We start from the raw sequence: 288,358 nt of genomic DNA, 5'->3' as shown, positions 1-288,358 counted from the left end.
AACACTCATCTTCCCACTATCTGCAGACCCGCAGATCCAGGACTTCACTAGCCCGCTGCCTTCTCCACCAGGTTCCCCCGCAGCTGAAAGCCCATCTAAAAGTAGAATCAGTGTCAGGAAAGAGCCCGTCTGCTGGTAAGATCCATCATTTGGCGTGCAGTATTGAGGTCCATCAGCAGGTGCCTCCTGGCAGTTTGTAACTGTCAGGATAGACTTTCCCTGCTGGTGTTATGTCATCATTGGGCTGCAGTACTGGCGTCCACCAGAGGATGCATCCTGGCAGTATGGAGCAGACAACACTTCCTGTGCTCAGGTGTTACATGAGAACAATTACTTCAGTCTTATAAATACCCAGCAAGCCCACACATGCTTGCCTTAGTATCTCTCCCTGGGTCCTGACCTGGCTGCCTTTTATCCTGACCTTGAGCCTGCATCTTACCTGACCTGATCTATTCAGATCCCATCCTGGACCTGTCCCTCCTGTTTGCCCTGGTTCCCTGCTCTGCAGCCTATCCATCTGTCCTCTCCCTGTCCTGTTGGTTCCCCATCCTTGCCCATCTGCTGACCCCCCTGTGTATGACCTTGGCCTGACTTTTGTTACAATTCTGGTATTTCCCATTATTTGTATATACCATTGTTGTTTATGGGTTTGGGTTGGTTGTGCACTGTTATATTCACTTACTTGTCACATATGTAAATAAACACCATTATTATTCACTTACATGTGTTTCTGGTTTCCTCTGTGTAGTCCAAACAGTCTGGTCTACTAATTCCCTGACAATCAGGCTGGATTCTCCTGGACCAGACAGAGCTCCATTACAGGAGCCTGCAGTCTATCACCCAGGGATCCCAGGGCTCTCAATCAGACCCCATAGCCTCATACCCTACTATGGGACAATCTGTCATAGACAACACTCTGAAAGACATGCTCATGTCCCTGAGGAGCTCCCTTCAAGGGGACACACTTACTCTATTCCAAAAATTTACTAAGGTTATTAGTGCCCTTGGAAACAGGATGTTTCATGTTGAAACGAACATGAGAGCGATTGCCTCTAGAGTCAACGATCTTGTTGATGCACATGGCAATCATACCGAAAAACATCGATGGATAAAGGATAAACTGGCAGATTTAGAGGTCAGGTCCAACCACAACAACTTAAAAATTTTGCAGCATTCCGGATTCAGTGCAAGCTCAAGATCTATCTGCATACACCAAAAGCCTGTTTAAAGCACTAGTACCAAATTTAAAAAATAGAAAGCTGATAATTGATTGCATCCATAGACTCCATAAACCTCCCTTTCTATCCGATTCAACCCCCAGGGATGTCATACTCCGCATCCATTTCTACCATATCAAAGAACAGGTAATGCAGAAAGCAAGAGCAAAGGGCACCTTGCCTGATCCATACTCACAACTACAACTATTTGCAGATCTGTCGCAACACACCCTCCAACGTCACAGACAACTCAACACAGTAAAAAAAGCTCTACATAACCACCACATCCTGTACCAATGGGCGACTCCAGCGAAAATTTTAATCATGTACAAAGGCACCAAGCACATTGTGACATCTCTCCAGGATGGAATACGTCTTGCAAAGTTGGGACATCATTCCTGACACATCCACAGCCACACCTATGGAACAAGGTTCAGAAGACAAGTACCAGGAGCACCCAGTCCCACAATGCCCGGGTAGGGGAAAATCCCGCTAGCAAACACCTTAGCCTGAACTGCAACAACACCCCACTCTATGAGCTGCCGTGCTTGGCTCTTTGGAACTCCTTACCCCCACTGCCTATTCCTCTGCATTTGTGTGCCATAAAACAGGAAGTATGCAGGGCAGTGTGCCCTATTTCCTCATTGTTTTGTTCTTGTTTTTTTTTTTTTTCATTAACTTTTTATTGAAAGTAACAGGGTATTACAGAACATCAAAAGGTAGCAGGGGAAGTTCTACATAAACAGCATGTTACACAAAGGCTACATATGTACACTTACATTTAACCTTTTGGAAAAAGGGTTCCCCATAGTCATTCTTAGGGAGAAACCCGTGAAAGTAACAATAGAATCATGAAACCATAGTAACTCAAACCTTCAAACATGAACGGAAAGGAAAGAGAGCCAGTATTTCAAATATCAATTTTTCTCTTTAAATTAGGTTCTATGTGGCTCTATTGTGCTTTTTACGATTAGGTTAAATTTCCTTTGTGATTATCCCTGATATTTCGCTCGCACTCCTTTAAGATGTGGCCCTCAAGATCAGGTTGGGTGGAAGGAAGGGGAAGGGAAGGGAAGGAAAAAAAAAGGGGGGGGGTGGGGTTGTATAGGGGGAGTATGTTGTCAGGAAAAGGCGTTCGAGGTCGCACGTGGTGTAATTATAGCATACATTTTTTGCATGGAAAGGAAGTGAGAGCATCGGAACCCTCCCACCCCCGTTTTAGGGAGTTGTCTGGAACGTCTAGCTTTATCACTAGGTTAAGGGGGTTATGACATGCCTCAGTTCTTGTTTGTGATCGATCCGGTCAGCAAAAGCAGCAAAAGTTAGAGCTATTCACAAAAGAATGGGTCAGAGCAATCACAAAGGAAACTGCCCACACATCATGGAGTGGTACCTTTAAAGTAACACAGAGTGGCAAGCCACATGGCTGGTTTGACATCCATACTGATATTGCTTGATTGATTTGTTATGTTAAGTCCTTGATTTGTTGGCCTCAGATCAATAAAATGACATTAAACTTATGATTTTAAATATATAAACTCAAGTTTTTTTTTTTTTATTATTGTTCTCAGCCTCTTTTAAATTTGTGTTTCTTTTTTTTTTAGCTGTAATCCAACTTCCTGTTATAGGGTGGCTATATTTAAACTCAATGTTCTCACTGTGATGTGGGAACATAGCTACCCTATATACTCACTTCTGAGATAAACTGAAAATGTATGTGCCGATGCACCCAGCACTAGCATGTATGCTCTCCTCAGTCTTCCTCTCAATCTGATCCCTGTCCACATATCTTAACCCCTAGGCTCTTGACTGGTCACTGTTCTTTCCTAACTCTGTCCTTACATCTCCCCTTCAGGGCTTATGAGTACCTGTTTCTTTCAACAGGACTCACATATCAATGGCCCCAGGCTCACATTCTCGGACAAGGAGTTGTGGGAGGGACAGGAGTTAGCCACTGTTTTTCAGACACATGGGCAGAAAGATCAACAGTCATTAAAACTATAGTTTTTGTAGTTTGCATAGAGCAGTATACAAGACCACAACTATTGGGCACTGCTTGTTCAGAAAAACTGGAAATAATGGGGAAAAGGCGATTTTCAATAGTGTACAGACAACGTATATAATAAGAGGAGGAAAACCACAGTAAGAAAAATGTTATTACAAATTCATTACAGTTGTTATTTTTTCATGGTGTGTATATGAATTTGGGAGAATTGACATATTGTTTATTATCACCTTAAACTAAACAGGTAAGCTGTCAGTGTTAGGAATGATGTCTTCATTTGCGACTGGGTAATTTTTCTCTTATCACAAAGTTGTGCACCTCAGGCTAAAACTACCATTTTAAAATTGTCAATGTTTAACCTAATTGTTGTCAGTAATATTCCCTATTTGAGTAGCAGATGCCAAAAGTTCACTCTACCTTTTGGTGTGTGTGGCTCAGCTGGTAGTTAAAGACCCATTTATGCATAAATCTATACCGCTGGGACAGTATGGGTGCTCGGTGTGTTCTGAAAGTCAAAGGCGTCATCCACTACAACAACAAACTGCATTATAGGCTCCTATGTTCCATGTAGTGGTTGCCATGGTGGTATGATAAATGAACCCGTGTATATTTTTTGACCCATGGCAAAATGTCAAATGAATTAGCATCTTCACTTATACCATAGATTCTCTCCTCGACAGTAAAAACATGCTGTTTTGCGTGAGCAATATTTCTTAATTACATGGATAAAATTATTTAAAATGCTTGGAGTCAGAGTTGGGAGGATTTGTTATCTATACATGCTTTCTGTCTAGTGCTCTAATACAATTTGGGAATTGTGCAGTGTTCCAATATTTTCTGGCTATGTCCTGCCTTGGTGTTTTGTGGACTCCAGTAAAAAAAAAAACATGCTTTTAGTTCTTTCCAATGCACAGTTGTCGTGTGTTAAAATATCTTGATAAATGTTCACAAGCCGAGAGTCAATAGGTAAAAAATATTTCCAGATTTTAAACAACTTAGATTTTAAAAAAAATGACTCACCAATGGCATTTAATTACACAAAAATTGTGGATTGTGTGATTTTAAAAAGTTTTAAAGGACACCTAGAAAATCACATAGATAGAGCTGTTCCATCGCCTGCACACTGCATTCTTTGCAGGACAAGAGCATGGGAGAAAGACAGACAGAACAAAATAGATGAAAAGTGAGAAATAAACAGACAGTAAAAAAACAAAAAACAAATATACTATATACACATATGGATTAATATTTATATGCTAATTCACTATAGTGTCATGAGTAAATGCTCCTCTGGTGACACTCCTTTCTTCAAATAGTTGTCTTTGAATGTAATCCTGTGTCCCACCTGAGAAGTAGGCTGTCAAATGATTTCCCTGAAATACATGTGAAGCTGAAAAAATTTGTGAGAGTACTGTTGTAGTTTTTAAAAGTGGTGCACAAAATAACCCTGTGAAGACCTTTATGGCAGGATAGGATATATACTATACTGTTGTCTCCTTTTCCTTGCCTCTTTTTTACATCTACACAGCAACAGGAAAACCTTAACCAAATCCTGCTCAATCGTGTCTCATGTCATACTCCACAAAAATCATCTTTCTCAATTTAGATAGTAGCTAATTGAATCAGAATCATGTCTTGCTAAATGTTGACACTCTGTCGACACTCTGAGATAAAATTGGTGGTGCTGGGAGGGAAAAGTATGTCCAGATGTGAAAAAAAAAACCTAAGAGAAAAAAAATAGCAGTATTCATCAATAATATTTTTAATTTTGATGCAGGTGAGGTTCATGGTTCAATATAACATAGTTTTCCATATCTGGGTTTGTTAGCTTTTGTCCTGCTAGATAACTTATTTGTATCCTGGTAGTTTTTTTGATGCTCAGACTTCCCCTGTAGCTCCACCCTGAATTTTTCGATAAACCACTTTTATTTTACTCTTTCTTCTGGCATTATAGGATTCCATTGTGCTTTATTCCAGAATTCTCTGATCCCTGGGATCTCTGACGAATCTGGTAAAACTTCATCTCTAATGCCGAGTACACACGACCAGACTTTCCGGCAGAAAAGGTTAGACGGAATCATTTCATCGGATATTCCGATCGTGTGTGGGCTTCATCTGATTTTTTATTCTAGTCCCATTGTACATATTGTATGTCATTGTGAACGGACTTTGGTGTGATCCTGTGTAGGCAAGTCCCTATCAGCAGAACTCCTTCAGAACTCCGTCGGAAAGGCTATCAGAGTTTATTCTGATGGAAAAAACGGTTGTGTGTATATGGCATAAGTGTATATTTCTCCTAACAACAAACTCCTTTCTGCAGTGGAGTTGTTTTCTATTGAGCAGCAAGGTACTCTTTACAATGCTTAATCTTCTTCAAGTCCAGTCCTTCTCCAAGGAGATGTTGTAACTTTATAGTTCATAGGGTCCAATATCCACTGTTCTCTTGTCCTTGTCCTTGTGATGCCAGACTCTTCAGTGTACTCCAGTAGTTCCTTTTCCATTTTGGAATGTCTTGGACAACTTCATTGAAAGTAGTGAAAGTAGTTAGTGCCCTTGACTCTTGCAAATCCTGCAATTTTTTTTTTTACTTATTCTCTAAGAGTGTATACGATTCTTTCTTCAGGTAATCTCTCTGCCATAATATGGGAACATCTCTCCCAATAGTTTCCCTGTCTTGTGTTATCTGTCTATTTCTTGAAAATGTACTTCTAAGTAGAAGATTCCAAAATCTGATACTTTCTTCATGGATGTCCCACTAACATTTGCTTGATTTCAACAACACAGGGGAATATCCCTCCTTCATTGGAACATCTCCCAACAAATGAAATCTCTCAAACACTTCTAAAGTCTGTTTTTACATACAGGCAGTTTTCAGATCTCAGCATCTGATGTTCCCATTTTAACCGTGAGTGTGTCTCTTTCCTCCTCACAAATGGTCTCACCAATAGTTATTTCTCTACATTCCTGAAAAGTCTTCTGAAAAAACTAAAATAAAATTTACTGTTACATATAGTTACATAGCAGGTGAGGTTGAAAAAAGACACAAGTCCATCAAGTCCAATCCATGTGTGTGATTATATGTCAAGTGACAATAGTAAAAACTAGTATTGCTAGTGCATTAAATCACAAAATGAAAACAAATAATAAGTGAAAAAAATAATAATAATAAATACATAAAAATAAAACAAAAAAACTCCCTGTGACAAGTGACAAATAATTTAAATATTCCAAAACTATAACAAAATCCAACAGTCTTATTAAATCCTTTGGATCTTCCACCACACCACGTAGTTGTGACCCCACTCCCTCTGAAGAGCACACTCACCAACTTTTAATGCCCCCCCACTCTCGTGTTTGGCTTCAACGTAATTTTACCCACACCTGGGTCAAACAACGACCATCCACTTAATCCGTGTGATTGTTATCAAGGTTACCCCATATGTGAAAAAATAAAATAAGTGCTCCACATAGCATGATAATGTTTCATCCAGTTTAATAAATCACACCAACACTTCAATGTCACACAATAAAGAAAAAACCTCCAATATAACACACAGCAAACACAAGCCAATGGTTCAGCGGTGTACTGCAGCCTCGGCAGACCTGAAGTGTACGCTCAAACAAACTGGCTCACCCACTCCTAGGTATCTGATTTTGGCTACAGTGTAACTTCTTAATTCAGCGGCGTCTCACGTAAGTGCGATTGATTGCCATGTAGCCCAGACATGTTTCGTCACTCTGACTTCCTCATGGGATTGGCTACACGGCCCTTCAATCAATCATTTTTTACCATCCCCATTCCAGTCATGTGGCTGCCTAGTTCGTGCATGCGCACTCTCCGTGTCCCTATGGTCGCAATACACCAAAGGAAATCACATTTAGCCAGATAATCTGGGTGGCATATCAATTTACACCCTATTCCACATTAGTGAGTGTTTAATCTCACCTTATATTGAAATAACTAAGCATTAACAACCTTACTCTTAAAGCTATAGTGTATGCAATCTAAAACATGAACATTATAGAGAAGAATCACAATATATCTCACATAAAATTAATGGATGAACTATCTATCCCTAAAGATAAAAATAAAATGCATTAAAATTGAAATAAAAATAAAGATACAAGAGCCCAATAGAAAAATACAATCCCGTTAGATGTCTATAATGACACAGACATTCTGACTGTAACAACTTATTCCTCATATCAGATATCCATATATATTATCATAGACCATTGAGTCCTATTATATTGGTGTCATTGGATGACATTAATTCCTCCCACGTTAGTAACGAAATGGATCCACTGGTGAGGCCATTCGCGTGAAGAGAAAATGTCAACTCCCATCCGCACACCAATAAACACCTAATCTCATGTACATATGCACCCTATGCCTAACTAGATCAATTCAGAACCCTCAGCAACAACACATATAGGGATTATTAAATAAATAATATGAAAATATGACAAATAAAAATAAATAAAGAATTTCTTTGTAATATCGCATGGGAAAATCACAAAGATTGAATCACAAAAAAATATATATTCAACCCACAGTTAAATAAGGATAGATCACAAATCCCTCAATCATTTCAAATCAAAACCACCCCTACATGGTGAACCAAACATGTGGTTCACAAGTAACTCAGAAACACCCGAATGCTTATAAAAGCAAAGATTATTCTTTCAAAAATTGTTAATAAAGCAATTCAAGTCTAGCTTTATGTTAAATCCCCCCCTCTCATCAAAAAAAATCCAGCGAGTTTCCCTTTGGGATATATATATTTTATATATATATATATATATTTTCTATGTCTCTGTATTGACAATGAAAATTAGATATGAAACCTAGTTGGTGTTGGTTATTTGAATCCCTGACCTCAGATTTATCTTTTAGGAATGCTTCTCTTGGAGGTTCAGACACTTCCTGAATAATTCTATTCAGAGACTCCTCTGTATACCCCTTCTGCACAAATTTTTCCTTCAAAACCTGTGATTGTTGACGATAATCCTCTACCTTCCTGCAGTTCCGCTGGATTCTTAACATTTGCCCCTTAGGTATATTTTTGATCCATGAGGGTGATGCCCACTGTTAATTGACAAATAGCTATTACGATCAGTGGGTTTGAAGTAAGCTTTAGTGAGTACCTTATTCCCATCTTTTTTTTTCCGATAAAAATTGAGTTGTGGATATTCTTGACTGAAGATATGTCTATCTTCCCATTCTGCCATAAACAGGTTGGCTAGGCTGGGAGCAAAATTTACCTACCATAGCCATGCCAACCTGTTGTGAGAAGAAGTGACCACCCCACCAAAAATAATTATGGGACATGCAATACTCCAGTGCATGTCTCAAAAATCGCTTCTGTGAGTGTGGGATGTTGTCTCTTCTACTGAGTACCCAATTTCATGCCAGAGCTGCATCCTCATGTTGAATGATGGTTTACAATGAGCGCACATCAGTTTTTGCAAAAAAAAGTCCTTGATGTAGTACTCAATTGAATCCCATCCAATAATAGTAATAGATCAGATGTATCCTTCAAGTAAGCCCTAGTTACCCTAACACTCAGTTGAAGAAACTTATCAAGATACTCACCCAGTTGTGCTGTTAGTGACCCTATTCCATTCACAATGGATCGTGCTGGAGGAGTTTGTGTGTTCTTATGTATCTTAGGTAATGTATAAATAATAGGAATCCTACATGCACTGGGCACCAAATAACGTCTTTCTTTAGAATTAAGTGCATTATTGACATACCCCTATTCTATCAATAAATCCAACTGAGCTCTATATGTCTCTGTGGGATCTGATCCCAATTTTTTTTATAGGTGATATTATTTCCCAAAAGATCATTCAGCTGATTAATGTAAAAGGATTTGTCCATCACCACCCCCCCACCCCCCCCCCCCCCCCTATTATCTGCTGGTCGTATGATGATGTCCTTCCTCTCCTCCATTGATCTGATACCTTCCCTAATGTACTCCAGGTTAATTTGTTTCCTTGGGGTTAGTTCCTCAATATCTTTCAATACTACATTTTTAAAAACCTCAATAAAATGATTGCTCGGGTTTTGAGGATTAAATATAGACCTATTTATCAGGCCACTATCAATTTTATCTGTTGTATAAGAATCCTTCTGTGAGAGTCCACCTGATACACTTAACAAATATTTTTTCATATTGAGTGTTCTGATGAACTTCTGTGTATCAATATACACCTCAAATTTATTAAAACTATTTTTGAGATCACATTTCAAACCCAAATGTAATATATTCAACTAATTTTGGTTCAACTCACTTTTACTCTGATTGAATATTCCCTTATTTAGTTGTTTCTCATAATTTTTTTTGGATTGTTTGCGTCGGCCTGATCTGCACCCCCTTCTTATCTTTGACACATAGTTCTGTCTTTGTTCTTATAATACAGGGGTACAATCTTCTCTCCTCCCTTGTGTTGGTTCCCCCAGGGTTCTGCCTCGGAGTACCCCCACCTCTTCCTCCCCTCCCCCGTTGTCCTAAAAAAGGGGGGGAGGGTAAGGGTTATATTGGTTACCATAATATTCATCCTCTGCCAACACCTGGTACCTGTTGTAAGTTTCATTTTTGTATTTGTGATATGCAAGATTAACCTACATATCTGACTCCAGAAACTGGCTATCCGGGGGCAACTCCACCAGATATGCAGCATGTCTCCTTTAGCCTCCCTGCACTTCCAGCAGAGATCTGTGGACACTGGGTACCACCTTTTCACTTTATTTGGTGTGGCATACCACTGTGAAAGCAATTTGTACGAATTTTCTTGTAGCCTAGTGCTGATGGAGCACTTGTGGGCCAAAATGCATGCATTTTGCCACTGTATGTCAGTAAAGTGAGTTTGGAGTGCTGTCTCTCTGTGATCCCTAAATCTGGCTGAGTCAGTATTGGAGACTCAGTTAATGATAACTATATCTGGATCAGAGTCGACATCTTGGAAAATTCCCCTCCCAGTCGCCGGGAAAGACTCTCTCCTTTCTTTTGCACCATTGAATTTGACCCAGTTCGGGAACAGGGCTGGAGAGGTAGGATAAGCGCTCCCACGTTGAAACCTCTTAATTATGTCTCCATACTAAAATGATTATTTTTTTTATAATCATTTTTTTTATATTGTGATTGTAATGTTCAATGATTTGTTATACTAAACTAATGTATTTCTAGACGTAGGTGATGTCCTGATGAAGCTGTGAAGCGAAACTAGTCGAGCAATTACCTTACTCGTCTCTACAAATTGTGATCCATACCTCTGAGATTTTATATCTTTATATTTTTTGTAACTCTCTTTTGAATAAATTGTTTTTATATTTATGAATGCTTTGATTCTAATCTTTTCTCAAAAAATTATATGTGCCCCGTTATAGTCCCCATGCCCACATCTTCTCTGTTGACACCTCTGATAGGAGACCAGAGACATCAACATTTCTATTTAATACAGACCTGATAACGGATGTGCAAATATGGGACAATTTAGGTAACAGCATTAACAGGTAAATTGGCTCAATATAAAACACACAGATAGGAAACATAATGGGAATACAAAGACACTGAATTTCAAAAGAGCCAACTTCCCTAAACTACAAGCCTTTGGGATAAAAATTGGGATAAAATCTTAGGAACAAAGAACACAGAGGAGAGATGGGTTTACTTTAAGAGCATATTAAATAAGGGCATTAGCCAATGCATCCCATTGGGTAATGAATTTAAAAGAGTGAACAAAAGTCCTTAATGGCTTAACTCCAATGTAAAAAGGCATATAAAAGCAAAGGAGAAGTCCTTCAAAAAATACAAGGTTGAGGGATCATCATCAGCATTCAGACTTTTTAAAGAATGCAACAAGAAATGTAAGGGTGCAATTAGGATGCCTAAGATAGAACAAGAAAGACACATAGCGGAGGAGAGCAAAAAAAATCCCAAGAAATTCTTTAAGTATGCAAACAGTAAAAAAGGCCCCATAAAGAATGAGAAGAACATCTGGTTACAAAGGATAGGGAGATGACGAAGGTATTGAATTTATTCTTCTCCTCAGTCTTCACAAGGGAATCGGGGAGCTCCAGTAATCAAAACTGCAGTGTTTATCCTCATGACAAATCACAGGAAGCACCTCCATGGTTAACAGAGGACAGAATTAAAATTAGACTTGGGAAACTTAACATTAATAAATAACCGAGAGTAATTAGGACACTCAGTCAAGTAATTGCCAGACCATTGTTCCTAATTTTTACTAACAGTCTAACAGTCTACTGACTGGAATGGTACCAGCTGATTGGAGAAAAGCCAATGTAGCACCAATATTTAAAAAGGGCACAAAATACATCACTGGAAATTACAGATCAGTTAGCCTAACATCAATAGTATGTAAAATCTTGGAGGGGATGATAAGGGACTATATACAAGATTTTAGTAATGAGAACAGTATTATTAGCAGTAATTAGCATGGATTCATGAAGAATCGTTCTTGCCAAACCAATCTATTAATCTTCTATGAGGAGGTGAGTTGCCATCTAAATAAAGGGAGATGTTATGTATCTGGATTTTGCAAAAGCATTTGACACAGTTCCCCATAAACGTTTACTGAACAAAATAAGGTCCATTGGCATGGACCATAGGGCAAGTACATGGATTGAAAACTGGCTAAAAGGGCTAGTTCAGAGGGTGGTGATAAATGGGGAGTACACAGAATGGTCAGGGGTGGGTAGTGGGGTCCCCCAGGGTTCTGTGCTGGGACCAATCCTGTTTAATTTGTTCATAAACGACCTGGAGAATGGGGTAAACTGTTCAATCTCTGTATTTGCCGACAATACTAAGCTAAGCAGGGCAATAACTTCTCTGCAGGATGTGGAAACCTTGCAAAAAGATATTAACAAATTAACGGGGTGGGCAACTACATGGCAAATGAGATTTAATGTAGAAAAATGTAAAATAATGCATTTGGGTGGCAAAAATATGAATGCAATCTATTCACTGGGGGGAGAACCTCTGGGGAAATCTAGGATGGAAAAGGACCTGGGGGTCCTAGAAGATGATAGGCTTAACAATGGCAGGCAAGCTGCTGCTAACAAAGCAAACAGAATATTGTTATGCATTAAAAAGGGGCATCATTCCAGAGATAAAACAATAATTCTCCCACTCTACAAGACTCCGGTCCAGCCGCACCTAGGGTATGCTGTCCAGATCTGGGCACAAGTCCTCAGGAAGGATGTACTGGAAATGGAGCGAGTACAAAGAAGAAAAACAAAGCTAATGAAGGGTCTGGACGATATTAGTTATGAGGAAGGGTTGCGAGAACTGAACTTATTCTCTCTGGAGAAGAGATGTTTGAGAGGGGATATGATTTCAATTTACAAATACCGTTATGATGACCCCACAATAGGGATACAACTTTTTTGCGGAAGGGAGCTTAACAAGACTCGTGGCCACTCTTAAAATTAGAAGAAAAGAGGTTTAACCTTAAACTACATAGAGGGTACTTTACTGTAAGAGTGGCAAAGATGTGGAATTCCCTTCCACAGGCAGTGGTCTTGGTGGGGGGCATCGATAGTTTCAAGAAACTATTAGATAAGCACCTGAACAACCACAACATACAGGGATATACACGGTAATACTGACGTATAATCACACACATAAGTTTGACTTGATGTACTTGTGTGTTTTTTCGACCTCACCTACTATCTGTGTAACTATGTAACAAAATAATGTGCATCAAACTAGCAAATGTGCAAATCACTACTAGCTAAAAAGCAAGCAAACCAAATACAAATACATATTGTTTTAGAAATGTGCAAATGATCCAAAAAAGTCCCAAAAGTTCAATATCTATTATTTCGTGCTCCTTTTTCCTTTTCTTTTTCTCCCATTCTTGCTGATTATTTTATGTACCTGTTTTTTTTTTTTTTTTTTTTTAAATAACACCCCCCTGTTATTTTTTTATACTTGTAAATGTAATGCTTAGACACTTTTTCACCTTTCACAGTTTTATATATGGTATATTTGTTTATTAGCAAAGTGCCATATAATTTGGTAAATTTCTATATGGACATCCAGGCGCTTAACTTCCTTAATTCCCCCATATCACAATATATAAAATAAAAATATATATTTGCTATCAACTAAATGTCATTGCTGCTACCTATACCTTTTCTTCCACCACAATCACTTCCACCAATGTGCTTGTAGTGATTACATGCAGCCTCCCCCAATGCGAACTTACTCACAAGAAATATATGTCTCTCATATTTTCAGATTGGCACATTAGGCATGTGAAAACAAGTTGCTCCAACCCAAAGGGATCCAGTGATTAGCTCATGTAAAGGAGGTTATACCATGTATAAGTAAGGAAGACTCCATTGGATCTTGTTTTGGCAATTTCTACTTACCTCACTTGTTCGCTTAATGATAAATAAAAGTGATTACAACCTTTTGTCTATATAAGAATCTAGCCAATGCCTTTGCAGCTATTACCAATAAAACCAATAACCAATGACAACTGTGCTAAAAAAAAAAATTAAGATCTAATTTAATTATACTGAAAAGAAACCTGTATTAATCAATTATTACCAAATTAACATAGATGGAAAAACCTTAAAAGCAGTTATGTTACAAATACAGTGTTGCCAACAGACAAAGACAATTACAGAAAGAGGAAATTACACACAAAGAAAGTAAAGGGGGTACATTATACAGAAAAACCTTATGTTCCCATCTTGCTGAGAGATCATGAGCCAAAGAGAAAGTTGGAGGTCTTATAATATAAATATAAGCTTGCAAAAGAATCTAGCCCCATAGCCATTTACTCCCACTCACCTAGGTAGAGACATTCCCACTCACATATCTCAAGATTGCCACATTGAGTCAATGAGGGGTGGGGGACACACTTTTTCCATGACACACCAGCTGCCATTTATGGTTAATGAATTCCTGTTCCATTCCCACCTCCCACCTCCTTTGAAGTGACATTCCACATAGTCCATCAATTATGCTACCAAACGGCCAGAGAAGAGGCTTTTGTCAGATAGCTACACCAGATCAAATTCCACAGCTGTGGATGGTGTCTATGTTGTTTCTCAGCATGTCCAAGCAGTATTCTGAAACTCTAGAGCAGGGGTAGGGAACCTCGGCTCTCCAGCTGTTTTGAAACTACAAGTCCCATGAGACATTGCAAAAAAGAACAAGAGCCCTAGGACTTTGAGTGAGGTGGGAGAAATTTGGCAAACGTTCACAAAAAAATGCAATAAGGTCAATTTATTAATTACAAAATGTTGCATAACCAATGGGAACAGCAATAAATGTGCGTTACCCGGCATAGTGGCCCAGTTAAGAACACAAGCAAAGATAAATATCAAGTCATTACATTGAATACACATCCATTAAATAATAAAATTGATTTACATTGGTAAAAACAATTGATATATATACATCATCATAGGAGGTAGAAATTGTACATGCGTAAATAAAACACTCTGTAAACAGTAGTAAAACACTGCAAAAAGTGCCCAGCAGTGTAAACATAACAGGAAGCATCGATCGTGCCCTACACGTTTCGCGAGTCTATTGCTCGCTCTTCAGGGGCAGATGCATTATTCTCTGAAACCAAAAATATATATAATGCAGAATTAATATAAAAAATAAAAATTGAAAAGGGGAAGGTTTGGTTGGCAGGAGGGGTCAAAAAGACGAGAGCCTCCTACTTACCAATCCGCTGGGCTAGGTCTCCAAAAACTGATGACAAGACGGCGGCAGTAGAAAGTGTTCTCCCACCTCACTCAAAGTCCTAGGGCTCTTGTTCTTTTTTGTGTATTGTAAGGATGGAGGTGGTAGAATGGTTTTTCCAGACCCTAACTTTTTCTTGCTCACATTAATCCGGGTGGAAGACACCCAATTTGCCCACAATCCGGTCTGTCTAAACTGCTGGCAAGTGTTCACTATCTCATCCAATACATCATTTGACTGTTGTTTAGTTTTGTTTATTGTTATTTTTTGGGGGATGTATTCCGGGGTTTTTTTTGAATTCTTCTCACCTTTTGCCCTGATGGCGGTGGTGTTTGCTCAGCTCGGGGGCTGCGTCGTGCAAAAGGGAGGCTCTTCTGGCCTCCTGCTGTCCCCGCCTGTCTTTCCGATGGGCGTGGCCACATGCACTTCGGCGCCATGTTTTCCACGCCCACACTGTGATGTCCTTCGATTGCACATTACTGTGGGCTGTGTGGAACATCTCGGATGGAGGTTGGGTGATTGCAGGTGCACACCCCCTGTGATGGTTGGCGCCATTGACGCCAGCACATCACCATCCATACATGACGCTGGGGGCGGAGTTTGTGGACTTGCCGTGGGTATATCCGGATGTCCGGCGCGGCTGCAACTTGCATTTGCGGGATGTCGGTCTGATGTAGTGGTCACAGGTTTAGGCATGCACGTCCCGTGCTGTGGCTCTTTTTAGTTTCTCAAGGTAATACATCAAGCAGACTCATGGATTTACTTCAATACTACCTATCCACCCATATTGTATTGTCTGTTTGTTTAATTTATTTTAATTTTAATTTAGCACAGCCCCCATACCATTTAGAGTATTGACTACTATATGCATACAGAGATATGGAGCATTTTAACCTGTATGAACCTAGACAAGTATGTTGACTCCTATCATTGGAGTTTAGTATGTTATGCTTTCTCTATGGTTTCATTCTGTCTCTTTAGACATGTGCATATCTATTCATACCCTTATACATCTATATACACATACTTTCTAGATACGTGTTTGATATACTAGAGACCGCTGACCGAGTGCTTTGTGCAGCCTGTGCTGGACACCCTGGTTCCTTCCTTCTGCGGTTCACTTGCTGCGTCCCCTCAGTCCCCGACTTGGACACTTTCTACTGCCGCCGTCTTGTCATCAGTTTTTGGAGACCTAGCCCAGCGGATTGGTAAGTAGGAGGCTCTCGTCTTTTTGACCCCTCCTGCCAACCAAACCTTCCCCTTTTCAATTTTTATTTTTTATATTAATTCTGCATTATATATATTTTTGGTTTCAGAGAATAATGCATCTGCCCCTGAAGAGCGAGCAATAGACTCGCGAAACGCGTAGGGCACGATCGATGCTTCCTGTTATGTTTACACTGCTGGGCACTTTTTGCAGTGTGTTACTACTGTTTACATAGTGTTTTATTTACGCATGTACAATTTCTACCTCCTATGATGATGTATATATATCAATTGTTTTTACCAATGTAAATCAATTTTATTATTTAATGGATGTGTATTCAATGTAATGACTTGATATTTATCTTTGCTTGTGTTCTTAACTGGGCCACTATGCCGGGTAACGCACATTTATTGCTGTTCCCATTGGTTATGCAACATTTTGTAATTAATAAATTGACCTTATTGCATTTTTTTGTGAACGTTTGCCAAATTTCTCCCACCTCACTCAAAGTCCTAGGGCTCTTGTTCTTTTTTGTGTATTGTAAGGATGGAGGTGGTAGAATGGTTTTTCCAGACCCTAACTTTTTCTTGCTCACATGAGACATTGCAAGACCCTAACAATCACAGGCATGACACCCTAACAATCACAGGAATGACTCCCAGAGGCATTATAGGATTTGTAGTTTCAAAACAGCTGGAGAGTCGAGGTTCCCTACCCCTGCTCTAGAGTCATCAAAAGGGCTCAAATTTCCATTACAATCTTAACCCTCAAATCTTACTATCTGCAGAGGGAAAAAAAAGTTTTTCTTTGTTTCTGTTATAAAATTTGGAAAATAAATGTGTTTTCTTCATCACTGATGGGCACCGATGAGGGGGCACCAATGAGGTGGCACTAATTAGGTGGCACTGATGGGCACTAATAGGCAGCACTGATGGGCATGGCTAGTCAGCACTGATAGGTGGCACTGATATGCAGCACTGATGGGCAATGGTAGGCATCACTGATGGGCACTGATAGGCAACACTGCTGGGCACTGATGGGAACTGATAGGTGGCACTGATGGGTATTGATGGGCACTGATTGGTGGCACTGATAGAATGCATGATAGGCATCACTGATGGCAATGGCAATGTCAGGCATTGTTGATGGGCACTGATTGGCATCTGTCTGGGCATTGATTGGCATATCCCTGGTGGTCCAGGGTGGCATACCTGGTGGGCGTCCTTTATGGGTATCCCTGGTGGTCCTGGCGACATCCCTGGTGGTCCTGGGCGGATATAAGTGGGGGGGCTGCACTGATAAACAATCCGTCAGAGGCTCTTTACTGAGATCGGTGATGCGGTGTGTCAGACTAACACGCCGCACCATGATCACCGCGATGAGCGCCCCCCCCCCGGAGCGCGATCACAGCTTATCCTGCTGGACATCATATGACGCCCAGTCAGGATAACTGAACCACCACCCATCCGTCATTTTGCTGTAGGTCGGGCGGGAAGTGGTTAAGGATTTTAGTAAAATTTTTTGATCATTAGTAACCTAAGGTTATGGCTTGTAGCCCCGGCTTGTAGTTCTCAATGAACTGTGAGGGCACTGATAAGCACCCTCAGGCCGCGTACACACGCGGGGACTGTTCGCTCAACTTTGTTTGTCAAACAGTTTCAGCGGACAGTCCGCTCAAACTTAGCATGGACGGACTTGCCCACACACGATGAACGAACAGTCCGCTGAAACCGTGCGCGATGACGTGAACGGCACGTACGACGGGACTAGAAAAGGACGTCCTATACACTGCAATGCAACCTTCGGCGTGTAAATCCTTTCTGAGCATGCGCGGAACTTAGTTTGACGAACAAGCCTACACACGAGGGGACTGTTCGCTGAAACAAAGTTTCAGCGGACAGTTTTTCGGAAATTCCGAAAAACTTTGTTCAGCAGACTGTTCGCTGAAACTGTCCGCTGAAAGCCCACACACGAGCGGACTGTCCGCTGAAACACTGTTCAGCGGACAAAGTTGAGCGAACAGTCCCCGCGTGTGTACGCGGCCTCATAGTCCACTGACACTTACTGCAGCTTTCAGACAGACATCACAGGTCTGAGCAAGAATTCTGGAGCATGTGTCTGCCAGACCCAGACATTGCACCTATGATCCACTGATTTACTGCAAAAATAAGTGCATTTTTTTTTTTTTCCAGTCAGACAGAGTGACAGTCTGCCTGCATGTAAACATGGTAGACTGTCACTCCGTCAGTACAGAAGACATGGATCCTGTGTTCCTGTGAAGCAGGGACACCAATCCATGTCTTCAAGTAGTAAACGCACCTCCCCCACAGTAATCACTCCCTAGGCACACATGTAACCCTTTGATCACCCCTAATGTTAACCCCTTTGCCTGCCAATGTCATTAGTAAGGTGACGATGCATATTTTTAGCAATGATCACTGTAATAATGTCACTGGTCCCCAGTGTCAAAGGTTTTGGTTAGGTGTCCAATTTGTCCACCATAATTAGGGTTGCCACCTCACCCCTTTAAAACCGAACACATATTAATTACACAGGTTCTCTGGCAGATTAAGGTTCTAATTAAAATCACTTAGTGCTTAAGATGAGGTGGCAACCCTAGCCACAATATCACAGTCCTGCTATACGTCGCTGATTGTCTCCATTACTAGTAAAAATATCCCATAGTTTGTAGACGCTATAACTTTTGCACAAACCAATCAATATATGCTTATTGGGATTTTCTTTTTACCAAAAATATGTTGCAGAATACATATTGATATAAATTATTTAAGAAATTAGATTTTTTACATTTTTGTATTGGATGTGTTTTAAAGCAGAAAGTAAAAAATATATTTCTTGATCATACATCACGGGACACAGGAGCTTCATTACATAGTGGGTTATATAGGCACCTCTGGTGATTGGACACTGGTTGACCCTAATTAAAGAGAATTCCTCCCCTATATAACCCCTCCCATTTGGGAGGCACCTCAGTTTTTTCGCCAGTGTCTGTTCGATGGTCACGTAAAACTTAGCTCTATGCGGGTCCCGGCGAGGGCCGAAGGGCTACAACAAACCGGATCCATACCTCGGGCCGATATTTGACTCCCATGATGGTATGGTACCCGGGCCTCATCTGCCGAAGAAACGAGGTTTTGCCTGTAAGTCCTCTCCATTGGAAGACTGGGCTCTGGGACAACCAGACTTGGGGTACTGTTTACTCAGGGCGCCCGTAAGTTTCTGGCAGAGCTTTCTACATGGCCCAGGTGGGAGGATCTGTTCGTAAGAGCCCCAGATATACCTGAAGGTTGGCTAACAATACCCGCCGTGATGGGTGAAGGCTGGAATTGGTCTGTTATCAGCAATTCCTGCGGCGGGGACAGGTAAGGGAAGTCATCCTATATATTTTAAATATATGAATGGATTTCTTCATTGTGAGTAGTTGTATGTCTTACCTGGTTTCCACCACTAGAGGGAGTAAGAGCAGCCTGATGCATACTTACATGCCTTTCAATACAAACACGCTCAGTGAAAGCCTGGTTCTCCAGCTACTTACGTCTCCCTTACAGTTCCTGCCACAGTTAAAGGTAAAAAGGGGTCCCATGCAGGTCAGGGGTCCCACGTTGCTCCCTTTGGGTTCTCCTCCCCCCCCCCCCCCCCCCCCCCGGATTCCGCGGTCCTCGTGCACGCGCGCCGGGTGCGCTCCCGGCCTAATGGAGGAGGGGGGGGTGTGGTTGCGAGCCGTGCACGTTAGTGTGCACGGCGCTGTAGCGCAGGTGCCAAGCAGCAGTTTTAAAAAGCCCAGAGCGTCAGGGGACTGTAACTGGAGACACAGGAGCTGTGGGCTGTAAGCATCCGTGGGGATTGGATCCAGGCAAACCTTAAGACACCTACTCAGCATCAGGTTGTGCAGTTTAAGCATATATTGATTTATTGTGAGACTTTAAGCGCAACAGTGATTGCATTTGTACTAGTACCTCTGCTTTGTAGCTTAGTACTATGTCTCCTCGTAAGAGGGTTTCAGGGGCAGGTAATAAAAGCACTGGCAAGTCACCGCCTAGGTCCAGGGGTTCCAAAAGTGCCTGTAAATTACCATCCCCCTCTGCAAGACTGGAGCCTGCCTCTCAAGACGAGTCGGTGCCCCTTTCAGGCTTTGCAGCCTCTCCCAATGTCGCAGCCCCGGTCTATGTCACTGAGGACTCCCGTAGGGCTACATTGGAGGGTTTTGAAGGGAGGATCATGAATTTTATTTCTGCTTCCCTAAAAGATAGCAGGAAAAGGGGTAGATCCCCTCCCTCTGCTGAAATCCCTCTCTCAGATAGTTGCTCTGAAAATGAGGAGGGATCCCTATCTTTGGATAGGGATCATGAGCAGTCGGATGAGTCAGAGGAAGAGGAGTTAGTCCCCTCCTCCCAGGCACTCAGAAAGAAGGTGCAGTATTATACTGAATTGGTGCGTACCACATTCAGAATGCCTGCTGCTGAAGTCGCTACATCCTCTGTCTCTTCCCTGGGAGTCAGGAAAGCCCCACAAACTGCTTGTTCCTTCCCAATTCATCCTTTAATGGGTGAATTGATGTATGAGGATTGGGGACATCCCGATAAACTGTTTACTCCTCCCAAGAGGTTTTCTATGCATTATCCTGTGGAGGAAAGTTTCACTAAGAAATGGGGGGTCCCATCTGTCGATGCGGCTGTTTCTTGTGTGAATAAAAACCTAACTTGTCCTTTGGATAATGCGCAGGTATTTAAGGATCCAGTTGACAAAAGGCTGGAAACCTTGTTAAAAGCCTCCTTTTCCATGGCTGGCGCTGTGGTGCAGCCTACAGTCGCAGCCGTGGGGTTGTGTCAGTTCCTCAAGGAACAGGTTAAACAAATGTTTGGTCTCCTTCCCAGTGAGGAAGTAGAGAAATATGCAGAGATGCCTCACATCTTGTGTTTCATAATTGATGCGATTTTGGATTCTGTCCAACAAGCATCACGTTTATCCCTCATGTTGGTACACATGCGTAGGGCTCTATGGCTAAAGAATTGGGCTGCTGAGATGTCATGCAAAAAGCATTTGACTGGGTTCCCGTTTAAAGGGGAGCGTTTGTTCGGGGAAGAATTAGATAAATTCGTCCAGAATATTTCGGGAGGTAAGTCTACTCTCCTTCCAGTCAAAAGGAGCAAACGTCCTTCATTCAGGCGTACTCTCTCTCCCGAAGCATCAAGCTCTAAACAGTGGCGATGGCCTTCCCAGCCCTCCTCTGCTAGAAAGCCTCAGGGCCGAGCCCAGGGACAGAAGAAGACTTGGGGGCGAAAGCCTGCCAAGCAGACCCCCAAGACCTCCTTGTGAAGGGGCGCCCCCGCTCGGCAGAGTGGGGGGAAGGCTCCTGCAGTTTGCAGGCGCCTGGCGGGAAGAGATTCAGGACAAGTGGGTGATCTCTTCAGTATCTCTGGGCTACAGGCTAGAGTTTCAGAGGATTCCACCTTCTCGTTTTCTAAGGTCAAGGATCCCCAAGGATCCAGTAAAGCAGAAACCGCTATTCCTAGCCTTAGATCAGTTACTATCCCAGGGTGTGATAGTAGAAGTGAGCCCGAAAGATCAGGGTTCAGGTTTTTATTCAAATCTCTTCACCGTTCCAAAACCAAACGGAAGTGTCAGACCTATCTTGGATCTGAGAGACTTAAACCGGTTTTTACACATCCAGACCTTCCGGATGCAGTCAATACGCACTGTGGTCTCCTCCCTGCAAGGGGGAGAATTCATGGCATCAATAGATATCAAAGATGCATATCCCCATGTGCCAATATTTCCCGCACACCAGAAGTTTCTAAGGTTCGCGGTAGAGCGGCGCCATTTTCAATTTGTGGCCCTGCCGTTCGGGCTAGCTACGGCCCCTCGAGTCTTCACGAAGATTCTGGACCCTCTCTTAGCAATCTTAAGAGTTCAGGGCATAGCCGTCATGGCTTACCTAGACGACTTGCTTCTCGTAGAGAGAACTGCAGCGTGCCTAAGTCGCAGCGTCATCAGGACGCTAGAACATCTAGAGCGCCTAGGTTGGATTATAAACCTAGAAAAGTCGTCCTTGCAACCGACCACCAGGTTGGATTACCTGGGTTTGATTATCGACACCGCTCAGGGCAGGGTGTTTCTTCCAAGGCCAAAGGCCTTGGCCATTGGAGATCTGGTGCGCCTGATTCTGGGCGGAAGATCTTCCTCCATTCGGCTATGTATGAGACTATTGGGAAAGATGGTCGCCTCATTCGAGGCCATCCCATTCGCCCAGTTCCACTCAAGGCCTCTGCAAAGATGCATCCTTGCGGCTTGGAACAGGAAGCCCCAATCCCTGGATCTTCCTATGCGTTTATCTCCCCGGGCACGCAAAAGTCTTGTCTGGTGGTTACAAACCAGGAATTTGCTGAAAGGCAAAACTTTTCTTCCCCTCTCATGGAAGATTGTCACAACGGATGCCAGCCTGACAGGCTGGGGAGCCGTATTGGAGGGAACGTGCTCGCAGGGAAAATGGTCTGCGACCGAAGGTCTGCTGCCCATAAATATCTTGGAGATTCGGGCAGTTTACATGGCACTCATAGAGTGGTCTTACAGACTGCGAGGTTTCCCAGTTCGGATTCTGTCCGACAATGCCACCGCAGTGGCTTACATCAATCACCAGGGCGGTACCAGAAGTCTGGTGGCCCAAAAGGAGGTGAATCGCATACTTGTCTGGGCAGAAGAGCATGTTCCGTGTCTCTCTGCAGTCTTCATCCCAGGGGTGGAGAATTGGCAGGCGGATTTTCTCAGCCGCCAGCAGTTGTGCCCAGGAGAATGGGCTCTGCACCCCGATGTATTTCAGAACATATGTTACAAGTGGGGCACTCCAGACGTGGATCTGTTTGCATCCAGATTCAACAGGAAACTGGACAAATTTGTGTCAAGGACAAGAGATGCACTTGCTCAGGGGTCAGATGCTCTGACAGTTCCCTGGGATCAGTACAATCTGATCTATGCCTTCCCCCCGAGCCCGCTGCTATCGCGGTTCCTGGGAAGGGTCAAGAGGGAGTCGAAGTCGGTCCTTTTAGTGGCCTCAGCTTGGCCCAGGCGACCATGGTTTGCAGAAATCATGAAGTTGGCAGTGGGTGGGCCATGGACCCTCCCTCTCCGGCCAGATCTGCTCTCACAGGGTCCAATCTACCATCCTGCTTTACGCAGTCTGAATTTGACGGTTTGGCTGCTGAGACCCACATTCTGAGAGACCGTGGCCTTTCGGGGCCAGTCCTTTCCACTCTGGTCAATGCCAGAAAGCCGGCCTCCAGGCGTATCTATTACAAGATCTGGAGGGCATATGTTTCCTGGTGTGAACTCAGGAGATGGCATCCTAGAAAGTATGTCATTAGCAGAATCTTGGCCTTTCTCCAGTCAGGCCTAGAAATGAATTTGGCCATAAGCACTATCAAGGTGCAGATTTTGGCCCTGTCGGTATTTTTTCAAAGACCTCTTGCATCACACTCCCTAGTACGGGCTTTTATCCAGGGGGCTATGCGGATAAAACCGCCAGTTAAACCTCCGGTATGCCCATGGGATCTGAATTTGGTTCTCTCGGCCTTAGAGGCCCAACCATTTGAACCTTTGCAGCTGGCTTCTTTAGCTCTCTTGACTAAAAAGCTGGTCTTCTTAGTAGCCATATCCACGGCTAGAAGAGTATCAGAATTGGCAGCTCTTTCCTGTAAAGAGCCCTATTTAATTATCCATAAGGACCGGGTGGTTATGCGTCCCAACGGGTCCTTTCTACCTAAGGTGGTTTCGGGTTTCCATCTGAATCAGGATATAATCCTACCATCCTTTTTTCCAAATCCTCAGTCCATAGAGGAAGAGTCTTTACACACTTTAGATGTGGTTAGAGCAATCAGTCTTTATCTTCAGGCAACTGCTCAGATAAGAAAGACTGACTGTTTATTTATTCTGCCAGAAGGCCCTAGAAGGGGTCAGGCAGCGTCGAAGTCCACTCTCTCAAGGTGGATCAGACAAGTTATTTCTCAGGCCTATAGCTTAAAGGGGAAGATTCCTCCTTTTCAGGTGAAAGCGCACTCTACTAGGGCTGTCAGTGCTTCTTGGGCAGTGCATCACCAGGCCTCCCTGGCTCAGATCTGTAAGGCTGCAACTTGGTCATCAGTCCACACATTCACCAGATTCTATCAGGTGGATGTCAGAGGGCAAGAGGATATCGCCTTCGGGCGCAGTGTACTGCAGGCTGCAGTTTAGGTCCTCAGGTCCCTGGCGGTCTATGTTTATGATCTGTGTCTCCCTCCCCTCAACCTGAGCATTGCTATGGGACATCCCACTATGTAATGAAGCTCCTGTGTCCCGTGATGTATGATCAAGAAAATGGGATTTTTATATACAGCTTACCTGTAAAATCCTTTTCTTGAGAGTACATAACGGGACACAGGGCTCCCGCCCCTCTTGGGTTTTACGTGGTTTCTTATTGCTTTGCTACAAAACTTAGGTGCCTCCCAAATGGGAGGGGTTATATAGGGGAGGAATTCTCTTTAATTAGGGTCAACCAGTGTCCAATCACCAGAGGTGCCTATATAACCCACTATGTAATGAAGCTCCTGTGTCCCGTGATGTACTCTCAAGAAAAGGATTTTACAGGTAAGCTGTATATACAAATCCCATTATTTTTTCCCAAAATTGCCCATCGTTCCTTGTTTCTATTGCAAAAATAAAAAACATAGAGGTGATCAAATACCATCAAAGAAGGCTCTAATTGTGGTAAAAAAAACATTTTTTTTTTTGGGTAGTGTCGTACAACCACACAATTGTGAGTTAAAGCAACACAGTGCTGTATCGCATAAAATGGTCTAGTCAGGAAGGAGGTTAAACCAACCTGGAGTGGTTAATATACTAGCCTTGTTTATAAACAATATGAATCATGGAGATCCTATCAATTAACATTGTCTTCTAAAGCAAGTGGTGGTAGGTGTATCAATAGAAAAAAAGTTTATATTTATTCTATGTGTAGTGCCGGCTACTGAAGAGCATGCGCTATGTGTTTTTGTCATTTAATATTCCTGGAACCACAGTTTGGTTTTGGGTTCAATTACACTAAATTTTGGTCTCAGTACCAGTCTGGCTGGATTGCATTGTGTTATGATTGACCATAGGTGGCGCTGTCATCTCTGGCAAGTGCCAGAACGCAGTCCAGTTAGGTGCATTGAGTGCCGGTTCTCTCTCGAAACCAGCCCAGTGGGAGTGTCACTCTTGGTGTGCATTCTGGGAGGGGGTACTTAAGGTGCTGACATCACATGTTTCGGGGTTCCGGTCCTGAAGTGCTTTCTGGCTGTTTGGTCCTGGTCATCCTGACCAGCCCCCAGGGCTCTCATGGCCTGGTGTGTGGATCCACCTGCCTCCAAGTCTTGGGATTGGCTGGCCTGAGGCAAAGTAACTGAAGGAAGGATTCAGAGGTGGTCCAGTGCCGTGTCAGTTTGTGGAGAGGCCCAGCAACTGTAGAAGCATCCAAGGGAGGACTCTTCGGGAGAAGGCCACGTAAAGGTTGGCTCCTCAGAATAAGTCTGGAGGCTTAGTTGAAAGACCCCAAGCAAATCTGATCTTGTATGGTACCGCCGGACTGTCTGCAAGATACTGGTGCCATACGAGGGTTCTCTAAGTTTTCTACATCTTTCAGTTATTCAAGTGTTCTACAACAAGTCTGTGGCAGAGACTTTATTCAAGTGTTCTACAAGTCTGTGGCAGAGACTTTATTCAAGTGTCCTACAACAAGTCTGTGGCAGAGACTTTGTTTTTGTTTAAGCACCCTGTTGGCTGATAGGCCTGGTGAGAGAAGGACTATCCAATAAGCTGTGAATGGCTATTCTCTGGAGTTCCTAATGTGAGATACTCTTTTTTCTATGTGACTTAGTTCCAAGAGTACCTGGACTTTCCTACCTAAACCCTCTAACCCTACTTTGAGAGACTGCGTTAGTTTACTCTTTTTGCAAATAAAAATCCCTTAAGCGGATCTGGTGTCAGTCTCTACAGTTCTTGGCCCATCTACCTCGGGAAACCCCTATACATACACAAGGTCAAGAAGGTAACGGTAAGCCCAATCAAATCAGCTGCTCCTTCGGGGGTCAGTGCTGCATATTCATAAATTGAATGGAGCTACTGTGATCGTAATTGTGGAGCTAAAACTTTAATTACAGGACAAGCCCATAGATCCATAGAAAAATGTGAAATAATTTATGCAAACATAAGATGCTGGTCTGAGATGCCAGCAGATAAAGATACTAAGCGGCTCATCTCACTGACTATTGTGCACTATACACCACAAAGTTTTATGGAATTTTACAGCCCATTCGTGAATAATATGCTGTAGTGTGGTATTTTTGTTGTTTCTGCTTTATGCAGAACAGCAAGCTTTGTGATTGAAGGAAAGATCAAATAACAAAAGTACATCACTGGGATTTATTAATGTATACTTTTTTAAAAATCATTTTTAATTCCTACCCCCCTGCACCCAGATGATCACCGCTATTACTGTATGTAGCGTTGGCTAATACATTTATTTTCAGCACCCATTAGTTCTCAATATCAGACATGGATATACAAAAGAGAACAAGGAAGCGGGACTTTAAATGAAGTATACAGAGTGTCAAGTGTTGTTCAGCGTTATAATTAACATATCTATAATATATGTATAGGAGTAGGACATTTGTCTCATAATTCATATTCAATAGAAAATTAATATACAACACATATAATTAAATACCTACATGGGCTAAGATATTGAATGAAAAACTTTATTTCATACAGCAGAACATAATTCATAAATAATCCAAAACATGGATGGCACATGATACATATAGAAAAGTCTAACATTTGATAACACATGATTGGAATATAGGCAAATACCTAATGCATGAACAAAATCCACAAAGACGTGGTAGGATGCAGTATACGATTTGAACACGACATCTGTTAGCTCAGTGCGTTTCGTAACTTGATGTCACTCATCAGGAGAAAGCGTGTACACGTGCAAGATATCTCTGTAATGATATATTATGCATTTCTAGTGGGTCTAATATAGTCACAAGTGTGAAAAATATAAAAAGAAATAGGGGGTAAAACACCCTGTATGATACTTACAGGGTATCCATGTGCAATTGATACGGTACTGAGGGTCATGAGTATCCCCACATGGGGAATATATTTTCTAGATGAGATGGTATGTTAGACGACAGACAGCCCAACAGGCAATCCTCCAACATGCATCCGAAAACCATGCATCAGGCTGTGATATATGAGTGAGCATGTGCGCTCACAAAAAACAAATTGGGGCTGTAAAAGGTCAATTAAAATTATAAAGGTGAGTGATATGTGCATTAAATAAACTGTGCGTGAAATCCTTAATAGGGAAAATGGTGCATGAAAGTGTATGAAATAGACCAAATCACATGAGGAGAAAAGAAAGAATTATATAAATGAAAAGTGAAAAATCACATGAAAATCATGCAAATCATGCATACCCCAAAGGGGAAAGGGTAAAGGAAAACAAAAAGATGTGCAGTCTGGGTGATAGAGAGGAAATCACAGAGACAGTTACATGGTGACATCGTACAGAGACATGCTCTGAGACATGAAGTGCATGTGTGAGGAGAAAAGCCAGAATGTGAACAAGTCTCCCAGTGGGTGTATGTCAGAAACCATGAATCAGACTGAGACAGAAGTACAATTAAATCACACTTGTTTTTTAACAAAAAATAAAAAGGTAAATAGAAAAAGCGTAGTCAAGCATAGCCAGAGTCCAGTAACTGGATCGAGTAGTCAGCCAGGCCAGAGTTCAATAGCCAGATCGGGTAATCAGCAAGGCCAGAAGTCATGTATCCAAGTAGAGCAAAAGCAAGCAGGGTAAGGAGCCAGAAGGGATGTCAGCAAGTCAGTCTTTAAACAGAACCGCAGGAGATGGTTTCTTGTGAAGTGACCAAGGCGAAGGCAGAGGTGAGCTGGACAGCTTTAAGTAAGCAGGTCAGACGAGCATGATCAGGAACAGTTGGTAACTGTGGAGAGAGATGAGAGCTGGCAATTAGTCGACAGCTGAGTAGCCAGCCCAGAGAAGAAAGGGCTAAGCCAGCCCTGACAGTACCCCCTCCTCAATGTGACCCCTCTCCCTCAGAGGGCCACCGGGGAAACCGTCTATGGAACTCGCAGGGGAGGACAGGGGCATGTATGTCCGAGGATGAAATCCAGGAGCGTTCCTCCGGACCGTACCCCTTCCAATGCACAAGGTACCGTATGCGCCCACAGAACCTATGGGAGTCAACAATGGATTGTACCTCATACTCCTCATTGTTCTCAACCTGAATAGAGTGAGGGCGTGGCACCGAGGTGGTAAATCGGTTACAGACCAACGGTTTCAGGAGACATAAAACACATTAGAGATGCGCATACTAGGAGGAAGGTCCAACGCGTAAGCCACTGGTCAATACTGCGAAGGATACGGAAAGGCCCAATAAACTGAGGTGCAAACTTCAGTGAGGGAACACAAAGCCAGAGATTGTGAGATGACAGCCAGACCCTGTCCCCAACCTGGTAGGCAGGCGTCTGCGGTCAGCATGGAGTCTGTACCTATCATTAGCATGACGCAAAGCCTCCTGGACTTGTACCCAAGTGGAACGAAGACCATGGAGATGCTCCTCTAACGCAGGAATACTCTGCGGAACAAACGAGTCAGGCAACATAGAAGGCTGGAAACCATAATTCGCCATAAATGGAGACAATCGGGAGGCAGAATTCAAGGCACTGTTGTGCGCAAACTCTGCCCATGGTAATAGGACTGACCAGTTGTTATGGTGGTCAGAAATATAGCAACGTAGGAATTGCTCCAAGGACTGATTGGCTCTCTCTGCGGCCCCATTAGACTGCAGGTGATACGCAAAAGAGAACGCAAGCTGGATTCCCAACTGTGCATAAAAGGCTCGCCAGAACCGGGAGACAAACTGACTGCCCCTGTCCGAGACAATTACCTTGAGTAGCCCATGTAAGAAAAAGATCTCCTGAGCAAAAATGGAAGCCAGTTCCTTAGAGGTAGGCATCTTCTTAAGTGGAATACAATGACACATCTTTAAGAACCGGTCAACCACCATAAGGATAACAGTGTTGCCTTGGGAGTTGGGCAACTCTACAATGAAATCCATTGACAGGTGAGTCCAGGGCCTCTCTCCATTGGGTATGGGTTGTAGGAGGCCCATTGGAAGGTGTCGTGGGAGTCTTACTCTGAGCACACACGGGACAGGCAGCTACAAAGGCAGTAACATCAGCCCATAGACTAGGCCACCAAAATTGTTGGGAAATGTCCCAAATGAGTTGATTCTTCCCAGGATGGCCAGCTGCCTTGGGAGAATACGCACGTAAACCCACGGGTTGAGGCCACTGTAGGTCTGCTGAAAGTTTCTCTGAGTCCATCGAAAAACCAGCAGTGGAAATGACATAGCCCAGGAATTCATGTTCATGATGGAACTCGCAATTTTCCAGTTTTACAATAGAGATTGTTCTCTCTTAGTTTCTGAAACACACAGCAGACATCTGTGTGGTGGCTCTCCAGGGACTTGGAAAATATGAGGATATCATTGAGATAAACCACCACACATAACTGCAACAAATCTCGGAGGATATTGTTAATAAATTCCTGGAAAGGCCAAAAGGCATTACCAGGTATTCTTAATGGCCTGTTCTGGTATTAAATGCAGTTTTCCACTCATCACCCTCCTTAATGCGCATGAGATTGTATGCCCCTATCAAGTCAAGCTTCGTGAAAACCGTTGCTCCCTTGAGACGGTCCAATAACTCTGTAATCAATGGAATCGGGTAGGCATTCTTAATCGTGACATGATTGAGACCCATATAATCAATACAAGGTCTCAGTTCACTGCTCTTCTTCTTCACAAAGAAGAAACCAGCCCCACCAGGAGATGAGGATTTGTGGATGAAACCTCGAGAAAGTGCGTCAGCAACATACTCCACCATGGCCTTATCCTCCAAGATTGACAAAGGGTAAACCTGGCCACGCGGAGGTATGGCACCAGGTTTAAGGTCAATTACGCAATCACAAGACCAGTGTGGAGGCAAACTACCAGCTTGACCTTTATCAAAGACATCGCTAAAATCGCAGTACTGCTCCGGCAGGGAGGGGAGTGAAGAGGTGCACAGGACCTTGAATACCTTTAGGAAGCATGTCTCACTGCATTGTGGTGACCAGGAGAGAACTTCAGCATGGAGCCAATCAAAAGAGGGGTTGTTCCTCTGTAACCAAGGATAACCAATAACCAGCGAAAACCTGGGTGAGGAAATAACTTGGAATTGGATTATCTCATGGTGAAGAGCCCCTACGGCCATGGACAATGGAATGGTCTCATGAGTTACATGGGCAGGCTGTAAAGGTCTCCCGTCAAGAGCCTCAATGGCAAGTGGAGTGTCACTCAGCTGCAGCGGAATCGAGTGCTGCGACACAAATGCAGCATCAATGAACAGGCCTGCAGCCCCAGAGTGGATTAGAGCCTGTATCTCAATGGACAACTCAGCCCAAGAAAGGGTGACAGAAACCAGGGGCTTATCCTTCTGGATAACTGGGGACAAAACAACGCCACCTAAGGTCTGTCCATGACAGGACCTCAAGGTTCGGGTGTTCCCTGGATGGGTAGGACAAGACTTCAAAAAATGACCTGCCTGGCCACAATAAAGGCACAATCTCTCCCTCCTCCTAAAGGCTCTCTCATCCGCAGAGAGACGTTTGAAGCCCAGGTGCATGGGTTCAACTCGGTACCAGGAGGCATGGGAGGTGAGGGAGGCATCGGTGGGACTACAAAGCTCGGAGGCAAACGTACAGGAGGCTTCCGCAAGCGCTCCTTAACAGAAAGTCTTTCTCTGCGTCTGGAGTCTATAAGGATGGCAAACAAAATCAAGCTCTCCAGCTCAGTGGGTATATCTCGGGCTGCTATCTCATCCTTGATGGAATCCGAGAGACCATGAGAAAAAGCAGCCACGAGGGCCTCATTGTTCCAAGCAACCTCTGCTGTCAGAGTACGGAATTCAATGGCGTAGTCGGCAACAGTTCTCGTACTCTGTTTGATGGACATGAGGCACTTGGCAGCAGAAGCGGAGCATGTGGGAACGTCAAATACCCTTTTAAAGGAGGCCACAAACTCAAGTAACTCAAGACAACAGGTTTTTGCATCTCCCATAGAGGGTTAGCCCAGGCCAAGGCTTTCTCAGAAAGCAAAGCTATCACAAAACCTACTTTGCTTCTCTCCGTAGGAAACGCCTGGGGCAGCATCTCGAAGTATATCTCAACCTGAGAAACCCTCTGCATTGAACTGGATCACCCCAAATCACTGGGGAAGCAGAGAGGAACCAAACATACCTCTTATAGAGGTAATACTCGAGGCGGGTGCCTGTACAGAGACTGGCGCAGCAGCAGGGACGGCCTTCGACTGGAACAGCCACCGTGGGGGATTCCAGGTGAGCCGTGCGATTCAGGAGCATTTGTAATGCCATGGCAAACTGATCCATGCGGTGATCTTGCTCATCCAATCTGGAAAAAATATTATCAACAAGTGGATTGACTGTATCTTCTGAATTCATGGCCTTCGCCTACTGTCAGAAACCATGAATAAGACCGAGACAGAAGTAAAATTGAATCACACTTGTTTATTAACAAAAATAAAAAGGTAAATAGAAAAAGCGTAGTCAAGCATAGCCAGAGTCCAGTAACCAGATCGAATACTCAGCCAGGCCAGAGTTCAATAACCAGATCGGGTATTCAGCCAGGCCAGAAGTCAGGGATCCAAGTAGAGCAACAGCAAGCAGGGTAAGGAGCCAGAAGGGATGTCAGCAAGCCAGTCTTCAAACAGAACCGCAGGAGATGGTTTCTTGTGAAGTGACCAAGGCGAAGGCAGAGGTGAAGTGAGCTGGACAGCTTTAAGTAGGCAGGTCAGACGAGCATGATCAGGAACAGCTGGTAACTGTGGAGAGAGATGAGAGCTGGCAATTAGCCAACAGTTGAGCAGCCAGCCCAGAGAAGGAAGAGCTAAGCCAGCCCTGACAGGGTATAAGTAGCCCCCGACACTCCTTGGGCTTCTCCCATATATAATCATGGATAGAAATCAGCACACATTGTTGCCTGGAAAAGTAAAGAGTATAGTGAGTACGAAGTGAAAGAAAACATATCACAAAAGGTGAAAAAAATAGAAGCATGGAAAATCGCATGAAGAAGCTATAGTTGTACCCACTTCCCCAGTAGGGGGCACTCTCTTGCCTCCCTTTTCCTGACCTGCCAGGCTACATGCTCAGATATGGGTCTGGTATGGATTTTGAGGGGGACCCCATTGCATTTTTTTTAATATTGGCATTGAGTTCCCTTTAAAATGAATACCAGACCAAAAGTGCCTGGTATGGATTGGGGGTACCCCCACACCATTTTTTAAAACATTTTTGTATTGCTACCAATGACTTGCAGCTGGGAAAATCTATTTAAATATCATTTGTTTTTCTTTATATATGTCAGTTTTGCTGCAGCAGGCTCTATACATGGTACAGATGCAATTTTTTACAGGCAGACTAAGGGGATCCCCCAGGCGCTATATTTAAAGGAAATTTTCATTTCTATTGTTTCACATTAAGCATCATTAAAATCACTGCTCCTGTAAAGACAATTTAAAAAACATGCATTAGTACATGTCCTCCATGGCAGTACCTGGGCCCCTTATCCTTTTTGTGGCCAATACCTTGCATATAAGCTTTCAAAATGGGGACTTTTGATTTTTCAAATTCATGTCCTATAGACTTTTGATTATGATTCGCAACTCAGGTCAGAGCTTTTTCCATATCCAGAAGTTCTGGTGTGAACCAAACCGGGAGGTGTTCTGCCCATCACTACAAAACAACTGTTTATAAGCATACAAGAACTAATTTATTGTTACATAGTAAACATGATTCTGGGGATGGGTCCTGAATGGTAGATATGTGTCACCATTTTTTTGGTTGTGGTGATTTTAAGGGGTATATGAAAGGATTAAACCCAACTTGGGCATAGGCCTGAAAAGGGCAGGAGGCAGTCCCGTAGACTTGGGCAGAGTGATTATTTTTAGTGATTCAAATAATTTGGATTAGTTCAGTGAAATTATTTGAATCACTGAATCGACTTATGACTCATTTCCTCCAAGTTAAGATTGAGGATCATGAACTTCAGTCCTGTCAACATATTAGATGTTAAGTAACTTTATTTTGCTGCAAAAACTGTTGTATAATCTCTGCAATACAGCAAAAAAAAAACAGATACCTTGAATTACCCAAAAACAATATTAGCATAAACAAAAAATAACAATTATAGCTTGTTCTGGTACACCAAGAACATGAAAAAATAAAGTTTGTGCGATGCGGAAACCCGCAGTGAATCTAATGCCGCGTACACACGAGCGGACTGTATGGCGTACTTAGTCCGTTGAAACACATTTCAGCGGACAATCCGCTCATGTGTGGGCTTCAGCGGACTTTTTCAGCGTGCAGTCCGGCGTACTAAGAATTTAGTTTTTTTTTAAATTCTGTCCGTCGTACTTGCATTTCGGCGGACAATCCGGCCGTGTGTATGCCAGTCCGCCGTACTTTTGAAATGAGCGGACTTTTCCCGCCCAGAGAAAAGTCCGCTCATTTCGAGCGGGTCTCCAGGTAGGCGGGGCCCGCGAAGGAGACGTCGCTGGCCCCGCCGCCTGGTATGGACTTAAAGGGGAACCCCAACGCCGAAAAAAATCGGCGTGGGGGTCCCCCCCAAAAATCGGCGTGGGGGTCCCCCCCAAAGTCCACAACAGACCCAAGGTGCTTTGGGGTGGGGGGGCCGCGCGCCCCCCCCTTCCCCAAGGCACCCCCCCATGTTGAGGGCACGCGACCTGGTACAGCTCAGGAGGGGGGCGCTCGCTCGCCCCCCTTTCCTGGCCGGCCAGGTAGCGTGCTCGGACAAGGGTCTGTTGTGGACTTGGGGGGTACCCCCACGCCGATTTTTTTCGGCGTTGGGGTTCCCCTTTAAGTCCATACCAGGCGGCGGGGCCAGCGACGTCTCCTTCGCGGGCCCCGCCTACCTGGATACCTGCTCGAAATGAGCGGACTTTTCTCCGGGCGGGAAAAGTCCGCTCATTTCAAAAGTACCGCAGACTGGCATACACACGGGCGGATTGTCCGCCGAAATGCGAGTCTGACGGACAGTATTACGGAAATTCCGAAATACTTAGTCCGCCAGACTGCACGCTGAAAAAGTCCGCTGAAGCCCACACACGAGCGGACTGTCCGCTGAAATGTGTTTCGGCGGACTAAGTTGGCCAGACAGTCTGCCCGTGTGTACGCGGCTTTAGATTAATGCGTTTGTCCCTCCACCCACTCTGGATAGTTTAAATCCCTCATTATGATAACACTTCCCAACCTTGCTGCTAATCCATATTGTGATAGGAGATCTGTCTCCCCTTCCTCCCTCAGGTTAGGGGGGCTATAGCATACTCCCAGTATTATTTTCCCCTCAGCTTCATCCCTTTGGAGCTCTACCCATAAGGATTTCAACCTCCTCCCTAGCTCCCTTAGTGATGTCATCTCTCATGCATGCCAAGAAGGCCTTCAGTAGGGTACATTGGGGGTGGGTACCTAGCCAGTGTACTGGAAAAATGCGGTATCCAAGGTGAAATATTTTCAGCCATTACCGCTTTATATACAGTTACATCTGCATATGTATACTCAGAAGGTTTGTTTTCTAAGAATTTTACAATCTCAAATGGAACAAGACAGGGCTGCCCCCTGTCCCCACTCTTTTTTCCTTGGTAATGGAGCCCCTAGAGCAAAAAATTAGATCTCACAATGCCATCAAAGGTATACATGCAAGGAGAAGCCCCATCCTATAACACTCTTTGCCAATGACATGACTCATCAACATGGGGAAAAGGTGCTTTGGGGTGGGGGGGCACCCAAGGCACCCCCCCGTGTTGAGGGCACGCGGCCTGGTACGGCTCAGGAGGGGGGGCGCTCGCTCGCCCCCCTTTCCTGGCCGGCCGGGTAGCGTGTTTGGACAAGGGTCTGCTGTGGACTTGGGGGGAACCCCCACGCCGATTTTTTCGGCGTTGGGGTTCCCCTTTAAGTCCATACCAGGCGGCGGGGCCAGCGACGTCTCCTTTGCGGGCCTACCTGGAGACGCGCTCGAAATGAGCGGACTTTCCTCCGCGTGTGTGGGTGAGTCTGTTCATTTCAAAAGTAGGGCGGATAGTACGCGGACTTAGTACGCCGTATTAGTCCGCTCAAAAAGTGCCGTGTGTGGACAAGTAGCCCGTTCGGAAAGTCCGATGGACAGTCTGGCAGAAAGTACGCCAGACTAAGTACGCCATACAGTCCGCTCATGTGTACGCGGCATAATATGCTTTGATGAGTCATTCATAGACTCAGGAGTCAATCTGCTCTGCTGGCTCACACAGCTTAGGAATCTAATGTGCTCTGATAAGTCATTCGTAGACTCAGGAGTCATACTGCTGGCTCACACAGCCCATGGTATGAAACAGAATGTTGATACCTATGTGCTCTCTCCTTGAGTCATTCACACATAGATTGGACTGGATTGCTGTTGCCTGTCTCACACACAGACATCATACAAAAGAGAATCTTGTATGCTCAGTGATTTAGGCCACATTCACACTGGTACAACGCGACAGTCGTATGACTGTGGATCCGACTTTGCCCTGCGGCTTGAAGTCTGACATGCATCCGACTTCAATGAACAGGGATCCGACTTTGATCCCCGACAATACCAGGAGTTGTCTGGTATGAATCTTTAGGGGGAACTCTATGCGTAATGTAAAAAAAAAAAACGATATGGGTTCCCCCTCCAAGAGCATACCAGGCCCTTCAGTCTAGTATGGATTTTACGGGGAACCCATACACTGAAAAAATGGTGTGGGGGGCCATCCAAAATCCATACCAGACCCTTATCCGAGCACACAGCCTGGCAGGTCAGGAAAGGGGATGGGGATAAGCGAGTGCCCCCCCCCCTCCTGAACCGTACCAGGCTGCATGCCCTCAACATGGGGGTGGGTGCTTTGGGGCAGGGAGGGCCCTGCACCCCCCACCCCAAAGCACCTTGTCCCCATGTTGATGAGGACTAGGGCCTCTTCACGACAACCCTGACAACCAGCAGTCTGCTGGTGTGAAGCTTATTGGAATCTGGAAGCCCCTTTAACAAGGGGGGCCCCAAATCCTAGCCCCCCACCTATATGAATGAGTATTGGGTACATTGCACCCCTACCCAATTCACCTAAAAAAAGTGTCAAAAATAAAATGCGGTACACAGGTTTTTACAGTAATTTTTCTCTGGCGTTTCTTCCGACTTCTTTCCGGCTTTTCTGCCTCCTCTGCTGATGTCTTCTGCCTCTGCCGGGTCTTCTCCACTGTCTTTTCCCTCTGTTCTTCTTCCGATGTTGACTCAACGCTCTCTCTCATTCTAATGCTGGATGTGCGGTGTGCCACTACTTATATTGGCATGGGGCAGGTTCAACGAAAGGCCCGCACCTTATGACATGACCGCCCATCATGCCAAAAGCAAGGACATCATAAGGAGCAGGCCTCCGGATGATGTCACCCCGTGACCCCGCCCAATGACAATATAAGTAGTGGTATACAACACACACCCAGCATTATAGTGGGAGAGAACGTTGAGTCAACATCGGTAGGAGAACAGGGAGAAGACAGAGAAGCCCCAGAAAAAGAGCGAGAAGACAGAGGAGAAGACCCAACAGAGGCAGAAGACAGAGGTAGGAGAACTGAAGATGGCTAGAAGACATTAGCGGAGAGCGGAGAAGACCCAGAGAGGAGAGAAGAAATTGGAAATGACGCTGGAGCTGCCTTAATAAACTACTTTAAAAACCTGTGTACTGTGTTTTATTTTTGACACTTTTTTAGGTGAATGGGTAGGGGTACAATGTATCCGATATGCATTCACTTACGGTGGGGGGCCTGGATCTGATGGCCCCCTTGTTAAGGAGGCTTCCAGATTCCGATAAGTGCCCGCAGACCCAGACAATAAATAGCCAGGGTTGTTGGGAAGAGGCCCTTGTCCTCATCAACATGGGGACAAGGTGCTTTGGGTTGGGGGGCACAGGGCCCCCTTTCCCAAAGCACCCACCCCCCATGTTGAGGGCATGCTGCATGGTATGTTTCAGGAGGGGGGCGTTCACTCATCCCCACCCCTTTCTGGTGTTCTTGGATAAGAGTCTGGTATGGATTTTGGGAGGACTCCCACTCAGTTTTATAAGCAGGAGGCTTCCCTTAAAATCCATACCAGACCAAAGGGCCTGGTATGCTCTTGGTGGGGGAACCCTTGCCAGTTTTTTTTTTATTTGCCGTGGAGTTCCCCTTCAAGATCATCAAAGCACAGGTTGCATGCCAAAGTCAGATCAGTTAAGGCGGCGATCCGACTTTGATCCAAATTCAGTGATATTCAATGGGCTGAAGTAGGATCAAAGTCAGACCAAAGTAGTGCAGGGACTACTTTGAAGTCAGCACGACTTGAAGTCATACTAATTTAAATGGTTGCCTTTGGAAATCGTGGGGAATGACTTTTCATGTGACTTTGTAGTCCCAAGTCGCAAGACAAGTCGTACATGTGTGAAAGGAGCCTTATTCAGAGACTTGAAGTCTTGATGGCTCACGCAGCTAATCATGTTATAGCTCATTTTACAAATCATGAGCTGAGGCTGTTGTTTTCAACTCCCTCCCTACTCATCCTGAAGGGGAGGATATTTCACAATGAATTGAATCAGATTCCCTTTCATGATTTGATTCATTCAAATTATGTAGTGAGTTGATTCACTGATTCAATTCAGTGACTCAGTAGACAAGCCTTGTGTGAAAGGACTGTAGATGGTTTGTCAGATTGAGATACAACTGAACTTCTGTGACTCTTTTAAGGACCTATGGAACAGACAGAACACTGTTATGAGACAAGTCTATGCTTGCTGTAACCTGAAGCTTTGTTTTTGTTCCAGATCTTATTGACTGTTTTTCTTTGTCTTATAAACTGTTTTGTAAGGCTTTGGAGAAAAAAAAAGACTGTTTGCTTTTACAACTAAACATCTGGCTAAACATCCCAAATGCTCAAATATCACAATAGATAGACCAATGCTGTATCCTGGCCTAGGCCGACAAGGCCCAGGCCTAGAACAGCACTTTGCAGGGGGGCAGTATGGAAAGAGCCCCCTCCAGCTTGTGCTGTTAGCGCCAGTCTTATTGGGCAGACTGGACTGAGAGGCAAATTAGTCTAGCGCCTCCATAAAGCGGCTGCACTGCTTCAGGTATGTGGGTGGCTGACAATCCACAACTGTGGGGGGGGGGGGGGGCGCTGCTTCTAATTTTGACTGTCCTATCATCCTGGACCACAATCCTTGCTCACTGTGCTATATGTTTTCTGCTGCACCATTGGCATGGTTATATCTTCTTAGTCCTCTGCATAAAATTATCAGAATTTTTTGCTTAAAGTAGAACTATGATTTTTTTTTCATTTTGGAAAGAGTAAGGGAGGGTTATAGCCCCTGTCAGTTTATTTTTTTATCATCCCTGTCCCATTGCAGAAATTTCCTTTCACTTCCTGCCCCATAGCCAAACAGGAAGTGAGAGTAAATCTATGTAAATTAAAGGAATCCATCGCCACCCTCCCAGGCCCTCAGAACTAGTGACTCCAATTTAAAATTTCAGGGTGTGTCTTAAACTGCAAGGGGTGTGGCCTTGACAGGAAGGGGCGGGTCATATTTTAATTAGGGGGTGCACACGTTTAATCAGGTCGAGGGCAGCACAAATCCGAAATACACTACTGAGATAGACATACAGTGACACCAACAAATAAAAACTCCAGGTACAAAACAAATATAGATTTTGCTTATTAGACCACTTTTAACTAAAGGTTACATATCAGTGCAAAACAACCCATTTCACAAAGAGAAGGTCATCATGTTTAAAGGAAAAAATCCTCTTCTGCATGGGAAAAAGGTAATCATGATATTTAACCATGTAGAAGTTGTTTAGTGATCTGTACATCAATATATTTTACCAACATTAAAGAAAATGTCCACCAAAGATAAAAAAATAACAAAAACAGATAAATGAAGTGCCTCTTTGCTCACAAACATCTGAGAAGTGTTTCAGTCATATGATGTACAGTTTATAACTGCTGGGTTTGTACAGCCCCCTGCCATGAGATGACCAGTCTTTGACTAATACATCTGAGGCGAGATTCCTAATATTTCACAGTCTTACCTATTTTAATTTTTAATTTTATTTTTTTATTGAGTAGCGTTGTTTTCTTTGTTTTAGAAAAGTTAATAAGTAGACTATTATCGAACGCCATTTTGAAAATAAACACATAGGGTGGAAAAATATGCCTCGTTATAATCCCCCACTTTAATTCCAGATATAACCTTACTGTAACTTTGCTAATTATGTGCAGAGGTGCAAGTTGTACATGTTGACTCAATACAAATTTTACAACATTTTAGGTTAATTACCATGGTGCTAATAACACTCTCATTAAGATACTAACAAGACTTTGAGAGGCTCTTAAATCAAATAAATGTGTAGTATTCTTTGTAATTGTCCTGATAATGAACAATTTAAGTTCTCTAAAGTTAACTTATTCTGTAAGGTTACTGAGCACTCGCTAAAATATTCATTAGGGGAAGTTATTATAGATGTATTCTAAGAGCTTATCATTATTATCTTAAGAATTCTGTGAAAAACTAAGCAGTTTTGCCTCAGAGGGATTCATTTCATAAAGTAGGTTAAAGGGCTACACTTTCATGAATTGAACATTATGGAAAATAACAGACAAGATTTTGGTAAACACTAGCATAACAATACCCCTAACTATTTATTTTTTAACAGAAAATTACTGTAATATCTCATGTGTGAAACGTTATTGTTGTTATATACTGTACTTTTTGATAAGAAATATTTCTGAAATTGTAAAGTTGATAGCAACACCATTACTTCAAAAAAAAATAAAAAATGATAATTTATAAAAATATACATGGACTTGTTTGGAACTATTACTATACTATTCTGACTAATAGATAAAACTTAATTTTTATTGAAATTTTCAGCCTTCTAAAAACTATTATAACCTTTTATATTTCACACTGATTCATGCCATATCTATATTTAATAATCATGTCCTACAATTAGTAAGATCAATCATATTGTTTAATGTTCATTTACTGATCAAGGGTTGTGTTGTATTTTATTATTCCTTATTTATTAATACTGATTAAATTAGCATACTTTTGAGTTTTGTCTGCTGGTGTTCTTACTTTCAACTTCAAGAAAATTCAAGTCCAAATTCAGGAAATGACCTTGAAGCAGACACCCTAGAGAATAAAATGGTGGTAGTTTCAATTGTCCATACTACATAATATTAACTCAATGCAAAAGTTTTGTAAAAAGTACACTAAAGTTTATTTTAAGGCATGCAAATGGAATAAATTATCCAATAGTTTGGTAAAATATAAAAGTTGATGTTGTACCATGTAAATAAATACCTGACATGTCAAACCCTAAAATTGCCTATACTGTACCTATGAAATGGCAACACACTTCATAACCTCATATTTTCCTTAGGTGGCATTTTAAAAGCCCCTAAATTCATCAGTTAGAACACAGGTGTCAAACTGGTAGCCATATGGCTGTTGCTGAACTACAATTCCCATAAAGCATTACAAGGCTGACAGTTACAAGCATGATTCCCACAGACAGAGGCATGATGGGATTTGTAGTTTCACCACAGCTGAAGGACCGCCAATTTGACACCCCTTGTTTAGAGGTACTCAGAAGCTCTTCTGCTAGAATTATTGCTATTACCCCAGTGTATGTGGCAATATGTAACATATGTAGCACAATGAACATTTTTTTTGGAAGGGATTTAAAGTACTTGGGTGAAACTTTTTTACCCTTGTTTAATTTATTTTTTTAACTAAACTTTTTTTTTCACCACATAGGGGACAAATAGTCATGGGACATTTTATTACTTATCTAGCAACTGCAGCCCCCCACCTCCTTTTTGTACATGAGTGATAAGAACAAGAAAGGAAAATCCCCTTAATGGAGTCACAGACAGAAATAAAACCCCACACTATCCAAAGCAAAGCCAAAACAAATTGTCTGGTGATAAGATTTAGATAACCCTGTAAAGATATTTATACTGGAAAATCCATTAGCCTATGTTCACACTGATGCGATGCAGGAACAAGTGAGAGTACATCGCATCTCTCCTGCAGGCAGTTCACTTCTGTGAGTTGCCTTCTGTGACCCGCTGCGGGTGTCAATACATTGTTAATGACACCCCCAGATCGGTTCACAGATCGCAGTGCGAACTTGCACAGGAATCAGATCGCATAGGTGAGACTACCCATGTGATCCAATTTCAGTGCGGGGGTAAAATGTATGGCTAAACTCACATCTCACAGACATTTCATGTGATCGACACCTACAGTGTGGGTGTAAATCACATACGATGTCTAATGACCCATACACATGAGCGGATTTTCCGTCGGAAAAAGCTTGGATGGTTTTCCCAACGGAATTACGCTCAAGCTTGGCTTGCATACACACGATCACACAAAAGTTCTCTGAACTTTTGACCGTCAAGAATGCAGTGGGGTACAATACTACGACGAGCCAAGAAAAGGAAGTTCAATGCTTCAGAGCATGTGTCAAATTGTTTCCATGCACGCATAGGAATTTTGCATGTCGAAATTGGTACAGACGATCAGAATTTCGGATCGGAAACTTTTTCCGACCGAAAATTGAGAACATGCTCTCAATCTTTTGCTGGCGGGAATTCCGCCAGCAAAAGTCTGATGGAGCATACACACACAGTAAGAATTTCCGACCAAAAGCTCACATCGGACTTTTGCTGGTGGAATTTCTGATCGTGTGTATGGGGCATAAGATTGCGCTAGTGTGAACCTGGGCTTAGTGACATTGGCTTTGAGGCATCTGGAACATATTTTTTGTTGCAGGTCAGTGACTCATAGGTGAAGCCACAATGAGGCCACAATGAACTTCTGAACTTCCATTTGCTTAGATTTCTTCTAAAGGTAACCTCTTACAATCAAATAAATATAAATCAGTAGTAAATTACATTCTCAAATGGAATTAATCATTCTCATATCCAAAACAACATGTTAGCTCTTGAACAGTGACCTCACTCATGGTAAAACTGGATAATTTTAGTTTATTTGCCCTGAAGCTGATTTGTATGACTCAAAAAAAAAAACATTGAGTGATATAAAAATGTAGGACAAGTTATACATTTATTAATATTTTAATTTATTTGCATCTTGTATTAGCTAGATTGGTATTTGAAGGTCAAGCTGGAAAAAGTTTCAGTATTAATGTCATTTTCAAAAGATTTTTATGATCAACATATTAAATAAATATAATAAAAGTAAATTTTTTACCAGTAAGACATAATTATCCCACCTTTTAGATATTGTTTTGAAGTATTCATGAAATGTAGAATATTTTCTGCATTTTGGATGGAAGGACTTGTAGAATGCCTTTCAAATTTACTGCAAAAATGGAATGTTTGTCTTCACATCATACCAATGCAACATGTTTTTTTTTAGTTATAGTCTTTAGTATAAATAATCTCAAGGGTAGAGGTGCAATACATTAAAGAACAAGATGCTGCAAATTTCAAGTAACGGCACATAGAGTCATTTGTAATAACATGTGGAGAGTATATTTTAAGACAAATAGGGTGTTATTTACGAAGGCAAATCCACTTTGCACTGCAAGTGCACTTGGATGTGCAGTCACTCTAAATCTAAGGGGTAGATCTGAAATGAGGGGAAGCTCTGCTGATTTTATCACCCAATCATGTGCAAGCTAAAATTAAAAAATGTTTTTTATTTTCCTTGCATGTCCCCCTCGGATCTACAGTGACTGCACTTCCAAGTGCACTTGTAGTGCAAAGTGGATTTGCCTTTCATAAATAAACCCCATAGGCTATCACCTAAGAAAGTCTATGTGACAAAATGCACTGTGGGCAAGCATGTATGTGACGTCAAATGCCATTAAGATATTAGGAAACACTAGGATATTATGAACTGCAGTGAGTACCTGTGCATATTGAACATATCATACAAGTTTTTTTGAATGTGAGTTGAACCATTAACATTTTTTAGTAAAGGTGCTTTAGTTTTTACACTATTGTGATTTTTTTTTGGTTTATTGCATAATATGTGATGATGACTGGAGGAAGGAACAGTGGTATTCAAATATAAAGAAAGAAGATGAGAAGGGAGAGGAGCTAAGCTGTGTTATAACCTGCTGATTCAGCATTTTATGACTCACTTAAAGATAAAGAGTCATAAATATCTGGTCAGTGTTTTGGAACTTGGACAATGTTTGCCATGAAGGTTGATTTTGCAGTGAAAACTGAGGGTAGACACTTTGTGATACAACTTGGGAGAACAAACTTTCGCCTCTGGAGAGGATTTTGTTTAATAATAATGATTATGGTGACTTTTTTATTTACACTATATTACCAAAAGTATTGGGACACCTGCTTTTACATGCACGTAAACTTTAATGCCATCCCAGTCTTAGTCCATAGGGTCCAATATTGAGTTAGCCCACCCTTTGCAGCTATAACAGCTTCAACTATTCTGGGAAGGCTGTCCACAATGTGTCTATGGGAATGTTTGGACATTCTTCCAGAAACGCATATGTGAGGTCAGGCACTGATGTGGACCAGAAAGCCTGGCTCACAGGCTCTGTTATAATTCATCCTAAAAGGTTTCTATCAGGTTGAGGTCTGAACTCTGTTCAGGCCAGTCAAGTTTCTCCACTCCAAACTCGCTCATCTATTTCTTTATGGACCTTGCTTTGTGCACTGCTCCAAATCATTTGGTGGAGGGGAAATTATGGTGTGGGGTTGTTTTTCAGGGGTTGGGCTTGACCTCTTAGTTCCAGTGAAGGGAATTCTTAAGGCCTATGCACACCAAGACATTTTGGACAAAGTCATGCTTCCAACTTCGTGGGAAGTTTGGGGATGGCCCTTCTTGTTCCTACATGACTGCGCACCAGTGCACAAACAAGGTCCATAAAGCCATGGATGAGGGAGTTTGGGGTAGAGGAACTTGACTGGCCTTTACAGAGTCCTGACCTCAACCCGATAGAACACCTTTGAGATAATTTAGAGAGGAGACTGCGAGTCAGGCTTCCTCATCCACATCAGTGCCTGACCTCACAAATGTCCTTCTGGAGGAATGGTCAAACATTCCCAAAGACACACTCATAAACCTTGTGGACAGCCTTCCAGAAGAGGTAAAGCTGTTATAGCTGCAAAGGATGGGCCAACTCAGTAGTGTACCCTATGGACAAAGACTGGGTTGCCATTAAAGCTCATGTGCATGTAAAGGCAGTGTATATCTGATAGACATTTGAAATCATTTTTGTGAGATTACTCATTTGGTTTGTGATTGTGGAAAATAATCAACTACACTGTTGCAAATGATTTTATATATATTGCTTTAAGAATTAAGTTATTGATTTTCTTTATATGTACACTGTATTAGCTGTTCATAGCACCAGTTTAATATTGGTTTAACCATTGGAGTGTACATCAAAAGTGGCTTGGTCAACAATGGAAATTTAGGGGAAGTTATGTTGTAATGTGTGCTATATGTAGTCACTCTAGGATGTAGTTATTTTGTCTTTCTGAACTCTGGATATTCTTATTTTAAAATGGAGAGAATTTTACCAGCAGAGAAGAACTGAAAAAGGGGCATTTTGTGGGGGAAGAGAAATAAAAAAAAAATGTGGAAGGGGCGACAAGAGGGGAAGAAGAGAAGGGGCTGAGAGTAGGAAAGTGATTGTTAAGTCCAGGAAAGCCTGCAGAGAAAGAGAAGGGGGAAGGTGGGGCAATAACCAGATGTTTATGGCATCAGAAGGTGGCACATTAGTGCCAGGGTATGAGGATTGGGTAGAATTCAATTGAATTTTTACAAGGTTATTCAGGTTGAAAAAAGATACGCGTCAATTTAGTTCAACCAGTAGACAAAAAATAAAAAGAGAACTCACTCCTAAGCTATCATATTTTCTGCTGATTTTTTCCTGCCTGATTGCATACAAATTGAAACTCCTAAGGCTTGACCTCATATTATATGGTTTTGGTAAATCTGAAGGAAAAAATCAGCAGAAAATCTAATAGTGTGTATGGGGCTTTAAGCACCATACACACAAGGCTGAATGTTGGGTGGCTTCAGCCAGTTATTATTATTATTATTATATAGGATTTATATAGCGCCAACAGTTTGCACAGTGCTTTAAAATGTAGGGAGACACTACACCAACAGTACAATTCAAAACAAGAGGGTTAGAGAAGCCCTGCTCCTGCAAGCTTACAATCTAAGAGGAACAACAAAGGAAAGACACATACCCAAAGGTTCAGAGAGCTGCTCACCCCCAGGATATACAAAATGGGAAAAACTCCCCTGAATGGGGTTTTTAGGCATCAATCAAAAAGAAAATTGGATAAGCAATGTGTAGAAAAATCGGTATTTATTAAGATGAAAAAACACTTCATAACACAATTAAAACATGAGCTCCAGTGGGAAATTGGTAATAAAAAAGAAAGAAACAGATACAATATAACAGACAGTAATTTCATAACAGCATTATACAGTGAATGTCTAAAATGGCACGTTTCAACCCTTACTGGGGTCTTTTTCAGGGGGATCGTCACAGGGGAAGTATATAACAGTTATTTATTATGCAGACTATAAACAGACTATAAACATTTTATAATAATATAGGATGCGGATAATTAGTATAGTTACCCCATATACTGTACTTTTTTATTCCCACATGGAGAGCCTCTTACTTAAAAGGAAAACCCCTTGACTCCAGAGTCAGGGTCCTGGATTGCTCCACAGATGCCACAGTCAAGGGACAGGCCAAGAAAAAGCAGTATGGCTTGTGGGAGGTCACACGTTGTAGGGCCCCACCCTTCTTCCCTGAAAAGATGCGGGTAGACATGCGCAGCACCTACGGCAAAAATTAAAAAGTGTAAACATTTTATATATATGAGATGTTATGTGGGCCTTATCTTATGTGGCCCTACATAGTGTGCGGGCAAAAGAGTATGCCCCTGCATATATATCAGGCCATTTAGGCCTGGATATATGACCACACAGTTTATGTATACATATGCTCCAGAGTGAATGAAAATAATGAAATAATAACTGAGAAACCAGTGATGAAGAATGGGAAAAGAATGAAGTGAAGGAAGCGAGTGAGGGTGAGAGCATGCCAACAAAAACCAACCCATAAAGTGTGTGAATATCAAAAAAAAATATGAATGGAGAAAAGTGAAGGAAAATGAGTATAAAAAGGTGAAAACGACAGTGAGGAAAGAAAAGAAAAATAATTTTTTTTTAAAACAATGTAAAACATGTTAAACAATCTAAGAGGAAGCGGCTGGTGAAACAAAAGGTAGGGACTGTGAGGGATGGACTAATGAGGGGAGTAGAAGAGTTGGTTGTTAACTGGAGACAGGATAGGCCACCTTGAAAAGATGAGTTTTCAGGGATTGCCTAAAAGTGGACAGAGTAGGAGATTGGGCTCTGGAGAAGTCCTGAAGACAAACGTGGAAAGAGGAGACAAGGGAGCTAGTTCAATAGAAACATTTGGCATTTGTCCTGTGTGTACTGCAGCCCGTCTGACAGAAGACAGACATTTGACAAGGTCTGCCAATTGGCTCCCGATCAGTGCTCTCAGTTAATGGGGGGGTCCTCCTGTCAGAAAGCAATAGCAGAGCAGGGGAAATTGCTGTACTATATGTTGAACAAAAAAAGCAGTGTGTACTAGGCTTTAGTGTTGTGTTAGCAAAAGGGATCTGTATTCAGGTGTAAAGCACTAGTCTAACCAGTAATACCAGATATTTCTAAATGTTTATTCTTGATGGTGAAGAGCAGCTTTAATGTCCTCAATTTTCTGTGTATTGCTAATGAAGTGAACCATTGTGACATGGTGGGGGTGTAATGTGTTCCATATATGACCAGGATGCAGGTTTTGGCAGCATTAGTGAGGAGAATTAATTGTGGCTGATATGGAATAAGAAAGACAGAGGATAAAATTGAGTGGAATTAAAGCAGGGGCCCCCAAACTTTCTAAACAAAGTGCCAGTTTACTGTGCAACAGACTTTGGTAGGGCCAGACCAAGGCCAGTGGGAGCAGAAAATGTCCTATCTTTGGTATTTGTTAGTACCTCATCATTGGTGTCAGTGGGAGTAATAGTACCCCATTATTGGTGTCAATCGGAGGAATAATGCCCCATCGTTGGTGTCAGTGGGAGGAATAGTGCCCCACCATTGGTGTCAGTGGGAGGAATAGTCCCCAGTTGTTGGTGTCAATGGGAGGAATAGTATCCTATCATTAGTGTCATTGAGAGGAAGAGTGCCCCTTCTTTTGTGTCATTGTTAAAAATAGTACCCCATCATTGATGTCAGTGGGAAGAATAGTGTCCCATTGTTGATGCCAGTAAAATAATTATTGCCCTATTGTCAGTGTCAGTAGGAGGAATAGTACCCCAAGGGCCAGGTAAAGGGCCACAGTTTGGAGATTACTAGGTTTAAAGAATATTCTCGTCATTAACCTCCAGTAGGGCAATGGCAGAACTACCGCCATAGCGACCCGTGTGGTCACTATGGGGCCCGCAGCCAAGGAGGGCCCGGTGAGCGGGCAACGGGTGAGCCGCCGAGCTGCCTGTCCGCTCGATGCTCGTACAGTCACACTGACTGTACGAGCAGACGCATCTGGGTGACTCGTCGATGGGGGGTTGGGGAGGCTCAGTGGGTGGGTGGCCAATCAACAGGTGGTGGAGCAGAGAAATGACTGCCTGGCTCCTGCCCTGCATCCTGGCAGTTCCACCCTTACTCACTATGCAGGCAGCAGAGAGATTACATCATCTCTCAGCTGCCTGACTAGGAAACAGAAGTGACAATCCCAACTTGTAGCAGGTGACGTGGCAAGTGGACAATCCGCAATGGGTGGCAGGTGACGTGGCAAGTGGACAATCCACAATGTGTGGCAGGTGATGTGTCAAGTGGACAATCCGCAACGGGTGGCAGGTGATGTGGCAAGTGGAAAATCCACAATGGGTGACAGGTGACATCGCAAGTGGACAATCTGCAACTTGTGGCAGGTGATGTGGCGAGTGGACAATCCACAACTTGTGGCAGGTGACGTGGCAAATGGACAATCCGCAATGGGTGGCAGGTGAAGTGGCAAGTGGACAATCCACAATGTGTGGCAGGTGACGTGGCAAGTGGACAATCCACAATGTGTGGCAGGTGACGTGGCAAGTGGACAATCCACAATGGGTGGCAGGTGACATCGCAAGTGGACAATCTACAACTTGTGGCAGGTGATTTGGCAAGTGGACAATCCACAACTTGTGGTAGGTGACGTGGCAAATGGACAATCCGCAATGGGTGGCAGGTGATGTGGCAAGTGGACAATTAACAATGTGTGGCAGGTGACATGGCAAATGGACAATCCACAATGTGTGGCAGGTGACGTGGCAAGTAGACAATCTGCAACGGATGGCAGGTGACGTGGTAGGTGGACAATCCGCAATGGGTGGCAGGTGATCTGGCAAGTGGACAATTTGCAACGTGTGGCAAGTGACAATCTGCAACTTGTGGCAAGTGACGTGGCAAGTGGACAATCCGCAATGGGTGGCAGGTGATGTGGCAAGTGGACAATCTGCAATGGGTGGCAGGTGACGTGGCAAGTGGACAATTTGCAATGTGTGGCAAGTGACAATCTGCAACTTGTGGCAGGTGACGTGGAAAGTGGAAAATCTGCAGTGGGTGGCAGGTGATAGTGGACAATTTGCAACGTGGGGCAAGTGACCTGGCAAGTGACAATCCGCAACTTGTGGCAGGTGACGTGGCAAGTGACAATCTGCAATGTGTGACAAGTGACAATCTGCATTTGGTGGCAGGTGACACACCCCAGGCTCCCACTGATTCTGCATTATGGTGAGTTGAACTATTTCATTTTCTATAACAATGTAATAATATAAATAATGTGTTTCAATCATCCTGACACCATAACACAAATGGTGCCGTGATGATTGAAGCACCAACATCAGCCATTGCCCCCATAAATTTCCCCCCAAAAAAGTATCTTCTGTCAGTGTCGCTCCTGAGACTAGACTCTGGATCCGCCCCTGGGTGAGGGTGAGGGGGGCCCATACAACATTTTTCTATGGGGCCCTGTGATTTCTAGTTACGCCCCTGCAGTAGGGTATAAAGAGAAGACAGTACCAGAATATATTGAGAATGGTATCTGACTGGGATTGACATTACCAACTGAATGAGCAGCTGTGGGGATAAATCTTGTGTAGTATAAATGGGGTTTTGTATCAGCATATAAGTAGTTTAAATCCCAATTCCTATACCTTACTAGAAGTTGAAGATTTATGTTCTAGTAGGAGGATTCAGCCTATTTGGTTCTGTGCTAAGGAATGGTTTAGATTATTTCAATTTTTTTTCTCATCAATGTAAAATGGGAGAATGGTTGTCTGTTTCCACTATCATGGAGTGAGCAATATAGAGTATATGACAGTGGGGGAATGATGCTAAGAAGAGTTTTTCAAAGCTTAAAAAGTTGTGTATCTGATGGTAAAACATAAAGGTAGTGGAAATGTTGGAAAAGTTGGAGTAGATTGCATTCCGTGAGCCAAACTGAGTCTAGACTCCTTTCACACCAGGGCGTTTTGCAGGCGCTATAGCGTTAGAAATTAGCGCCTGCAAAACGCCCTAAAGAAGCTGCACCATTGTGTGTAGTGTGAAAGCCAGAGGGCTTTCACACTACAGCGGTGCGCTGGCAGGACGTCAGAAAAAAGTCCTGCTAGCAGCTTCTTTGGAGCGGTGTGTTTACCACTGCTCCACCGCTGCTCCCCATTGAAATCAATGGGGCAGCGCTCTAATACCACCAGCAAAATGCCACTATTGCGGCGTATTGCCGGAGGTTTTAACCCTTTCGCGGCCGCTAGCGGGGGTAAAAGCACCCGCTAGCGGCCGAAATGCGCCGCAAATCCGCCGCAAATATGGCGGTAAAACGCCGCTAAAAATAGCGGCATTTTACCGCCCACGCTTTTGCCGGTGTGGTGTGAAAGGGGTCTTAAGATAGGAGTAGGATTGGAAGCCTTGATATTTAGCAAAGCGGAGAATCCAGGGAGGGCTAGGTAAAGAAAACAGCATGATTTAGTGCATGTATTTCTGTGTGAGTTTCAACCTCCTCTTGAAATAAAACTGGGGCTGCATTGTTTTACTATATTGATACCTTCAGACATTCTATCATAATAAATCTCAAATGAAGTGTTTATCAGTAGGATAAGAAGTTCCTAGACAAAACCTTTTCTTTCTCACAGACAAGGTTTCTGCAGATAGTGCCTGCAGATCTTTCAAACATACACATATGCATTAAAACAGAGTTCCACCCACAATGTCTCCTCCCCCTCCAGTACCAGGTTTGGCACCTTTTGGGGGGGAGGGGGGACAGGATACCTTTCTTTGACAGATATCCTGTTCCCAATTCTGGGAGCCATGGCCCCAGCTATTGATGTCACCGCTCGGCTCCCTCCTCCTCCCCCTGTCAACGGGCCAGTAGGAGAGAGGAACAGAGCCTCGCACAGTAGGGTTCCCGGCGTGAAGCTGTAAGGCTACACTGCTGGGTTCCATACATGTACCATACATTCTGGTGTGTGTGGTGTCCTACTGGTGGTTAGCACAGTGGACATTTTTGGAAGCACTTGAGATATCTGGATGCCATTTAAAGGATAAGCACCAAATATTTATTTGAAATACAGTATTAGAGCCACTCTTTTCTTTTGTACAACATACATGTTTATCACATCTTTCGGTTTCACTTGCATGCTGAGATGTGCATATTTGTTATCACATTACTATTATGTTGTTTAAGTGCTGCAATTTTATTTATTCACTTGTGGTGAATTTTGTTTTGTTAATACTGCTACTATTTACATTTTTATTGTGGATAGTTTATTTTTTGGACACACCAACAACAAATAGTTAAATTTCCCCTAATGCCGCGTACACACGATCAAACAATCCGGTGGAAAAGTCTGGCAAACTCAAGTCCGCCAAACAATCCCCCCGTGTGTAGCCTCCGGCATACTTTTTTAACCCGAAAGTACGGCGGACTTAGAATGCCGTGTTGCACTCCAATCTTCCCGCCGGACTCGCATTTCAGCGGACAATCCGGCCGTGTGTGCCAGTCCGCCATACTTTTGAAATGAGCAGACTTTTCCCGCCCGGAGAAAAGTCCGCTCATTTTGAGCAGGTCTCCAGGTAGGCGGGACCCGCGAAGGAGACGTCGCTGGCCCCGCCGCCTGGTATGGACTTAAAGGGGAACCCCAACGCCGAAAAAAACCGGCGTGGGGGTCCCCCCCCAAGTCCACAACAGACCCTTATCCGAGCACGCTACTCGGCCGGCCAGGAAAGGGGAGGGGAGCGAGCGCCCCCCCCCCCCCCCTCCTGAGCCGTACCAGGCCGCGTGCCCTCAACATTGGGGGTGCCTTGGGGATGGCCCAAAGCACCTTGTCCCCATGTTGATGAGGACAAGGGCCTCTTCCCGACAACCCTGGCCGTTGGTTGTCGGGGTCTGCGGGCGGGGGGCTTATCGGAATCCGGGAGCCCCGTTTAATAAGGGGGCCCCCGGATACCGGCCCCCCACCCTATGTGAATGAGTATGGGGTACAATGTACCCCTACCCATTCACCTGTAAAATAAAAGTACAAAAAAACCACAACACACGAGATAAAATACTTTATCGCACAGCTCCGGGGGTCTTCCATCTTCGGGGGTCTTCTCGCCGGACTCCTCCGCTATCTTCTTGTAGCTCTTTTGCTAGCCGAGGAGTCCGGCTTTCTTCCTCGCCGCCGGCCTCTGCTTCCGACTTCGGGGGTCTTGCCCCCCTCTTCGGTTCTTCTGCCGGGCCACCGCGCCTTCTTCTAGCTCTTTTACAGGCGGTGGCCTGGTCTTCTGTCGCCGCCGCCACCTTCCGTTCTTCTTCTTCTTCTTCTTCTTCTCCAGGAGATGTTGACTCGACAATCTCTCCGGACGCAATGCCAGGGACGCGCTGCGCTGCCATTTATATAGGGACAAGGGGCGGTGTCACATGAGTTTATGACACATGGGTTGGTGTCACATGGTGACCTCGCCCCCTTATGATGTCACAGTCCCGGAGGATGCTGGGACTGTCACCATGTGACATCAACCCATGTGACCAACCCATGTGACATAAACCCATGTGACACCGCCCCTTGTCCCTATTAGGGATGAGCTTCGTGTTCGAGTCGAACGTACGTTCGACTCGAACGTACGTTCGACTCGAACATTGGCTGTTCGGCCGTTCGGCGAATTCCGAACGTTTGGGCCGTTCGCGTCAAAATTCGAGTGGCGCGCGCGGACCACAATGCACTGCGGTGGCGCAGTGCATTGCTGGCTCATGATTGGCCAAGCATGCACTGTGACCCCGCATGCTTGGCCAATCGTAGCGCCAGCAGCGAGGAGAGCCATGATTGGCTAAAGGCATCCTGCCTGTGGCCAATCATAGCTCAGGCTGTGTAGTGCACGCCCCACACTATATAAGGCCGCCTTTGAGGCGGCCTCGTGTAGTGTGTTAGCATCTGAAGCAGTGGGTGTTCTGTGTACCTTCAACACAGTACACACCGATCGTCGCGGCCGTTTACCACATGATCGCTCCGTCAAATGACGGAGTGATCACTTGTAAACAAACCGGCGTCATGTTATGACGCCGGTTCCTCCCTCCCCTCTCTGTACCGATCGGTACAGCGGAGGGGAAAGAGATCGGTGTCAGCAGCGATGTGGGCTGCATCTGCAGTGCCCACATCGCTGCTCACCGAATTTAACCCCTCAATTCCCTGCCAATACTCTGCAATACCAGTGCATACTCTGCAGTACCCTGCCATTACTCTGCAGTACCCCGCCATTACTCTGCAGTACCCCGCCATTACTCTGCAGTGCAGTACCCTGCCATTACTCTGCAGTACCCTGCCATTACTCTGCAGTACCCCCCATTACTCTGCAATACCCCCCAATACTCTGCAGTACCCCCCAATACTCTGCAGTACCCGCCATTACTCTGCAGTACCCCGCCATTACTCTGCAGTGCAGTACCCTGCCATTACTCTGGAGTACCCTGCCATTACTCTGCAGTACCCCCCATTACTCTGCAGTAACCCCCATTACTCTGCAGTACCCTGCCATTACTCTGGAGTACCCCCCAATACTCTGCAGTACCCTGCTATTACTCTGTAGTACCCCGCCAATACCCCGCCAATACTCTGCAATACCCTGCCATAAATTGCCATACCCAGCCATACTCGGAGATACCCAGCCATACTCGGTGATACCCTGAAATACCCAGCCATAGACCCCCCCCCACCCCTCACCGCCCTCCGGTGCTTCTACCAACTCGCCAGTACGATCAAAGCCAGAATCTTTTTTTATTTTTTATTTCAGGCTTCCCAGCCTAGAGGTGAGATGTGGGGTCATATTGACCCCCAGATTTCACTGTAAAGAGGACCTGTCACCCCATATTCCTATTACAAGGGATGTTTACATTCCTTGTAATAGGAATAAAAGTGATCAAAAATATATTTTTGGGGAAAAAAATGTCAAACTAAAATAAATAAAGTAAAATGAACAATAAAAAAATAATAATTTTTAAAGCGCCCATGTCCCCATGTGCTCGCATGCAGAAGTGAACGCATGCGTAAGCCCCGCCCACATATGAAAACGGTGTTCAAACCACACATGTGAGGTATCGCCGAGAACATTAGAGCGAGAGCAATAATTCTAGTCCTAGACCTCCTCTGCAACTCAAAACATGTAACCAGTAAAAAAAATTTTAAGCGTCACCTATGGGGATTTTTTAAGTAGCGACGTTTGGCGCCATTCCACAGGCATGTGCAATTTTGAAGAGTGACATGTTTGATATCTATTTACTCAGCATAACTTCATCTTTCACTTTATGCAAACATTGGGCTAACTTTACTGTTTTTTTTGTTTGTTTTTTAAGCACAAAACTGTTTCCCCCCCCCCAAAAAACGCGTTTGAAAAATTGCTCTGCAAATACCGTGTGAGATAAAAATTTGCAACGACCACCATTGTATTCTCCAGGGTCTTTTGGTATGCATATGCTGTGTGTGTGAAATAACCTGATAATATGACAATTTTGTGGAAAAAAAAAAAAAAAAAAAGGAAATAGGCCGTCAGTACTTCAGGTGTGATCAATTTTCAGATATTGGCACTATAGCTTGTGGACTCTATAACTTTCACAAAGACCAAATAATATCCACCAATTTGTACTTATTTTTACCAAAGATATGTAGTAGTATGAATTTTGGCCAAAATTTATGAAGAAAAAATTACTAATCTGCTAAATTTTATAACAGAAACGAAGAAAAATTCATTTTTTCGCAGAATTTTCGGTCTTTTTTCTTTTATAGCACAAAAAATAAAAAACTGAGAGGTGATTAAATACCACCAAAAGAAAGCTCTATTTGTGTGAAAAAAAGGACAAACATTTCCTATAGGTCCAGTGTTGCATGACTGAGTAATTGTCATTCAAAATGTGAGGGCACCGAAAGCTGAAAATTGGTCTGGTTATTAAGGGTGTTTAAGTGCCCAGTGGTCAAGTGGTTAATAATAGAGCTTGCAGTCAGTAGTGTTAGGAGATAGTGCGTGCTGTCTGCGTGCTCTGTACCCAGTACATACCGCTATAATATAGGGCAGGCCCCTACTTTCAAACATCCAACTTACAAACATCTCCTACTTGCAAACGCAAGGAGACAGCAGCAAGTGAGATGAAAAAAGATGGACGACAAAACAAATTATACAGGGGTGATAACCCTTCCCTATGTTTTCCAAAAAGCTTAAAAATAGTTTGTTTGACTGGAGCTACACTTTAAAAATGTACCGGTTGAAAATTACAAACAGATTCAACTTAACACAACAAACCTACACAGTCCCTGTCTTGTTTGCACCGCCTGTATACTGCTGTTCTGAGTATATAGGGCCTGGGGGCCACACGCATTTCCTTTTTTTAATATGGGTACGGGGTTCCCCTTAATATGCGTACAAGACCCAAATAGGCTGGTAATGGGCAGGGAGGGCTACCCATGCCATTTTTCTGAATGATTTTCAACCATATTGCAGGAACCAGATATAACATTAAAACCGCAAGCAGTTTTAAATGGTGTTATTTCCGTTTAATGTCATTTTGTGCAGGGACTGTTCCAAACACGGAAAACACGTGGCACTTCACAGGCATACTACAGACACCCCCAGGCACCATATTTAAAGGAATATTTCACCTTTTTTTTTTCACTTTAATCATCATTAAAATCAGTGCTCCCGCCAAAACGGCAGTTTTTAAAACTTTTTTTTGCAGTGACCCATGTCCCCTGAGGCAGGAGGCAGGTCCCCAAACCCTTTTTAGGACACTATCTTGCATATTAGCCGTTAAAATTAGCACTTTCCATTTCGAACATTCGAGTCCCATAGACTTCAATGGGGTTCTAACGTTCGTTTCGAACGCGGGGGTCGTTCGCAAGTTCTGGTGCGAACCGAACCGGGGGGTGTTCGGCTCATCCCTAGTCCCTATATAAGTGGCAGCGCAGCGCGTCCCTGGCATTGCGGCCGGAGAGATCGTCGAGTCAACATCTCCTGGAGAAGAAGAAGAAGAAGAATGGAAGGTGGCGGCGGCGGCGACAGAAGACCGGGCCACCGCCTGTAAAAGAGCTATAAGAAGGCGCGGTGGCCCGGCAGAAGAACCGAATAGGGGGACAAGACCCCCGAAGTCGGAAGAAGAGGCCGTCGGCGAGGAAGAAAGCCGGACTCCTCCGCTAGTAAAAGAGCTACAAGAAGATAGCGGAGGAGTCTGGCGAGAAGACCCCCGAAGACGGAAGACCCCCGGAGCTGTGCAATAAAGTATTTTATCTCGTGTGTTTTTTTTTGTACTTTTATTTTACAGGTGAATGGGTAGGGGTACATTGTACCCCATACTCATTCACATAGGGTGGGGGGCCGGTATCCGGGGGCCCCCTTATTAAAGGGGGCTCCCGGATTCCGATAAGCCCCCCGCCCGCAGACCCCGACAACCAACGGCCAGGGTTGTCGGGAAGAGGCCCTTGTCCTCATCAACATGGGGACAAGGTGCTTTGGGGTGGGGGGGCAGCGCGGCCCCCCTTCCCCAAGGCACCCCCAATGTTGAGGGCACACGGCCTGGTACGGCTCAGGAGGGGGGGCGCTCGCTCGCCCCCCTTTCCTGGCCGGCCGGGTAGCGTGCTCGGACAAGGGTCTGTTGTGGACTTGGGGGGGACCCCCACGCCGTTTTTTTCGGCGTTGGGTTCCCCTTTAAGTCCATACCAGGCCGCGGGGCCAGCGACGTCTCCTTCGCGGGCCCCGCCTACCTGGAGATGCGCTCGAAATGAGCGGACTTTCCTCCGCGTGTGTGGGCAAGTCCGTTCATTTCAAAAGTAGGGCGGATAGTACGGCGGACTTAGTACGCCGTATTAGTCCGCTCAAAAAGTGCCGTGTGTGGGCAAGTAGCCCGTTCGGAAAGTCTGACGGACAGTCTGGCGGGAAGTCCGCCAGTCTAAGTACGTCGGACATACCGCTATGTGTGTACGCGGCTTTAGGGTTACATCTAAATAAATGTATGCTGAATATGTCACACATTGCAGTGTTATAAATGGTCCAATGTGAAAATGTCTCAAAGCAAAAGCACACAGAAAGCTGAGTGAATTGTGTTTTAATCTATTAAAAACATACAAAACTCATAAAAAATAATGTTTTAATTCTAATTACCACTCAGGTGTTCACTTAAAGCCACTTGATTATACTGTGAAGAGAGCTGGTTACGTTTTAAGGCTGGGTTCACACTGGAGATCGAAGCGGCTCACAGCAGGAGCCCAGTGCATCTCCATTCACCATTTCAGGTCTGATTTCAACCCAAATTATGGGCAGAATTCGGACCTGAAACAGACCAAAAGACACAGAGGACTCCTGTGCAATTCACACCAGAGACGCTGCCAAAATGTGTTTACCGGCTCCATAGAGAGCCGGTCACAATCTCCTGCTATGCAAATTGGATTTAGGTAAACCCACATCCAATTCACAATAGTGTGAGCCCAGCCTAAGAGTATTTTTTTTCGCTATGCATTTTCCATGCATACCTATGAGCACATAGATATGATTACCCCTTAAATCCACAGATACACTGTAGTTGATTTACTAAAGGCAAATAGGCTGTTTATTTTGAAATGGAAGTTGCACTCTGCAAGGCAATTTGCCTCAGAGGTTAGTTAGTGTGGTGAAGTTTCCATTTACAAAAAATACCCAAGCACGTGTACATGATTGGATGATGGAAGTCAACAGAGCTTTGCCTCATTCACTAAGCTTTGAGGTAGAATTCCTTGCTAAGTGTAACTTCCTTTGCAAAGTAAACAATTTTCAGATTTTTTAATTTTTGAATATTCAAATTCAAATTTGAAATTTAGAAAATTCAAAATTTTAGAATTTAGAATTTTCGAAATTTAGAATTTTTGAAATTTAGAATTTCCGAATTGTAGGATTTCAGAATTTTCTAATTTTTGGAAAAAAATTGTTATGCGGGTTCTTCGTTAATTTGAATGTTTTCAATTGAACAAACTTGTCTAATTTAGTTGAAAAACAAAATTGGAACGAAACAAATTGCACATGTCTATTGAGCATACTGCTCATCTTAGTGAAGTTAGTGTCACCCTTTAAAACAATGAGCTGCTTCTCAATTTAAAGGAGGAATAGTGGAAGAAACCATAAATCAGTGCTTGGACTTTGATCTCTAGGGGTAAGGAATGTTTTTGGAGGAATGAGCTAAGACATAGGTAATGAAAAAAATCAGAGGGGCCTAGGCCATAATCGGGGGATATGTCCTCAAAAGAGAGCAATTTAGGGCCCAATAAAGAAGACCAAAAATAAAGCAAGACCTTTTGCATGCCACTGAGATAAGGGAAAGGGTGGAATATAATGGGACAATACATCAATGGTATAGAGATATTTTTGTGTAACTGTCAGGACTAAGGATAACTTCTGAAATGCTGACCAGACCTTTAGGGATTCACTAATTGCAGGAAAGTGAGATGGTACACAGCATAATCCCAATCTGATCGCAATAAGGGTAGAGTGAAAATCACAGTGCAGGATTAAAGAAGACTCCATACTCGATCATATCTTATTATTTGAAGGAAGCCACCAGTGTCATAATTGATCTAAAATACAACTGTAGTAGTGAGTGATGTTGGGTATTCCCATGCAACCATTTTGTCTATATCTCATCATTATGAGAAGAGAGCATCTGGGAGGTTTATCAACCCAAATTAAAAATGTTGGATGTTCTTAACCACTTGCTTACTGGGCACTTAAACCCCCCTCAGTCCCAGACCAATTTTCAGCTTTCAGCGCTGATGCACTTTGAGTGACAATTGCGCGGCCATACAACACTGTACCCAAATGAAATTTTTATCATTTTTTTCCCACAAATAGAGCTTTCTTTTGGTGGTATTTAGTTACAGCTCGGAGTTTTATTTTTTGCTAAACAAACAAAAAAAGATGCAAAAAAAAAAAATCATGTTTTAATAGTTTGTTATAAAATTTTGCAAACGGGTCATTTTTCTCCTTCATTGAAGTGCGCTGATTAGGCGGCACTGATAGGCTGCATTGGTGGGCACTGATGGGCTGCATTGGTGGGCACTGATGGGCTGCATTGGTGGGCACTGATAGGCTGCACTGGTGGGCACTGATAGGCATAGTTAAGGCGGCACTAATAGGCACAGATAAGGCGGCACCGATGGGCACAGATAAGGCGGCACTGATGGGCAAAGATGGGCACAGATAAGATGGCACGGATGGGTGGCACGGATAAGTGGCACGGATGGGTGGCACGGATGGGCACTGATAGGTACCACAGATAGATGGGACTGATGGGCACTGATAGGTGGCACTGATAGGTGGCTCTGATAGGTGGCACTGCTGGGCACTGATGGGCGGCACTGCTGGGCACTGATGGGCGGCACTGCTGGGCACTGATGGGCGGCACTGGGGTGCAGCACCTGAGGCAGATTTTGGGTGGCACTGTGGGTGGCACTGCTGGGTGGCACTGTGGGTGGCACTGTGGGCACTGCTGGGTGGCACTGTGGGCACTGCTGGGTGGCACTGTGGGCACTATGGGCACTGCTGGGTGGCACTGACAGGGGGGCACTTACTTTATTTCAGGATGGCACTGCGGGTGGCAGGTGGGCACTGGCAGGGGGCAGGTGTCCTTTTAAATTGCTGGCCGTGATCGGGACTGATGTCCCGAACACGGCCGCCGGCGATCGGCTTTTTTTTTTCTCCTCGCGCTGTCAGCGCGAGGAGGAATACTAGCCGATTACCGGCTCCGTTTTATCACATGATCAGCTGTCATTGGCTGACAGCTGATCACGTGATAAGGGGTCGGGATCGACCCCTTACACGGATCGGTGATCAGGCGAGTCTCACGGACTCGCCGATCACAGAGCGCGCCGCGCGCGCCCCTCAGGGGGCGCGCAGGCCGCTCGTAACCGGGACTACGTCAATAGACGTAGTCCCGAAAATGTGGGTCCGCGCTATTGCCGTCATTTTGCAATAGCGCGGATCCCAAGTGGTTAAAGAAATGGGTATGGGTAGAGAGATGGTAAGAGTTCAAAACAAATATAGCAATTTTGGAAGTAATATCATCTTCAAAGTTGCTATTCTGCCTACTTTAGATAGTTCTATAGTTCTTAAGCTTTAAGCTGGGACAGGGCTTGAGGAAGGGATGCTAGGAAGGGCTTAAAAGTGTGATACTATATCTGTGATACGTTGGATGTGAGTTGGATACCTTAAAAGCAAATGGAGTTAGGGGCCCATATGAAAGGTTGCCTGCTAAGTAGGAGGGTATGGAGACTTGTTGGAATGTTCAATCCCAAGTTTTTTTCAAAATAGTTTTTATTGAGTTTAGCGAACATACAACAATGTAAATACGCAGTAGGTACAAACGGTACTACAGGAACAGTAGTTATGATAGGTACAATAGGTACAATATAATGTTCATTTTAGTACATAACAGTCTATAATATCAGCTTATAAACAGTAATGATGGAAGGGCAAGAGATATAGGGGGGAGGGGAGTGGAAGGGGGGAGAGGAGAGGGAGCTTAAGGAAAGGAGGGGGGAAGAGAAGAGGAGGGGGGGGGATAGGAGGGGAAGAAGCAAAAGAGGATGGAGAGTCATGGGGTTGTCTAGATTCAAAGAGTTAATCAAACATTGTGGTATTGGTCATACCATACCGACCAGGGATGCCAGAGAGTTTTAATGCGGTGATGGTTGTGTTTCCCTCTAGAGAGAACAATTTCATATGTATAGTGCGTTTGGACTACCATGATAATTTCATCCAGTGATGGGGCTGCAGTTGTCTTCCATTTTCTTGCTATTAAGAGTTTTGTGGCTAAGAGAATGTGTGTGGTGATTAAACGTAGGTCTGATGGAATGTCGTTCAATCCCAAGTTTTGAGACTTAGTAGCATTCAGCTTTACTGAATTGGGATAGGACATCATGTATATGCCTGAGAGAGGTTTTAGGGTTAGACACTATGAGCATGACGTTGTCAGCGAATAAACTAATCTTATGTTTGTGACCGAACATAGATTTATCTGTAATATAAGGCTGTGCCCAAATGCCTTCCACTAAGGGTTCCATAAGGAGTGTGAAAATAATTAGGGAAAGAGGACACTCCTGCCTCATTCTATTGGTGATGTAAATGGTATTAGACATAATGCCTAAAGTGAGAACTGCAGCTGAGGCAGATGAATAAAGGGAAAGAATAGCTGACTGTAACCAGCCATTGATTCCAAATATGCAAAGGACTTTTTTTTAAGGAATCCCCAGGGGACTCTATTGAACGCCTTCTCTGTATCCAAGGAGAGGAGTAGAGAAGAGATCAGCCTGTGTAATAAGGTTCAGAAGTCATCTAGTTCCATCTGGTGCTTGACCACCTGGAACAAACCCCACTTGATCTGGGTGAATAAGGAGGGATATGACACTTTTCAACTGAAAAGCCAATAGTTTTGCAAGCAGTTTGACATCAGTGTTAAGAAGGGAGATCAGTCTATAGTTTGTTTAGGAATTATCACAATAATGGCAGTAGCGTTTCGGGTGGTAGGGAACCAAAGGAGGTGGCAATATTAAAAGCTGACAGTAGATGTGGGTGTTAAGTATCAGATAAGACCAGAACTGTGTGGACTGCAACAGAGGAAACCCAAACGCGTATAAGTGAAATATGATTTATTAAAGAAAGTGAATAATATAAATACAACCACACAGTGCAATAAACCAACCAACAAAGACCCCCAAACAACAACAGACAGATATGTACAATAAATGGGAAATGTAAGGACCGTAAACGATAGGCAGGCCAGGGTCATACACAGGGAGATCAGCAGATAAACAAGGGCAGTCCAGAATCAGAGTCACAAGCCAGGCCAAGGTCATAAACGGGAGATCAACAAATGGGGTAAGGAACACAGGACAGGGAGAGGATGGACGGATCAGACTGCAGGACAGGGATAATGGTAACAGGTGGGACAGGGTAGGGACCAGGACAGGGAAACAGGATAAGAACCACGGGTCACAGGTTCAGGGCACAGGAATAGGTACAGAATCAGGATCGCAAGCAGCAGGTCAGGGCACAAGGAACAATACCAAGGTGAGGTGTGTGTGCACCTGCCGGGTATTTATAATGGCTGCTGTCAGTCATGTGACGCCTGACTGCAGAAGGCAATACCTGCTCCATACTGCCAGGATCCCTCCGCTGGTGGACACCAGTACTGCGGACCAAAGATGACATAATTCCAGCAGGAGACACCTGCTGGTGGATCGCAGTACTGCATGCCAAATGATTGATATTACCAGCGGAGGGAACCTTTCCTGACAGTACCCCCCCTCAAAGGAGCGACCTCCGGACGCTCCAACTAGCAGTTGCTGGGGAAAGTCCATTGCGTCAAGCTGGGCTATGAGCAAAGTCACATCAGGTTGGGTAACGGGCACTTCAAGCAGGGCAGCAGACAGAAGCACATCGGACCGGGAAGCTGGCACATCGGGCTGGAAGGCAGGCAACGACACATCGGGCTGGAAGGCAGGCAACGACACGTCAGGCTGGAAGGCGGGCAGCGGCACGTCAGGCTGGAAGGCGGGCAGCGGCACGTCAGGCTGGAAGGCGGGCAGCGGCACGTCAGGCTGGAAGGCGGGCAGCGGCACGTCAAGCTGGAAGGCGGGCACTGGGACGTCAAGCTGGAAGGTGGGCACTGGGACGTCAAGCTGGAAGGTAGGCACTGGGACGTCAAGCTGGAAGGCAGGCACTGGGATGTCAGGCACATCAGACTGGAAGGCGTCGGACTGCAAGGCCGGGACATCAGACTGGAAGGCGTCGGACTGCAAGGCCGGGACATCAGACTGGAAGGAATCGGACTGCAAGGCCGGGACACCAGACTGGAAGGAATCGGACTACAAGGCCGGGACATCAGACTGGAAGGAATCGGACTGCGAGGCCGGGACATCAGACTGCGAGGCCGGGACATCAGACTGGAAGGCAATAGACTGCAAGGCCGGGACATCAGACTGGAAGGCCAGGACATCAGACTGGAAGGCATCAGACTGGAAGGCTGGGACATCAGACTGGAAGGCATCAGACTGGAAGGCCGGGACATCAGACTGGAAGGCATCAGACTGGAAGGCCGGGACATCAGACTGGAAGGCATCACACTGGAAGGCATCAGACTGGAAGGCCGGGGCATCAGACTGGAAGGCATCAGACTGGAAGGCCGGGGCATCAGACTGGAAGGCATCAGACTGGAAGGCCGGGGCATCAGACTGGAAGGCCGGGGCATCAGACTGCAAGACATCGGACTGGAAGGCCGGGACATCAGACTGGAAGGCATCACACTGGAAGGCATCAGACTGGAAGGCCGGGGCATCAGACTGGAAGGCATCAGACTGGAAGGCCGGGGCATCAGACTGGAAGGCATCAGACTGGAAGGCCGGGGCATCAGACTGGAAGGCCGGGGCATCAGACTGCAAGACATCGGACTGGAAGGCCGGGACATCAGACTGCAAGACATCGGACTGGAAGGCCGGGACATCAGACTGCAAGACATCGGACTGGAAGGCCGGGACATCAGACTGCAAGACATCGGACTGGAAGGCCGGGACATCAGACTGCAAGACATCCGACTGGAAGGCCGGGACATCAGACTGCAAGACATCAGACTGGAAGGCCGGGACATCAGACTGGAAGGCCGGGACATCAGACTGCAAGACATCAGACTGGAAGGCCGGGACATCAGACTGCAAGACATCAGACTGGAAGGCCGGGACATCAGACTGCAAGACATCAGACTGGAAGGCCGGCTGGAAGGCCGGAACATCAGGCTGGAAGGCGTCTGGCTGGAAGGCCAGGACATCAGGCTGGAAGGCGTCTGGCTGGAAGGCCGGGACATCAGGCTGGAAGGCCGGGACATCAGGCTGGAAGGCGTCTGGCTGGAAGGCCGGGACATCAGGCTGGAAGGCGTCTGGCTGGAAGGCCGGGACATCAGGCTGGAAGGCGTCTGGCTGGAAGGCCGGGACATCAGGCTGGAAGGCGTCTGGCTGGAAGGCCGGGACATCAGGCTGGAAGGCGCCTGGCTGGAAGGCCGGGACATCAGGCTGGAAGGCGCCTGGCTGGAAGGCCGGGACATCAGGCTGGAAGGCGTCTGGCTGGAAGGGCGGGACATCAGGCTGGAAGGCCGGGACATCAGGCTGGAAGGCGTCTGGCTGGAAGGCCGGGACATCAGGCTGGAAGGCGTCTGGCTGGAAGGCCGGGACATCAGGCTGGAAGGCGTCTGGCTGGAAGGCCGGGACATCAGGCTGGAAGGCGTCTGGCTGGAAGGCGTCTGGCTGGAAGGCTGGGACATCAGTCTGGAAGGCGTCTGGCTGGAAGGCGTCTGGCTGGAAGGCCGGGACATCAGGCTGGAAGGCATCTGGCTGGAAGGCCGGGACATCAGGCTGGAAGGCGTCTGGCTGCAAGGCGTCTGGCTGGAAGGCCGGGACATCAGGCTGCAAGGCGTCTGGCTGGAAGGCCGGGACATCAGGCTGCAAGGCGTCTGGCTGGAAGGCCGGGACATCAGGCTGCAAGGCGTCTGGCTGGAAGGCCGGGACATCAGGCTGCAAGGCGTCTGGCTGGAAGGCCGGGACATCAGGCTGCAAGGCGTCTGGCTGGAAGGCCGGGACATCAGGCTGCAAGGCGTCAGGCTGGAGCAGGTTGGTTGATGTGGAGGCAGGTTGCGTTACTGGCAGGATCAAATGGGTAGGAAAGAACTTCCGTCTCTTTTTAGATTTAGCTACTGAAGGCCTGCAGGTAGCTGCAGATCTATAGGTAGGGGATGAAGCAAACTGGAGAGAAGGGTTGGAATATGGCAGGGAAGAGGTAACAGTGGCTGGGGGAAGTTCTTGAGGGACAGTGGGCCACGGGAAAGAGGCAGTTGGATTAAAGGCAGGATATGTGCAGCAGGAAGAAACAGGGTATTGATATTTGGTGGGGAGTAGAGTATATTGGGCTGAAACTGAGGTTGCCATAGGTGATGGAGGAAGAGTTTCTTGGGCAGGCAGGTGTTTGGTAGCAGAGATGGTTTGTTGTGGGCTGGCTGTGGCTGATTGCAAAATACCAGACCATGCTAAAAGTAGTGGTTGCACAAACTGCGGGTTACATACTGCCTGTCTGACAAGGGATTGTACGGAATCAACACATTCTATTATCATCTGTTGGGAACAGGCTGTGTAATGCTCAAAAAAGTAAGGGGAATCATCTTCCAGAAGCCATACCAGTGATGTGACTTGATTAATACTGAAAGGGGGAGAAAAATCATCCTGGCCCCCCGGGATGCAGGGCAGGGCCAGCTCTGTGCAGATTTGAATTAACGGCTGAACATCCCCAAACAACACACAGCCCTGATCAACCCAGGAGTGAGCTAAACGAATGGTTTCCAACAGCTGATCACTGGTCCACCCTTTCAGTGTCTGGCGGAGATACTCACTACTCTCAGACGCCAACAAAGCATAATAACGAATCACTTCTAAATTCATTTCTGTAAGCAACCTGAACCAAGATGGTTCCTCTGTGTAGCCACTTCTGGTCAGGGATGGCCTTGGTATTCTGTTAAGTATCAGATAAGACCAGAACTGTGTGGACTGCAACAGAGGAAACCCAAACGTGTATAAGTGAAATATGATTTATTAAAGAAAGTGAATAATATAAATACAACCACACAGTGCAATAAACCAACCAACAAAGACCCCCAAACAACAACAGACAGATATGTACAATAAATGGGAAATGTAAGGACCGTAAACGATAGGCAGGCCAGGGTCATACACAGGGAGATCAGCAGATAAACAAGGGCAGTCCAGAATCAGAGTCACAAGCCAGGCCAAGGTCATACACGGGAGATCAACAAATGGGGTAAGGAACACAGGACAGGGAGAGGATGGACGGATCAGACTGCAGGACAGGGATAATGGTAACAGGTGGGACAGGGTAGGGACCAGGACAGGGAAACAGGATAAAAACCACGGGTCACAGGTTCAGGGCACAGGAATAGGTACAGAATCAGGATCGCAAGCAGCAGGTCAGGGCACAAGGAACAATACCAAGGCGAGGTGTGTGTGCACCTGCCGGGTATTTATAATGGCTGCTGTCAGTCATGTGACGCCTGACTGCAGAAGGCAATACCTGCTCCATACTGCCAGGATCCCTCCGCTGGTGGACACCAGTACTGCGGACCAAAGATGACATAATTCCAGCAGGAGACACCTGCTGGTGGATCGCAGTACTGCATGCCAAATGATTGATATTACCAGCGGAGGGAACCTTTCCTGACAGTGGGGCAATGAGTTCAGAAATTTGTTGGAAAAATCCATGTGCTCCAAGGGACTTATGATAGGAAAGCAGTTTAATAGTAGAGCATATCTCCTGAGTTGTGAAGAGTGGGAATATGGAGGCCAACTGTTCTTTCGGCAGGTAAATTGACTGCTTGGAGAAAGGGAGCAATGGAGGAAGTTGTAGGTAGAGGGGTTGCAGGGTCTGATTTTAGATCATACAAGGAAGGTAGTAAACGCTAAAGGCATTGGCTATGTCTTGTGCATTTGAAAGCTTACTTTGCAATACAGGATGTATAATATAGGACATTTTTTGTTTAAACTGTCACGCTTAAACTTTTTTGGCTAACCATGCTCCCACTCCATTGCTAAGGCCATATGAATTAGCATTTAGGTATTTCAGATGGTTCTCATATTTATAAATATCTAGCTTTGTTAAATGCTAGTGTGCATTGAGGATCAGGACCGAAATTATTAAACCTTTCATACTCCATTATAGAGTGAACCATGTCATCTATCTACTGCATTTGTCTGTTTCTTAACAGTAGAAGTTATTATTTTTTTTTTTTTTAAGAATTTATTGAAAGGAAATTCCATATAGATTATAACAATAGTAGTAAGATCATTTTACAAAGTAATTTGAGTGAGCCATGTAATCTAGGGGATGTGTACGTGGGTGGGTTGGGAGGATACAACATATCAAGACAGTAACTACCATATAGGTACCTGGATGGATCTGCTATAAAGGTTACCTAGGACTGCAAAGTGGAACAAAAGAAAAGGAAAGGATGGTGAGGAAAGGGGGGGGGGGGGGAGAACCAAGTTCTTGCTGAGCAGGGAAGAGAGAGAAGGAGACACCAAGGCTGTGGCTAAAGTACTGAGTGGAGTGCTCTCCATCACAATGTTGGTGGAGAGGGTGAACTTGATGGAGGGGTGGGGGTCCTGATGGACAAATTGATCAGTTTAAGGTCCACTGGTTGTGGGTTGATCAGCAGGGAATATTGTCTTCCCTGGGAGTGTAGGGAGACCCACAGTATGAGAATGAGTACTTTTCAAGTTCATCACGGTCCTCTGAGGATAATGCCGAGTCCATGAAGACTTGCCATCTTGAGTAGAAACATGCTTTGGATCCTTTGTGCTTGAGGTCGGTGTTGAGTCTGTCCTTAAACAGTAGATGTAGTTCTCGTTTGACTTGTGAGATCTTAGGGAAGAGGGTGGAAGTCCACTTTTTCAATATGGATCTTCTGGCGATTAGGAGACAAATCAAAGACCAGTCCTTGTATGGGGGGTGGGCGTTGGGGGACCAAGCTAATAGTTGAGAGTTCCAATGCCCAAAGATGAGTCTTTAGGCAGTTTCAGCAGGGTTACATCAAAAATTTAGGATATGACCTGATCCCAGAAGGTGGAGATGTAGGAGCATGTCCAAAAACAGTGGGTCAGGGAAGGGTATGTAGGCACGGTGGAGAATATTTTGTTAGGTTTCTCTCCATGTTTTGTTATGAATCAATTCTTGAATTTTGTTTAACCCTTGTAGAAGTTTGTCCACCAGCTCTGTATCTGGGAAGTCTTTCCCCAGTTAGCTGCTGACGAGGATGCTGTCGTAGTGGTGGTCTTTTGTAGGAAAGGTTTATAGATATCTGAGATTGTGTAGGAGCCATACTGGAGCAGTGTCAGAAACCATGAACCAGACCGAGACAGAAGTACAGTAAAATCACACTCTTCTATTAATAAAAATAAAAAGGTAAATAGAGTAAGCATAGTCAAGCATAGTCAGAGTCCAGTAACCACATTGGAGATCAAAGTAGAGGAACAGCAAGCAGGATAAGGAGCCAGAAGAGATGTCAGCAAAGCCAGTCTTTAAACAGGAACACAGGAGATGGTTTCTTGTGATGTGACCAAGGCGAAAGCAGAGATTATGTAAGTTGGACAGCTTTAGGTAAGCAGGTCAGATGAGCAAGATCAAGAACAGCTGGGTAACTGTTGAGAGAGGTGAAGCCTTGTTGATGGTTTTTGTATCTTTATGGTGTAGAAGTAGTGGAATATTTTGAAATGGGTAAAGTAAACTTGCAAAATTTACCATTTTCACTAAGTGGCATCTTCCCAGGATCGAGAGGGGCAGAACCATCCAGTTACCCAATTCTTGTGAAATTTGTGTGACCACAGGTAATTGAGGTGGTATATAGAGGAAAGTAATTTCCCTATTTTGATTCCTAGGTAGGTTATGTGAGATGTAGCAAGAGTGAAGAATGAATCGTGGGCCCAGGGTGGGTTGGAAAGGGTGCCTATGGGGATAATTTCACTCTTACTATAGTTTATGCAGAGACCCGAGCATAATCTGAATTAGTTGAATATTGTTTTATAAGCAGACATGTTGGAGGAGGGGTCCGCTGAGAATATAAGAACATCATCAGCGAAGAGGGATGTGCTTAATTCATGCTTGCCAATATTTATGCCATGTAGAGGGACCTTTTGGGATAGGTACCTTGACAAGGGTTCTAATGAAATGTTAAAAAGGAATGGGGATAAGGAGCAACCTTGTCTCGTACCCTTGTGGAGGTGGAATTCGTCCGAGAGGAGACCTGCTGCCACCAGCCTGGCTGCAGGGGATGTGTACATGGCATCAATGAGGTGAGTGAGGGGGCCAGTAACCCTCATTTAAGACATGGCCATGGAGAGCCAATCGAAGCTGGCATTGTCAAAGGCTTTCTCCGTGTCCAGGGTGATGATGGCATAGTCCCCTCCTGGATTGCATTTAGCATGATCTAGGCCATCATTACCTTTTGGATGTTGGGAGTGGCTGTTCTTCCTCTCACAAAGCTTGATTGGGCGGGGTGTATCAGGGAGGGAATGATGGCGGCTAGTCTAGTGGCAATGATTTTGGAGAGGATTTTGACATATAAGTTTAGTAATGAAATGGGTCAGTAGGAGCCCGGGTCTTGGGGGTCTTTACCCTTTTTAGATAGTAGTTTGATGATGGCCCAGTTCCCCATAGGTAGGTAAGGGCCGCTGGACTATATGCCACAATAAACCTCGGGAAGGGGGTTCTATTATTGTTTTTAGGGTTTTATAGCATTTGCCAGTGAACCCATCAGGACCTGGGGCTTTAGAGTGAGCTAGGTTACGGATGGTGGTTGATATTTTGGAAAGAGAGATGGGTGCATTGAGGGCCTCCAGTTGGGAGGGGGTGAACATAGGTATGTCTATTTTCTCAATATTGTGGTTGTGGGTTGATCAAGGATTGCGCTGTTATCTTGTCTATGGGGTCTGGAGCATATAGTGAGGAGTAGTATTGTAGCATGACTCTGTTTATGTCCTGTTGCGAGGTCTTAATGTTGCCTAAGGTGTCTCGTAGCGAGGTAATGTGAGTCAGCAGAAGGGGCCCTTACAAAGCCTTCCTAGCAATTTTCCTGTTTTGTTGCCAAATTTGTGGAGGGTGACATCCATATGTGCCCTTTTTGTCAGTTCGAGATTGTCTGCCCAAGTGTCAAAAGCCCTCTAAGCTGTCTGCCATTCCTTCCTATTGTCAGACAAGTCCACGGTGTACAAAGAGCATCATGCTTGGTGGAGTCGAGAACTGGCCATCTTGTAGTTTGCTAAGGTGTTTTTTTTTTTTTTTTGAAGGAAGCTGCATAGGAAATGATCTGGCCTCTAAGGAAGGCTTTGTCAGCTTCCCAGAAAAGGTTTGGGTTGTCAGAATGTGGTGCATTTGCTGTTGAAAATTCTGTCCACGCTTCCTCCATGTATTGTTGGAAGTCAGAAATATTTTGGAGGTAGGATGGAAAACACAATAGCTTGGGGTTTGGGTGTAGGTCAGTATTGTCTATCATCACCGAGATTGGAGCGTGGTCGGAAATGGATGTCTGCACTGGATAGCATTGGGACTAGGTTGTCTGAGCAGAAGAGGTAGTCGATTCTGGTGAAGACATTGTGTGGGTTAGAATAAAAGGTGAATTATCTGTCAGCTGGGTGTAAAATGCGCCATATATCTTGGAAGCGAGGGGAGTCTATAGTGGATGCAAGGTGTGTTGGATCACTAGGATCAGACACAGCTCGGAGGCATTTGGGAAGAGTATATGTCATTTACCGGGTGAAAAGTGTCGTTGAAGTCTCCTCCAACTATATGCAGGAGGTGTGGGTTGCAGCATAACCATATAGACAGTTATCCAAAGAACTGTTTACCTGGGTTGTTGGGAGAATTCAGATATATGCTTATAGGAAATTAACCTGACTGTCTGAATCAATGGACAAGACCATATGAGGATGTTTTTGAGCATCAACATGAGAACCCCTGCTTAATGACCATTGGCGTCAGAGCCTAGGACTGTGCCCACCCAGAGCTTTTTCATTTGATGGGTGAGTCTTCTGGAGTAGGGCAATGTCGGTTTTGAGTCTTTTAGGGTTCTGAAGGATTTTTAGTCTCTTATTGGGGGATCTGAGTCCTTTCACTTTCCAGGAGATGATTTTCATAGTGGGGGGGGGGGTCGTTTGGAAGGTTTGTGCAGGTATTGAAGGACTGTCTCATTTTAGTTTGTAATGAGGAGCTGTAGCTACAGTTAAGGATAGGGTGCTGATGTCTGGGTGCCTGGTGCTGTACGTGTGCCATGGGGTAAAGGTAAGCAACAGGGGGGGGATTTGTGATTTGGAGGGGTGAAAACATGAAATAAAAACAACACAGCCTATCGGAACTTTTCACTTTTTTCCGCATGGAGTAACTGTGTAAGCCAACTCCCAGTAATGACCCAAGTATTATTGCATATTTGAGCCCATTTTCTAGAACAATGTCAAGTGAAGCTAGCTCAGGTTGTGTATGGGGAAAGATGGAGGCTGTATGCAGTGAGGTTATATAGGGTAGTGTTTGACAATGAGACGGTTCAAGAGCAGTAATATCATAATATTATAACAAAACAACAAAAACCTGGCCTACCATAAAGTTGGAGATTATACCATCTACCAGGTTATCGACCTAAAAGAGAGAAAAAAAAATAGGTAAGACACAAATCATCTTGAGTCAACCTGTAAGGCAGCGTATTTCCTCTATGAGCCCATAGAGGAAACAAGACTGGTGTTTCTTCTACCTTCTCAGCGAGGAGTAGAACAATGGTTATCTAAGCCAGAGGAACTGAATCGCTTTGGAGAATCTTTTCACAGGCTCCTTTGGTCCAGAGGGTGATTGACTGGAGCAGCCCTGGATGAGGGGCTGAGGTGTGGGCCTGTGTGGAGAGTATGCAGGAAGGCCTCAAGAAGGGGCCTTGAAGGCCTCAAGAAGGGGTCTTGAAAGGAGAGCTGATCACCGTTGGGGGCCTTGAGGCAGAGGGTGGCAGGAAAAGCCAAAGAGAATTTAACTTGTTGTTGATAAAGTTCCGTGCATATATATGTTGGAATGCTTTATTTTTTTTGGATACGTCAATGGAATAATCCGCATAGATCAGAACCCTCATTCCATCAATTTGGAGAGACCTGGATTGTCTGAATTTCTGTAGCATAATGGCTTTGTCTGAGTAGTTCAGGTATTTGGCGATGATGGGGAGATTTAACGGTGTTAAAGGCTCCCATGTGGTAGGTCCGTGCCACTGTGCAGGGGCCTGGGAGGCCTAAAGCTTTTGGGATGCACCTAGGACAGAATTTTGTGAGGGCTGATGCTTGTAGGGATTCTGGGATGCCTACGAATCGCAGATTGCTCCTTCTGGATCTATTCTCTAAATTGTCCAATTTTTGCAGAATGTATTGGTTCATTTTGTCTTGGGCCTGCTCAGTGGCTTGTGCGTGATAAAACTCCTCTTCCATGTTTGATAGGCGACGTTCCATATCATTTAGTCTGGTGGCGTGTTCCCCCAGTTGGGCCACGGTCTGTTTCATCTCAAGTTGACTGCCTTTTCCACTGAGGCAGCTATCATAGGGGTTAGGAGAGCTGCTACAGCCTGTACTATGTGCTCCGTATTGTGGTCCCCACGGTAAGGTAGTGGGAAGGCATGCTGAGAGGAAGGGGAGGCTGAGCAGCCACTTATCTCCATTTCAGGGGTGTCTGCTAAGGTATCAGGCAAGGCCGAGACCGGGGCCTCGATTTTCAGCTGGGCCGGCTGCGCCGACGGGGCCGTTTGGGATCAGGCACTGTTTTTTTTCCCACAAACCGGTCCATGGGCATGTGGGGGTCACCCGAGGAGGCTGCTGGCATTTGGCGTATGTAGGGCAGGTTTTCCAGGCCAGTTTTTAGGTCATGCTGCTGGAGCTGTATAGAGAGGCAGCTACTCCATGCAGCACCAGAACCGGAAGTAGAAGCTAATTTAATCAAAATGTTAAAATATCTGAACACAACACAGTCTCTTATTCAGTGAGAAAGGAATTGATTTTAGGATATAAAGGGTACGGTGCAGACATAAAAGTGAAGTCCTTTTCAGAGCCATGCAGACAATGTCATATATCATAAAGATTGTATTTGTGTAGCAAGGGATGTAATTGACTGGACCAGGATCAGGGTTTCCTCTCATACCTGCATGACTTGAGGTAGTAGAGAGGCTGGAGAGGCTAGAAATTTCTTTTGTTTTGTGTTCGGAGCATAGAGGTCCACTAAGGTATACTCTGAGTGGTTAAGTTCACAAATAAGAATAATAAAACAGCCTCGTGGGTCAGCAATATCACAGATATGACATAATACAATGGATTCCCTGACAGCAATGATAGATCTGCAAGATTTATTAGGGCCAGTAGCCATATATACATGAGGGTAGTGCATAAACTGGAATAGGGGAATTTTTGAGAATGCAAAATGTCTCTTGAGCAAAGAGAATGCCCCCTTTTGAGAGACCAGGCTTCTTTCATAAAGAACACATAAAGTGACAAATTTGAATGAGCTATTAAGGCTTTTGAAATTGGGTAAGACACATGTCAATGGCATTCCTGATATAAAATATATGCTGAAGAAGTAGAAGAGAACTCATTGACATGCATTAATAGGGGATATTCATTCTTGCTTGTTATCTCCCACACATGTAGGGTTAGGCTTCCAAGAGGCTTCTTGGCTTAAGACAGTGGTTCTCAACCGGGGTTCCGCGAGAGATCCCCAGCTGACAGGAGGATCACACAGTAAAAGGGAGTCCCAAAAAAACTCAGGAAACCTGCGTTGGGGCAACCGAAGAAAAACAGGAAACCAGGGAAAACAACAGAAGTGAGCTCCATGCGTTCTATAAAAAGTTATTAGGAATTAGTGAGGAGACAGTGACAATCTAGGCCCTTAAGGCCCAAAGGACTCAAGTCCATTATGCGTCTAGGAGAGAAAGAGGTTTTGAATGTGCCAGCTGGTTTAACATTGGAATCAGTTGACATTGTTTGCGGACAGTTGTTTTATTTAAAAAAAAAGTGCCATGATGTAATGCACCATCAGCCATGTCATCCAGCAAGGCAAAACTACACCAATCATGATGAGCAACACTTGCTGACCCACCCAAAGAAAAATTCCTTGAGACCACCAATGTAATCTGCTCCTGTCACAGATTAAATGTGGGGAAGATCATAGCACTAAATTTCACCAAAAAAAAGGGGAAAAGCAATAAGGATAAAAGGACTTCACTAGCTACTAGTAAGGCAGTTGAAGAGGCTAGGGAGTGAATGTCAAGTTTTAGGTTGTAAATATTTTCATGTATCTGCTCATATCTAGTTGACCAGTTTTTGGTCAAATTATTCACTATGATAAAATGTAAAATAAAGAAAAACTATGTCATGGAGATCTTTCATTAATTGGTAGCACTTTTCACTCAACCAATATTAATATTCATTAGAACTGCTAAATAACTGCAACGCAAAACATAATGTTATAGTATATGTATATATATATATATATATATATATATATATATATATATATATATATATATATATATATATATATATATATATATATATATATATATATATATATATATATATATATATTTTTTTTTTTTTTTTTTTCAATATCAATCTATGTCTGTTATATATTTTTATTTTACTTATTTAACATGACTAAAATAAATCAAACGATGATTCATTGAAAGAAATAGGTCACAAACTTAAGTTAAGCTGAGAATTTTTTAATAGATCTAAGCCTATAAAAGAAGTGATTAACTGCAAATGAGTCTTACAAGTGAATGGATGTCATAAAGGTCGGTCCTGAGCCTTTTCCAGGAATGCCAAAGGCTAATACAGTAAAACACACATTTAAGAAAGTAGTATATGCATCTCATTTCACTAAGGCAGTTTTAATAAAGCAAAAAGTCATATTGAAATGAATTATACACTTTCAAACATGGTGGCCTGTCAGTGCAAACACATCTATTACAGTCGAGATCCAGCTGCCTGCCATTATAGGTAGGAATGAGTGAACTGGGTGCTTTTCAGTGATTTAGAAAACATCTGGTAAAGATTTCTGAGCCTTTTTTAAGACCATTTTCAAGCTTTTGTTAAAAAAAGTACATGGGTAGCTAAGCACCGCCATAAGGGACATGTAACAATGCATAAAAAGTTTTTGTTGTTTAGTGGAGATAGGGTATTTTAATGTTGTTTAAAGAACTACATTACAAATACAAAAACCCTTTAAATAAAAGGCTTTGTGATGCTTTAAACCCGCAAGTGAAATTCTGGAACAGTAGGGTGTACTAAAATAGATTATTTTACACTACTGCTGTTAGCGACAGAGGTCAACAAATCAATGACGCTTTGTCAATAAACCAGTGGCTTTACTTACTTGCAAACAAATGGGCTTAATATAATAAACCACCTTAACAGCAGACACCCCCTTCCTGTCCAGTCCATTTTTAAGTTTTCAGCGCTCCCACAATTTGAATGACAATTACTCGGTCATGCAACAAAGTATCCAAAATATATTTTTATCAGGTTTTTTTAAAGAAATATAGAGCTTTCTTTTGTTGATATTTAATCATAAGTTATTTGTATTACTTTTTGCTATCTAAATGAAAATATACCAAAAATGTGGAAAAAAAACATGCTTTTCTTAGTTTTTGTTATAGGATTTTGTAAATATAAAATCTCTCTTCATACATTTAGGCCAAAATGTATCTTGCATAAATTACGCATTTAAAATCCTTGCTACCTATCCCATTTTGGAGGCCTTGGGGCACCAGGACAGTGAAAACACACATACAATGACGACCTTTTTTAAATCAAACACCCCAAGGTATTTTCCTGGCAGCATAATGAGTTTTTTGAAGACTTCATTTTTTTGCCACAAGGCTTTTTTTTTTTTTTCCATAATAATTGTATTGAAATTTTTAGAAAGGTATACAATCCTCGTATAAATATTGACGATTTCTAGTCAGGTTGCTGTAAGCTGGCTTTTATAAGATAGTTAGGTGAAAAAGATTCCCAGGCCAGCTAGGAGATATTGTCACCAGACGCAGTGCATGTAGAAAAAGTCAAGTGTGGGGGACATGAACTTATATTTGATCAGGATAGCGGGGGTCCCGTCAGAGGGCTGATCCGTCGTCACGTCCAGTCTAGTCAACGTGTGTAGTGTTAAGATAGTCAGGACATTACGAACTGTTGGGCAGTTCAGCCAATAGTTTATAGAGAGGAGAGGTGGTATGGTCTTGAGTCAGTGCTGGGTTATGGGGGGGGTGAGAGGGACAGAGGAGGACAGAGAGGGAGGGAAAAGTATCAAGGAGAAAGAGAAAGGGGAAGGGGGGGTCGGGTAGGGGAATCAGAGAGACAGAGGGGGGAGGCCCCCCCCTGGGCCCCACCGCACGTTCGGGGTAGGCAAAAAGAACTACATTAAATAGCAGGTCCTCTTCACACCTGGATGTGTGAGAGAGTTCCTCAGTGGAAAGAATCACCAATCCGGTCATAATTGTGATGCATTGTGTTGCCGACCTATATAGGTTTCCAAGTTAAGTTGCTGGGCTCATAACCCATGTGTATCGGTCGGAGGAGCAGAAGTCGTTCCATTTCGCCCATGTTTGAGCAAACTTGTGAGGTGAATCTCTAGAGATATGGATCAACTCTTCCATTTCCGCTATTTTTTTAATGCGGTTCAGCCACTCTTGTATTGATGGCACTTCTGGAGTGCCCCAATGTGCTGGTATACAAAGTTTAGCTGCGTTGAGCAGATGTAAGCAAAGGGATTTCTTGTACAGGTGAACCGGAGTGGAGGAATAGTGCAGAATGAGTCTGGCTGGTGTGAAGTCTATCTGACTATCAGTGATATGGGATGTAATTTCGTGGACTTGGGTTCAAAAGGTCAGCAATCTGGGGCAAGACCACCAGATGTGCAGGAATGTACCTAGCTCGGAATGACATCTCCAGCATTTATCTGATGTATCTTTATTGTATTTGCTTGTTATCACGGGTGTGCGGTACCAGCGAGACAATGTTTTGTAGTTGTTCTCCTGCATTGCTACATTGAGAGAACCCTTATGAGCTATTGTGAATATCCTCTCCCAACTTTCTTCCGAAAGCTCCATCTGTAAGTCCCTCTCCCAAGCCCTACACGCTTTCCCTTCTGAAGATAATAGGGATGAAAAGAGCAAGGAGTAGGTGTATGAAATTAAGTGTCGTTGTGGAGAGGTCTGGGAGCAGAGGCTCTCAAATGGGGAGAGGTCTTGGGATAGCGACAAGCCTGGTTTTGTGGTTTGTATGAAGTGCCTTATCTGAAAATATACCCAGTAAGGGAACGGTGTATCCCCAGGGATTATAGGCACCTCACTCCAGTCCAACATTTTGCCATTATGAAAAAAGTGGCGAACTTGCATTTCTTTAAGTGGCAACAATGTCTTTAAGAAAGTATGTGCCATGCCAGGTTGGAAAGCAGGTTTAAGTCGGACAGGAGTGAGGGGTCCGGGGTTCGATGAGAGGCTCGCTATTTTGTTTGCTTCCCTGAAGCTGCGGAGAGTGGCGCCTATAAGCGGATGATCTCGTAGTGTTTTAGGAATATGGTGTGGAAGTATCTACGGGGAGACTTTAATCGGGAGGTCGGAGAAGGAGTCCTCTAGTTTCACCCAATCTTTCATGTCTTCATGAATTGCCCAGTCTACTATCCTCCCCAAGTGACATGCATAGGAATACTTCCGTAGGTCTGGCAGACCAATGCCTCCCTTTGTTTTCGGTTTGGATAGTTGGGCATAGCATATCCTAGGGCGCTTGTGTTTCCAAAGGAACTGTAAGAAGAGTCTCTTTAGGTTATGAAAGAAAGATAGGGGAATTCTAATGGGGATAGTTTGAAGAAGGTAAAGTACGCAGGGGAAGATGTTCATTTTTAGTATGGCCACACGGCCAAACCAAGAAAACTGTGGTTTGTCCCATCTGCGTAGGTCCGCCGAGATGGATTGGGTGAGTGGTGTATAATTTTTCGGGAACAGGTCGGGAAGGTGTGACGGCAGTTGGATCCCTAAGTACGTTATTGAGTCCTGTTTCCATATAAACGGAAAATTGTTTTGGCATAAAACTGTGACGTCATGTGGAAGGGATATATTGAGGGCATGGGACTTGGAGAAGTTTATTTTTAAGTTTGAAATACGTTGAAAGCGGTCAAATTCTCTAAGTAAGTTAGGGATAGAGGTTAATGGGTCAGTCAGGAACAATAAGATGTCATCTGCAAAGGCCGCTAACTTGTACGTGCGGTCCGCTATTGATATTCCCTTGATATTACTATTGGAGCGTAAACTTCGGAGGAATGGTTCGTGTGTTAGAATGAAGAGGACAGGGGAGAGGGGACAACCCTGTCGTGTTCCGTTGCGTATGGAGAAGGCGTTTGACAGGTGGCCATTCACCCTCACTTTTGCGGTTGGGGAAGAGTATAAAGACAAGATGAAATTGAGCATTCTGATGGGGAGTCCCAAGTGATGCAAAGTCGCCTCGAGGTAATCCCAGGCCAGCCTGTCAAACGCCTTCTCTGCATCTAGTGACAGGAAAAATCCTTTCTGTTTGTTAGAGGTCAGCCAATGATGAATGTTGATTGCTTTGATGGTATTGTTCCTGGCCTCACGACCAGGGACAAAGCTAACTTGATCAAGTCCTATCAGGGAGGGCAGAAGGGACAGTAGCCGATTTGCCAGAATTTTAGCAAATAATTTTAGATCAACGTTTAGCAACGAGATCGGTCTATAGTTGGCTACCATTGTTGCATCTTTTCCATCTTTGTGAATGACTGCGATATGTGCTTCTAGCGAGCTGTGAGGAAATGAGGGATTGGTGGAGAGGGTGTTGAAGGCTTTAAGGAAAGGGGTTTACGAGGGTGTCAGAGAACGTTTTATAGTAGGGAGCGGACAGGCTGTCTGGTCCAGGGCTTTTGCCTGGTCTCAGTTGCTTAATGGCAGCTTTCAATTCCTCTTCAGTAATGGGTTTATTCAAGTCTAGGGCTGTCTCAGTCAATTAATTGGGTCAGGACTAAATTTCTGTAGGAAATTTTTGATAAGAGTGTCATTAGGACTGCGGTTGGAGGATGGGTCAGAGTGATTAGGTAGGTTATATAAAGTCCTGTAGTATTTCTCGAATTGGGATGCTATGGCTGCCGACGAGGTGTGTGGGGTGCCGGAGGGATCCTTAATGGTGTGTACGTTGGTGCTAGCTTTGGTAGATTGAATGGCTCTAGCCAGTAACTTCCCACTCTTATTTCCTTGCTCGTAAAAGAGCTTCTGAGTTAAAATGAATTTACGGCGGGTTCTCGTGTTAAGGATTTCAAGGAGTTGTTGTCTGGTGTTCGTAAGTTCTTGAAGGGTGTTTTGGGCATTCGACTGTTTATGCGCTAACTCTAATCTCCGAATTTTGTCCGTTAAATCTGTTATGATCGTCTGGTGTGCTTTTTTTTGCATGGCTTTAAGTGCCAGAAATTCCCCTCTAATCACACATTTGTGTGCGTCCCATACAGTTAGTGGGGGTGTGTCGGGAATTTAATTTTCTCAAAAGTAGTTTTGTAGGCAGGAACGTATGTGTGAAACGTCGCATTCGGATGACAAGAGTGAGGGGTCAAGTCTCCAGATTTTTGTGGGGAAGTTCTCCCCTGGGAAGGAGAGGGTGATAGTAATCGGGTTGTAGTCCGACAATACTAAGGGCTCAATGGTTGCAGTCTGCACTAGAGGGAGGTCTTTTTGGGAGATGAAGAGGTAGTCTAACCTTGAGTATTTGGAATGTGGTGTAGAGAAAAAGGTATAATCTTTCGCATTTGGGTGCAGGGTTCGCCAAGAGTCGTGTAAGCACAGTTCCTGTAGCTGAGACCTGATTTGCTTCAAAGCTTTATATGGCATCGTTGAGGCGCCAGAGGAAGAATCGAGCAGCGGTTGGGGGGCCACATTAAAATCTCCCCCAAGAATGGTGATCCCTGATTGAAATCCCGCTAGGTTGTCGGCTATGGCTCTAAAGAAGCTTACTTGGGTAGTGTTTGGGCTGTATATGTTAGCAAGTGTAACCTGGTGATTGTTTATAGACCCCTTTAAAAAGAGATAGCGACCCTCTGGATCTATTAGGGAATCCTGAGCTGCCATTGGGTATTTTTAGATAGAAGTATTGAAACTCCCTTTGATTTAGCGAGGGGGTTCGTGGCATGGAAGGCAGTTGTGTATCTTTGGTTAGTAAGTTTAGGAATCTTATCCGAGCGGAAGTGGAGAAATACCACGTCCGTCCTCAATTTTGACATCATGGATAAGATTTGGCTTTTCTTTTCTGGGAGATTGATTCCTTTTACATTTTGGGAGACAATCTTTAGAGACAGGGCCTGTGGTGTGGAGGCAGAGGCAGGTGTATGTCTCTGGTGTACCCTATTGTGGTTATACATGGGCAGTTTGTCCGCCATGTCTACGGCCAGAGATATCCGAGGAACAAAAGTTGTAATACGGACCGATGTTCTAGGTGTGGGTCAGTGACCTCTGTAATTGTTCTTAGAAAGCTATAAGCAAGGCGGCTGCGGAGACCAGGGGGAGGGAATGAGAAAGAAAAGATGAAGGCGGGGGGGTAGAAATAAGAAGTGGAAGATAGAAGAAAGGATCAGGGGGGGAGGTAGGGAAGGTTGTGGGGAGTAGTCTGTACCGGGGGAGTGTAGCAATGCTACCTTACCTGAAAGTGTCTTGACGTCCGGTAAGGTTCAGCCGGTAGAATCCTCTACCGCTGTGTGGAGGAGTGGAAGGTCGACTGTTGTGGAACTTTGCGATGATCAGTCCATATAGAGACCAGAGTGTATACTGGCTTGAAATAGAGCTTGAGCCTACTATAAGAGGGAGAAAACACATGCAACATGTATTACTATAAGGGATCCCAAGCATTATGTCCGGGCCACAAAGCATAGTGATAACTATATAAACAGGTTTCAAAACTCAAACTAAACACCATAAACTGTAACTGTTAGGTAAAAGAACTGATACCTGTTGGGGGGTGTTATCACACTCTGTGGTATTCCCCTGCTGTGTAGCGAGTAAGCAGGTAAAAAAAAAAAAGGAAAAGTCTGCACCCAGCTGTTAGAACATTGAGGTGAGTATCAGAAGACCTCTCGGTCTCAAGATGGGGATTCAGGGTCGAATGAGGCCTGGAGGAGAGGGAAGCTAACCTTATATCGGAACCTAACAGCTAGGCTGTGAGGTTGATGTCAGAGGTAGGGGTTCTACTAAGAAGATTATACGGTCTGCGAGATCTATGGGGGGGCTCCCCCGGGTCTGACCCCATTGTTTCTGGGTATTCCTACCAGGAAAATTTCGAGTGGGGTATATCTGGTTAATCTGTTTCCTTAGGGACGCTAACGGTGGCAAGTCTCCTCCAGCCCCCATCCGCCTCCCATAGCTTCTAAGATATCTATTGTATAGAGTCACTCAGGCTTGGCCTACTTGAGTCTAAGAGGCACGGGCGTTTGCCCCTTCAAAAGAAGTCTTGGGGTTAGGACCGCTGGAGGGGTGTTAACCAGTCTTCATAACCAGTTCAGGGGGGGTATGCTTCAGAAAGGCAGGAAATCCGACCGTAGTGTATCATCTAGAAAAGCCGGTTGGCAAAGGTGGCATGTCTCGATTTGCTAGTTAAGACCGGGGCATTGAAAGAGAGGAGAGGGGGGAGGGGTGGGGGAAAGTGGGTCCGGGGGAAACAGGAGGTCGGTGTGAGGAGTGTTCTTGCAGATCACAAGGTTTTGGGTCAGTAGCATATTGAGGCCTGAACTGTGTATCCTATGGATAGGTCGTAGAAGACCGACAAAAGTTCACACATGCAAAGTTACATACATGCTGATGTAGCATAATCAAAAAAAATTAAAAAAATTAAAAATTAAGCTAGCCTACGGCCTTGCAAGGGAGAAAGGGGGGTCGGCTCTCCTCTGGAGGGGCTTCTTCACCCTCATACACGTGAATGTATCAGACCTACGTTGTTGGTTCTTTCTGGCAGGGTAAAGGAGTCTCAGATGTGGTGGCCCTCCTTGGGGCTGTGGTAGGGGTGAGCACACTTGAGAGACAGGGTTGGTATGGCAACACATGTAGTCTTTCATCGCTGGGGGTCCGTGACGATAAGCCAAAGAGCTTGAGGTGGATGGTAAGGCCTGAGGGAGAAAAAAGGGGTGAGGGGGGATTCAGGGGAGTCAGAGCATCCTGTTGGTAGGTATGGGGGGAGCTGGGTGGGCAGCAGAAAAAAAAGGGGGGTGTCAGTATAACTATGGGCTCAGTTCTTACTGTACTTGATCGCTCTATGAGCTGTCGGGTCTTGGACGCCTGTGAGCCGGGGAAGCTGTTGGGCTAGCATTTTGTTGGTTACGCTGGGTTCCTTGAGATAGTGGTCTTGGAGAGGAGGAGCTGTGTCTACGGATGTGAAAGTCATCTCCGACTGGGATAGCATCCATCGAGTTAGATCTTTGGAGATTTGGGGTGCGGAACGCTTTGTAGCAGTCGTGTAGCTCGATTAGTAGTATTTGGAGTATCGAGCAAAACCCATGGAGATCTTCCGGGACTTTAAGGTGTGCTGTCCGTCCTGCAGCTGGAGAGGCAAAATGGGTGTCTCCATCTGTACTGTATGTTTTTACGACGCAGGACCTCTAGTAAGGGGCGAAGGTCTCTCCTATTCTGGAGGGTGATTGGGGACAAGTCCAGAAACTGTTTTATTTTCTGTCCCTGGAAGAGTAGGTTTCGGTGGTCCCGGGCCCTTTTCAGAATCTCCTCCTTTAGTTTAAAATTTACAATGCAGCAAATCACGTCTCACGGGGGATCTATGTCTCTGCTGCGGGGTCTGAGGGCCCTGTGCAGTCTCTCAAATTCGAACGGGGACTCAGGTGGTCTACCCAGGAGGTCATTGAAGATTTGTATGGTGGCCTGCATCAGGTGGGGTTGCTCTACCTCTTCTGGGATACCCCTCACCCGGATATTATGGTGACGTCCCCGGTTGTCTAAATCTTCCATATGTCCATGGAGATCTCTAATATGAGTACTGTGTGCATGAGAGGCCTGCTGCAGTTGCTGGATGGAGGTGTCATGGCGGGTCTCAGCTTCTTCTAGGTCTGTCATGCGGATGTGTAGCGTCTGCATATCTCTTCTCAGGTCAGAGATGGCTGATGTCAGGGATTCTTTAATGTCTGAAGCCACTGACCTGAGATCCTCCATTGTGATGGGTCTGGTGTTACGCGGGCTATCCGAATTTTGTACGTCTCTCCCCTCTGAAGGGCTTCTGCTGGGCGAGCGGGAGAAGCCTCGGCCTCGAGTGAGCGGGCCCGGAACATGTCCGGTATATGTCGCCCGGAGTTGTTCTCCGCTCCCCTCGGGGATCGGGAGCGGGACAGGGATCCGTTTCCCTTTGATTTCCCCATGTGAGCCTCTCTGGATCGCTCTGCGAGGCTGTTTGCTGGGTCTCTGTGGCCAGAGCTGATGCACTAAGGCTCCAAGCCACGCCCCCCACAAGTTTTTAAAAAATGTGGAATAAAAATGAAAATTATATTTTGTTTACACAAAGTTGTCAATTTAATAAGATATTTCTAACATACAGCATATGCATACTTAAAATTAAAACCCAAAGCACATTCTGCTACTCCTTCTGAGTATGGTAATACCACATATGTGAGACCTTTTCAGTGTTTGGATCAATTATATAAAATACATTTTATCTTGCGTATTATACAAATAAACCAATTATATCAAAACCAATGTTCTGTATTGGTTACTTCTATATAAGTGGTTAGGGTATATAGCTTTTTGTAGCCTCACCTATAGCAGACCCTGGTCCTATAAGCTAAGCAAGCCTAGTCTACTGGTAAGTGGCTGCCCCCAACAATGCCATGTTTACTGGCCAGGAAGTACAGGAGGCTAAAGAAAGGAAGAACAAACAAGTGCCTATGGTTCCAGAAGTGCAGTTGTCTGTAGGGGATGGATGGGACTGGTGTCTTGCAGGAACAGAGTCAGTCAGATGTGCAGATGGTTCAGTTTAGGCAGCAGGCAGACACATGTTCAGCAAACAGGCAATGGATAAATCCAGACAACAGGCAGAAACAAGGTCAATAGAAAGGTTAGGGTTAGTGTTAGTACATTTGGCAGGCAAAGACAACACTGCACTGGTGTGTCGGTGATCAGGAATGCTGTTGGCTGCACTGGCCCGATAACAGTGGGACTTGTGCAGCGGCAATCAGAAACACTTTTGCTGGCTTACACTGGTGTGGTGTGATAAGGAACACTGTTGCCGGTATAAACTGGTCTGGTTACACTGGTACTAGTGTGGCAGTGGTAAAAAAAAAAAAAACATGCTTGCTTCACTGATCTGGTGTGGTGGCAATTATGAACACTATTTCTAGCTACACTGGCCTGGCAACACTGTGGCTTTTGTGGTGGTGATCAGAGAACTGTGACTGGCTGAATTACTTGGACTCAATTACACGTGAGGTTGGAGGGCAGTAAAACGGTGTGGTTGAGCCGATGTTTTACCACCCCGCGATCGCCACCCCCTGTAGCTGCACAAGCAGTGGCTGGGGTGTACGCATGCTGCGGCTGTAATGCTTTGCTTAGCAGCTGTAGCAGGAATTAAACACCTGTACGCCTGCTGATCATGACCCATTCAAGTGAAAAGGATTACTTGTGTGGGATTTAGGGGGTTAAAGCAGGTGGTTAGGATGCAATGCAATGCTTCCTAACTACCTATCAAAGGCTCTCTAAAGACATACATGAATGAAGATGGATGGTTCTTCAGAGAGCATTGCATATGTGAACAAATCCTTATAGTGAGGCTGTGACTGCTGTGGCGATGGACTAGGACGGTGATGGCGAACCTCGGCACCCCAGATGTTTTCAAACTACATTTCCCATGATGCTCATGCACTCCTCAGTGTGGCTGAGCATCATGGGAAATGCAGTTCCAAAACATCTGGGGTGCCAAGGTTCGCCATCACTGGCCTAGGACAATGTAACTAGTGTAGTGGTGATCAGGGACACTGTAACTGGTGTGGTGGTGATTAGGGATGAGCTTCGTGTTCGAGTCGAACGTACGTTCGACTCGAATATTGGCTGTTCGCCCGTTCGGCGAAATCCGAACTCTTGGTCCGTTCGCGTCAAAATTCGTATGGCGCGCACGGCCCACAATGCACTGTGATTACGCAGTGCATTGCTGGCTCATGATTGGCCAAGCATGCACTGTGACCCCGCATGCTTGGCCAATCGCAGCGCCAGCAGCGAGGAGAGCCATGATTGGCCACAGGCAGGATGCCTGTGGCCAATCATAGCTCAGGCTGTGTAGTGCACGCCCCACACTATATAAGGCCGCCTTTGAGGCGGCCTCGTGTAGTGTGTTGGCATCTGAAGCAGTGGGTGTTCTGTGTACCTTCAACACAGTTACACACCGATCGTTTTTGGCTAATTTCCTATCTTGCTCTTGTGTAGTGGTTATTGTCTGTGCCCTGACCGCAGTATACACCACTATATTCACCTCATCTATATAGCTAGTGATCTATCTTTAATAATAGAGCTTGCAGTCAGTAGTGTTAGAAGATAGTGCGTGCTGTCTGCGTGCTCTGTACCCAGTACATACCGCTATAATCCACCTACATAGCTGTTCTCTATTTGAGCCCAATTGTCATCTGCAGGAGTTATTGGAAGTTGTGTGTGCCTACAGCACAGCACAGTATACATCTGTATATACCCCTTTATCTCTGCTGTTTTCTGGTTATTGTCTGCGTGCCCTGACCGCAGTATACACCACTATATTCACCTCACCTATATAGCTAGTGATCCATCTTTAATAATAGAGCTTGCAGTCAGTAGTGTTAGGAGATCGCAGTATACACCGCGATATTCACCTCAGCCTAAGGCCCAATTTTTCTGTCCCTGTTTAACAGGGGCGTTTAAGTACAATTTTTGATGCAATGCTTTGCAGCAGGGCTAATTCCAGCAAAAAAAACTAGAGTATATGGAAGAGGTTGCAGTGTGGTGGCACCAGCAGCAGTGCCTAAGGCCAAATTTTTCTGCCCCTGTTTAACAGGGACATGTAATTACAATTCTTGATATAATATTTCACAGGAGGGCCCCTTCCTGTGCCCACCCAGAGTAACGGTGAGGACTTATAGTGTTGTGGCACCAGCACCACAACCACCAAAGGTCAATTTTTCTACCACTGTTCAACAATGGCATGTAATTACAATTCTTGATATAATCGTTCACAGCAGGGCGCTCCAGCGGCCACCAAGAGTCACTTTGAGGGCTTACAATGTTGTGGCAAAACCAACACCTTGTTCCGCCATTTCTGCAGAGCATATAGGGCAGGCCCCTACTTTCAAACATCCAACTTACAAACATCAGACAGCAGCAAGTGAGATGAAAAAAGATGGACGACAAAACAAATTATACAGGGGTGATAACCCTTCCCTATGTTTTCCAAAAAGCTTAAAAATAGTTTTTTTGACTGGAGCTACACTTTAAAAATGTACCAGTTGAAAATTACAAACCGATTCAACTTAACACAACAAACCTACACAGTCCCTGTCTTGTTTGCACCGCCTGTATACTGCTGTTCTGAGTATATAGGGCCTGGGGGCCACACGCATTTCCTTTATTTAATATGGGTACAGGGTTCCCCTTAATATGCGTACAAGACCCAAATAGGCTGGTAATGGGCAGGGAGGGCTACCCTTGCCATTTTTCTGAATGATTTTAAACCATATTGCAGGAACCAGATATAACATTAAAACCGCAAGCAGTTTTAAATGGTGTTATTTCCGTTTAATGTCATTTTGTGCAGGGACTGTTCTAAACACGGGAAACACGTGGCACTTCACAGGCATACTACAGACACCCCCCAGGCACCATATTTAAAGGAATATTTCACTTTTTTTTTCACTTTAATCGTCATTAAAATCAGTGCTCCCGCCAAAACGGACGTTTTTAAAACTTTTTTTTGCATTGACCCATGTCCCCTGAGGCAGGAGTCAGGTCCCCAAACCCTTTTTAGGACAGTATCTTGCATATTAGCCGTTAAAATTAGCACTTTCCATTTCGAACGTTCGAGTCCCATAGACTTCAATGGGGTTCTAACGTTCGTAACGAACGCGGGGTCCGTTCGAAAGTTCTGGTGCGAACCGAACCGGGGGGTGTTCAGCTCATCCCTAGTGGTGATCAAAAACACTGTAACTTGTATGGTGGCGATCAGGGACACTGTAACCAGTGTGCTATGAACCAGTTACATTGTAACTCATATGACGGTGATCAGGGACACAATGATTGCTGTGGCAATAATCAGGGGCATTGTAACTGGTGTGGAGGTGATTAGGGACTCAGGGACTGGTGAGGTGGAGATGGGAGACACTGCACTTGGTGTGGCAGTGATTAAGGACAATATAACTGGTGTGGCGGTGATCAGGGAGTTGTGCTGGTGCAGCTATGATTAGGGAAACTGCGAGTGACTGGTGGTGATTAGGGATAGTAACTGTGAAAGAATTAAAAAAAAAAAACAAGTTTCAGGATTTTTTTTACATTATGAGTGCTTGAGGGCAACTTTTTTTTTCCGGCTGGCTATGGCTACATAACAAGCAGCTCTTCTCTTTCAGAGCTAAGAAGATGCTTAGCTGTCGGTTAATTAAAACCACTTCCAGACTAGCTCACGCCGATATACGTCTGCACTTTGAAGAGGGAAATCTTTGTTATGGCAGCAGCTGGCTACCATAACTCCGGTATCCTCTTCTTCACTGAGTGGTCCAGTTTAAGATAAAGTCGTCTCTGCGGTGGATTTGCCGCAAGATCACTTTTATCAGCGGTGGGAGAGGGCCCCCCTATGCCGCTCTCTGGTGGAGGCAATCGTGAGTGAGAGGAAGACGGCCTCCACCTGTCTCCATACCATTGCAGGGCGGAAGCGTGTGACATTTTATTTTTAATTTTTTTTATTGCATTTTAGTGTAAATATGAGATCTGAGGTCTTTTTGACCCCAAATCTCATATTTAAGAGGTCCTGCTTTTTTTCTATTACAAGGAATATTTACATTTCTTGTATTAGGAATAAAAGTGACACATTTTTCATTTTTTTTACCACTTCAACCCCGTGCCTCCCCACTTGACATTGAGGTTATCGATGGGAGACCTCTATAGCCTGCCCATGTGACCCATGAAACCACTTCATTGACCATGGGGCTCATCACCATGAGGTAATCCAATTCCAAGTAATTTCCTCCCCTCATTAACCAGTTGCCATTGGCTATCCTTGGTTATAGATTACAGAGGTACAATCCTTCATTTGATGTGCACAGAGCTGAGGTTCTGTCATGGTAGTCACAATGCACTAATACATGTTTTCAGAAAGTGATTAAGGTCACATGCACGCCTTCAGTCTCTTCATTGCCAAAGGAGTTCCATGAATTCTCTGAAGTCTATGACAAAGGTCAGGTCGGTATTTTGCCACCACATAGGCCTTATCACTGCACAATTGACCATCGACCTGGTGCTATTCCTCATCGTGGCTGAGTTTACACACTGTCTGTCTCAGAATATAAGTCTATGGAGGAATATGTTGCAGATTCATTAATGCCAGGGGTTCATCCGCATCCTCGTTCATCTTCTCCTGCCATAGCTGGCTTTTTCTTTGTGAAGAAAAGAGTGTCAAACTGAGACCCTGTCTCAATTATAGGGGTCTCAATCACATTACTGTTAAAAATGCTTATTCAATACAAATAATTTTTCCTCCGCTCTCAACACCACAATGGAGCGGGCTGTAATCAGACCTCTCCGTCCCTCTTTTCCCTTTCATTGGGCGGCTGACTCTATTCGTTATCTGGGAGTGCATATCACATCAGACCCTGCTACCCTTTATATGGCCAATTCTGAACCACTGTTCACGAGCATGAGAGCTGACTTACTCTGCTAGCATTCACTCATGTTGACCTGGTTTGGCCATTGCAACACTCTCAAGATGACGTTATGGCCTAGGGTTCTTTATCTCTTACAACCCTTCCAATTAGACTATCTACCTTGTTTTTAACATGAGTGAATTCCCTCTTTTGGGAATTTGTGTGGTGCCATCAGAAACCCCATCTCCAACTTCTCCATCTCTCTAAATGCCAGGGTGGGGTTGGCCTTCCTGAGGTGCTGGCTTACTATAGGGTGGCTCAACTAACCAGGTTGGTGGACTAAAATTGCCCCGTGGAAGCAAAAAATTGGGTGGCCATGGAGCTGGAGGATTCATAAAACACAGCAAGGAGTTGGCCTTGGATCACCTCCCAGTTACCCAAAGACCACAGTCTCCATTTTCTCAGAAGTCCTTTATTGCAACCAAGGTCCAAAAGACCAGTTATACGATTTTGAATAGGTTGTATAGGGTGACCGCAGCCTTACACCAAATTTTTCTGCAGGTCCCAGATACGTGTTGGGGGTCTCAAGCTGACCGGGCACATTTTCTGTAACTGTCCAAAAATCAAACTATTGTAGCAGGGGGCCTGTACCACCAGGTGGCCTGTCCCATCAAAGATCTGACCACTGCTGATCTAGCAGGAAACCCGGTGACGTGCCTACTGCAACTCACAAAATGGGCCATCAAAAAATATAAGGCGTCTCTCACGATCCAGCTGTTGAATGCTTCAAAGGCTTTCATTCTTTTGTGCTGGAGATCTGTGACTCTGCCTTCGAGGCCTCTCTGGTATTCCAAAATCAATGAACTTAGGGACATGAAGGATTTTACGGCAACCTTAGGAGGAGACCTTTTTTGAGACACTTGGAGGCCATGGCAACACTTTGTATACACTGATGCCTATTTTCGGGAGGCTTCACTCCTGGGACTTGCTATATTATGCCCTGGGCAAGTGATCCTGCTTCTCTGGTTTTCCGTTTATTTATTTCATCTTTTTTCTTCTCACTTGCTCTCTTTGTCCCCTTTCTTTACCGTCATCGTTCCCTTGTCTAACTATGTAACACAGAATTTCCAATTCTAAGCTGTTAGCTTACTCATACATTTGATCTCTTTGGTTATTCATCCCGAAGATACTTCTCTGGCCCTTGGAGTTCTTGAGCAACTCCAGGATTTTTTACCATTCCTTACTATATATGGATGTCTTTCATATCCTCCTGACTATTTACATTTGTTGGAGGCACTATCTGATGCCTCTAGCTAGGATATTTGTTTCATTGTTTGATAACCAATTTAAAGTTTGTTTGATTTATAAGACCTGTTAGCTGCTAACTGATTCAATGCTTGTTTTACTTGTACTGTGCAATTTTACTTATTGTACTGTGCAATTTTGGGTACACAAATAAAAGAATTACAAAACAAAAATGCTTATTCAATTCCATTGACAACAGAATTATTTGACCTTCTCAATGGATCAATGGTCTTCACTAAGCTGGATTTGATAGGGGCATACAATCTTGTGAGGATTAAAGAGGACGACAAATGGAAAACTGCATTTAATACTAGAAGTGGACACTAAATACCTTGCAATGCCCTTGGTCTCTGGAACGTTCCTGCAGTTTTTCAGGAATTTATTAACAAAGTCCTTCAAGATAGGCTGCAGCAATGTGTGGTGGTTTATCTCAATGATATTCTGATAAACTGAAAATCCCTGGGGAACCACCACACAGACTTCTATCATGTGCTACAGAGGCTACAGAGGTTGAAAGAGAACAACCTGTATTACAAGTTGGAGAAGTGCGAGTTTCATCATGAACAGACCTCTCCAGCTTGGTGCTCCCTGAAGGATAGTGTTCATTGCGAAGGGGGTACTGTCAGGGCTGGCTCCTGCTTCTTAAAAAGAAGCTCTTTTCATTCAGTGCATAGAAGCTGCTCAGCTGTTGGTTAATTACCAGACACTCATTGTTACCACAGTGACCCATTAGTCCAGCCTACAGCTAGCCCCTTTTTGCTATTTAACCACTTCAGCCTCGGACCAATAAATACCTTAAGGACCAGAGGTCTTTTTGCAATTTCGCACTGCGCTGCTTTAACTGGTAATTGCGCGGTCATGCAATATTGCACCCAAACGAAATTTGCGTCCTTTTCTTCCCACAAATAGAGCTTTCTTTTGATGGTATTTGATATTTTCTTCTTTTTGTTATAAGAAAAATCGAATAAACTAAATTTTAGTCATACATTGAGGGCAAAATTTATTCAGCCACATGTCTTTAGTAAAAAAAATGTCAATAAGCGAATATTTTTTGGTTTGCGCAAAAGTTATAGCGTCTACAAACTAGAGTACATTTTCTGGAATTTACACAGCTTTTAATTTATGACTGCCGATCTCATTTCTTGAGGTGCTAAAATGGCAGGGCAGTACAAATCCCCCCCAAATGACCCCATTTTGGAAAGTAGACACCCCAAGGAAATTGCTGATGGGTATGTTGAGCCCATTGAATATTTATTTTTTTTGTCCTAAGGGATTGAATAATGACACAAAAAAAAAAAAAAATTTTTTTTACAAAAAGTTGTCACTAAATGATATATTGCTCACACATGCCATGGTTATATGTGGAATTGCACCCCAAAATACATTCTGCTGCTTCTCCCGAGTACGGGGATACCACATGTGTGGGACTTTTTGGGAGTCTAGTCGCGCACGGCACCCCGAAAACCAATCACCACCTTCAGGATTTCTAAGGGTGCAAATTTTTGATTTAACTCCTCACTACCTATCACAGTTTCGAAGGCCATAAAATGCCAAAATAGCACAAAACCCCCCCAAATGACCCCATTTTGGAAAGTAGACACCCCAAGCTATTTACTGAGAGGCATGTTGAGTCCATGGAATATATTTTGCCAAAAGTTGCGGGAATATTACAAACTTTTTTTTTTTTGCACAAAGTTGTCACTAAATGATATATTGCTCACACATGCTATGGGCAGAAGTCAAATTACACCCCAAAATAAATTCTGCTGCTTCTCCCGAGTACGGGGATACCACATGTGGGGGACTTTTTGGGAGCCTAGCCACGTACGGGACCCCGAAAACCAAGCACTGCCTTCCGGATTTGAATATAAAATGCTATAAAAAACAAACTAACCAGAGTCACCCGTAACACTTATACGGTGATCAGTGGTGAAAGGGTTAACTAGGGGCAATCAGGTGGTTCAAATTTTTATTAGGTAGTATATGGGGGTCCCTGGCGCTATATAAAAACCTGACGGGGAACCTAAATAACTAACTGGCTAACCAGCGTCACCAGTGACACTTATACTGTGATCGCTGGTGAAAGGGGGTGAAAGGGTTAACTAGCAGCAATCAGGGGGTTAAAACCATTATTGGGTAGTATATCGGGGTACCTAGCGCTATAAAAACCTGGCGGTGAACCTAAAAAAATAACTAGCTACCTAGCGACACTAGCGACACTGATGCAGCGTTCAGAAAAATTATCGCTTAGTGACACTGGCAAAAGGGGGTGAAAGGGTTAACTAGCGGAAATCAGGGGGTTAAAACCATTATTGGGTAGTATATCGGGGTACCTAGCACTATAAAAACCTGGCGGTGAACCTAAAAAAATAACTAGCTACCTAGCGACTGTAGCGACACTAATGCAGCGATCAGAAAAACGATCGCTTAGTGACACTGGCAAAAGGGGGTGAAAGGGTTAACTAGCGGCAATCAGGGGGTTAAAAACATTATTGGGTAGTATATCGGGGTACCTAGCGATATAAAAACCTGGCGGTGAACCTAAAAAAATAACTAGCTACCTAGCGACACATGCAGCGATCAGAAAAATGATCGCTTAGTGACACTGGCAAAAGGGGGTGAAAGGGTTAACTAGCGGCAATCAGGGGGTTAAAAACATTATTGGGTAGTATATCGGGGTACCTAGCGCTATAAAAACCTGGCGGTGAACCTAAAAAAATAACTAGCTACCTAGCGACTGTAGCGACACTAATGCAGCGATCAGAAAAACGATCGCTTAGTGACACTGGCAAAAGGGGGTGAAAGGGTTAACTAGCGGCAATCAGGGGGTTAAAAACATTATTGGGTAGTATATCGGGGTACCTAGCGATATAAAAACCTGGCGGTGAACCTAAAAAAATAACTAGCTACCTAGCGACACTAGCGACACATGCAGCGATCAGAAAAATGATCGCTTAGTGACACTGGCAAAAGGGGGTGAAAGGGTTAACTCTAGGGGCAATCAGGGGGTTAAATCTTTATTGGGGGGTGATAGGGGGCTACCCTGGACCTAACACTAACTGTCCTGACAGTTTTTACTGTCACAACTGACACTGAATGCATTGATCAGTAAAGAAATGATCAATGCAATCAGTGACACTGTGACTGGGGGGGGGGAGGGGGGGCGGGGGGGGGGGATCGGGGGGCGATCGGGGGGGGGATCGGGGGGGGTTTGTGTGCCTGTGTGTACCTACATGTCAGTGTAGTGTTGGTGCACACTTACTTTTACTGTTCTCCTCGTAGTCCGGTCAAAAAGACCGCCCCGAGGAGAATGACATCACTTCCTCCTTCCTGTGTAAACAATACACAGGGGAGGAAGCTTCTCATTGGCCAGGAGCGATCCAGAGGGGGTGGCCGAAAACCAACGGCCATCCCCTCATCACGGAGCGCTCCTGGACCGAATCGGACCGCCGTAACCAGCGGGAGGGGGTCCGATCGGACCCCCCACCCGCTGGAAGGCAATCACGTAGATGTACGTGATTATGCCTGCCTGTGCCATTGTGCTGACGTACAATGGCAATACGGCGGTCCTCAAGTGGTTAAACAGCATACGTAATTTCATCCTTGCCCTTGCATGGTCTATTGCATTCATTCCTGAGTTCATGTCTATGACTTGGCCTTGCTGACTTCACTTTGATTCCTGTTTAAGATTTTTGTCCCTCACTATGCTGACTTCTAATTTTCTGACCTGGCTTGTCTGATTACCTGCTCTGGCATTTGAACCCTGGTTTCTGTTTTTGACTACATTCCTGAACTGCTATTTTTGCCATTTCATTAAAGGGGTTGTAAAGTTATTTTTTTTATTAGCTTATTATCTTCTTCTAAGCTGAGGCAGTGCTATTTCACTTACCTGTTCTTTCTGTTCCTCTCCAATTGTCACTGGTCACTCTTCAAAATCTTCTCTTTCTGTAGTACTTCCTGGTTGCTTCTCACTGTCTCTCGAGCCATTGGTGTGTGGTGGTGAGGAGTTGTGCTCGCCCCAGGCTAGTACTACAGCCCTGCGTGGAGACGCTCTGTACGTAACAGAGAGACACAGAGGCTGGTGGTTTGTGGGTGTGTCTGCAGTGATGCAGCACCTCCTTCTATTCCTTATTAGGATTTTGCACTGATCTACACAGCCCCGCCTTGGCTCCGCCCCCTAGCAGTCTGCAGACTAGAATCATAACGGAAGATCTTCAAAACTAAAGTCAAAGAGACAAGAAAACAGCTGCAGCCTCTAAAGTTTATATTAACCAACAAGGTAATCTTTAACCAAGCATTATAGGGGACTATTTAATTACTGTCAATTTGCAATATAATGTTTATTTAGATGATTTCCTTTACTGTATTCATGCACCAGCAAGCATGTACTGTGTCTCCTCATACACAATATAAACAAAAACGCCCCACCCCCCAACCACATTGCCTAGGCAGTAATATTATTTTTACATGCATCCCAGCTTCATATCTCTCTCATGTACATCCCTATGCCTGCTCATCCATCCCTCCATCCCTATGTCTGCTCATCCATCCCTCCATCCCTATGTCTGCTCATCCATCCCTCCATCCCTATGTCTGCTCATCCATCCCTCCATCCCTATGTCTGCTCATCCATCCCTCCATCCCTATGTCTGCTCATCCATCACTCCGCCTTATTTATTATACACACTTCTCTCCGTCACATCTCTGTCATGTCCATCCCTCCATCCCTATGTCTGCTCATCCATGCCTCCATCCCTATGTTTGCTCATCCATCCCTCCGCCTTATTTATTATACATACTTCTCTCCATCACATTTCTCTCATGTCCATCCCTCCATCCCTATGTCTGCTCATCCATCCCTCCATCCCTATGTCTGCTCATCCATCCCTCCATCCCTATGTCTGCTCATCCATCGCTCCATCCCTATGTCTGCTCATCCATCACTCCGCCTTATTTATTATACACACTTCTCTCCGTCACATCTCTGTCATGTCCATCCCTCCATCCCTATGTCTGCTCATCCATGCCTCCATCCCTATGTCTGCTCATCCATCCCTCCGCCTTATTTATTATACATACTTCTCTCCATCACATCTCTCTCATGTCCATCCCTCCATCCCTATGTCTGCTCATCCATCCCTCCATCCCTATGTCTGCTCATCCATCCCTCCATCCCTATGTCTGCTCATCCATCCCTCCGCCTTATTTATTATACATACTTCTCTCCATCACATTTCTCTCATGTCCATCCCTCCATCCCTATGTCTGCTCATCCATCCCTCCATCCCTATGTCTGCTCATCCATCCCTCCATCCCTATGTCTGCTCATCCATCCCTCCATCCCTATGTCTGCTCATCCATCCCTCCATCCCTATGTCTGCTCATCCATCGCTCCATCCCTATGTCTGCTCATCCATCACTCCGCCTTATTTATTATACACACTTCTCTCCGTCACATCTCTGTCATGTCCATCCCTCCATCCCTATGACTGCTCATCCAATCCCTCCATCCCTATGTCTGCTCAGCCATCCCTCCATCCCTATGTCTGCTCATCCATCCCTCTGCCCTATTCATTATACACACTTCTCTCCATCACATCTCTTTCATGTCCATCCCTCCATCCCTATGTCTGCTCATCCATCCCTCTGCCTTATTTATTATACACACTTCTCTCCATCACATCTCTCTCATGTCCATCCCTCCATCACTATGTCTGCTCATCCATCCCTCCATCCCTATGTCTGCTCATCCATCCCTCCATCCCTATGTCTGCTCATCCATCCCTCCATCCCTATGTCTGCTCACCATCCCTCCATCCCTATGTCTGCTCATCCATCCCTCCATCCCTATGTCTGCTCATCCATCCCTCCATCCCTATGTCTGCTCATCCATCCCTCCATCCCTAGGTCTGCTCATTAATCCCTCCATCCCTATGTCTGCTCATCCATCCCTCCGTCCCTATGTCTGCTCATCCATCCCTCCATCCCTATGTCTGCTCATCCATCCCTCCATCCCTATGTCTGCTCATCCATCGCTCCATCCATATGTCTGCTCATCCATCGCTCCATCCCTATGTCTGCTCATCCATCCCTCCATCCCTATGTCTGCTCATCCATCGCTCCATCCCTATGTCTGCTCATCCATCACTCCGCCTTATTTATTATACACACTTCTCTCCGTCACATCTCTGTCATGTCCATCCCTCCATCCCTATGACTGCTCATCCATCCCTCCATCCCTATGTCTGCTCAGCCATCCCTCCATCCCTATGTCTGCTCATCCATCCCTCTGCCCTATTTATTATACACACTTCTCTCCATCACATCTCTTTCATGTCCATCCCTCCATCCTTATGTCTGCTCATCCATCCCTCTGCCTTATTTATTATACACACTTCTCTCCATCACATCTCTCTCATGTCCATCTCTCCATCACTATGTCTGCTCATCCATCCCTCCATCCCTATGTCTGCTCATCCATCCCTCCATCCCTATGTCTGCTCATCCATCACTCCGTCCCTATGTCTGCTCATCCATCCCTCCGTCCCTATGTCTGCTCATCCATCCCTCCGTCCCTATGTCTGCTCATCCATCCCTCCATCCCTATGTCTGCTCATCCATCCCTCCATCCCTATGTCTGCTCATCCATCCCTCTGCCTTATTTATTATACACACTTCTCTCCATCACATCTCTTTCATGTCCATCCCTCCATCCCTATGTCTGCTCATCCATCCCTCTGCCTTATTTATTATACACACTTCTCTCCATCACATCTCTCTCATGTCCATCCCTCCATCACTATGTCTGCTCATCCATCCCTCCATCCCTATGTCTGCTCATCCATCCCTCCATCCCTATGTCTGCTCATCCATCCCTCCGTCCCTATGTCTGCTCATCCATCCCTCCGTCCCTATGTCTGCTCATCCATCCCTCCATCCCTATGTCTGCTCATCCATCCCTCCATCCCTATGTCTGCTCATCCATCCCTCCGCCTTATTTATTATACACACTTCTCTCCATCGCATCTCTCTCATGTCCATCCCTATGTCTGCTCATCCATCACTCCATCCCTATGTCTGCTCATCCATCCCTCCGTCCCTATGTCTGCTCATCCATCCCTCTGTCCCTATGTCTGCTCATCCATCCCTCCATCCCTATATATATATTATATACTAAATATATATTATAACACTAAATAATTTGTAATAATAATAGTGAACTGTAATGATTTTAAACTATTTAGGGTTTATAATATTTATAGATTTATTATTATTATACACAATTTATATAGCGATTACAATTTACGCAGCGCTTTACTATATCTATATATATATATATATATATATATATATATATATATCTATCTTCTTGAGGTTCACAGGGAAAATTTTGCCACAGAACAGTTAAAAGACCCCACCCTAATAAAGGCACGGGAAAATGTGGTGAAAATAGATGGCGAGTTAGTGAACCCAGATAAGACTTGCACTTACCCGTACTTCACTGTGGAAAGGGACCTGCTGTATCGGGTGGCTCAAAGGGCAGAAGAAACCATTGAGCAACTTGTGGTGCCCAAACCTTACAGGAAGTTGGTGTTAGAATTGGCCCATGGGCACATTCTGGGAGGTCATCTGGGGACCGAAAAAACCAGAGAGAGGGTATTGCAGAGATTCTATTGGCCTGGGGTCATGAAGGAAACAGAAAATTATTGTTCCTCCTGCCCTGTGTGCCAGAAGTCGGCACCTATGCCACATTTCCGTAACCCGCTGGTACCTCTTCCTATCATTGAGGTCCCCTTTGAGAGGATCGCAATGGATTTGGTAGGTCCGATAATGAAGTCTGCTAGGGGGCATCAGTACATTTTGGTTATTTTGGACTATGCCACCCGTTATCCGGAAGCAATTCCTCTCCGAAATACCTCGGCCAAAACCATAGCCAAAGAGCTATCTCTTGTTTTTAGCCGCGTGGGTATTTGTAAGGAACTGCTTACGGACCAAGGTACACCCTTTATGTCCCGGGTTATGAAAGAATTATGCAAGTTGTACAAAGTGAAGCAATTGCGTACATCTGTGTATCACCCCCAAACAGATGGGTTGGTTGAAAGATTCAACAAAACCCTAAAACAAATGTTAAAGAAGGTGGTGGATAGAGATGGAAAGAATTGGGATTGTCTAATACCCTATCTGATGTTTGCCATTAGGGAGGTACCCCAATCCTCTACGGGTTTCTCACCCTTCGAGTTGCTCTATGGGAGACACCCAAGAGGGCTGCTGGATATCGCCAAGGAAACTTGGGAAAATGAGAGTTCTCCTCACAGGAGTGTAATTGAGCATGTCGCCCTGATGCAAGATAGAATTGCACAGGTAATGCCAATTGTAAAGGAACATTTAACCCAAGCGCAGTTAGCACAGCAGAGAGTGTACAACCGTGGGGCCAAGACACGTACTTTTTCCCCGGGGGATAGGGTCTTGGTGCTAGTCCCTACGGTTGAAAGCAAATTTCTGGCCAAATGGCAAGGTCCATATGAAGTAATTGAGAAAATTAGTGAGGTGAACTACAGGGTTAGACAGCCAGGAAGGCAAAAGCCGGAGCAGATCTATCACGTCAATCTGCTGAAAGCCTGGAGGGATAGGGAATCCCTAGTCGCAGAGACTTTGTCACAAGTACAGCCTGATTGCTTAGTTCCTGAGGTTGGAATAGCAGACACCTTATCGAAACCCCAACAACAGGAGGTTAAAGAGTTTGTACTTCGTAACAAAGAGATTTTCTCTGAGCTTCCGGGACAAACATCTGGCGTAGAGCATGACATTATCACCCCGCCAGGAGAAAGGGTAAAACTAAAACCTTATAGAATACCAGAGGCCCGATGGGAGGCAATACGTGGGGAGGTTCAAAGGATGCTGGAATTGGGTGTGATAGAGGAGTCCCAGAGTGACTGGTCCAGTCCTATCGTACTAGTGCCCAAACCTGATGGGAGCTGGCGGTTTTGTAACAATTTTCGACAATTAAATAAAGTTACAAAATTTGACACCTACCCCATGCCGCATATAGATGAGTTGATTGACCGGCTGGGAACAGCCCGATATATGACAACTCTTGATCTCACCAAAGGGTATTGGCAAATTCCCCTGGCCGAGTCAGCCAAGGAGAAAACTGCGTTTGTAACCCCAAGATGGGGCATTCCAATATAAGAGAATGCTGTTTGGGTTACAGAATGCACCGGCAACATTCCAGCGGAAAATGGATAAGATTCTGAGGCCCCATCAGAAATATGCTGCAGCTTACCTGGATGATGTGATTATTCATAGCACAGACTGGGTCTCACATTTACCAAAAGTACAAGCAGTCCTAGACTCTATCCGGGAAGCTGGGTTTACGGCCAATCCAAAGAAGTGTACCATTGGACAGGAGGAGGCCAAATATCTTGGGTACACTATTGGGAGGGGGGTGATAAAACCCCAAGTCAATAAAGTCGAGGCCATACAGAGTTGGCCACGTCCCAACAGCAAGAAACAGGTACGAGCCTTTCTGGGAATCGCTGGCTATTATCGACGATTCATTCCCCATTTTGCTTCTCAGGCTGTGCCCCTCACCAACCTGACGAAAGGGAAAGAGTCGGTCATGGTTAAATGGTCCCCAGAGGCTGAAGAAGCATTTCAGTCCTTAAAAACAGCCTTATGTAGCCAGCCAGTGTTGTACTCACCAGACTTCTCTAAGGACTTCGTGGTACAAACTGATGCATCAGACGTTGGGTTAGGAGCAGTGTTATCCCAGGTCTGGAACGGGGAAGAGCACCCAGTCATTTACCTCAGCAGGAAGTTGAAGTCCCATGAGGTAAATTACTCCACGATTGAGAAGGAATGTTTAGCAGTGAAGTGGGCTCTAGATTCCCTTCGGTACTATCTGCTAGGTAGGCACTTTGACCTGGTGACTGATCACGCTCCTTTAAAGTGGATGGCTCAAAACAAGGAGACCAATAGAAGGGTAAATAGGTGGTTCCTGGCCCTACAGGAATTTAGCTTTACAGTTAAGCATCGCCCTGGTGTTAAAATGGGGAATGTGGATGCTTTGTCTCGGATACATGCGTGTCTGACCTCTGGTGTTACAACCCCAAGGTTGAAACAAGAGGGGGGGGTATGTGGCAGCAGGCAGGTAAAGTCACCTGGTTGTATCCAGGATGGTAAATATGTGTGTCCTAGATTCAGGCTTTATGCAGACTTTTACAATTAGAGGGGAAGAGTTAATGAGCCCAGCTGTAGTAAGTGGGCTCATTAAGACCTCTACAAAAAACCCCAGCATGCATAGAGAGATGCTCCATCCTGGAACCAGTTTTGTGTTGTATAGACTGGGGAGTGTGTCACCTGTACTGTGCGGTGAGTTAACGCCTGTGTGGCAAAACCTTTACAACAAAGGCAGGGACTGGTACAGCACAAGGCTGTACCCAGTTGTTAGACAGGGAGTCTACGTGTGTAGTTAGAGGTCAAGCTGACCAGGATTTATTTTCTTGTTTTATTTTGTTTGGCTGTTATATGTATCACTGCATGGAGCATAAATAAACCGGATCTTTTGTTTTTTGAACCTACACCGCTGTCTGCTGTGCCTGACTTTGTGTTGTGAACCCATCCAGGGGGTCACACACACCCGCTGCCGAGCGAACCCCTCACAGTTGGTGGAGAATTTTGGCACTTTTTTTTTTGTTAAGGCCAGCATGGAGGAGATACTGAGACAGCTGGCTCTAGCAAATGCAAACCAGCAACAAGCAAATGCAAATCAGCAGCAAACAAATGCAGGTTTACAAAAGAGCCTTGCAGCTCAACAACAGAGCCTTGCAGCCCAGCAGCAGATAAATGCAACTTTGCAGCAGAGTTTGGAAAATCAGCAGAAGGCTCACCAGCAGAGTTTGGAAGCTCAGCAACAAGCCCAGCAGCGATCTGAAGCCCGCTTCATAGACCTGTTGCAGAAGCAAGAGCAGAATTTTCAACAGAAAATAGAGACATTAATACAGCAACGTCCGCAGACCAATGAAGCAAGTGGTTACAATAATACCGCATCCTTTGGTGTGAGCCGTTTACTGACAAAAATGACTGGAGAGGATGATCCGGAGGTGTTTTTGACCACATTTGAAAGGACTGCTGAAAGGGAAAAGTGGCCTAAGGAGCAATGGGCTGGACTGGTGGCCCCTCTGTTAACTGGGGAATCGCAGAAAGCTTATTATGACCTAGAGCCTGACCAAGCAAAAGACTATGTGGTGCTAAAAGCAGAAATATTGGCACGGCTGGGTGTCACTCTGGCCGTCCGGGCTCAGCGTGTGCATAACTGGACTTTTCAGGTTGGAAAACCTCCCAGGTCTCAAATGTATGATCTCATTCACCTGAGCAGGAAGTGGCTGCAGCCAGAGACTTTGACTGCACCAAACATTGTGGAACGTGTGGTTATGGATCGTTTCCTGAGAGCTCTTCCTACTGCCATCCAAAAATGGGTAAGCCATGGAGACCCAGAAAATGCAGATAAACTTGTGGATCTGGTTGAGAGGTACTTGGCTACCGAGAACCTGACCACCTCTTCCAGGGACTCACGGACTTTCCCCCCTAGGACCAGATCATCCCCAGGTAAGATGACTCCAAGGGGTGAGGGTGGAGAGAGTGAGAGGGTGGGAGTTCTACCTAAGGTCTGGCGGGAGCAGCCCAGGAAGCCCATGCTGCAAGAGGCAGCGAAAAAGATTATTTGCTACCGCTGCCGGCAAGAGGGACATATTGCAGCCAATTGCCCAGTTGTGGATGAGCCTATGCAATGTGACTTTATAAGGGAGAGACGTCAGTCGCTGTTTGCGACAGTTGCATGCACTGCCATTCGGGGACCTGAGAGACATTTATGTAAAATGTGTATTAATGGTAGACATGTTGATGTGTTGCTAGATTCAGGTAGCCTGGTAACATTGATAAAAGCTGAATTAGTTACTACAGAGGTCTCTGGGAAGAACAGGGTGGCTGTTATTTGTGTGCATGGGGACACCCGAGAGTATCCTGTAACTTCAGTGTTTTTTGAGACCCCCAAAGGTAACCTCTCTCATCAGGTGGGGTTAGTGGCTCACTTACCACATGATGCTATTGTGGGAAGGGATTTTCCAAAATTCTGGGAACTCTGGGATTGTCCTGAGGCCCCCATTGGTGCCCCTATAAACCAGGAAGATGACCAGAATTCCTCTGGGAGTGGTGAGGACTCTCCTGAATTTCCCTTGTCGGTATTGGCGGGGGAAACTCGAGAAACTGGGGAGGAGCCAACATCCTCAGTTGAAAACATGCCGTCTGTGGAGTTTTCGGATCTTGAGGTTCACAGGGAAAATTTTGCCACAGAACAGTTAAAAGACCCCACCCTAATAAAGGCACGGGAAAATGTGGTGAAAATAGATGGCGAGTTAGTGAACCCAGATAAGACTTGCACTTACCCGTACTTCACTGTGGAAAGGGACCTGCTGTATCGGGTGGCTCAAAGGGCAGAAGAAACCATTGAGCAACTTGTGGTGCCCAAACCTTACAGGAAGTTGGTGTTAGAATTGGCCCATGGGCACATTCTGGGAGGTCATCTGGGGACCGAAAAAAACAGAGAGAGGGTATTGCAGAGATTCTATTGGCCTGGGGTCATGAAGGAAACAGAAAATTATTGTTCCTCCTGCCCTGTGTGCCAGAAGTCGGCACCTATGCCACATTTCCGTAACCCGCTGGTACCTCTTCCTATCATTGAGGTCCCCTTTGAGAGGATCGCAATGGATTTGGTAGGTCCGATAATGAAGTCTGCTAGGGGGCATCAGTACATTTTGGTTATTTTGGACTATGCCACCCGTTATCCGGAAGCAATTCCTCTCCGAAATACCTCGACCAAAACCATAGCCAAAGAGCTATCTCTTGTTTTTAGCCGCGTGGGTATTTGTAAGGAACTGCTTACGGACCAAGGTACACCCTTTATGTCCCGGGTTATGAAAGAATTATGCAAGTTGTACAAAGTGAAGCAATTGCGTACATCTGTGTATCACCCCCAAACAGATGGGTTGGTTGAAAGATTCAACAAAACCCTAAAACAAATGTTAAAGAAGGTGGTGGATAGAGATGGAAAGAATTGGGATTGTCTAATACCCTATCTGATGTTTGCCATTAGGGAGGTACCCCAATCCTCTACGGGTTTCTCACCCTTCGAGTTGCTCTATGGGAGACACCCAAGAGGGCTGCTGGATATCGCCAAGGAAACTTGGGAAAATGAGAGTTCTCCTCACAGGAGTGTAATTGAGCATGTCGCCCTGATGCAAGATAGAATTGCACAGGTAATGCCAATTGTAAAGGAACATTTAACCCAAGCGCAGTTAGCACAGCAGAGAGTGTACAACCGTGGGGCCAAGACACGTACTTTTTCCCCGGGGGATAGGGTCTTGGTGCTAGTCCCTACGGTTGAAAGCAAATTTCTGGCCAAATGGCAAGGTCCATATGAAGTAATTGAGAAAATTAGTGAGGTGAACTACAGGGTTAGACAGCCAGGAAGGCGAAAGCCGGAGCAGATCTATCACGTCAATCTGCTGAAAGCCTGGAGGGATAGGGAATCCCTAGTCGCAGAGACTTTGTCACAAGTACAGCCTGATTGCTTAGTTCCTGAGGTTGGAATAGCAGACACCTTATCGAAACCCCAACAACAGGAGGTTAAAGAGTTTGTACTTCGTAACAAAGAGATTTTCTCTGAGCTTCCGGGACAAACATCTGGCGTAGAGCATGACATTATCACCCCGCCAGGAGAAAGGGTAAAACTAAAACCTTATAGAATACCAGAGGCCCGATGGGAGGCAATACGTGGGGAGGTTCAAAGGATGCTGGAATTGGGTGTGATAGAGGAGTCCCAGAGTGACTGGTCCAGTCCTATCGTACTAGTGCCCAAACCTGATGGGAGCTGGCGGTTTTGTAACAATTTTCGACAATTAAATAAAGTTACAAAATTTGACACCTACCCCATGCCGCGTATAGATGAGTTGATTGACCGGCTGGGAACAGCCCGATATATGACAACTCTTGATCTCACCAAAGGGTATTGGCAAATTCCCCTGGCCGAGTCAGCCAAGGAGAAAACTGCGTTTGTAACCCCAGATGGGGCATTCCAATATAAGAGAATACCGTTTGGGTTACAGAATGCACCGGCAACATTCCAGCGGAAAATGGATAAGATTCTGAGGCCCCATCAGAAATATGCTGCAGCTTACCTGGATGATGTGATTATTCATAGCACAGACTGGGTCTCACATTTACCAAAAGTACAAGCAGTCCTAGACTCTATCCGGGAAGCTGGGTTTACGGCCAATCCAAAGAAGTGTACCATTGGACAGGAGGAGGCCAAATATCTTGGGTACACTATTGGGAGGGGGGTGATAAAACCCCAAGTCAATAAAGTCGAGGCCATACAGAGTTGGCCACGTCCCAACAGCAAGAAACAGGTACGAGCCTTTCTGGGAATCGCTGGCTATTATCGACGATTCATTCCCCATTTTGCTTCTCAGGCTGTGCCCCTCACCAACCTGACGAAAGGGAAAGAGTCGGTCATGGTTAAATGGTCCCCAGAGGCTGAAGAAGCATTTCAGTCCTTAAAAACAGCCTTATGTAGCCAGCCAGTGTTGTACTCACCAGACTTCTCTAAGGACTTCGTGGTACAAACTGATGCATCAGACGTTGGGTTAGGAGCAGTGTTATCCCAGGTCTGGAACGGGGAAGAGCACCCAGTCATTTACCTCAGCAGGAAGTTGAAGTCCCATGAGGTAAATTACTCCACGATTGAGAAGGAATGTTTAGCAGTGAAGTGGGCTCTAGATTCCCTTCGGTACTATCTGCTAGGTAGGCACTTTGACCTGGTGACTGATCACGCTCCTTTAAAGTGGATGGCTCAAAACAAGGAGACCAATAGAAGGGTAAATAGGTGGTTCCTGGCCCTACAGGAATTTAGCTTTACAGTTAAGCATCGCCCTGGTGTTAAAATGGGGAATGTGGATGCTTTGTCTCGGATACAAGAGGGGGGGGTATGTGGCAGCAGGCAGGTAAAGTCACCTGGTTGTATCCAGGATGGTAAATATGTGTGTCCTAGATTCAGGCTTTATGCAGACTTTTACAATTAGAGGGGAAGAGTTAATGAGCCCAGCTGTAGTAAGTGGGCTCATTAAGACCTCTACAAAAAACCCCAGCATGCATAGAGAGATGCTCCATCCTGGAACCAGTTTTGTGTTGTATAGACTGGGGAGTGTGTCACCTGTACTGTGCGGTGAGTTAACGCCTGTGTGGCAAAACCTTTACAACAAAGGCAGGGACTGGTACAGCACAAGGCTGTACCCAGTTGTTAGACAGGGAGTCTACGTGTGTAGTTAGAGGTCAAGCTGACCAGGATTTATTTTCTTGTTTTATTTTGTTTGGCTGTTATATGTATCACTGCATGGAGCATAAATAAACCGGATCTTTTGTTTTTTGAACCTACACTGCTGTCTGCTGTGCCTGACTTTGTGTTGTGAACCCATCCAGGGGGTCACACACACCCGCTGCCGAGCGAACCCCTCACAATATATATATATATATAATCATTTTTTTCTGTATTTAAATTTAGTTTTAAAAAACTCATACTATACATTTTTCTAATGAAAAAAAATTAAACTTTATTGGAATAAATCATCGTATCTTCTGTTATAATTACAGTATAATTAAATTTTTCGATTACATATATATATATATATATATATATATATATATATATATATACACACATATATATATATATATATACATAATTTTTTTTTCTTTTTATATGTAATTAAAAAAATTAATTATACTGTAATTATAACAGAAAATACAATGATTTATTGCAATAAAGTTTACATTTATTTCATTAGAAAAAATGTATAGTATGAGTTTTTAAAAAATAAATTTAAATCCAGAATATATATATATATATATATATATATATATATATATATATATATATATATATATAGTAAAGTGCAGCGTAAATTGTAATCACTATATAAATCATAAATCGTGTATAATATATATATATATATATATATATATATATATATATATATGTATGTGTGTTTCTATTGTTGGAGGCTGGAATGTGTGTTAACTGGGGGCGGTGTGTGGAGATGGGTGTTAACTTAGGATCTGTGTGGGCAGGAATGGGTGTTTACTGGGGGCGTTTTACACGAGAACTTTGCTCGTTCTCGGTAACCAGGGGAAATGAAAAAAAAAGACAGTGCGCATGCGCGCACGCGCAATGCCGCTAAGCATGATGGGAATTGTAGTTTTTTATTACGCCGTGCCGTGCCTGTCATGAACGCGCACCGCAAACCCGGAAATAAAGGCAGAGATAGCAGAGGAAATGAAGGGGCATGATATTGAAGGTAGATTTTCGGATATATAGAAAAAATATATATAAAAGTAAGAACATGAATGTGTATAAGTACCTAACAGACATTGATTTAAACCTATAAAATTTTTACCTTTACAACCCCTTTAAAGCTGAACTTTATGTCTCTGTTTGGTTTATGGTTCCATCCTGACACATTCACTTTCCATTTTTTTGTTTGTGAATAAGTAACAAGGGGTACTATATACCTGTTCCACTGTCTTACCCAAAAACAAACAAGGTCCTCCCTCATTTATTATATATATAGACAATCTAGCAATAATGTTATTTTGAGTGTTTTATTACAAAAGTAATGCTTCTGAAAGATTCAAAATGTTTTTAACGGGGAATGTCTTTTAATGTTAATGTCTTTATTAGTAAGGAGTCATTTTTTGTATATATTTTGGTGGGGAAATCTGTATTATAGAAATTAATTTGTTATTTTGTTCTGGTAATTTCTACATTTTTTCATGAATTGTAAAATCTTTTTTCCTTGTTTATTTTTAAATTGCATATTTCTTCTGAAATTTCTGTGAAATGATTTTTGCCTATTTACAAGTATATGGTAGAGAAGAAGAAATGGGACTTTTATGGTGCCACAAAAAATTGCAAATAGTTATATAAAAATATCAAATATCAAAATATATAAAACCAACGGAATGTCATCATACAATAACCATTTATTGAGAAAACAGCAGTAGCTTCTTTCTCTACATGTTTCACCATACAATGGCTTCCTCAGGAGACTTCATGTAAGTACTGAATGTTTGGTCACTATAGAGTAAAAACGGTATATTAGAAACTGCAAAGTTGATATACAACATCACTTTATAAACAATGAATAAAGATAAGATAAATGTATACAAAAAACACAATTTTAGCAGATGCGCATTGACTGTGGACCTAAACCCCAGATCATCTCCACCTGAACTGTGATGTGTGTCCATTATAAACACCATGCGGCTCAGACGTTGAAGGACATTGATATTATGGAGATATCTGGTGTACAACAGAAGAAAAACTCCAAGACCGGCTTGTCTAGAAAAAGGATATATTATTTTATATATCAGTACCAAATAAAACAAAGGTGAAAAACATTGATTGAAGTACACAGAGAAGAGATCAAACCTACCCGTCTATCCAACCTTTGAGGTTTGTTATTCAGTGGCAAGAGAGAAACCAGTTCTATAAATTATGCCCTTTCGTCGGAAGGTTGGAAACTAAAATGTTCAAGGAAAGACTCCCAAGCAGTCATACACCCTTATTATCAATCAACAAAGGGAAAGCCATTAAGACATGCTCAAGCCACATGAACAATATCCCATATAGTATTCGTTAGATTCCGTGCTTAGGTATAAGTTAGGCTGCTGCCTCCCCCAAGGGGCTCTAACGGCGTGGCAATAGTAAAAGTGTATAAAAATAGGAGTGGGTGCCCATCACCGGAAGAGTGCTCCTGCAATGGGTCACTCTTCCCAGGTGAATGTGCAATAAGTAAGTGAAAAAAACATAAATGAAAAAATACAAGAAAGAATATAGACATAGGAGGAATATTCAGTCAGCAACAGATTAACATTAGGCAAGACATGGATGGTATTTTTAAACAATTGAAAGACACCATGGAGAAACAACTAAGAGTGTTGTGGGATATAGCACCATAGAGATGTACATCAGTAAGAAGATTACCGCTAGGAGACTAAGGTGGTATATACATCCCAATGATAGCATTGAGGATGTGTCCCTTATGGGAGACTGGTATTTCCTTTTTTAAGTGTGAAAATTACCTGCTACAGAATATTGTTAAGAGGAGACAATTAAAACCAAGAGGAATAGAGACCAACATCACAGAGATAAAGAATTTACTGCTGTCCTTTTCCAATCATAAAGAATACAAAGATAAGGAGAAAGCAATGCAGGAAATTATTAAGAAGTATGATATTGAAATACAGGCACAAAAACAGAAAAAAAAGATGTTTGGACTACAAAAACAATAGTCTAGTGACAAGTGGACATTGAGGAACCAATAGAACAGACAAATGATTCATCAATGGAAGAGAGCTCAAGTGAAGGAATGGGAAAACCGGACCTACAAGAAGGGGCCTATACAGTCCTGTTATGTGTCAACCCTACCCTGGGACTGGGACATAGGGGAACACCTAGACCACAAAATCACCAGCAGAAGACCTGATAAAAAGAGAAACAACCAATATGAAACAACTTATCCTGGGACACCAACAGGCTGTAAAGCCTGCCTGGGTGAGCTATCCCTCTGGGCTTGTCCTAATCCGAAGGGAGTTTTTACATATTCTGGTGGCTGTAACATTAAACCTTGGACTAAAAAAACTAAGGAACTTCTACTCTATCGTCAGTGAATGTAAGTGGATGATCTTAAAGTAATAATAACTTTGCTCCACTAAATAAAATATATTTATCTAAAGCAAAATGCATAATTTAAAATGACTGTTATACATGACAAAACAAATTAAAATGGCTATAGGATCTACCTATATTTAGATTACAGTATAATTGAAATGATAAAATAGCTCTTGTTTATAAATAGTATGCTGAAATATTGTATAATCTTTCTGTCCCGATTAGCCGCCGTCTATGCCCTCCCCAGCTATATTGCCTGGCTGCTGTATTTGTTGCCCTGCATTCTTCAATCCATCTGGCAGTTATATTTTTCTTTTTGGGTGACGAATGGGTCGGTAAAGTGGGGGTGAGCATATTTCCATCTTTTGAGCCTTTCTCGTGTCTTTTAAACACTAGATATGTTGATTATATGTATTGATGGTGTAAAAAGAAATGTATTTTGTGAAATTAATTTATGTTTTCTTTTTTATCTTTGAATCTGTTATGTTGGTAGTTGGCTTATCCTCTGATGAAGCATTAAGCGAAACATGTCGGGATAAATCAATCGCAACTACCTCAACTTTACCTTTCGTTGGACCACAAAGCTGTATACAACTTTAGTATGACTATACAGATTACTGCTTTGTTTTTATGAAATTTGTATAAATAAATTTTGTATGGAAAAATCTTTTTTATAATTCTGATTTTCTGCACCGTTAATGTCCCATTTCCTAGGTTTGGTTTACCTAAAAAAACCTTGTTTGATACCTCTAAAAGGGATGAGGTGCCATTTAATGGGGTGCTGATGGAGGTTTGAATCATTTCCTTTTTGATTTCATAACCAGCGTTTAAATACGCATCTTTCTCCTTCTGATTCAACCTTAGTCAGTACAATAATTAATTGATAATCTTGAAGTGATTTGACTATATATTGATAGTGATTTAATGTTTGTTTTTTAAAAAAAGGTTTTGAGTTTTTTTTTTTTTTTATCTGTCTTGCCCCTCCCTCTTCTCTCTCCCCCTTCCCCCTCTCCCCTTCCGCGGGCCATTAATTATGACGGGCTTTTGTGGAGAAGCATGGGAAGGATTAATGAGTAAAATCCATGAATCTCAAAAAACTAGTGAGATAACGGATAAAGAATTGGAACATGCCTTCCACCTTCTACAACGTTTATTAGAACGTAAAGTACGAATTTTTTGGAATAACATTTTTTTTTTGAAATATATAGAAAATCAAATAGCACCCTGGGGACTTAGGGTCCAAATTTTCCCAAATTTAAATAAAATTGATGATTTGATAAAAAATAAATGGGAAGAAAACCTACAAAACTGTTCATTTCAAATGATGACACTGCTTAACATGCAATTTGAACATGACCTCACACAACTGGACAGAGCTATTGATCAGTGGTGCGAGGATTACACGGCTGTTACCTCTATGTCTAGATTTAAGAAAAAGGAGCAGGAGATTCAAAAACATATTGAATCTTATACGTTGGATATTATTCGATCTAAGGAAAATAAATATTTAAGGGACTATAATGCATATAGTAATGGATATGCTTATAAATGGCCTACAAATGAACGGAATAGAAATTATAGAAATCAACAACCCTATAGAACTAGAAATGATAGAACGGAGAATAATATGTCTAACCTATCTCCTTCTTCCTCATCTCCCTCTGCTTCGTCTAGCCAATCTACTATCTACAGAGACCTAACTAGAGATCGTTTACCTAAAAGGAGAAAGGGGAACATAGATACAGCACCTGCGGAACCTTCTCACCCTCACCTAAGTACTCCCCTACCATCTTCAGCACATTTAATTCCTTCTAAACAGGCACCAACACGCTCACTTACTATGTTTCAACCATCACAGGCACCATCTCTTCGTAGAGCATCTATCTCTACTATTTCCACCGCTACTTCTACTTTAATTAATAACACTTCCACTATTAATTCTTGCACGGTAAGTAATCCTAGTCAGAATATTATTATTTCTCCCTCAGGCACCTCTCTTCCGGCTGATCTTCGTGTAGCACCGATTTTTTTGGGGAAGGAATCACCCCCAAGTGTAATGAAATAAATGGTACCCTGGATAGATTAGAGACAACTGCCTGCCCAGAACTTTCCATTATTAATTTGTCCTCCTATGTACTAACTGAATACGAAAAAGAGGTCTTGAAATTTGGCCTTACGTTCTGCCCAAATAATAATGTTGATATATTTGAATTAATAAAGGATGTGCATTTATTTTCTCGCAAACTACTTTACAAAACTATGTTTGACAAAAGTGAGACTGTATTTACTCAGAGTACATATGAGGATAAATTGGAGGATAACATAATTGAATATCAGGCGATTCAAGATTTGATGGATCTCTGGGAGGAGGGACAGACCTTCTCTGACGACCCGGGAACATTAGAGCCTGTTGGTCTGACGATTGAGGGTCTGTCGTCCCCCCCCCCACAACCCTTTAAACTTAAATCTAATAATTTCCCTCAATTAAACACTAATCCAAATATTTGGGCATTTACCCAACAAGTTTGCCAAAAAATAGAAAATAGTTTGTTTAGGACTACTGAGAATTCCAATCTTAATGAACATCAGTTGCAGGCATTATATTCTTTGCAATCTAACCCCAATTTGATAATTAAACCAGCAGATAAAGGGGGTAACTTAGTTGTTATGGACAAAGAGCAATATATCCATATGTGTCACAAAATATTAAAAAATAAAGATTGGTATCGTCCTATTTCAACTACGATAATTGCTAATTACGAGATACAATTTCGTAATATTATATTCAAAGCATACAGATCAGGAACTATTGATAAAAATACCTGGGAATTTTTGAATACAAAAGATCCAAAGATACCTACCTTTTATGCGCTCCCAAAGGTTCATAAATCTATATTTGAACCTCCAGGAAGACCAATAATATCTAGTTGCCAATGTTTAACGGAGAATAGTAGCTCATTAATTGATAACTATTTACGTCCACACGTTACATCATTATTTTCTTATATTAAGGATACGATAGACTTACTTAAGACGATTGAGGGAATGTCCCTACCTCCAGACTGTTGGCTTGTTACTATCGATGTGGAATGTCTCTACAACGCCATTCCCCATGATAGGGGGGTGGAGGTCGTACAGACATTCCTGAATGAAAGAGGTCCTCGAAGTGCTAGATATATGGATTTTGTAATTGAATTGTTGAATTTTGTGCTTAGACACAATATTTTCCAGTTTGATCAGACCCATTACCTCCAGGTGCAGGGGGTTGCGATGGGGACTAAATGTGCCCCATCGTATGCCAACCTGTACCTGGGGGGGTGGGAAAAAGAATTGTTTTCGCGAGATGATGTGACACCTATGATTGAGAAAGTCCTTGCCTGGTACAGGTATTTGGACGATATCCTTATTTTCTGGTCTGGAACTGAAATTGAATTAAACCAATTTTTCCAACTAATCTTGATTAATAATTATAATCTTTATTTTACCCTTAAATATGATAGAAGGGAGGTTAAATTTTTGGACCTAAAGATTCATGTTGACTCTGATGGCTTATTGACTTCCTCTATTTTTAGGAAGCCGACGGCTGGAAATACTATTCTACATGCTAATAGCTCACACCCACCGTCCCTGATAAGATCTATACCATATAGTCAATATCTCAGACTCAAACGAAATTGTAGCCAGGAATCAGACTATAAACAAGCAGCTAGAGCCCTCTATGATAGATTAAAAGTACGTGGATATAGCCACAAGTGCCTGAAAAAAGCATATAATCTAGTTCAGCAAAAAGATAGGAATACCCTTATTTTCTCTAAAAAGCCCGTTAAAAAAGCTAATACAGTAAGATTAGTTACTAGACATTCTAATCAAAATAAGAAATTCAGAGATATAATACAGACATTTTGGCCTCTACTATTGGCCAATCCTGTGGTGAAAAAATACGTCAATGAATACCCTGAGATTACTTATAAACGTGCCCCTTCTTTGAAGGACCGTTTGGTACATAGCTATTTTATTGATTGTGATAATGAACCCAAAATAGGGAAATATGGTTCCTACCCATGCGGACATTGTGACATGTGCAGATATATGGCTAGCTGCAGTAGATTTAAATTACCAAATGGAAATTGGCATCAATTGAAATCCTATGTGACTTGCTCCACACTTGGCATAGTGTATTTAGCACAGTGCCGGTGTGGAGGGTTTTACATAGGTAAAACAAAAAGAGCTTTCTCGACACGTATGCGAGATCACATAAAACCAATTTTAAATAAAAAAATGACCACAGCAATTGGTAGACACATAGGCCTACATCATGACTTCAATCCAGACTATATTAAATTCCAGGCATTAGATCATGTTCCACTCTCTTCGAGAGGAGGAAGTGTTGATAAAAAACTCCTACAGATAGAAGCAAGATGGATATACAATTTAAAAGCAATAACATTTCCTGGGTTTAATGAAAATTTAAGTTATCGATCATTTCTTTAAAATGCTATTGCTGCCTTAGCTACTAGTGGGGGGGGGGGGGGGGGGGATTATAGTTTTGTTTTGTTTATATTATTTTATTTTTATTTAGTTTTGTTTTGTTCCTTATTAATTATATTTTTTTATATAACCAATAATTATATTGGTACATTGGATGTATTTGTATTTCGCTGTGATACTGTATTATATTGATATATACAATTACTGATTTGTATGTGTACTTTGTTTTTTAAGGCATGAGATGGGCTTTGAATAGTTATACGGATTTCGCGACTAATTTGGTCCATTATCGCGATCGGACCGACTGACATATGGGGGTATATCTTCTTTTTTCCCCCTTTATCTCTTTCCTCCCCCCCTCCCCCCCTGTTTTTGCTTATACCCCCTTTTCGTTTCCCATATTTATTTTACCATGCGACTTATATTTTCTGAGTATCGCATGTTACTTATATGCATGGCTCCCAATCGGCGACCTATAGCATTTTGGCATTGAGGAGGAGCATATGGACGCCCAAGGGCATCTTAGCTGGATTGGATTTTATCCGACCTAGCAGGCTGCCCATTGGTTAGCGATGGTGCCTGCGTGCGAGACAGGGGAATCTTACATCTTGGGGCAATGCGAGTGTGCTGGCTGGAGCATTGCTTTAGCCGTGCTCTCGCTGTCCCCCTTCAACGTTTCCCTGGATGCCGGTATCCATACCGATGCATTATGGGAAACGTAGTCTCCTGATTCCCCTAAGGTTCTCTCGCGCATGCGCACTACCGCTCTATGCGTCCGCATCGAGCCGGTGACATCAGACGCCGGCTCGATGGACGGCGGCGTTATATATTGGGACATCATGATACCCGGCTCAGTCGTGGGGGAGCCGTGCTAGGAGGAAGTTCACGTCCAAAGACTGGTCAGTAATCGTAATAATGGATTGCTAAAAATGATTTTCCTTCTCCTTTCCATATTTAAATCAATGCCAAATATATTTTTTCTTCTCAGACACCCTGTAAACAGGCTGTAAAGCCTGCCTGGGTGAGCTATCCCTCTGGGCTTGTCCTAATCCGAAGGGAGTTTTTACATATTCTGGTGGCTGTAACATTAAACCTTGGACTAAAAAAACTAAGGAACTTCTACTCTATCGTCAGTGAATGTAAGTGGATGATCTTAAAGTAATAATAACTTTGCTCCACTAAATAAAATATATTTATCTAAAGCAAAATGCATAATTTAAAATGACTGTTATACATGACAAAACAAATTAAAATGGCTATAGGATCTACCTATATTTAGATTACAGTATAATTGAAATGATAAAATAGCTCTTGTTTATAAATAGTATGCTGAAATATTGTATAATCTTTCTGTCCCGATTAGCCGCCGTCTATGCCCTCCCCAGCTATATTGCCTGGCTGCTGTATTTGTTGCCCTGCATTCTTCAATCCATCTGGCAGTTATATTTTTCTTTTTGGGTGACGAATGGGTCGGTAAAGTGGGGGTGAGCATATTTCCATCTTTTGAGCCTTTCTCGTGTCTTTTAAACACTAGATATGTTGATTATATGTATTGATGGTGTAAAAAGAAATGTATTTTGTGAAATTAATTTATGTTTTCTTTTTTATCTTTGAATCTGTTATGTTGGTAGTTGGCTTATCCTCTGATGAAGCATTAAGCAAAACATGTCGGGATAAATCAATCGCAACTACCTCAACTTTACCTTTCGTTGGACCACAAAGCTGTATACAACTTTAGTATGACTATACAGATTACTGCTTTGTTTTTATGAAATTTGTATAAATAAATTTTGTATGGAAAAATCTTTTTTATAATTCTGATTTTCTGCACCGTTAATGTCCCATTTCCTAGGTTTGGTTTACCTAAAAAAAACTTGTTTGATACCTCTAAAAGGGATGAGGTGCCATTTAATGGGGTGCTGATGGAGGTTTGAATCATTTCCTTTTTGATTTTACTCCAAGGTACAATATCCCTACAAACAATAGGTTCCCCCCGGGAGGAGGGGCCAACCGACCCTTTTGAAACTTCCAACAGATGAGATAATTCAGGGAAGAAAGGGATTTTCTCAGGGGAGGACAATGAGGAAGACCTCCAGGAAGATAGAATGCGTGTGTCTAAAACAGGATCCCAAGCTGGAGGGGACGATATGGGAACAGAGGAAGTGTCCGCTCATTATACACCAGCTTAATAGAGAAAGATAGATAGCTTGGAAGGAGTAGAGAAGGCAGTACACGAATACACAACATTGAGACAGGAACAAATAGGCTTTATCCTTGAAGTCATGGAAAGTAACTATTTCTGGTATAGGAGAAATTATTATGTTCAGACGAACGTTGTAGCCATGGGGGCATGTTATGCCCCCCAGTGTAGCTAACCTTTTTTATGAGTATATGGGAAGAAAAATACATCTATGACAGGAAAATACCCCAAATAAAATTGTATCGAAGATACACAGACAATCTAATCATCCTATGGCACGCATTAGTGGAGTCATTTAAAGAGTTCCTCAGGAAAATTAACCATAAAAAAATATGGGATCTCGTTTTACCAGTTGCTCGATTGCCTAGACTTACAGATTTTCAAGAAAGGGTATTAGCTGTACACAAGGACTTTTTTTTTTTTTATATAAATGTATATTTATTGAGAAAAAGATTTCTTTCACAGAACAAAGTATATATGCTTCCGATACATACAATCAAAATTAACATTGCAACTGTAACAGCAAGTACCGCCGCAGGCGGGATATCAAATGTCGGTAACTTAAAATATCACATTAAAGGGGAAGGAACAGGATACACCACGGATTTGCATATAAAGATGTATAGTTAAACCAAATACCGTATTTTATAGAGGTAACGCAGGGGTAGGATCTCGGGAGTGAGCCATGGGAAAAATTTCCTGGAAGCTCATGTCTATACATCGGGGTGTTGCCTCAGGATTCGATGTAGAGTTGTCCCATCTGTCCCATATTTTAGAAAATTTAGGTAGAGAGTCTTGTACCAAAGCAGTCATATGTTCCATTCTACGTATGTTTGCAATAGCGGAAATCAACTGAGAGTGGGTTGGGGGGGAGGAGGACAACCAAAGAGCAGGTATCACTCTCTTGGCAGCTAGGAGGACATATGCTGTCAGCTTCTTAGCGCTTTTTGAAAGCGTCGCAACAGGCAGGCCCAGCAAGTAATGCCCTGGGTCTAAAGGGATGGTGATCCCCAACACGGTATGGAGTAGGGATTGGACCATAGACCAAAAAGGTACAATTAAGGGGCAACTCCAAAAAATTTGATAATGAGTGCCCTCATGTCGTAAGCACCTCCAGCACATCTTAGATATAGAGGGGTCATATTTGTGTAGCATTTCAGGAGTTTTGTACCAAAACATCAGTACCTTGTAGGCTGTCTCTCTCTGCTCCACGCACCTAGAAACCTTGGAGGTAGACAACCAGACGTCTTGCCATTGAGATAGGGTTAAGGGAGTCTGTAAAATAGTGGCCCATTTCCTCATATAGAGGTGAGCCTCCGCGGTGGGAGCAGTAGAATTGTGAAGTATGCTGTATATGACGGATATGAGGCCCTTCTGGCAAGGACCCTGGGAACATAAAGTTTCAAAGGTGGTAGGATTGACCAGAGCCAGGTCAGGGGATCTGGAATGAAAATAGTGTTTAAATTGGAGGTATGAAAATAGGAGTTGGTTCGGGATATCATACTTATTCTGAAGTTCTAAAAAGGATAGAAATTTACGAGATATCGGGTTTACTAGGTGGCGAAGTTGGAAGATACCCGAACTGAACCAGGGGTACATATTCTTCAAGGAGAGACTATCAGGTATGTCTGGATTGAAAACGACATTTAACATAGGTGAGCATGGAGAAGAGAGAGAGTACCTCCCATGACATTTTTTCCATATGGATAGAGTAAATAACATCGGCCCAAGGAGTATGCGTCTAAGCTGAGCCATAGAGGAGGGCAGATCTGACCACAGCATGGAGCAAGGGTGAACAGGACCAATGACACTCATTTCAAGTTCCGACCATCTACTGGTAGCGAAATAGGACGACCAGGAGATAGCCGGCAGAAGGTGAGTCGCATAAAAGTACTTCACTATATCAGGAGCTCCCAACCCCCCATGAGACCGCGGAGCAAAGACCACGGTCTGGGCGATTCTGTGCATTTTATTTCCCCATATAAATTTAGTGAAGGCCCGTTGAATATTCCGAAGCTGAGGCATGGAAATAGCAATTGGTAACGTTTCAAAGAGATACAAAAATTTAGGGAGTATGGCCATTTTTAATACATTAATCCTACCCAGGAGGGACAGAGGGCAAGTTGACCAGCTTCTGAGCAGACTATGTGTTTCCGCTATCAGAGAGACAAAATTAGCTTCGTATAAGGAATTATATGTAGCGGTCAAATTAATGCCAAGGTATTTAAGGGAGACCGGGCACCAATGGTAGGGGAAGTCATTCTTTAAAGAAGCCAGAAGTGGAGGAGGAATGTGAATGGGGAGCGCTTCAGTTTTAGTCGTGTTAACCCTATACCCCGAGAGTTTACTGAATGTATCCAGGAGTGTATGAAGTTTGGGGAGGGAAATTTGAGGTTTCGTCAAGGTGAGGAGGATGTCATCTGCAAAAAGGGACAACTTATATTCCTTCAGTTTGAGAGAAATCCCGCTTATATCTGAGTCTTCCCTTATAGCTGCGGCCAAGGGCTCAAGGCATAATATAAACAACAGGGGGGATAGGGGACATCCCTGTCTAGTGCCGTTACTATGCGTAAAGAGTGGGGATCTATAAGATGCCAATTGGACCTGGGACGTGGGAAGTGAGTACAAGGCCTGCAGGGCTGACAGGAAAGAACCAGAAAAACCAAAACGCTGGAGCGTGGCAAACATGTACGGCCATCCCAGCCTATCAAAGGCTTTTTGTGCGTCTAAACTCAAAATAATGGCAGGGCGGGATGTCTTGTCGAGCAGGTCTATGAGATCGATGGTGCGTCTAGTGTTATCACCGGCACGTCTACCCAGGACAAATCCCACCTGGTCATTATGGACCAGGGCGGGAATCATCGAGGAAAGTCTATTAGCTAAAATTTTGGTGAAGATCTTATAATCGGAGTTAAGTAAGGCTATGGGTCTGTAATTGTCCGGTAGGGTAGGGGATTTACCCGGCTTCGGCATAACCGTTATGTGCGCATGTAGGAATTGGGAATGAGGCACTCTACCTTTCTGTAAAGAGGAAAAAAGATTTAGCAAATGAGGGCTCAGAGTCGGAAGGAAAGATTTATAATAGATATAGGGAAGTCCGTCTGGGCCTGGGGATTTATGGGATGGGAGAGCTTTCACTACCGCAGCCAATTCCTCTGGCATGACGGCAGCGTTCAGGGTATCCACCTGGGAAGAGGATAACACTGGTAGTTTCAAAGAGGTGCAGAAGTCATTAAAGCTATCTTGGGAGAAAGCGTGGTTGGGATCGGAGGTTAGGCAGTTATATAGTTTCTTATAAAAAGCACCAAAAACTTTAGACATTGTTAAGGGGCAATAGGTTGGTGTGCCATCCGACTGAATAAGAAGATCGGGATAGGAGTGGAATGGGTGGGGTTTGAGCTTATTCACCAACATCCTATGAGGCTTGTTAGCGAACTCATAAAATTTCTGTTTTGCCCAGAGTAGGGCTTTGGAGCATCTATGCAAATCTAATGATTTTAACCGTTCGCGTAGGGAGGTCACTGCGCGGAGACGAGACACCGAAGGGGAGGACAGGAGCAGAGCTTCAGCTTTTTGCAACTGAGAAAGAATATCTAGTCTCTGCGCTGCCGAGTCCCGCTTAAGGCGGGAGCCGGCTGAGATACATTCTCCTCTAAAGAAGGCCTTGTGCGCCTCCCAAAGGGTGGATACGTCCCGCACAGATCCCACGTTAAATCGGAAAAAGTCAGTTAAACTTTGAGATAAATGAGCCTTAGTGACCGGATCCCGGAGAAGGAAGTCATTAAGTCTCCAATGACAGGTCCTGGGTGTAGAGGAGGAGAGGGTAAGGTCGAGCTGGACCGAGGCATGATCCGACCACGTCATGGGATTCAACTCTGAGGCTACTGCCGACGTCAGTAGAGGTGCCGTTACAAAAATATAATCCAATCTAGAGTACATTTTATGTGGGGGGGAATAAAAAGAAAATTGGCGGTGTGTGGGGTGTTTAATCCTCCAAATATCTAGCAGGTGATGGGATCTAATAAGCTTGCGAAACGCAGTGGATTGACGTTCAGTTTTGGAAGAGGGGTTACCTGGGAAAAGGGTTTGTCTGTCCCTCTTAGCGGACATGGTCATATTAAAGTCCCCGCCAATGATCATGAATGGCTGGGCATAGGAGCCCAGAGCATCCAAGACCCCAGAGAGGAACTGAACCTGGCCCGAATTTGGGGCGTAAATATTAACTATAGTAAGTGAGCGGGATAAGTAGTCGCAGTCCAGGAGAATGTATCTACCCTGTGGGTCAAGGATTGAGGACTTCACCCGCAACGGGCAGGTTTTTTTAATCAGTATCGCGACCCCTGCTTTACCAGAGGGATCGGAAGCCATAAAAGAAACCGGAAAATGTTTAGCAGCAAATTTAAGAGAGCCTCCTGGGCGGAAGTGAGTCTCCTGGACTAGGACCACGTCTGCGTTGGAGGACTTGAACTCCTTCAGAGCCAACCATCGCTTATGAATAGAGTTCAAGCCTTTAACATTGTATGTAAGTACCCTTAAAGCCATTGTGCACCAAGTAGTTGAAGCTTAAAGTACCCATAACCAACATATAATAAACAAATATACCTGAGTAAACCAAGGAAATACTGGGAGCCGTGGTGTATCCTAGGAATGAAAAGCGAGTAGAAACATATAATAACAACAATAATGCATCTAGAGATTGAAAAAGACAACAGCCAAAATGGGCAAGAAATGAAAAAAAGGCCAAAAAAAAGGCCTAAAAAGTAAAAAAGTAAACTATAAGTAATAGCAAAAAGGCCTGGGGGGGTAAAAACCACCCAGGAGTCCGCAGCCGCAGCCGCGGAACAAAAGGAGGCACATCAGGGGTACCTGCTCATCTAGAGGGACCCTGCCACCTTCCAGAAAAAAGCTATAGGCAGCGTGAACAATATACCATAGTCCCAATCAACAAAAACAGAAAGAAAAGTCACAACCCGTAAATAGGGGTGCGAATACCCCCTGTCAAGAGGGAAAAAAAAAAAAAAAACACAAACATGGCGAAATAGGGGCCGAAGCCAAGATAAACCAAACACAGCACTTAAATGTTCTCTTCAAGGAGGTAGTCTGGGATGCAAGTTCCGCTGGGGAGTAGAGAAGGATTTCTGCGATCTCTGACGAGCTGGGGTCCAAATCCGTGTCGGGATGGCCGTGGGTCTGGGTGTCGTTGGAAGCGGGACAGGGTCTTCGTCAGGCAGTGGTGGCAAACCCAGACTGCGTATGAAAGCTTCACTTTCCTGAAGGTCCCTCATGGAGTATTGAATCCCATCTTTAGTAGCCGAAAGGCGAAAGGGGAAACCCCAGCGATACGGAAACTGGTGATTCTGCAGATGGGCAGTCACAGGGCGGAAGCTGCGACGTTTAGCCAAGGTAATGGGGGATAGGTCACTGAAAATTTGTATCTTGGCCCCTTTAAATTCCAGACGAGACTTGTTACGGGTGGCCACAGTCAGAGCTTCTTTGCTGTCGTAGTAGTGGAAGCGTACAATGATGTCTCTAGGCTTGGCCCCGGCTGGGGGCTTTGGGGCTAAAGACCTGTGGGCCCTATCCAATCTCCAATCAATGTCCGGGATTTTAGGGGCGACAACATTGAAGAGGCTGAGAAGGTAAGGTTTAATCTCCCCCTCACTAACGGTCTCGGGGACTCCTCTGATGCGTAGGTTTTGGCGGCGTTCCCTGTTCTCCAAGTCCTCCTGTTGGGACTGGAGCTGTGAGACAGACTGCTTCAAACCGGCATTATCCTCCTCCAAGACGTGTACATATTGCAATAAATCGTCAAATTTGGTTTCCAGGACGTCAGTCCGTTCCCCAATCTGGGCCAGCTTCCCCCGCAGTTCATGGGCGAGTTTGCCCATTTCCTTCGAAACATTACTGGTCAAGTCTTGCAGGAGAACTCGCAGTTTATAGTCGAGTACTTCAACTGTAACAGGGGCGGACATCGTGTCAAAGTGGCCCTTTGACAAAGGGCTCGGATTATCTTGTACGGACAGTTGGGAAGCCACTTGTGCGTATGTGGAAGAACCCGGAGTTGGAACAGGGGAGGCCGGCCTGCTTAGGAAGCGATCTAAAGTCTGTGAGGGCCGCAGTTCAGGAGACAGAGATTGAGGGAGGTGTTTCGGACCGTATTTCACCATGAGGCGTTGGGACTAGGCATACATTCAGTTACACGTGGAGCTCCCCATGTAAAGGTAGCGACTGTGAGCTGTAGGGGAACATTGAAAGGCGGCTAGGGCTCGTAGAGAGTGATCACATGTCTGTCAAGTAAAGGGACCCGGGGTGTGACCCCAGAATAGGACGTTGCAGATTAGAGGGTAGTGGGGGGGTTGGAGCCCAGGTAACACTATATCACTGGAGTATGAGGAGGGTCTAGGCATAAACCAGGATGCGGCTGAGAGAGATGTAGGCCTCAGGAGGGTGGGTGGAGGGACTGGGTGCACCAAGATGGCCGCTGGTGGGGCCTAGGGCGTGTGTGCAGGACTCAGAGAGGCACCAGAACCAAGTGGGCAGCGATCCAGTGGGGGACAGGCTGAACTGAGAGTGGGGGCAATGTTCTCCCTGCAGGAATCTGTGGAGCAGCTGCCAAAAGGGGTTTGCAGGAGGACTGCTTTAGGCCTCGGGTGTACCAAGATGGCCGCCGGGTCTCACCTCTCAGGGCGCAGCTCTGGATCCTCTCCGGGCCTCCGGCGGGCGCTCATCCGCCTCCTGTCTCAGGCGAGGGGGTCCGGTGGGTCCAGTAGGGAGATGCGCCGTGGGATCCGACTCGGGATACGCCTCGAGAACCGCCGTCCGGAGGTCTCGAGGCACGGAGCAGGCTGCAAGATGGCGGCGGAGACCGGCCTGTCTCGCCGCTCGCAGCCCCGGGGTCCGTTTCGGCGATGGATCGGCCGAAAATAGCGGCTCCGTCCGGAGCTCGGATGGTCCCTGGGATGGATGGATAGCCTGGAAGGGCGAAAAAACGCCCGGCGGGCACGGATGGCTATAGATGCTGAGAGGTCTCTGCGGAGCTCAGCCAAGGCACATCCGTCCGTCTCCACTTCCGGTCACGCCCCCTCTCACAAGGACTTTTTTTAAAACAGACCTGTCATGGATCTGCCACCTAGGGGTTAAAATAGTGCAGACTAATTTCATAGTTAGTATGGTTGAATAAAGACACCAGTCCATCCAGTTCAACCTGAGTGTGTGTCTACAATTGTCCCTATCCCTGTACATTGCACACTCTCATCGGTTCCTACCCTCAAGGAGCCACAATCCAATGTCCCCATTCATGTAGTAGGGCCAATTTTGGACAGAAGCCAATTAACCTACCTGCATGTCTTTTGGATTGTGGGAGGAAACCGGAGTGCCCGGAGGAAACCCACGCAGGCACAGGGAGAACATGCAAACTCCAGGCAGGTAGTGTCCTGGTTGGGATTTGAACCAGCGACCCTTCTTACTGCTAGGATGAGAATGCTACCCACTACACCACTGTGCCACTCCAATTTACCAATTTCAGTGATTGGTAACAGGCTTCCTTATTTAAACACCTCAGCAGCACTGTGTCTTTGCTGTCTGGTCTGCAGCTCATACCTGTTCCAGTAACTGCCTGTTCCTGTGATCCGATCTGTTTCCTGTGTTTGACCTGGCTTGTTTGACTATGATTGATCTCTGCTATCCTGACCCTGGTCTGCCTTGTAACCACGCTCTACTCTACACTGCTTGATATCCTGTTGCCGAACTTTGCCTGTATCCTGACCATTCTCTGCCTGTCGTCTATATTTACATCTGATCATCTGTTACCAAACCCGGCTTGTCTGACTACGTATTCAGTGTCTTCCCAGCTTACCAACCTGCTTCCTGTTTCCTGCTGCACCAGCTGAACTGACAAGACCAAAGACGAACCAGGCACCCATACACCGCCAGGCTCTTGCGGCCACTGTTGCAACATCGGTGGCCCTTGGGCCGGGGTTGTATGAGACAGCCTTCCCACTGCACGTCAGGCTCATCCAGCAGGTACGTAACAAGACCACAATGGATATATACCAACTTCAAGCTGCCACCACCCCAAATGGAAAGGAATCATCCCTAAAAGACAACTGTTGATAATTCATAGGAATTTTCAGATGGTGGATGATTTTGAAACACAAGCTAATATTCTCATCAAGAGGTTTGAGGAAAAAGGATACCAAGAAAACAACTTAATGAAGCTGAAAAATGAAATAAAGAAAGTGGACAGAAATACACTACTGATCAAAAAATTATATGGCCTATATTACTGAGTAGGGATGAGCCGAACACCCCCCTGTTCAGTTCGCACCAGAACCTGCGAACAGACCTAAACTTTGTGTGAACTTTAGAACCCTATTAAAGTCTATGGGACTCGAACGTTCACAATCTAAAGTGCTCATTTTAAAGGGTAATATGCAGGTTACTGTCCTAAAAAGTGTTTGGGGACCTGGGTCCTGCCCCAGGGGACATGGATCAATGCAAAAAAAAGTTTTAAAAACGGCCGTTTTTTCAGGAGCAGTGATTTTAATAATGATTAAAGTGAAACAATAAAAGTGTAATATTCCTTTAAATTTCGTAGCTGGGGGGTATCTATAGTATGCCTGTGAAGGGGTGCATGTTTCTGGTGCTTAGAACTGTCCCTGCACAAAGTGTCATTTGTGCAGGAAAAAAAGTCTTTTAAAATCACTTGCGGCTAAATTGTCGGGTCTCCGTAATACAGAGAACACTAAATGAGTGTTCTCTGTATTAGCCGACAATTCATTCATTCATTGATTAAAAAAAAAAAAAAAAAAAAAAAAAAAAAGCGTGGGGGTTCCCCTAAATTCAATTACCAGGCCCTTCAGGTCTGACATGGATATTAAGGGGAACCCCGTGTCAAATTTAAAAAAAAAATTGACGTGGGGTTCCCCCCAAATATCCATACCAGACCCTTCAGGTCTGATATGGATATTAAGGGGAACCCCGCATCAAATAAAAAAAAAAAATTGACGTGGGGGTCCCCCTAAAAATCCATATCAGACCCTTTATCCGAGCACGCAACCTGGCAGGCCGCAGGAAAAGAGGGGGGGACGAGAGAGCGGCCCCCCCTCCCTCCTGAACCGTACCAGGCCACATACCCTCAACATTGGGAGGATGCTTTGGGGGTCTGTGACCCCTCAAAGTACCTTGTCCCCATGTTGATGAGAACAAGGGCCTCATCCTCACAACCCTGGCCGTTGGTTGTGAGGGTCTGCGGGCGGGGGGCTTATCAGAATCCGGAAGCCCCCTTTAACAAGGGGACCCCCAGATCCCGCCCCCCCCCCCCTGTTTGAAATGGTAAGGGGGTACAAAAGTACCCCTACCATTTCACAAAGAAAGTGTCAAAATGGTTAAATAAGACAAACACACTTTTGAAAAATTCCTTTATTAAAAATGAAAAAAATAAAAAAAAGATTCCAGCGGTGCTAATCCACTCTTGCTATCCAGCGACGGATCTCCGGGGTCCAGCGATGGATGATCATATCCAGCGACGGGGGATCTCTCAGTCCAGCGCTGTCCATACATCCTTCTTCTGTCTCCACTCCGGAGACACTGCAGAGAGCCCAGCGCTGACGTTTCTTATATTAGGAGGGCGGGGCCACCCGTCACCTGACCCCGCCCCTCTGACGCTGGAGAGGGAAGCCAGGGGTTCCCCAGTGACGTGTGGGTGACCCCACCCCCTCTGATGTAACGCAGGTTTCCGTTACATCAGAGGGGGCGGGGTCACCCACACGTCACTGGGGAACCCCTGGCTCCCTTCACCAGTGTCAGAGGGGGCGGGGTCAGGTGACGGGTGGCCCCGCCCTCCTAATATAAGAAACGTCAGCGCTGGGCTCTCTGCAGTGTCTCCGGAGTGGAGACAGAAGAAGGATGTATGGACAGCGCTGGACTGAGAGATCCCCCGTCGCTGGATATGATCATCCATCGCTGGACCCCGGAGATCCGTCGCTGGATAGCAAGAGTGGATTAGCACCGCTGGAATCTTTTTTTTATTTTTTTCATTTTTAATAAAGGAATTTTTCAAAAGTGTGTTTGTCTTATTTAACCATTTTGACACTTTCTTTGTGAAATGGTAGGGGTACTTTTGTACCCCCTTACCATTTCAAACAGGGGGGGGGGGATCTGGGGGTCCCCTTGTTAAAGGGGGCTTCCAGATTCTGATAAGCCCCCCGCCCACAGACCCTCACAACCCACGGCCAGGGTTGTGAGGATGAGGCCCTTGTCCTTATCAACATGGGGACAAGGTGCTTTGAGGGGTCACAGACCCCCAAAGCATCCTCCCAATGTTGAGGGTATGTGGCCTGGTACGGTTCAGGAGGGAGGGGGGGCCGCTCTCTCGTCCCCCCCTCTTTTCCTGCGGCCTGCCAGGTTGCGTGCTCGGATAAAGGGTCTGATATGGATTTTTAGGGGGACCCCCACGTCAATTTTTTTTTTAATTTGATGCAGGGTTCCCCTTAATATCCATATCAGACCTGAAGGGCCTGGTAATTGAATTTAGGGGAACCCCCGCGCTTTTTTTTTTTTTTTTTTTTAATCAATGAATGAATGAATTGTCGGCTAATACAGAGAACACTCATTGAGTGTTCTCTGTATTACGGAGACCCGACAATTTAGCCGCAAGTGATTTTAAAAGACTTTTTTTCCTGCACAAATGACACTTTGTGCAGGGACAGTTCTAAGCACCAGAAACATGTGCCCCTTCACAGGCATACTATAGATACCCCCCAGCTACGAAATTTAAAGGAATATTACACTTTTATTGTTTCACTTTAATCATTATTAAAATCACTGCTCCTGAAAAAACGGCCGTTTTTAAAACTTTTTTTTGCATTGATCCATGTCCCCTGGGGCAGGACCCAGGTCCCCAAACACTTTTTAGGACAGTAACCTGCATATTACCCTTTAAAATTAGCACTTTAGATTTCTCCCATAGACTTGTATAGGGTGTTCCGGCTTTTCGAATTTGCTGCGAACAGCGCAAATTGTTCACTGTTCGCTGAACAGGCGAACAGGCAATGTTCGAGTAGAACATGAGTTCGACTCGAACTCGAAGCTCATCCCTATTACTGAGTTTAACACACAATGCCAGTCTATAGAACACATCATCAGAAGATACTGGCCTATCCTAAAAGAAGATAGGGTTCTATCTAAAATCTTACCAAGCAAATCTAGGTTTGTGTACAGAAGACCTCCCACTCTTAGCATTTATCCAGTCCATAATGTAATCGACTCCCCAAAACCTGTCAAAATATTCTCAGAAATGAAGAGATTGTACAAATGCCAAAAATGCCTTCCATGTAGAGTGAGTGTCGCATACCTAAAGGTTTTGAGCCCGAATTGGGGAAAGATAGAGGGCTCCCTTACAGCTCTCACTACCGGTTCCCTGGTAAGGTAACAGGAGACACAGGAGTAAGGAGGAGCACGGGTGCCTGGCAGGATGAACAGACTGGGTCAGCTCAGCAGACAGGAACACCTTGGCAGACAGGATCAACTCAGCAACCTGCATCAGCTCAGCAAACTGGATCAGCTTAGCAGACTGGAACATCTTGGCAGGTAGGATCAGCTCAGCAAACTGGATCAGCTTAGCAAACTGGAACAGTTTGGCAGGTAGGATCAGCTCAGCAAACTGGATCAGCTTAGCAGACTGGGTCGTCAAACAGGCCGGGTCAGGTATCAGGCTGGAAGCAAGGTACAAGGGAGCAGGCAGGAGAGTAGTCACAGACAGGCCGGGGTCGGGTGCAGGCAGATAACAGGTAGGTCACAGACAAGCCGGGTCTAAATCACAGGTAAGTACTTCAGATCAGGTTCTCGGGCCCACAACACTGTAGAGCAGACAGCGGAGACCATCCGTGATAGACAGGCTTAAATAGCCCGTCTGGCACCAACAGGGGCACGCACACGCATTCGCGCGCACACTCCTGCAAACGAGCACACACGTACATTCCCACGTGTTCCCTCGCACGCGCAACGGCGCCCCCGTACTCGAGCCAGAGAGTGAGCAAGAAGCAACCGTGGAAGAGAGAGTCATTTAAATCTAGGGCCTTTAATAAGGAATACCAAATAAGGGAACTTATAACATGCAATAGCACCCATGTCACCTACATCATTAAATGTCCGTGTCACCTTCAGTATGTAGGTAGGACCACTTGGCCCTTATGTCTGAGAATCAGGGAACACATTAACAACATAAGGAAGGGGTTCCCAAAACACAGCTTTTCCAGACATTTCAAGGAAGTCCATAATAGGGAACGACAGGACTGATAGTCTTGGAATAGACCATATTAAAGATCACTGGAGGGGGAGCAATAAGAAAATTCTGGTTTCACAGAATGAGACTAAGGGGATATATAGATCGGGTCTTTGGAGCCTGGGGGCCTCAACCACGATATAGACCTCAATTTATTTATATCCAAATTCTAAATATGAATTCCACCTAGTTTCTAACCAACATCTATTAGTTTATTGTTTTCCTCTGTATAAATAAATTAAAAAGAGAGGTTTATGAAAAGATTGGAGGACCAGATAAGTACATCTAGTCACAATACACATAAGGGCATCGGTTGCTGGAAATTTTCATATGGAACACACACTTAGGAGGGGCACTGTACAAGTAATAACAATAGAACTATTCATCAATGAGATACATGTGTATGCACATCAATGAGATGCACATGTGTTTTTTTCTGGATGTTGTACATATGACAGTAGTAAGAGAAATATCAACTACAAAAGATACATTAAATATTTGTATGTATATATACATATTACCTTTTTTCCCCCACAAAATTTGTAAATTTTCCTTATGTAGGCCACTAGTATATTGAGGGCCTTGCCTGACAAATGTCTGAGTGGCAATAATACATCTAAGAATCTGGCTCTCAGCTGTCTAGCATGGCCAATGCATATAGAACTATAATAACAGGACTACTACTGTAGTAACAACACTCTTTCCTTTGATCTGGGTATACTATGATCTTAGAATGATTTGAATTTTAGACGTTTTACTTGGTAGTATCCGGATTGCAATGGAGTGCACAATTGCAGGGTGTAAATACTAAATTTGACCACACACAAATCCCTATGGAGAGTAGACTGAGGAGATATGGCGGAATGTTTCTCTCTGGTATCTGTGGGCCTTTGTGTGCAATGTGTGTATGCCAATGTTGTATGTGTTTGTAAGCGTGTCAGGACCTTACGGGGTAAAGGGCCACACAAAAAGCCGCAGATAGATTCTGGTGGCAAGAAAGCGCCCTGAGGCGATTCAGTTTGCATAGGTAGCGCTATACAAGTCACTCATTCATTCAATGTGCAGAATATTAGACCCATGGGTTGTACAAAACACATATGGTCACTAAACATCCTGATTTGTGAACACGCCTACGGTGGGTGGACCTTGTAAGACCGCTTACTATAACTTATATGAGGTGCACCAAGATGGCACCACCTCAGACAACATCCTATGACAAAACATGTAAGGTGGGGCTTGGTATTGTCAGGGCTGAGCTCAGCCCTTCCTTCTCTGAGCTGGCCACTCAGCTGTCGGCTAATTGCCAGCTCTTATCTCTCCACAGTTACTCAGCTGTTGGTGATATCCTGTTCGTCAGTCCTGCCTACTTAAGCTGTCCAGTCCAGAGGAGCACTGCCTTCTCCTTGGTCAACATCACAGACACTGGCTCCTGCGATCCTGTTCAAGATTTGCTTTGCTGACATCCCTTCTGGCTCCAGATCATGCTTCTGGCTTGGCTGACTATCCATTCCATTTACTGGACTTTCACTATGTTTTGACTACATTTGTTCTTTTCACTTGTATTATTAACCCCGGACCAATTGTCAGCCTAAGGACCAGAGGTCTTTTTACAATTTCGCACTGCACTGATTTAACTGGTAATTGCGCGGTCATGCAATGTTGTACCCAAACAAAATTTGCGTCCTTTTCTTCCCACAAATAGAGCTTTATTTTAATGGGATTTGATTGCCTCTGCGATTTTTTTTTTTTTTGCGATATAAATGGAAAAAGACCGAAAATTTTGAAAAAAAAAGATATTTTCTACTTTTTGTTATAAGAAAAATCGAATAAACTCAATTTTAGTCATACATTTAGGGCAAAATTTACTCAGCCACATTTCTTTAGTAAAAAAAAATGTCAATAAGCGTATATTTATTGGTTTGCGCAAAAGTTATAGCGTCTACAAACTAGAGTACATTTTCTGGAATTTACACAGCTTTTAATTTATGACTGCCTATCTCATTTCTTGAGGTGCTAAAATGGCAGGGCAGTACAACCCCCCCCCCCCAAATGGCCCCATTTTGGAAAGTAGACACCCCAAGGAAATTGCTGAGGGGCATGTTGAGCCCATTGAATATTTTTTTTGTCCCAAGTGATTGAATAATGACACAAAAAAAAAAGTTTACAAAAAGTTGTCACTAAATGATATATTGCTCACACATGCCATAGTTATATGTGGAATTGCACACCGAAATATATTCTGCTGCTTCTCCTGAGTACGGGGACACCACATATGCTGGCGTGCCCTGCTGTGAACGATTATATCAAGAATTGTAATTACATGCCATTGTTGAACAGTGGTAGAAAAATTGGACCTTTGGTGGTTGTGGTGGTGGTGGTGCTGGTGCCACAACACTATAAGTCCTCACAGTTACTCTCAGTGGGCACAGGAACGGGCCCTGCTGTGAAATATTAAATCAAGAATTGTAATTACATGCCCCTTAAACAGGGGCTGAAAAATTGGGCCTATACACTGCAACCTCTCCCATATACTCTATTTGGAGTGCAGGAATGAGCCCTGCTGCAAAGCATTGCATCAAAAATTGTAATTACATACCCCTGTTAAACAGGGGCTGAAAATGGGCCTTAGGCACTGGTGCTGGTGCAACGACACTGCAACCTCTCCCATATACTCTATTTGGAGTGCAGGAATGAGCCGTGCTGCAAAGCATTGCATAAAAATTTTTAATTACATGCCCCTGTTAAACATTTTCGGTGGGAAAGGTGTCCAAGTCTGACCTTGCCCCTAGGTATTCCTGCACCATGTAAATCAGACACTGGCGATGGTTGCTGGAACTGATCATACCTTGGGGCTGCAGACTAAAGAATTGTCTGAACGCATCGGTCAGACAGCCACCTTTTCCACCACTCCTTCTGACCAAAGCCTCAGCAACATGTTGTCCAGGACCAGGAGTTTGTAACCTCCCAGTCTCTGGGAACACATTGCACAGACCTTTCTGCAAGGCCTCCCGGAGATGTCTCATCCTCTGCTCCCTCTGCAACAGCAAGATAAGGTCCGCAACCTTACCCTTGTACCGTGGATCAAGGAGAGTGGCCAGCCAGTATTGGTCCCTCTCCTTCTTCTGAAGAATACAAGGATCCTTCCGCAGGCTTTGCAGGATCAGGGAGGCCATGCATTGTAGGTTATCTGAGGCATTCGGTCCAGAGTCCTCTGGGTCATTAAGGACAACTTGATCCGCAGCCACCTCCTCCCAGCCACGTAGAAGTCCACGGGTTTCTTGGAAATGTAAATCCTCCCTACAAGACTGCTGCTGCTGATGCTGAGTCCCAGGCTCCACCTCCATGCTGACACAATCCTCCTCCTCCTCCTCCTAGTCCTCTTCCTGTGTGATGGGTGGGACAGCAGGAACACTGTCTGGATAAAGGGGGCCTTGAGAGGCAAGGAAGTCCTCCTCTTCCTGCCTCTGTTCTGCCTCAACTGCCCTGTCCATTATTCCATGCAGTGTATGCTCCAAGAGGTGGACAAGAGGTACAGTTTCACTGATGCATGCACTGTCACTGCTCACCATCCATGTGACCTCTTCAAACGGTGACAGGACAGTGCATGCATCCTTGAAAAAACGAGCTCCCCTGACCCTGTTCTGGTGCCGTATTCGCACAGGTACTCATTGATGGCCCTCTGCTGCATGTGCAGCCGCTGCAGCATGGCCAATGTTGAGTTCCACCTGGTGGGCATGTCACATATAAGGCGGGTTCAAATCCTTTTGGAGCTCAGCCAAGCACTGGCATTAAATGATCGGCGGAAATGCATACAGACTTTACTGACCTGCTTCAGGACATCCTGTAAGCCCGGGTACCTGCCCAAGAACCACTGCACCACCAGGTTAAGGACATGAGCCACACAGGGCACATGGGTCAGTTGTCCCTGTCGGAGGGCGGAGAGGAGATTGGTGGCATTGTCGCAAACCACCATTCCTGGCTTAACCTAGCATGGTGTCAACCACCTCTCGCCCTGCAGAGCTGACAAAATATCTGCCCCAGTGTGGCTCCTGTCCCCCAAACAAACCATTGCAAGCACTGCATGGGATCTTTTTGCCTGCATACTTCCCTAGCCCCTTGAACACCTACGGAGCACCACTTCTTCCAAGGACAGAGCATTGGAAGAGGCCATGGAGGAAGAAGAAGGGGAGGGGGTGGAGGAGAGAGGTGTGTCAGAACCAGTAGTAGCATTTTGGAGGTGTGGTGGCGGAACAACCTTCAACACTACTGCACCTTGTCCTGCATCCTTCCCAGCTGCCAGAAGAGTTACCCAATGGGCTGTGAAAGATAGGTAACGTCGTTGTCCATGCCTGCTGGACCATGAGTCAGCGGTAATATTCACTTTACCGCTGACCGCCCTGTTCAGCGAGGCAAGGACATTGCCTTCTACATGCCAGTAGAGAGCCAGAATCGCCTTCCGTGAGAAAAAGGGGCGTTTGTGAACCTTCCACTGAGGAACCGCACATTTCACAAACTCACCGAAGGGGGCCGAGTCTACCAACTGAAAAAGGCAGCAGTTGGAATGCTAACAATTTAGCCAAGCTAACATTCAGCCGCTGGGCATGTGGATGGCTGGGAGTGAACTTCTTTCTATGGTCCAGCAGCTGGGGCAGGGAAATTTGCCTGCTACAATCAGATATGGGTGTACTGCTAGCAGAGTGCCCGCAAGCATTTGGCTGTGACACACCTAATTCTATACCTTCATTCCTCTCAATGCAGGTTTCAGAGAGGACTGAAGGTCTAGTGGGGTTGGACATCCCAGCTGTTGAGGAGCAAGGAGAGGTCCGCTTTGTTCTTTGGTTTGGGTCTTTAAGGTACGCTTGCCAACGAGCTGCATGACAGGTCAACATATGTCTGGTCAAGTATGTGGTGCCCAAGCAGGTAATGTTTTGGCCATGCGAGATAAGCTTGAGACATATGTTGCAAATAGCAGCGGTGCGATCTGAAGCACTCGTCTCAAAAAATCCCCAAACCAAAGAACTTTTGGAATAACGCACAGAGTCAGCGTCCTGCACAGGCGGATCTCTGTGGTATGATTCAGTTGGTGTGCTGCCCCTAAGATGGCCCCGGAGGACATCTTGCCTCGTTGGAGATGTGCCTCCTCCTCCTCTCTCCTATCAGGCACCCACGTGGAGTGACCTCACCACGTCAGTGACCTCATCACCCCCTTCTTCTTCATCACTGGAGCAAACCTGGGAGTATGCTGCAGCTTGTGGAACATGACTGCCAGATTGCTGTCCTTCTTGAGCATCCCCTCTCTCTGTGCTCACGCTACTGCCTTCCTCTAGCTGAGTATCATCATCAGAGCCTTCAAAACACTGGGCATCCTCCTGGAGCATGTGCAACACTGTGCTCAAACAGTTCGAGGGACTCCTCAGGAGGACGTGGTGGGTCTAGGAGTGACTGATGTTGACATTGAGATGAGGGAAGAGGATGCGTTGGCAGCTGCTTTGCTAGTACCCGAGCCTGGGTGAGAGAGGATGAGGAGGATGAAAAGGGCTTGGTCATCCACTCTACTAAGTCTTCGGCATGATGCGTCTCAACACGTCCAGCTGACAAAAATAAGAAAAAGCGTGTCCCATGGCCACGTGCTGATGATGATGCACCGACCAGCACTATTGTCTCTAGACACAAAGCCTGCTTGCCCTCTTGGCTTGTGACTGTCTGCCTCTCCTTGTTGGCCTTCCAGACATAGTAATGGCCTGCAGGAAGATGGGAAAACCAGCAATTGGGTAGTGTATATTGTGCTGGAGGCACACAACACCCACTAACTCCTGCAGATGCCTGTATGATAGAACACCAGCAATAAAGTTTAGATACAGGTGTATACTGTGCTGGAGGCACTCAACACCCACTAACTCTTGTAGATGGCTGTATTAGAGAACACCAGCAATAAAGGGTAGATACAGGTGTATACTGTGCTGTGCTGGAGGCACACACCACCCACTAACTCCTGCAGATGCCTTTATTATAGAAAAACAGCCATAAAGGGTAGATACAGGTGTATACTGTGCTGTGCTGGAGGCACACAACAGCCACTAACTACTGCATATGCCTTTATTATAGAACACCAGCAATAAAGGGTAGATACAGGTGTATACTGTGGTGGAGACACACATCACCCACTAACTCCTGCAGATGGCTATATTAGGGAACACCAGCAATAAAGGGTAGATACAGGTGTATACTGTGCTGTGCTGGAGGCACACAACACCCACTAACTCCTGCAGATGGCTGTATTAGAGAACACCAGCAATAAAGGGTAGATACAGGTGTATACTGTGCTGTGCTGGAGGCACACAACACCCACTAACTCCTGCAGATGGCTGTATTAGAGAACACCAGCAATAAAGGGTAGATACGGGTGTATACTGTGCTGTGCTGGAGGCACACAACACCCACTAACTCCTACAGATGCCTTTATTATAGAACACCAGCCATAAAGGGTAGATACAGGTGTATACTGTGTTGGAGGCACACAACACTCACTAACTCCTGCAGATAGCTGTATTAGAGAACACCAGCAATAAGGGTAGATACAGGTGTATACTGTGCTGTGCTGGAGGCACACAACACCCACTAACTTCTGCAGATGCCTTTATTATAGAACATCAGCAATAAAGGGTAGATATAGGTGTATGCTGTGCTGGAGGCACACAACACCCACTAACTCCTGCAGATGGCTGTATTAGAGAGCAACAGCAATAAAGGGTAGGTACAGGTGTATATTGTGCTGTGCTGGAGGAACACAACACCCACTAACTCCTGTAGATGGCTGTATTAGAGAACACCAGCAATAAAGGGTAGATACAGGTGTATACTGTGCTGGAGGCACACAACACCCACTAACTCCTGCAGATGGCTCTATTAGAGAACAGCAGTAAAGGGTAGATACAGGTGTATACTGCGCTGGAGGCACATAACACCCCCTAACTCCTGCAGATGGCTCTATTAGAGAAAAGCAATAAAGGGTAGATACAGGTGTATACCATGCTGGAGGCACATAGCACCCACTAACTCCTGCAGACGCCGGAACGCTACACAAGGCCGCCTCGCTGGTGGCCTTATATAGTGTAGGGCTTGCACTAAACACCCTGAGCTATAATTGGCCACAGGCATCCTGCCTGTGGCCAATTATGGCTCTCCTCGCTGCCGGCGCTGTGATTGGCCAAGCATGCGGGGTCACAGTGCATGCTTGGCCAATCATGAGCCAGCAATGCACTGCGATGGCGCAGTGCATTGTGGGCCCCGAGCGCCACACGGATTTGACATGAACGGCCCATAACGTTCGGTATTCGCCGAACGTGCGAACAGCCGATGTTCGAGTCGAACATACATTCGACTTGAACATCAAGCTTATCCCTAATGGTTTCCTATGTCCATTCAATGTACCTCAATATAAACAAATAAAGTCTGAAAAAATAAATAAAAAAAACATCCAGTGGTAAAAATTGGAATCACATCCTCAATGAAAGACAAAATATATTCATAAGGACATAGGAGCAAATATGTACCAAAATACCTCAAAAATCACGCATCCAAGCACATACAGGTTGCATGGGCAGGGTCAGAGCGTCAATGGAGCTCTCAGTCACGTCCCTCCCTGCTGACAGAGCCTGTCTCAGCCCAACAGCCCGGGCCGCTGCACCCCAGTGGTCTGACGGTGTAACAGCAGGCTCAGGCAGCATACAACAACAGCGTGTGTGTGGCTCAGTGCCTGCCAAGTGTAGCGATGTAGTTGAAGCACACATAACGTTGCTACTTCTGCACTGATGCTCTCGGGGGGGGGGGGGGTTTGTTTCAACCCCCATAACCCCACCTTAGCTATGTCCCTGCTAGGGAGATGCCAGGGACTTGCAGTTTTAGTCTGAAGCTGACTCTCATGTTACAGTTTTGGTCCTCACAAAAACAATTACTGTCCTGAGAATCAGTCAGTGAAATAAAATTAAAAGGATGAACTGTACTTTTTTGGCAAGTCTGTATAACTGAAATAATTTAAACTTCAAATTACTTTACTTATTTACAGAACTGATGATCTGAAAAACAAGCAGAGGAAAAGTAATAGCCATTTTAAATGCATTTCAGAGGGAATAGAATGTAATAAACTGCAACTTTCTTCTTTGAAAATAGCTAAAGAGAGTCATTAAAGAAAATATTGTGTAACAATATAGGCACAACTATAATAATTAATTATTATTATTATTATTATTATTGCAATGCCCTGCAAAGTCAGTGTCATTACTCCAAAGGTTTTAGTCTTAATGACCATAACTCTCACATTTCCAAATGACTTCCAAAGTGTCTTCCGATGCTACAATGGTCCTATTGGGAAAATAAATGTAGCGCAGGAGTTTTTGCCACCTAAGTTACTATGTAAATATGGGATGTTCTGTTTGGCTCCCGCTAGTGTCCATTCTAATTAATGTTGCTAAGACTTTTGTTTGATTTCATTAAACCATAATACAAAGTATTGTGGGAGATATAGTGAGTGAGGAAGTGACTCATATGTTTAAACTATTCACTACCTACCCACAATTACCCACTTACCTACCCACAAGGCTAAGCCACTGAACAGCCTGCTGGTTAAGGATATATAAGGGACAGATGTGGCACGTTTCTGTTTCTTTCTGGGATGCCATTGAAGACCTGCCTGCAGGGAGCTGTGGGTGTGTGATTGAAAGACTGCAGCCTGTGTGGCATGGAGTGGAATCAGGTGGCCTCCAAGGAATTCCAGAACACAGTTTGCTTGATCAGCATGTGGGCAGATTACAGGGCTCAAGATAACCCAAAAGTTTCCTGCATGACAGTCACCAACCATCAGAAGGACAGTGTGGTGTGATGGTGCCGGCTTGGAGCGGGACTGATATATCGGATCGGTGCGGAGCGGTACATGCATCTGGGCCTTGTGTGGTGAGCGGGCACTTGCCAAGATTGATTTAATACTTTGTTTTTGTGCAAATAGGTCCCAGAAGGCTGGTGAGACCTGTAGTTCCACAGAAGTGGTTTCATTTATTCAAAGACTGTGTGCAGTGAAACTTCATTCTCCCTGTACTACAGAGCTAATTTTGAGTTGCATTTGCCAGCAAGGAAGAAGTTCTCAGGTGCTTTATATAACTGAGCACACAGTTATCTACACATCACCTTTACTATGATTTGCTATTCACTTATTTCCTGAATTACAAATACTGCAGTTTAATAAGCTAGCTAAAGAGGAAGAAGACAATAGACGTTATTATTCATTATAAAGCATTCTTACCTTGTTATACATATCCTGAGAACTGTATTACAACCTAGGGGGAGCCCTTGAGCATATGACATAGTTATATGTACTGTATTACACTGCTGCATTGTATCTTATAGTGTAATGCCTATTCATTGTGTGTATGCTCTGAGGAGGGAGTGGGACTGTGTTCAGCATAAGGAAAGGAAGTTATCATATTGGGTACAAGCCCCACCCTCTGCCTGTCTGCATATGCTTCTCAAGTGACTATTGAGTTTTGGGTTTCACCTACACTTTGATTGTTACTACATTTATTCTTTATATTGGGATTATCGCTGTGTCTAATGTATTGAACACATTTCTCTCAGTAAACCGTTTATGTGGTTAATTTACAATTGGTGTCAGACTCTATCTGTTGCTACAGCTGGTGGAGTGATGGATACCCGGGTGATGGTAAATATACAATGTATTGGGGGTTATTTACTAAAGGGAAATCCACTTGCACTGCAAGTGCACTTGAAAGTGCACTGAAAGTGTACTTATGCCGCGTACACACGATCAAACAATCTGGTGGAAAAGTCCGGCAAACTCAAGTCCGCCAAACAATCCCCCGTGTGTAGCCTCCGGCATACTTTTTTGACCCGAAAGTACGGCGGACTTAGAATGCCGTGTTGCACACCAATCTGCCCGCCGTACTCACATTTCGGGGGACAATCCAGTGTGTGTGCCAGTCCGCCGTACTTTTGAAATGAGCGGACTTTTCCCGCCCGGAGAAAAGTCCGCTCATTTCGAGCGGGTCTCCAGGTAGGCGGGGCCCACGAAGGAGACGTCGCTGGCCCCGCCGCCTGGTATGGACTTAAAGGGGAACCCCAACGCCCAAAAAAATCGGCGTGGGGGTCCCCCAAAGTCCACAACAGACCCTTGTCTGAGCACGCTACCCGGCCGGCCCCCCTCCTGAGCCGTACCAGGCCGCGTGCCCTCAACATGGGGGGTGCCTTGGGGAAGGGGGGCCGCGCGGCCCCCCCACCCCAAAGCACCTTGTCCCCATGTTGATGAGGACAAGGGCCTCTTCCCGACAACCCTGGCCGTTGGTTGTCGGGGTCTGCGGGCGGGGGGCTTATCGGAATCCGGGAGCCCCCTTTAATAAGGGGGCCCCCGGATACCGGCCCCCCACCCTATGTGAATGAGTATGGGGTACAATGTACCCCTACCCATTCACCTGTAGAATAAAGTACAAAAAAAACACAACACACGAGATAAAATACTTTATTGCACAGCTCCGGGGGTCTTCCGTCTTCGGGGGTCTTCTCGCCGGACTCCTCCGCTATCTTCTTGTAGCTCTTTTGCTAGCGGAGGAGTCCGTCTTTCTTCCTCGCCGACTTCGGGGGTCTTGTCCCCCTCTTTGGTTCTTCTGCCGGGCCACCGCCCCTTCTTATAGCTCTTTTACAGGCTGTGGCCCGGTCTTCTGTCGCCGCCGCCGCCTTCCGTTCTTCTTCTTCTTCTCCAGGAGATGTTGACTCGACGATCTCTCCGGCCGCAATGCCAGGGAAGCCCTGCGCTGCCACTTATATTGGGACAAGGGGCGGTTTTGTACTTTTATTTTACAGGTGAATGGGTAGGGGTACATTGTACCCCATACTCATTCACATAGGGTGGGGGGCCGGTATCCGGGGGCCCCCTTATTAAAGGGGGCTCCCGGATTCCGATAAGCCCCCCGTCCGCAGACCCCGACAACCAACGGCCAGGGTTGTCGGGAAGAGGCCCTTGTCCTCATCAACATGGGGACAAGGTGCTTTGGGGTGGGGGGGCCGCGCAGCCCCCCCTTCCCCAAGGCACCCCCCATGTTGAGGACACGCGGCCTGGTACGGCTCAGGAGGGGGGGGCGCTCATTTGTCCCCCTTTCCTGGCCGGCCGGGTAGCGTGCTCTGACAAGGGTCTGTTGTGGACTTTGGGGGGACCCCCACGCCGATTTTTTTCGGCGTTCCCCTTTAAGTCCATACCAGGCGGCGGGGCCAGCGACGTCTCCTTCGCGGGCCCCGCCTACCTGGAGACGCGCTCGAAATGAGCGGACTTTCCTCCGCGTGTGTGGGCGAATCCGTTCATTTCGAAAGTAGGGCGGATAGTACGGCGGACTTAGTACGCCGTATTAGTCCGCTGAAAAAGTGCCGTGTGTGAGCAAGTAGCCCGTTCGGAAATTCCGACGGACAGTCTGGCGGACGTCCACCAGACTAAGTACGTCGGCTACATGTGTACGCGGCTTTAGAAGTAAAGTCGCTGTAGATCCGAGGGGGAAATGCGAGGAAAATAAAAAAAAACAGCATTTTAGCTTGCACGTAATTGGATGATTAAATCAGCAGAGCTCCCACTCATTTCAGATCTACCCCTTTGATTTAGAGCGACTGTACTTCCAAGTGCACTTTCAGCGCACTTTCAAGTGCACTTGCAGTGCAAAGTGGATTTCCCTTTTTGTAAATAACCTCCATTGTGTTATTATTGTGTTGCTCTTTACCATTGGGTCTTACACTAACATTACTACACAGTTGTGCCAAGGGGGTTGAGTCTCATTTTCAGGGGTTGAGAGGCAGAGTGCAGGATGAATCAATTATCAGCATCTCCCTAGGGGGTCAGTGCTACATAAAGGTGGTTCTTTTTTCTTAGTCTGCCTTTCTTGTGGACAGTAGTAGAAGTAGCATCCTAAGAGTTGTAGTAAAGCAGAATAATCAAGCAAAGAACATTGCAGTTTATGAGGAATTTGGGTTAAATTAAAACATGCAAATATAGTTTGAAAAACTACCTGCCAAGGTAGTTTCAGAGGAAAATATAGGGTAATATTTTGTGTAGTAGCTGGCATCTACAGCAGCAGTGTGATGAGTGAAGGTGGATTGGGTTAAAGTGTGTAGATTAGGCAGTGTCAACTAAGCAGAAAAAATAACTTGATTTCAGAATATGGATAAGTGTGATGTCACCAGTTACTTGGGGTTTCAGGAATAATCAAACTAAATTACTCTTAGGTACAATTGTACTATACTATACCTGCCATTTGCCAATCACTATGAGTCTCACAAGTGCAAGTATATCTATATGATATTCAAGCAATGCTCTTTGGACTTTGGAGTTACGGCAAAAACTGATCAACAAAAAACAAATTGACCAATGACCACATATGATGGCTGCCACATATTAGGACTGCAGAGAAGACTGTGTGTCACATGTACAAAGAAAATAGTAACATGACTGTTGCTAAAACCTGGTTTTACTGTTACTATTTTCATATTTTGTAATAGCTACAATGACATACATTTATATAAAACAATTATCGAATGTCGAAAGAGAAAAAAAAAAAAAAGAACTGTTGGAAATTGGCCCAACCACAAAATGCTATAGGGAAGCTTTAATATTCTATATCAACATGTTTAACTGTTTTAAATGTTCTCCATAAAATGTTTCCCATACTCCCCTCTTTTTCTTTTAATTCATCAGCAAAACCAAACTCCACAATGACCACAAAATAAAGGTGATATAAGAAAGAAAATTAGTTAACAAAAAAAAAGATTTAACGCTGCCTCAACATGATATTTGTGATTCACTTGAATCTGTATATAGTTTAAAAAAAAACACACATACTGAATCCATAAGATGCCACAAGGTGCAAAGTAATGTATTATTATGTACTTTCCGAGTGTCATAGTGAGCCCCAGGAAAGGAAAATAAAAACACAATCCCTACAGTTTCTAATGCTGCATACACATGGTCAGACTTTCCGATGGAAAATGTGCGAATGGAGCTTATTGTCGGAAATTCCAACCATGTGTAGGCTCCACAGTTTCCATCGGAATTTCCGTCACACAAAATTTGAGATCTGGTTCTTTCCAACAACAAAATCTGTTTGTGTAAATTCTGATCGTGTGGACACAATTCCGATGCACGAAGTGCCATGCATGCTCAGAATAATCACAGTACAGTAATCGGTCATAGGAAACATTGTTCCCACGTATAAGATGTTATCGGTAGATACAGGTTAACTACATTTATTCATGCTTATTTGTATTAAAATAAGTGTGTTGTCTAGATGGGTTTGTAACAAGAATTAAATGTAAACTTGATTCAGTGTAAGGAGAGGACAATCAGCAGCTTTTTTACACATCTGGATGCAGGAGCACTAGTGTGGGACACCAGAACAAACTTTTTTTAGGGTTTCCCACACAGGTGCTCCAGTGGATACTACTGGTCTCTACATGTGTGATACTTTAAAAAAGGTAAATATTCCAGCTTTAGAAAGGAAATAAAATGTTCTTCAGCTTGGAACTCTGCCAAAACAGACAATTGTACGGCTATTCTATACTATTTCTGGCCTCAAATATCTGTGTGCTAAGTATACCTATTTTTTATTCACATAGGGGAGAAAAGACTTGGGACATCTGAGGACACCAGGGACCCCCCCACCTCCTAAAGAAGGGGAAATCCCCACACCGCAGGCAGACGAGGAGGGAGAGGTTTATGAAGTGGGCGAAATTGTCACCACAACAGGCGAGTGTCTGAGACCACAGTTTCAGGTAAGATATCTGTTCCTGCATATTTATAATACATGGTGTGTTTTTTTCTTTTAGGTGATGGGGATGTTGTGGAAGAAGAATCTCATTTCACCAGTGAAAGTGCCCAAATCCTCATCGGGGAGAGAATAGGCTGCAATCGCGATTTAGAAAATATAAAGTAAAACATCAATGATGTTAAAAAAATGAAGAATATCATTGATGTTTTAGGCAGAATCTAAAACACACAAAAATTTGACATTTTTCTTGTGTATTTTTGAATGACATTTTTTTTTAAGTATTTTAAAAGCCAAATTTTGAAGATGCATACAGTGTGTCAACGTGTGCTATCTGCCATGACGGCATATCAATGTACACATTTTGTGGGTGCAACCACTTCCTTCCAACTCAATTAGGTAGGAGGAAGGGGTTGCACCCCCAAAACACATCCACTGATCCCCCATGATGGGAGCTAGCACATGTTGACACTAGGCATGGGATCAGGAGGGAAATCCCCAGTTTGAATCAAAATTTATGTGCATCTTCAAAATTTGGCTTTTACAGGGGTGACATCACCCCATCTGATGAAGGCAATATCAACACAGTTTGGACATACTCATGTCTGATATTGCCTTCAATTTGTCAAAGTTGAACTTTGTAAGTTCCTTAATTGTGTATGTTATGCTTTGAAATATGCCTGTTTAACCAAAAAAAGGATATTTACAATGTGAAAAAAATATATGCACCAAAGATGTTGGTTTGTTCAAAAACCCTTTTCTAACGCACATATGAATGTGCTTTGAGTAAAATGTTTTCTACTCAACAATGTATGGCTTCTTCTTTCAATGCTCATTAGCAATTTTTGTAGTAAGTCGGTATTTACAGTGACAATGGGGGTTAGTTACTAAAGGCAAATCTACTTTGTACTACAAGTGCAGTTTCATGTGCACTTTTAAGGGCACTTGGAGCACAAAGTGGAATTTTCTTTACTAAATAACACCCACCATGCTTTATAATTTGCCACAATCAGGCCATTTTCATAACTCCACAAAATGCATTCATGGTGCTGAAAATGATAAATATTTTTGTCAGTAATGCATCACATACATTAATAACAAAAAAAGGCATTTGTAGCAGACCCACAACCTAATAATAGTTATCTGAAGAAGAGATTGTCACCTCATGTATCAAATAAATTAAATTAGCTCTATTGAAGAAAATGTCCTAAAAGAAAAGCCCATTGGAGAACCTAGGAGACAGCTAAAAGATACCCAGGCAGTAAATCAAAGGAAATCTTATTTCAGTTTAAGTTCAAAAATTGTTGATAAAATGTTTCTAAAACAGTTTCTGGCATATCAATGGCCCCCCACTCACAAAGTACTTGACATACTTCTGTCTTACTTCACAGGCGCTTTGGGGGGCAAGCCAGGATGGCCAGCTTCAAGCGCCGTCAGGGTTTCTTGTTGAAGTCTGGCCTCAGGCCCAACTGAGGCCACATAGTTCATTGAATTTCTTCTTAAATAGCTGTGTAGAATGCAGTATGCAAGGATTATCTTGTTAATTTTATATTCCGCCATGTTTATTGGTGTAAGGAATAGACAGAATTGACTGACCATTATCCCAAAAGCGTTCTCCGCCACTCTTCTGGCTCTGGCCAGATGATAGTTATAAACCCTCCGGTCTTGGGTGAGGGTCCTCATGGCTTCAAAACGGTTGGCTGATCAGAACGAACAGAAAGCACTGAAAAACAAAGGCCAGAGCTGAGAATCACATACGAGCGGACAAGAACGCACTGAAAATCAAATACGTAATAGAAATACAAACCTACAAGCACAAACTGAAGAGCACTAATGATCGTAAAAGCAGGAAGCTGAAAAGCACGAACCATCTGTCACCAAACTTCTACTAACATGAGATTAGTGGAAGGAGCCCAAAGGGTGGCACACTTGGTATTGAACTTCCTCTTTCTAGTGCCGTCGTACTTTGTGCAACTGTGTGTATGCAAGACAAGTTTGAGCCAACATCCGTCGGAACAAATCCCATGGATTTTGTTGTCGGATCATGTGTACACAGCATTAGACTTATAGGGATCAAGATCTCATATCTATGCACAGGATCATTATTCGATAATAAATTTAAACTTGTAAAAGAAAAAAGTATAAATGTAAACTGGTACCAGTACTGAGCTCATTACAAACGGAAACTAAAATAGAAAGTGTTCACGTTAATGTGATCACCTGATGGCCATCCAACAATGATGCATAGTACGGTGTACACACACCCTGAGAAAAAAAAAGAAAACTGTGTTTAGATATAGACAGTTCATACACATCTAGGACATCACCCAGACACACACATATTTTGAGATTGAATCCCATACATTCTACATAGAGAAAGCTTTTGTAATTGTAAATAAATTACTAGGTGTTTCTGGCAACTGGAAGAATAAGAAAAACAAACAATGAAACAGGAGTACTTAGTCTAGTATACTTTACCTTCTGTTAGGCGTGTGTATTTATGCATATGTGCGGTTATCTACATACACCTGCTTTTATATGTAAATACACTTTCCAGAACTCACTGAACCTGAAAAAGATAACTTATAGACAAGTTATTACGCTATCCTTTTTCTTTATTCTACAAAGAAAGCAAACATACAATATTCTTACGTCACTGACCTTCCCACTTTGATCTAGTGAAACTAACATGCCATAGACCTCTGAAACATAACTTACATCTGGTATTTCATCCCCGGTTTTACTGTACCAGTTTGGTTCCCGATGGGCAAGTTAGTCCCTCCATTTTTCCAATTCAAGGATTCAATAAAATGTATTTTAAAGGATTGAAATTCTTTCCAAACTCATCCTGTTCCAGTTTCATTTGTCTAATCTCATACTGTAAAGCCTCATTCTCAGCCTTAATAATTGAGGAAGAATGGTATGATCTAGTATTTTCATATTTCGTACACCTAATGCCGCGTACACACGAGCGGACTGTATGGCGTACTTAGTTCGTCATACAATCCGACGGACAGTCCGTCGTACTTTCCACTGAACGGACTTGACCACACACGGATACCCAAACAGTCCGTCGAAAGCTTGCGCGATGACGTGTACAGCACGTACGACGGGACTAGAAATAGGAAGTCCAATACACAGCAAAGCACCCTTCCGCCGTGTAAATCCTTTCTGGGCATGCGCCATTCTTAGTCCGTCGAACTAGCATACTGACGAGCGGATTGTCCGCTGAAACCAAAGTATGACGGACAGAATTTTAAAAAAATACGAAATTCTTAGTACGCCGGACTGCACGCTGAAAAAGTCAGCTGAAGCCCGACGGACTGTCCGCTGAAATGTGTTTCGACGGACTAAGTACGCCATACAGTCCGCTCGTGTGTACGCGGCATAAGATCTTTTCACCAGAAGACTAAAAAAATTGGAAAATGTGACTGAATAATTCACAGGTGTAGCCTTTTACCCTCTGTAAAGTATTAAATCGTCTCTTAACAACTGGTGTGGTTTTAGGCTGAGAATATTCAATGGCTAAAACCTGATTAGCAACTTTTTCTGTGTTCACACGAGATACAGGGGCACTTTCCAAAGAGCTCCCACCCTTCAAAGAGTTGTTGAAACTAGCACATACTACAGATGGAGATAATTTCCTGTTGCATCTAGAAATACTCAAACCCATCGTATTACAATCCATGGTATGTGGAGATTGCACAAGCTGCCCTGGGTTGGAAGATGTAGACAATTGTTTACATTTGCTCTCTGGTTGCTGGTGGCTAGCATTAAAATTTGTCATATAAACTTTTAGAGCACTAATATTACTTTTGGCTATTTCCAGATCCTCCTTGAGAGATATATTTTTCATAAATGTTCCTAATTTTAGCCAACCAGCAAGCAGTAAAAATTTGTATGGCCTTACCTTTACGTTTGCTGTATTTTTTGTCTGTAATGCCGCGTACACACGATCAAACAATCCGGTGGAAAAGTCCGGCAAACTCAAGTCCGCCAAATAATCCCCCCGTGTGTAGCCTCCGGCATACTTTTTTGACCCGAAAGTACGGCGGACTTAGAATGCCGTGTTGCACACCAATCTATCCGTTGGACTCGCATTTCGGCGAACAATCCGGCCGTGTGTGTGCCAGTCCGCCGTACTTTTGAAATGAGCGGACTTTTCCCGCCCGGAGAAAAGTCCGCTAATTTCGAGCGGGTCTCCAGGTAGGCGGGGCCCGCGAAGGAGACGTCGCTGGCCCCGCTGCCTGGTATGGACTTAAAGGGGAACCCCAACGCCGAAAAAAATCGGCGTGGGGGTCCCCCCCAAGTCCACAACAGACCCTTGTCCAAGCACGCTACCCGGCCGGCCAGGAAAGGGGGGCGAGCGAGCGCCCCCCCTCCTGAGCCGTACCAGGCCGCGTGCCCTCAACATGGGGGGTGCCTTGGGGAAGGGGGGGCCGCGCGCCCCCACCCCAAAGCACCTTGTCCCCATGTTGATGAGGACAAGGGCCTCTTCCCGACAACCCTGGCCGTTGGTTGTCGGGGTCTGCGGGCAGGGGGGCTTATCGGAATTCGGGAGCCCAATTTAATAAGGGGGCCCCCGGATACCGGCCCCCCACCCTATGTGAATGAGTATGGGGTAAAATGTACCCCTACCCATTCACCTGTAAAATAAAAGTACAAAAAAACACAACACACGAGATAAAATACTTTATTGCACAGCTCCGGGGGTCTTCCGTCTTCGGGGGTCTTCTCACCGGACTCCTCTGCTATCTTCTTGTAGCTCTTTTGCTAGCGGAGGAGTCCGGCTTTCTTCCTCGCCGCCGGCCTCTTCTTCCGATTTCGGGGGTCTTGTCCCCCTCTTCGGTTCTTCTGCCGGGCCACCGCGCCTTCTTATAGCTCTTTTACAGGTGGTGGCCCGGTCTTCTGTCGCCGCCGTCGCCGCCGCCTTCCGTTCTTCTTGTTCTTCTTCTTCTTCTTCTTCTTCTTCTTCTCCAGGAGATGTTGACTCGACGATCTCTCCGGCCGCAATGCCAGGGAAGCGCTGCGCTGCCACTTATATAGGGACAAGGGGCGGCGTCACATGGCTTTATGTCACATGGGTTGGTCACATGGGTTGATGTCACATGGGGACTGTGATATCGTAAGGGGGCAGGGTCACCATGTGACACCAACCCATGTGACATAAAGCCATGTGACACCGCCCCTTGTCCCTATATAACTGGCCGCGCAGCGCGTCCCTGGCATTGCGGCCGGAGAGATCGTCGAGTCAACATCTCCTGGAGAAGAAGAAGAAGAAGAAGAAGAACAAGAAGAACGGAAGGCGGCGGCGACGGCGGCGACAGAAGACCGGGCCACCGCCTGTAAAAGAGCTATACGAAGGCGCGGTGGCCCGGCAGAAGAACCGAAGAGGGGGACAAGACCCCCGAAGTCGGAAGAAGAGGCCGGCGGCGAGGAAGAAAGCCGGACTCCTCCGCTAGCAAAAGAGCTACAAGAAGATAGCGGAGGAGTCCGGCGAGAAGACCCCCGAAGACGGAAGACCCCCGGAGCTGTGCAATAAAGTATTTTATCTCGTGTGTTGTGTTTTTTTTTGTACTTTTATTTTACAGGTGAATGGGTAGGGGTACATTGTACCCCATACTCATTCACATAGGGTGGGGGGCCGGTATACGGGGGGTATCCGTTAAGCCCCCTGCCCGCAGACCCCGACAACCAACGGCCAGGGTTGTCGGGAAGAGGCCCTTGTCCTCATCAACATGGGGACAAGGTGCTTTGGGGTGGGGGGGGGCGCGCGGCCCCCCCTTCCCCAAGGCACCCCCCATGTTGAGGGCACGTGGCCTGGTAAGGCTCAGGAGGGGGGGGGCGCTCGCTCGCCCCCCTTTCCTGGCCGGCCAGGTAGCGTGCTCGGACAGGGGTCTGTTGTGGACTTGGGGGGGCCCCCCCACGCCGATTTTTTTCGGCGTTGGGGTTCCCCTTTAAGTCCATACCAGGCAGCGGGGCCAGCGACGTCTCCTTCGTGGGCCCCGCCTACCTGGAGACGCGCTCGAAATGAGCGGACTTTCCTCCGCGTGTGTGGGCGAGTCCGTTCATTTCAAAAGTACGGCGGACTTAGTACGGCGGACTTAGTACGCCGTATTAGTCCGCTGAAAAAGTGCCGTGTGTGGACAAGTAGCCCGTTCCGAAATTCCGACGGACAGTCTGGCGGAAGTCCGCTAGACTAAGTACGTCGGACAGACGGCTACGTGTGTACGCGGCTTAAGCTTTACATTTACATACTCTTGTGCCTGGTGCCATGGGCATTTAGATTCCTCCATTGCTCTTATTATTTCATAGCTATTTTTAACTTTAGCAATCCTGCCCATCAATTTCTCCATGATGTACAACACGTTCAGTGAGGATCCAACAATACACCACAGAACAGACTTCTGACACAGTAGTCTACCACTTAGAATATGCACAAGAGTGGAGACACAAACATTAAAATAGGAATAGTATCTTCATGGAATAGAGTCTACACCTAACAACCAAAAGATAGAGGGGACGTGCTGAACAATACAGATGGATATATCGTATGTACAGTAAACACACAACAAACAATAGTGCTGTTATAAGCAAACAAGGAACAGTAGGAGTAACCCTCTAGAAAGATAATAGAAAGGTAAACACAGCCGTATTTAGACCAATAACTGCTACACCCAATTTAACACAAAAAAAATCTACCACAAACTCAGCTTATCAAATTATTGGTAGGGTTTTTCCTTAAAAAAACTATTTTGACAGGTGTATGCAAGGGGGCATCCAAGATGGCTGCCCACCACAGCCGTCTGAGCCCTTGTTCTGGCCCAGCATGGACACCTGCCGACCGGGGACACTCTCAGAAATAGCCAGATAACCACAGGCACAGCCTGGAGCAATCTTGCCACCACACTTGATTCAGCAGCAGCGTGGACAGGCCATCCTAAAATCGTGGCCGCCACTACACGAGGCACATCCCGATAACATAGTTCATAGCTGACCAGGACCAGTATGTTCTCCCAGCCTCCCAGCTCTCAAATGCCAAGGTGAGTACTCTTCTACAAGGGGCCCCTCACCCGCTTCAGCTGAATCCCTGATAGGGAGAACACTGGGAGGGATAGCCCTCATTCCACAGCTGGAACTTCTGCACAGCCCGGAACCATGGGATCCAGATACCAGAGACCCTACACTCTCTCCCCCAGATTTCCCCTCTATGATTGCCACTTTCTCCCAAATGTTGTCCAGAGACCTGTCGCACACTGCAGCCCAGATTACAACCTCCATACATACAGACTTGCAGCAGACAGGTGCCAGAATTGAGGTAATTGAGCAAAAAATGGACCAAACAGCTCTGAGAATAAATCAGCACACTTCCAGAATCCAGGAGTTCCAGGTCCAGACAGCCACCTCCAAAATAGATGACCTCGAGAATAGGTCGAGACGCTACAATTTCCAAATCAGGGGTCTCCCAAAATCTGTTAAGGATACTCATCTGGCGGTACAGGACTTCATTAAAAATATAATCCCTAACATCCCAGCACAACGCATGGAGCTTGAAAGAGCCCACAGGGTGCTACAATCCCCTCGCTCTGACCAGGCTACCAAGGGATATTATAGTGAAATCACACTTTTATGTAGTCAAAGAAGAAGTTATGAAGTTATCCAGATCGATGGAGAAACTAACAATCATGGGACACCAGATTCTAACTTTTGCGTTTCTGTCCCCATACATGGTGCAAAAGCGATGGGCACTGAAATGACTACTCCAAGTCTTGGGGGCAAAGATATCACCTACAGATGGGCCTTCCCACTCCACTTAAACTTCTCATACCACAACAAACCATACAGCTTCTCTTCTTTTCCTGGTTGGGAACGACACCTACTACAACTCGGATTAATCTCCCAGAAGTTACCACCACTGTCCACTAACAAAGGAGCACCTTCTTCCAAACGACCATCGCTTACAAGCCCCCTATCCCAAGTGTGTCATAAAAAACTTCCTAAAAATTCAAGAGAGTTCTTTCCACCATGGGACTGCACATGCATTATCTACGTCTCACCACTCTTCTGACTCCCTTTGGAACTGAGGTTGTGGTCTGTCGCCATGGCTGTGGCGGCATGCTTACCCCGAGTATACCTCAGGACTAGCCCACAGTTCCTCAAGGGATTTTGTTTTTAGTGACTGATTCATGCAGCACTATCCCAGTTATTAAGGTTCACTAGTTTTGTTACTTCCATGCTATTGGATTTGGATGAATTTTCATGTTTATTTAGTTATCTTTATTTGTATGGGGGTGTTGTGAATTCATGAAGAAATACATTTAATATTCGCTGGCAGAGATGAGGGATTTCAGTAGGCCTAAAAAAAGGTGGATGAACTATAATGTTGATATTATTGAACTGTGACCTCTTGGAGACCTTTAAAGCAAAGTACAAGATCTCACAGGTTTTTCCAAATGTTAAAAGGATTAGTTCTTTTTAAACTTTTACAAAACCTGTGTTGAAACAAGAGACTGAAACAATGGTATTTTCTGTCACCAAACAAAAAGCTGTTTACTTATTTTGTTGGTTAGAGTGAGAAGACCAAACTTGCATAAGTATTTATCGCATGGAAATAACCCTTAACTAGAAAACCCCATTGTGCGTAAGTAAAAAGACTGTTTGGACAATATACAACCATGCAAATAGCTGACACCTTATCCAACAAAACCTATTGAAGGACACAACTAAACCATTTAATCATTTATTGGAAGCTCAGAGTTCATCTCAAAACATGCTGTAAGATTCATATACCAGTATCATCCATATTTTTCTAAGCCATTCAAATTATACATAGGTCGCAACAGAGATATTATAATGTTAGTATCTAATGATCTAAAGAACTTTGTCATAAAGAAATTATATATGAAAGTGTGATTATAAATAGAAGTGTTTTAGCAACGAATTAGCATGATAAAAAACATATAATCGTGATTATAACTGTATAAGAATTTAACCTATGTTTAGATAAACAAATATTGACTGGATACCCAAATTATACATGTATCCATATAGATAATAATTGTATGTGATATTGTTTGATATATATCTAACCTGTGTCCTTTAGAAATGGACTAAAGATTAACAGATATACATTGATATGCATATATATCACCATTTTATGCAAGTGATTTATCAAAATTATGTTAAGCGTATTTTATATATACTATCATTCCTGAACACTCGAGATATATTCGTTAGAACATATATAAACAACTCACGCATATTATAGAAATAAAAAAATTAACTTCTTAACTAAAGAAATAAAACACCAAACACATGTGAGACACCTGGTGGTTGAAGGTGCTATTACCTTAAAATCATGAGACTACTGGGAAAGGTGATCATTAAGTCTGCCTGCCAATAGGAAAGGGACACATACCCTCTGGGCAGAACTTAGTATAATTTTATGATCTTTTTGTTTAAGAGGATATTTAAGAAACTAGAAAGATGGGAGAAGAGAGAGAGAAAGGAGAGAGAAAGCTCGGAGGAGAGCTGGGGGGAGAGAGTCAGGGGGAAGCTTAGGGACCCCCCCTGAGAAGGGACACTGGAAGACTCCCAGACAGACTGACCCTCATGCACCATGCATGAATACACATTTTTACATTCATGAAGATCCCTGCTCCTTGGAACTCGGAGGTGACACAAAGTAATTCCTCTGTAAAAGGATCTATGTTGAAGCCACGGCAGCCATCTTAAAATTCCTGGTAACCAACACTCCACACTAATAGCCATATTGGAAATGGGTAAATATATGTTTATCATCTATTCTATGTTCTCTTAAATATTGATTTTTCTGAATATTCTATTATTGAAAATATTTCTCCTGAATCAATAACCGCCTTTTAGATTTTTCTCTAAATTTTATTTTTCATTATAAATTTCTTTTTTGCATAGATGCCAATTTTATTGACAAACAAATGTCTAATTTATTTCACATTGTTAACCACTTACTTACCTGCAGTATAGTAACGGTTGGACGTGTGAAATACAGACATTCTGTTTAATTGTCAATTATCAAAAGGTTATTGATTCTACCGAGAAGTGATAATGGTGATAATGGTGTCCAAGGTACTACTATGCCCAGTTTGAGGGTGTTTCCATTAATTGTCAAAATGATCAAGTAATGCAATCTGTATTTTAATATTTCATGTAAATATTCGTTTTCTGTCAACCAATAAATGTAGCTATTTTGTATGATCACTCGTCTCCGTGAATAAGTTTCACATGTATAGACTATGTCATATAGATTGATTCTGTATCTTAAAAATATCTTCGTTAAAAATTACTTAGTAAATATTGTGCGGGAAAATGTCCTTAAAAAGCACAACAGGGGGTTTAGCTGCAATCTTCTTAACCAAATCTCTAGCTCCATGTAGTTGTTGTTTTCCCTTTCTTGACATAGAGGATAAGCGGAGCCCAGGGAACAGAGGAAATTGTTTTAAGGGCCCCCCCAATTCGGGACATTTGTCCCCTCCCAAGAGAGCCAGCTTTACAGTTATGGGTGGCTGTCTCACTCTTTCCCATGACAGGCAGCGGGCTCCAACATCACGCATATCACCCCCAACTGATATATTCTGGGATGGCATGTGTTGCCCAGGGGGGAAGGGTGAGATGGACCAAATGGATTTGAATGGGTCTTACTTTTGTGTCAACAGGGCTCAGACTTCAAGAGTTTTACACTGTCATTGATAACCTCTGAGGTGGGGGGTGACTGGAGTGGTAACAGTGCCCCTCCCTCTGACCCCAATAGGTGAATTGTATTTCTTTCCCCTGTCGGACCCAGATACACATGACCTTCCTCGGTCGTTTCAGGTATCTTCTGGGTAAAGGGTCAGGAAGGGATGGGTCCCTCCCTGGCCCTACTGGGAATGGGTTATTATTGTATGATGTATTCTCTAACACATCTTCTCTCTTTTACTCTTCTCTCTTTAGCTCTAGTTTCATGTCTCTCTATGCTTTTCCCTCCCTCCCCACCCCTTCCTCTCCCCCTCACCACTTCCTCTCCCCCACCCCTTTCTTTTCCCATCTCCTTCCTCAGATACAGGGTCTCGCTGGATCTCCCACTTTGTGAAACACAGGAGGGGCTCGCAATGTGGCTGGGGTCGTTTCCTATCTGCCTGGGAAAGCACCAATGACAGGTGAGATTTTCTTACATGTAGTATACAACCATCAATCACTCCATGGCTAACTCCACATAGACAAATCTGGGACTCCGGATCCTCTCCCACAATGTACAGGGTCTCAACTCCCCAGTAAAAAGATGCAAAATAATGCAACAGCTACATACACTGAAGGCAGATGTAGCGTTTCTTCAAGAGACACAATTTCCTGCTAACTATAATCCCTCATTCCTTCACAAAAGCTTCACTCACTTCCACTTAGCAAATGTGGACAACCTTTTAAGAGTGGTGGCCTTATACTTTTCAAACAAAATACACTTTTCACATTCTAAAACCATTAAGGACCCTGACAGTCGATACATTCTAATTACCCGGAACAATTAATGGGGGGACTTATACGTTTGTTTTGTATTATGCCCTAACACACACCAAGATAAATTATTCTATAATGTCCTTAAGACCTTGAAGCTTCGTTTTCTGGGCACAGTGATCTTGGGGGGAGACCCCAACACTCCATTTGGCCTCTCCTCAGACAAATTCAACCCTCTAAAGCCAAGAGACAAAAGACCTCCCAGACATAGCCTTTGTTTAATGCAGACCATTCAATCGTATGGCCTGGTCAACATCTGGAGGGAAATGAACCCACAAACCAAGGACTATACGCACTATTCTGTTCCTCACAATACTCACTCTAGGATAGACCACATATTTGTCCCATCACATATAATTCCAAAGGTGGAAGCCTCCAAAATATACGACACGTCTCTATCTGACCACTCCATAATGACACTAACTTTCAGGGGAGGGACGGGAGAGAGGGTACTCTTTGAAAGGCGTCTCAACGAAGAGCTTCTGAGCAATCCTGCACATTATTAGAAACTGCTTTAACTGAGTACCTTTTGGAAAATGACACAGAGTCGATCTCCCAAGCACCCTGTGGGCAGCACACAAAGCGGTGATGACGGGTAGACTCATACAGCTTTTGTCACAACATGGCTAATGAATGAAGATTTCTGATTGCTTAGTAAGTGCCATAAACACAGCCCCATCCCGGACAGCCTGGCTAAGCTCGACTCGGCTCAAGTTAGTCTAAACCTCTCCCTCACCACCTCAGCAGAAAAACACCTGAGATGGACAGGGGCATGTTTTTACTTTCAAAAGGACAAGATAAGCTCCAAACTGACAGCTAAACTAAGCCCGCGGGCACGCACCCTGGCCTACCCCCAAATTTGCTCCAAAATGGGAACTTTAACACAGAATCCTATTGGAATCATGGACTCTTTCCATAACTTTTACTCGTGCGTATATGAAAACCTACCGCACACGCAGTCCAAGACCAGGGAACTGTTTCTCCAGGACCTTAATCTACCCAACCTAAAGGAAACACAACAAGATCTACTAGACAAACCCTTCTCCTCAGATGAAATATTGGAAGTTATTAAATTCTTTAAATTAGCCAGAGATCGAAATTAGTAAGAGAGCACCCCCCTCCTGAACCATATCAGGCCACATGCCCTCAACACTCAACATGGGGAGGGTGCTTTGGGGTACCCCCTTGACCAGTGGGGCTTATCGGAATCTTGAAGCCCCCTTTAACAAGGGCACCTCCATATCCTTTAATAAAGGACTTGTCCCAAGCTGTGTCTTGTCTTTTTTAACATTTTAACACTTTTTTGTGAAACGGTAGGAGTACATTTGTACCCCATTACCATTTCACATGGGGGAAGCCAGGATCTGGGGGTCCCCTTATTAAAGGGGGCTTCCAGATTCCAATAAGACCCCCACTCGCAGACCCCACAACCACCAAGGTGCTTTGGGAGGCTACCCCAAAGCATCCTCTCCATGTTGAGGGCATGTGGTCAGGTACAGTTCAGGAGGGGGGTGCTCTCTCATCCCACTCTTTTCCAGCGGCCTGTTGTGTGCTTGGATAAGGGTCTTGTATGGATTTTGGGGGGAACCTATGCCTTTTTTTTAATTTTGCTGCATGGTTCCCCTTAAAATCCATACCAGACTTGAAGGGTCTGGTATGGATTTTGGGGGGACTCCTACGCCATTTATTTTTTAAAATTTGGCACAGGGTTCCCCTTAATTTCCATATCAGACCCAAAGGGCCAGGTATGGATTTTAAGGGGACCCCCATGCAATTTATTTTTAAAATTTTTATTCAGGGTACCCCATAATAATCATACCAGACCCAAAGGGACAGGTAATGGACTGGGGGGATCACATGCTCTTTTTTTCAGTGAATTTTATCTATATTGCTGAGACCTGACAATTCATTGCAGCCGCAATCAATTTTAAATGTAAATTTTTCCTTTAGAAATTTAATTTTGCTGTGGTACTGTTCTAAACATGGGAAAAATGTGCCACTTTACAGGCATACTATAGACACCCCCCAGGCACAATATTTAAAGGAATATTTATTTTTTATTGTTTCGCTTTAAGCATTAAAAAAAGCACTGCTCCTGAAAAAACTGCAATTTTTAAAAAAAAGTTTCCATTGATACATGTCCCCGGGGCAGGTCCCCAAACACTGTTTATGACAATTTTTTACCCTGACAACAATGAGAATATTACTGCTTGTAGATTCAATGTCCTACACCAATACTATGCCTTTAGTGGGCACACAAATTAAACAATAAACAAAAGTCTGTTGAACCTGTTTCACCCAAACACAAAAGAAAACAAGTACATCACATTTTGTGTGTCTTAACAACAAAAATAAAACATAAAACTAAACAAAGAAAAGAAAAAAAAAAAACAAAGAAAAAAAGATTGTACAATTTTTCCACAAACCACAAAGACCCCGCTCTTATGCCCTGTACACACGGTCAGACTTTTAGATTGGATTGTGTTGTCGGAAAATCCGATCGTGTGTGGGCTCCATCAGACTTTTTCCGTCTGAATTTCCGACACACAAAGTTTGAGAGCTGGATCAAAAATTTTCCCACAACAAAATCCGATCGTTTAAATTCCAATCGTGTGTAGAAAATTCTGACGGACAAAGTGTTCGGAACGATCAGATTTTTCCGACAACCTTGTGCGACCGTGTGTATGCAAGACAAGTTTGGGCCAAAATTTGTCGGAAAAAATATGACGGATTTTGTCATCGGAAAGTCCGACCGTGTGTACAGGGCATTACAGTGTGTTTCCAATAAAACATATAAGTATTTACCATAAAGCAAACTCCAACAATGATTAGAGAGCAATGAAGCTTGGTGAGCACAAAAAAAAAATACATAAAAACAAAATGTTTCCCGCTCAATCTATCCTCCTCATTACATTAACAGTTATAATGGTTATTCTAATATATACGTTTTCAACTATAATTACGGGATATTAACCAAAACAAAATCTGTGGGGTATTCTCCCTCTTTCTTGCAGTTATTTTAATACCTACTAATAAAACAAAAATCATTTACCTATATTTGTTTTCCTAGATAAAATTGCTGTGACCTCCAAACTACCGGAATAACTGACTCAGTTTAAAAAACACCCAAATAACCTTAATCTGTATTACACAAATCTCAGTATTATTTTAAATACTTTCAGTCTGGTCCCGATTACATTGGTCGCCAATTATGTAAGCCATAAGTTATATTTGAGATTTAATATCTCTCAGACATGATTTGGGTTAATGAGAGTTCTTTGACCATAAGTGAAAGCTTTAACACAATAACAAAAATGTATTGGTAGGTAGTACGAAGGCTTAATCTAAAATGCAGCAATCTATCTATTGTAGAGGAAAAGGGTAAAAATCACAGATTACCTGAAGGAATACAGAGTATAATACTCAAAACATTACTCTAAAAAACAACAGGACAGAAAGGACAAAAGACAAACATTTATATACAATTACAAGAGAGATTGCCCATAGTTACTAGGCTACTGCCCACCAAGGTTCCATTCTGGGGATTGCTCTACTATAGAGTGTGTACTCTCCCCTCCCATCTAGTCTGTGTATATCATTCATTGGTTGGCATGGTGTGGCTCTGATTAATGCACCCCCCCCCCCCTATTCCTGGTTAAGAATTGGCTACATCTCCAATCCCTATACATTGCCTAAGTCAGCTCCCTTTAATGCAAATCCTTGACTATTTTGAGTGGGAGATTTAACTTGACCTTTTCAAGTTAAATATTGATGACGGTCTGGGCACCTTCATTGCATATATAAACAAAGTATCCTTTAAAGTGAATATTTGTAAAACAAAGAGGTTTGGGTCCCATTGTTTATATACACTAGCTTAGGCACTGAATTGTCTGTATAACAGGGCCTTCTGGAAAGCTATGTTACACACCTACATAGATACATATCTAAATGAAATATATTCATAATTACAATTATTTTACAGCTATTAATGGAGATTTCACATGAGCTCATAAGGCAGCAAGCCCTAATCTGGAATTTAAACTAGATTGGGACAATCAGTAGGTAAGCACTCTGTGCTGGGCTTATGATTTTTAAAGCCAAGAAAGCTGTACTAAATCAGTGATCATGAGAACTCCCTTTATTATATGTGTATTTGTTAAATAATTAAGCTTTACAAAAAAAAGCTAAACGTAATGAATGTTGACAAAAAACACTTAAATTCCCAAACAGATACATGTACAATAACAACACAACATTTTTTTATTGAAAATATTAAAACATACATTGATATAAAACAACAATCAAGAGGTTCTGTATGAAGATTACATTGCTTAGTTTGCTAAACGCATTATCAATTCACAGTGTTAATGCTTACAATAATAGTATGCATTCCAAAGTCTTAATTGAAACAAACCTCATTAGGAAGGTAGGTATTGTAGAAAAGGAAAGGAAAATAAAAATAAAAGAAACAAAACACATTTGTGTAGTTTGGAACTAAGAAGGGTAAGATAATCTCGCCATCTCATTATGGTCTTGAGCTGTAAGTTGTTCAATGAGTGGAATATTACTCTGGTGGTTTTAAACTTTAGGAACCTCATCAGGCACCAGGGGAGTCAGCACCTACATACACAATATCAATATATGCTGGTATCTCCTCCAGGCTTCTAATGAGGCCTGGATGGTGAGAGGTGGTCGTTTCAATGAGCCAGATCTCCAAGTGTCTGCTATTAGTAGGTTCTTAAGCGCCGGAGTGGGGATAAAGGATTGTTCGATCTTAATCAACCTGTTGTGCTTCAAAAGTTGGGCATGGGAGCTTCGGAGCTTCATATCTCGCCACATCCGTGCTCTCAGTAACCTAGTAATCATTGCAAAATGTGTTTGTTTGGGTAATATGGGGAGCATCCTAAATAAGCACAACATTTGAGGTAGCACAAACATTTTAAAGGCAGCTAAATGTCCCATCCAGTACAGTTCATACTTAGTCATGTTTTTGGTCTCTCTTATGATTTTGCTAATAAGAAGGGAGTAGTTAGTGTCCACTAACTGCGTGACGTCCGCTACCAATGGAATGCCTAGATAAGGGATTCCTTCTGTGCTCCATGTGTACGCATAGGATGTTTGCATTTCCTTGCAAAGTCTTGGGTCTACCCCTAAATCTAGAATTTTATAGTAATTTTGTAGTAAGATATTGCGCTAAAAGTTGTAAAAAACTTTGTGTGTAGCCATACAGAGAGGTCTCTGGATTATTCAAAAAAATAATGATGTCGTCCGCAAACAAGTTTATGACATGGGAATCAGAATTGAAGTTAAAACCTGTGATCAGGGGTGAGCTTCTTATTGCTTCTGCCAGAGGCTCAATCAATAGATTGAAGATACTCGGGGACAGGGGGAAACCCTGCTGGGTCCCATTTGTGATTAAAAAGGAGGAGGACAATGTGTTAGATGTATATACCTTCACTGAAGGTGCAGAATATAATGCTAGTATAGCTGCCAATATAGGCCCAGCAAACCCATATTTCTCCAGGACAGCCTGCATATATTGCCAGTGAATGCGGTCGAATGCCTTCTCCACATCCAAAGAAAAGAGCAGAGAAGGCCCCCGACCGGTCCCAGCATATTGGATCAGATCTATGACACGCCTAGTCACATTGGATGCCTGGCGTCCAGTAATAACGCCAGTTTTATCAGATTTTATAAGGGTAGGTAATATATGAGTTAGCCTATAGGCAATAATTTTTGCATACAATTTGAGGACTGTATTCAGCAACGATATAGGCCTGTAGTTGGCTGGGCAGGTTGGATCCTTTTCAGGTTTGGGTATTGTTACTATGTAAGCCTGTAACATCTCTGGAGTAGGGATGAGCCGAACACCCCCGGTTCGGTTCGCACCAGAACTTTCGAACAGACCGCAAATTTGTGCGAACTTTAGAACCCCATTGAAGTCTATGGGACTCGAACGTTCAATATAAAAAGTGCTAATTTTAATGGCTAATATGCAAGATATTGTCCTAAAAAGGGTTTGGGGACCTGGCTCCTGCCCAGGGGACATGGGTCCATGCCTAAAATGTTTTTAAAAACTGACGTTTTTTCGGGAGCACTGATTTTAATGACGATTAAAGTGAAAAAAAAGTGAAATATTCCTTAAATATCGTGCCTGGGGGTGTCTATAGTATGCCTGTGAAGTGCCACGTGTTTCCCGTGTTTAGAACAGTCCCTGCACAAAATGACATTTAACGGAAAAAAAGTCATTTAAAACTGCTTGCAGTTTTAATGTAATATCTGGTTCCGGCAATATGGTTGAAAATCATTGAGAAAAATGGCATGGGTAGCCCCCCTGCCCATTACCAGCCCCTTTGGGTCTTGTACGGATATTAATGGGAACCCTGTACCCATATTAAAAAAAGGAAAGGCGTGGGGCCCCCAGGCCCTATATACTCAGAACAGCAGTATACAGGCGGTGCAAACAAGACAGTGATTGTGTAGATTTCTTGTGTTAAGTAGAACCCGTTTGTAATTTTGAACTGGTACATTTTTAAAGTGTAGTTCCAGTCAAAAAATCTATTTTTAAGCTTTTTGGAAAACATGGGAAGGGTTATCACCCCTGTATAATTTGTTTTGCCGTCCGTCTTTTTTCAGCTCACTTCCTCTTGTCTCCTTCTGTTTGCAAGTAGGAGACGTTTGTAAGTTGGATGTTTGAAAGTAGGGGCCTGCCCTATATGCGCTGCAAAAATTTGTGTCTAAGGTGTTGCCACAACACTGTAAAGCCCTCAAAGTGACTCTTGGTAGGCGCTGGAGAGTCCTGCTGTGAACAATTATATCAAGAATTGTAATTACATGCCATTGTTGAACAGTGGTAGAAAAATAGGGCCTTTGGTGGTTGTGGTGCTGGTGCCACAACACTGTAAGTCCTCACAGTTACTCTCAGTTGGCGCAGGAATGGGCCCTGCTGTGAAATATTATATCAAGAATTGTAATTACATACCCCTGTTAAACAGGGGCTGAAAAATTGGGCCTTAGGCACTGCTTGCTGGTGCCTCAACACTGCAACCTCTCCCAGAAACTCTAGTTGGAATGCAGGAATGAGCCCTGCTGCAAAACATTGCATCAAAAATAGTATTACATGCCCCTGTTAAACAGGGGCTGAAAAATTGGGCCTATACACTGCAACCTCTCCCATAAACTCTAGTTGGAGTGCAGGAATGAGCCCTGCTGCAAAGCATTGCATCAATAATTATAATTACACACCCCTGTTAAACAGGCCTTAGGCACTGGTGCTGGTGCCACCACACTGCAACCTCTCCCATATACTTTATTTGTAGTGCAGGAATGAGCCCTGCTGCAAAGCATTGCATCAAGAATTGTAATGACATGCCCCTGTTAAACAGGGGCTGAAAAATTGGGCTGGTGGCATCATCCAGAACCAAAAATGTTCTTCCAAGATATCAGCGGAGGAGGAAGAGGATAGACAGTCAACATAACAGGACAGTCACTCAGCATCAGCATAGGCAGTCTTGAAGGGATGTGATATTTCAAAAAAAATTCTTCGGTTACATCAGCTTCAGGTGCTTGGTAGCTGTTGGTGATCCAAGACTGATTCATCTTTATAAAGGTCAGTCGATCAACTGAGTCGGTGGACAGGCGCACCCTGTGATTGGTTACAAAGCCACCAGCAGCACTGAAGGTGCTTTCCGAAAGAACGCTGAATGCAGGACAGGCCAGTAGCTCAATTGCATACTGTGCAAGCTCTGGCCAGTGATCCATCCTCAAGACCCAGTAAGCCAGAGGATTTTTGGTGGGAAAGGTGTCCAAGTCTGACCTTGCCCTTAGGTATTCCTGCACCATGTAAATCAGACGCTGGCGATGGTTGCTGGAACCGATCATACCTTGGGTCAACAAAAAATTGTCTGAACGCATCGGTCAGACAGCCACCTTTTCCACCACTCCTTCTGACCAAAGCCTCAGCAACATGTTGTCCAGGACCAGGAGTTTGTAACCTCCCAGTCTCTGGGAACACATTGCACAGACCTTTCTGCAAGGCCTCCCGGAGATGTCTCATCCTCTGCTCCCTCTGCAACAGCAAGATAAGGTCGGCAACCTTACCCTTGTACTGTGGATCAAGGAGAGTGGCCAGCCAGTAATGGTCCCTCTCCTTCTTCCGAAGAATACGAGGATCCTTCCGCAGGCTTTTCAGGATCAGGGAGGCCATGCATTGTAGGTTATCTGAGGCATTCGGTCCGGAGTCCTCTGGGTCATTAAGGACAACTTGATCCGCAGCCACCTCCTCCCAGCCACGTAGAAGTCCACGGGTTTCTTGGGACTGTAAATCCTCCCTACAAGACTGCTGCTGCTGATGCTGAGTCCCAGGCTCCACCTCCATGCTGACACAATCCTCCTCCTCCTCCTAGTCCTCTTCCTGTGTGATCGGTGGGACGGCAGGAACACTGTCTGGATAAAGGGGGCCTTGAGAGGCAAGGAAGTCCTCCTCTTCCTGCCTCTGTTCTGCCTCAAGTGCCCTGTCCATTATTCCACGCAGCGTATGCTCCAACAGGTGGACAAGAGGTACAGTGTCACTGATGCATGCACTGTCACTCCTCACCATCCTTGTGGCCTCCTCAAACGGTGACAGGACAATGCATGCATCCCTGATCATGCCCCACTGGCATGGTGAGAAAAACCGAGCACCCCTGACCCTGTCCTGGTGCCATAGTCGCACAGGTACTCATTGATGGCCCTCTGCTGTGTATGCAGCCGCTGCAGCATGGCCAATGTTGAGCTCCACCTGGTGGGCATGTCACATATAAGGCAGTTCTTGGGCAGGTTCAACTCCTTTTGGAGCTCAGCAAGCCGAGCACAGGCATTAAATGGTCGGCGGAAATGCACACAGACTTTCCTGGCCTGCTTCAGGACATCCTGTAAGCCCGGGTACCTGTTCAAGAACTGCTGCACCACCAGGTTAAGGACGTGAACCACACAGGGCACATGGGTCAGTTGTCCCTGTCGGAGGGTGGAGAGGACGTTGGTGCCATTGTCGCAAACCACCAATCCTGGCTTAAGCTGGCGTGGTGTCGGTCTGCCCCTGCAGAGCTGAGAAAATATCTGCCCCAGTGTGGCTCCTGTCCCCCAAACAAACCAGCGCAAGCATGGCTTGGCATTGTTTTGCCTGCGTACTTGCGTAGCACCTTGACCTCCTATGGAGCACCACTGGTTCCGAGGACAGAGCACTGGAAGAGGCCATGGAGGAAGAAGAAGAGGAGGGGTGGAGGAGAGAGGTGTGTCACAACCAGTAGTAGCATTTTGGAGGTGTGGTGGCGGAACAACCTCCAACACTACTGCATCTTGTCCTGCATCCTTCCCAGCTGCCAGAAGAGTGACCCAATGGGTCGTGAAAGACAGGTAACATCCCTTGACCATGAGTCAGTGGTAATATGCACCTTACCGCTGACTGCCCTGTCCAGCGAAGCAATGACATTGCCTTCCACATGCCGATAGGGAGCCAGAATCGTTTTTCATGAGAAAAAGTGGCGTTTTGGAACCTGCCACTGAGGAACCCCATGTTGCACAAACTCAAGGAAGGGGGCCGAGTCTACCAACTGAAAAGGTAGCAGTTGAAGTGCTAGCAATTTAGCCAAGCTAGCATTCAACCGCTGGGCATGTGGATGGCCGGGAGTGAACTTCTTTCTATGGTCCAGCAGCTGGGGCAGGGAAATTCATCTGCTACAATCGGACGTGGGTGTACTGCTAGCAGAGTGCCCGCAAGTACTTGCCTGTGACACACCTAACTCTATACCTTCATTCCTCTCAGTGCATGTTTCAGAGAGGACTAAAGGTCTAGTGGGGTTGGAGATCCCAGCTGATGAAGAGCAAGGAGAGGTTCGCTTTGTTCTTTGGTGTGGGTCTGTGAGGTAAGCTTGCCAACGAGCTGCATGGCAGGTCAACATATGTCTCGTCAAGCATGTGGTGTCCAAGCGGCTGATGTTTTAGCCACGTGAGATACGCTTGAGACATATGTTGCAAATAGCAGTGGTGCGATCTGATGCACTCGTCTCAAAAAAGTCCCACACCAAATAACTTTTAGAATAATGCGCAGAGGCAGCGCCCTGCACAGGCGGAGCTCTGCGGTGTGATTCAGTCGGTGTGCTGCCCCTAAGCTGGCCCCCGGAGGGCATCTTGCCTCATTGGAGATATGCCTCCTCCTCCTCCTCCTCCTCCTCCTCCTCTCTCCTACCAGGCACCCACGTGGAGTCAGTGCCATCCCCTACCTCTTCATCACTGGAGCAAACCTGGCAGTATGCTGCAGCTTGTGGAACATGACTGCTAGATTGAGTCCTTCTTGAGCATCCCCTCTCTCTGCGCTCACACTACTTCCTTCCTCTAGCTGAGTATCATCATCAGAGCCTTCAAAACACTGGGCATCCTCCTGGAGCATTTACCCAACACTGTGCTCAAACAGTTCAGGGGACTCCTCAGGAGGACGTGGTGGGTCTAGGGAAGGAGTCACTGATGATGACATTGAGACGAGGGAAGAGGATGCGTTGGCAGCTGCTTTGCTAGTACCCTGAGCCTGGGTGAGAGAGGATGAGGAGGATGAAGAGGGCTTGGTCATCCACTCTACCAAGTCTTCGGCATGATGCGGCTCAACACACCCAGCTGCCGAAAATAAGGACAAGCGTGTCCCATGGCCATGTGCTGATGATGATGCACTGCGTCCACGACCAGCACGGTTGTCTCTAGACACAGAGCCTGCTTGCCCTCTTTTATTGGCTCGTGCCTCTCTTTGTTGGCCTTCCAGACATGGTAATGGCCTGAAGGGATATGGGAAAACCAGCAAATGGGTAGTGTATATTGTGCTGGAGGCACAAAACGCCCACTAACTCCTGCAGATGCCTTTATTATAGAACAACAGGAATTAAAGGGTAGATACCGGTGTATACTGTGCTGTGCTGGAGGCACACAACACCAACTAACTCCTGCAGATGGCAGATGGCTCAACTAGAGAAGAGCAATATAGGTAGATACAGGTATATACTGCGCTGAATGCACACAGACAACACCCACAAACTCCTGTAGAGGGCTGATGGCTCAATTACAGAAGAGCAATATACCTATATACAGTGGTGTGAAAAAGTGTTTGCCCCCTTCCTCATTTCCTGTTCCTTTGCATGTTTGTCACACTTAAGTGTTTCGGAACATCAAACCAATTTAAACAATAGTCAAGGACAACACAAGTAAACACAAAATGCAATTTGTAAATGAAGGTGTTTATTATTAAAGGTGAAAAAAAATCCAAACCATCATGGCCCTGTGTGTGAAAAAGTGATTGCCCCCTAAACCTAATAACTGGTTGGGCCACCCTTAGCAGCAACAACTGCAACCAAGCGTTTGCGATAACGTGCAATGAGGCTTTTACAGCGTCCTGGAGGAATTTTGGCCCACTCATCTTTGCAGAATTGTCCTAATTCAGTTACATTAGAGGGTTTTCGAGCATGAACGGCCTTTTTAAGGTCATACCACAACATCTCAATAGGATTCAGGTCAGGACTTTGGCTAGGCCACTCCAAAGTCTTCATTTTGTTTTTCTTCAGCCATTCGGTGGTGGACTTGCTGGTGTGTTTAGGATCATTGTCCTGCTGCAGAACCCAAGTTCGTTTCAGCTTGAGTACACGAACAGATGGTCGGACATTCTCCTTCAGGATCTCTTGGTAGACAGCAGAATTCATAGTTCCTTTTATCACGGCAAGTCTTCCAGGTCCTGAAGCAGCAAAACAGCCCCAGACCATCACACTACCACCACCATATTTTACTGTTGGTATAATGTTCTTTTTATGAAATGCAGTGTTCCTTCTACGCCAGATATACTTGGACACACACCTTCCAAAGAGTTCCACTTTTGTCTCATCGGTCCACAGAATGTTGTCCCAAAAGTCTTGGGGATCATCAAGATGTGTTGTGGAGAAATTGAGACGAGCTTTGATGTTCTTTTTGCTCAGCAGTGGTTTTCTCCTTGGAACTCTGCCATGCAGGCCATTTTTGCCCAGTCTTTCCCTGATGGTGGAGGCATGAACGCTGACCTTAACTGAGGCAAGTGAGGCCTGCAGTTCCTTGGACGTTGTTGTGGGGTCTTTTGTGACCTCTTGGATGAGTCGTCGCTGCGCTCTTGGGGTAATTTTGGGCGGCCGGCCACTCCTGGGAAGCTTCACCACTGTTCCATGTCTTCGCCATTTGTGGATAATGGCTCTCACTGTGGTTCGCTGGATTCCCAAAGCTTTGGAAATGGCTTTATAACCCTTTCCAGACTGATAGATCTCAATTACTTTCTTTCTCAATTGTTCCTGAATTTCTTTGGGTCTCGGTATGATGTGTAGCTTTTAAGGATCTTCTGGTGGACCTTACTGTGTCAAGCAGCTCCTATTTAAGTGATGCCTTGATTGTGAACAGGTGTGGCAATAATCAGGCCTGGGTGTGGCTATAGAAATTGAACTCAGGTGTGGACAACCACAGTTATAGTATGTTTTAACAAGGGGGCAATCACTTTTTCACACAGGGCCATGATGGTTTGGATTTTTTTTCACCTTTAATAATAAACACCTTCATTTACAAATTGCATTTTGTGTTTACTTGTGTTGTCCTTGACTATTGTTTAAATTGGTTTGATGTTCCGAAACACTTAAGTGTGACAAACATGCAAAGGAACAGGAAATGAGGAAGGGGGCAAACACTTTTTCACACCACTGTAGGTAGATACAGGTGTATACTGCGCTGAAGGCACACAGACAACACCCACAAACTCCTGCAGATGGCTAATGGTTTAATTACATAAGAGCAATATAGCTATATAGGTAGATACAGATGTATACTGCGCTCAAGGCACACAGACAACACCCACAAACTCCTGCAGATGGCTGATGGCTCAATTAGAGAAGAGCAATATAGCAATATAGGTAGATACAGGTGTATACTGCGCTCAAGGCACACAGACAACACCCACAAACTCCTGCAGATGGCTGATGGCTCAATTACAGAAGAGCAATATAGCTTTATAGGTAGATACAGATGTATACTGCGCTCAAGGCACACAGACAACACCCACAAACTCCTGCAGATGGCTGATGGCTCAATTACAGAAGAGCAATATAGCTATATAGGTAGATACAGGTGTATACTGCTCTGAAGGCACACAGACAACACCCACAAACTCCTGCAGATGGCTGATGGCTCAATTACAGAAAAGCAATATAGCTATATAGGTAGATACAGGTGTATACTGCACTCAAGGCACACAGACAACACCCACAAACTCCTGCAGATGGCTAATGGTTCAATTACAGAAGAGCAATATAGCTATATAGGTAGATACAGGTGTATACTGTGCTGAAGGCACACAGACAACACCCACAAACTCCTGCAGATGGCTGATGGCTCAATTACAGAAGAGCAATATAGCTATATAGGTAAATACAGGTGTATACTGCTCTGAAGGCACACAGACAACACCCACAAACTCCTGCAGATGGCTGATGGCTAGATTACAGAAGAGCAATATAGCTATATAGGTAGATACAGGTGTATACTGCGCTGAAGGCACACAGACAACACCCACAAACTCCTGCAGATGGCTGATGGCTCAATTACAGAAGAGCAATATAGCTATATAGGTAGATACAGGTGTATACTGCTCTGAAGGCACACAGACAACACCCACAAACTCCTGCAGATGGCTGATGGCTCAATTACAGAAGAGCAATATAGCTATATAGGTAGATACAGGTGTATACTGCGCTGAAGGCACACAGACAACACCCACAAACTCCTGCAGATGGCTGATGGCTCAATTACAGAAGAGCAATATAGCTATATAGGTAGATACAGGTGTATACTGCACTCAAGGCACACAGACAACACCCACAAACTCCTGCAAATGGCTGATGGCTCAATTACAGAACAGCAATATAGCTATATAGGTAGATACAGATGTATACTGCGCTCAAGGCACACAGACAACACCCACAAACTCCTGCAGATGGCTGATGGCTCAATTAGAGAAGAGCAATATAGCAATATATATAGATACAGATGTATACTGCGCTGAAAGGTACACAGACAACACCCACTAACTCCTGCAGATGCCGGAACACTACACAAGGCCGCCGCGCTAGTGGCCTTATATAGTGTGGGGCGTGTACCACACAGCCTGAGCTATAATTGGCCACAGGCATCCTGCCTGTGGCCAATCATGGCTCTCCTCGCTGCCGGCGCTGTGATTGGCCAAGCATGCAGGGTCACAGTGCATGCTTGGTCAATCATGAGCCAGCAATGCACTGCGATGGCGCAGTGCATTGTGGGCCGTGAGCGCCACACGAATTTGGCGCGAACGGCCCACAGAGTTCTGGCTTCGCCGAACGGGCGAACAGCTGGTGTTCGAGTCGAACATACGTTCGACTTGAACACCAAGCTCATCCCTACTCTGGAGGAAATGAGGCCGAGGCCACCGCCATCACAAACACCGGAGAGAGATTCGAACTGATAATATCCTGAAATTGTTTATAATAGTCGTTAGACAGACCGTCTGGTCCTGGAGATTTGCCTAAGGGTAATGATCTGATAGCTCTGCAGATTTCTTGAGGGGTTATCGTGCATCAAAATCATGGAGCTGGTCCGTTGTTAGGGTAGGAAGGCGAAGAGACGCTAGAAAAAATGCAATCTCCTTTCCCTTTGGTTGCAGCATATCGGGGTCATCTTTTAAGTTGTATAGGCCACCATAATAGGCCGCGAAAGCATCTGCAATGCTTTTCAGATTTATTATCTTAGCCTTAGTATGGGAGTCTATAAGATATTCAATTTTGGATTGCAACTTTTTGGCTTTCAATTTGTTAGCCATGAATTGCCTGCCTTATTACTGGAAGAATAATTCATTATTTTAAGGGCCTTGATGTGCTTGTCGTGTTGTTCCAGTAAAATTAGTCTTAATGTCGCTCGGAGCTTAGATAGTTTAGTGGCTAAGGGCTGGGACGGGTTAGCTTTATTACTAACTTCTACAGAGCGAATCTCTCTCAGCGTCTCATCAAGCAGCCGAAGCCTCAGCCTCCTAATGTGTGAGCACATTTGAATAAAAATGCATCTGATAAAGGCCTTATGGGCACACCAAGTTATAAATGGATCAGAAACAGACTGAGAATTAATATGAAAAAACTCCCGGAGTTGACTATCAATATCAGCTACAGTTTGTGTGGAGTTGAATAATTGTGTGGGTCTTACCATGTAATGTCATGTATACTAGAGGAGGACAATGCCTGGAGCAGGACCCTGTCTACCAATACCCCACCTTAGCTGTTGGAAAAAAATTCTGGCTTAATAAAAAAGCAAGATTTTTTTTTTTACTTTGCCATGTCAAGGGGTAATCAAAACCTTTGTACCCTTTGTAAATGTTGAAATGCTGGTGTGGATTAATTTACACTGTAACTTTAAAGCATAACTCAACTTTTGTTGAGAAAAAAGCATCCCCCTCTGGGTGATCTATGTACATTGCAAGGATTATAACAACCTTTGTTGCAGATTCATACCTTTTGTCAGTCTGAAGAAATCCCTGTTTGTTCCTTTGTGCCTCTGTGCTAAGTGGGTCTAATGGGAGTGGTTTCATAATTATCAGTCAACTGTGCAGCTACAGAGCACTAATGAGGAAATCTGCTGGGCCTGCATCCCTTTAGACATGGTCATATTCGGCGTATCTCACCACAAATTACATTTTTGTTGCAGGGGATGCCTGAAATCTGACTTGTATCTTACGCAGACTTCTGGGAAAATTGGTGAGCCAATCACACAAGCAGGAAATTATGTTTTTGGGGGGGTTGTCAGTACACACTCTGTGTGCATAACAACTCCAAGTAGCCATATTGCTTTACATTTTCAGAAAATCACAGTGGCTGCAGATTGAAAAGGAAAGGTCATTTATAATAATATTTAATAACAATATGATTTATGTCACACTTGTATACGCTGTATTATTTTTTCTTTATTTGCTATTTTTTTTCGCCATGAAAGTGGAGTTACCCTTTAAGTTTACCTTTTAAATGAATTTCATATCAAAACAATTGTCACAATGTTATTTTAAGTGCAGATGAGGCCATCTTTTGATCTATTGTTTTTGAAAATACAATGAATACATTTTTATAATAAGCAATGAAAGAGAAAAGTGTTAAAAAAAATACTAAAGTTTTAGAAAACTGGCATGAGAAAAGTTTGCAGAAAGGGTAATCATGCTCCTGAAACTTCAACAAGGTAATTTTGTGTCCATATTAGATGCAATTTGTGCAAACTTGAGTTGTTCTTCAAAGCCAAATTGCAGCCAGAACCTCTAATAAAAATCTCTTCTGGACAATATTTAACTTGTCTGGTGCGTTCCTCTTAGAAGTTTGTAATGCTGTCTATTTATTCAGGGACAAAATCCACCCTCACTTTCCCAGTAACAGTGTCACAGGTACAGACAGTGATGCAAAATCTCTACAATTGGGACACAGCAACAAAAATACAACATTTTGTAAACTGTATTCTTGTCCTGATTATACACGTTTCCCTTTTTTTTTTTGCCCTGATGTGACAGGTTAAAAAAATAAGGTGATAATTCCCCATTTGGATCACAGACAATGGTTAAAATGTTCAAGAAGTTCTAACTCTTCCTTACTCTGCAAAAATAAACACAACAAAAAAACTAAATATTTTGACTTGAACCTGGGTTTATCTAGAAGAGAAAGTTAACTGATAACCAGCAGACAGACAAAAAGAAGAGAAAAAAGTGCCACTAAGTATAGTATGTTAGATACAGTTTAATATGGCCCCCATAATGGGTTACTCACAAGAGGTAGGCAATTTAGAGGCTCATCAATAAGGGTACACTATGAGGGGTCTGTTTGTCTATTTCTCTAGCGCTGAGCAGTGGTGTGTCTCATGCTGGGGGGAGACAGGAGCTGTATCCAGAAGATTGCCACGGGCACTGAAGCAGTTCCAGGATACGAGCCTCTAAGAGCACACAGACCTATGCTATTTAAAATGTATAGTCCAGAAAAAAAAGCAGTTTGGTGTGAGAGGATAAATCAAAATTGTTAGTTACTTTTATGGTATAGATTGATCAACCTGTAAAAACATGGTCACTTATTGGGCGCGTATTGGTTCACAGTTGGTTTTAGAGCTCTTCATGTCTCTTTTAAGTTCACTTAATGGATGTTTGACCATACTTCTGTATTTTTTGTACTGTTGTATGTATGTATATTGCCTTTTTTTCTTCTCAAAGTTTGTACTTGTAGGAAACTAATAATTTATTGAAGAAAAAAACTATTAGTTACTTCTATATAAAATGTTTCCTAATTCACCATTCACCCCAACTCATAAACGTGTTAATAGATGTTTCATGAAAAAAATTGAAAGGAAATTTACTATTATTGGGTATTTGAAATATAAAGGGATACAATGAATTCCTAATTTTAACTACATATTAGCATTAGCCATCAAACGTATACATATAAAATATGTGTACCATTATATATATAGGATATCTGCAAATCTTTTCCAATCTATTCAGTTTCTAGAGGCCGGAAATAAGGCAAACGAATACAATAATTTAATACAATAATATAATAAAAAAGAAATGTGAAGTGTTTTTTACTGGATTTTGAACCTGTTCTTAGGTTTTATATTACATTCTTTGGTTCATGCTAAATAAGTTAAAACTATATTTGATCATTTCCATTGCTGATCCCTTAATCTCTTCCTGATTTCCAGTGGTAGACCTACGTTTAATGTAAGATGCTTCTGCTGCTTACAGCTTTAAAAAAAATTAAAAATAAAAGTGATTTGTATGGATATTTTTTAGATAACTGTGTGTCTTTAGCTTGAAGGCATAGTAGCCAACAGTAAAAATTAGAAAGGGGAAAAAAACTCTTTTTAGAAGTTTGGCAGCTTGAAATTAGACACTAACTGTGAGTAGATTCCAATGTAACAATTAACAACTTGCTGACCAGCCACCATCATTATACTGTGGCAGGTCGGCATGATCCTGCAGACCGTTGTAGCTGTACGTCAGTCCCTTTAAGCGAGATAGCAGGTGGCAATGCACTACTGGAGGAGCGTGGGCCTGCTGCATGTGGGGGTCCAGATGCACGTGGCTGGCAGCTGTGATGACAGCTGGCCACGTGTGTGAGAGCCAGAACAGGGACATGTGTGTGTATAAACACACAAATCCCTGTTCTGAGAGGAGAGACAGATTGTGAGTTCCTACTAGCTAGGAACAATGATCTGTCATTTCCTCCAGTCACTTCCATCCCCCTACAGTTAGAACACACACTATGGAACACAGTTAACTCCTTGATCGCCCCCTAGTGTTAACCCCTGCCCTGCCAGTGACATTTACACAGTAATCCGTGCATTTTTATAGCACTGATCACTGTATAATTGTCAATGGTCCCAAATATGTGTCAAAGGTATCTGATCTGTCCGCCATAATGTCGCAGTCCTGATAAAAATTGCTGATCACCGCCATTACTAGTAAAAAAAAATAATAATAAAAATACCATAAATCTTTACCGTATTTTGTAGACGCTATAACTTTTGCAGAAATCAATCAATATATGCTTAATGTGATTTTTATTACCAAAAATATGTAGAAGAATACATATTGGCCTAAACTGAGGAAAATTTTAAAATTAAAAATTTTAAATTTAAACTTTTTTAAAAATGGGGATATTTATTATAGCAAAAAGTACAAAATGTTGTGTTTTAAAAAAAAATGGATGCTCTTTTTTTGTTTATAGTGCAAAAAATAAAAACTGCAGGGATGATCAAATAGCACCAAAAGAAATCTATATTTGTGGGAAAAAAAACAACGTCAATTTTGTTTGGGTACAGCGTTGCATGGCCGCACAATTGTCAGTAAAAGTGACACAGTGCCGTAATGCAAAAAATGGCCTGGTCATTGATCAGCCAAATCTTCCGGGGCTGAAGTGGTTAAGTAATGTATGCAGTAACAAAGATGCTCTGCATTCTATTTTAAAATACATACCATTACCTAACTCAATATGCTACAGAACAGAGAATGCTCCTGAATAAAGATCATTTTAACAAAGTAAGCTTCAATCAAGCATTCATATTGTATTCAGAGGGCAAACAGGATTATCTTCTGGCTGGTTAAACTATTGAGACTCATGCAAAATCACTGAGAAAAATAATGTATCAGACAAGAGGTAAAAAAAAAAAATATAGTATATAAGTAAAAATATAAACCGATGTGTCTTAATTCAAATCATAACTATAGTTTATTGCTTTTGGTATGACAAGAGATATGGACTTTAACTATATTTTATCATTCTTTAGACTTGTTGATAAAACATATAATATAAACAGGAAGGTCAAACAGATCTGGCCTATTTGTCCTTGACATTTCTACAATGTGTAATTATTATACATAAATCATGTGATGTTTCTTGGTTTATCCTATGCTGTATATTGTTTTCTATTCTGGATTATTATTGTTACATAATATAGTGCATGTTGGATATCCGAAAGGATATTTTTATATTGAATAATGATATGTAACCTGAACAGATTAGAAAGGAACTCTCTATTCAAAATGCAACTAATTTGTATATGCTTTTTTATTTCAACAATGATTCATGATTGCTACAGACTTAGTACCTGTTTAAAGAAATCTAATATTACTGTGGTCACCTCTAATCCTAAACATACAATAATAAAACATCTGTGCATCAAGAATATTGTTGCACTACAAGCACACTTAAGGCCCGTACACACGATCAGACTTTCCGATGGGAAATGTTGGCTGTCAGGCTGTTGGCGGAAAATCCTACCGTGTGTATGCTCCATCAGACAATTGTTGTCAGACTTTCGGCCAACAAATGTTGGCTAGCATGTGTGCTGTTGGATTTTCTGATCTCGTGTACAAACATACATGCTCGGTAGCAAGGAGAAGCCGGAAGCACTCTGTCTTGTAAAACTTGCGTTCATATTGGAGATATCACATTCGTGACACGACAAATTTTGAAATCTCTCAATGCAGCGCATTCTCTTCTACTTTTTAATGATATAATGATGAAGCTGCTTTACTGGGGATATTCATAGTGTTCTAACAAACATATTTATTCTTTTATTTTTGTTCTATTGATCTCCAGAATAATATATTTTTTTGTTGTTTTTCTAGTGATCTCCAGAATATTTTTTTCTAGTGATCTCCAGAATATTTTTTTTGTGTGCCAAGTTATCACAACACCATTATAATCTTGTATTTTTTAACCTCAAAGATACAAATATGTTGGTGCCCCTTGTTAATTTGACTTTGTTAATTTTCTTTTACATAAAAAAAAAAAAAAGTTAATTACAAACCGTGAAGTTTGTAACTTCATCCCTGACTTCTTCTCAACAACATTGTCCCTTTCTTGTTTGGAGAGTTCATTGGTCTTCATGGCAGGGTTTGGTTAGTTGTGCCTCTTGCTTAGGTGTTGCAGCCTCTGGGACTTTTCAAAAAGGTGTGTATATGTAATGACAGATCATGTGACACTTAGATTGCACACAGGTGGACCTCATTTCACAAATTATGTGACTTCTGAAGGTAATTGGTCGCACCAGAGATTTTTATGGGCTTCAAAAAAGGGGGTGAATACATATGTGCATGCCAATTATCAGTTTTTTATTTCTGAAAAATAGTTTTGTGTATATATTTTTCTAATTTTACTTCAACAACTTAGACTATTGTGTTCTGATTCATCACATATAATTCCGATAAAAAAAACAAAAAAACATTAAACTAAAGGCTGTAAAGTTACAAAATAGGTAAAAAGCCAAGAGGGGTGAATACTTTTGCAAGGCACTGTATAGGTTAGAGTTCTTTTAAAATTGAAGAGATTGTGTGATTCAGTGTAATAAAGAGCTAAGTCTAAGCAATGAAAGTGAGACAAGAGCATATGCTAAGTGAAATAATTTACTAAGAAGTAGGGACAAGGGTCTAATCAGTTTCTCTGCTGATATCAGCTAATTTGATCATTTTTCATGCTTCATTCAATCTTTTCTAAGGTTATTTTGAAGATTAACTTTTCCCATGGGAGGAATTCCAGGGTTTTATGACAGGATTTGCTGATAAAATGATATCTATTAAGGGCTACAGGCATCACTATCTCTAATAAGGAAAAAGTGATGGATACAGAAATAATTAAAACTCTAGCCAGCTTTGTTGTTTAAGTCTCTATTTATTTCTGTACATTTGCCAAATGTCAATAAAGCTTGCCATTTGATCTACAACAGGGAATGGAAAGTTAATTCACATAGAAGTAAGCACTTTTTAGTTCTCATCGAACTGTGTTAAAATGCAATACAAAGATGAAGTAGTATTGAGCATATTTATTGGAATGCTGGCTTTCTATCACGCATCAATATGTGAATTAGAAGCAGTCAATGATTTTCATTAAAATTGACTGTTCTTTTAAATGTATTGAAATGTAGTCGGCTAATATGCAGCACATGATATCATATCATGCCATATCTAATTAGCTGAATAGAAACATACTTTCATATTTAAAAAGCATTTGCTTGATTTAATTTTATTGAAATTATCCATATATAGATTATATCTATTTTTATTTATTGTATATGCATGCTTGGTTTCATAGTTAGGACATACTGTACATCAAATGGTTGTCCTTGACATTTTCTTTTCACCTAAAATATACTGATAAAGCAGTTTGTAGTGATTTAATGCAAATGTGGTAGTGACAGTGAACAAACATTTCCTTAAGGCTACCTGATGTGAAAAAAAAGAGTATCCATAGTGCTCTCTGTATTTACACCACTATTTTTTTTTTAAAACACCAATAATTTAAAAAGACTCTAATTGAAAAGTGCACTGTATCTGATGCACTGCAGTATATACATGTATTGTAAAGCAGTGGTCATCAACCCTGTCCTCAGGGCCCACTAACAGGCCAGATTTTCAAAATAACTGAAATACATCACAGGTGATATAATTTGCTGCTCAGTGATTGCAGTATTCTGTTCTGCGTCTCCCCAAGGTAATGCATAAAACCTGGCCTGTTGGTGGGCCCTGAGGACAGGGTTGATGACCACTGTTGTAAAGGAAGAAAACAGGCAGATACTTATCCATCATGCCATACCATCAGGGAGGCATTTGATCGACCCCACATTTTTTTCTGCAACAGGACAATGACCCCAATCATACAGCCAATGTCATTAAGAATGATTTTCAGAGTAAGGAAGGACAAGGAGTCCTGGAAGTTCTGATATGGCCCCTGAACAGAGCCCTGATGTCAACATCATTGAGTCTGTCTTGGATTACATGAAGAGACAGAAGGATTTGATGCAGTGGTTAATTTTGTAAGATGTCTGGAACAACCTACCTGATGAGCTCCTTCAAGAATGTGTGCAAGTGTACCTAGAAAAACTGATGTTGTTTTAAAGGCAAAGGGTGGTCTCGACAATCATTGATTTGATTTGGATTTCTTTTCTGTTCATTTACTTTTTTTTTACTCATTTTGCTATTTGATATATTAAACTATAAACACTTCTATTTCTGAAAGCTTTCTTAAATTTACAGCATTTTTTAAACCTGCCGAAAACTTTTGCACAATAATATATATACTGTATATATTCTTTATTATTATTATGATCAGCTGTAGGGATGAGCAAAATTGAGAGTTTTCATTTCCCTAACATTTCAAATCCATTGGAGTCAATAGGGAAGGAAAACTTAGAGCGGAACTATACTTACCTTGAATCGAGCAATGCCTAATCCCTGGAACTCATTGACAACAGCTGAAAAATTGGGGTCACCAGCTTCTGGGTCTCAATCACCGGCTGCCTTTATTGGTCTGGCCAAAATGGCATCACTCCCATGCATAGGGCAGGAGTTCCATGAGATTCGCCATTGCCAAATAAGTGCAGCGAGCTACAGTTGTACATGCAGTGTTTTCTCTTTTCATAAGTTATTTTTTATTTATGTGCAATCTGCCTTTAAACTTGCTAGAAAATTCCCTAGCGCACTTCTCCTCCCTTCTTTCACATAATAGCCATCTACTCTTATGGTAGTGTCCAATTACTCACGGTGCTTAGCCACCATCTCTGCCCCTCTTTCCACTGCTCGACATAATCTTTATGCAGCTGTCATGGCGAAAAGTGAAAGGGAACACTATAGAGAGTCATTTGTGTGACAGCTCTGAGTATACTGGGGCTGAATCCAAGTCTCAGAACTTTTAAATGTCTACAGAAGTGGGGCTTTTACAGGAAAATCACATGCATGAAATATGACAAATGTGCATATAATCTTATGGGAAGATTGGTTTCTCTTACCGGGTCTCTTTGAATGCCTAGAAATTACCTACCATCAGATATGAGACTTGGGCACCCTGGAAAATGGAAAATAGAAAATGGAAAAGGAGGAATAATCCCTCCAATGTAATCACAGACTGCATCAAAAACCTGACAGGGGTTTCAATCCTTCCCCACTGTACTGCAGTTAGGTTTAGGGTTTTGTCCTTCGGATACACTTAAAGTCACGGAAACCATCAAAGATTTATATCTGTTTGCCCGTAATCTCACTTTTAAATTTATTTTTGATCAAGACCGAACACAACTGAACCTGGAGCGTGAGCTTGCGGAGCGAACAAAGCACTTTAGCATGGAGGAGTTTCAGGCACTCTGCTCCCCCATATCCCCCATGCTACCTCAGGCCTCCAACTCAGTCCCTCTACAAGTACGTCCAGCTAAACCTTTCTGAGTATGTTCTCGGATGTTCCCAGACCTTCCCAGACCTTATGACCTTTCCAGCTATATGGGTTTTCTTACAGGCCACCATCAGAGATCTCAAACAACAACACTGACAGTATATTCCATCAAATTTAAATAAGGGCCAAATCAGAGCACTTAAATCCCTACAAAAATGCTTGGATATGGTTATTAAACTTTTAGATAAAGGCAAAAATATCATTTTGATGACTCAAATGATATGATGATGATTTGATGACTCGAATGATATCCATGTGTCTAAAGATTCTTAATAACCGTGCCACGTACACACGATCAGACTATCCGGCAGACAATCCGCCCGTGTGTGGACTCCGGCAGACTTTTTCTTTCCAAAAGTCCGTCAGACTTAGAAAGAAGTTTTGACTCAAAAAAAGTTGCTGGACCCGTCACATGGTATGGACTTAAAGGGGAAGCCCTACACCGAAAAAACTGCCCTGTGGCCCCCCCACCCCAAAGCACCTTGTCCCCATGTTTATGAGGACAAGGGCCTCTTCCCGACAACCCTGGCCGTTGGTTGTTGGGGTCTGCGGGTGGGGGGCTTATCGGAATCCAGGAGCCCCCTTTAATACGGGGCCCCCAGATTCCGGCCCCCACCCTATGTGAATCAGTATTGGGGTACCATATACCCCTACCCATTCACCTGGTGAAAAAAAGTGTAAATAAAAAAACACAACACATGTTTTTAAAATAATTTATTGGACAGCTCCGGTGGTCTTCCATCTTGGGAGGTCTTCTCGCCAGACTCCTCCGCTATCTTCTGCTTTTTACTAGCTCTTTTACTAGCGGAGGAGCCCAGCTTTCTTCTTTGTCGTCACCATGTTATTTAAACTCAGTGAGGTTTTGGGACATTAATATTCCATAGTTACCATCACTCCTATATAATTACTATATTGTGTTCTTTATTCAGCACTTATTATTTTGTCTATATTTATACATTTTTTTGTATAGATTTTCTGTCCCGGTGATAGGTATGATTTCAGGCTGCATTGTTTTTTCCCCATATCGGCGGACGTGTGTTTTCCCTGGTGGATAGGCCTCTTTTGGCCTCTCTGGCTTACCTTGATCTTGTCTTGTCTTCTTCTGCCCTTAGACCGATCATGGCACGCTTGTGCAATAACGTGGGATCACGTACCTGTGCAGTGCGGGGAAACTGACCCAGTGACGTCAGATGCCGCCCGTCGGTGGCGTGCCTTGACGTGCACGGGTCGGGTAACACACTTAACGGGTCTTTCAGACCCACTATTTGTGCGATACGGCCCTGTCCAGGTGTGGTGTGCTGGTCGGTGTGGAGTCCCTGATAAGGTCCAGCCTCCTTTATTTGCAGTCTACCATTGTCCATGCTTGCACTGTCTTACAAGACAGTCTGGTTACCTTCCTCACAGGTTTTATTACTTTATTACTGGCTAGCCATCGGCACAGCCTGTTATAGGAATTACATCTCCTTCACTATTGTTTGGCTGTGTCCCTTCTTGAGTGTCTCCTCCATTCAGCCTTATTCATTACCACCCCTGGCACTGTGTTACTTCTGTAATATTTGCTGGTGAGTTTTACACCCATTCGTTCCTCTGCACATTCTGGTGGACACTGGCTTTTTTTACATCCTCCTTTTTTTCCCACCCCTTCCTTTTCCACCCTTCCCCCTTCCCCCTCCACCCATTTTTATATGAAAGAATTTGTTTGTGTATCAGTACCAAGATAGTCCAGTACAACCTACTTGATGGGTATATATTCATGGTCAGCCACAGCAACTGTTCATATATACCCTTCTTGTCTTGTTTCCCTTCCCCACTGTGTCTAAGAAATAAATGTTTTACTTTTACAACTATTGTTTTTATAGCTTATAGCAATAATTGCCAATTGTGGAGTTAGTCTTTTAATGCATTTTCTTGCATGTACGTTTATCCATTAGTCGTGTTAATCTTTAAATCATTATAGTTCCCAGATTTAAGATTTATAATTTCCTGTTTATGACTACTTTTATGAGAACTTCCTCTAAAGATTCTAATTGTATTAGATTATAAAAGATTATAAAAGTATTCTCAATACCTATAGCATTCATAACTTTAGCATTGCTCATATTAAAAGAAAGGTGGAAAGGCTGCTGTAATAAGACAATACTCTTAGCCCAAGATGTAAAATGTATCTTACATTTACTTAATTGATTTATCATTGATTTAACAATACATAAATCACAAAGATAAAGTTGTCTCAGTTTTGTTTTGCTTGAACACAACTTTGTAAAAGATTACATTTTCCTTACAAATAATAATAACTCGTATTGCAATACTACAAACTTTCCTTCTTAAGTAAGTAAACGTACTAAATAACCATATAAAAACCTCTTAAGGCTATTTATGACTTTACTTTAACAAATTTAAAACACACAAAAAGGCAAAAAACATTCTCTTATTAGAAATTGTGGCTATAGCCCCGTCCACCATGCTTGGATTGCAGACATCCCTGTGGTCTCATTAGTATTTTAGTGCAGATGTAGGAAAAAAAAGGTCCCCTATGGCAATCTAAATGCCCCAAGGAAAATGTATTCTTTACCCTGGTAAAAGAAAACAGCATTTTCCCCTAAAACCACAATTAAATGAGTTCCTGAGCAAAGCTGTATATTGTTTCCCCAGGAGTTTACAAGAAATATTTGGAATATCAGATCCTTTATTAAATAATATAATTTCCTTAAGAAACATGTTTTATGATTTAATTACTGCCCTAAAATGAAATAATTTAAAGACTCGTTGTTTGCTTGCTAAGAAGTAAAACATGGTTATGGATTTCCAATGGTAAAGTATTTTTTTTTGTGCAGTAAAATGTGTGATAACAATATAATGTAGAATTTACATATCATTTTTTACTGTTTAAAAAGCAATGAAAGATAATAACATTTTACCCATCTTGTTTCTTACAGTGAGTAAAATGAGTATTGGACACTAGGTTTCTAGGTAAATATATCACTAAAGGTGCTATTGACATGGGATTATTGCCACATGTAGGGAACAACCCATGCAATCCATACATACAAAGAAACCAAAACAAATCATTTCATAAATTAAGTTATGTGTAATAAAATGGAATGACACAGGAAAAGTGAAAGTGAAATTTATTTAATACATGGTACAAAATCCTTTGTTGGTAATGACAACTACACAATGCCTCCTGCATGGAGAAACTAGTTGAATACATTGCTCAGGTGTGATTTTGTTCCATTCTTCCACACAGTCTTTAAATTGTGAAGGTTCCGTGTGCCTCTTCTATGAACTCTGATCTTTCCATACATTTTCTATTGAATTCAAGGTGATTGGCTGGACCATTGTAGCAGCTTTATTTTCCTTCTTTGAAACCAATGTAGGAGGTTCCATGGCTTTGTGTTTGGGATCATTGTCTTGCAGAAATGTCCACCCCTCTTCATCATCATGGTAGATGGCAGCAGATTTTTTTTATCAGGAATGTTTTTTTCTATTCATCCTTCCTTCAATGATATGAAGTTTGTCGGTACCGCATGCTGAAAAACAGCCCCACACCATGATGTTCCCGCCTCTAAACTTCACTGTTGGTGTGGTGTTTTTGGGGTGATGTGCAGTGCCATTTGACTTCCAAACATTGTGTGTATTGTGGCATCCAAAGTGTTAAATTTTGGTCTCATCTGACCTGACTATATTCTCCCAGTATTTCATAGACTTGTCTAAATGTTGCGCATGTGCAACATGCTTTTTCTTTAGCAATTGAGTGAATGGTGAAATTATGTTCTCTCCACTTCCAGAATATGGTCCCAACAATCACTGGCACATTCAGAAGTTTGGAAATCCTTCTGTAACCAATGGCATCAATATGTTTTGAAACAATAAGGTTGCAAAGGTCTTAAGAGAGCTCTGTCAGGAGATGTTTCTTGTGTGACACCTTGGTAATGAAACATCTTTTTATAGGCCATCAATTGAATCTGAACCAGCTGATATTACTTTGCACTGACAAGTGACAGGATTGCTTTCTTACTACTGATAGATTCCAGCAGGTGTCTTGGCTTTCCATGCCTGTTTGCACCTCCCTTTCATCATGTGTTCAATACTTTGTGTAAGTATTAGGAAATATTGAGGAGACGGTAAAATTACTGGTGAGCAGCGCTGAATATAATATAAATCCACACCAGTGAATTCAAAAATATTGAATACTATAGATCCACTCCAGTGAACATGAATTACTATGTTACTACACTGTGCAAACCCTGCCCTGTGCATACAAAAATAGAGAAAAAAAAATGAATAATAACTTGTATCGAAATCAATTAACACAAATTATTGTATAGTGCATTTCACCAGATGAATAGTGATGGCAAATACATACAATCTGTTGAAATAAATCACCCTGTGACTAAATATTGTTCAACACTAAAAATAAATAAACAAAGAACGAGAATCAAGTGAATTGTTTCAAGCTCTATCAGACAATGTCCACTTCCTAAAAAAAAAATTGTTACAATCACCACTGTGAAAGTTCCTGAGAACATAATGTAATGTATCCCAGTGAAATCATAGTCCATACGTTGAATCTTCAGATCATAATCCAAATAATGAAATAGTGAAGAAACAGTTAAAAAAACGTTTAACCAGTGTCTCTTGAATAAACAGCAGATTACATCTACACTCCTCCACCACACCGCTCTAGATGTGACTCCTCTCCCCTTATGTGATTACACTCACCCGCTGTATAAGCCTCACACTTTCATGTTTGGCTGGATGTGCTTTTCCCCTTTACAGGGTTTAAATGGGATATCCAAATTTCCAATTCGGAATACAGGGCTGGTGCCATGGCTGTTCTCATAGACGCCACAGCTGTTCCCATAGATGCCACGGCTGTTCCCATAGATACTCTCATGCAACAAAGAAAAGATTTGCTTCCATAGCGTGATACAGTATAAAACTTTTTAATCACACATAAAAAAACCTCTCACATTGCACTCATATCAAAGGATGAGTAAACACGCCAAATATAAAAAGTCACAGCACTCTTGAATAACTCATACTGAAGCATAGGTGGTCACGGCGGACCCAGGATATGCGGGAATGATGGATAGTCTCTCACCGCTCCTTAACTGTACCTCCGCTTTGCAGGGATCAATGTAAGATGTTCAGCATATGTACCTCTCTCATTCGCCTAGTAGCCCAAATCTGACATGTTTCGTCATAAAATTGACTTAATCATGGAACTGGTCACTAGGCAAGACAGACTGAATTTTATTTTCCCCAAACTGCTCTCAATGGCCGGTGTGTAATCACCGCACATGCGCATCACCTGTGTCCCCATTCCATCAATGCTTCAGTTCACACTGCTCATTAATACAGAGTCAATCCATGATACAATCTAACAAGCTTTTAAAAATTATATGTAAATATCGCTCCAACAATCTGAAGCTCAATTGCACAAAAATAAAAATAGAATTATAATCTATACAGATATTGGTAGTGAATAGCAGCGGAGAATTTCCACAGAGGGAGTCGCTCTCAACATATCAATCTGCATCGGTATGTGTAGCACCCTATCTCCATAGTGCAGCCTTTCCCCTATCCCCCCAATTTCTATTGTTATATTGTATCAAATGCTACATGCATTGGAGAAGGGGGTGACCTACAGACTTAAAATAAACAAATTGGAAATGGGTTTTATTGATATCTATATCTCCATTAAGGAGAACTAAATACCACACATGAGACGGATATAATTAATGCATTCAAGATGCCTTACAACTTAATAACATCTGACCCATTTCCATGGATCATGTCAACATGCAGGGAAATACACCTGCATTAACCCACATGTATATATCACTAATTAAGTCACTGGTCCTATTTAAACTAAAATTAAAAAAATATGAAATATATAAAAATACATATATACATATATGTGTAATCACACTGCTTACAGTGCGCGTACAACACACGTATACACATAATGATAACATATATAAACGTATACACAATGACAATTCATTGTATATAAAAAATAACAGCAAGAGAAAACCGTGCTGCAAAAATAACATCCAGCCCAATCAAAAATTGCTAATGAAGCAACCCTAGATCGAGTTCAATATTCGTCCCTCTTGGAGAGAGACACATCATCAAAAAGATCCACGAGTCTCCATCTATGACAGATCACCGACCCAGTTGGACCCCCTCCAAGAGGGACGGATACAATCTATGCCTTAGAATAGGCTTGAATCCTGCTGATGGTGTTCCTTAAAGTGCAATGACGCACTGTGGTACTGGAACCCCTTCCGGATGTTTACTAAATGTTCAGAGATTCGCACCCTTAACATCCGTTTGGTGCGACCCACATATACCAATCCGCAGGGGTACCATAGCAAAAATTAACCCTTCCTTCTGATAGTTTCAGAAGTCAATACATCCCACCATGTTTTTGCCTGCTTTCCTAGCAGGTGATCAAGGTTTTGTTTTTTTTAAATCCCTGATATATCTACCTCCCCTTCAATCATCTCACAATTAGTTGAGAAGATGTTGTCAGGGTTGATCTGTCTGATCGACAGATCCTGATAGCGTCCATAGCAGCAGGTGGTTATATAAATAATATGTAAAACAAAGATACACTCACTCTTTCCCCATCTACTGTGTATCACCACTGCGCTGAACAAAAACTTTAAACTAAGCCGCCACTTTATAAAAACAAAATGTGTACAATAATCCTTATCTAAACAATAGAATAAGCAGCGCTGAATATAATATAAATCCACACCAGTGAATTCAAAAATATTGAATACTATAGATCCACTCCAGTGAACATGAATTACTAAATGCCCTGTGCATACAAAAATAGAGAAAAAGAAAAAAATAAATAATAACTTGTATCGAAATCAATTTACACAAATTATTGTATAGTGCATGTCACCAGATGAATAGTGATGGCAAATACCGTATATACTCGAGTATAGGCCGACCCGAATATAAGCCGAGGCCCCCAATTTACCCCCAAAAAACTGGAAAACTTATTGACTCGTGTATAAGCCGACATGGCTGTCCATCCCTGTGTGTCCGTCCATCCCTGTGTGTGTGTCCGTCCATCCATCCCTGTGTGTGTGTCCATCCATCCATCCATCCATCCCTGTGTGTCCGTCCATCCATCCCTGTGTGTGTATCCATCCATCCCTGTGTGTGTGTGTGTGTGTGTGTGTGTGTGTATTCATCCATCCATCCATCCCTGTGTGTGTGTGTGTGTGTGTGTGTATCCATCCATCCATCCATCCATCCCTGTGTGTGTGTGTGTGTGTGTGTGTGTGTGTGTGTGTGTGTGTGTGTGTGTGTGTGTGTCCGTGCAGCCTTGTGTGTGTGTCCAGCCTACCTGTGTCCCAAGCCTCCGTCCCGAGCCGCCGTCGTCCCGAGCCTCCTCTGTCCCGTGCCTCCTCTGTCCCGTGCCTTCCGGTGTCCCGTGCCTCCTCTGTCCCGTGCCTTCCGGTGTCCCGTGCCTCCTCTGTCCCGTGCCTCCTCCGTCCCGTGTCGTGCCGATGGATCGCCGCTCTTCTCGGCGGCCATTCTACGATTCAAAAGCTGCGCCTCCGTCCTCCGCCTGTGATAGGCGGAACACTCAATTTCCCAGCAGCCTGTGTTCCGCCTATCACGGACATCCTCTCATACTCGTCCGTAGTATGAGAATGAACGGATGTCCGTGATAGGCGGAACACTGACTGCTGGGAAATTCAGTGTTCCGCCTATCACAGGCGGAGGCGGAGAAGGAGGCGCGGCTTTTGAATTTTAATGTCCGCCGTCTGTCTGCTCGATACGCTGATCGAGCAGTCAGACAGCGGTGACTCGAGTATAAGCCGAGGGGGCACTTTCAGCCTCAAAAAAGAGGCTGAAAATCTCGGCTTATACTCGAGTATATACGGTACATACAATCTGTTGAAATAAATCACCCTGTGACTAAATATTGTTCAACACAAAAAATAAATAAACAAAGAACGAGAATCAAGTAAATTGTTTCAAGTTCTATCAGACAGTGTCCACTTCCTAAAAAAAAAATTGTTACAATCACCACTGTGAAAGTTCCTGAGAACATAATGTAATGTATCCCAGTGAGATCATAGTCCATACGTTGAACCTTCAGATCATAATCCAAATAATGAAATAGTGAAGAAACAGTGAAAAAAACGTTTAACCAGTGTCTCTTGAATAAACAGCAGATTACATCTACACTCCTCCACCACACCGCTCTAGATGTGACTCCTCTCCCCGTATGGGAACAGCCGTGGCGTCTATGAGAACAGCCATGGCACCAGCCCTGTATTCCGAATTGGAAATTTGGATATCCCATTTAAACCCTGTAAAGGGGAAAAGCACATCCAGCCAAACATGAAAGTGTGAGGCTTATACAGCGGGTGAGTGTAATCACATAAGGGGAGAGGAGTCACATCTAGAGCGGTGTGGTGGAGGAGTGTAGATGTAATCTGCTGTTTATTCAAGAGACACTGGTTAAACGTTTTTTTTCACTGTTTCTTCACTATTTCATTATTTGGATTATGATCTGAAGATTCAACGTATGGACTATGATTTCACTGGGATTCATTACATTATGTTCTCAGGAACTTTCACAGTGGTGATTGTAACAATATTTTTTTAGGAAGTGGACATTGTCTGATAGAACTTGAAACAATTCACTTGATTCTCATTCTTTGCTTGTTTATTTTTAGTGTTGAACAATATTTAGTCACAGGGTGATTTATTTCAACAGATTGTAGGTATTTGCCATCACTATTCATCTGGTGACATGCAGTATACAATAATTTGTGTTAATTGATTTCGATACAAGTTATTATTCATTTTTTTCTTTTTCTCTATTTTTGTATGCACAGGGCAGGGTTTGCACAGTGTAGTAACATAGTAATTCATGTTCACTGGAGTGGATCTATAGTATTCAATATTTTTGAATTCACTGGTGTGGATTTATATTATATTCAGCGCTGCTTATTCTATTGTTTAGATAAGGATTATTGTACACATTTTGTTTTTATAAAGTGGCGGCTTAGTTTAAAGTTTTTGTTCAGCGCAGTGGTGATACACAGTAGATGGGGAAAGAGTGAGTGTATCTTTGTTTTAAATATTCCTGGAGAGTAGACCTGGAGGGCTCAAGTCTATTCCATTTCCAGGTGAGCTGGAGATTGTGGATGCACCAGCTGGACTATGCACCAGAGTGTCTCTAGGGGCAAAATCAGGCAGAAATGCAGGTTTTGGAATCCTGTAGGCCCTGTCAATGCACAGCTCCAAATCACTGAGGGAAGGTATAAGAGCTTTCATAAGGCGCTGGTCAGCAGAAGAAACAGACTTAGGAATTCCTCTAAACTTAAAGTGGATGTAAACACAATTCATGAAATTTGAGCTGGGCACATATATCTGCAGTGTTTTCTTATATCTCTGCAAAACACTATGACCATAGCTGTCTCCTGCTCCGTTCTCCTGTTATCAGCCTGATAACTTCTGACAAGTTCTCCATCAACTGAGAAAAAATCAGCCTGAGTTTTGTGTTGGGGAGGGTGCTATAAATAGATTAGCAGAAAACTGAATCGTTCAACGAACAACTCTGAAATTGTCTACCTATGGGGAGAGGGGGTGTGTGCCTTTTCACCAATCAGCTGTCTTGGCTTTATGCCCAGGCTTCACTCCAATTCTGAACAGGAAGAGAACATCTCCTAGCAATCTAAACGTTCTAAAGAATATATAAAGCTGAAGACAGCAGATATGCAAGTAAAACGTATGTAGGAGGATTTGTTTCATCTATGTGTATCATCTGAGGTCAGTCACTTCACTGGGTATATGTGAGAGTTTACATCCACTTCAATGTTATTCTGCCTTGAGCGTTATTCCAGATTAGCGATATTAGACTGCAGCCTTTGGATCTTGGTGTCCTGGTCTGTATAGGCATCTACCCTATCATTGTGCACCGTATAGAGATAAACCATTTTATTCTCAATGAGTTGTATTTTATCAGAATGGGTTTATATGGTATCAGTAAGTGTAGCCAGCATTTCTAAAAAAAATCATTAAACACCTCAGTGAGAGCAACATATTTATCACGGTGTGCTCTGAAATAGGGTGATCAGCAGCAGGAAATGAAGGCCTGTGCTGCATTTTGTGTGTGTGTCTTCCCCTTTGTCAGCCTGACTTTGAGGAGCTGATGCAGTGTCATCCTCTCTACTCTGTCTTGAATTAGCTGGACTGCGTGTGGTAAGTGGGGAGGGAGAGAACTCACCCGTTTCCTGAAAGCTCTCTTTGCAGTGGTGGAGCTGAGCATGGGAGCCAGACTGAGAGTGGGAGGAACTGCAAGGAATGCAGCTAGCCCTATCTTGTCTGTCCCACTGGCTGGCGGCAGAATAGAAATTCATGATCTGCTGAGAAGACTTGGGTGGTTTGTGATGTTTGGACATTTTGCCCTGGTGTGTAGGCAGCTTTGGAGGTTAAGGTGAAGGCAAATGGATCTCTGAATTAAGCAGCTATCTTCCTTGCCGGACACACATGCACCCATAGTTTTTTTTTTTTCTAACTATTTTGTGCTAATAAGGGGAATGGTCTACAGAATATCAGAACCTTAGTTAATGGAGTGTCTATGCCTACAATTATGACAACAGAGAGTTGTTTTTAGGCTTTTATCAGATATGATTGGCAGTCATATGAAAAAGAAGGACATATGTTTCATGAGAGCAACCATTTGATATGTGCAATTCTCCCACCAGCTGTTAATAGAGCAAATCAAAGTTTGAGAGAATCTATGCCTTGCAAGCATACTTTGTTCTAAGATTTTTCACCTAGTAATATCTGTACTCCCCATGCTTCAGCCAATCATTAAATAATATTGACTAGATTTAATAGCCTTGTTTCTCTTCTGGCTTTTAGTATTCTGCTATGACAAAGAGAAGTCAAACTTAAAGTAGTTGTGCACATGCCGTGTATAGACACTTTCTAATATAATTATAACTAAGCAGACACAAAAAACATTTTCTCTTAGTTTCAGAAACTATCTTTCATACCTTTTTTACAAGGTAAAAGACTCTTCAGCCTGATAGTGGGGCAGAGGGCTTACAGGACACTGTTCAGATACACACTGTGCTTATATTCCATAGTCTGTCCAGACTGAAGCAAGATACATGAGCATATTTAGGCAAGGGATGAGGCCGGCTGTGATTGGGAGGAGGTGTGTCCCAGAGGCAGGCTGTGAATGGGTGGGGTGTGGTGGCTGAAAAAAAATACCTAATAGCTGGCCTAAGGAGGAAAACTTACCACACAAGCGAAGATCAGCTTCTGTGCTTTGCGTGGTCAGTTTAGAAAAAGGAAGAAGGGAGATTAGCAGAATTAACCAGGTACTTCAGATGGAAGGCATACAAGAAAATGATAGAGACTCTGATTTATAAATACTCATATGTAAACACACATATAGTAAAAACATGAGGGTAACATATACTTTAAAGAGGTTAAGCCATAATCTTATTCTGTTCTTACTCAATAGAGATATTGTTTCTGTTGTTCTTGGGACACTTTGCAGTTATCTATTTTGATTCGATCTACTTGTTCTTTGCTTGAAGCTTCATACTAAAGTTTACATTAGATCATATTATTACAATTCAGTCTCTAGATGTATGCTTTAAAACTCATAGGGGTTGATTTACTAAAGGTTAAATAGGCTATTCGCTTTTTAAAATGTTGCAAGAAAGCAAAAAATAAATAAAAAATTTGCCCCAGAGCTTAGTGAATGAGGTGAAATTCTGCCTATTTCCATTATACAATAATGTTCAAGCGAAAATGCTGTTTTTTTGTTTGTTTTTCCTGTGATTGGGGATTATTTGCAAAATGAAACTTCACCACATTCACTAAGCTCTGGGAAAAATATTTTGCAAAGTACAACTTCCCATGCAAAGTGAACAGCCTATTTGCTGTTAGCAAATAAAACCCATGACGTCTTCAGGGATCTAAATTACTGCTTTTAAAGCTTTGTTTTACTAGGCTGTCATGTCTGTAGCAGATCATGTTTACCAGTGAAGCTGAATTTGTCCCATAGCCATGCCACACTGAATAAATTGCCTTCAAGTGAAAATGTCATATTATAAACATTGATCCCAGATTATATATTAGAGTTGGAGAGTGGAAAATCTGGTGCAATAGAAACCAACCAGCTTCCAGGTTTTATAGCAAAAGCATTACTTGAACAACATGAAGTTAAAAGCTGATTGGCTACCATGTAAATCTGCTCCATGGCAAAGGAGTAGATTGTTCCAAATGAAGAAGGGAACACATATTTTTGTATTATAATGTAATGAATTGTACTGACTCTTTATATAATGTATAGTCTATTATTAAGAATATTCTTGTTTTTTCTGTTTTATATTTGAAAGAAACGTGTCATAAATATAAATTATAACAGTTTTAACATCACTGAAAAAAGTATACATTGATTTCATTTGTTCTCAGACTAGCCAGCTGAATTGTACTATTGTAGTCTAGCTTTTTGTGTTCGGTCTGCTGCTAATCTTTTATTTTAACCATCTTTCATTTGCAAAACTATTAAATGTTAAATTGTATCTTTTAATGTGACAGTGTACTCATCCTCTTGACATAAATGTATAGCTAATATTTATACTTTAGCTTTTCTGAACAGCAGAATAATCTTTCTCCTCTCCCTATGCTAATTGGTAGATGTGTTGCTGTCTCCTGCAAAGTGAGAAATTTATAGCAATGCCTTAATATAATATTCTATAAAGCAGTCTCAGTAAACCTAGAAGCTCACAGTTGCTAAACAGTTGCAAGTACTAGGGTTAGATCTGCGAAAAGCAAGACAGACTTGGGCCTAGAATGCCAGCATTTTGTCCCTTGTTTCCTTTTTTAAATTACACATTATCTTTCTGAATAAGCCAACAGAAATCAAACAACTATGCATGTCTAACAATCATGATTAGGGATGAGCTTCGTGCATCGGCTGTTCGCCCGTTCGGCGAATTACGAACGCTATGGGCCGTTCGTGCCAAATTCGTATGGCGCTCACGGCCCACAATGCACTGCGATGGCGCAGTGCTTTGCTGGCTCATGATTGGCCAAGCATGCACTGTGACCCTGCATGCTTGGCCAATCACAGCGCTGGCAGCGAGGAGAGCCATGATTGGCCACAGGCAGGATGCCTGTGGCCAATCATAGCTCAGGCTGTGTGGTACACGCTTTAAACAAAATCAATCTGCGCTGAACAAAATAAATTAAAATAAAATAGTAAAGAAATACTGCAGCTAGAATACTATAGGTCAAAATACCAAATCCCACATTACAAAGTAAAAAGTAACAGTATATATAGTGCATATAGAAAAGTCTATAAATGAAATATAAGATAGATTAAGTCGATTTTCAAGAAGAATCTGCTTGTGCAGTGTGTCTTCAATCAACAAAAATAGGTGATGATGTGATCCCTTCCACCAAAGAGCAAGATGGACTCTCACCTCAAATATTGGACCCCTGATAAATCAGACAGCTCAAAAACGCATATTCCCATCAAGGGTTAATCACAGCAATCAGCAAACATAACAGCAGTACTCCAGAGATGAATCCTTTTCATGTCCCAAATACCAGCATGATTCCACATAAAAGCATAAAAGACAAGATCTAGTGCTCTCCGTTTATGAAGCATTTATTAAAAGAGAAACAGGAATAAAATGGTACACTCACATTTTTTTGCACATCAGTGTTGCAGCTTGCGGGTGACGTCACGGCTTGAGTCACGTGGTCCGTATGCGTTGCGTCCCCGAAAGTAGGCGGGACTTCATCAGCGGCGACGGCGTGACATCGGACAACCGCTTTTAAGCTAGCACACACTGATAGATGGCCAATAAGAAGAACAAGTGTGCGCAAGTCAGCTACACTGGGCAGATACAACAAACGTGACCCCGGAAGCCCAATGCACACACAATAAGTATCAAGAGAGAGAGGAAATAAAAAAAATATAATAACTAAAAGCTCATGTAGCTTTTAGTTATTATATATATATTTTTTTTTATTTCCTCTCTCTCTTGATACTTATTGTGTGTGCATTGGGCTTCCGGGGTCACATTTGTTGTATCTGCCCCATGTAGCTGACTTGCGCACACTTGTTCTTCTTATTGGCCATCTATCAGTGTGTGCTAGCTTAAAAGCGGTTGTCCGATGTCACGCCGTCGCCGCTGATGAAGTCCCGCCTACTTTCGGGGACGCAACGCATACGGACCACGTGACTCAAGCCGTGACGTCACCTGCAAGCTGCAACACTGATCCGTGCATGGATATTTGATTGTACCTGTTTTTATGCTTACCACTCGGCACTGGAGATCAGTGCAAAAAAATGTGAGTGTACCATTTTATTCCTGTTTCTCTTTTAATAAATGCTTCATAAACGGAGAGCACTAGATCTTGTCTTTTATGCTTTTATGTGGAACCATGCTGGTATTTGGGACATGAAAAGGATTCATCTCTGGAGTACTCCTGTTTAGTGATGGACGAACTTCCAACGGGACGTTTCACGAACGCGGACCACCAACGCGGCCGATAGTTCACGAACAGGAACATTAGCGGCGGGCCCCATTGACTTCAATGGGAGGCGAACTTTGCATACCTACAGGTCAAATTTGCAGCCACAAAATAATTAATAGATGTGCAAACATAGTCCCACCACATGGCCAATGACATAACACATGTATGAGGTGAATCTGGGATCGACAACTACAAGCATTCTTTTTTATATGGGAAATTGTTGTGACAATTCAGGACTGTGGAGCGCATGAAGGCAATGGAGGAGAGGGAAGGTCAGGGACCAGGGTAGGCAAAGAAGAGGGTGCAGGAGATGATCACCAGCAGTGTGACATACAGCAATGACACCTGCACCGTGATAGAGTCATCTGACAGCAGCACAATGATAGAGAGCACTGACATCAGCAGCGTGACATACAGCAATGACACCTGCACCGTGATAGAGTGATCTGACAACAGCAACGTGATAGAAAGCACTGACATCAGCAGCGTGACATAAAGCACTCACACCAGCACCGTGATATACAGCACTGACAGCAGCACCGTGATAGAGAGCACTGACATCAGCAGCGTGACATAAAGCACTCACACCAGCACCGTGATATACAGCACTGACAGCAGCACCGTGATAGAGAGCACTGACATCAGCAGTGTGACATAAAGCACTCACACCAGCACCGTGATATACAGCACTGACAGCAGCACCGTGATAGAGAGCACTGACATCAGCAGCATGACATAAAGCACTCACACCAGCACCGTGATATACAGCACTGACAGCAGCACCGTGATAGAGAGCACTGACATCAGCAGCATGACATAAAGCACTCACACCAGCACCGTGATATACAGCACTGACAGCAGCACCGTGACAGAGAGCACTGACATCAGCACCGTGATATACAGCACTGACACCTGCACCGTAAGCAGCCCCAGGAGGAAGTCAGCATAGCACAGGGATGGTGGGAGCCCCTCATAATGAGCATAGCACAGGGATGGTGGGAGCCCCTCATAATAAGCAGCCCCAGGAGGATGTCAGCATAGCACAGGGATGGTGGGAGCCCCTCATAATAAGCAGCCCCAGGAGGATGTCAGCATAGCACAGGGATGGTGGGAGCCCCTCATAATAAGCAGCCCCAGGAGTAAGTCAGCACAGTACAGCACAGGGATGGTGGGAGCCCCTCATAATGAGCATAGCACAGGGATGGTGGGAGCACCTCAAAATATGCACAGCAGAGGTACAGCCCCAGGAGGAAGTCAGCACAGCACATGGATGGTGGGAGCCCCTCATAATATGCACAGCAGAGGTACAGCCCCAGGAGGATGTCAGCACAGCACAGGGATGGTGGGAACCCCTCATAATAAGCAGCCCCAGTAGAAATATGACACTGCTCAACCTCTTCAAATAGGAGGGTATGGGCATATAGTACAGTGTGATTTTTTTGGACAAGGAAGTGAGCCAAATGAAGAAAGAAGGTCTCTGTGCTCGATTAAAAAAATTGTTTATAGACATACATGGTCTACTGGTCACATGTGTTGAATTCCTCCGAGATCCATGCCTCATTCATTTTTAGAAATGTGAGGTAGTTAACACTGTCGTGAGCTAGGCGAGTACGCTTATCGGTCACGATCCCCCCTGCTGCGCTGAACGTCCTTTCGGACAGGACACTGGATGAGGGGCAAGCCAACAGTTCGATTGCAAATTGGGCAAGCTCTGGCCAGAGGTCAAGCCTGCCCACCCAGTAGTCCAGGGGTGCATCACTCCTCAGAGCGTCCATATTGGCCGTTAACACGATGTAGTCGGACACCTGACGGTCTAGGCGTTCCCTGATGCTGGATCCGGATGACACCTGTCGATGGGTCGGCTGAAAGAATGACCTCATATCCGAAGTCACCAACACATCTTCAAACCGGCCTCTTCTTGCAGGCGCTGTTGGATTGGTACCCGCAACTCCTTCTCTGGGAGTGGGAATTGCTCCTCTGCCAGCACACGCAAAAGCAGAATGCAGCATTTCTTGAAGCAAGGCCTGGAAGTGCTGCATTCTGACAGCCCTCTGTGACGGCGGTAACATTTCCGCCATTTTGTGTTTGTTCCGGGGGTCTAAGTACGTTGCCACCCAGTACTGGTCCTTGACCCTTATGCTTTTTATATGGGGGTCCCTATTAAAACACTGGAGCATGAAGGCCCCCATTTGCACTAAAGTGGAAGCGGTGTGGTGGCCTGGCTCCTGCTCATCATCCAGGATAATGTCGTCCTCTTTATTCTCCTCTCCCCATCCACGCACAACAGGGATCCCAGAAAGGTTTAAAGCATGCTCTTCTTGCTCCTCCTCATCCGCCCCGGCACCATCCTCCTCTGACTCCTCTTCAGACTCCTGTTGTTGACTTGTCTCAGATAGAGTAGCCCCCCCTGGGAATTCATCCAGCATTGCGACTTCCTCATCTTCCCGCTCCTGCTCCTCCACAGCTTGATCAATGACACGACTCAATGCACGCTCCATAAAGAAGGCATAAGGTACCATGTCACTGATGGTGCCATGGCTGCAACTGACCAGTTTGGTGATCTCCTCAAATGGGCGCAGAAGTCTGCATGCGTCGCGCATGAGCAGCCACTGGCGCGGTGAAAAAAAACCCAGGTCCCCAGAACCGGTTCTGCCGCAGAGTTCATACAGGTAGACGTTAACTGCACGTTTCTGCTGGAGCAGCCTATCAAGCATATAGAAGGTTGAGTTCCATCGCGTCGGGCAATCGAAAATAAGACGTCTGACCGGCAGATTGTGTCGCCGCTGAATGTCAGCAAGGCGAGCCATGGCCGTGTAAGATCTTCTGAAATGGGCTGAGATTTTCCTTGCGTGCCGCAAGATGTCCTGGACCCCAGGGTATTTGACAAGGAATCGCTGCACGACCAAGTTTAAGACGTGTGCCATGCATGGCACGTGCGTGATTTTGCTCTATTTCAATGCGCTAAGCAGATTGGCACCGTTGTCACACACCACTTTACCAACTGTCAAATTGAGCAGTGTTAGCCACTGATCTGCCTGTGAACGCAAAGCTGAAAGGAGTGCCTGGCCAGTGTGGCTCTTGGCTTCCAGGCACAACAGACGCAGCACGGCATGGCAACGTCTCACCTGGCATGTCGAATAGGTTCTGGGGAGCTTGGGCGGCGCAGCGGAAGAGACGCTAGCAGCGGAAAAGGAGGAGTCAGCTGAGGAGGAGAGGGAGAAGGATGGAGTAGGAGGAGGAGGAGAAGAAGAGTCAGCCCTGCATGCAATCCATGGCGGTAAAACCAAATCTACACGGGTGCCACGGGTTACATGCTTGACGGCCGTCAGAAGGTTCACCCAGTGGGCAGTAAAAGTGATATAACTTCCCTGCCCGTGTTTGCTAGACCACGTGTCTGTGGTCAGATGTATCTTGGCACCGGCACTGTGTGCCAGAGATACATTCACTTGCCGCTGAACATGGCCATATAGCTCTGGGATGCCCTTCTCTGAGAAATACTTCCTTTCTGGGACCTTTCATTGTGGTGTTCCAATGGCCACAAATTTGCGAAAGGCCTCCGAGTCCACCAGTTTATATGGCAGTAGTTGGCGGGCTACGAGTTCTGACAAGCCAGCCATCAACCGTTGGGCAAGAGGGTTATCCGGCGTCATAATTTTTTACGCTCGAACATTAGGCCCACGGAAGCCTGCCTTTTTGCAGAAAAACGTGAGCTTGGCGTGATGGAAGGTGGAGTGGAGGACAATTGTGAGGAGAGAGGAGAAGGAGAAGTAGAAGACGAGGCTGAACGGTGAGAGCCTGCATTGTGGCTTTGTGTGTTCCGTTGCTCCCACTCGGCTCGATGATGGCTGCTCATGTGCCTTCTTAAGGCGGTCGTCCCTAGGTGAGTGTTGGGACTACTGCGACTAATGCGTTGACTGCAAAGATTGAAGATGGCAACACTATTGTCAGCAGCGGACACGTTAAAAAAAAGCCCACACTGCGGAGCCATGTGCCGGTGTCCTGGGAGCGCCAGATGTGACCGTACATGGTCGATGACTCGCTCCTGATACATTTGCAGTCTGCTTTGTCCCTCCTGTGCAATGTAAGTTATTCCTGCTTCTCCTCCCTATCTGCTGGTCCATATCTCCCTCTGAACTCCCCTCCTCTTCCTCTCTTGTGGGCACCCACGTGACATCACTAGACACGTCATCAACAATGTCACCTTCCCCACCGCTATAAGTAGAGATCTCGGAGTAGGCAGCAACACCGGGGACCAACCTCCTCCTTGGGCTGATCTGGGTACTGTCGTCAGACTGCTGAGTAGCAGTTGTTGCTGCCTCCTCTTCCTGAGCCAATACCAGGAGTGGCTGCGCATCAGAAATGTCTTGATATGGATCGGAAAATAATTCCTGTGACTCAAGCGGAAGGTATGTGGTGGTGGTGGTGGTGGTGTTGTTGGTGGTAGTGTCTTTGGGGGTGCACATAGCAGAGAGTGAAGAAGAGGGTGCAGATCGAGAGGATGAGGAGGGTGCAGAAGAGTAAGGCTGAGAGAGCCACTCAACCAAGTCTGGTGCGTCCTTTAAAGTAATTGAACGCACCTTCTGCACTGCAACTTCCCACTTTGCCTCAATCCTGTTGCTCCTGCCCTACCCCTACCACCCCTGCGGAAGGGCCTGCCTCTTCCTCTGCCTGTCATTTTTTAAATGACCCTGTGACAAAACTCATCAATGAAGGACTGCTGCAGTATAGGGCAGCAGTCAGCAGTAGTGCACCTCAACCCTATGTATTGTGGACTTATACCAGTCCTTATAGAATGGCAGACTGTACCTCAGTCAACCCTATGTACTGTAGTACCCTACACAGACCAAGTTACCAGTCCTTATAAGGAATTTTGTGGACCAAGTAGGTTGTGTGTGAGTGATTAGCAGACTGTACTTCAGTCCCTATGCCGATGAAGGACTGCTGCAGTATAGGGCAGCGGTCAGCAGTAGTGCACCTCAACCCTATGTATTGTGGACCGATACCAGTCCTTATAGAATGGCAGACTGTACCTCACTCAACCCTATGTACTGTAGTACCCTATACCTTACCAGTCCTTATAAGGACCTTTGTGGACCAAGTAGGTTGTGTGTGAGTGATTAGCAGACTGTACGTCAGTCCCTATACCAATGAAGGACTGCTGCAGTATAGGGCAGCGGTCAGCAGTAGTGCACCTCAACCCTATGTATTGTGGACCGATACCAGTCCTTATAGAATGGCAGACTGTACCTCACTCAACCCAATGTACTGTAGCACCCTAGACAGACCAAGTTATCAGTCCTTATAAGGACTTTTGTGGACCAAGTAGGTTGTGTGTGAGTGATTAGCAGACTGTATGTCAGTCCCTATACTGATGAAGGACTGCTGCAGTATAGGGCAGCGGTCAGCAGTAGTGCACCTCAACCCTATGTATTGGGGACCGATACCAGTTCTTATAGAATGGCAGACTGTACCTCACTCAACCCTATGTACTGTAGTACCCTATACCTTACCAGTCCTTATAAGGACCTTTGTGGACCAAGTAGGTTGTGTGTGAGTGATTAGCAGACTGTACGTCAGTCCCTATACCGATGAAGGACTGCTGCAGTATAGGGCAGCGGTCAGCAGTAGTGCACCTCAACCCTATGTATTGTGGACCGATACCAGTCCTTATAGAAAGGCAGACTGTACCTCACTCAACCCTATGTACTGTAGTACCCTATACCTTGCCAGTCCTTATAAGGACCTTTGTGGACCAAGTAGGTTGTGTGTGAGTGATTAGCAGACTGTACGTCAGTCCCTATACCGATGAAGGACTGCTGCAGTATAGGGCAGCGGTCAGCAGTAGTGCACCTCAACCCTATGTATTGTGGACTGATACCAGTCCTTATAGAATGGCAGACTGTACCTCACTCAACCCTATGTACTGTAGTACCCTATACCTTACCAGTCCTTATAAGGACCTTTGTGGACCAAGTAGGTTGTGTGTGAGTGATTAGCAGACTGTACGTCAGTCCCTATACCGATGAAGGACTGCTGCAGTATAGGGCAGCGGTCAGCAGTAGTGCACCTCAACCCTATGTATTGTGGACTGATACCAGTCCTTATAGAATGGCAGACTGTACCTCACTCAACCCTATGTACTGTAGTACCCTATACCTTACCAGTCCTTATAAGGACCTTTGTGGACCAAGTAGGTTGTGTGTGAGTGATTAGCAGACTGTACGTCAGTCCCTATACCGATGAAGGACTGCTGCAGTATAGGGCAGCGGTCAGCAGTAGTGCACCTCAACCCTATGTATTGTGGACTGATACCAGTCCTTATAGAATGGCAGACTGTACCTCACTCAACCCTATGTACTGTAGTACCCTATGCCTTACCAGTCCTTATAAGGACCTTTGTGGACCAAGTAGGTTGTGTGTGAGTGATTAGCAGACTGTACGTCAGTCCCTATACCGATGAAGGACTGCTGCAGTATAGGGCAGCGGTCAGCAGTAGTGCACCTCAACCCTATGTATTGTGGACCTATACCAGTCCTTATAGAATGGCAGACTGTACCTCACTCAACCCTATGTACTGTAGCACCCTAGACAGACCAAGTTACCAGTCCTTATAAGGACTTTTGTGGACCAAGTAGGTTGTGTGTGAGTGATTAGCAGACTGTACGTCAGTCCCTATACCGATGAAGGACTGCTGCAGTATAGGGCAGCGGTCAGCAGTAGTGCACCTCAACCCTATGTATTGTGGACCGATACCAGTCCTTATAGAAAGGCAGACTGTACCTCACTCAACCCTATGTACTGTAGTACCCTATACCTTACCAGTCCTTATAAGGACCTTTGTGGACCAAGTAGGTTGTGTGTGAGTGATTAGCAGACTGTACGTCAGTCCCTATACCGATGAAGGACTGCTGCAGTATAGGGCAGCGGTCAGCAGTAGTGCACCTCAACCCTATGTATTGTGGACCTATACCAGTCCTTATAGAATGGCAGACTGTACCTCACTCAACCCTATGTACTGTAGCACCCTAGACAGACCAAGTTACCAGTCCTTATAAGGACTTTTGTGGACCAAGTAGGTTGTGTGTGAGTGATTAGCAGACAGTACGTCAGTCCCTATACCGATGAAGGACTGCTGCAGTATAGGGGAGCGGTCAGCAGTAGTGCACCTCAACCCTATGTATTGGGGACCGATACCAGTTCTTATAGAATGGCAGACTGTACCTCACTCAACCCTATGTACTGTAGTACCCTATACCTTACCAGTCCTTATAAGGACCTTTGTGGACCAAGTAGGTTGTGTGTGAGTGATTAGCAGACTGTACGTCAGTCCCTAGACCGATGAATGACTGCTGCAGTATAGGGCAGCGGTCAGCAGTAGTGCACCTCAACCCTATGTATTGTGGACCGATACCAGTCCTTATAGAGAGGCAGACTGTACCTCACTCAACCCTATGTACTGTAGTACCCTATACCTTACCAGTCCTTATAAGGACCTTTGTGGACCAAGTAGGTTGTGTGTTAGTGATTAGCAGACTGTACGTCAGTCCCTATACCGATGAAGGACTGCTGCAGTATAGGGCAGCGGTCAGCAGTAGTGCACCTCAACCCTATGTATTGTGGACTGATACCAGTCCTTATAGAATGGCAGACTGTACCTCACTCAACCCTATGTACTGTAGTACCCTATACCTTACCAGTCCTTATAAGGACCTTTGTGGACCAAGTAGGTTGTGTGTGAGTGATTAGCAGACTGTACGTCAGTCCCTATACCGATGAAGGACTGCTGCAGTATAGGGTAGCGGTCAGCAGTAGTGCACCTCAACCCTATGTATTGTGGACCTATACCAGTCCTTATAGAATGGCAGACTGTACCTCACTCAACCCTATGTACTGTAGCACCCTAGACAGACCAAGTTACCAGTCCTTATAAGGACTTTTGTGGACCAAGTAGGTTGTGTGTGAGTGATTAGCAGACTGTACGTCAGTCCCTATACCGATGAAGGACTGCTGCAGTATAGGAAAGCGGTCAGCAGTAGTGCACCTCAACCCTATGTATTGTGGACCGATACCAGTCCTTATAGAAAGGCAGACTGTACCTCACTCAACCCTATGTTCTGTAGTACCCTATACCTTACCAGTCCTTATAAGGACCTTTGTGGACCAAGTAGGTTGTGTGTGAGTGATTAGCAGACTGTATGTCAGTCCCTATACCGATGAAGGACTGCTGCAGTATAGGGCAGCGGTCAGCAGTAGTGCACCTAAACCCTATGTATTGTGGACCTATACCAGTCCTTATAGAATGGCAGACTGTACCTCACTCAACCCTATGTACTGTAGCACCCTAGACAGACCAAGTTACCAGTCCTTATAAGGACTTTTGTGGACCAAGTAGGTTGTGTGTGAGTGATTAGCAGACTGTACGTCAGTCCCTATACCGATGAATGACTGCTGCAGTATAGGGCAGCGGTCAGCAGTAGTGCACCTCAACCCTATGTATTGTGGACCGATACCAGTCCTTATAGAGAGGCAGACTGTACCTCACTCAACCCTATGTACTGTAGTACCCTATACCTTACCAGTCCTTATAAGGACTTTTGTGGACCAAGTAGGTTGTGTGTTAGTGATTAGCAGACTGTACGTCAGTCCCTATACCGATGAAGGACTGCTGCAGTATAGGGCAGCGGTCAGCAGTAGTGCACCTCAACCCTATGCATTGTGGACTGATACCAGTCCTTATAGAATGGCAGACTGTACCTCACTCAACCCTATGTACTGTAGTACCCTATACCTTACCAGTCCTTATAAGGACCTATGTGGACCTAGTAGGTTGTGTGTGAGTGATTAGCAGACTGTACGTCAGTCCCTATACCGATGAAGGACTGCTGCAGTATAGGGTAGCGGTCAGCAGTAGTGCACCTCAACCCTATGTATTGTGGACCTATACCAGTCCTTACAGAAAGGCAGACTGTACCTCACTCAACCCTATGTACTGTAGCACCCTAGACAGACCAAGTTACCAGTCCTTATAAGGACTTTTGTGGACCAAGTAGGTTGTGAGTGAGCTTCAGCATACTGCCAGGTTTACTCCAGTGATGAAGAGGCAGGGTATGATGAGGTCACTGACTCCACGTGGGTGCCTGATAGGAGAGAGGAGGAGGAGGAGGAGGAGGCACATCTCCAACGAGGCAGGATACCCTCCGGGGGCCAGCTTAGGGGCAGCACAATGACTGAATCACACCGCAGAGCTCCGCCTGTTCAGGGCGCTGCCTCTGCACGTTATTCCAAAAGTTCTTTGGTGTGGGCCTTTGAGACCAGTGCATCAGATCGCACCTGTGCTATTTGCAACATATGTCTCAAGCATATCTCACGTAGCCAAAACATCAGCCGCTTGGGCACCACATGCTTGACCAGACATATGTTGACCTGCCATACAGCTCGTTGGCAAGCGTACCAGACTCACACCAAAGAACAAAGCAGACCTCAGCTTGCTCCTCATCAGCTGAGATCTCCAACCCCACTAGACCTTCAGTCCTCTCTGAAACCTGCACTGATTGGAATGAAGGTGTAGAATTAGGTGTGTCACAGCCAAGTACATGGGCACTCTGCTGGCAGAACACCTATGTCTGATTGTAGCAGGCAAATTTCCCTGCCCTAGCTGCTGGACCATTAAAAGCGTTTGAATGCTAGCTTGGCTAAATTGCTAGCACTTCAACTGTTGCCCTTTCAATTGGTAGACTCGGCCCCCTTCCACGAGTTTGTGAAATGTGCGGTTCCTCAGTGGCTGGTTCCCAAACGCCACTTTTTCTCACAGAAGGTGATTCCTACGAGCATGTGGAAGGCAATGTCCATGCCTCGCTGGACAAGGCGGTCAGTGGTAAGGTGCATATTACCGCTGACTCATGGTCCAGCAGGCATGGACAGGACAGACACAATTCTCACACATGCCTTTGCTTCGTTAGATCTGGGAGAATAATCCTGATGATTTCAGGAATTATCTCAAGATGATGGACACCATTTTTCACCGTCTTTTGGCTTTGCTGACCCCTTATATCAGCAGGAAGGATATCTGCATGCGGCAAGCCATCACTCTGGAGCAGAGGCTAGTCACCATGTTGTGGTACTTGGTGACTGGGAGAAGCCTGCAAGACCTCAAGTTCTCAACAGCCATTTCCCACCAGGCTCTGGGGATCATTATCCCAGAGACCTGTTCTGCCATTATTCAGGTCCTGCAGAAGGACTATATTAAGGTAAGTTTTATCCTTTAACATCCCATTCTATGTATGTAATGTTTGCTAAATTATTGTTTTTCTTTCATCATTCCATAATTATCATGATTGTAATATGCTGTGCCCCTTTGTCCTCATGCATGCTGGAAGCTTTTAAAGATCCTTTTTTGTCCTTAATGCATATTTGCCTTCACTAACTTCTCCAGCATGCTATTCTGGGCCCATATACCCCTATAGCCTAGTCACTTAGAAATGTATTTTGTCAGCTCCATAGTAGTGCTTTCCCCTAAACACCCCCTAAAATGTGTAAACATGTTATTTGTGTTCTTAAATTCAAGCAGAGTTCCAGAGGCTTTTTTTGGTTGCCCAAACTCATTTGGACCCCCCCCCCCCCCCACAACCGCTAAGTCAGCTGATAGCAATCCTCTATCTGCTAACTTTGGCAACCCATACACACTATACCTACAGCTTTTGTGGTCAAGGGCCTACCTGAATACTTTCAAATGGTACTGTTTGAAGTTTGTTTCTCCTATTATTATCTTGATAGGTAATAGCAGAATGTAAAAATGTGCTTCCATTTGTTCAGTGTGTATTTTTATTTTTTTATTATGACCCTTCTTACCTGTCCAGTGGGCTGCCAATAAGTAACGAGGGGCTGGCCACAGTTAACACACATTATTTATGCATTCAGCTCTCAGTGAAGTGGAGAGGGTGACCTGTGCAAAACATCTCCCCCCCTTAAATTTTTGCAATGGGCCATCAGATGGGGTGAGGAATCTGATAAGTGGACTTTATACTTTTTGTCTTTAAATACTCATTTCAATAAATGTTATTCTTATGCTTACGTTGGGCAAAAATGTTTGTGTCTAATCTGCTTGCAATGTTTATGTGCAAAATTACTATTTTTTTTTCTTGTTTGACTCCACAGTTTCCTTCAACGCCACAGGAATGGCAGACTGTGGCCTCCCACTTTGCCACCCATTGGGACTTTCCCAACTGTGGAGGTGCAATTGATGGGAAACACATTCACATCACCCCACCCCCCAACTCGGGGTCATACTATTATAATTACAAGGGGTATAATAGTATAGTGATGTTGGTGTCAGCTACTTATGAGTTCCCCTATGTGAACGTGGGGAAAAATGGGCGGATGTCAGATGGTGGAGTGATCCCCCAGGCGGAGTTCTACTGGCATCTCCAGAATGGCAGCTTGGGCTTGCCACCTCCAGAAGACAATGTGGAAGGACTAGCCTCGTCTTCATCGCGGATGAAGCGTTTGCGCTGTGGGCCATCTTATGCAGCCATTCCCTATGAGGACCCTAACCCCAGACCACAGGGTTTTTAATTACCGGCTAGCCAGAGCTATAAGAGTGGTGGAGAATCCTTTTAGGATAATGGCCAGCCGGTTCTGCCTATTTTTGACACCGATCCACATGGCGGAATATAAACTGAACCATATAGTGCTTGCCTGCTGCTTTCTGCACAATTTGCTAAGTAAAAATGTTACAAACTATCTGGCCTCAGTTGGGCCTGAGGCCAACTTTCCTGATGCTACGTCCCTGACGGCACTTGAAGCTGGCCGTCCTGCCTTGCCCCCCCCCCCCCCCCCCACAAAGAGCGCCTGCAAGGTCAGAAGAAGATACATGGAGTACTTTGCAGGTAGGGGGGCCATTGATTTGCCAATGTCTGAGACATTTTTTTTAAATACATTTTGTGCTCCTGAGTCCAAATGTGGAAACAGCTGCTGAGTGTCCTCTCCTTTACACTGAATCAAGTTTGCATTTCATTCTATTTACAAACCCATCTAGACAACAATCTTTGAATAGAAATAGGCCTGAAGAAATGTACTTAACGGCAACTGCAACTTCCCAAAACATTGTATTTTAGTGGTTGAACAAACGATGTTTCCAATGACCGATTGAACCCATGAAAGTTGCCATTTTAAACTTTACAACAATAAAGAAAATCTGTTCCTGATCTCTTGGACTTCTTATACAGAGACCCGGGGCTGGGGAAAGAGCCACAGGCTTTTGTGATCTCCTTAATAAGAGACCTATCAATCTGGTAAGCGGCAGCATTTTTGGTGGTGGAGGACCTTTTCTGTCATACCCTGTCACTACTTCTTGGGTGATATAGTGTTATGTCACTAATGTATAGAGCACTAAGGACCCTTCATTTGAATACCATTTGATATTGAACCATCTTGTGGAACATTCAATTTGTGGTACCTTGGAGCTAATTGGACATTTGGATATTTTCATTATTAATTCTGTATTATTAATTTCATGTTTTATTTATCACTGTGGTATGATTATCAGCTTTGCTATTGAGCCACATGGAGAATTATTTCTCAGTTTAAATCACTGTATTTGTTATCATTTAAGTTTTTCAGCGCAGCTAATTTTTCGTCGTACCTCAAAATTCCTCTGCAGACTCTTCACAACTTTAGCCATGAGCTTGGCCTTTCTCACATTTGGGTTTGGGTAAGGTCCATTCTTCCCATCATAGTCATCCCTCTTTAAGATGTCCACCATCTCCACCATCTCTACAAAGGACATATTTGAGGCCTTAAATCTCCTCTGGGATCGGGAAGTTTCTGGCTCCGGGCTTTCCTCGTCCTCCTCGTTTCTGAATTTACCACGCACCTGCTGTGTCTCTGCCATATGCTTTCCCCACTGTGATGAAAGAGAAGGGGTGGGGAATAGACTAGAAAGAACATCAGGGGTGGGCGGGGTTTCACGCATGTGCAGTTTATATAAAATGTAACGCGTGTGCGTCGTATGTACGATCTGTGAGTATAGGACGGAGTATCGGAAGCGACGATTGTTATACGAAGGTATCATTTAAACTTGGTGCATCAGTGGCCTATACTGCTTATAGATTGAGGACTATATTGGATTAGGAGAGTTTAGCCTGACATTAGGGTTTGTCTTGTGTTGTGTCTTGCAGAGAAAATGGATGGGTTCAAAGATCACAGCTTTCTACTAATCTTCATTGACAATTACAGGGAGCTGCCCTGTCTGTGGCAGGTCAAACACCCGCATTACAATTAAAAAATAAAAAGGCAGGCAGCGCTGGAGAAACTGCTTGTGTTAGTGAAGCCGGTGGTCCCCAAGGCAACCATCATCTATTTAAAAGCCAAAATTGGTGGGCTGAGGAGCACATATCTGAGGGAGTGCAAGAGGGTCCAGGATTCCCAGAGGTCTGGAGCTGCAGCAGATGACATTTATGTCCCCAGGCTGTGGTACTAGGAGAGACTGCATTTTCTGTTAGACCAGACTGAAATTAGGGAATGCCTCTCAACCCCTCCTTCTACGCTTCCTTCCACGCTTCCTTCCGCCCTAGCTGAGGCTTCTGATCTCCAATCTGGGACTTCCAGCCAGGAAGAAGTGGAGGAGCCCAGCTTGAGCCAAGTATAGTATTGTTCTACATTTTTTTTGTAAAAATGAATGAGGTTAACTAGATGTGATTATTGATCACTAATGTCTTATTTAATAAAGTGTTTTACATATCAATAAACAGTAGTATCCAAAAATAATTGGGACAAGAATGAATAATGCTGGGCTCAGAATGATTGTCTTTTCTATTCGTTAACATTTGCAATTTGCAACAGTCATGAGCTGAAAATTGTGTGTGATTGATGAACCAAAAATTAAAGTATGTCCCTTTTTCATACACAGGAATACCTCAGTCAGGAGAAGGCCATGGCATGTGGCAGCGAGGAGGTGGCTGTGGAATGTGGCAGCCAGGAGGAGGCAGGGGTTAGTGGCAGCCAGGAGGTGGGCAGGCCTAGGAGCCTCAAAGAATCCCAAGTCTCTCCCCTCTGCCTTTCAACCAAAAGGCCCAGGAAGGGGAGGAACATGGAAGAGTCAGCGCTCAGGATGATTGTGGAGGCTTCTGCGGCCCTCAAAACCACCCCCACTCTTCAAGAGGCCTTTGCCTCCATGGCTGCATGCAAAATACAGAAAATGGAGGAGGGGCAACTCCTCATGTGTGAAGAACTAATTTATCACACACTAAATAAGGGGTTGAGGGGACAACTCACCAACAAAACCCACCTGTGTGAGTTGGACCATCCTACTCCTCCTCCTCATTCTGCCACACCTCCAACACCACAGCCACAGCCTGGAAGGAAGTGTGGAAGGAAGACCAGAGAGTGATGGCCTGGGTTCAATCTGGTCTGACAAAGGATGCAGGCTCTTGTATGACCACAACCTGGGGACAGATATGTCATCTGCTGCTGTTCCTGATCTCTTCTCTCCTCAGGCCACCAATTGTGCCTTTAAATGATTGATGTGTGCCCTGGGGTTCAAAGGCTTCGCAAATTTCAGCAGTTTCTCCAGCATTGCCTTCCTCTTTATTTGGTTATGACCCCTAATACATTTTTTTTTGTTAAAGATACTTGCCTATGTGTTTTACTTAAAAAAGGACAGTTTATTTGTGAGTAGGCAGGTACATTTCAAAAATACAAAGTCAAATTTACAATGGACACAAACACCAAAAAACCTCCTCTAGATTAAAAAATAAAACAATAAAATTAAAAGATAATAATGGTGTTGTGGTAAGTTGACACAAAAAAACACACAAAAAATATTATGGAGATCACCAAAATAAAAAAAGGAGATCTTGATTTAAAAAAACAACCACAACTTTTTAAAAAAATATTAAAACATAAAAATAAAAAATGATTTGGGAGATCTGACGAATAAAAATATTATATTCATTAAATCAGGAGAAATAATAAAGAAAGAAGTTTGTGAGAAGTCTGTGTGAATATGATCAGCAAAACAACTTCATTCTTCTAGCATTATAAATAAAAAGAGAATGCACTGCATTAAACAATTTTTAACATTGCAGCGTGACGAATGTGCTATATCCATTACGAACGCTAAATATGTGTTTAACAAGCTCCGATCGCACATTTTCTGTTGGAAAGTCTGATCGTGTGTACAGGGCAGAAGAAGCAGAGGAAGATAGAGCAAGAAGCGGGGGAATAAAAATATGGAGGAAGAAGAAGAAAACGGAAGGAAGAACAGAAGAGCATGGAAGAAGAAACGGGGGAAAGAAGAGGACATTATCAGAAACCAATCAGATTCCATAATTTAATTGAACATGCTGAAGTTAGAAGCTGATTGGCTACCATGCACATCTTCGCCAGATTTTCACTCTCCAGTTTTAGTAAATAAACTCCAATACACAAATGTGTTGTAAGTTAGTGTTACAGAATAGTGATGAGGTTCAGTTCAGAAGGGTTTTTGCAAGCTTCAAAAAAAGTTCAGCTACCGAAACAGACAACAATAAATAAATGAGTAAAATTCAATTAGCATTTACAAAAATGTGTAATGCCTGGTAGGGAAATGTATGCATTTTTTTGGGGTCTGTTTAGACCTCTAATATCTCACCAAAGACCGCCCCCCAAAAAAAATAAAAATAAATTAAAAAAGACGAACATAGTAAGACTTCCCAGGTCCACCCACACTCACCTCTCCATGGTGATGCCCCCCCCTGCACTCACCACTCCATGGCTTCTCCTCCCAGCCAACCCGATCCATCCTGATTAGCCAGGAGGTGAAGCTGGAAGACAATAGCGAATATTAATTCACTATTGTCACAAGGGGGTGGATTTGGGGGGCAATACTCTAAGCCCTGAGCCCAACCTTTTTCAAGCCAATTAGAGTCTCAGGCTCTAATCATGTGGCTTGAAAAAAACCTCATAAAAATATATGCTTCCGGCACCCTGTAGGGTGGTGGCACCCCAGCGCCCCTAATGGACCAGCCACTCCTGGCAAGACCCCTTTCTCATGGAGTGAACTCTATCAAGCAGATCCACCTGCTCAGCAGGGAATCTGTCTGCTCATCCTTGCTGAGCTGGCGGATTACAGGCCCGTGTCCACTCCGTCGATGCAAAGAGGACACGGGCACAGCCGCTGTTCTATATGGGGCGGTCGGATGGAAACAGACCACCTGTCCATTTCAATCCATTACCATTTTTTGAAATTGTATTTACTCAGTTGCAAAATTGTGTCCAAGCTCTTTGTGCTGCAAACTCAGAAGGACCACTGCTCTGCTCTGTGTAAAGGTTTTCCACAAAACAGCCCCAATCCTCCTCTTCAGCAAGTACCTGTTCTTGAAGACTCCTTCAAGTTCTTCAAGCTTTCATTTATTACTTCTGAGTATAATATTGGATTTGAAAATCTGCTTTAAGAAATAGATACTCAACATGATTTATTCACGATAACGAAAGTGCAGAATCCGAAAAATGAAAGATCCGACATAAATAAAACTTTATTTTCATTTTCGTTGTTACAACAGTTCGATATAGAATAGGAGATTCAACGTAACTTTGACAATAACAATCTGTGTCTATAGAACCTGTGGTTGAATGTGCCTAACCTTACCTCTATTAGTCCAACATTATATAAGAAAATATTGGACAGTTTTTTTGGGAGCAGTGATTTTAATAATTATTAAAGTGAAACAATAAAAGTGTAATAAAATTTCGTACCTGGGGGGTGTCTATAGTATGCCTGTGAAGGGACGCATGTTTCCCGTGCTTAGAACTGTCCCTGCACAAAGTGTCATTTCTGCAGGAAAAAAAGTCCTTTAAAATCACTCGCGGCTATAATGAATTGTCGGCTCCCGTAATACAGAGAACAATCATTGAAAGTCATCAAAATAAATAAATAATAAAAAAAAAATCTTGGGATTCCCCCAAATTCAATTACTAGGCCCTTCAGGTGTGGTATGGATATTAAGGGGAACCCTGCGTCAAATTAAAAAAAAATTGACATGGGGTCCCCCTAAAAATCCATACCAGACCCTTTATCCGAGGATGCAACCTGGCAGGCCGCAGGAAAAGAGGGGGGGACGAGAGAGCGGCCCCCCCTCCTGAACTGTACCAGGCCACATACCCTCAACATTGGGAGGATGCTTTGGGGTCCCCCCCAAAGTACCATGTCCCCATGTTAATGGGGACAAGGGCCTCATCCCCACAACCCTGGCTGGTGGTTGTGGGGGTCTGCGGGCGGGGGGCTTATCAGAATCTGGAAGCCCCCTTTAACAAGGGGACCCCCAGATCCCGGCCCCCCCTTTTTGAAATGGTAAGGGGGTACAAAATTACCCCTACCATGGCACAAAGAAAGTGTAAAAAATAGTTAAATAAGACAAACACACTTTTGAAAAAGTTCTTTATTTAAAATAAAAAAATAAAAAAATAAAAAAAGATTCCAGCGGTGGTAATCCACTCTTGCTATCCAGCGACAGATGATCATCTCTCCGGGGTCCAGCGATGGCTGATCTGATCAAGTGCAGCAAATCCATCTTCTGTCTCCATGGAGGAGACACTGCGGGTTCCCGGCGGCGTGACGTTTTTTATATGTGGAGGGCGGGGCCACCCATCACCTGACCCTGCCCCCTCTGACACGAATGGGGAAGCCGGGCTTCCCCAATGACGTATGGGTGACCCCGCCCCCCTCTGATGTAATGCAGGTTTCCGTTACATCAGAGGGGGCGGGCTCACCCATACGTCATTGGGGAAGCCCGGCTTCCCCATTTGTGTCAGATGGGGGCGGGGTCAGGTGACGGGTGGCCCGGCACTCCGCATATAAGAAACGTCAGGCCACCGGGAACCCGCAGTGTCTCCTCCGTGGATACAGAAGCTGGATGGATTCGCTGCGATGGATCAGATCAGCCATCACTGGAGAGATGATCATCCGTTGCTGGATAGCAGGAGTGGATTACCACCGCTGGAATCTTTTTTTTTTAATAGGACTTTTTCAGAAGTATGTTTGTCTTATTTAACTATTTTTTACACTTACTTTGTGAAATGGTAGGGGTACTTTTGTACCCCCTTACCATTTCAAACAGGGGGGGCAGGATCTGGGGGTCCCCTTGTTAAAGGGGGCTTCCAGATTCTGTTAAGCCCCCCACCCGCAGACCCCCACAACCACCGGCCAGGGTTGAGGGGATGAGGCCCTTGTCCCCATCAACAAGGGGACATGGTGCTTTGGGGGGGGACCCCAAAGCATCCTCCCAATGTTGAGGGCATGTGGCCTGGTACGGTTCAGGAGGGGGGGCGTTCTCTCGTCCCCCCCTCTTTTCCTGTGGCCTGCCAAGTTGTGTGCTCGGATAAAGGGTCTGGTATGGATTTTTAGGGGGACCCGACGTTAATTTTTTTTTTTACTTTGACGCAGGGTTCCCCTTAATATCCATACCAAACCTGAAGGGCCTGGTAATTGAATCTGGGGGAACCCCACACTTATTTATTTATTTTATTTTTTATTTTTTTATCAATGACTTTCAATGAGTGTTCTCTGTATTACGGGAGCTGACAATTCATTATAGCAGCAAATGATTTTAAAGGACTTTTTTTCCTGCAGAAATGACACTTTGTGCAGGGACAGTTCTAAGCACAGGAAACATGCACCCCTTCGCAGGCATACTATAGACACCCCCCAGGTACGAAATTTAAAGGAATATTACACTTTTATTGTTTCACTTTAATCATTATTAAAATCACTGCTCCCGAAAAAACTACAGTTTTTAAAACTTTTTTTTGCATTGATACATATCCCCTGGGGCAGGACCCAGGTCCCCAAACCTTTTTAGAACAGCAACTTGCATATTAGCCTTTAAAATTAGCACTTTAGATTTTGAACGTTGGAGTCCCATAGACTTTAATAGGGTTCTAAAGTTTACACGAAGTATGCTATATACTAGCTTCCTCGAATCTTCTTTATACATTCGACAGACACCATAAGCCTTCAAAGACAGATTCGACCGTAATTCATGTGGATTTTCGGACGAATGCAATTTTTGAACGAAAAACTAAATAAAAACGAATATCGGGAGTAACTAAAAAAAATTATTTTTCGGACGAAAACGAAATTCTGAAACGAAATTTGCACATGTCTAATTCTCACTTCAATGACTATAAGCTAATAACAGAATTGTTCAGCAGACTTTGCTGAACATTTATATAACACTGATCAGTTTATTACAACCTGCTGATCAGATTTATTAACCTCTAATGTGACCGCCCCCCCACCCATGCTGCCACTTCCCTGCCCCCTGCTTCTCCACACACTGCCGCTCCCTTCCACCTAAAACTGCCCCCTCTCCTTTCCTATCCTCTTCACTCCACTTCTACCCCCCAGCACTGATTCCCGCTCACACCCGATCCGACACCCCCCCCCAAAACCAGTCCCCCGCAGCCACCATCATAAGATAGCATCCCTCCTCTGCCATTCTCGCTGGCTTCAGGTGCTGCATGGGGCTTGAGGGGGACCCAGATGTGTCCCCCCACTGGTCAGATACCCCCCATACTGCCCCCGCACCACCAGCTCTAAGCGCATCTTTCCTTCCCTCACGCCGCTTGTGTCTTCTCCCTGCACTGAGCTGTCAGGCTGGGGATTGCAGGGAAAGGGGGGAGCAGTGCGGGTGGAGATGGAGTTGGGGCTGGGGGGACTTGATAAATATGTGTTTACCAACACCCCCTGTACAATGGATATAGGCAGCGATCACTGCTATATCCATTGACAGCTGATCAGTGTAACTGCCAGTGTTACAATGTATCAGACTGTAATTTTTTTTTTTTATAATTGGAATCTCTATACAGATTCCATGCATTCATGTAAAGTGCTACAGAGAAAGGGACTATCTCAAGTCCATTTCTCTGTCTCAAAAAAGAGATATAGGGGTCTGTTTAGACCTCTGATATCTCACCAAAGACCGCTCCCGCCCCAAAAAAAAAAAAATTAAAAAAGACGAACATAGTAAGACTCCCCAGGTCCACCCACACTCACCTCTCCACGGTGATGCCCCCCTGATCCATCTTGATTAGCCAGGAGGTGAAGCCGGAAGACAATAGCGAATATTAATTCACTAGTGTCACAAGTGGGTGGATTTGGGGAGCAATACTCTGCTCCCTGAGCCCAACCTTTTTCAAGCCAATTAGAGTCTCAGGCTCTAATCATGTGGCTTGAAAAAAACCTCATACAAATATATGCTTCCGCCACCCTGTAGGGGGGTGGCACCCCAGTGCCCCTAATGGACCAGCCACTCCTGGTAAGACTCCTTTCCCATGGAGCGAACTCTATCAAGCAGATCCACCTGCTCAGTGGGGAATCTGTCTGCTCATCCTTGCTGAGCTGTCGGATGACAGGCCCGTGTCCACTCCGTCAATGCAAAGAGGACACGGGCAAAGCCTGCTGTTCTGTATGGGGCTGTCAGATGGAAACAGACCGTCTGTCCATTTCAATCTGATACCATTCCATCTACTAGATGGATTTGGAATGAAATGCCCATCTGTCTTTAGCGGACTGGGCTGGATCGGATGCAGGCGGGAATGTCCAAACAAATGTCCATTTACATCAGCCTCTCCATAGAGAACAATGGGTGGTCCAATTGGGCCCTCCTCAAAAACGGACAGGTAGACCCAATCGATCTGCTTGTGTGAAAGGGGTCTAAGGCCTTGTTCACACAGGGCATATACAGCGTACCTTTATGGGGACTCAAAGGTATTCAGTGCATCTCTGTGCAGGCTGTCCCATTGATGTCTTGTGGGATATAGCACCTGCACGAACAGAGCCGTTGCTCCCAATTTTACATCCATGTAGGTCTGCACGCATGTCCCTGAGCTCACACTGTCTGCATATGGGGTCATATACTTATACCCACATGGTTGTCAGATTGGGAACAGCAGCTATGCCTGTGCAGCAATTGCATCCCAATTGACAAAAATAGGACTGCCTGTACATGCATGGAACACCTGTGCATCCCTGTGTGGGTAAATATGGCCCCTATGGGCATAAACGTTAGTATTCCACATGTGAACAATGTTTTAGTAGCAATTTAGCAGGAATTTTGTAAGTTATTTTGTGTTTATGTGCACTAGTGAAAATATTGTTTTGATAAACATTTGCGCAAATATCGCACTGGTTTAAAATCAGTAGCACCTTCTTTCTATTCTACTGCACATGTGCTTTCAGAAAATGTATAGTTTTACAAATTCTGAAAGCTGTAAGTGAAAAATTAAAACCTCCAGATTTTTAGAAAAAATGTTTGGGTAGATTTGATTTTCACCTTTTGCAAAAAGGCATAATTTAAAATTTACAAATATTTTTTATTTATTAACTCAATACAGGTTAAGCTTTTATATTTAGTAGGGATTTAGCAGGAATTGTGTAAAATTAGTTGTGTTTGTCATCTGCTAATATTGGTTTTAGTGTATTTTGTGCAAATATATTAGCCCTCCGTTATATAAGAACTGTCAGAAGAAGAGAAGCGTCACACAGCGGGAGCCTCCCAGTGCGCGGAGCGGCCCGAGAACCAAGAAGAGATGCCGTGGAGGAAGATGCCCGGACGAGAACACCGGAGCAAGAAGAAGCGGATCGGAGAAAGAAGAAGATGAAGGAAGAAACCGAAGGATGAAGAAAAGAAGAAGGAAGAAGACCAGAAGAAAGAACATGAAAGAAGACTTTAATAAAGGACTTGTCAAAGACCATCTCTTGTCATTTTTAGCACTTTTGTCACTTTTTTGGTGAAATAGTAGGGGTACTTTTTGTACCCCCTTACCATTTCACACAGAGGGGGAGGCCAGGATGTGGGGATCCCCTTGTTAAAGCTGGCTTCCAGATTCCGATAAGCCCCCCACCCATAGACCCTCACAAACACCAGCCAGGGTTGTGGAGATGAGGCCCTTGTCCTCATCAACATGGGGACAAGGTGCTTTGGGGGGACCCCAAAGCATCCTCCCAATGTTGAGGGCATGTGGCCTGGTTCGGTTCAGGAGGGGGGTTGCTCTCCCCCCCCCTCTTTTCCTGTGGCCTGCCAGGTTGCGTGCTCAGATAAGGGTCTGGTATGGATTTTGCGGGGGACCCCCACAGCATTTTTTTTGCGTTTTAGCGTGGGGCTCCCCTTAAAATCCATGCCAGACCTGAAGGGTCTGGTATGCTCTTGAAGGGGAACCCATGCCGTTTTTTTTTAATTAAAGTCGCCTGGCCTGGGGGCAACTTAAAGGCGTGTTGTAAGTCGCCCCAAGTCGCGCTGTGATTCACACTCAAGTCATGTCCAAGTTGCCTCCCAAAGTCACGCTGGAAGTCGTGTTGCCCCTGTGTGAATGGACTGTTAATGATACAAGTTCAATAGACACAGATTGTTATTGTCAGAGTTGAATCTCCTATTCTATATTGAACTGTGTCACCACAAAAACAAAAATAAATAATTTATTTATGTTGGAACTTTCGTTGTTCGGATTCTGTGCTTTCGTTATCGTTTGTCAAAACGATAATGAAAATACCTGAAATTCCTGAAATTCGGACGAAAATGCATTTGGACGAAAACAAATGCACATGTCTAGTAGCACCTTCTTTTTATTCTAAAGGTCATATTCTTTCAGAAAATATATGGTTTTGGGGGTCTTTCACAAATTCTGAAAGCTGTGAGGGAAAAATGAAAACCTTCACATTTTTAGAGAAATTTGGATAATTAAATTAAATTAAATTAAAATTACAAATATTTGTTATTTATTAACTCAATATAGGTTAAACCTTTATATTTAGTAGGAATTTTGTAAAATTTACTGTGTATTTATCTGCTAATTATGATTTTAGTGGATTTTTAGCAAAAATATTGTTTAGATAAACATTTGCGCAAATATCGCGGGACCTTAGAAATCAGTAGCACCTTCTTTTTATTCTACTGGTCATGGGCTTTAATAAAATATATGCTTTGGGGGGGTCTTTTACAAACTTTGAAAGCTATAAATGAAAAATAAAAAAGCAGAGGAAAATTTGCAAAAATAGTCTGGCCACTGGAGTGTACAAAATGGTGCACAGGGCCTGGCAGTGAAAGGGTTAAAACATATTTTATTTATTAAATAGTTTGGTAAACAGATCTCTTTTCAAATAAGTAATCCTTTTAAACTAATTGCACTGATCTGTGTGGAACATTTTCTTATTACATATGGTTAATACCCTATATAGGGGTACATGATATTTGTCAAATATGTGATGTATTCACTGTGCACTTAAAATATCTTTTCTTAATTCATCTACTAAATATTATAAATTTGAGAGTGTACATACAGTACAGCTGCAGTTTAAAATTAGCTTTTTGACATTCAAAAGAAAAAACCCTGCCTTATAGCCAGAGAGTTTTGTGATTTCTTATGGTCAGTTCATGATGAGCTCAATTAAAACAGTTGCCTTACACTATTGGGACTCCCTACAGACTAATTATAAAGATGTTGCATAGGACTGAAAACCTACAGGGTGGAAACAGTGCTGGTGGAGCAGCTATAATTATGAGTACTCAGCTAAGTTAGATTATCTTCTATAATAAAGGAATTAGCACACTGAGACGTAGATTGGTTTCTGAATGACTTCATGGTGTTTTACATGGTGTCACATTGACAGTTTACCTTATATTAGTAGGCATTTTTTTCAATAAGCAAAAGGTTTATTAATAAAGAATAAAATAAAAACAATGTTTGTCACAATGCAATTGCACCATGTTATAGCAGTCACCACACACAAATACATAAGCATAAAAAGGAGAATAAAAAAATGCAGTATTGTACAGTGCTAAAAGCCAAAGTGGAAGTACAAGAATATAAGCATTATGTGCAATGGTTAGGGGCCATGTGAGTAAATCAGGACCATATTCCCTATCAAGAATGGGTAGGTACAGTATAGGAGTATCTGCAGCCACAAACAAGTCACAGAAATTAAGCATTAAAGTGGTTTAAATGCTGTTAAATGTTAAACCTCTAAAATAAAAAAAATGAACAAAGCATATCTGTTTATAGTGTGTACTAGCCTCAATACAAAGAGTGCTATTTCTTTTTGCTGTTTCTTCCCTCTGCTATCTGCATGAGTGACTGTCACCACTAATGTGCCTACTTAATTAGGCCCTTTGAGTGGCCATTTTGCTATTCCAATGCAAAGGCTCATTCGTGCAAGAAAAATGTAAAACATTGGGGGTTATTTACGAATGTTAAATCCACTTTGCACTGCAAGTGCACTTGAAAGTGCATTGAAAGTGCACTAGGAAGTGCAGTCGCTCTAAATCTAAGTGGTAGATCTCAAATCAGTGGAAGCTCTACTGATTTTATCATCCAATCATGTGCAAGCTAAAATGCTGTTTTTTTATTTTCCTTGCATGTCCCCCTCGGATCTACAGCGACTTTACTGCCAAGTGCACTTTCAGTGCACTTTCAAGTGCACTTGCAGTGCAAAGTGGATTTTCCTTTAGTAAATAACCCCCATTGTGTCCCTAAAGTTGTCCTACAGCAGCCTATTTTATATCTGTGTGAGTTTGTGATATCCAGAGAGAAGGAACTCAAGGAAAAACAAGGCATCTAAAATGTAAGCTCCACAAGCCCATCAAGAACCACAGAGAGGATGATAGGGAAGGAAGATTTTGAAGAAACTGTCCAAGTTTGTGAGCCACACACATTTTGGCTATCAGTAGTTCAATAGGGGCTGCCTCTTGCATTTCACCACTATCTTCAAGACCCACTAGGAGAAGTAATGGATCCTGACAATTGTGCCAACTTTTTTGGTCACCCAGTTAAGTTCCATGCTTCTACAGTTGAGCCCTCTGACCTCCAATCCATCGATGCACTGGAACAAAGATACATTGCCTCTTGTCCCAGAAATTAGAACTGAGACTGTTGAGATGAGACCTAAGTTTCGGAAACCTTCTGAACACTTAGCACATGATGACTTTGTATGGTCTGCAAACTTGCCAAGGACAGCAAATTCAAGTGGGGTGGAGTGTAGCAGAGTGCCCATTTTTATCATCATGGTCATATGCAGGCTCAAGCTCCTTTAAAGAGGAAGTAAACCCTGATGGGTTTACTTCCTTTTTGATTCCCTGCAAAGGTAAAGCATAATGGACTACTATGCATCGCATAGTAGTCCATTATGTGTCACTTACCTGACACAGGAGCCAGCGAAGTCACCGCTGTCCCCTGTAGTCCGGAGCATCCATCTTCTCGGTGGGTCTCGGTGGGTCTCGCTGGGTCTCGCTGCTCCGCCGCTGTCATTCGACGAAGCTGCGATGACGTCACTCCCGTGCATATGCCCGGGAGCCACCACTTGCGGCATATCCCCGTTGACAGCGGCGCCTGTATTTTGGAAAATATCTCCTAAACCATGTAGGTTTAGGAGATATTTCTTGGACCTACAGGTAAGCCTTAATCTAGGCTTACCTGTAGGTCAAAGTGGTTTGTAAGGGTTTACAACCACTTTAACTACTTTCCCCACACTCCCCTGCGTTCCCTAAAATCACATGGGCTCATGTATACACCATGGGAATATGTTTCCCACACTCAATAGCTCAGAAAGACTGCATCATAAGGCAAAGATGGTTAATCGTATGATATTTGACTAGAAGTAAGGTTCTTCACAAATATTCCCCACATGCCAGCAATTGGGCAGCAGTCCAAAAGTATGTGGCTTTCATGAAAGACCAGCCACTATGGAGAGCACTTCCCTTTACTTTACATATCACCCAGTGTTTTGTGACATAACAATGGTGATTATACTTCTGAATTCTCTTTTCCACCATGACTGTTGTGGTTGCATGTAAACTTAGATGTACAGCTTCCTCTGTTGTAAAACACCTCCTGGAATATCTGAAAGTTTTCTTAATGCTTTGTGTCTCCTAAAAAAAAAAAGAAAATCTTCTTCTCTTAAACAAAAAGTCCTATAGCCGAGCACTTCAAAGTGCCAATAGCATTTATTAGCAGATATCATGTAAAAGGAGGAGAAGACAGATCCTGCTCTTGGTTCTTAAAACTATGAAAGTACGCAAATGACATTTATATAATCTTTTAACACAAATAGAGCTTTCTTTTGTGGTATTTGATCACCACTACGTTTTTTATTTTTTGCTCTATGAACAAAAAAAGACCTTTCAATATTTTCTACTTTCTGTTATAGAACATATCCGATAAGATCAAATTTCTTCATACATTTAGGTCAAAATGTATTCTGCTACATATCTTTGGTAAAATAAAAATAAAAATCCCACTAAGTGCATATTAATTGGTTGGTGTGAAAGTTATAGCGTCTACCAACTATGATATACTGTATATTTGAAATTTGATCAATGCTGATGTACTGATGGCCTCATCTCATTTCTTGAGGCCCTTAAAATGCCAGAAAAGTCAAAATAACCCCAAAATACAGTTGGGTGACATTTGGTGAACACCTGGATTTGCAGGCTGCACAACATTTAGTGCATTTTTTTTTTTGGTGGCGGGGGGGGGGGGGGCTTGCCTTTTTTTTTCCCCCTGCCTGCCCCCTTTTTTTTACTTGTCAGCTGCAGTTTTTCTGACTCTGACACTGGTGTTCCCCTTTTTTCATTTTTCATAATTTTTACATTTTTGTCATCGTCAGTCCCCAATTTAAAGTGCACCAAACACCAATTTTCATTCAATAAAGTGCATCCAATTACACATTTCCCAGTTTCTATTAAATGTGGATAATAAGCCCCCCAAAATCAGGTCCAGGAGGCTAACAAGGAGAGGCAGATGTTCCCATGCCACCATGAGGGGGCCAGCAGTGTCTGTGTCCATGGGCAAAAGAGGTGGAAGTGGTCTGTCCTCAGGCAGGGCACCTTTGTCTCTGTTTAGTGATGTTGCCTGTGCTATCCAGCCACAGCATGTGGAGGAGGTGGTGGACTGGCTTACTAAACCATCCTCATCCTCCTCATCTATGACCCTTCAAGCTGGAACTATTGCACAGTCCACTGCAGCTGCCAGAGTGGCTTATTCTGCCTCTTTGTCCACAGCTACTCTTGCTATGGCCCTAGCATCATGCATGGAGGAGTCAGCTGAATTATTCACAGCATCAACCACTTGCTGCTTGAGGATGTACAGATATTACTTGGTTCAGAGGTTGGTTCTGAGGTAGAGGAAGGGACTAACACAAGCAAACAGAGAGATGGGAACACTGACAAACATCAAATTGGCAGTTATGTTCCCACAGCCACAGCGTATTGCCAAGTTGGCTCCAGTGATGATGAGGATGGAGGGTGGAGGGGATGCTGAAGATGAGGTTACTGATGTGACTTGGGTGCCAGATAGAGTAGAGGAGGAAAGTGAGAGGTGAAACAACCCCAACGAGGCATGGAAGAGTAGAGAGCAGCCACCCTGTCATGTACCTGACGGCTGAGCCTAGCGTACAGAGCGAAAGCTTCTCATACAATGCCAGCTCAGGGACCACCGATGTTGTAACAGTGGCCACAAGAGCGTGGCAGTGTATGAGTGCCTGGATCATCTTCCGTGTGGTGAATGTGTCACCAGGGTGGACCAGCAGGTAAAACGGCAGGCATTGGCAAGTCATCGGATTCCAGGCTGGTGGCAGCAGGAAACTGGGACCAGGCAGGTGCATCCAGAGCAGAGGAGATACAGGATGCATGGTCAGACAACAGACGATCAGATGCAGACATAGACGATAGGCAGAGAATGGCCAGGATGCACGCAAGGTTTGAAAACAGGATACCAAGCAGCAGAGAGATTAAAGTGTCAAAAGAGTCAAAAAGGCAAGCTGGGGTCAGGATAATGGATAGCAAGCATAGTCAGAGTAAGGCCGCGTACACACGGGCGGATTGTCTGCCCAACTAAGTTCTTCAGACAATCCGACAGACAGTCCGTCCAACTTTTGAATGAACGGACTTGACCACACACGATGAACAGACAGTCCGCTGAAAGCTTGCGCAATGACGTGTACAGCACGTACGACGGGACTAGAAATACGACGTCCAATACACTGCAATGCAACCTTCGGCGTGTAAATCCTTTCTGAGCATGCGCCATACTTAGTCCGTCCAACTTGCCTACACACGAGCGGACTGTCTGCTGAAACCAAGTTTGGACGGACAAAATTACGGAAATTCCGAAAGACTTAGTCCGTCAGACTGTCCGCTGAAAAAGTCCGCTGAAGCCCACACACGAGCGGATTGTCCGCTGAAACACGTTTCAGCGGACTAAGTTGGGCAGACAATCCGCCCGTGTGTACGCGGCCTGAGCCAGTTCAAACACAGGAATCAGATAAGGATCACAGGAATAGGTATACAAGGTACAAGCTGCAGATCAGACAGTAAAGTCCTAGTGGGAAATCAACAACAAAAAACTGTCCACTGCCCACACCCATAACTGGCCTTCATAGTGAGGAGCCCATGGAGGGCAAATACATATAAAAAAAGACAATTCCATAGCTCAACTCACCAACCAGTCTGCTGACCAACCAAATTAACCTGTCTAACCGTCTGTTAAAAGCAGGGGTTTAGTTAGCACACATTTGCAAATGCATATGAAAGCTGCAAGGCCTCGTCATGTGGGGAATCACATATGTGCATGCGCATTAGCGTCCGCCCTTAAGCACTAGCAATGCCATGGCCAGTGCATCCCTGACACACCCTATGCCATCTGATTGTGGAGCTGTTTTTTCCCAGCCCATTTCCCAGAGCTCAGCTCTGTGGGTCTTTTTCAGCACATGTGCAGTCGATCATACTGTTGCAATTTGCAATCTCTGCCGCAAGCAGATCAAGTGGGGGAAAAACACCAGTCATTTTGGTGCCACATTCTTGATCAGGCATTTAACCTCCTACCACTCAGCCCATTGGCAAGAGCACCTGAAAGCTACATGTAAATTACACAATTCTTCTCCTCCTTACTCTTCACCTTTCATGTCTATCCCCATTATATCTCATGACCTCTTAGCAGCCTCCACTGACAGGGATGATGGTATGGCAAAGGATGTCACAGGTCCTTGCAATGCATCTGCCACCAGCACACAACCAGCTGTAGAGTATAGCAGGCAAATTTCTCTGCTCCAGCTGCTGCAATGAAAAAAATAAAAATACACGCCCTGCCACCCACATGCCCAGCGTCTAAATTTCAGCCTGTCCGAATAAAGAAAGCTTGCAGGCAAAATCAATTTAAATGTAATTTAAAAAAAAAAAAATGCATTGGTATATGTCCCCAGGGTCAGTACATGGGCCTCCATACCCTTTGTATGGCCAATAACTTACATATAAGCCTTCAAAATGAGGACTTTAGATTTTTCCAGTTCGGGTCCCATAGACTTAGAATAAGGTTTGCGGTTCAGTTCTGAACTTTTGCAATGTTCGAGAATGGCGGGAACTGAACCGGGGGGGGGGGGGGGGGTGTTCCGCCCATCTCTACCAACAAAGTAGTCCTTTTTGGAAAGTAGACAATCTAAGGTATTTTGTAAGAGGCATGACAAGTTTTTGAAGTTGTTTATTTATTTATGTTTTTTCACTTTTTTTTACATACTATCACTAGTGCATTATAGCATCATCATATAACGGTTGTGGGGGTGATCACGGATACTGACTGGTGGCAGTATGTTAAAAAAAAAAAAAAAGAAATCAGCTTATTCTGGTATGGACGTCCTCCCAGAATCTTGCTCCTCCGCGCCCCCTGGGACCATCGAGCGGCCGTTTACCACGTGATCACTCCGTCAAATGACGAAACGATCACTTGTAAACAAACCAGCGTCACGTCACTACGCCGGTTCCTCCTTCCCCTCTCGGTACCAATCGGTACAGTGAGAGGAGAGAGGGGGAGAGATGGCAGCAAGCGCTGTGGGCTGGATGTGAAATGCCCACAGCGCTGCTCAGTGCCAATAATCTGCAGTACCCATACTGTGCAATACTCTGCCAATACTCTGCAACACTGTGCAATACTCTGCCACACTGTGCAATACTGTACAATACTCTGCCAGTATTCTGAAACACTGCAAGAATTCTTTTTTTACCAAATTTTCTGTCTTTTTTGATTAATAGCTCAAAAAATTAAAAACCCTGACTGAATTACTGACTGAGTAATTGTCATTAAAGTGTCATTAAAGTGTTAGAGCACCGAAAGCTGAAAATTGGTCTGGTTAGGAAGGGCGTTTAGGTGCCCAGTGGTCAAGTGGTTGATTAAATTTTGTAACTTTTTTTCTTTTTTTTTAGCTTTTTTGTTTACTATTTTGTTACACACTTTTCATCAGAGTAATTCAGTGTCACCAAAGTGATAATATACTACTCTGAGGAAGAGGTGGGTGATCATTAAGTTTATTTTTACACTTTGACTGCTGTTGATCACTGCGATGATCACCGTAACAGCAATGTTTGGAACTGTTTGGAACTGTCATAAATGGGTTACATTCATAACAGTTGTTATTACTATTACTATTGTGTGCTGAGATTGACCCACAGCTATCCCATGGTACAGTGTGTTGCGATTGTCCCAGGGCCAATCACAGCATCACAATACTAAGCACAGTTATATGAATGAAACCAGTGCATAACAGTTGTGTTTACATTGTGTTAATGTGACTGGACAGCAATCACATGATACCCTGGCCGCTACAATCCACTGTGTCCAGTGGACACAGGGGTCATGTTGCTGAAGGGGAGAGCTGCATACCCATAAGTTGGTGACGTACATGTACATAATCCAGGCTGGTTGGTGATTTGAGCTGGGAATTCTCTTTGGTTTTCTTTGACATGCATCACCCTTCCATGTGCTTGCCACAAAGGCCAGTTAAAGCTGTGGACAGTGGCTATGTGTTTGTACTGTTGGAACACTGGTGAGGGATGCACTGGACACCTTTGCTACAATTGTGCTATATGCTGGGAGTCCAGTTCGCCTCTGTGCCTTAAGGAGGGTTGGACTCCCTCCAGGCTTACCTGCCCACTATCCATCCATTATTATGCATGTTCTTCCACAGTGGAGGCTCTTATAGAGCTAGGACTGCAGACAATACTGGGGTGCCGTGATGTGGCTCTGTGGCTTACACATCTACAGGTATTTGCAAATGTGTGCAAACTAAGCCCATGTTTTTAATGCAATCTGTTTGACAGGATAATTCGTATTTTTGCAGTCTGGTTGGTGAATTGAGCTAGGAATTTTCTTTGGTTTTGTTTGACATGTACATGATCCAGCCAGCCCGTGCAACCTATCCACAGTACTGTGGATGAATGGGTGGGAACAGTTTATTAAGGTGAATAGGCTATTTACTTAGTAAAGTGAATGTTCCTGTTGCAGTGTTATGACCTGTACACACAAGCACAATTCCAGCCAGAAAAAGTGAGAAGGGAGCTTTTCATTGTATATTTCGACCGTGTGTATGCCCCATCTGACTTTTTACGTCGAAAATTCTGACAGACCTAAAAAGAGAACATGTTCTATATTTTTCTGGCGGAACCAATTCCTATCGGGAAAACCACTCATCTGTATGCTTTTCTGACGTACCAAAAACGACGCATGCTCTGAAGCAAGTACAAGATGGAAGCTATTAGCTACTGGCTATTGAACTTACGTTTTCTAGTCCCATCGTACGTGTTGTATGTCACTGCATTCTTGACAGTCAGACTATGGCGTGACCATGTGTATGCAAGACAGCATGAGCAGAATTCCGTCGGAACTCCATTGGAAAAACCTTCGGAGTTTATTCAGATGGAAAAACCGGCCGTGTGTACAGGACATACATTTCCCTGATGCCACGTACACACGTGTACACACGATCAAACTATCCGGCGGACTTAGTCTGGAGGACAAACCGCCGTAAAGTCCGCCGGACTGTCCGAACGAGCGGACCTGCCCACACACGTGACTTTTCCGGCGGACTAGGTTGCTGGGACTGTGACATCATAATGGGCGGGGACATCATCCAGCGATGTCCCTATATAAGTCGCCGCACGCCGCGTGCCTGTCATTGTGGCCAGAGACAGCAAAGAGGCAACAGCTCAAGAAGAGAAGAAGAGAAGCTGGTGAGACAGCGGCGATAGAAGACCGGGCCACTGCTTGTAAAAGAGCTAGAAGAAGGTGCGGAGGCCCGGCAAGAAGAACCGAAGAGGGGGACAAGACCCCTGAAGTCGGAGACAAGACCCCCGAAGTCAGAAGAAGACACCCGGACGGCAGCGAAGAAGAAAGCCGGGCTCCTCCGCTAGTAAAAAAGCTAGCAAAAGAGCAGAAGATAACGGAGGAGTCTGGCGAGAAGACCCCCGGAGCTGTGCAATAAATTTTTTTTAACCCTTGTGTGTTGTGTTTTTTTACATTTTTTTCACAGGTGAATGGGTAGGGATACCCCATACTCATTCACATAGGGTGGGGGGCCGGCATCTGGGGGCCCCCTTATTAAAGTGGGCTTCCAGATTCCGATAAGCCTCCTGCCCGCAGACCCCGACAACCAACGGACAGGGTTGTCGGGAAGAGGCCCTTGTCCTCATCAACATGGGGACAAGGTGCTTTGGGGTGGGGGGCCATGCGGCCCCCCTTCCCCAAAGCACCCCCCATGTTGAGGGCACGCGGCCTGGTATTGCTCAGGAGGGGGGGCGCTCGCTCGTCCTCACCCCCTTTCCTGGCCGGCCAGGTAACGTGCGCGGATAAGGGTCTGATATGGACCTGGGGGGACCCCCACTCCGTTTTTCAGCGTAGGACTTCCCCTTTAAGTCCATACCAGATGACGGGGCCAGCGGCGCTTCCTTCACTAGTCCCGACTACTTGGAGCTGCGCTCAAAATGAACGGACTTTTCTCCGTGCGGGAAAAGTTCGTTCATTTCAAAAGTACGGAGGACTAGCATACACACGGCCGTATTGTACATATTTTGGTGCAAAATTACTTTCTTAGTCCGTCGGACTTTTGGGTAAAAAAAAGTCCGCCGGAGTCCTCACACGGGGGAATTATCCGGCGTACTTGAGTCCGCCAGACTTTTCCACCAGATTGTTTGGTCGTGTGTACGCGGCATGAGTTTATTGAAAAAGGTTGGCTCTGCTGACTTTTAGCATCCATTCATGTGCAAGAAAAATCAAAGCTCTTTTTTCATTTTCCTTGCACTTGATTGGGTATTCAATGCAAAGTTACTATTGACCACTTTCACCAAGCTAAGTGAAAATTGAACATGCTCTACCCCTTTAGTAAATCAACTCTTATATGTAAGTACAGGTCCCCACATTAGCAGAAGAAAAGTGCATGGGATCACATTCATGGTCTGCTGATTTGTGAATTAATGCTAACCTCTAATCAATTTATAATATATGGAGACCAATTAAATCCTTTCTTAACTCAAGTACTAAGCATATTCAAGAGGGGAAGGAGTTTTAATAGTAATGGCTTTGGGGTTTGACATACTCTACAAAATATACTATGACTTACATAATTAGAAAAAATAAATATAATATGTGCACCTTTATTCCTAGAGGGCTCTGTCACAGCATGATGTGGACCACCACATTACAAGCATGCACTAGAAGTATACAGTACATGCCAAATACTAAATTTTTATTATGTAAAAAATATTTTCATATTTTTAGATAACATAAGGTCTGCTGGAATGTTTAAAGTGTTATTATCTAGTAAAATAATCTGTTTTCGAACTGTAAAAAAATACATTACTACTTTAACCTCCCTGGCGTTACGATTATTTCAGATCTTAGGTGCTAAAAGCGGTACAATTATTTTGCATTAAAATTTGGCGTTTTATATTGTAGTCCTGTAATTATTAGGAATAACTCTCTTAAAGCGGAGGTCCACCCTAAAATGGACCTCCGCTCATCGGAATCTCCCCCCCCCTCCGGCGCCACGATTGGCACCTTTCAGGGGGGAGGGGGGTGCAGTTACCTGGATAATCCAGGTAACTGCACCCACTTCTGGGACAGCTCTCTGCGGAAAGGGGCGTAACTTACGCCCCTTTCCGCAAGTGCCCGCCCCTTCCCGCAAGTGCCCCACTGCCTGCTGGGAAACACACAGCTCCCAGAGGCAGCGGGGAGCGTCCTTATTGCGCAGCGCAATTCGCGCATGCGCAGTAGGGAACCGGGAAATGAAGCCGAAAGGCTCCATTTCCTGATTCCCATACCCAAGATGGCGGCGGCAGGACCCGACAGACGACCTAGCGATCGGCTTCGGGTGCCGACATCGCGGGCGCGCTGGACAGGTAAGTGTCACTATTTTAAAAGTCAGCAGCTGCAGTATTTGTAGCTGCTGGCTTTAAAAAAAAAAAAAAATGCGGAGTCCCGGTGGACTCCCGCTTTAAATCTGTCCAAACCAGAGTCTAGCAGACATCCCGGGTATAATAAAGTTTGAAAAATGAAATCATAAATTATAATATAATAAATAATTATAAATAATTGTACCAGATAATAATATAACAATAATAAAAATTATTCAATAATGTAATCAAATCAAAAACACTGAAGTTTGCTCAGTTGCAGAATTGTCACTGTCATTACTTTTCAATATTTGATGATGGATCTCCCCACAAATCGCTATCCCTCATTTCTGCGAGTGATTCCAATTTATTATCACTGTTTTCTAGCTGGTCTAAAATCATTTTTGATGTAAAGGGACAGTTTTGGTTGCTATGGACAATCTCCAGTTTCCAGTCATAAAGAACATTTTTTATAATATAAAACTGCATGCAGGAAACTGGGCAGACCACTAGGGACAAAGGGGATGTGAAATATTTACATACAGCAATGTAATCTGTAAGATTACATTATACTGTATGTATACTGTGTGTTTCACTTTTTGAATTTGGCGCCGTTCTCCGTCCCCGTGCGTCGCAACGCTCGCAGGGAACGGAGATCGGCGATGTGATAGATCGAGCAAGACACGGCTTGCTCGTACAGTGGGAAGACAACGCTGGATCCGAGGGAGAAGGTAAGTAAACGTCCTCCTGGATCCAGTGATGCAGTCCCGAGTCTGGCTCGGGGTTACCGCTTTTGGTATAAAAATTCCACCCCGAGCCAGACTCGGGAAGACCGTCAGGGGTGTTAACACATCTCAGTTGTCATTATAGACTCAATTTGCTGTTATCATTCTATTCTTGGGATGGGAGGAGCCATCTGCACATAGTGGATGCGGGCCGCGCTGCGCCTCTCTCGCGTTCACCTGCCTAGGACGGAGACCCGGAAGAGATGACAGGCAGCGTTACACATGCTGTCTGAACTCCCTCTCCCGCATGCATCAACGGGGCCAGCGGATCCATCGGAGATGAGAGGCAGCGCCACACCGAGCAGTGGGCTCGCAGCCTGAAGCGGAGTGTGCCCCCCTCTTTCCCCCCCCTTTCTCTCCCCCCCTCGAGTGGACAATCGGAGAGGGCACTGAATGGACAGGTGGACACACAAAATAGAAGTAAGTGTGGGACATGCAGCAGAAGACACCCCCTGGACGGACGGCTGGAAACGGTAATGTGATCTGATGTCTTTGATAAACCCCAAAGATTGGCACACTGGGTATCCTGAGCGCTGTTTTGAATGTGAGTGGTGGATTTGTTAAAGATCAAAAGAATAAGGACAACCTAATAGCATCAATTTACCAAAGCAGTGTTTATGTGAACTCCTCCTCTCTTGCTGCAACAGACTCAGGAAGGCATATGATATTATGAATGGAACTGAGTAGGATGATGATGGCGCACGCCAAGTGTATCTAACATATCAGATGCATGGAATGGTTGATGATTTAAATGTCTCAGTAAGCTTTGCAGTATCTGAGGGTATCCTTGAGAGGGTTGTGATCAAAACCGCTGGTAAATAAATTTCCTGAGTATCCCTATAAAGCTCTGTAGTATTTGGCATTGAGTGGATATGGAGGAATAAAAAGGGACGAGGGGCCCCAGTTTAAAACTACAGGGTAAATCGGGATCTGACTTGATGGGTACCTGGGAGTTAAAAAATCGTACCCCCGTAAATTAAGATACGGGGGAGTAAATCCAGGGTTCCTTACGTTTATCCGCTGGTCATCAAAGAAGTAGCAGGAGGGGTTGGACACTGGATCCCTGAAGAAGAAGGCCCAGGAAATGAGGGGCAAGGCAAGTAAAAAAAACGGACCCCCAGCGGTGAGCCCGGGCGGTATTCAGCGATACATGACAGGGGAGACAAGTGTGTCGGAGGATGGGCAAGGCTCTCCCACTCAGACAGCCAATATAAGGGCGGGCAGAAGTAAGTCCAAAGTAATAAATGAAGGGATTGGAGGAGAAAAAAACAGTAGTAACCCCGCCACACGTATCAGAACAGGGGGAGAGAGCCCTCAAGAGCACCATAAGGAAAAAAAAAGGGAGACCAGAGGACAAAGGGAGGGACACCCCCCGGAATAAATGATGGACCCAGGATAGAGGTGCCCCAGGGAAATGTGGAACAAATACGAGAAATATTTACAGAAGCTTTATCCAGAATGAAAATTGATATAGCAGCAATCCGCTCAGACATAGGACAGGTCTTAGGTCGCGTAGAAGAGTTGGAAAAAAAGAATAAACATATATGATCAAAAACATAGGGAAATAAAGGCTCAAATGGAATCTATCCAAAAAATAAATAGAGCGGCACTATATAAAATTGAAGACCAGGAAAACAGAGGTAGAAGCAACAATCTGAGGATAAGAGGAATCTCAGAGACAGTCAGGAATGAAGACCTGAGTAAAATAATGTAGGACCTGTTTAATTATATTTTGGGGAGAGAGGAGGAGGAAATATTGAAACTGGACAGAGTGCATAGGATCACAAGATATCAATCTCAGGCGAATGAAAACCCAAGGGACGTAATAGTGAGATTCCATTATTATGAGGAAAAAGCCAAGGTCATGGAAAAGACAAGTAAAATGGAAAAGATTAGGTTCAAAGAGATGGAATTGCAGATATTTTCAGATTTGGCCGGCGAGACCTTAACAAGGAGATAGAACAGATGAGGCGGTTGAATATACCATATCAATGGGGATTTCCAGCCTGCCTGAGGGGTAGGAGGGATGGACGCTCTGCAGTTCTGCGATTTCCGGAAGACCTCCCAGACTTTTGCAGTAAATTAGATATTTCTTAGATATTCCCCTGCCAGACCTGCCAGGATGGCGGGAGAGGGAGGCAGAGGAGGGGGGTCTTGAGGACATAGGGGGGGCTGCGGATCCGGAGGGGGGGGAAGAATAGGCGGTAAACATCGATATCCCTTCTGCTGTTTTTTGGGGGAGGGGAAGGCCTGGGTAGAGGTGGACGGGATGGGGGGGAGGGGCGCGGCCTGCCGCTATGGGAGAGGCCTTTGGCCAATCATGGCTCAGGGGGCTGAGTCCACACCCCACACTGTGTAAGGCTGCTCACACTGCAGCTGTACATAGTTTTATTGAAGAGAACAGCAAAATTACACTTGTAAAGGAAAAGATTTAATTTTAAATTAATGTATTGCTGTATCCAAGCAATATAGATAAAAATCATTGGAAAAAAAATGGCATGAGTCCCCCCCAGTTCATTATCAGGCCCTTTGTATCTGGTATGAATATTAAAGGGAAACCTGCGCCAAAATGTAAAAAAAAAATAAAAAATTGTGGGGGTCCCCCCAAAATCCATACCAGACCCTTCAGGTCTGGTATGAATCTTAAGGGGAACCCCGAGCCAAATTGTATTAAAAAATGGTGTAGGGGTCCCCCCAAAATCCATACCAGATCCTTATCCAAGCATGCAACCTGGCAGGGCACAGGAAGGGGGGGCAAAAGAGTGTCCCCCCTCCTGAACTGTACCAGGCCACATGCCCTCAACATGGGGAGGGTGCTTTGTGTTTCCCCAAAGCACCTTGTCCCCATGTTGATTGGGACAAGGGCCTCATCCCCACAACCTTTGCCCGGTTGTTCTGGGGGTCTGCAGGCAGGGGGCTTATTGGAATCTTTAAGCCCCATTTAACCAGGGGACCCCCAGAACCTCCCCTCCATATTAATGGGTATCAGGTACATTGCACCCCTATATATTCACCCAAAAAAGTGTCAAAATGGTAAAAATGACAGGAGACAGTTTTGGACAAGTTATTTTTCAAAAAATAAAGAAAAGTGGCCCGCGATTTTGGGGGGGGACCCCTACGCCTTTTTAAACCATCTCAATTTTTATTTAAACCCTACAAAGGTAAAGCACATTATCAAATACTTACCTTAGAACAAAGTCCTGCACCGCCATGCTGTGAGCTCTTCACCCAGTCTTCCTTCCAGGTTTGTGTCCTCTGGCTGTCTGATTAGCCACATCGTGATGACGTCCCTCCCGCCCATGCACACGTTAGTCACGGACTGCGACATGGAGCTCTGAAGAGACGGCACTGGTATACTGTCCCTTCAGAGCGCATGCACCGGTGACATCACCAGCTGCATGAAGTGTTAATATATCCTAAACCATGCAGGCTTAGGAGATATTCATAGTACCTACAGCTTAGAGAACAAGATTAATAAATAAATAAACAATTAAATGCAAACACCTGAGCAACAAAAAAATAAAAATAAAAACCCAGCTGAATACTTAACATAAAGGTGCAACAAATTCAAGAAATCCTAATACAAATAATTAGGATATAGCATAAACAGCAATCCTACTCAACAGTGAAGCTGTATAAAGGTGTATAAATAATGAAAAAACAGATGTAAATATAGTAAAAATCAGGCTGACCACCTAACGCATAGGTAAAAAAGGGGGGTTAAACCTCTAATCTGATAAATTTAAGTTTGAATCACCACTTGTAAAATAAAAGTGAATAAACATATACATATTAACTTTTCAGTGATCTCCAGAAAAAGGAAATGAGGATGACAGAAAGCACTGGGATATGAAGATAAAGAGCATTAAACAATTTACAGGTACTAGTGATTTTCTTGGTCTTCTAGCATGTTGTCCCTATTTCTATTGTGCCAGCATCCCCTGTTCCTTTAATTCCAGTGGAACACAGTCAGTGAGTCTAAATCTCATAATGGGAGAGGCAGACAATAATAAAAACCAACATACTGTAGGTTCTAACCCTTCCATACTCTAAAAATCACATTATAGTGTTAATGAGCATTTAGGATGTGTTGTACAGGCATTCAAATGGGAAATTATCACTTTTGCCGCTTTGCAACGGCACTGTAAACACCGTAGGCGCTTGTACAGTGCGTTTAAGATGGTTGTTGTGGTGCATTTGAAAAGAAGTGAATAGAGGCATTTGCAAAGCATCAGCACTTGATAAACTCTGTAGGCAGCCTTATTTTTGCCTCTCCGCAACACGAAGCAACACACGGGCTCACCAGCAGAAGAACGGCTTAGGGCAGACAGGGAGCGATAGGTCCGTGCAGAGGCAGATGTCCATTCATCTCCCTCAAACTCGGCATCCAGCAGTGCACACAGATGGATCACACAGAAATCTCCAGGTACAGTACATGCCAGGACTGGAGGGGGAAGAAGAGGCTATTATCACTGTGTCCTGAGTGACTTTACAGCAGAAACTTTACAACTTTACTTCCTCTCTCGTGTAATCCATATCTGTACACCTTCCCTATCACACTGAACCCCTCCCCCCTTCACTATCTTCTGTTTGCATAGATCTTTCTTCACTGCTCCTGCAGCCTCCGATCTCAGATCTGACCATTCCAATCACTGACTGCCGCCCTTTCCTTCCCAGATTACTTTTTATCTCTTCCAAACTGTTGAGCAGATCAGTACATTCTCTGCACTCATTTTAGGTGGCCATAGGAATGAAATTAAAAAGGAATCATCTATTTTATGGTCACCCTAAATGAATGCAGAGAATGTACTGATCTGCTCAACAGTTTGGAAGAGATAAAAAGTAATCTGGGATGGAGAGGGTATCAGTCAGTGATTGGACCCCTAAAGAGGAATGCCCAGATCTGAGACCACACTTGTAAAGAAGATTTTAGCATAGGCATGGTGGAAACCCCTCATAATTGGCACAGAGGGTGTACAGACCACGAAGCTCAGCACAGGGATGGTGGGAACCCCTCATAATGGGCACAGCGGGTGTACAGACCCGGTAATTCAGCAAAGGGATGATGGGAAACTGCCATTCCACTCCTTGACAGCGAGGTGTGAGGTTGCTAGTTCCTTTGCTCCTGTGTTTCCAGAGACCGGATGCTAGAGTTACTTCTCTACCCCGGGAAAGATGCTGGATCCTGGGGAGGACCCTGGTGGGGGGCCCCTGGATAGGCCTCAGCCTGTGGAAGATTCTGGGCCTGGCCCAAAGAAAAATGAATCTCTGTCTGCTTTTAGATGGAGGATTGTGGATTGAGAAGGAAGAGGAGAAGTTGGTAGCTTTGAAAGCTGAATTTAAAAAGAAAAAGAAGATTTGTGCTAAAGTGTTCAGCAAGAAGAGACCGGCTCTGGGACTTGAATTGAAAGACCTGGAACAAGCTCTGTGGAAGCAGAAAGAATTGGTGAGTTCTCTGAAGGAGAATAGTGGAGCATTTAAAGAAAAATACAGAAATGAAGAAAGATTTAACCAAATGAGAAGAGGAGCTGCTTCCTGCATGGAGAGTAAGGAGATGCAGGTACAGACAGCAGAGAGTGAGAAAGTGGGCCCGGAGGATGAGCCCAGCTCTTCAACACCTCAGACATCTGCTGAGGCCTCAATGGTGGAGGCCTCCGTCCCTTTCCCTCCCCAGCAATGTGGAACATCTGAGCAGGAGGTTGAAGGTTCTGACATGCTGGATTTCATCAATAAACTGGAATCAGCTCAAGATGCAGCTCCCCAGGATGGTGAGGAGAAGATGGACAGCGTTCCTAGCCCTGTGGAGAGAGCAGGTGCAGGTACAGTGTGTGTGCAGGATGGTGTGAACTTTAATGACAATGGGCCTGCTGAGGTATGTAGTGCTACAGGCAGTCAACCCAGACCCATAGACAATGCACAGCATGCAATGCAGTCTGCTAATAACTGTCAGCTTCAGTCTGCAGAGAGGTCCATGGACAATACAGAGACTTTGCCTGGACCAGGCACAGCGGCTGTTCCTATGAATAGTGGAGGAGATGTTGGGAGCAGTAGTACTACAACTCTCCAGGAGTCTGCAGCAGCCAAGACAGTGATTGATCGCAGGATTGAAGCTTAGTGCTCAGAGCAGGGGGAGGGGACAGGTACTGCCTCTGCTAATCAGAAGACTGCTACCCCAGCTGATTCAGACTCTCTGCCAGCAGATTTTGAATGTGTCTAAGGACAAGCCTGCAAATGCTGGTGGTGGAAGAAAAACTTATGCTGGTGTTGCTGCCACAGGTTCTGGGAAGGGGGAACAAGCAGGGAAGGGGCATGGGAATGCTTATCTTGCTCCCTGTTTAAAAGGAGGAATGTTGTCCAGTTAAAATGGGAGGGCGGTGGAATCCCCCTACATAGGAGGGCGGTGGTGGATAAAATCCTGCAGATGGGGTTTAGACCTGCAGATATCTTCGCCCTGATCAGTCCGGCAGGTTCCTATGAGTATGATTTGTCCTTTATCCGTTCAGAGTCTTTGGACATATTTTGGGAGAAGTATGAACACGTGTATAGGGGCCTGCCGCACTGAAAAGGGCTCATCCCCAAGCTTATATCACGCCAGCCCCTCGTTAAAATGGTGACAATTCTTGTCCGTAATGAATCTATACCCCAAGGGGATTTAACTGTACAATTGAGGAGGTATGGGGACATCCTGCACCCCCTAAAAAAGATTTTGGACGATCAGGGAATATGGACAGGATGGTCTATGCAGCTAAAATTAAAGGTAGTTGACAATGTTGTCCAGCATCTGCCATCCTCAGCTTTCCTGGGGAGGGACAGGCTGACCATCTTTTATCCGGGCCAACCAAAGCTCTGCAATAAGTGTGGAGATAAAGGGCATCTTGCATCCACCTGTCCAGTGATTAAGTGCTCTCTGTGTTAGGGTATAGGACATTTGGCGAAGGACTGTAATATCATCAGGTGCAATCCGTGCAATTTGGTGGGACATCCTTACAGTCAGTGTCCTGAGTCAATGCACAACCGGAGCCGGAGCTTATGAGAGAGTTCTTCCGCCTGGACATGGAGGATGCTCAGAGCTCAGCAGCTGGAGTGCCTGTGGGTCCATGTGGGTCTGTGCCAATACCCAATGTGTCTGTGTCTCCCCAGTCTGTGCCAATACCCAGTATGTCTGTGCCTCCCCAGTCTGTGCGTTTACCTAGTGTGTCCTTGTCTTCCCAGTCCGTATGTCTTTAGTTGAGAAGAATATGTCCAATCCTTTTGTGTCTTCTAAAATTGCAGAGGCAGCAAGAGGTGCTGAGGCAGGTGCATCAAGTGCAGTGCCAGTCCCTCTCCCCTGACATTGCAGGGTTTCTATTGAGGATCGTGGGGTGCAGGGGAGTGGGGTAAATGGTGGAGAGTCCAGCCTGGTGGTAGATAAGGGAAGGGAGAGTGAAGGGGAGGATGGGTGTGGGGAGGCTGTTGATTCTGGTTTAACTAAGGATGATATGGAGTGGTTGGAGGATAGGAGGAGGAGGGGCAAAAGAATGAAAAAAAGGGGTTCAGTTACCTTAAATACTAAAGTTTCGCCTTTGGAAAATAAGTTTATGGTCCTGTCAGATGATGATGATGAGTGGGACTCGTTCAGTTCAGCGTCCTCTATGGCTGATGAGTGCCAGGGTGCAACAAAGCGTGCTGGTTCTCCAGCGAGAGGAAGTAGTCAGGCTAAGAAACGGCTGCCTCAACTACCCTAATGGCAGTTCCCACTCCATTAAAAGTGGCAACCATTAATGTTGCCAGCTTAAGATCAGTAAGCGCTCTTCATATGGCCTTATTTTTGCTCAGCGAGTTTGATGCTGACATTTTGTTTTTGCAAGAGACCCATCTGAGTAGTCTGGCCGATATACATCTGATAAAGAAGGAATGGAGACTTGGTCCCTCATTTTGGTCTCTTGGTCTTTTTTCTGGTATGGTAACATGCTGGCGGGTAATTGAGGTAGAGATTGGGAGATGCATGGTCTTGGATGTCTCTGTAAGGGGGCAGGACTTGCGCCTGATTAACATGTATGGTCCCCAGACGAAGTGGTACAGGAAATGCCTCTTTACAAAGATTAAGCCTTTTCTTTTTACAGCCCAACAGGTTATCTTTGGAGGTGATTTCAACACCATTACTAGGTCTAAAGGAGAGATTTCAGAGATAAGCCGGGCTATGACACCTTTTTTCTCAAAGCGATAGTTATGGAAGCAGGTCTGGTAGATGCGCACATTAAGCGTTGCCCAGACAGCACAGGGTTAACTTTTCAGCAAGGTAGTAGTCAGAGTAGGATAGATAGTTTTTTTTTTTAAAAGGAGGCTCTGCTTTTTCAGCACAGGTCCAAAGGTCAACCAGGACAAGTGTGAAGCTTTCTGGTGTAGAAGGTGAGAGCTTTGTTCTCCCGGATGACTTTCCGGAGCCCCAACAATAAATTGGAGTTCTAGGCATTGAATTTGGCCCAGGTGACTATGGTCATGCAAATTGGGTGAACAGGCTGGAGAATGCCGATGCCAAGGTGGCAAGCTGGAAAGGTTGGCAGCTTTCCTTGAGGGAAAAGGTTGATCTGATCAAGACTTACCTGATTCAGATTTTTCTATATGTCAGTTTTGTTTGCATTTTGCCAGCTTCTATACCAGGGTCTATACTTGTTTCTTCTAGCTGTTATGGGGGAACAGAATAAACCTTGTCAAAAGGAATGTGACTTACCTTCCAAGGTGGGAGGGTGGTCTAGGGATGATCAACCCTCTAGTCTTTTTCTCTCTGATGTTTGTGAAGTACAATCTTGGTAACATGTTGGCAGAGAGACTGCCAGGGTGGGTTGGTATTTTCCAGTCCTGGTTTAGGCTCTTTCTGCGAGACTGGGAAAATGGTGGGCCTGTGAAAAGCCTAAGGGTCAAGCATGATAAGCTCCTGGCTTATGTTTGAAAATATTTTGGCAGTGGCAAGTAACAGCAGGAGAAGTCAGATCTCTTCCAAGGAAACTTCTTGAGAAGTGGATCATGAGCTCTGCTTTTTGCGAGCCACTGGCCTTGAGGGATTGCCCAAGCCGGGTTTTGGGGGTGGGTTTCTGGTTGATTAATTTGGAGAGAATCCAAATGAAGTTTTGGGATCAGGCTTGGCTTGCCTTTCATGGAAAACTATATGTGAAGGGCAACTTGAAGTTTCTTTCCATGAGTTATTGGGGCTGCCCGAGAGTGGAGTGTGGAGGAGTGGTGGAGTCCATGGATCACTTTCTATTTCAGTGCCCTTTTAATATAGAGGTGAACAAGAGGGTGGGGAGGGCTCTGAGTATACCCTTTCTCCCCCATATGAATTATGCAGAGTGGGTGTATGGGGCTTTCCAAACTTGTCGGGATTATGACTTGGAAACACTTTTTTTAGTTAGTTTAGTAGTCCGTTATTTCATGTGGAGTGCACAGTGTCAGGTATCCTTACGGGGTTAGACATGTGCAGAGTAAAATATTTCGTTTCGGAATTTCGTTTTCGTCTGAAAACTTAATTTATTTAGTTACTCCCGAAATTCGTTTTTATTTATTTCGTTTTTCGTTCAAAAATTGCATTCGTCCGAAAATCCACATGAATTACGGTCGAATCTGTCTTGGAAGGCTTATGGTGTCTGTCGAATGTATAAAGAAGATTCGACGGAGCTAACTATATAGCATACTTTAGAACCCTATTAAAGTCTATGGGACTCCAACGTTCAAAATCTAAAGTGCTAATTTTAAAGGCTAATTTGCAAGTTACTGTCCTAAAAAGTGTTTGGGGACCCGGGTCCTGCCCCAGGGGACATGTATCAATGCAAAAAAACGTTTTAAAAACGGCCGTTTTTTCGGGAGCAGTGATTTTAATAATGATTAAAGTGAAACAATAAAAGTGTAATATTCCTTTAAATTTCGTAGGGGGGGGGTTGTCTATAGTATGCCTGTGAAGGGGCGCATGTTTCCCGTGCTTAGAATTGTCCCTGCACAAAGTGTCATTTATGCAGGAAAAAAAGTCCTTTAAAATCACTTGCAGCTATTATGAATTGTCGGCTCCCGTAATACAGAGAACACTCATTGAAAGTCATTGATAAAAAAATAAATAAATAAATAAATAAAAAAAAAAGCGTGGGGGTCCCCCCAATTCAATTACCAGGCCCTTCAGGTCTGGTATGGATATTAAGGAGAACCCTGCCTCAAATTTAAGAAAAAAATTGACGTGGGGTTCCCCCTAAATATCCATAACCAGACCCTTCAGGTCTGGTATGGATATTAAGGGGAACCCCGCGTCAAATTAAAAAAAAAATTGACGTGGGGTTCCCCCTAAAAATCCATACCAGACCCTTTATCCGAGCACGCAACCTGGCAGGCCGCAGGAAAAGAGGGGGGGACGAGAGAGCGGCCCCCCCTCCCTCCTGAACCGTACCAGGCCACATGCCCTCAACATTGGGAGGATGCTTTGGGGGTCCGTGACCCCTCAAAGCACCTTGTCCCCATGTTGATGAGGACAAGGGCCTCATCCCCACAACCCTGGCCGGTGGTTGTGGAGGTCTGCGGGCGGGGGGCTTATCAGAATCTGGAAGCCCCCTTTAACAAGGGGACCCCCAGATCCCGGCCCCCCCCCCTGTTTGAAATGGTAAGGGGGTACAAAAGTACCCCTACCATTTCACAAAGAAAGTGTAAAAAATGTTTAAATAAAACAAACACACTTTTTTAAAATTCCTTTATTAAAAATAAAAAAAGATTCCAGCGGCGGTAATCCACTCTTGCTATCCAGCGACGGACGGTCAGCTCTCCATCGATGTCTAATGTCATCCAGCGCAGCGCAGCATCCTTCTTCTGTCTCCTCCACGGAGACACTGGAGGCATTCCGGCGCTGACGTTTCTTATATACGGAGGGCGGGGCCACCCGTCACCTGACCCCGCCCCCCTCTGACGCAAGGGGAAACCCGGGGTTCCCCGTGACGTATGGGTGACCCCGCCCCCCTCTGATGTAACGGAAACCTGCCTGTGTTACATCAGAGGGGTGCGGGTCACCCCTACGTCACAGGGAACCCCGGGTTTCCCCTTGCGTCAGAGGGGGGCGGGGTCAGGTGTCAGGCCCCGCCCACCCTATATAAGAAACGTCAAGCCGCCGGAATGTCTGTATTGTCTCCTCCACGGAGACAGAAGAAGGATGCTGCGCTGCGCTGGATGACATTAGACATCGATGGAGAGCTGACCGTCCGTCGCTGGATAGCAAGAGTGGATTACCGCCGCTGGAATCTTTTTTTTTATTTTTAATAAAGGAATTTTTCAAAAGTGTGTTTGTTTTATTTAACCATTTTTTACACTTTCTTTGTGAAATGGTAGGGGTACTTTTGTACCCCCTTACCATTTCAAACAGGGGGGGGGGCGGGATCTGGGGGTCCCCTTGTTGAAGGGGGCTTCCAGATTCTGATAAGCCCCCCGCCCGCAGACCTCCACAACCACCGGCCAGGGTTGTGGGGATGAGGCCCTTGTCCTCATCAACATGGGGACAAGGTGCTTTGAGGGGTCACGGACCCCCAAAGCATCCTCCCAATGTTGAGGGCATGTGGCCTGGTACGGTTCAGGAGGGAGGGGGGGCCGCTCTCTCGTCCCCCCCTCTTTTCCTGCGGCCTGCCAGGTTGCGTGCTCGGATAAAGGGTCTGGTATGGATTTTTAGGGGGAACCCCATGTCAAATTTTTTTTAAATTTGATGCGGGGTTCCCCTTAATATCCATATCAGACCTGAAGGGTCTGGTTATGGATATTTAGGGGGAACCCCACGTCAAATTTTTTCTTAAATTTGAGGCAGGGTTCCCCTTAATATCCATACCAGACCTGAAGGGCCTGGAAATTGAATTTGGGGGACCCCCACGCTTTTTTTTTAATTTATTTATTTATTTTTTTATCAATGACTTTCAATGAGTGTTCTCTGTATTACGGGAGCCGACAATTCATTATAGCTGCGAGTGATTTTAAAGGACTTTTTTTCCTGCATAAATGACACTTTGTGCAGGGACAATTCTAAGCACGGGAAACATGCGCCCCTTCACAGGCATACTATAGACAACCCCCCCCCTACGAAATTTAAAGGAATATTACACTTTTATTGTTTCACTTTAATCATTATTAAAATCACTGCTCCCGAAAAAACGGCCGTTTTTAAAACTTTTTTTTGCATTGATACATGTCCCCTGGGGCAGGACCCGGGTCCCCAAACACTTTTTAGGACAGTAACTTGCAGAATCTTTTCTCTCTGTCAAATCTTTTTTCTCTGTCGAATATTTTCTCTATATAATCTTGGACTAATAGAGGTAAGGTTAAGCACATTCGACCACAGGTTCTATAGACAGATTGTTATCGTCAGAGTCATGTCGAATCTCCTATTCTATATCGAACTGTTGTAACAATGAAAACGAAAATAAAGCATTTATTTATGTCGGATCTTTCGTTTTTCGGATTTTGTGCTTTCGTTATCGTTTGTCAAAACGAAAACGAAAATAGCTGAAATTCGGACGAAAATGCATTCGGACGAAAACGAATGCACATGTCTATACGGGGTAAAATCCTCCCTGTCGAAGTGGTGATGCAGAACATTCTGGGTGAGGTTGGGAAGATTTGGGGTCTTGAGAAAGAAAGGTGGCAGCAGGAGGCCTGGATAAAGGCGTTGAGGAATAACAGGACTCTGTAGCTGCTGCCTGTTGATCTCGGGGTGTGCAGCTTTTATTTGTATTCTTCTTTCACTCCCCTAGATTTTCAGATCAAATATATTTTTGATAAAAGGCTACATGCATGGTGATGGTGATGTTCCTTCTCTTTCTAGGTCTGTCAGAATTTTCGACGTAAAAAGTCTGATGGGGCATACACACAATTTGAATATACGATGAAAAGTCTGACTTTTTCTGATGGAAATTCCCCTTGTGTGTACATGGCATTACATTGCAGTGTGAATACCTCCACCTGCTCCCCATTGCAACAATTTCAAGTGTCATTGATGGGTTTTCAGGAAGCAATAAAAATGCAACCCAACTGACAATTTTCAATGCTTTTGTGCAAGAGCCCTAAAAAAGCTTCAGACAGGAGTAAAGAAAAAAAACAAAAACATGGGTGCACCAACTAACAAGCATTGTTTTGGTGAAATCAAAGTTGCTGTAAATCCTGAAAAGCCACAAAGGAATGCAAGTGTTGGGGTATTGGAGGAGGTGGAAAGCCCTAAAATAACACATGGTATGGTTCCTTGCCGTACAAAACATATCTGTCATTTTTGGAAACATTATTCTCTGCTTCATATTCCAAACAACATTTCAGCTATGTGTAAAATATGAAATCCTATTATGATTACTCAGAGTTTGAATCAATACAAGAGATTTGTACGGGTGCCTGCAAACTGTTTAATTTTTTTTTTTCCATAAAATTACATCTCAGAAAGATAGCTGAGCTAGAATCCGTGGCACGCTAGGAAAGCAAGATTGTGATGATAGGAAATGTTAAGCCAGTTGTAACTCTCAGTGGTTTTATGGACACATACAAAGCAGTTGTATGATAAAACTATTATCATTTTTATTTTAAGTATGATATTGCTACCTTTTCGTTGAAACAGTGTAAAACAATATGGTATCTATTAAAACTAAAATAAAATCAGACCAAAATGGTTAATAGGATAAATGAGAGTATATTTGTACAGAAATAATTTTAACATTCACCAAATATTTACTGCAGGCATATTTTTCTTGTGCATTAAATTACTGTGAATGCTTCACTTGCAGTGAATTTTTGATGAATGCTGTCTTTATTGTTTTACAAATATGGCTCTTTATGCAAATTAATAAAAAAAAAAACACCATGACAGAAATTCATGTACCTTGTCATGAATGTTGTGCACAATACAGCCACAATACAGGGGCACAGTTTAAAGCCCCATACACACTATCCGATTTTCTGTAGATTTTTTTTGTCAGATTTACCAAAACCATGTAGTGCAAGGGCCTGTATGATTGCATACAAATTGAAACTCCTGGGGGGCATGGCCTGGCGCGCGGAGAGCATGGACGCCTGAACGAGGAGCTCTGTGAGACCCGCAGCTTTTGAGCCTTCTGTCAGCGGACAAATCGACCCACGATGAGCGGATCCAGCAAGCACAATACCGGGAGCACTTCCCACCGCTCGATCGCAGCGTCCCAAGCACGTAGCATCCCGGAGATCTTCCTTTACGAGCTCCGTTCCAGCCGCGGGACACCGCACAAGATGGCGCTGCCTCGTGGGGAGGAGGATGATCTCAGTGAGGGATCCCAATCCGTAACCGAGGACATGGTAAGCTGAGCTGGCTAACCACCCTCTCACTCTGGGAGATATGACCGCTATAGCGAATGACATTAAGACCACGTTGTTTTCCACCATCACAGACCTGAAAGCTGACCTCCTCTCCTTAAATGAGAAGATGGTCGTGCTTGAAAGGGCTGAGGACAAGAGGGACAGGGCTGTCCGCAGATTAGAATCCACTACTGCTGCACACTCTGAACATCTAATCGAGATCAATCGCCATCTGGAAGATCTCGATAATAGGGGCAGAAGACAGAATATCAGGGTACGGGGATCCCAGAATGTGTTAACCCAGACCAATTAACCCATGCCCTGCAGTAAATTTTTAATAACCTTTTAGAGAGGCCCTCAGACACTCCTATTGAATTTGTGCGGGCGCACAGGGCATTGCGGCTGAAACCACCAGACGAGGCGCCCCCTAGAGATGTCGTTTGCTGTTTGCAGAGCTTCCCTTTAAAGGAGGACATTCTGTCGCACGCCCGGAAAAACGACCAGATTTTATTCAATGACTGTGCTCTAGCCCTGTTCCAGGACTTGTCACCGATCACATTGCAGAATAGAAGGGCGCTGCGTCCACTGCTGGAAGTACTGAGGGAGAGAGGGATCATGTATAAGTGGCGCTTCCCGTTCGCACTGCAAGTATCAACTAGAGGTAAACAATTTATTCTATGGATGCCGAATGATATTCCAGACTTTTGCACTAACCTGAATATCCCATTAGTTGACCTACCAGAGTGGTATGCGGATTACAGGATCCCCTCCATGGAGAGTAGCCCACTCAATTCGCCTAATACCACTCCTACTAAACCACCTTTCAAGAAGAACAAGTTCAATAAGCAACTGTCATCCAGCGTAGGCCGCGCACCATTCACACCAAGACAGTCCAAGCAACGGAATCCAACCTGATATTTTGGATGACGCTAATGTCCAATTCTTTATACAGCTATGCTATTAATCCTTGACAGCAGTAATGTCCAAAAAATTATTATTATTTTTTTCATAACTGTTGTTGCGTCCTTGCTGTAGTTAGAGTCTCAGACCGACGGTCTGCGTTCAGGTGCACAGGACTCTTATAAAACTGATTAATAGTGGGTCTGCAACCTTTTTTTTTTTTTTTTTCTGTTGTGATTTGTTCTCCGACATATTGATATTATGCTGCAATTAGGGCTGTGGGTCCCCAGCGTTTCAATGGGTTGTTTATTTTAATAGGTTTTATTGTTTAATTGCTCGTACAGTTTGTAGGTTGATAAATACAAGGGAGTCGCACCTCCCACGCCACCCCACACGTAGGCACTGTACTGTTGACGTGTGCACAGTCAGTTCCTATGAGGCAATTGTGAGTCTACAGTTACACAACTGTAGACAGTTGTTTTTTTTTTGTAATTTGATGGTTGCCCTACTATATATGGGTCTTTCTCTCTGCTTTTTTCTTTACTATTTTAGTTCTCCTCTCTTCTTTTTCCACTTTCCTCACTTTTTTTTTCTCTTCCCTCTCCCTACTCGCGCAGGTAACCCGACACGTCCGGAGCTTGGGAGCATGAAGATGGCGTACTCATCTTTGGGCCGTTCTCTGACTTTGATCTCCCATAATGTCCAAGGCCTGAATTCGCCGGAGAAGAGGTCGTCTCTTCTTAGAGAGCTTAATAAGGTAAAACTTCTTTTCGTGTTTTTGCAGGAGACATACTTTCAGACATCAAAAATACCTAATTTAGTACATTAAAAATTCCATAAGGTTTACCATGCTACCAGCTCAGAGGGTAAGACTAAGGGAGTCTCTATATTGGTACACATGTCGGCGGGCTTTGAGGTGACCCAGCAATTGTCCGGCCCAGGTGGGCGGTTCTTATTTCTGAAAGGGACTTGGGTCACCTCACCATTGACCCTGGCCAATGTATATTTCCCCAATAGGGCTCACGTTCCCTTTTGCAGACAGGTAGTGGAATAGTTGATAGGGTTCGCCACGGGGAGGGTTCTGCTGGGGGGGACTTTAACGTGCCCCTTCACCCACTGCTGGACACGTCCTCTGGGAAATCCAATCTCTCTTATCGTGCTCTTAAACAAATTAAGATTTCCTTGCATTCCCTTACCCTGATTGACACGTGGAGGGCTACGCACCCTAGTGACAAAGACTTCACATTTTACTCAGCGCCCCATAAGAAGCACTCGTGCATAGATTATGTGTTCTTGTCACAAAGAGATCTGGCGGATGTAATGGAAGCGAGCATAGGTATTAAGTCACTCTCGGATCATGCACCGGTTGCCCTGACTTTAAAACAACCGAATCCCTGTCCTAGACCAAGTACTTGGAGATTGAACCCTGCTCTTATCACTGACATAGGCATGAAATCCAAGTTGACAGACGTTATACGGAAAAAATTTTCAGAAAATAGCTCGGAAGATCTCACCCCTCTAAGCCCTTGTACACACGGTTGGAGAATCTGTCGGAATGTGTCCTATCGGACCGTGTTGTCGGATAATCCGACTGTGTGTGGTATGCATCGGACTGTTTCCATCGGAATATCCGTCCGACCAAATTTTCAAACTTGCTGGAAATATTTTCCGACAAACTGGTCCGATAGGACATACTCCGATCATGTGTAGAGAATTTCGATCGGACAAAGTGCTATGCATGCTCAGATCAAATTCCTACATCAAAGCTATTGGCTACTAGCCTGAACGTAGTCCCATCGTAATGAAATTACGTCAACACGTTTTGAAAGATCGGATTTTTCGACAACTTTGTCCGACCGTGTGTATGCAACAGTTTCGGACAAGATCCGACGGACAGAATCCGACGGACAAAATCCGACGGATTTGGTTGTCGAAATGTCCGACCGTGTGTACAAGGGCTAACTGTTTGGGAGGCACACAAGGGTGTCGCCAGGGGGGAATTGATCTCCTTGGGAGCATCCCGCAAAAGGGCTGCTGACCAGGAGGTCAAGCACCTGGTTAGTAAGATCAACAGCCTAGAGTGTCAGCATAAACAATCCACAAGTGAAACGGTGGCAAAGAAACTTCTTCTCCTCAGGCAGGAATTACAGACTATCTTTGACTCACAGAGCAGGAGGGCCCTTTTTCTAAGAAAAAAAGTATACTATGAATATGGGGACAAGGGGGGTAAACTGCTTGCGAGAGCACTGAAGGAGACTTCCCTGACAAACAATATTATGGCGATCAAAAACGCACAGAGCAAATTGACTAACCGTACGGATGAAATTGCCGCATACTTCCAACAATTTTATTCTAAATTGTATAATATTCCCCAATCACATAAGCCCCTGGAGTTACAGGGAGACAGGGGCCACATTATTGCAAATTATTTGTCCCAGAGTAAAATGCCCACTCTTTCCATAGAGGAAGCTGAGTCCATGGAGGGACCTATTTCACCAGAAGAATTGACCGCGGTTTTTAACCACTTGCAGACCGGACCAATTTGCTGGTCAAAGACCAGACCCCTTTTTGCGATTCGGCACTGCGTCGCTTTAACTGACAATTGCGCGGTCGTGCGACGTGGCTCCCAAACAAAATTGACGTCCTTTTTTTCCCACAAATAGAGCTTTCTTTTGGTGGTATTTGATCACCCCTGCGGTTTTTATTTTTTGCACTATAACCAAAAATAGAGAGACAATTTTGAAAAAAACGCATTATTTTTTACTTTTTGTTATAATAAATATCCCCCAAAAATATATAAAAAAACATTTTTTTCCCTCAGTTTAGGCCGATACATATTCTTCTACATATTTTTGGTAAAAAAAATCGCAATAAGCGATTATTGATTGGTTTGCGCAAAAGTTATAGCGTTTACAAAATAGGGATAGTTTTATAGCATTTTTATTAATCATTTTTTATTATTTATTTTTTTTACTAGTAATGGCGGCGATCAGCGATTTTTATTGTGACTACGACATTGTGGGGGACCCATCGGACATTTTTGACACATTTTTGGGACCATTGTCATTTATACAGTAATCACTGCTATATAAATGCAGTGATTCCTGTGTAAATGACACTGGCAGTGAAAGGGTTAACCAGTGGGTGGCAGTGTAGGGGTTAAGTGTTCCTAGGGGTGTGTTACTAACTGTGGGGGGGTTGGGCTTTCATTTAGTGAACACTGATCTCTGCTCCAATCACATGGAGCAGAGATCAGCGTCACTAGTTGCTAGGCAGAATGAAGAAATGTTGTTTACACAGCATTTCCTCCATTCGGCCGCTCCGTGAGACGATCGCGGGGATGCCCGCGGCGATCGAGTCCGCGGGTCCCGCGACCGGACTCACGGGGGTCCCGACCAGCGTGGGAGCGCGCCGCCGGCGGCGCGCTCCCGATGGCAGGGCGGCATTGAATATTGGACGTACCTGTACGCCAATATGCCTGCCCGTGCCATTCTGTCGACGTACATCGTCGTGCGCTGGTCGGGAAGTGGTTAAACAGCTTAAGCTGGGTAAGAGTCCTGGGCCGGACGGCTTTTCGGCCATTTATTACAAGACCTTTGAGGACATTTTGAATAAGCCTTTATTAGACACATTGAATTTTCTCAGAGAACCAACAAAATTATCAGAGACCTTCTTGGAAGCCCATGTGACGGTGATTCCCAAGCCGGGCAGGGACCCCACTAACTGTGCTAATTATAGGCCAATTTCTTTGCTGAACCTCGATTTAAAGATTTTGGCCAAAGTAATGGCAAATCGTCTGAGTGTTTTTCTTCCAAAATTGATTGGGTTGGAGCAAGTGGGGTTCGTGCCTGGCAGGGAAGCTAGGGATAATGTGACTAAGGCGCTTTACCTGATATTTCACTGCAGAGGGGCGGGTGTCGAGGGCCTTCTCCTATCTACAGATGCGGAGAAGGCCTTCGACAGGGTCTCGTGGGATTTTCTTCTGGCCACTTGCTCACACATTGGGTTGAGACCGCATATTCTTTCCTGGGTCTCTTCTATGTACCAAAACCCAACGATGAAACTTAAGATTAATGGTTCTCTGTCGGGTAGGGTCCAAGTAAGAAATGGCACTAGACAAGGCTGCCCGCTATCACCCCTTCTATTTATTCTATCTCTGGAACCTTTCATACGTAGGGTTAATAATGCGCCCTCCATCTCGGGTTTTAAAGTCGGCCAAAAGACTTACAAAATAGCCGCATATGCGGACGATTTATTGTTTTTCTTAACCCAGCCCCATACATCCATCCCTAATCTGCTTCAGGCTTTTTCATAGTATGGTTACTTGTCCCAATTGAAGATTAATTATGATAAATCTGAGGCCATGAACCTTACACTGCCTCCCCCTGTCATGGCACTCGCACAGCAGAATTACCCCTTTAAGTGGGTCCCAGAGGCACGCAAGTATTTAGGCGTTAACTTGACCCCCTCTCTTGACTCCATTTTTTCCAAGAACTTTACACCCATCTTGCACCAAATAGGAGCTGACCTCGATAGATGGGCCCCGAGGCCCTTTTCCTGGTTTGGAAAGGTGGGGGCGATCAAAATGGTTGTTCTTCCGAGACTGCTCTATTGGTTTCACACATTGCCGGTTCTTATACCGACAAGTTTTTTCAAACTTCTGCAGTCCATGGTTGGGAAATTTGTGTGGGCACGCAAGAAACCACGCATAAACTCCCGCATCCTGAGGCTACCCAAAGATAGAGGGGGCCTGGGGTTACCGGATTTTAAACTTTATTACTACGCTTCACACCTGGCTAGAATAGTTGACTGGCATTGCCATGCCTTTCAGAAAGACTGGGTGACTCTAGAGAAAACTTGTGTTGATCTGCCATTGCAATATACCCCTTGGATAACTCAGTCAAAGTGCCCTTCAGATGCCTTACATCACCCGGTCATCGGTGCTTCTATTAGGGTTTTCCATAGAGTAGTCGCCCAACACAAAATAGCTTCCATTCCCGGACCGCTCACGCCATTAGCAGACAATCCGGATTTTCCCCCAGGAATGCATTCCCAGACCTTTTAGATTAAATGAGGGTACTCCGTATATCGCAGCTCACTTTACGGACAGAGGCCAATTTACTACTTACCCTAAGTTGTTGGAAAAACTCTCGCCTAATGTGCTCCCATTCTGGAATTACAGACAGACACATCACTACCTAACCTCCCCGAACAAACGCACAGAGGTACTTAGAGAACCTATGGTGTTCAAGGCCATCTGCCTAAAGGGTGAACCTTTTGGGAAAACTACTTCATTCCTGTATGCACACCTCCAGCGTGGGTCCTTGACGGAACCGGTCAGATTTAAGAAGCATTGGGAACTGGCCTTGCAGACTCAATTCACAGATTTACAATGGCTGAATGCCTGTATCTTGTCTCATAAGAGCTCCATTAGTATGAGAATTCAAGAGAACTCATACAAGCTTCTTACAAGCTGGTATGCCACTCCAGCCAAACTGAAAAAGTGGTTTCCAGATGCGTCGGACACTTGCTGGAGGTGTGGAGAAGCCTCAGGGGATATGTTGCATATTTGGTGGAGTTGCTCCCAATTAGTTAACTACTGGGATAAGGTTAGGGTTACAATCCGACAAATCACAGATACTGATATAAAGCTCACTCCTGAGTGTTGTCACCTGAAAATATCAGACCTAGCTCTGGCTAAGTACCAGAAATTCCTAACCAAACATCTTCTTTTGGCCACTAAATTGCTAATCCCCAAACATTGGAAGTGTACCTTGCCCCCTTCGTTCGGAGAGTGGTTATGTACAGTGAACCAAATTTTTAAAATTGAGGAGACTCTGGCAATAGCAAAGGAGTCAGCTGATGGGTTTCATAGTACTTGGGCACCCTGGATCCAGTTTAAATTTTCTGGCACGTATGCTGAACTGACAACTGGTTGAGGCGTGCTCTGTCGTGTTCGGGAAACCCGGTTGTAACAGCCCATTAGCTGAGTTTGGTTTGGTTCCATGCCTTGGACCATGGACCATGGTTTAAAACCGTACCACCCACCCCCCCTCCCTTTTTTTTTCTCTTCTTCTCTTTTTCTCTATTTTTCTATCTTTATCTTCTTCTCCTCCTTATCTAAATACCTTGTCCTGGGGCTATCTCCGGGATTCAATGTCCGGTTATATTCCCGTGGACCTAAATCTACAATGTCGTATTAAGTATTTTACTGCGATTATTGTGGTTAATAACTTGGTTTATTATATGAGGTAGTGACCTACAGTCGGTCCAATGTTTTGGGCTCACGCACAATCTTGCTATCTTACAGTAGCTTATGGCATCTCTATTAAGCAAAAAGTATAGCTAGATATATGTTACAAAAGTAATTAAAACCTCTACCCATGGAGCATTTTTATTGTTCTATTTCCCCTTGACCATGGTACAGTGTGATCCCAGTCGGGGTACCAGGCCGGAGGGGTCTTTCATTGCACCTCTACAGTGTACCCCTAATAAATGTTTTTTTTTTCTTTTTTTTTGCTTCTGGTGGGGGATATGTATTGTCATTCACTTTAACTGAGCATGACATTGTATGTGTCATTTTTTGTTTTTTTTATATTCTTTGTTACTGTTATAATTTCTTAATAAACATATATTGGAAAAAAACTCCTAAGGTTTGACCTCATATTCAGGCGCTTCCTGAAGACGTTAACAACGAAACGTACGTCGGAGCGGCACTTGGTCACGCTATTCAACGCCATTTCCGGCCCTCTGGTTTGTCGGTCTGTAGGCCTGGAACGCACGCCAATATCGAATGCGGAAGAATTCTTCCTTGAGTTGGAGAGCGATTATTTTTGGTCAGAGCAAGCAGTCCCGGTGCCAGGCTAGGCACTTAACCATGTAAGGAGCCTTTTGGCTGTCTGTTTTTTTACTTATTTTTTATTAAAGTCAGTATTATGCTATGGATTTTTTTGTATTTTTTCACATTTGCCGCTTGAGTCTGTGAAGAGAGACACACCATCTAACATCATCTGCATTGGTATCCATATGAGCAGGCATTATCCTGTACAAGCGTTGTTTGACTTACTTTTTAATTAAAGTGGTCAAACGGATCTGGTAAGCAGTTTGGACTTGTATTATCACTACTGGTGTAGTTCTACGTTCATGATGGAGGGAGTCGCAAGTTTTCTTCCGAGTTGTTGCTAACCGCTGCTATATCACGATTATTATTTGATTTTCACCTTCCGGATCGACAGAATTCGATAGAATTCATTCTTTGTAGAGACACTTTATTGGAACTTTACATTGTCAATTATTATTATTATGTATGGTGGTTCACTGATGTCCACCATTATTCTAGTATAACCATTAGTATGATGTGTATATTTTTCACTTTGGTGATCTTCACATTATTTTCAGCACTTTCTTTTCCAGCCATTTTTATTTAGTGATTTAGGAAGAGAAATATATGCTTTTTGTTAATTAGTGGTTTAGATTAATATTCTTTACAGAGCGCCCTTAATCATTGTTATCACTCATATTATATGGTTTTGGTAAATCTGAAGACAAAAATCAGCAGAAAATCTAATGGTGTGTATGGGGCTTAATAGGCCGCAATGTAGGAATGCTGGTCTTCTTGCCAGAGATGAGAATTCTAAAGTCATGCCTTGCAACACTGTGCACCCAGCCAAACATTTATGACAACTGTTTTTATGTGTTGACCAAGACTCATGGGCCATTGCAAAGAAAAGCACAGAAAGAGATGACAGCAGCAGAGAACATCTACAGTCTGTAATTTTGTGTAATGCCCTGCACACATGGTCAGACTTTCTGACGGAAAATGTGCAATCGGACTGTGTTGTCGGAAATTCCGATCATGTGTGGGCTCCATCAGACTTTTTTTTGTGCGACCGTGTGTATGCAATACAAGTTTGGGCCAAAATCCATCTGAAAAAATCCGACTGTGTGAACAGGGCATCAGTGTGGGTAAATCTAACAGCAGACCAAGTGTGGTGCAGCATGTGTAAGTAGGAAACACAGCTTGGGTAATGCAATTCTCTCAATCTCTCCTTTTTTTGCAGGTTTTTACTCAATAAACAGAGATCTGTATATTAAAAAAGGTTTTGAAAAAAGAGCAATAGAAAAAATTTAAATTGCACCTATGCAGAAAATATGGTGCATTTAAAAGCAAATTTAACCAACATGTTGGTCAATGTAGTATAATAATGTAACAGCTAAAACCACTTCACTGGTTCTTAATCATAATATTAATGAATTGGGCTGGCTCTCAGGTAAAGTACAACCAGTATTATTATTATTATTATACAGGATTTATATAGCGCCAACAGTTTGCACAGTGCTTTACAACATAAGGGCAGACAGTACACTTACAATACAAATCAATAAAGGAGGGATCAGAGGACCTGCTCGTTAGAGCTTACAATCTAGAAGGGAATATTATTCTCTGGTTGTGTGAGAATCTGACATCATGTAGTGCATTTTCACAGCATTTTCAAACCTTTTTTTTATATTTTTGTCACATGCCATCAACATGTTTTTTATTCATATAATCTCTTGTAATTCAGATTACATATTCAAAGATTTGTATTCTTTTAAGCCATAAAAAAGACATTGGGATTGCAGTATAACTCATTTACTAAAAATATCACAAAACAACTGAGAATAAGCTGAATAAATAAATACGACAAAAGACAACTTCCAACTTCCAGCAGCAACTCATTGTTAACCTTTAACATCTCAGACCATGTGCCCTAGAGATATTCAAGGCTAAACCCCTTCCTGCCGATAGTATGCATATATGCAGGACCACTAGACTGGGCTTTTTTCAGTGGGGCAGATATACGCTTATCTGTCTTTATGCTGGAAGGTCCTATATTAATGGTAGGGACCCAGTTTCTAATCCCCTGATCGCTGTGATAGCCTCTGATTGGCTATCACAGTAATCAGCCCCTGTGTTTCTCTCCCTGAGAATGGAGAGGAAAAATTCAGCGTTTCTCTCTCTCTCTCTCTCTCTCTCTCTCTCTCTCTCTCTCTCTCTCTCTCTCTCTCTCTCCTTGCAGAGAGATAAATAAACAGCTGTGTGTAATAATAATAATAATAATAACAATAGAAACAATAAAAAATACCTAGATCAGAGGTTCATCTAGGTCAGTGCCAGGATTATTGTTTGGGTCAAGTAAGAGTCAAAGGTCAAGGTCAGGGTCAAATGTCAGGGTCAAAGATTATGTCAGTATATCTTGGGCAGGATTTTTTATTTTTAGTTAGTATCAATGTCAGTTAGTGCCTGTGTGTTTTAAGTAGGATACAAAAAAAAAGTGCACTATTGTTTTTGAGCCCTACTACCTACTATGGGTACAAAGAACAAATAACATACACATATGTGGTATCACTGCGATCATTGGGAGCAGGAACATTTATTTTGGGTTGTTCTTTGGTGATAGGTTATGCTAGCAACAAGAAATACACAGCTAAATTAAATTTTGGGACAGTTTTCCTTTGATAATAATGAAGAAAAAAAATGAGGGAGATATCCATAACCATTTGCTACCAAATGAAAGCCTGCTTAATATTTTAAAAAAGTAGGAGAAAAATTTGGGAGTTTGTGCCTTTGGAATTTTTTTTGTTGCAAACTTTGAATCAGATGTCGAAATGTGGGTATACACTAAACACTATATAATAATAATATTGCAGTATATGGGCTGGTGACATTAACATCCCCACTAATGTCACCAGCACAGCTACCTCTCAAATTTTCAACTTAACCTCATCCTTTGACCTAACACAATGGACCAAGTTCTCCAACCCACTCTGATGGTAATACCCTTGACCTTGTTTTCTCCCATCTTTGCAACCCCTACAATGTCACTAACACCCCCTTTCCTCTTTCTGATCACAACCTCATCACTTTCATAGTGTCCTTGTCTCAAACCACCTGTCCCTCCCTGTATAAAACCTTCACCACCTTTATCCTTCACTTCTCTACTATGTAACTGAACTGACCCCTTCCCTGACAAAATCTCACCCCTGTCTTGCCCTGATCTGCCAATGTCTGCCTACAGCAGTTCACTTTCATCCACACTGGATTCTCTTGCTCCTCTCACTAGATGAAGTATCGGGCCCCGACCATTACAACCTTGGCAGACTGACAACACCAGAAATCTTAAGAGACATAGCTGTGCACTGAAGCGATTGTGGTGTAACACCAAATCCCAGCATGCATTCATCCGATATCAATCTGCCTTTTTAACCCCTTCCCGCCGAGCATACGCAGATGTGCGTACTCGGCTTCTGGGGGTTATACCAGGATGATGCCCGCACCTGCAGGCATCATCCCAGTACCGTCTTTTTCAGCGGGCGATTGGCTTTCCAGCCATAACAACCGAAGTGGCTAAAAGCTGCTCGGCTGTTATGCCGGAGGAGCGGGAGGGGACGTACCCCCTCCTGCCGCCTCCCGCCGCTGTTACCTGATTCACGCTGCGATGCCTCCGGCTGCTGGGGAGGAACTGGAACGAAGCCGTAATCGGCTTCGTTCCAGTATCCTAATAGTAAACACAGAAGCGACGTCATGACGTCACTTCCCGTTTACTCGGCTGCCAATGGCGCCGGTTTAAAAAAATATATACGGTATTCAGAATTGGCGTTTTCGGCGATCTGAATGCATTGAAGTGTAAAGGAGGGATGGGGGGTCTTTTAGACCCCCCATCCCTCCATAAAGAGTACCTGTCACCACCTATTACTGTCACAAGGGATGTTTACATTCCTTGTGACAGCAATAAAAGTGATCAAATTATTATTATTTTTTTGTTAAACAATTTATTCATTTTCAAATAAATAAAAAAGCTTGCGAAGCAAAGAAACCGCATACGGAAGTGGCGCCCGCATATGTAAACGGTGTTTAAATCACACATGTGAGGTATCGCCGCGATCATCAGAGAGCAATAAGAGCAATAATTCTAGCACTAGACCTCCTCTGCAACGCTAACCTGGTAACCGTAAAAAAAAATTAAAGCGTCGCCTATTGAGGTTTTTAGGTACCGTACTTTGTCGTCAATCCACGAGTGCGTGCAATTATAAAGTGTGACATGTTTGGTATCTATTTACTCGGCGTAACATTATCTTTCACATTATGCAAAAAAATTGGGCCAATTTTACTGTTTCGTTTTTTTTAATTCATGAAAGTGTCCCTTTTCCCAAAAAGTTGCGTTTAAAACACCGCTGCGCAAATACCGTGTGACATAAAATATTGCAACAATCGCCATTTTATACTCTAGAGTCTCTGCTAAAAAAATATATATAATGTTTGGGGGTTCCAAGTAATTTTCTAGCAAAAAATATGGATTTTAACTTGTAAACACCATATGCCAAAAATAGGCTTAATCATGAAAGGGTTAAAATAAAATTCCTCCCTCCATGCTGCCAAACAAGCCTACTTTGTCAAGCTTAATAATGCTCTGTCCTCTAGTCCTCAACGTCTCTACTTTTAACTTCTACTTTCTCCACCACCATCTCCATCCAGTAACTTGCTCACTGCTCACGAGATTGCCAATTACGTCAAAAACAAGACTGATGCATTTCGTGGGGGCAGCTTTACTGCACAGACATCTATCCCACACTTAAAATACCCTGTACAAAACCATTCTCAACACTTTCCTCTTTTGACTTCGCAATTACCAAAGAGGTCACTAAGGTTTTCTCAGAAGCCTGCCTTACTGCCTGTCTCCTCAATCCTGTTCCTCACAACTACTGTGGTCACCCTCTTCTTCTATCCTATGCTCTCTCACTCACATTTTAATCTCTTCCTCTCAACTGGCACCCTCCCCTCTAAAACATGCACTAATTACTCCCATACTTAAATAGCCCTCACTGGACCCATCTCCTTGCTCCAGTTTGCATCAAAACTTTTAGAATGCTTCGTCTACAACTATCCAAGCTCCTACCTCACTGACAACAACCTTCTTGACCCCTTACAGTCCGGCTTTCGCTTACTACACTCCACAGAAACTGCCCTACTGATACTCTCTAATGATCTACTAACAGCTAGCACCAATGGCCATTACTCCATACTCATACTACTAGACCTCTCTGCACCCTTTGATACTGTTGACTATCCCCTCCTCCTCAAAAAACTCCACTCTTGGCCTTCAAGGCTCTGCTCTCTCCTGGTTCTCCTCCTACCTATCACAGAGTTCATTCAGTGTTACCCATAACTTCTTCCTCTCTACTTCCTCTTTCTGTAGGGGTACCCCAAGGTTCCCTCCTCTTCTACATTGACACCTCCTCCCTTAGTCAATTAATAAACTCCCATGGCTTCCAATGCCCCCTCTATGCTGACGAGACACAAATCTATCCATCTACTCCTCATCTCACTCCTTTAGTCTCCTCTTGCATTACTAACTTATTAACTGACATATCAGCACGTATGTCACACCACTTCCTCAAGCTCAATCTTTCTAAAACTGAGCTCATAATTTTCCTCTGGCCCATGACCCCTCCCCTAACATCTCCATCAAGATCAATAATACAAGTTATACAACCATCAGATCTTCCCCTTGTGTCAGGGTGCTAGGTGTAATCCTGGACTCTGACCTGTCCTTTCAGCCCCATATCCAATCGCTGTCTAAATGTTTCAGACTTCACCTCTGTAACATCTACAAAATACGCCCTTTTTTAACCATTGAAACCACTAAGCAGCATATTCACTCCCTTGGTATTTCTCGCCTTGACTATTGTAACTTCCTCCTCATTGGCCTACCTCCTTGCAAGCTATCCCCCTCTTCAGTAGGGATGGTCCAGATGTTCAAGTTGAACATAAGTTCGATTCGAACATCGGGTGTTCGTTTTCACACAAACAAACCAAACATATGGGTGTTCGCGGGAAATTATTGCGCTGCAGAGCACTCCATAATGCACTGTGAGGTTGCAATGCATTAACGGCTGCTGAGTAGCCTAAGCATGCACCTGACCCGCATGCTTTGGCCAATCACAGCGTGGTCTGCTGTGAGAGCCATGACTGGCCAAAGGCAGGGTGCCTTTAGCCAATCATGGCTCAGGGGGCTAAGCCCATGCCCCACACTATATAAGGCTGCTTACATGGCAGCCGTATATAGTGTTATGATTGAGAGAACATTACCTAGAGGCAGGTTAGTTAGTGGCGTTCAGGATGTTCAGTATATATAGATAGCTATAGATTTTAAGGGGAATTCCGCGGCAAAAAAAAAAAAAACAGCTTAGGGTCCCCGCCAAAATCCATACCAGGCTCTTTGGGTCTGGCATAGATTTTAAGGGGAACTCATCAAAAAATTGGCATGGGGTCTCCCAACAATCCATACCAGACCCCTATTTGAGCAAGCAGCCTGGCGGGTCAGGTAAGGGGGGGGCGAGCAAGTGCCCCCCCTCCTGAACCATACCATGCCATTTGTCCTCAACATGGGGAGGGTGCTTTGGGGTCAAGGGCCTCATCCTTCGGGACAAGGGCCTCGTCCTAACAACCTTGGCCATTGGTTGTTGGGGTCTGTGGGTGGGGGGCTTATCAGAATCTTGAAGTGCCCTGTAACAAGGGTGCCCCCAGATCCCACCCCCCTATATAAATGGTATGGGGTACATTGTACCCCTACCCATTCACCAAAACAGTGTCAAAATGCAAAAAACGTTTTTGACAATTCCTTATTATAAAAGAAAAAAAGTGTCCCGCGATGTAAATCCATCATCAATCACGCCGACGGATGGACCCGAAAAATAGATAAAAAAAAGGTCCGCCTCGTTAGTTAGGCAAGGGTGGGGCAACCCAGTAATGTAACCAAGTGACTCCGCCCCTTCTGACATGGGGGGGTCATCCGGTTACGTCAGCAGGTAGCCTACCCTTGCCTATGTAACAGCTGTCACAGCGAACAAACAGTCGGCGGGAGCCCTCCCATGGAGGCAGAGTATTTTCTATTTTTCAGGTCCGTTGGGCGGCATGATTAACCATGGATGTATATCGCGGGACACTTTTTTTATATAAGGGAATTATCAAAAACTGTCTTTTGTGGTTTTTACTTTTTCCCACTTTTTTTGTGAATGGGGGGGGGGACAATGTACCTAATACCCATTCGCATGGGGGGGGACTGGGACATGGGGTCCCCCTTGTTGACCTCAAAGTACCCTCCCCATGTTGAGGGCATGTATCCTGGTATGGTTCAGGACGGAAGCGCTCGCTCACCCCCCCCATCCTGTCCTCCAAGCTGCATGCTCAGATAAGGGTCTGGTATTGTTTTTAGGGGGAACCCCATGACAATTTTTTTTAATTTTGGCATGGTGTTCCCCTTAAAATCCATACCAGACCGAAGGGCCTGGTATGGACTGGGGGGTATCCCACAATGATTTTTTGCTTGATTTTTTTTATCTATATTGCCGGAATCTGGCAATACATTATGGCTGCGAGCAATTTTAAATTACATTTTTTCCTTTAGAAATGTAATTTTGCTGCAGCACTGTAATATACATCACACAGATGCCACTTTACAGGCAGACTAATGCCGCGTACACACAAGCGGACTGTATGGCGTACTTAGTTCGTCATACAATCCGACGGACAGTCCGTCGTACTTTCGACTGAACGGACTTGACCACACACGGATGCACAAACAGTCCGTCGAAAGCTTGCGCGATGACATGTACAGCACGTACGACGGGACTAGAAATAGGAAGTCCAAGACACAGCAAAGCACCCTTCCGCCATGTAAATCCTTTCTGGGCATGCGCCATTCTTAGTCCGTCGAACTAGCAAACTGATGAGCGGATTGTCCGCTGAAATGTTTTTTGACGGACTAAGTACGCCATACAGTCCGCTCGTGTGTACGCGGCATAAGGGGACCCCCCAGGCACAGTATTTAAAGGAATGTTTTCATTTTTATTGTTTCATTTTAAGCATTATTAAAATCACTGCTCCTAAAAAAATGGTTTTAAAAACTTTTTTGCATTGATACTGGTCTCCTGGGGCAATACCCAGGTCCCCATACACTTTTTATGGTAATAACTTGCTTATAAGTCTTTACAATTAGAACTTTTGATTTTTCATGTTTGTGTCATTTATGACTCTGCCCTGAGCTGCATCACCAATCTTGTCTCCAAATATCCCGCAAACCGTTCTCTCCGCTCCTCCCAAGACCTTTTGCTCTCTAGCTCCCCTTGTCTCCTCCCTCATGCTCATCTCCAAGACTTCTCTAGAGCCTCTCCCATCCTCTGGAACTCTCTACCACAATATGTCCAGTTATTTCCTAATCCCATCTCTTCAGGGAGGTCTATCCTGCCTTCAGCTAAATACCGAATCTTCTACTTCATCAGTTACTAACTTTTGATACACCAGCCCCTCCCTATTAGATTGTAAGCTAACAGCAGCAGGGCCATCCTAACCCTCTGTTATTGAATTGTATTGTTTCTGTTTTGTCTCCCTATATTGTATGCAGTACATTAAAAAATGCTGCACAAAGTGTTTGTGCTATACAAATCCTGTATAATGATAACAATAATAATATGTTAATAATCTGGTGAGCCTGCAAATGTAGTAGTTGAGAAAAAAACATTAACCACCTCAATACAGTGCAGTTACACCCCCTTCCTGACCAGACCAATTTTCAGCTTTCAGCGCTCTCACAGTTTGAATGACAATTACTCTGAAACACTGTATCCATATGAAACTTGCGTCCTTTTTTCCACACAAATAGAGATTTCTTTTAGTGGTATTTAATCACTAGTGGGTTTTTTATTTTTTGTGCTATAAATAAAATAAAACGTAAATTTTGTGAAAAAAATGCATTTTTCTTGGTTTCTGTCATAAATGTTTGCTAATTAGTAATTTTTCTTCATAAATTTTGGCTAAAATTTATACTGCTACATATCTTTGGTAAAAATAACCCACATTAGTATATATTATTTGGTCTTTGTGAAAGTTATAGAGTCTACAAACTATGGCGCCAATCACTGAAAATTGATCACTTCTGATCAGGCCTTCAGTACATCAGGTGTACCTCATTTCTTGAGACACTAACAAGTCAGGAAAGTACAAATACCCCCCAAATGACCCCTTTTTACAAAGTAGACATCCCAAGGTATTAAGTAAGTAGCATGGTGAGTTTTTTTAAGTTGTCATTTTTTCCCACAATTCTTTGCAAAATGAAGATTTTTTATTTTTTTTTATTTTTTTTTACTAAATTGTCATATTATCAGGTTATTTCTCACACACAGCATATGCATACAACAAATTACACCCCAAAATACATTCTGCTACTCTTCCCGAGTACGGCGATACCACATGTGTGAGACTTTTACACAGCCTGGCCACATACAGAGCACCAACATTGATGTAGTACCCTCAGACGTTCTACGAGCAAAAATGACGCATCTCATTTCTCAACCACCTATTACACTTTTAAAGTCCCTAGAGTACCAGGACAATGGAATTTCCCATAAAATGACCCCATTTTGGAAAGCAAACACCCCAACGTATAATCTGTGAGGCATAATGAGTCTTTTGAATGGTTAATTTTTTTCCAGAAGTTTTTGGAATATGTGGAAAAAAATGAAAACACATTTTTTTTTTTACACAAAATTGTCAATTTATAAGATATTTCTAACACATAGCATGTATATAGCAAAAATTACACCCCAAAATACATTTTGCTACTCTTCCCGAGTACGGTGATACCAGGTGTGTGAGACTTTTACACAGCCTGGCCACATACAGAGCACTAACATTGATGTAGTACCTTCAGACGTTCTACGAGCAAAAATTACGCATCTCGTTTCTCAACCACCTATTACACTTTTGAAGGCCCTGGAGTACCAGGACAATGGAATTTCCCATAAAATGACCCCATTTTAGAAAGCAAACACCCCAACGTATAATCTGTGAGGCATAATGAGTCTTTTGAACGGTTCATTTTTTTCCAGAAGTTTTTGGAATATGTGGAAAAAAATTAAAACGCATTTTTTTTTACACAAAATTGTCAATTTATAAGATATTTCTAACACATAGCATGTATATAGCAAAAATTACACCCCAAAATACATTCTGCTACTCCTCCCGAGTATGGCGATACCACATGTGTAGGACTTTTACACAGCCTGGTCACATAGAGAGGCCGAACATTGAAGTAGTACGTTCAGGCGTTCTAGGAGCATAAATGACACATCTCATTTCATTCCTACCCATCACACTTTTGAAGGTCCTGGACCACCAGGACAGTGAAATTACCCACAAAATGACCCCATTTTGGAAAGCAAACACCCCAACGTATATTCTATGAGACATGGGCTGCAAATAGGTACTCGGGTACTCTGATGGCCTGGTGACAGGTACTCGGGTACTCTGATGGCCTGGTGACAGGTACTCGGGTACTCTGATGGCCTGGTGACAGGTACTCGGGTACTCTGATGGCCTGGTGACAGGTACTCAAGTACTCTGATGGCCTGGTGACAGGTACTCGAGTACTCTGATGGCCTGGTGACAGGTACTCGGGTACTCTGATGGCCTGGTGACAGGTACTCGGGTACTCTGATGGCCTGGTGATAGGTACTCGGGTACTCTGATGGCCTGGTGATAGGTACTCGGGTACTCTGATGGCCTGGTGACAGGTACTCGGGTACTCTGATGGCCTGGTGACAAGTACTCAGGTACTCTGATGGCCTGGTGACAAGTACTCAGGTACTCTGATGGCCTGGTGACAGGTACTCTGATGGTTTGGTGACTGGTATTTGGGTACTCTGAAGGGCGGTGACAGGTACTCATATGGACTGTGACAGGTACTCGGGTACTCAGATTGACTGTGACAGGTACTCGGGTACACAGATGGACTGTGACAGGTACTCGGGTACACAGATGGACTGTGACAGGTACTCGGGTACACAGATGGACTGTGACAGGTACTCGGGTACACAGATGGACTGTGACAGGTACTCGGGTACCCTGATGGACTGTGACAGGTACTCGGTACTCTAATGGACTGTGACAGGTACTCGGTACTCTAATGGACTGTGACAGGTACTCGGTACTCTAATGGACTGTGACAGGTACTCGGGTACTCTGATGGATGGTGACAGGTACTCAGGTACTCTGATGGCCTGGTAACAAGTACTCAGGTACTCTGATGGCCTGGTGACAAGTACTCAGGTACTCTGATGGCCTGGTGACAGGTACTCAGGTACTCTGATGGCCTGGTGACAGGTACTCTGATGGTTTGGTGACTGGTATTTGGGTACTCTGAAGGGCAGTGACAGGTACTCATATGGACTGTGACAGGTACTCGGGTACTCATATGGACTGTGACAGGTACTCGGGTACTCTGATGGGCTGGGACAGGTACTCGGGTACTCTGATGGGCTGGGACAGGTACTCGGGTACTCAGATGGGCTGGGACAGGTACTCGGGTACTCAGATGGGCTGGGACAGGTACTCGGGTACTCAGATGGGCTGGGACAGGTACACGATCGGTGTGTGAGGAGGAGAACCCGGTAACATCCCGTTACCGCGGTTTGTTTACATTTTAGTGATCGGCTGTGAAAGGATCACAGCCGATCACGTGGGTAAACAGCCGGCCAATGGCTGTTTACCAGCGTCGGTGACGAGCAGTGTTCCCGGGGAACACGCCGCCACCGACGTGCACGCGCAGCGCTCGCGATCGCGTGCATGCGCCGTGCACGTTCGGGGTGTGACCATCTGTGATCGGCCGTGACTTCATCACGGCGGATCACGTGGTAAACAGCCATAACGAATGGCTGTTCACCCCCTTCGGTGGCGAGCGGTGTCTCCGAGACACGCCGCCACCGAAGAAACAGGGATGCCCGCGCACGATCGAGCGCATTCCCTGTTTAAACGGGAGGACGTCATATGACGTCCTCCCGCCACAATAGGTGCGCCGCCTGGCCGTCATTTGACGGCCGGCGGTCGGCAACCAGTTAAAGTTTGTAAAGTCTTGTTTTTTTTTTTCCTATAAAAATAATAAACATGTTATACTTACCGGTCCTGTTGCAGTGAATTTGCACAGAGCAGCCCAGATCCTCCTCTTCTCTGGTCCCTCTTCTGTGATCCTGGCCCCTCCCTCCTTTCAAGTGCAGCTTGCTATTGGGGGCACCCAAGCCGAGTCATAGCTTTCTGTGTCCATTCAGGCACAAAGCCCTGACCCAGCCCCACCCCCTCTCTCTCCTTGATTGACAGCAGTGGAAGCCAATGGTGCCGCTGCAGTGTCTCGGCTAATCAGGAGGGAGAATCTCGGACTGCTGCAACACTTTTGGACATCAATGGACAGAGACGGACCACAGGTAATTGGTAGAGGGCTTAGGTAAGCTGCTGCACACAGAAGGCTTTTTATCTTAATGCATATGCATTAAGATAAAAAAAAAAAAAATTCTGACTTTACAATTCCTTTAAGTACTGATGGGCTGCTTACAATTATCAGTTTTTATTTAAGTATGTATTTTACTGTTCAATAGTCCCCCTGTGCACTAATACATTCTAATACAGGAGGTGTGTTACTGGCCAGATCACCAGGTGAAAAAGCACAGGGTAAAAACTCTGCATTCTATGCATTAAGGTGAAAAACCTTTTGTACTGCAGCACTCCCCCCCCCCCCCCCCCCGAGTCTCCCTTTTTCTTACCAAGAAGGGGGGAATATATATAACAAATATACAGGGACTTTAAATGAGGTGCATAAGGGGAGATGCACCTCCATGTCATCCGGCCTCCGGCCATCTTGGTGCACCTCTACAGATGCTCATGGCCTTCCCATCCCCTTGGAGCTCGATTCAAGTCCCACCCCCGGAGCCCCCCGATCGGATTGAGCAGGGTACTGGGGTGGATCAAAGAAGGATTCCTCCCCTACTAGTGGGGCAGACAATAGCGGCGGCCCTGATCCCATAGCCACGTGTGGTGGCCATATTGCTACACCCAGCCATAGTGTTACAGGGTTCTCCTTTACTTCTCTTCAGATGATTTACTCCATGCAACACAATCTGGGTTACCTAGCCTGAAAAACTACCACCAGGGAGGTGCTTGCATAGCAAGCGAGATGGCAGAAGAATGAGAGACTAGCTCTGGTCCCCGTTCCTTATCTCCATGACCCTGCACCGCTTCTGCAGCCCACGTAGCCACAGGAGTCACACTATCCACCTCCGGAATCCCCTGGGCACTACATGGGAAAGGTTGGATTCCAAAAACACGTCTATCAGGGATTTAAATCGCTGCAGATGTCCCGGCCCTCACAGCACAAGAGGCACTTCCTGCTTAGGCCGCAGTTCCCGGCCTTGAGTATTCCAGTGGAACCAACGGATACCGCGGACCATCTCGCAACAATGCCAGGTATTTTCCACATTGACAGCTCACCCTAGCAGTCAGATCCTGCTGATACAGTCACAGTGGCAGTCCTGGACTTGAAATTACAGAACCTACTATAGGATCTGACAGGTAACATTGCCAAAGAAGTTGGGAAATTTGTTGAGGAACTCAGGGGGCAAATCGATCAGTTAGGTGCATGAACTGACACGTTAGAGAACAAATTTGATGAACTCATACAACATGTGCTAGAAGAGCACAATGCAGCTCTCAAACATAATGTCTCAAAGATCCAATTGCAACAAGACTTGAAAAATAGGGAACGCCGTCAAAACTTCTGCAGAGTCCTTGAAACTGTAAATGATAAGGAATTGCATGCCTACCTCCTGGGTCTCTTTGTTACTCTGGCTCCACACATACCAGATATTGATTGGTGCCTAGATAGGGCCCATAGATCCCTGGCTCCAAAACCAACCCCTGGGTCCAATCCAAGAGGCATAATAGTCCACTTCCACTATTATGACAGTAAAGAGGCTCTCACGGTGGCTACACATAACAAGAACCGCATTAACTTTAAAGGATCCAAAATTCAGATATTCAGCAATCTGTCCCCATCACCTTAGCTAAATGGTGCAGTCTCCGTCTGATAATAGTGCACCTTCAACTTCACCAAGTACCTAACAGATGGGGGTTTCCCTTCAGACTTGCAAAACTCCATTAGAGATCTTCATGAATGAAAGGCCTTTATCTGTAACTTGGGACTGCCACCTATCCCTAAGGAAGACCTTTCACCTCCACCTCCCAATTTGGTCCCCAAACCCCTCCAGGCTCCTGTAATGATCTGGACCACAGTCCATCAGGGACACCAGAATGCCTTTTCTATCCCTCAGCGCTCCAACTCATCCAGACCTTCCACTTGAAGCTCCTATGCCCTCTTGAAGTAATCCCTTTCTTTTTTGTTCCATACAGATACCTGTGACTTCGGCTTATGTTTCCCCCGTGTCTGTGTGGAGTGCTCTCCATTTCCTTGTTCCTGATGGCCCCATTTCCCGGACGTTGGCCTCCATTGCTGTCTATGAGGTTCCAGTCTGTTTTTACTTCTATTTTCACCAAGATATGATAGCTGTTTGAGATAGCGTCTCCTTTGAAGGAACGGGACCCGTTCCATTGATCTTGCTGATCGTCATGCTCCTCCACAAGCCCATGGTCTGTGGCCACAGTCTCCTGAAGGTTTTTTCACCCTCAGGCTTTCAAACCATTTTTGTTTTCAATTTTTTTTTCTTCTTCCTTTTTTATCAGGTCCTTTTTTGACCAGTTTTTGTTTTTGTACCAGGTTACTGACTGTGCACTCACTGCCTTTCTAATTGCTGAAGTTGACTCTTGTATGTTATTTCACAGTCTCCTTGCACTATGATATCTTTTATTCATGTATTGTGTTAAGTTAATGTCTGATTCCTACTCCAAAGATATCTCATGGCGTTCAAATTATTTTCATGCAATGTTAAGGGCTTGAATTCCTTACGTAAGTGATGGATAGCTCTGAAGGAATTTAAATCTCTGGGGGTTCTTTTAAGTTTGGCTCCAAAATGTTCCCTACTGTTTTTGTAGCCTCTGACCTATCAGGGAAGGCTGGAGTAGCCATATTGATCAAGCAATCTTGCCCTATACGAATTCTTGCCTCAACCCCAAACCCCCACGGTCGGTATGTTCTCCTGAATTGTGTTCACTTGAACAAGTTCTTTACTTTAGCTAATATCTATGCACCCAATTCGGGACAGATTGGATTTTTTACAAAAGTTCTTGAGAGGTAGCGATCTCACTCGCAGCCCTTCACAATAGTATGCGACTTTAACATGGTTTGTCTCCTAACAGAGACAGATGTGCTCTTTTTCAACACACTCTGCCACTCCAAGCCCACAAATTGTCCACTTCCTTACGGAAATGAATTCAATCTCACAATCTCTTCGATGCTTGGAGAGTGAAACCCTTAGACAATATACTTTCTACTCACCCTCGCATAAACGTTACTCCCGTTTAGATAATTTTTTGGTTTCTGCCCTCTTATTACCTAATGTTGTCTCTTCCGAAATAAACCCCATCACATGGTCCGACCATATCCCCATCATCCTAGATTTGGCCTTACATGCCACGTCACCTAAGACATGCCATTGGCGGCTTAATGAATCCCTCTTGCAGAATGTTGAAATCAAAGATCCAATCCAATCAAAACTGACAGACTATTTCCAGCTGAACTAAAAAGTTCAATTTCAAACACATCTATTTTGTGGGAGGCCCATAAGGCTTTCTTCAGAGGTGAGTGCATTTCTGACAGATCTAGCATGAAGCAGGAATCCACCAAACAAAGATCAGAGCCTCTTGACCAATTGCACGAAGCAGAGATGCACTTACTTTGCTCCCCCACAGTGGTTCACCTATGTGCAGTGGTATCTGTCTGAAACCACATTAAGTCCCTAGATATGAGTAGAATCTCCAAGTCTATGTTATGGTCTAGGCAAAAGTCTTATGAATTTGTGGATGAACTACATAGGATGCTGGTTCATAAGCTTAAACCTCACCCAACCTTATCTATTCCTGATCATATAGTAAAACTAGACAGCACTCCTACCTATTGTCGTCGGACCATGTCTGGGGTGTTTGGGGACTTCTATAAATAAACGCTATAACTGCCAGAGTTCAGACCCAATGACCCAATTCACATAAAAGAAGTTAGACTCCTTTTTAACATCCCTGCAACTTCCAAAATTGACCCCAGATCAATGCTCCTCTCTTAACTTGCCCATCACTGCTGAAGAAATGGCAGACATTATTAAACTACTCCCTATCCATAAAGCTCCGTGCCCTGATGGACTCCCATATTCTTACTATAAAACCTTCTTCCCGACCATAGAACCATATATGTTAAATTTATTCTCCTCTTTGATTAAGGGCACCGTACCTCATTCTCCTTTTTTACACGCATATATCACGGTCATCCCTAAACCTGCCAAAGACCCGTCCATCCCTGATAATTATAGTCCTATAGCCCTATTAAATTTGAATTACAAAATTTTTATGAAAATTCTAGCAAACAGACTCTCATTAATATCGCCATCATTGATTCATAGAGATCAAGTGGGCTTTGCTCCTACGAGACACGCAGGAGACAATACGCTACGCACGATAGACCTTATCGACCTATTAACAAAAATGAAATGCCCTGCTTTAATACTTAGTTTACATGCCCAAAAAGCGTTCGACCGTTTCAGTTGGCCTTTTATGTTCACAATCTTATCAAAATACGGTTTCTCTGGGCCCTTTATTCAAGCCCTTCAGGCTCTATACTCAAATCCCACTTCTCAGGTTCAGCTCTCCACCCATCTATTGCCAATATTTTCCCTTAGCAATGGTACGAGGCAGGGATTCCCTTTGTCACCTTTACTTTTCATTCTCAGCTTAGAACCCCTGGCAATGACCATACGTGATTGCTCTACTGTTTAAGGTGAACAATTACGTCAAACGGAGTATAAACTATCTCTCTTCACAGATGATGTTCTCTTAACCACTTGACCACTGGGCACTTAAACACCCTTAATAACCAGACCAATTTTCAGCTTTCGGTGCTCTCACATTTTGAATGACAATTACTCAGTCATGCAACACTGGACCTATATGAAATTTTTGTCCTTTTTTTCACACAAATAGAGCTTTCTTTTGGTGGTATTTAATCACCGCTCAGTTTTTTATTTTTTGTGCTATAAAAGAAAAAATACAGAAAATTCTGTAAAAAAATGAATTTTTCTTTGTTTCTGTTATAAAATTTAGCAGATTAGTAATTTTTTCTTCATAAATTTTGGCCAAAATTTATACTACTACATATCTTTGGTAAAAATAAGTACAAATTGGTAGATATTATTTGGTCTTTGTGAAAGTTATAGAGTCCACAAGCTATGGTGCCAATATCTGAAAATTGATCACACCTGAAGCACTGACGGCCTATTTCAATTCTTGAGACCCTAACATGCCATAAAATTACAAATACCAACCAAATGACCCCTTTTTGGAAAGAAGACATTCCAAGGTATTTAGTAAGAGGCATGATGAGTTTTTTTGAAGTTGTCATTTTTTCCCACAACTCTTTGCAAAATCAAGATTTTTTTTACTTTTTTATTTTTTTTTCACAAAATTGTCATATTATCAGTTTATTTCTCACATACAGCATATGCATACCACAAATTACATCCCAAAACACATTCTGCTATTACTCCCAAGTACGGCGATACCACATGTATGAGACTTTTACACAGTGTGGCCACATACAGAGGCCTAACATGCAGGGAGCGCCATCAGGCGTTCTGGAGCACCCAGGACAATTCTGACATTGCTCTCCTACATGTAAAAATCATCATTTATTTGCTAGAAAATTACATAGAATCCAAAAACATTATATATATGTTTTTTTTAGCAAACACCCTGGAGAATGCAATGGTGGTCGTTGCAACTTTTTATCTCGCACGGTATTTGCGCAGAAATTTTTCGAATTTTTTATTTTTTTTTTGGAAAATTTTTTTTGTGCTTAAAAAAAAAACCACACAGTAAAGTTAGCCCATTTTTGCATAATGTGAAACATGAAGTTACGCTGAGTAAATAGATACCTAACATGTCACTCTTCAAAATTGCACACGCTCGTGGAATGGCGCCAAACGTCGCTACTTAAAAATCCCCATAGGCGACGATTACATTTTTTTTACTGGTTATATGTTTTGAGTTACAGAGGAGGTCTGGGCTAGAATTATTGCTCTCGCTCTAACGTTCGCAGCAATACCTCACATGTGTGGTTTGAACACCGTTTTCATATGTGGGCGGGACTTACGTATGCTTTCGCTTCTGCATGCGAGCACATGGGGGCAGGGGCGCTTTAAAAAAAAATATATATATTTTATTGTTCATTTTACTTTATTTATTTTAGTTTGACTTTTTTTTCCCCAAAAATAAATTTTTTGATCACTTTTATTCCTATTACAAGGAATGTAAACATCCCTTGTAATAGGAATATGGCATGACAGGTCCTCTTTACAGTGAGATATGGGGTCAATAAGACCCCACATCTCACCTCTAAGCTGAGAAGCCTGAAAAAAAAAAAAAAGATTCTGGCTTTGATCGTATTGGCGAGTCGGTAGAAGCACCGGAGAGCGGCGGGAGGGGGGGATGTCTATGGCTGGGTATTGCAGGGTATCACCGACTATGGCTGGGTATGGCTGGGTATCTCAGAGTATGGCGTTGCAGAGTATTGCGTTGCAGAGCATTGCAGGATATTGGCGGGTGTTGCAGAGCATTGCAGAGTGTTGCAGGGTATTGGCGGGTGTTGCAGAGCATTGCAGAGCATTGCAGGGTATTGGCGGGTGTTGCAGAGCATTGCAGAGTGTTGCAGGGTATTGGCGGGTGTTGCAGAGCATTGCAGAGTGTTGCAGGGTATTGGCGGGTGTTGCAGAGCATTGCAGAGTGTTGCAGGGTATTGGCGGGTGTTGCAGGGTATTGGCGGGTGTTGCAGAGTGTTGCAGGGTATTGGCGGGTGTTGCAGAGCATTTCAGAGTGTTGCAGGGTATTGGCGGGTGTTGCAGAGTGTTGCAGGGTATTGGCGGGTGTTGCAGAATGTTGCAGGGTATTGGCGGGTGTTGCAGAGCGTTGCAGAGTGTTGCAGGGTATTGGCGGGTGTTGCAGAGCTTGGCAGAGTGTTGCAGGGTATTGGCGGGTGTTGCAGAGTATTGCAGAGTGTTGCAGGGTATTGCAGTGTTGCAGGGTATTGCAGGGTATTGCAGAGTGTTGCAGGGTATTGTAGAGTGTTGCAGGGTATTGCAGAGTGTTGCAGGGTATTGCAGAGTAATGCACGGTATTGCAGAGTAATGCAGAGTATTGCAGAGTATTGGCAGGGAATTGAGGGGTTACATTTCGGTGAGCAGCGATGTGGGCACTGCAGATGCAGCCCACATCGCTGCTGACACCGATCTCTTCCCCCTCCGCTGTTCCGATCGGTACAGAGAGGGGGAGGGAGGAATCGGCGTTATTTGACAGAGCGATCACGTGGTAAACGACCGCGATGAGCGGCCGTTTACCGTGATCCGTGATGCGCCGGGTTCCGTGGACCCGGCGGTCACGGATGCTCTCAAGTGCACGCCCCAGGGGGTGCGTGAGAGCAGAATTCTGGGAGGACGTCATATGACGGCCTCCCAGAGTTAAACAACCGCCCTGTAGCCGTCATTCTGCTATGGGCCGGTTGTTAAGTGGTTAAGGCTTGCGCACCCACACACATGCCTCCCCTCCCTCCATAACACCTTATCATCTTTTAGTGCCATTTCTGGTTTTAAAATCAACACTGCCAAAACTAAAGCCCTACTTATTAATATCACCCCCTCTCAACTGGCTTTGCTTCAGCAAAATTATACCTACCACTGGTGTTCCCGCTCACTGACATACTTAGGAGTTCAGATAACCTCATCATATTCCCCCTTGAACCAGGCTTATTTCCCTCCCCTTTTCACCGAAATTAATTGCTTATTGACCCATTGGACCACCCTCCCCCTTTCCCTTCTAGGATGTATTAATGTCCTCAAAATGTTGATACTTCCTAAACTGCTGTATCTGTTTGAGATGCTCCCAGTGTCGATCCCTATGTCGCAATTGAAAGCTCTTCAGAGGAGAAGTTTCCGATTAATTTGGAACAATGCCTCCCACCAGGTGTAGGGGTAAGTGGTCATGGCTAGTAAAACTAGGGGGGAGCTAGGAGCTCCAGATTTTATGAAATACTGTTATGTCTTGCATTTAAGAGTACTCATCTCCTGGACTGCTAGGAGGGAATGGTAGGTGGGCGGAGATTGAAATGAGTGTTACCGCACCAGTTATATGCTCTGGCCATCTACTGTAATGACAAACATATGCCCAAACTGAGCAGTATATGACTAGCCCCGATGATTTTTACCTTTTCCAATATGGAAGAGATGATCCTCCCCATGCCCACCACTTCTTTATGTCCTCTTCAATCTAGACATCCCAAATAGTTTGTCTTACAAATGTATGGTACCTTGGACACAGGCAGGGATTTTTCAGTTACGCCATCTTGTCAATCCGCAACATCTTTTGACCTTCTCTGACTTACAAAAACAACTCCAATTCCCCAAGACACTTTGCTATTCTTACCTGCAGATCAGACACTTCTCCTCCACCAGATCTCCTTCCCTATCCCTAGGGAAACCATCGGAATTTGAAACACCTTGCACCAAGGGTCCTTACGAACCCCAATTAATATCCACTATTTACAAAATCTTACATGAAGCCACCCCCTTAATGATAGATAGTCATTATTTCATGAGGAAGTGGTCTCAGATCCTTCAGCATGACATCTCCTTGTTGGATTGAGGGAGTATATGGGAGTCCACCTCCAAAATCTCCCGCTGTGTGACCCATAAGGAAACCACGTATAAAGTTCTACTTTTTTGGTATAGGACCCCAGAACTCTTATGCCGCGTACACACAACTGGACTTTTTCGATGGACTAGGTCTGACGGACTTTCGACTGACTTTCTGAACGATACGGACTTGGCCACACACAATGGGACTAAGTCCATTCAAAAGTCCGTTCATTTTGAACGTGATGACGTAAAAGGGACTAAACAAGGTAGTTTAATAGCCAGTAGCCAATAGCTGCCCTTGCGTCATATTTGGTCCGTCGGACTAGCACACAGACGAACAGTTTTCCCAATTTTTAGTCCGTTGGACTTAAAACATGTTTTATTCCTAGGTCCATCGGACCTTTGGGAAAAAAAAGTCTGCTGGAGCCCACACACGATCGAATTGTTCGACGGATTCTGGTCCGCCGGACCAAGTCTGCCAGAAAGTCCAGTCATGTATACGCGGATTTACATGCCCGTAATCTGACAACCTAAAAACAATGCTGGAGATGTAAAAATGCAGTGGGCTCACATTACCATATTTTCTGGGAATGCCCCCTAGTTAATCAATTTTGGGTCCAGATCTTCTTCTGGAAAAGTTTCTTCTGGAAAAGTTGCTAGAGATCCCCATCCCTTTAAATCCTAAGCATTATCTACTAGGTCTCCCTTTCCCAAATATCCCTAAAGATAAACGGAGACGCATGTTCTTTATATTATTATCTGCTAAACAAGCTATCCCTAGGCTTTGGCTCTCTACTTCTCCCCCCACACTCCCACAATTTTTCTCTATTATGGCTGATATACGTAGGATGGAACATTTGACTGCTTTAGTTGATGGTTCAGGACAGAAGTTTTCCAAAATATGGCAGATATGGGATGAATCTGACTATTGTTCTGACACAAATAGTCTCAGTTAAGAGATAATTAACACCTATGTTCCTTTTTGCTATGACTCCAATTTTGACGTAAGCTATGTATACAGCTGTTTGTTGTGCATTCCCTCCACCTTTTTTGCCCCCCTCCCCCCCCCCCCCCCCGTTGGTATGGTGCGTTACTAGTGCAGGTTTGAACTCTTGTTTATGAATATTAGTCAACTAAGTCAATATCGTTCTTATTGGTATTCTTATGGTTTCTTTTTCTTATTTGCTATAAATTACAGTGTGTATCTGTACTATCCACAGAGTTTTTTTTTTTTTGTGTTACTTTGTATGCTTTACAAAAATGTATTAAATAAACAATAAAAAAAAGAATCTATAGTAGGGTAACCATAGTAGATGGACATGAAATGTCCATCTACTATTATTCTTGCCATGTATATAATAGAGGCTGCATCCTGTAGAGCTCAACACATTTCGTCGGTAATTCCGGCTCATCAGGAGCGGATGCTGCATAATCATAAAAAATATGTAAATTAGGAATAAGGAAAATGTCTATAATGGTCTAGATGGAAATACAGTATCTCACAAAAGTGAGTACACCCCTCACATTTTTGTAAATATTTTATTATATCTTTTCACGTGACAACACTGAAGAAATAACACTTTTCTACAATGTAAATTAGTGAGTGTACAGCTTGTATAACAGTGTAAATTTGCTGTCCCCTCAAAATAACTCAACACACAGCCATTAATGTCTAAACTGTTGGCAACCAAAGTGAGTATACCCCAAGTAGAAATGTCCAAATTTGGCCCAATTAGCCATTTTCCCTCCTCAGTGTCATGTGACTCGTTAGTGTTACAAGGTCTCAGGTGTGAATGGGAAGCAGGTGTTTTAAATTTGGTGTTATAGCTCTCACTCTCTCATACTGGTTATTGGAAGTTCAACACGGCACCTTATGGCGAAAAACTCTCTGAGAATCTGAAAAAAAAATGGTTGCTCTTCCTAAAGATGGCCTAGGCTATAAGAAGTTTGTAAAGACCCTGAAACTGAGCTGCAGCACGGTGGCCAAGACCATACAGAGGTTTAATAAGATAGGTTCCACTCAGAACAGGCCTTCGCCATGGTCGACCAAAGAAGTTGAGTGCACATTCTCGGCGTCATATCCAGAGATTATCTTTGGGAAATAGACATATGAGTGCTGCCGGCATTGCTGCAGAGTAGGGATGAGCTTTGAGTTTGAGTCAAACTCATGTTCGACTCGAACATTGCCTGTTCGGCGAACAGTAAACAATTTGGGGTGTTCGCGGCAAATTTGAAAAGCCGCGGAACACCCTGTTCAAGTCTATGGGAGAAATCTAAAGTGCTAATTTTAAAGGCTAATATGCAAGTTATTGTCCTAAAAAGTGTTTGGGGACCTGGGTCCTGCCCCAGGGGACATGTATCAATGCAAAAACAAAGTTTTAAAAACGTCCATTTTTTCGGGAGCAGTGATTTTAATAATGCTTAAAGTGAAACAATAAAAGTGTAATATTCCTTTACATTTCCTAACTGGGGGGGTGTCTATAGTATGCCTGTAAAGGAGTGCATGCTTCCTGTGCTTAGAAAAGTATAATTTCTGCAGGGAAAAAAAGTCATTTAAAATCACTTGCGGCTATAATGAATTGTTGGCTCCCCGTAATACAGAGAACAGTCATTGAAAGTCATTGATTTAAAAAAAAAAAAAACGTGGGGTTCCCCCAAATTCAATTATCAGGCCCTTCAGGTCTGGTATGGAGATTAAGGGTAACCCCGCGTCAAATTTTAAAAAAAAGTGACATGGGGTTCCTCCTAAATATCCATACCAGACCCTTTATCCGAGCCCCAAACACTTTTTAGGACAATAACTTGCATATTAGCCTTTAAAATTAGCACTTTCTCTTTTGAACTTTCGAGTCCCATAAACTTTAATAGGGTTCTAAAGTTCACACGAAGTTTAGGTCTGTTCGCAGGTTCTGGTGCGAACCAAACCGGGGGGGGTGTTCGGCTCATCCTTACTGCAGAGGTTGAAGGGGTGGGGGATCAGCCTGTTAGTGCTCAGACCCTACACCACACAATGCATCAAATTGTTCTGCATGGCTGTCTTCCCAGAAGGAGGCCTCTTCTAAAGATGACACACAAGAAAGCCGCAAACTGTTTGCTGAAGACAAACACACTAAGGACATGCATTACTGGAACCATGTTCTGTGGTCTGATGAGACCAAGATAAACTTATTTGGTTCAGATAGTGTCAAGCATGTGTGGCGGCAATCGGGTGAGGAGTACAAAGACAAGTGTGTGTTGCCTACAGTCAAGCATGGTGGTGGGAGTATCGTGGTCTGGGGCTGAGTGCTGCCGCCACTGGGGAGCTGCAGTTCATTGAGGGAATGAATGCCGACATGTACTGTGACATAATGAAGCAGAGCATGATCCCCTTCCTTCAGAGACTGGGCCAGAGGGCAGTATTCCAACATGATAACAACCCCAAACACACCTCCAATATGACCACTGCCTTACTAAAGAAGCTGAGGGTAAAGGTGATGGACTGGCCAAGCATGTCTCCAGACCTAAACCCTATTGAACATCTATGGGGCATCCTCAAAGGAAGGTGGAGGAGCACAAGTTCTTTAACATCCACCAGCTCTGTGATGTCAATATGGAGAAGTGGGAGAGGACTCCATTGGCAAGTTGGCAACCTATGCAGCTCTGGTGAATTCCAGACCCAAGAGGGTTAAGGCAGTGCTGGAAAATAATGGTGGACACACAAAATATTGACACTTTGGGCCTAATTTGGACATGTTCACTTAGGGGTGTACTCACTTTTGTTGCCAGCGGTTTAGACATTAATGGCTGTGTGTTGAGTTATTTTGAGTGGGCAGCAAATTTACACTGCTGTACAAGTTGTACACTCAATAAAATGTTTGTTATTTAAAAAAAAAAAATAAACAAAGCTTTACAATAGCTTTAAGCCAATGATATGCTGCTGTGGTATCTCCCATGTGCATGTGTGGGAGTCATCTCTTCATGGCTTGGCCATTCAAGGGGCTGGAGTGCACATACCTCGAAGGAAGAATGGATGAAAATGGATGCTTCAACAGCAGTGACAGTGTGCCCATGGGGAGCTTTGTTTATAAGCTAAATCTATCATAATGTGCTGGTATGAATTGCATGCTAGCACATTATGACATTAACCTGCAGGAGGACATTTATTTATTTATTAAGTTTGCTGCTGCTTTAAGATGCACTTTAAATAGGAAAGATCTTTAATAAAGTGTACAGAAAAAGAAAGGATTTCCCGGGTGGGGCTTTTTGGCAGCGGAATAGCAAAGTCAAATGCCTTTATCATGGTTGTATATAAAGAAATTGATTTATTCAAATAAATCTTTAATAAAGCTCCATTCTGTGCAACTTTCAAATGATCCTTTGCAGTGGAGCTGAACCATTTTACAAAGATGTATTGAGTAATTATTTACAGTAATTAATGAAGTATGAGCTACTTTTACTGATACATATTTGTAGACCAAGAATTTGGCTGTCAAAATGACAGCCAATGCTGGCAAGAATATGTACAAGAGTGTGCATAGTAGAGGGTGACCTACACATACACTGTAGATTGGCTTACTTGACATTCTGCAGATTGTTTCAGATTCTCAAGTGATTAATACCCAATAGATTCAGCAACTCATGTATCACTTTATCTTTCTCTACTAATCTTATCTCTGCAATTAAAGTTTATCAACTATTCACAAAGTGCTGCTGATTATGCTTTTTAAACTGTATATATAACAGGTTAGAGAATTCTGCTTTAGAGCTGAGATTAAATCTCCTAAACTGTTAAATAATTGAAAAGTTCAAATGAAAGCGGTGACCTAAAACAAGACTATCATGGGTCACTAAACTGTAAATTTGCAAGTTAGGCAACTGCAGAACATAAAACACAGTTTCAGATGTTCATTTTGTTTTTTCAGACAAAAGAAGAAAACTACTAGTAAATTTGGGATAAATAATCATGTATGCCATACAATATCAAGAATATTACCTGATAATGTACAGCTACATTTGAACAAGATTATAACTAGGGATGAGCTTAATGTTCGGGTCGGGTTAACCCGATGTAGTCAGAAGGCAGCGACAACAGCGGCGACAGAAGACCGGGCCACCGCCTGTAAAAGAGCTAGAAGAAGGCGCGGTGGCCCGGCAGAAGAACCGAAGAGGGGGACAAGACCCCCGAAGTTGGAAGAAGAGGGCGGCGGCGAGCAAGAAAGCTGTGCTCCTCCGCTAGTAAAAGAGCTACAAGAAGATAGCGAAGGAGTCCGGTGAGAAGACCCCCGAAGACGGAAGACCCCCGGAGCTGTGCAATAAACTATTTTAACCCTGTGTTGTGTTTTTTTTAACTTTTTTCACAGGTGAATGGGTAGGGGTACATTGTACCCCATACTCATTCACATAGGGTGGGGGGCCGGTATCTGGTGACCCCTTATTAAAGGGGGCTCTGGGATTCCGATAAGCCCCCCGCCCGCAGACCCCGACAACCAACGACCAGGGTTGTTGGGAAGAGGCCCGTGGGGACAAGGTGCTTTGGGGTGGGGGGGCCGCGCGCCTGGTATGGCTCAGGAGGAGGGGGGTGCTCGTTCGTCCCCCCCTTTCCTGGCCGGCCGGGTAGCGTGCTCGGACAAGGGTCTGATGTGGACCTGGGGGGGATCCCCACGACGATTTTTTTCGGCATTGGGTTTCCCCTTTAAGTCCATACCAGGTGGCGGTGTCAGCGACGTCTCCTTCGCGGGCCCCGCCTACCTGGAGACCCGCTCGAAATGAGCGGACTTTTCTCCGGGCGGGAAAAGTCCGCTCATTTCAAAAGTTAGATGGACTGGCATACGCACGGCCGGATTGTCTGCCGAAATGCAAGTCCGGCGGGAAGATTGGAGTGCAAAACTACTTTCTAAGTCCGCCATACTTTCGGGTCAAAAAAGTACGCCGGAGGCTACACACGGGGGGATTGTCCGGTGGACTTGAGTTTGCCGGACTTTTCCACCCAATTGTTTGATCGTGTGCACGTGGCATTAGTGGGATCACCCCAGATACCTGATAGCACCTGCGTTTGGCCACTCCGCCCAGCCCAGCCCAGCCCACCCAAGTGCAGTATAAATCGATCACTGTCACTTAATAAAACACAACACACATAACTGCAATGCTTGCAGAGTCAGACCTGATCCCTGCGAACACTAACAGTGTTTTTTTTGTTCTGTGAGTCTCACTAGTGTACCAGTAAATTTAGAGACCAAAATGTGAAATCAAAGCTACACTAGTGAGATGGTCTACGCGTTTCTGAGCATGACAGATAGTGAAAAGGAAGTCTGTCAGATTCAGGCTCAGAATATGAACCAGTAGACAGCAGCAGCACCCTTGCAGATAGCCCTGACGACGGAGTGTTGGTCCCTGCCAAGGTCAGGCGTACCAGACCCTGTTCTTCTGCTGTCGTTGAGTTGCAAGAACAGCAGGGCTCTCATATGGAGCAGAGAGCCAGCACTAGTGCAGCTCATCCTTCTGGTGAACTGGCAAGCACCAGTGGCCTAGTACATCCTGGTCATACATCCAGCACTGCAGTATCACGTGGAGACGTGGCGAGTCCCATAAGTGCAGTTCAAGCTGGTGAGGTGGCTAACACGAGTAGAGTCCCGCAGCCACCAAGAAGACAAAGACAGGCTCGCTGAGCCCATAGTGCCCTTACTGCTGCATTTGCTGATCCTAATTGGGAGCCCACTGCTTCTGCAGCACCCGTACTTCCCCCATTCACTGGCCAACCCGGAATTCAGCTGGAAACAATTGCTTTTACGTCACTTGATTTTTATTGACTGTTTTTTATGAAATATCTCTATAGATCTATTGTGGTCCAAAGCAATTTATATGCTGGTCAATTCATTGCCGCTAATCCCCAGCTGACCCTTGACAGAGATTGGAAACCAATTACGGTTACCGAATTTAAGACCTTTCTGGGCCTATCCCTCCTCCTCCTGGGCATAACTAAAAAGAGTGAGTTCATATTGGTCCACTGACCCAATTATTATTAGTATTATTACACAGGTTTTATATAGCGCCGACAGTTTACGCAGCGCTTTACAACATTTGGGTAGACATTACAATACAATACAATTCAAGACAGGGGGAATCAGAGGACCCTGCTTGTTAGAGCTTACAATCTAGGGGGGAAGGTCAAGTTATACAAAAGGGTAATAGCTGTGGGGGATGAGCTAATGGAGAAAATAGTGCAGTTGTTAGATGGATGCAGGATAGGCTTCTCTGAAGAGGAAAGTTTTCAGGGATCGCCTAAAAGTGGATAACTTTGGAGACATTCTGATAGATTGGTGTAGTGAGTTCCAGAGGATGGGCGAGGCTTGGGAGAAGTCCTGGAGGCGGATATGGGAGGAGGTGATGAGGGAGCTAGAGAGCAGGCGGTCTTGGGAGGAATGAAGTGGGCGATTGGGTTGATATTTTGAGACTAGGCTAGTGATGTAGCTGGGGACAGAGTTGTGGATGGCTTTGTAAGTAAGTGTTAGTATTTTGAATTTAATTAGTTGGGCAAGTGGCAGCCAATGGAGGGATTGGCAGAGAGGGGTAGCAGACACTGTGCAGTTTGTAAGGTGTATGAGTGTCAGAAACCATGAATCAGACTGAGACAGAAGTACAATTAAATCACACTCCTTTATTAATAAAAATAAAAAGGTAAATAGAAAAAGCATAGTCAAGCATAGCCAGAGTCCAGTAACCAGATCGGGTAGTGAGCCAGGCCAGAAGTCAGGGATCCAAGTAGAGCAACAGCAAGCATGATAAGGAGCCAGAAGGGATGTCAGCAAGTGGGAGATGGTTTCTTGTGATGTGACCAGGGCGAAGGCAGAGGTAAAGTGAGCTGGAAGGCTTTAAGTAGGCAGGTCAGACGAGTATCATCAGGAACAACTGGTAACTGTGGACAGAGAAGAGAGCTGGCAATTAGTCAACAGCTGAGTAGCCAGCCCAGAGAAGGAAGGGCTAAGCCAGCCCTGGCAATGAGTCTGGCAACAGCATTCATGATGGACTGAAGGGGGAATAGTCTATTATAGGGTAAGCCAATGAGGAGGGAGTTGCAGTAGTCAAGGTCAGAGATAACCAGGGATTGAATCAGAAGCTTTGTGGTTTCACTGGTTAGAAAGGGGCGTGGTTTAGAGATGTTTCAGAGGTTGAGGCGGCAAGCTTTGGAAAGTGATTGGATGTGTGGCTGAAAGGAGAGTTCAGAGTCCAGGATAACACCTAGCACCCTGACGTGTGGGGATGGGTGGATGGTTGTGCCATTACTCTTGACAGAGAAGTCAGGGGAAGAGGCCCATGTTCTCTGCCTCCATCTTGACCAGGACATGATATGAGCAGATCTTGCGGTTCATGCACTTCAATGATAATGAACTCTGTCGTCCTTGGGGTCACCCTGGATTTGATAGGCTCTACAAAATTCTGCCCCTTGTAAACCACTTCAACCAACGGTTGCAGCCTTGTTTTCTCCCCATCAAGTTGTCTGCATTGATGAGTCCCTGATTAAGTTTTCTGGCTGCTTGTCTTTCAAACAGTATCTTCCCAGCAAGTGTGCCAGATATGGGGTCAAGATCTAATTGCCAAGGCTTACCCCAGTGGCTTGTAGATTTCTGTCTTAGGCTCGGGCAGAGAGCCTGCTTGAAGTGTAATAATTTGCTCACTGTTAAATGGAGGGATCATAAGAATGTTACGTTATTTCCTCCCTTCATGCAGACACGACGGTCCAAATTCCTACAGCGACTGGTGTTGTGGCGAAACCCCTCTGTGTCCACGAATATAACTTTAATATGGGAGGGCTGGTACATAAAAGTGTATATTTATTTCAATTGGCTCTGCTTAATGCTTATGAGCTATACAAAGCTTCAGGATGAACTGGATCCTTCCTTAAATTCCAGGAAGGGATCATCACAGCCCTTTTGTTTCCAGTCGGTGCTGAGGCCCAACTTCCCAAACCAAATGCAGTGAGCCGGCTGCATGAGAGGCATTTTCCACATGTCCTCTCTGGTACACCTACCCAAAGAAACCCCCAAAGAAGATGTTGTGTCTGTAGAAAGCATGGATATAGGCATGACACCATCTTTTATTGTCCCTCCTGTCCTGACCAACCTGGTCTTTGCATTGGTGACTGTTTCGAACGCCACCACACACTAGTGGAGTATTAGCATAGAGTACAGCATTGCACAGTCCTAGGCATACTAACACAGGGTTTCGAAAGATGTGATGGCCATCACATTTTGAGAGACCCTAATCTGCAAGGCTTACAGTTTACAGTTTATATAAAAGTGCAAAAAATAAAAAATAAAAAATCCAAAAACAGTTATGGTTTTATTTTTCTTCTCTCTACTGTTCTCTCTCTTACGTTTGCTCTCTATTGCCTGCTCTATTGTTCTCTCTCTTTTGTTACCATGTTTTAGAACTGTAATGTTTTATTTTTACTATGTTTTATTGTACTTGCTTTGTAGGTATGGTAAGTCTTACTGTTATACTGTTAATGTTAACCATAATTTGCTTAGCAGGTACGCCATTCAGCTGCAGCATGGGTTTATTTATTCTGACATCAACAGCATTTGCTAGTGGAGGTGATTTCACCACCACAGTTAAAAAAGAGCATATATGCTGAAGCATGGTGGCAGGGGTGGAGGAGCAATTTGCTCCTAACATTAGGGGCAGATTGCTCCCATGCTTCAGCATATATTTTTTAGGCACAGATTGCGTTAAAAAAAAATGTTTTATTGTATTTGCTTTGCAGGCATGGCAAGTCTTATTGTTATACTGTAATGTTACTTTGCTTTATTGTTAACCATCATTTCCTTAGCAGGTATGCCATTCAGCTGGAGCACTGATTTATTTATCTTGACAGCAACAGCATTTGCTCCCACGATATGTAAATCAGCGACTCCAGTACCGTAGGAGGTGATTTCACCACCACAGTTAAAAGAAAATGGTGCATGTATGCCCATCATTAGAAGTGGGTAGATGAAGGGTGGTATTCTAATGGTGGGCATACCCAGCGATCAGTCTATTTTTTTGTTCAGCCCATAGGCTGCATGAAAAAAAGAACATTACAATATATGCCCAACAAGGACCAGCAAAATACTGGTATGTTGCTGGACTTGATTGGTTATACCAGAATAATCATCTTGGTATTATTCTTTTCAGGCAGCGGTCAGCTTTCATGTAAAATCAATCCTAGTAGCTAATTAGCCTCTAGACTGCTTCTACAAGCAGTGGGAGGGAATACCCCTTTCCCTCCGTCTTCCATGGTTTTCTCTGGCTCTCCTGTCCCAACAGGGAACCCGAGAATGCAGCCGGTGGTTCCACCAGCTGTCCATAGAGCTGATCGGAGACCAGAATGTCTCCAGTCATGTCTTTGGCCTAAGAAACCAGGAAGCTACGATCATTTCATGACTTAAGTTTTGTCGGATATAAACTGTGCCATTGGGAAATTGGGAAAGCATTTGATCACACCGATCTTGCTGTGGTCAGATACTTTGAGGGCAGAGGAGAGATCAAGGGTCTAATAGACCCCAATTTTCTTCAAAAAAGAGTACCTGTCACTACCTATCCCTTATCATAGGGGATATTTACATTCCCTGAGATAACGATAACAATGATAAAAAAATGAAAGGAATAGTTTGGAAATAAAACAAAAAAGCAAAATAAATAATAATAAAAAAAAGCAACCCTGTTCCCTCGTGCTCATGCGCAAAGGGGAACGCAAGCATCAGTCTGCTGTCATATGTAAACAGCAATTGCACCATGCATGTGATTTATCACCATGAAGATCAGATCAAGGGCAGTAATTTTAGCAATAAACCTCCTCTGTAAATATAAAGTGGTAACCTGTAAAGGTTTTTAAAGGCTTTTAAAAATGTATGTAGTTTGTTGCCGCTGCATGTTTAGTGCACAATTTTAACTAGTTGCTGACCGCCGGCCATCAAATGACAGCCAGGCAGCGCACCTATTGTGGCGGGAGGCCGTCATATGACGGCCTCCCGTTTAAACAGGGAATGCGCGCGATCGTGCGCGCGCACCCCTGTTTCTTCGGTGGTGGCATGTCACAGAGACACCGCTCGCCACCGAAGGGGGTGAACAGCCATTGGTTATGGCTGTTTACCACGTGATCAGCCGTGATGAAGTCACGGCCGATCACAGATGGTCACACCCCGATTGTGCACGACGCATGCGCGCGATCGTGAGCAAGCTGCACGTGCACGTCGGTAGCGGCGTGTTCCCCGGGAACACTGCTCGTCACCATTGGCCGGCTGTTTACCCACGTGATCGGCTGTGATCCTTTCACAGCCGATCACTAAAATGTAAACAAACCGCGGTAACGAGATGTTACCGGGTTCTCCTCCTCACACACCGATCGTGTGAGGAGGAGATTGCGGTAACATCTCGTTACCGCCTACCGTACACATCAAGCACACTGATTGCCCCCTCCCAATAAAGAGGACCTGTCACCACCCCTCATAGTACCTGTCAATCACACTCCATCAGAGTACCTGTCACAGTCCATCAGAGTATTTGAGTACCTGTCACAGCCCATCAGAGTACCCGAGTACCTGTCACAGCCCATCAGAGTACCTGTCCCAGTCCATCTGAGTACCCGAGTACCTGTCACAGTTCATCTGAGTACCCGAGTACCTGTCATGGCCCATCAGAGTACCCGAGTACCTGTCACGGCACATCAGAGTACCCGAGTACCTGTCAGGGCACATCAGAGTACCCGAGTACCTGTCACGGCACATCAGAGTACCCGAGTACCTGTAAGGGCACATCTGAGTACCCGAGTACCTGTCAGGGCACATCAGAGTACTCGAGTACCTGTCACGCTCCATCAGAGTACCCGAGTACCTGTCACGGTCCATCAGGGTACCCGAGTACCTGTCACGGTCCATCAGGGTACCCGAGTACCTGTCACGGTCCATCAGGGTACCCGAGTACCTGTCCCAGTCCATCAGAGTACCCGAGTACCTGTCACGGTCCATCAGGGTACTCGAGTACCTGTCACGGTCCATCATGGTACCCGAGTATCTGTCACGGTCCATCAGAGTACCCAAGTACCTGTCACAGCCCATCAAAGTACCCGAGTACCTGTTACAGCCCATCAAAGTACCCGAGTACCTGTCACAGCCCATCAAAGTACCCGAGTACCTGTTACAGCCCATCAAAGTACCCGAGTACCTGTCACAGCCCATCAAAGTACCCGAGTACCTGTCACGGTTCATCCGAGTACCCGAGTAGCTGTCACAGCCCATCAAAGTACCCAAGTACATTGAAATGAGATGTGTCATTTATGCTCCTAGAATGCCTGAACGTACTACTTCAATGTTCGGCCTCTCTATGTGACCACGCTGTGTAAAAGTCCTACACATGTTGTATCGCCATACTCGGGAAGAGTAGCATAATGTATTTTGGGGTGTCATTTTTGCTATATACATGCTATGTGTTAGAAATATCTTATAAATTGACAATTTTGTGTAAAAAAAAATGCGTTTAAATTTTTTTCCACATATTCCAAAAACTTCTGGAAAAAAAATGAACCGTTATAAAGACTCATTATGCCTCACAGATTATACGTTGGGGTGTTTGGTTTCCAAAATGGGGTCATTTTATGGGAAATTCCATTGTCCTGGTACTCCAGGGCCTTCAAAAGTGTAATAGGTGGTTGAGAAATGAGATGTGGCTGTGTAAAAGTCTCACACATGTAGTATCGCCGTACTCGGGAAGAGTAGCAAAATGTATTTTGGGGTGTAATTTGTTGTATGCATATGTTGTGTGTGAGAAATAACCTGATAATATGGCAATTTTGTAAAAAAAAAAAAAAATAATAAAAAAAAAATCTTAATTTTGCAAATAAGTGTGGGAAAAAATGACAAATTAAAAAAACTCACCATGCTACTTACTTAATACCTTGGAATTTATACTTTGTAAAAAGGGGTCATTTGGGGGGTATTTGTACTTTCCTGACTTGTTAGTGTCTCAAGAAATGAGATACACCTCATGTACTGAAGGCCTGATCAGATGTGATCAATTTTCAGCAATTGGCACCATAGTTTGTAGACTCTATAACTTTTACAAAGACCAAATAATATACACTAATGTGGGTTATTTTTATCAAAGATAGGTAACAGTATAAATTTTGGCCAAAATTTATGAAGAAAAATGACTAATTAGCAAAAATTTTTGACAGAAACAAAGAAAAAGGCATTTTTTTCACAAAATGTACGTTTTATTTTATTTATAGCACAACAAATAAAAAACCCACTAGTGATTAAATACCACTAAAAGAAAGCTCTATTTGTGTGGAAAAAAGGACTCAAGTTTCATATGGGTACAGTGTTGGATGACTGAGTAATTGTCATTCAAACTGTGAGAGCGCTGAAAGCTGAAAATTGGTCTGGTCAGTAAGGGGGTGTAAGTGCACTGTATTGATGTGGTTAAAGCATGTCGTGTTTTGTACTCGGCATAAGATCATCTTTTTTTTTTCATTTGGGCAATATAGTGTGTTTTAGTGCATTCAATTATTTTTTTCCCAAAAAAAGCATTTGAAAAATCGCTGCGCAAATACTGTGAGAAAAAAAAAAGTTGCAACATCATTTTATTCTGTAGGTCTTTGCTTTAAAAAAATATATAATGTTTGTGGGTTCAAAGTAATTTTCTAGCAAAAAAAAATATTTTCTCATGTAAACAAAAAGTGTCAGAAAAGGTTTTACCTTCAAGTGGTTAGAAGAGTGGGTGATGTGTGACATAAGCTTCTAAATGTTGTGCATAAAATGCCAGGACAGTTCATACCCCCGCCCCCTCCCCCCCCCCAAATAACCCATTTTTGAAAAGTAGACACCCCAAGCTATTTGCTGATAGGCATATTGAGTCCATGGAACGTTTTATATTTTGCCACACGTTTCTGGAAAATTATAAACTTTTTTTCTTTATTTTTTTTTGCACAAAGTTGTCACTAAATGATATATTGTTCAAACATGCCATGAGCATATGTGGAATTACACCCCAAAATACATTCTTCTGCTTTTTCTGAGTACGGGGATACCACATGTGTGAGACTTCTTGGGAGCTTAGCCGTGTACAGTACCCCAAAAACCAATCACCGCCTTCAGGCTTTCTAAGGGTAAAAAATGGTGATTTCACTTCCTCACTACCTATCACAGTTTCAGAGGCCTTGAAATGTCAAGACATTACAACCCCCCCCCCCCCCCAAATGACCCCATTTACCATTTTGGAAAGAAGACACTTCAAGCTTTTTGCTGAGAGGCATGTTGTGTTCATGGAATATTTGATATTTTGCCACAAGTTTCAGAAAATTACATATATTTTCATTTTTTTCACAAATTTGTCACTAAATAATATATTGTTCAAACCACGCATGGTTATATGTGGAATTACACCCCAAAATACATTATGCTGTTTCTCCTGAGTATGGGGATACCACATGTTTGAGACTTTTTGCTAGCCTATCTGCGTACAGGACCCTAAAACCCGAGCACCGCCTTCAGGCTTTCTAAAGGAGTAAAATTGTGATTTTACACCTTACTGCCTACCACAAGGAGGCCCTGAAGTGTCCAGATAGCACCCCCCCTCCCCCAATGACCCCATTTTGGAAAGTAGACACCCCAAGGTATTTTCTAAGAGGCATGTTGAGTATTATGCAGCTCTCATTTATTTTTGAAAATGAAGAAAAGAAAAAAAATGTTTTTTCTTTTTTCAATTTTCACAACTTGGTGACAAAAAGCGAGATCTGCAAAATACTCAACATGCCTCTCAGCAAATAGCTTGGGGTGTCTACTTTACAAAAAGTAGGGCTGCCATCACTTGTGTTTTCTGAAGTGGTTAAAGAATATTGAATATTTCAATGTTATTATTTCACTTTAAGCACTATTAAAATCACTGCTCCCGAAAAAACTTTTTTAAAACCTTTTTTTGCATTGATACATGTCCCCTGGGGCAGGACCCGGATCCCCAAACACTTCTTATGGCAATAACTTTCATATAAGCCTTTAAAATAAGCACTTTTGATTTTTCATGTTCTCATCTCATAGGCTCTACCGGTGTTAGCACAAATTTTTGACCTGTTCGCATGTTCTGCTGCGAACCAAATCGGAGGGTGTTCGGCTCATCCCTGATTATAACTGAGAAAGTACCTAGTCCAGATGACAGTTATCTAAATGTGATTATCATAAGAACTGTCCTATGATGTTATTAAAGTTTGGGCAAATTACAGTGCCATGTCATGAGTTAGTTTATGACATGGCGTCATTTCACTGACCCAGAACAAGTAAGGAAATCTGGTTTCATTCTGAATTCACATGCTGAATTTTTATTCTGGGTCAATAAATCAAACTATGGAAGACAAATAATCAGTTGGACCTGTATGCCTCTAGCATTTTCAGAACATAGTTACACAGTTACATAGTAGGTGAGGTTGAAAAAAGACTTAAGTCAATCAAGTCCAACCTATGTGCATGATTATATGTTGTTGTGATTAAAATGGTATTTCTATATACCTGACAAAGACCAGCTAGAAGTATAACTAACGCAATTACAATACTCACAAAACACTTTACTTAACACTGCAGTATTAAGGAGACAACATCAAGATTAATGTTCAGGGTTGTCTGGTTTATTCTGGGAGGGGCTGCATTTTATATGCACCCTTATCAGCCAATCATTGCATTGAACATGGGTGTGGTAATACAGAGGCGTACATATCATTACATATCATCAATAATGAAACAGTCTATTACCATAATTCTATACACGCCTATAATGTAAATAACCTTTGAGACATAGCTGTCACAAGGTTACCAGGACGAAAATACCATCTGGTGATGACTAATACTTGGTTTCCCGTCCTAAGTCTGTGTACCCCAATAAGAGGAAGGCGGGAGATACCACAACTTATTTATACATTATAGAATGCTCACAAAACATTTATGCAAGCAAGTTTATGCATGCTATTGTGACATATAGCTAGACACTAGACTGCAAAACAAAACTTCAAAATATGTTCTCAAAACGAAGTTAAAAGCATATTGCTCTATAGCCAGAACAAGATGGAGTCACTATTGTTCAATCATATTACTACATATGTCAGTATTACATTGTATATCCCTGTATTTTGCTGTTGTTCAGGTGCTTATATAATCGTTTATTGAAACTATCAATGCCCCCGCTGAGACCACTGGCTGTGGAAATGAATTCTACATGCTTGCCGCTCTTACAGTAAAGAACCCTCTAAGTAGTATAAGGTTAAACCTCTTTTCTTCTAATTTTAATGAGTGGCCACGAGTCTTGTTAAACTCCCTTCTGCAAAAATGTTTTTTCCATATTGTGGGGGTCACCAGTATGGTATTTGTATATTCAAATCATATCCCCTCTCAAGCGTCTCTTCTCTAGAGGGAATAAGTTCAGTGCTTGCAACCTTTCCTCATAACAAATATCCTCCAGACCCTTTATTAGCTTTGTTGCCCTTCTTTGTACTCGCTCCATTTTCAGTACATCCTTCCTGAGGACTGGTGCCCAGAACTGGACAGCATACTCTAGGTGCGGCCGGACCAGAGTCTGGCAGAGTGGGAGAATTATCATTTTATCTCTGGAATTAATCCCCTTTTTAATGCATGCCAATAGTCTGTTTGCTTTGTTAGCAGCAGCTTGGCATTGCATGCCATTGCTGAGCCTATCATCCACTAGGACCGCCAGGTCATTTTCCATCCTAAATTCCCCCAGAGGTCCCCCCCCCCATTTTATAGATTGCATTCATATTTTTGCCACCCAAATGCATTATTTTACATTTTTTTTTAATTGAACCTCATTTGCCATGTAGTTGCCCACCCTATTAATTTGTTCAGATCTTTTTGAAAGGTTTCCACATCCTGCGGAGAAGTTATTGTCCTGCTTAGCTTAGTATTGTCCACAAATACAGATATTGAACTGTTTACCACATCCTCCAGGTCGTTTATGAACAAATTAAACAGGATTGGTCCCAGCACAGAACCCTGGGGGACCCCACTACCCACCCTTGACCATTTCAAGTACTCCCCATTTATCACCACCCTCTGAACTTGCCCTTGTAGCCAGTTTTCAATCCATGCACTCACCCTATGGTCCATGCCAATGGACCTTATTTTGTACAGTAAACATTTATGGGGAACTGTATCTAGCGCTTTAGCAAAATCCAGATACACCATGTCTATGCACCTTCCCTTATCTAGATGGTAACTCACCTCCTCATAGAAGGTTAATAGATTGGTTTGGCAAGAATGATTCTTCATGAATCCATGCTGATTACTGCTAAAGACACCGTTCTCATTACTAAAATCTTGTATATAGTACCTTATCATCCCCTCCAAGAGTTTAAAAACTATTGATAGTATATATTGATTATATATATATATATATATATATATATATATATATATATATATATATATATATATATTATATATATATATATGATATAGGCTAACTGGTCTATAATTCCCAGGGATGTATTTCCCAGGTATATATATATATATATAAAATAAGAAATCAACCAGCGCTAAATACAATAATAAAAGTAAAAATAAAAAAGTGAAAAACAATGCAGCTAGAATACTATAGGTCAAATTACCAAATCCCACATTACAAAATCAAAAAGTGACAGTACAGCGCAAATAAATAATAAATAATCAATACAAAGTCCATATAGTGAAAAATGATATATGCAGTAATCAAGAAGAATCCGCTTGTGCAGTGTGTCTTCAATCAATATATCAAGTGACGATGTGATCCCTTCACCACTGAGAGTCCAACTTGTTCAATGGTGAAGGGATCACATCGTCACTTGATATATTGATTGAAGACACACTGCACAAGCGGATTTTTCTTGATTACTGCATATATCATTTTTTACTATATGGACTTTGTATTGATTATTTATTATTTATTTGCGCTGTACTGTCACTTTTTGATTATATATATATATATATATATATATATATATATATATATATATATATATATATATATAATATTATTATATTATATATATATATATATATGATATAGGCTAACTGGTCTATAATTCCCAGGGATGTATTAAATATTGGTGCTACATTGGCTTTTCTCCAATCCCCTGGTACCATTCCAGTCAGTAGACTGTCAGTAAAAAAATTGGGAACAATGGTCTGGCAACTATTTGACTGAGTTCCCTAAGTACCCTTGGGCGCAAGCCATCTAGTCCCGGTGATTTATTAATATTAAGTTTCCCACGTGTAATTTTAATTCTGTCCTCTGTTAATCATGGAGGTGCTTCCTGTGATGTGTCATGAGGATAAACACTGCAGTTTTAGTTACTCAAGCCCCCCCATTTCCCTCATGAAGACTGAGGAGAAAAATAAATGCAATACCTTTGCCATCTCCCCATCCTTTGTATCCAGATGTCCTTCCTCATTCTTTATGGGACCAATATGGTCTGTAATCCCTTTTTTACTGTTTTACATACTTAAATAAATTCTTGGTATTTCTTTTGCTCTCCTCCTCTATGTGTCTTTCATGTTCTATCCTAGCCATCCTTATTGTACCCTTACATTTCTTGTTGCATTATTTGAAATGCCTGACTGCCAATGATGATCCCTCAACCTTGTATTTTTTGAAGGCCTTCTCCTTTGCTTTTATATGCATTTTTACATTGGAGTTAAGCTATCCAGGACTTTTGTTCACTCTTTTATTACCCAATAAGATGCATTGGCTAATGCCCTTAGTTAATTTGCTCTTAAAGCAAACCCATTGCTCCTCCATGTTCTTTGTTCCTAAGATTTTAGCCCAATTTATGCCCAATTTAGCAAGGTTTGTAGTTTAGGGAAATTGGCTCTTTTGAAATTTAGTGTCTTTGTATTCCCCTTATGTTTCCTATTTGTGTGATTTATACTGAAGCCAGTTGACCTGTGATTGCTGTTACCTAAATTGATCAGGTCTGTATCATTGGTAATCAGTAGATCCAGTAACGCTTTATTTTTGTTGGTGCGTCTACCATCTGACCCATAAAATTGTCCTGCAAGACATTTAGGAACTGGCGAGCCTTAGATGAATGCGCAGTTCCCTCCACCCAGTCTATATCTGGATAATTAAAATTCCCCATTTTGATAACACTTCCCATCATCATTGCTAATCCAAATTGTGATAGTAGATCTGTCTCCCCTTCCTCCTTCATTTTAGGGGGCCTATAGCATACTCGAAGTATTATTTTCCCCTTCGCTTCATCCCTTTGGAGCTCTACCCATAAGGATTCCCCCTCCT

Source organism: Lithobates pipiens, unplaced genomic scaffold (assembly GCF_037356315.1).
Source record: "Lithobates pipiens isolate NorthernLeopardFrog02 unplaced genomic scaffold, aLitPip1_a1.2 Scaffold_13, whole genome shotgun sequence".
NCBI lineage: Eukaryota > Metazoa > Chordata > Amphibia > Anura > Ranidae > Lithobates > Lithobates pipiens.
Note: the sequence above shows the minus strand (reverse complement) of the source record.